Source organism: Heteronotia binoei, chromosome 17, assembly GCF_032191835.1.
Source record: "Heteronotia binoei isolate CCM8104 ecotype False Entrance Well chromosome 17, APGP_CSIRO_Hbin_v1, whole genome shotgun sequence".
NCBI classification, from domain to species: Eukaryota; Metazoa; Chordata; class Lepidosauria; order Squamata; family Gekkonidae; genus Heteronotia; species Heteronotia binoei.
The window spans coordinates 31,265,863-31,513,718 of NC_083239.1; the positions used below are offsets into that span (position 1 = coordinate 31,265,863).

Genomic DNA, 247,856 nt, shown 5'->3' on the forward strand with positions numbered 1-247,856 from the left:
GGGTGATGGTGAGCCAGCAAATCTCCCTCAAGGTTCTTGTGAGAATACATTGTAGGAGGGGAGAACCATTCAGGCCATCTCGAGTTCTTTGGAAGAAGGATAATAATGCAATAGAAACACAAGGTGCTTTCATATGGTGACAGTTTGCAAGTTAGGGTTAGGCTGCCAAGCCCCCGATCCATAGAGTTTTAACCTTCCAAATGGCTAGAGCATCCAGGAAAACCATAGAGTTTTCTTGGAAATGCCTAGAGTGGTCCTGCTTGTGCACTGCCATTTTGATGACATCACTTTCGGGTGATGTCATTTTGTCACGTGTGCACAAAGCACGGGCACAAAAGTCCCCCACCGGAACTTGAAGAGGACTTGGCAACCCTATTGCAGGTGTTTTCTTTTTATCCAATTCTTACATAGTAAAAATCCATTTGTAAAGCATGTTATTTAGTGTGTGTGAATGCACCCATAAATGCCCATGATACCATTAATCGAAAACCACAATAAGCTTGTCATGCTGCCCAGCAATCAAAGAATGCCTTTGTAAATTAATCATATGTATATCCTCCAAAGACCTCAAGGCAGCATATGTGGGGTAATCCCATTGTATCCTTGCAATGACTCTGCAGGGTAGGTGAGGTTAAGACTTGCCCAAGAGCGAGAAGAAATTTGAACCCAGCGCTTTCTAGTTCATATCCAAAATATTCTCAAGAACAAAGTGAGCTGAAAGTCTATATTGTAATATGTGTAATATGGTGCTAAACAGTTAAATGAGTAAAGTAAGCTATTTGTACAAAATGTTTTGTTTTTTTTAAAAAAGTGAGCATTAGTCAATTAGTATCTAAGGTACAAAATACAACAACAATCCAAATACAATATGGGTTCTAAGGTAGCCAAAAACTTTAAAGTTAAAAATCTTCCCAAAGAATGTAGGTCCAATAAGTCAAAGATGTTCAGAAGGAAGATTCAGAGTCCAATGAGAAATCCCAGGTAATGGCGATCCCGTTTGGTTACCTTCTTCAGTGAAGAAACTCAAATGGGGTATTTTTGCAACTCAAATATTTAAGTGACACACTTCACAAAGTCTGTGTTACGCATTCCACAAGATATCAAATAGTTACTTCCTTGTGGGCATTCTATGACAAATATTGGCGTTATCATTACTGGAAGACTATGATTATCTTGTGTCCTAAGGATTCATAATGGTGCCCATAAGGAAATAACTATTTGATATCTTGTGGAATGCGTAACATAGACTTTGTGAAGTGTGTCACTTAATTACCTGAGTTGTAAAAATACTCCATTTGAGTTAATTCGCTGAAGAAGATGACTGAAATGAGATCGCCGTTACCGGGATTTCTCATGTGATACTGGTTCTTCTGGACCTCTTTGACTTTTTGGATTGACACTCTCTTTGAAGATTTTTTGCTTTAAAGTTTGTGACTACCTGAGACTTCGTATTATATTTGGATTGTTGTTATATTTTGTACCCTATATACTAATTGTTTAATGTTCATTTTTTAAAAAAACTTTTTGCACTTAAATAGCTTTAGTAATTCAATTGATTAGCATCATATTACAGTATAATTTCTTCTTTAGTGTTAAAAGTCTATATTGGACAGAATGCACATTCCTAAACCAGGGCCGCTCCTTGTTCCTTGCTAGCATAAAACTGTCAGTCCTGCATGTGAAAACGCTGTTAACATTTAGCCACTGATGTAGGGTTCTCAACACTATCTTGTAGCGTTGCCAATCCCAAGGTGAGGGCAGGGGATCCCCTGGTTTGGAGGCCCTCCCCCTGCTTCAGGGTCATCAGAAAGCGGGGGGCGGGGAGGGAAATGTATGCTGGACACTCCATTATTCCCTATGGAGACTGATTCCCATAGAGTATAATGGAGAATTGATCCATGGGTATCTGGGGCTCGGGGAGGGCGTTTTTTGAGTTAGAGGCACCAAATTTTTCAGCATAGCATCCAGTGCCTCTACTCAAAACACCCTCCAGTTTTCAAAATGGTTGGACCAGGGGGTCCAATTCTATGAGCCCCAAAAGAAGGTGCCCCTATCCTTCATTATTTCCAGTGGAGGGAAGGCATTTAAAAGGTGTGTGATCCCTTTAAATATGATGGCCAGAACTTCCTTTGGAGTTCGATTATGCTTGTCACAACCTTGCTCCTGGCTCCACCCCAAAGTCTCCTGGCTCCACCCCCAAAGTCCCCAGATATTTCTTGAATTGGACCTGGCAACCCTAATGGGAGACCACTAAGGGAGTCCAGGATTGCTACACAGAGGCAGAAAATGCTTCCCCCCTCCTGCTTTCTGATATCCCTGAAGCGGGGGGAGGGCCTCTAAACTGGGAGATCCCCTGCCCCCACCTAGGAATTCGCAATTCTATCTCCCATTCAAATACTAACCTGCTTAGCTTCTGAGATCTGATGAGATGGAGCTTGCCTGGGCCTTCCAGATCCAGGCAATGGATGCTATACAGATCTATAAAATTATGTAGTGTTGTTGGGTTTTTCTAGCAAGCAAATAGTGATTTCCCCCTTTACATAATACAGCAGATAGAGTTAGAGCCTCCAAGGTTAGTATTAGCAACACCAATTGCAACAACAGTAGAGGGCTGTGATTCTTTTGCCTTATTTGTAGCTTCCCCCAGGCCTGATTTTGGGCAGAAGTTCACAAGAGCTGAGCTTCAGAACGTCCAAATTTTATTGTGCTCTTTCTTTCTCACCCCCCCCCCCCAAAAAAAATACCTGCTTCTGGGCTCCATTGTTCAAACCCCCTGTGAGAATTTTGCTGAACTTTAAGATTTGACAAACGTTCAAATATTTCCCCCCACAAAAATAACCAAAACATATAAAGCAGACAGATGGAAATCTTCATCCTGCCCTTGTGGCCACATAAGAATTTAAAAAGTTCAATGGGAGTCAGGTTTTATTATGACAATTGTAATTCAAGAAGCATTTGAAGGTAGACGCTGAGCTGATATAATTTAGCACACCTTCCGGTGATGTCAGGGGTGTGTGGCATATGCAAATGAGTTATGCCAATGAGTTGTGCTAATGAACTCTGGCACCTCTTTTTCTACTAAATAACCCCTGGCTTCCCCCTAACCTCCCTCTGACTACAACAGGGAATAGAATTAGTGTTGGGCACCAACTGAACTATGAAGCAAAATTTGTCATGAATTTTGCCCTATTCATGGTTCACAAATCAAAGTTCGTGACAGGTCAGCCGCCCTGAGCCTGCTTCGCCGGGGAGGGCGGGATATAAAGCCAATAAAATAAATAAATAAATGTCTTCCCAAACTACCATGAAATTTTTAAGCAGTTTGTGGTGGCTCGGTTCCCTGCTCTGCAGAAGACTGCCTGAAAAACAGCCGAGCGGTGGGGCGACACCCCCAGCTGCTCAGTTGTTTCGGGCTATCTTGTTCGGAGCAGGGGTGCTGTTCCCCTCACTGATTCTGCGCTGTCCTCCGCTTGCCCCAAGTACAAACCCATTTCCTGGACACCTAGAGGGAAGTGATTCACCTCACGGTTAAGCCTCCAGCTCTGTTTGTGCGCCTTCCGTTGCAACCAGCGAATCCATCATTATGAGAGACGTGCAGTGCATTCGCCTCAAGCAACACAGTCACTCTGAAAACTGAAAGCCACCTTCATCCACAACAAAAGAGGTCCTCACTTGCCCCCTTATTGCACCACTCTTGAGTTCAAATCCTGCCTTCTTTGATTGCGGGGGCTGCGCTACTAGGTTGCAGGTCTGGGCCAGTCATTTCCTTTCAAGATGATATGCATCATTAGAACTTTAATTCATCTCCCAGCCAGAGGCAAGATAAAGATGTCACATTTTCAGGAGGTTTGTGTTGAAAGGGGGTTTCTAATGAGCTCACCAATCCAATTGCCATATCCAGTTGTCAAAAGCCCCATGTGAAACCAGCTTCTATATCAAATTACATAAACAAGAAAAACCATTCATATATAAATAATTGTATTTAACCCACATATATTACTTTCATCAAAACAACCATAATACTCAGTCCTGAGAACCAAAGGGAGCATTTACACCAAGAGTTCTTTTCCTTTATATGGTAAAATTGCCCAGCTTTTTCATGTAATCCTGGTGTGATATTCCAAATGATGAATGTCTCTCAATGGATGCAGCCAAATAATTCAATTTTCAAAGAGGAAAGGGACAAGGTTGTACTAATACCCTTGTTTCGCAAAAAGCTTTTTCAAGCTATAAAAGACCTCTTAGCAGAGAACTTCTTCAAGCTGCAATACACCTCTTGGTAGAGAGCCACTTTGGTGTAGTGGTTAAATGTGCGGACCCTTATCAGGGAGAACCGGGTTTGATTCCCCACTCCTCCACTTGCACCTGCTGGCATGGCCTTGGGTCAGGCATAGCTCTGGCAGAGGTTGTCCTTGAAAGGGCAGCTGCTGTGAGAGTCCTCTCAGCCCCACCCACCTCACAGGGTGTCTGTTGTGGGGGAGGGAGATAAAGGAGATTGTGAGCCGCTCTGAGACTCGGGGTGGAGGGCGGAATATAAATCCAATTCAAGCTGGAATAGACATTTTAACAGAGAGCTTCTTCAAGCTGCAATAAACCTCTTAGCAAATTCTTAAAGCAAAGGCAATCATAGCCCAAATGTTTTCTAACTGAACACCCAAAGGAAGAATTCAATATGAAATTACCAAATTAACAAATTCAGTACTATTTACAATCTCCAATCCAGGTCTTAACATGGAACTGGGGTTCCTGGGGGTACCAAATTGGGCACCCCCACCATGTGACTTGGTGATGTTATCAGTGCGGGGGGATGCCAGAAGTTAGTCTTGCCTAATGTATCAGAGAGTCTAGGGCCAGCCCTGGCTGGACTCCTGTTTTGCTATGGTCCAGGAAACTCAGACGGAAACACTATCCTAGGACTCAAACAGTGCTATCCAGCATGATTACACCTTTTGAAGCCCATTGACTTCAGTGGACTTGGAAGAGTTCGGATGGCAGTGAAGGAGAGCTTATACGAAGCCATCAGGATCTACAATCCTGTGGATTTTCCAGATCCAGGCCCAAAAGTGCCCCTTTGCTGTGTGATGTGGAATGCAAAAATAATTCTGCGTTTATTTATTGCTATCAAATAGACGATTGTTGTTGTCCATTTGAACAGGAAGGGCATGGAGTCAGAAAAGGGGTGAAAAACCCTGCCACCATCCTTTCTGCTGGTGAAGGCGAGTGGTGACAGCGCTCACTGAACAAGAATATTTGATAGTAAGTTCTCCCAAATGTATATCTGACTGTATTTTGTTGTTCGGCCCTTAGGAGATGTCATCAGTGGCGGTGGTTTGGGATTGGGATCTGCAGCATCGAGGACCACGTATAATTAGCACCCTCTGGTGGCTGAGGGATAAATAACTCTTATAAAGGCAGATCCAGGTGGGCAGCTGTGTAGGTCTGAAGCAGTAGAACAAAGCAGAGTCAAGTAGCAACTTTACGACCAACAAAGTTTTATTCAGAATGTAAGCTTTCGTGTGCACATGAAATAAAATAAAACTCTGTTGGTCTTAAAGGTGCTACGTGACTCATATAAAGGCAAGCGCTGCCTACGTAGCCATTTGGTCCTGTCGGAACTGCAGTTTCCTTTCTCTGAATATTATTTGCATACAGCCTTTTCCTTAAATAACTAATCTCCCTCTTTATCACTGTTCGGAATATCCTTTTGTAGCTAATCAGATTGGTGCAAGAGCAATGAGAGGGAGGAGAGAGCATCAAGGAGAGTAGTCTTTGCAATCACAACACTTCTGAGCATTTGAAAAAAATCTGGGCACCTTGGCTCAGATCAGAACTGCTCATGCACAGTTCCTAGGTTGCCAATCCCCAGCTGGGGGCAGGGGATTCCTGGTTTGGAGCCTTCCACCCACTTCAGGGTTATCAGAAAGTGGGGAGGGGGAAGAATGTCTGCTGGGCTCTCCATTATACCCTATGGACACTGGTCCCTATAGGGTATAATGGAGAAATTATCTGTGGGTATTGGGAGATTGGGGGGGGCTGGTTTTTGAGTTAGAGACACCAGTTTTCCAGTGTAATATCTGGTGCCTCTCCTCAACCCCAAGTTTCAAAAAGATTGGAGCAGGGGGGCCAATTCTATGAACCCCAACAGAAGATGCCCCATCCTTCATTATTTCCAATGGAGGGAAGGCGTTTAAAAGGCAAGTAGTCCTTTTAAATGTGATGGCCAGAACTCCCTTCAGAGTTCAGTCATGCCTGTCATAACCTTACTCCTGGCTCTACCCCCAAAGTCCCCAGCAGTGTTCCCTCTAAGCTAAGTTAGTGTGAGCTAGCTCACAGTATTTTAGCCTCTGGCTCACAGATTATTGTTTTAGTTCAGGAAAGACGACCCCAGAGCAAACTGATTTATGAAGCAGCTCACGACTTTAATGCTAGTATCTCACAAAGTAACATTTTTGCTCACAAGACTCCACAGCTTAGAGGGAGTATTGGTCCCCAGATATTTCTTGTGTCGGACCTGGCAACTCTACAGCTCACATAGTTCAGAACTGTCCATGATCAGTTCACACAGAACCATGATTTAACCACAGAACTATGGTTAGTGCAGCAGCTGTCTGGATGTGGGACATTTCACTAATTAGGGGACCATCAAGTCAGGATCTGAGGTTAGTTTATGGACTACAGGTGCATTCACACTCCACGAAATAATATGTTTTGCAAGTGGATTTTTGATATTCTTATACAGTAAAACTCCGCTTGCAAATCACATTATTTAGTGTAGTGTGAATGCACCCTACCACTTAGGGTTGCCAATCCCCAGGTGGGGGCAGGGGATCCCCCGTTTTGGAGGCCCTACCCCCGCTTCAGGGTCATCAGAAAGCGGGGGGGAGGGAGGGAAATGTCTGCTGGGAACTCTATTATTCCCTAGGGAGATTTATTCCCATAGAAAATCATGGAGAATTGATCCGCGAGTATCTGGGGCTCTGGGGGGGCTGTTTATTGGGGTAGAGGCACCAAATTTTCAGTATAGCATCTAGTGCCTCTCCCCAAAATAACCCCCAAGTTTCAACACGATTGGAAGGAAGGCATTGAAAAGGTGTGCCGTCCTTTTCAATGTGATGGCCAGAGCTCCCTTGGAGTTCAATTATGCTTGTCACAACCTTGATCTTGGCTCCACCCCCAACATCTCCTGGCTCCACCCCCAAAGTCTCCTGGCTCCACCCCCAAAGTCCCCAGATATTTCTTGAATTGGACTTGGCAACCCTACTACCACTATAGTTTTTGCATCATGCGTGTGAATGCAGACATAGGTTAATCTTGGGTTATCTACTGGTGAGATCCATAAAGGCTACAGAAAGAAGACAAGATTCTCCCCCCTTTCCTCCCCATGCGTCACACCCTTGAGCACCCTATCCTGAGGGCTGCCCCAGTATGGATTGGGAAGTCCCTGGTGATTTGAAGATGGGGCTTGGGAACTGTGGGATCAAGGAAGGGGAGGGAGCTCCGTAGGATATGATGTCATAGAGTCCACCCTCCAAAACAGCCATTTCCTCCAGGAGAACTGATCTCTGTTTCTGGAGATAAATTGTATTTCTATGAGATTGGTTGACAATTATAGCAATTGCAGAGAGGACGGAAGATCAGTTTGGGTCCAAAGAAGTAATGGAATAGTGTACAGGAGGAAGGCTAAGCCATACTAACATCTGATGGAACAAAGGCCTCTTCTGGGGTAAGGATCTCCTTGGGAAGAAGGGTCTCCTCAGGAGTAAGCGTGGGTAGGATCTGGGAGTAGACAAAGAAAGGTGGATAAAAGACCCAGCTGCAGTGGGAAAGAAAGTAGCTGGTTGGTTCTGGTAAGAAGCTGCAAAGGAGAGCAGCTAGCCAGGGGGATGGTCTCTACAGCCTAAATAGGTTTTGCAGGTTTTTGAAGCAACAGAAAACCCAGCCAAACCCCTTCAGCAGAGGGGAAAGCCAGAAGTGTTTTCATATTCTGAGTTGTTCTGACTCTTTTGAATTACCTTTAGTTCTCTTCTGTCGCATCCTAAGCAAATATGATGGAGAATGAAAGGAGAGGCATACTGACTACTTTACTAAGCCATAATGGAATAATCAGTATTATTCAGAAATAGTTATTTAACGGAACTGTTCATATTTAGTACCGTAGAAAAGCAAAAAAGAGGACATATTTCCTGACTGACTACTTCAAAGAAGTGATCGCTATAACAAATTTTCAAACCCCTGCTATGTGATAATTGCTACTAACTAGGAAGATTCCTAACCTTCTTACTCCAGAAAAGAACATTTTTGTCAATTTTTTTAAAAAGCCCAAAAGAGGTTGGGCCCTCCCCCCTAAAAAAAGGAGGACATATTTTAGAGGACTTCTGGAGTCAAGGAGGACTTTGACATATGCCAAAATACCTGTGGCAAGGGTGGCCAAGCTGGCTTAATGTAAGAGCCACATAGAATAAACATCAGATGTTTGAGAGCCACAAAACATGATTGTCAGATGTATGAGAGCCACAGAACACAAAAGGAGGGAGGGAGGGAGGGAGGAAGGAAGGAAGGAAGGAAGGAAGGAAGGAAGGAAGGAAGGAAGGAAGGAAGGAAGGAAGGAAGGAAGGAAGGAAGGAAGGAAGATGGGAGAGAGAGAGAGATGGAGAGAGATGGAGAGAAAGCAACTTTAACTTTAAATGCATTCTCCAAGCCGCTGGCTGTTTTGGAGAAGTGATTTAAAGAGACAAATGCCTTCTCCAAGCCAGCCAACGGGGCACTGGAGGCTTCAAGAGCCACACAATGTGTCCCGGGCCACAGTTTGGCCACCCCAACCTATGGCATCTGGAAGAACTTAACTCATCGGGGAATAACACTGTCAGTTATTTTTATATTTATCGTGATATAGGGGTTTTTTGTAGCAGGAACTCCTTTGCATATTAGGCTACACCCTCCTGGTGTAGCCAACCCTCCAAGAGTTCACACGACTCTTCTTACAGGGCCTACTGTAAGCTCTTGGAGGATTGGCTGCATCAGGGGGGTGTAGCCTAATATGCAAAAAAAGCTACAAAAAAAGCCCTGATTGTGAACATTTTTATTGTGGTATAATCTATCACTACTTACTTATTGTGGTTAGAATGGTTTCCAGTAATAAATTAATTTTAGCACTGCCGTGTTAATACAGTTGACTTGATGAACTGCCTAAAAACATTTTGATTGACTAAAATGGTACTCCGGTAAATCAGGCAGCATATTTCCACCCCAGTTATGAGCCTTAATAAAAATGCTCATGAAAACTGCAGGTTGTAGGTGCCTTTTGTAGAAGGAGCATTCCATCCTATCTGGAGTAAAGGAAGGGAAATTCCTTTTCTAAGGACAACTGAGACAACGTGTGCATCCATTTTCTGAAAACAAAAAATTGTATTTTAATTTATTTTTTAAGGAGATTTTAATTTTTTTTTTTTAGAAGATCTGTATGCTGTCATTTCAAAACCTGGCCAAAGTGTCTGACACCTGGAATGAGTCAAGCCAATAAAAAGAAGCAAAGCCTATTAGAGACAAGACAATAAAAACTGTGCCAGGGCATAAAAGAAGAGCAGTCCAAAATGATGTTGATGAAACAGTCCTTGGGCTTCAAGCAGATCATAAAACAGATAAAGAAGACAGATTCTCCTCAGTTAAAAAGCCTTGTGGTACCATAGAAACATTTGGGCTTGGTGCCTAAAGGTAAGAAAGGTAGGTGCCAGGCAGGCTTCAAGGAGGGCGTGGGGATGAGTGTGTGTTTCTTCCCCATATGTAAATGTATGCAGATTGACTTGTTTCATTAAAAAAATGATCAGTTACCAGGGCTGGATTAACAAGGAGGCAAAGTAGGCCCTGACCTACGGGCCCCCGTGCCTTTAGGGGCCCCAGGCCAGCTCCCCCTGCCTGCAGCCCTCCCAGCCTGCATGCCCAGCCAGGAACTGAGCCGCTCTATGCCAGACTTGCCTGGTGTGGTTGCTGCCGGCGTCATCTCCAAGTTTGCCTCTCTCTGCTTCTCCCCCACAGCTTTGTTAAAGGGGTTTTTGAGAAGATGCCTGCAGGCTGCAGTGGAAGCTGTGGGCGGCGGGGTGGGCGCTCCAATTCTGATATAATTTGCAAGGGGTCCCCAAAATTTTAACTGCCTAGGGGCCTGCACAGGGTTTAATCCAGCACTGTCAGTTACCTAAAAATGCACCCAATGAATCAACTTTTAAAATATCAAGTGACAACCTTATTCATATATCTAGGGTAGTGTTTAGGGTTGCCAGGTCCCTAAGACTCATGAGTGCGGCTGGGGACAGGGGAGAACTTACTGGGAGCTGGAACAACACAACCTGCCTATAAAGTCACTTGGGAATCAGAAATAAACACGATGTGCCTACATCACCCGGAAGTGACATCGCATGTTGATGACGCCAGGGGACAACGCTCTGGTTTTTGGGTAAAACTGTATGCTTTGAAGCTAATTCTATCATAGAGTTTTGTCCACAAACCAGAGCATTGTCACCAACACACCCACATCATATCCGGGTCACGTAGGCACACTGTGTTTATTTCTGGCTTCTTACCTGTATTTTGGGAGGGGCGTGCAGGGTAATTCTCCAAGCACTGGAAACCAGGTGAAGCCAGGAGCAAGCTTGTGACAAGCACGAATGAACTCCGAATGGAGTTCTGGCCATTGCATTTAAAAGGACTGTGTTCCTTTTAAATGCCTTCCCTGTATTGGAAATAATGGCGGATGGGGGTATCTTCTTTTTGGGCTCATAGAATTGGACCCCCTAGTTGGAAGGATGAGGAAGAACACCTTCCCCTAGGTGTTTTGGAGGGTGTTTTGGAAAGAGGCACTGGATGCTATGCTGAAAGTTTGGTGCCTCTACCTAAAACCCCCCAAAAAACCCAGCCTCGCTCCACCAGAGCACCAGATAACAATAGATCTATTTTCCATTATACCCTATGGAGACTGGTCTCTATAGGGTATAATTGAGTGCCCCGTGGACATTTCTTTCCCCCTCTCCCATTTTGTGATGACCCTGAAGTGGGGGAGAGCCTCCAAGACAGGGGATCCCCTGCCTCCAACTGGGGATTGGCAACCTTTTAGAATTCCAAACATGCAGATGGGAAAAGGTTTGAGACCCCTGATATAGAGTGACAAGATGCAACTGAGGATAGAGCTACTCTCCTCTTGAGCTGATGCTCATAAGAATGATTTACTACAGACTTAGACTGTTACCTCAGCATACTATCCAGGTGTGTGGGTGTGTGTATGTGGGGGGATTTCCTTCATCCAAATTTTCAATCCTATACATGAATGTTAAAGGCACAGGAACCACGCTGTCCTTTGTATCTAGTCACCCGGCAACCAGTGCTCCCTCTAAGCTAAGTTAGCATGAGCAAGCTCACAGATTTTTAGCCTCCAGCTCACACATTTTTGTCTTAGCTCAGGAAGGATGACCCCAGAGCACAATACGTTACGCAGTAGCTCACAACTTTAATGCCAGTCGCTCACAAAGTGCTCACAAGGTTCTGCAGCTTAGAGGGGACATTATGATAACGCTCCTTCAGCAATCCGCTCACACTTTGTACAGTTGACCTGGATTTAACTCTAGGTCCACTGCTTCTCCCATCCTTGGGAGATGGGGTAAATGATCAGTGTTCCCTAGTTCCCAGCGAAGTTAATTACTTTCAAAAAAATTATTGGCAGGCATTCTTCCTTAATAGTCTCCTTCAATAAACCAGGGCCAAACCTCACACTTAATAACAACCACATTCTCAGAGTCACAACACATTCCTCAACGGCTTAAGAATGTTACATCTTCATAGGTTTGAGAGAGAGAGATCTCGATACACTTGTCTTATAAAATGGCTGAGCTATTTCAAGCATAAAGTCTCCTGCCCTGCAGTGCTGTGCAGAGAAATAAATGCCTATTATAGTATGTGCTGAACAACGCCAATGTCTTTAGAGGACTCTATTCCAAGCCATTCCTTTGGCAAGGCCTGTGAGATGTCCACCCATTAAGCAAATCAGGGCAAAGGGCGTGGGCTTTAGAGACAGGGCAGGTGATAATGACAGTCCAGGAGGCGTCCCCCCTACCAGTAAATGCCACATGCCAATCTAAAGCAACCCCTGCTGGGTTCAAGAAAGCCCAGTTTTGACCCAGCTAGGATTACAAGGCAAAGAACTTCCACAAGGTCACACTGAGAGAGGATTATTTCTCAGGAATTATGCTGTGTTTTGGCTGGTAAGATTGAGGAGGGGTCTTATTTGGGGTTTTGCCTACCCAGATGTTACAGCTTGTGGGGCTGGGAATCTTTTCCCTGACCCAAGACGCCTATGCAGGGTGGGAATGGAGGAATGATAGTGGTTGCTCAGAGTGGAGTGTTAAGACACTCTGCAAACCCTCAGAGGTCCTTACAAAGTGGCCAGCTTCAGGGCTCCAAAGAAATCCTGTTCTTCCTACTCATCAAGCTAAGTCTGATGTACTGCTCTTTGCATAGAGCTTATCCCTTGTTGAATACCTGGAGAACAAATTTTCCAATGAAAATACAGGACTTTTGGATTAGGTGCCCTTGTTAGGATCTCAGTTCCTTGGGTCATGGAATTTAGAAGAAGTGTTCTTCCCCATCCTTCATTGTTTTCAATGGAGGGGGAAACAGCCTTTTTTCCTCCAGGGCAAAAACAAGACAAGGATGCAACAAACATTATCCAGTGCCTCCCATGCCTAGAACCAGCACCTTCCCCAATAACCAAATCAGAACACAGAAATCCAAAAGCTTCTGCTTTTGGACTTTTCCTACAGGAATAGGTAATGGCTCATCTCTTTAAACAATAGCCATGGCACATGACTCTCTCTGCATGCCTTTGTCATATGGTGTCCAGAGGACATTTATCAATGGACACTCTCAAGCATGAATATGGGTCAAGGTAGAATAAAGGAAAGCAGTTAGAATCTTTAGTGTGAGACCCAATTTGGCAAGGCAGTGGTCTTTTCTTCTAAAATTTTGGAGACTTTTTAAATTGCAGTTGTTTAGACATATGCTTTATTTATATTTTAGATCCATGAGCACATGAAATATTGTACATCTTGATGAGCTGCCCATGTTGAATCTCAAGAATATTTATCATCCCTTACTTCACAGATAAACATCTCAGTGTGAGTTAAAATAGTTGTCCCAGTTCCATATATTTAAAAATATTTAATTTTTTTTTTAAAAAAACAGTTGCTTAACAAATGTATAGATAATTATTTTTCTTCTCTCTGCATCTTTCATATAAGGTCCCTTCTCTGTATGATGCGTTTTATGTATATTTTTGTAAAATGTATGGAGCGCTTAGTTTGAATTTTACCACTGAGGAAGGCTTTTAGCTGAAACGTTTTTGGTATTGATTCTTGTATATGAATATAATTTGTATATTTTAACCTGTATTTATATAACTGGGCATTTGCTTTTAGATTAGGATTAGGTACTCATATGCAGAACCGTAAGATTGTGGTTTTTAAATGATATCTTAGCACTTTTGAATGTATAATTAAATATATTTTGTACATTAGCGCAATGTGCGCAGTTATATTTCAGTTTTTTTTTCTTTGTCTCAACCTTTACGGTTACTTTTCCAGAGTCCAAAGGTGCCTGTCCATTCAAAACTGTTGGGGGACCCCTGAGGTAAGGCATAGGAAGGTTTATAAAGGACGGGTGTCCCTTGGTTTGCTCCCAGCTGTGCCTGGTTGCTGCTGAATGGAACATCTCAGAAGAACACTGCTGTTGGTTTCGTGCAAGTGCATGTATATTGGTTTGTAAAAGATGCAATGCATATTCACTTTGCAATTAAAACCAGGTACCACTACCTGGATAAATTTGTGGTTTATATCATGGGTTGAGCTATACCTCCGTTGATGACATGAGAATAACCCACCGCCTGGATTTTAGTTCCGGCAAACTTTGGTGCCAATGAACTCCAATGTAGATAAAATTTTGAAGTTCAGAATTCAGATCCCATCAGTTAACAAATATTTATTTCCCTCTGTCTGCAGAAAAGGTCCTGGAGAAGCCTCCAGCCACGCTGCTTGTTTCCTGTTGCAATCATAGACATGGAATGGCTGGTCATTGTATTACTTCTGGTGTCTGCTGGTGGGTATATATTGATGAAGGCAAGCGGGGGAGGAAGGCAGCATGTTATAGCCTGATATAATCAAATCTTAGGAGCTAAGCAGGATTGGTACTTGGATGGGAGATCTTCAAGGAAGGCTCTGCGGAGGAAGGCAATGGTAAAACCACCTCTGCTTCTCATTTGCCCTGAAAGTCCCTTGCTAGAGTTGCTATAAACTGGTTATGCCAGCGCTTAACATACATAAGGGGGCAAAAGAACCCTAGAAGCAGGGCTTTCTTTGAAGCAGGAACACTGTTTCCTCCTTTTCTTTTCCCTCTAGGCTGAGTTAGTGTGAGCTAGCTCACAGATTTTTAGCCTCCAGCTCACACATTTTTGTCTTAGCTCAGGAAGGATAACCCCAGAGCACACTCATTTATGCTGTAGCTCACAGCTTCGATGCCAGTAGCTCACAACTTTAATACTGGTAGTTCACAAAGTAGAATTTTTGCTCACAAGATTCTGCAGCTTAGAGGGAACATTGGTAAGGACCTAAAAGGAAATGGAGGAAAAGGCTTGTTTGTCAGCCTCAGATCACGTATTGATAACAAAGTGTTTTGCAGTGCGCACCCAGGACGATGAAGGACGGATCATCGGAGGGTATCCTTGTAATCCTCATTCTCAGCCCTGGCAAGCTTATGTGACTGGCCAATACATTTGTGGAGGAACATTGATTCATCCGCAATGGGTTGTTACTGCTGCGCACTGTTTGAGCAGGTGAGTTTGAGAAGCTAGAACTGGGGGTGTTGAACTAAGTATTGTCTACTCTGACTGGCAGCTGCTCTGCAGTGACTGAACCAGCACTTGCTTATCCATAGATCTTTTTCACGGGAGACACCAGAGACTCTGTACATCCTCTACCACAGAGCTCTAACTCAAAGTGCTGGTTATGGATGTTTCGGGGGGGTATTGGAAGCCATATGACAGAATTGTCGTTGCATACCATATATCTCTTCAGTCAAACTGGTTTTGCAGAAACAGACATAGGTATATTTTGACGTACCTATTTTGACTGTCACAAGGAACTATTGGCCAGCACCTAGGACATGGAACATAACCCTTTCCCCTGTTTCAGAGCCGTTGGATTGAGAATATCTGCAAAGATTATCTCTCAGCATATGAGAACCGATGTGGAATCATGGTTAGTGTGTCAAACTAGGATCTGGGAGACCCAGGTTCAAATCCCTACTCTGCCATGGAAGTGTGCTGGGTGACCTTGGGCCAGTCGTCACACACTCTCAGCCCAACCTGCCATATACTGTTGTTGTGAGGATAAAATGAAGAAGGAGAGAAAGTTGTAAGCGACTTTGGGTCTCCGCTGGGGAGGAAAGTGGGGTATAAACTAAGTAAGCAAGTCCTCCTGCCTGTCTGCCTTTCTCGACTTTATTCTCAACAGTGTAGTCCATAAAGATTAGATTAGATTAGATTTATTGTCTAATAAGGGCTTGTCATGAAGACTTCACCGTACCGCTGACAGAATCATTCCTCTGTCTTCCAGTGCGGATAATTGCTAGAGCGATTGGGATGATTTCCAAACCTCTCCCATCCTCCACACACTTCTTTTCTCCCAGCCAGGCTCAGGGAAATGGGAGAGGTCAATAGCTTTCAAAATGTGTTTTTGCACAGATGTGATGGAGGGGAAAGTGGAAGGGAGACAGTGTCCACAGTGAATGATGCAGGTGTGTAAACACCGCTTCCACCACCCATTCCTACACAGTTTGCTGCTGCTGCTGCTGTCAGGACTGGGGTTAGGGTTGCCAAGTCCAACTGAACAAATTTCTGGGGACTTTGGGGAGTGGGGCCAGGAGACTTTGGGGGTGGAGGCAGGAGCAAGGTTGTAGCAAGCATAATTGATCTCCAAAGGGAGTTCTGGCCATCACATTTAAAGGGACAGCACACCTTTTAAAATGCCTTCCATTTGGAAATCATGATGGATAAGGACACCTTCTTTTGGGGCTCATAGAACTGGACCCCCCACCACTTTGAAACTTGGAGGGTGTTTTGAGGAGAGGCATTGGATGCTATGCTGCAAATATGGTGCCTCTGTCTCAAAATATAGCCCTCCCAGAGCCAGGGCCGGCTCGCCCACTTGACAAACTAAGTGGTTGCCTGGGACGCTGGAAGAAGAGGTGCCAAATTGGGCTCCCCCTCCCGCTCCCAGTGCCCACGACAACCACCTAGTTTGCCTGCCTGCCACCCCTCCACCGCCCACCCCCCCTTCCCTCGCACTTCGCCCGCCCCTGTCGCTCCCCCGCCGTTATAAGAGGAGTGCGCGGAGTCTGGGCCCTACTGGCTTTGATGCGACTGGTGCGCCATCTAATCCTTTGAAGCACACATGGGAGAAGGCTTTGCTCCCCCTCACTTCCGGTTTCAGGAAGGAGGGGGAAGAAGCCTTCTCCCACACGCACTTCAAAAGATTAGATGGCGCGCCACCTGCATTGAAACCAGTAGGGCCCAGCTGTGGCGCAGTGCACTCTGATGGGAGGGCAACAGAGGGGGGGCAAGACAGCGGGCAGGGAGCCTGCCTGGGCACCACGCACCCTAGAGCCGGCACTGCCCAGAACCCCAGATACCCATGAATCAGTTCTCCATTATACCCTATGGAAATCGGTCTCCATAGGGAATAATGGAGTGCCCAACAGACATCCCCCCCTTTCTGGTGATCCTGAAGTGGGGGGAGGGCCTCCAATCCAGGGGATCCCCTGTCCCCACTTGGGGATTGGCAACCCTAACTGGGGTGCGCTCTGGAGCAGCCCAAGATAGGGTTCGAGAACAGCAGCGGTTCTAGGACTGAATAAAGTATCACAAATGAATGACCAAGTTTTGGAGTTTCCCACAAATCTTCTCTGAGCTCGCAGCCCCATTCAAACGAAAACACCCCAATGTCAGAAGATTTTCCCAGGCTTAAACTGGAACTGTGTAATATGTTGCTACCTCACAGGGTGTCTGTTGTGTGGCGTGGAAGGGAAAAGAGACTGTAAACCGTTCTAAGACTGAGTGAAGAGCGGGGTAGAAATTCAATCTCCTCCTCTTCCTTCCCCCATCTTGGACAGGCTAGGTACCTCTTATGACAAGCAGGCAGCACCATCTTGTGGTCATATTTAATATTACATTTTAAACAGTTGAACATGACAGAGGCCTCTCCTCTCCCTCTGGTTCATTCTCCCTGAAATCTTTTTTTTTTTTTTTAACTGGAGTCAGGACTGAATCTGTAACCTTATATATGCAAGGCATATGCTCTACCTGGGAGGCAGGTCCTCCATCTCCCCGATGTTGACCTACTTTCTTTTTCTCACTCATCATCTAGAAACATGGTCGTTTGGCTGGGAGAACACAACCTCCGTAACTGGGAGGGTGTAGAACAGAAGCGGTTTGTGAGCAGGGCCATTCGGCATCCTGGGTTCAACAGCCGGACGTTGGACAACGACATCATGCTGCTTAAATTGGACAAGCCTGTCCGATTGACCTGGATCATAAGGCCCCTGAGATTACCTCGCCAATGCAGCAGTGACGGAACTCGATGCCTTGTATCCGGATGGGGCACAGTCAGCTCTCCCCAAGGTACGAATGCAAAGGAACAGGTTTCTTGACTCACCTGAGGTTGCTTGTTTCCACACAGAGGTTTTGATCCAAACTTCAGCAGTTTGGGGCTAGCAGCAGTGTTCCCTCTAAGCTGAGTTAGTATGAGCTGGCTCACAGATTTTTAGCCTCTGGCTCACACATATTGGTCTTAGCTCAGGAAAAATGGCCCCAGAGCAACCTAATATATGCAGAAGCTTGCAACTTTAATGCCAGTAGCTCACAATGTAGAATTTGTGCTCACAAGACTCCACAGCTTAGAGGAAGTATTGGCTGGCACTTGTACCGTACAGCTGTTCACATAAGGTGCCATTTCCCAGTATGTCTGTTATTATCCCTGATGGGTTTTTTACACTTATATTTTTGTTAGTGGTAGATATTAATGTTAATTACAACCCACCTTTCTCACTTGGACTCAAGGTGAATTACACAGAGTAAGTCAATACAATTGGCGAATTGGACATCCAATAAGCAATAGGATTAGGGTTGTAGAAGTCTTGAGGCTTCACCTCTCCCCTATATTGTACTATGCAGGGGAAAGGTCTAACAGCCTTGGGGCTATTAGGGCCTCTTTATTCTTTTTGACTAATGAAGACATTTGGATAAACGGCCTAATTAGAAAGTGTAAAGCCAATTCCCACTTTTATTTTCTTGACCAAGCCAGACTGAGAAAAGAAACCTTATATTAAATGTTAAAAGTCTTAACTGTAAGTTTCCTACCCTATAAGTTTACTTCAAATCTCTTTTCTTACTCATATAATTAGCTTAATTTCTATCTCTAAATATAATGGGGGTTGCAGAAAGAGCCTGCAGGAACTCATTTGCATATTAGGCCACACCCCATGACATCACCATTCTGCAAAGGGTTTTTTGTAGAAAAGGCCCAGTGGGAACTTATTTGCATATTAGGCCACACCCCCGACACCAAGCCAGCCGAAATTGTATTGCTGTACGTTCCTGTTAAAAAAAAAGCCCCGATTATAATATGTCTAAATATGTATATAAAGTATTCAGGTTAACATTTTCCACATCTGTGAACCACTTAGTACACAGCAAGCCTAGTATCTGTATAGAAAAGCCCGCTTGAATAATTCGTTTAGATATATTGTTCAGCCATATTGCTTTGGTGTCACTGTACTACAGTAATATGGTTCCTACTATTGAAATAAAAACAGGAGGCAAAAAGAACTCCAGAAGTGATGGAGGTAACAGCAGGCATGTGGGAATACATGGACACTGGGCAATACCTCCCTGTGGAAATGGTTATTTCTCTGCAAATTCCTCTGCAGTGAAACAGGGAATTGTCCCCAAGAGGAAGTAGCCTTAGTGTCAGTGAGAAATCACAGCATGATGTGAAATTCTGGACTTGGCTATAGACTAAAAACAACAAAGGGGTCTTGTGGACAAATTTACTGGGTCGACTTTACCAGTTGTGTGAAGTGAAACCTCAGTCAGTGGGTATAGAGAGAGAGGGAGGTAGCAAAGTGCGGACAGTGGGGTTCACAGAAAGCAAGGGACATTTCTAGGCAAAACTTGAGAAGTATCTGAGATAAATGCAGTGACTATTCAATAAATGCTAACTGAAGTTAGTTACCCCTTTCCTTTGCTGTCTAGCCACATTACACAGAATAGTGTTTAAATGGGAGGCAATCTTTTGCAGCATCTTTCCCAGACATCCTGCAGTGTGCAGACGTTCGGATTGTCAGCCGGCAGCGTTGTGAAGCCTCTTATCCCGAATCCATCACTGACAACATGATTTGTGCCGGCATACTAAACGGGGGAGTGGACTCCTGCCAGGTACGCTGGGAGGTTAACTTGGCTACTAAAGCATTCAAATGAGCATTTTCTACCTATCAAACTTTGCACGTTCAGCAATTCCCCTTTCCTCTACCACCCCTTTCCTCCTTCTCCCTTCCCTTTTTGGTATATTTGCCTTTCAGCTTTTGTTTTTCCTAAACTACCTCTTTGCTTATGCTTACATATTCCTGGCAACACACCCCCTACCCATGTGTAATGGTTGGTGACTTCTGTTTCAATCTATCTGAAGTGTGTATGCACACAAAAACTTACACCCAAAATAATACTTTGTTAGTCTTAAAGGTGCCACTGAACTCCAACTTTGTTTCACATACATACCTGTGGGCAATGGTTGCATCAGTGTGTTAGCATTTCATGCCTTGCCAGTATAATGCTGCCCCCAAGAGGCCAGGTTGACATACTGCAAAGCCAGTAGCATTAATGCCAAACACTGTTGTTTGTCCTTCTGCAGGGTGACTCCGGAGGGCCTCTTGTGTGCAACGAACAGTTGGAAGGGATCGTCTCCTGGGGCTTGGAGACATGTGCACAGTCCAACCATCCCGGGGTTTACACCAGAGTATGCAAATACGTGTACTGGCTGCAGCAAGTCATGAGTTGGAATTAATACTGCAGACTGGGCTCAGCTTGTCCCGTTCTGAGATTCCAGTAGTAATAAATCATTAACAAACTTTTGCTAGCTTCTCCGTTCATAAATATTGAATGTGATATATTTGTTGATCTGACCTAGTATATGGTTGCTTCCCTAAAATAAGGTCCCATACCCTTAGTTAGACTCTTGGTCTATCAAGGTCTACTGTGTCAGTTGCTCTCCAGGGTCTCAAGTGGACATCTTTTATGTCACAACACCTGGTCCTTTTTCAGTAGAGATGCCAGGGATCAAACCAGGGACCTTCTGCATACTAAACAGCTGCTCTGCTGCTGTGCCGTGGCCCCAATGTCATGGTGCATGCAGAATGGCAGTCTGGGTTGCCATTCTCCAGGTGGTAGCTGAAGATTTCCTAGGATTACAGCTGATCTCCAGGTGACAGAGATCAGTTCACCTGGAAAAAATGGCCACTTTGGAAAGCCTCTATGACAGGGTGGCCAAATTTGCTTAATGCAAGATCCACATTGAATAAATGTCAGAGGTTTGAGAGCCACAAGACATGAACAAATATAATAAATAACATGTCTTTATTAAAACTTTTAATACTGTCTTTGCATAGAAAGTTAAAATACATATGTATGCACTTTACAACACAACCATGCTAGAAGGAGACTTCTTTTAAAAACAAAAGCTGGGAATAACAATCCTCATAAAACCAGCATAGGGAAAGGCTAGGGAATTAATTTTTGGCACTAGTGGGAGAAGGAAACACACATGTACCACATAAATCACTGACTGCCATTTGCATCATTATGCAGCTCTCTTTGCCTTGACACCAAGGTTAGTAAATACGGCTCCTACAAGAGCTATGAAACTAAGGGGAAATCCTGTGCCACCCTCTTAAATTCTGCCCTTTTTTCCAGTGGCTCTCTCAGCTCTTGCACTCTCTTTTCCTGCTCTAGGTCTCTGAGAGACTTTTGTGGTGAAGAGCAGCTCAGAAGGTGACTGAGGCCTTGATGCTAAGCATGCTTACATGAGAGTTCCTCACCAACCTCCAGGAGCTGCACAATATGTATGTAAGCTACAGCCTGGCCACCCCTGCTCTATGGCTTTATACCTCAGAGGTTCCTCCCCTTCCCTCCCTAAACCCCATCCTTCTCAGGCTCCACTCTCCATATCTCCAGGTATTTCCAAACCTGGAGCTGGCAACCCTAGTCACAGTTGAGGTTAATGACATTCAGGTCCTTCCACTAGCCATTTAACGCTTCAGCTGAAATTAGACCATCACATTTTTGTTGTTCAGTTGCACAGCTGAGTCCGACTCTTTGCGACCCCATGGACCAAGTCATGCCACATCTTCCACCATCCTCCGAAGTCCGCTCAAATTCATGTTGGTTGTATCAGTAATGCGGTGCAGCCATCGCATCTTTTGCCGTCCCCTTCTTCTTTTGCCTTCTGTTTTTCTCAGCATCAGGGTCTTCTCCAGTGAGTGTTCCCTTCTCACTTGGTGGCCAAAGTATTTGAGTTTCAGCTTCAGCATCTGACCTTCCAGGGAAAAGTCAGGGTTGATTTCTCTTAGGACTGACTGATTTGATCTTCTTGCAGTTCAAGGGACTCTCAAGAGACTTCTCCAGCACCATAATTTGAAATCATCTATTCTTCTGCGCTCGGCCTTCCTTATGGTCCAACTCTCACAGCCATACATTACTACTGGGAATACGATCGCGTTGACTATATGGACTTTTGTTGGCAGGGTGATGTCTCTACTTTTTATTATACGGTCTAGGTTTGCCATAGTTGTCCTCCCAAGGAGCAAACGTCTTTTAATTTCATGGCTATAATCACCATCTGCAGTGATCTTGGATCCCAGGAATGTGAAGTCTGTCACTACTTCCATGTCTTCCCCTTCTATTAGCCAAGGTGTGATGGGGCTGGATGCCATGATCTTAGTTTTTTTGATGTTGAGTTTCAAGCCAACTTTTGTGCTCTCCTCTTTCACCCTCAAGAAGAGGTTCTTCAGGTTCTCTTCACTTTCTGCCATTAGAGTGGTGTCATCTGCATATCTGAGGTTGCTGATGTTTTTCCCAGCAATCGTAATTCCAGCTTCTGCTTCATCCAGGCTGGCATTCCGCATGATGTACTCTGCATATAAATTAAATAAGCAGGTGACAATATGCATCCTTGTCAAACTTCTTTTCCTATTCTAAACCAATCAGTTGTTCTATATCCTGTACTGACAGTTGCTTCTTGACCCTTAAACAGGTTTCTCAGGAGACATGTGAGGTGGTCTGATACTCCCATCTCTTTAAGGGCTTGCCACAGTTTGTTGTGATCCACACAATGAAATGCTTTAGTGTAGTCTATGAAGCAGAAATAGACGTTTTTCTGGTACTCCTGTGCTTTCTCCATAATCCAGCAAATGCTGGCAATTTGATCTCTAGTTCTTCTACCTCTCTGAAACCCAGCTTGCACTTCTGATATTTCCTGATCCACATACTGCTGAAGTCTAGTTTGTAGGATCTTTAACATGACCTTGCTGGCATGTGAAATGAGTGCAATGGTATGATAGTTTGAACATTCCTTGGCATTACCGTTCTTTGGGATTGGAATATAAACTGACCTTTTTCAATCCTGTGACCACTGTTGCGTTTTCCAAATTTGCTGACATAATGAGTGCATCACTTTAACAGCATCGTCTTTTAGAACTTTGAATAGTTCAATTGGGATACCATCATCTCCGCTCACTTTGTTAGTAATGCTTTCTAAGGCCCATTTGACTTCACACTCCAGGATGTCCGGCTTGAGGTCAGCAATTTCACCATTGTGGTTGTCAAGGACACCAAGATTGTTCTTGTATAATTCTGTGTATTCTTGCCACCTCTTCCTAATCTCTTTTGCTTCTGTTAGGTCTTTACCATTTTTGTCCTTTATCATGGCCATCTTTACATGAAACGTTCCCTTGATTTCTCCAATTTTCTTGAAGAGATCTCTTAAGAACATAAGAGAAGCCATGTTGGATCAGGCCAATGGCCCGTCCAGTCCAACACTCTGTGTCACACAGTGGCCAATATATGTGTGTGTGTGTACACACACACACACACATATATATATATACACACTGTGGCTAATAGCCACTGATGGACCTCTGCTCCATATTTTTATCCAATCCCCTCTTAAAGCTGGCTATGCTTGTAGCCGCCACCACCTCCTGTGGCTAAAAAATCTCTTGTCCTTCCCGTTGTTATTTTCCTCTATTGCTTTGCATTGTTCCTTCAGGAAGGCCTCCTTATCTCTCCTTGCTGTTCTCTGAGAATCTGCATTCAGTTGGGTGAATCTTTCCTTTTCACCTTTGCCTTTCACTTTCCTTCTTTCCTCAGCTATTTGTAAAGCCTCATCAGACAGCCACTTTGCTTTCTTGCATTTCTTTTTCTTTGGGATGGTGCTGATTGCTGCCTCCTGTACAATGTCACAAACCTCGGTCCATAGTTCTTCAGGCATTCTATCAACTCTAGTTTCTTAAACCTATTCTTCACCTCCACTGTATAGTCATAAGGGATGTAATCAAGGCCAAACCTGAATGGCCTAATGGCTTCCCCAGTTTTCTTCAGTTTAAGCCTGAATTTTGCAATGAGTAGCTCATGATCTGAGCCACAGTCAGCTCCAGGTCTTGTTTTTGCTGACTGTAAGGAGCTTCTCCATCTTTGACTGCAGAGTATATAATCAATCTGATTTCTCTGTTGCCCATCAGGTGATATCCATGTGTAGAGTTGCCTTTTGGGTTGTTGGAAGAGGGTGTTTGCTATGACCAGCTTGTTCTCTTGACAAAACTCTATTAGCCTTTGCCCGGCTTAATTCTGTTCTCCAAAGCCAAACTTGTCCGTTGTTCCGGTTACCTTTTGACTTCCTACTTTGGCATTCCAGACTATCACATGCCTTGGATCAAATCTAAAGTAACGCTGCATCTGTTTTGCTTCTGAGGCAGAAAAGTTGGATCCCCTGGTGGTTCCAAAAGAACTGTGGGAGAGAATCAGTCTTCCTGATTTAGGCGTCAAAGGGTTTAAAGCTTCTGCATTTCACCTTCCTGATCCTGTTACAGCAAAACTTTTCTCTTCCAAGTAGCTCAAAACTTTGAGGTAGTCTGTTGCTGCTGACTCAGCATGCTCTGTAGCTGAGTGTGGGGGTGAAACTAGCTTTCTTTGGTCCCAATCAAATGTTCTGAACACCCAGACTCTTGCTCTTATCTATTGACTGTAGCTGTAAATGCAAATAGATGGCGTTACATAACAGTTAATGTATCAGACTAGGGCCTAGTGTAATGGGGTTTGAATCCCCACTCTGCTATGGAAGCTTGTTGGGTGACCTGTGGCCGGTTACAAACTCTCAGCCTAAGCATAGTGTTGTTGTGTGAGGAGACTGTGGTAAGTCACTTTGGTTCCCCATTAAGGGAGAAAGCTGGATTAAGTAAAAACGGATTTTCCTCAGAACAAAGTCTGAGTCCAGCAGCACCTTGAACATGAAGGTTTATTCAAGGAATAAGCTTTCGCATGCATGACACATGCTATGTGAAAAACAACCAATCAGGGGTTGTTTTGTAGAAAAATTGGTGGTGGAGCTCATCCAGGGATTGCTATGCAGCCACAATACTATTAAATGGACAAGGGGGTGGAACTCTCAGAAAGGATCAGGAGCTGTGCTCCTGTGAGCTCCCACTGAATCTGAGGCCTGCAACCAATTCATTTCAATGCCAGTGACGTAGGTGGGCTACCCAGAGGTTTGTATCCCAGCGGTCAGTGCAGTCTTTCTCCCACTCCCACTTGCTTCCAATTCATGCCCCTCCCAAAGTGTTTGCCTTTTCCCAGCAATTTGGGGATAGACCTCGAGGGGAGGGATCTCAGTGGATATTCCACAGAATCTGCCCCCTCCAAAGCAGCAATTTTCTCCAGGGGAACTGATCTCTGTCACACCTGGAGGTTGGCTGTGAGTCCAGATCTTCAGGTCCCAACCAGAAGTCTGGCAACCCTACTTTATGCATGTCTCTGATCAAGAATTTATTGTGGCCCAGTCAGTGAAAGTTAAGTGCAATTCCATTCAGATTCCATGGAGCAATTTCCCACACAGCTATCCCCATCTATTCCTCAATGGGCAGAGGCCTCAGCAGATTTGGATCCCCCAGGAAACGCCTTCTGCCGCTTCTCCATGTCTGTCACTTTGATTCCATGAGTCCACCTCATAACAGGAATGACCAGTCTGCCGAGTGTCTTCCTTCTTCCCCACCTTTCCCATTAACAGAAACGCCTTTAATGAAGCAAGTTAGCTCTGTCAGATGAGAGGTTGCTGTGCCATTTTGAACGCTAACAAATGATATTATGGCATCAGCCACAACACTGTGTTCCTCAAGAAACAGGATTGATCTCTGGGGTGTCACAGCTGCTTCGACAGTGATACAACAAAGCTAGGCAATAAGGGCATTATGATTCATAGTTCAGTTTTTGTACTTGTCACCATTTAAATCAGGGGTGTCAAACATCTGGCGTGGGGGCCGAATCAGGCCCTCAGGGGGCTCCCATCAGGCCCCCGAGCAACTAGTTGTCCTCTGCTTCCTTCTCCCTCTCTTGCTTCCTTTTGCATCACAGCTTGCTTTGCAAGGCTTGCTCAATTGCATAGGAACTAGAGAAAAGCCTCTATTTTCTCCATTGGCTGAGGTTCCTCCCTTGGGGAGGAGAGGGGAGGCAGAGTTTACTTTGCCAGGCTCTCTCAATTGCACAGGAGAGCTACTGAGCCAAGTCTCTCTTCCTTCTATTTGCTGAGGCCCCTCCCCCACCTGCTCCCCTGGGGAAGGAAGGAAAGAGCCAGAGCTTCCTTTGCCCAGTTCCCTGGATCCCACGGGAGAAATACAAAGAAAGCTCCTTAAGGCCGAGTACTAATGTTTTAAGGTTTTTTTAAAAAAAATCTGTGTTTGTCTGGGTCTCTTATAAAGTTAGTATCTCTGCTATCTAATCTTAAATAGGAACACACATGGCCCAGCCCGACAAGGTCTCATTTATGTCAGATTCGGCCCTCATAACAAAATAAGTTTGACACCTCTGATTTAAATACTGCCACTGACAATATTGAACATGTCTGAGCCAGGGAAAAATGTCATCCATTCCCTTTGTGCCATTCTCATTGTCAAAACTGACAGGAAAAAATGCCCATTTGTATTTAATATTCTGAATCTTTTCAATAGTTTCCCATTTCTAAAAACTATCCTTGCAGTTTCAAAACTGGGTGACAGGCAATGTTCCCTCTAAGCTGTGGAGTTTCGTGAGCAAAAATTCTACTTTGTGAGCTACTGGCATTAAAGTTGTGAGCTACAGCATAAATTAGTATGCTCTGGGGCCATTTTTCCTGAGCGAAGGCAAAAATGTGAGCTGGAGGCTAAAAATCTGTGCGCTAGCTCACGCTAACTCAGCTTAGAGGGAACACTGGGGGGCAGGTCCAGGACAGTTTGATTTTGTTGAATACTCCACCCTGACACTGAAAGCCCTGCACCATTTCCCCCTTCAGCCCTCACTGCCCTTCACCTAAACTTTTCTTCATGGAGGCTAGAAACTTTCCTTTAAATGAAAGGCTGAGGGATTTCTAAGGAGGTTGCAAATATTTGACAAGATCTGGGAGCAAGAAGGTATTTGTAACACCACACATTCATTTAGCAACTCATTTTAATTTTGTGTACAGATACATCAGTGTTTGTTTGCTGAACAATGACAGGCACAAAAAAAAGTGTGTCGCTATCATAAATGCACACCATTTTCATTCATTTCAACCCCCTCCTCCAAAAGCGTGAGAGTTAGCAAAGGACTTCTCAAGGAAGGTAAATCTACATGGCATCATCTTGAACAACAAAACCCTAAGTATTTATTTCTGCTGAAAAGAAGTATGACTGAAGAGAACCACCAGGGATGTCTGTCAATGCATCCCTAAGGAAAAGGCTACCTATGGTTCATTTCAACATTGCCCCCTGACATAACTGGTTTTCAGCATTACTGAGTATGGGGGGTTTGGGCTGATTGAACGGCTATGTCTGCTGAGCTTGACTTCCTTGCCTCCTCCCCACACAAAGTCCAAAATGCCCCCCAATGCTACTCCAGGGGGAACACCAGGGGAGGGGGAATCAATGGTCTACAACAGGGAAAAGGAAAACCAGTGAAAATCAACCCACCCTTGTGTGTGAAACCCCCCCCCACACTGCATTCTCTCCACCGCCACACCCCATGATATGTACCCCTTTGTATTGTTAATTGGGGTTTAAGTTCATCCAGTGTTTCAACAGCTTCCTCAAAGAACTTGACACTGACTGAGGTGCAAGGGTTTTGTACAGGACTTTGCTCTCTCCATTTCTGGACGATCCTCTGAGTTTGATTTTAGGCCAAGGATTGTATTAGAAAAGTCACTGTGTTTTAATAGATGTTGCCTAAGGATTACTACCCCAACGGCCAATTTCCAAGAGCACACATGTCCCATACTCCAAGTCATACAGCTTGAGGGAATTATTATTCAACTTGCACTTCATCCTCAAGCAGTACAGCACAGCTGAGTCAAGCGATAGGCTAGAACAGGTCAAGTGATAAGGCCTGGCCCCCTATAAAAGCTTTCACTCAGGCTGGTTATGAGCTAAACAAGTTTGATGTGTGGCTGGTCTCAATTTCTGCCTCAGGTGGAGATGGGTCTAACAAACATGTTCATTTGTCCTATAGTGGCTGAGGGGAGTGGGGGAGGGAGGAGGAGGCTGTAAGGAGTTAAGAAGCCCCCAAATGGTTTTGTTTCACCCTGAGAGGAGCCCAGAACAGTTATTCAAAGAGCAGAAGACACATTATTGTTATCAGAGATAGTCAAGAGACCTCTCCCTGCTGCAGGGAAGCCTTGCTTCGCACGACACACACAAGAACAAATAGTAAAAAAAAAAAAATGTTTTATGTACAAGCAACCACAGAAGCAATGAGGGCTAGAATCTTGGGGAAGGGGGCACTATATTGGTTGGTTGAAGCAAGCTTAGAAACTTCAGATTCTGCCTTTAAAGTCACACTGCATAAGCTGCAACACACACCACCACAGAAATCCCTGCATACCCTGAGCATAGGTCAAGCCCCAAACAAGAATAAGGAACGCTGAGGCACCATTTGGCTCTATAAAAGGTGCTTAAGGAGACTGGTGATTAGGACATCTGAAACCTACAGAAAGAGTTCCAGAGAGGCAGCCGTAGGATGAATAGCATTTTTTTAAAAAAAGATTTAAAACTGCCCAAAACTGATTAGTTGAAGCCACTGCGCCAAGCACAATTACCAAGTAAATTTTAATCCCAGAAGATATGCCAAACTTCCAACTGTTTGCAAACCTAGCACCCCTTCTCATCCTGACTCAATGGAGACGACAGGGACCTGAGAAATATGAGTCGACTCTTCCTGTTCCGCCACGGACTCGCTGGTTGATCTGGGGCACGTCTTAAGGCCCAACCTTTAAAAGACATCTGCTATTTGAGCAGGGTAAACAGTGAGTGTGATATTCATAGTGTGAATATCAAATATGGAGGTGAGCAGAAGGTAATCCTGGGTACTTCTATACCACCAATGCCAAACAGAACAGCTGAGCATGCACCTTTGGCAGGATAAAACTGGCTTTCTCACTCTTTCATACCCATAAGTGAATTCTCTACGGCAGAAGACTCCCCAGCAAAGAAGTCATCACTGGCTCCTCCTCTTCCTATTGCTTATGGCGGATGTCATATCCTGCACAGCATCTGGAATCCAAAGCTGCTGCATTAAAGGCGAGTCCTTCGTCTGGAAGAGTTGAAGAACAATGTTCTAGGGTGTATCCTGAAATCTTCCTTCTCACAGACAGTGAAGGCATTTAACTTTCCTAATTTAGGGTTGTGACTTTAGCCTCCCTTTTCCAGACGTCAAGTAAAGATCAGCCTCACAGACAAAAAGCAGGGTAACAAAATACTGACACGCTTACCACAACTTCTAAAAGCAAGCGCAAAGACTGAAAATCCTGCTGATATCAAATGTGATTTTAAAAAAAAACCCTAGAGCAGATAAACACAAGGCTTTTTCCATTACAGGAAGAACCGCTTCAAAACCCAACGTTCCTATGCATGAATTTGGATCATAAATAAAAGATCGCCTGAAGTCATGGCACATTTCCTTATGGCTGTGCCCACAATAATTGTGAAAAAAAATCAAATAAGCAAAGGCGCTCGCTTTCCCTAAGCTTAATCAATTTCGGGGGGGGGGGGGGTTGCAGGATTCCACTACTGATTTCCAAACCTTTTCAGAATTATTCTGGCTAAAGACATGTTGATTGACAGGAAGGCCGCCCACTTAAGGGAAAGAGGGGGCAGAAAAGATGTTTAACGGTTACTAGAAGCCATCATAAAGCTACTTTGGGGGCCCTGGAACAATGTGCACAGTGTCTCCCCATCTTTAAGCATTGTGATCGGTGGAAATCTGTCCTTTCAAATAGTGAAAAAGGCAATGCTTGGGAATCGAAGTGGAGCAGGATTCTACATGCACAAGAAACAACAGATGTACTGCTCGCTGGAGCTCTGCCGGTGGGACGCAGTCGCCAGGAATCCTGCTAATACTGTCTCCCCACACACACATTTTGTTAACTGCAGGATTCAAATTTTGCCACCGACACCAGATTGTTCAAATAGACAACACGAGCATGTGTTCTGGTTCCTGTATTTTGCATAAAAGCAAAGTTTCTTTGGTGACTCCTTTTTTACAGAATATGAAAACAGCAGGCACAGTTTCTTTGGGGAGGCATTACAGAAAAGTACAAAGGAAAGAAGTTGGGATAAAAAACTTGCTTATGAAAGGAGAGCGACAAAGAGTTGGATGTTTGCATTCCCGCATTCCATCAGGACTAGGAATTAACTTTCATTCCCAGCTCTGATTCCCCGGCACTCTGCTCGAGTTTGCTTGGCTCCATGTACAGATTTCCCAGAATTCCTGGCTTATGACTATTTACAGAGCTTTTTGCCTCCCTCCTGTTCCCCAAGTTATAAATCTAAGTTTTGGCTGACAGGTTTCTGATACATAGACTTTCAATCAAGCAAGTGTTTTGGCTGTTCCCTCTGCAGAAGGACAACAGCGCAAACCCCCCAAACAAGAACACGCCACAAGCATTATGTACAACTCTTGGCTTTGACTCAAATAAAAGATAGATGACAGCATTGACTCTGAGCAGAGCAGCACAACTGGGCTATAGTTACACAATCTGTGCTGACCTGTGTCAGCTGGAAAGCCAACCCTTGGTGGCTGCAGAAGGCTGGAGCTGCAAAAAACAAAAAGTATTACAATCAAGGCATGTTTCCTCATTTTTCAACATTTTGGTAGAGTAGAATGACCCCCTCCCCAGCGCCATTCCTTCATCAGAGGCACAGGTTTTCGGTTTTTTTTGGGGGGAGTGGGGGAGGAACCTGTCCAGTTTTCACCACAATCAACTTAGGACGAGGAAGGGATTAAAAAACAACAACAACAAAAGTGTGGTGAGCACAGCGCTGGAGAGAAGCTTCGGTTCCTTATGGGGTGACTTCCCGCTCTCTTTACATCCCTGTTGGAATTGGGGGGCCAGGGTTCGGGGGCTCAGCAGCTGGCGGGCTGTGCAGGTGGGTCTCCTTGTAGACAAACCAAGCGTTTCCTGCCCAAAGAATCAGGTTGAGGAATCCAACAACCTATGTGGGAGAGAGGGGAGGAAACAAAAAACAGACTTTAGAACTGGACAGTTCTATTCGTGGGATGTTATGACTCTGTCACAATCAGAACGTTGGGCACAGTTTCTACATTTCCTGCTCGAGAAGACTGTGGCACAATATTATGTCATCCGTGTGACTGTTGTCTCTCAAACATGTTTGTACTTGACAGCCTGAACCGTACAGAGAACAGAGGGAGAGCTTAGTTGTCCCCTAAAGTGCACGTTACAGATCGCTTCTTCTCTTCCTTCCTTACACTGAAGAAACAACCTGAAGAAAGAGAATACATAACATTTCCAGTGGCATCCAATGAAGCTGATGAGCAGTAGATTCAAGGCAGATGAAAAGAAATGCTTCTTTACACATATTACCCAATATGGAATTTGCTGCCAGAGGATGTAGTGATGGTCACAGACATAGATAGATAGATTCATGGAGGATAGGTCTACCGTATGTGTCTACAAGCCATGATAACTAAAAGGAACCTCCACATTTAGAAGCAGTCAAGCTCTTGATCTCAGTGCTAGGAGATAGCATCAGGGGAAGGCCTTGGCCTCTGATGCCCTGTTGTTGGCCCTCCAGAGGAACTGGCTGGAGGACAGGTCTATCAGTACCTACTAGCCACAGTGACTAGAGAACCTCCACATTCAGAAGCAATCGACTTCTCAGTACCAGTGCTAGGAGGCAACATCAGGTGAAGGCCTTGGATGCTGTGTGAGACTGGATACTGGACTAGACAGACTACTGGTCTGATCCAGCAGGGTTCTTATGTTGCTTTTCTGAACACCAGATGACCCAAGCCAAAGCTGTTACTCATTTTGTGAGACTAACACAATTATTAGGTTTTTGGTTGGTTCTGTGAATTCAAATGTATACAAGGTTTTATTTTTCAAGTTTTTTTAACTTAATTTTTTGGGTTATTCAAATGCTATAGCTCACACTGATCTCACAGGTAAGGACAGAAAAAATGAGTGTTTAGTGAGCAACTCACAAAAGCATATGAGAACCTCCTGCAAAAAAAAGTAAAATCCAAACACATATGGGCCCTGAAACACATATGGGCTCCTTAACCCACTTTGGCTTCTGAAGGCAAACAAGACTTCTTAAAGGTTTCACACACATTAATGGGAAAACCTGCTTTAACTTCTGAAGACCAATGTGGTATTTTTTTTTTAAAGTTTCACACCCCTTAGGGATAAAATGCTGTCCTCCAGCAGTTAATGAAGCCTTAATCCAGGTTCCCCCAAACCAGCTTTGATCTTGGTTTCTGGTGGCTGTTGTTGTGCTTTATCCTACAGGTGTGTGAAAACTTTTTAAAAATCCTTCAAAAGTCAAACAGGTATAAAAATGCATGTGTGAAAGAAACCCAAGTGTCAAGCAAAACCCAAGGACAGGAAAACCACAAGCAGGCCTCTTCAGAGCTTACACAAGATCTTTTTGCTTAGGGTTCCCATCTCCAGGTAGGGAAATTTCTGAAAATCTGAGGGTGGAGCCTGGCGTGGGTGAAGCTGGGGAGGAAGCTCAGCAGAGGTGTGTTTCCATAGTGCCCCAAACTATAAAGCTGCCATTTTCTCCAGGGGAAATGACTTCTGTGGGTTGGAGATCAGTCTTAATTCTGGGAGAAGAGGAAACCTATTGGAAATCTCTGCAGAAGTGAAGTTGAATATTTGAGGGCTTGATGCTCCATTTTGAAATTGATGCATCTATATAGTATTATGTGAATAAGGTACCAGGCTCCTGAAAAAGGGAACTATGGCCTGAAACGATTGTTGGGCTTGGACACTTTTCTCCACACTTGTCTACACTGGAAAAGTCTAACAAGAGTAATTCGGAGTCAAACTACTTTTTTTTAGAGACTCTTCACCCTATTCAGGATGAGGCTTTTTGCTGACATTGTTGCTGCTGAAGGATTTGGACTTTACTTGTTGAACTATCTACCTGAATTTAACTTCTGTGATAGTGGATTTGGACTTTACCTGAATTTAACGTAGGATAGTAAATTCTGGTATAATTTATATACAATTGTTTTCTTTTTTAGTTGGTACTTTCCTGAAGGTAGGCAATCCCAGACTCTGCTTGACCTGCTATTCCAGGGGTGGCCAATGGTAGATCTCCAGATGTTTTTTGCCTACAGTTCCCATCAGCCCCAGCCATTGGCCATGCTGGCTGGAGCTGATGGGAATTGAAGGCAAAAAACATCTAGAGAGCTACCGTTGGCCACCCCTATTTATTCCAATGTTCTCTAACTGCCGTCAGGCAGATCCCATGGCCGGCTCCTCTGGAAGACATGTATGTCCCAGCCGCTACCTCCTGATTTTGATTTTATTCCATTTTTAGTGTGCCCTTCCCACAAATGGGCTCAGGGCGAGGCACAACAGAGTCATAACAACAAAATACATATAAACAAGATTAAAACGATCTATATTAAAACCACAATCTAATATACAAAGATAGCAACCAAAATATAATTCATACATTCAATCTGGTGAACCTCCTCCCCAACACCTAAAAAGACCAAATCTCACACTTACCACAGAGACGTTCAAGGATCCCATACTGCTGACTTCATCAAAAAGACATTTCACTTTTCCACTTTTACAAGGATCAAGGCTACCCAAAAGACTGGAGCCAGTGGACGTTTTGATATCCGTGAGGGCCTTCGCCCAGGCAGATGTGCTTACCAGCCACAAGAAAGAAACGACCACGGTGACAATGAAGTCCTGGAAGAGGAGGGAAGTGGCAAGACAGAAGAGGCACCATCAATCTCTCACACACAGAGAGATTTCTGTGGGTGTCTCACATGCACAGAAACTATTCATGTGGTGTTTCCTGGGCTGACGGAGCCAAAATTTGTGGAATGACAATCACCCTCACCACCCGCCACAAGCTAGCTGCACATCACCTCTGCTGGGAGATGGAGTTGGTTCTCCTTGCTCTCCCGAGGCTTTGAAAAAGCAAGCTGCAAGTGCCAGTTCCCTAGTTCTTGCAAGATTCCTTCCCCTTATGAGAGTTGAGCCACCCTAGTTACTGCATACGCAAGAGAAAACAGGCAAGGCTGTCATCTTGAAGTTTAGTGTTTCAGTGTATTATAAACAAAGGCCATTCTTCAACACATCTGTTTGGGTGCGGCTTTCCTTTTGTTTGCTTCATTACATCCCACCTTTCTCCCCCGCAGAGATTGAAAATGGTTTAGGGCATGGGCTCCCCAACATGGTGCCTGTTGACGCCTTTCCTGGCGCTCACCAAGTGTTCTCACAAAGTGAGCAGGACCAGACTGGGCTTTTGCCTAGCAACAGCTCTGATTAGCCCCTGCAGATTTGATTGGCTGTGCAGATTTTTAAAAATACTGGTTTGGCAGCTGCCACAGTACAAGGATCTTCACTGCAGCAGCTGTTTTGCGGCAGCCATCTTGTGGCTGTGCCCACCATGCTGTGCCAGAATTCAAAAGGAGTGCATAGGCTCAAAAGATTAGGAGGCCCTGGCTTAGCACATTCTCCTCACAACTCTGTGAAGTAGGTGAGGCTGAGAGTGTGTGACTGGCCCAAGGTTACCCAGCCAGTTTCCATGGTAGAACAGTGATTTGAACTGGGGTCTTTTATATCCCAGCCCAACACTCTATCTCCTTCATCATACTGGCTCTCCCCTTTGGCTTCTTCTACCAGTTCCACTCTTAGCCACTATGCTACATGACTAACTGTGGATAGTAACACTACTATCCTGCCTTCACATGCAGTATAATTTTTCTTCTTATGCAAACTCTACAGCAGTTTAAGTGTTTCTTTAATTAATAAATTCTTGTATGACAGTGAGTGTATGGCAGTGAGAACTGAACCCAGTTCTTCAGATTAGAGTCTGCCATTCTCAACCACTACACTAAACTGGCTCTCCTGCTTCTCTAATAACCCCTTTCTTGCAATATTTCCCAAACATTTTGGATGATTTACCATATAAACCAACTGCTTGGGAATGAAAACTGTTCAGTTCTTGCTGTTGCTAAATACATTTTGGTAGCTCTAAAAATCCAAGCTAATGACATTTCTTCATCCTTACAATACTCAGGATGGAAGCCTGAGGGATGGCTTGGAATCTTCATAGATTTGAATCTACACCACTTTTTAAAATTTTACTTCTCTTCCCTTTAAATTGCCAGGTCTCCTGTTCTTTTGAATGTTAACTTCATCTTTCTTATTCAGTCTAATAGCCAGAATGAACTGATCCAATATGGCTTCTCTTATGCTCATGTTGGATCCAGTCCAACAACCTGTGCCACACCGTGGCCAAAAACCAGGTGCCTTCAGGAGGAACCAATGGGCCATACAGACCTTTTGAATCAACAGAAGAATAATGCACTACGTAAGCCATTCCTGAGCCTGAACACACATGGTGCTGCCTTATACTGAATGGGACCACTTGCTTATCAAGGTCAGTATTGTCTATCCTGAATGGCAGTTCTCCAGGGTCTCAGACAAGTGGTCTTTCACATCAGCAACTGGAGATGCTGGGGACTGAACCTGAGACCTTCTGCATGCAAGGCAGAGGCGCTTCCACAGAGTCACCAGCCCCTCTGCTCCAAATTCTGTGAAGCAGATGTGCCCTAGCAGTTCCCTGGCAAAACAGGAGACTTGTTTTGCCTTAAAAAACTAAGATGGTCTTATTCCAGTGTAACCTTTTATGGCCTAGAACATAGTTCTTGAAATGCTAGAAAAAAGCCTCCATATAAGAGTACGCTGGAATCCAATTTCGTTGATCTTATATCACAAGACTCTGTGTTTATTTTTTGCTGTGAAGGATTAAAACAGCTAACCCCTGGAATTATACGTGCTGATTATTTTATCTCCCTTTTGTTTACACCTTCAGGAGAGTCAACAGCCTCCAGCATGATCAATGGGTCCTGCCAATATTTCACTTCCTTTATGGAGGAAAAAAATCAGGAGTCACATCCATCCAGCAAGGCTGTCACTCTAGCAAAGGAACAGCAGTGGTTTTAGAACCTTCGATAAAATGGCCATCCATCTGCCCCAAAAACCAGTCCTCTCACCATTATTCGTTTTCAGTGCGGAACAATAAAAGCTTTTTGAACACCCTCTCAGCACAAGCTGAAAGGGAAGGTGCACTCCATACAAATGCAGAGGACACCTTAGAGAGCATGATGAAAGGTTCCCTATTAGGTGCAGGGACACCCCAGCAGATGCATAAGTGCTTGTTTTCTTAGGAAGGCAAACTGTGGAGGAAAGAGCATCTTCACACATGAAGGCCACTGTGCTCTACACAAGCAAGTAATGGTAAATGACCTAAGATAACCTGGTGAGCAGATAGTCAAGTCTAAAGTCTGGGTGTTCTTTGTGGAGATGAGTGGGAGGGTTATTATTCCAGAATAACAATCTTAGATTGTGTATGTAAAGAAGCATCAAGCTGCAGCCAATTTATGGTCACACAAAAGAAGCTATGCAGAAATAATGGTGGCTGTGGACACAGATAGCTTCAAGAGGAAACTGGATAAGCATATGGAGCAGAGGTCCATATGTTATCAGCCACAAGGTATAGATGGAACACTATGTCTGGGGCAGTGATGTTCTGTATTCTTGGTACTCAAGGGGCAACAGTGGGAAGGCTTCTGGAGTTCTGGCCCCGCTGGTGGGCCTCCTGAGGGCAGCTGGGTTTTTGGCTACTGTGTGACACAGAGTGTTGGACTGGATGGGCCATTAACCTGATCTAACATGGCTTCTCTTATGTTCCTGTTGGATCCAGTCCAACACTCTGTGTCACACAGTGGTCAAAACCCAGGTGCCTTCAGGAGGTTTTTGAGATAAGAGACAAACAGAGGTAATTTGCCACTGCCGGCATAGGAACCCTGGTCTTCCCTGGTGGTCTCCCATCCAAGCACTAACCAAGGCCAACCCTGCTTAGCATCCAAGGTCCCACAAGATTGGACTATCCCAGGCTATCCAGGTCAGGGTAATCCTAAATGAGTTAAACTAGCTCAATTGGACCCTGCCTTGATGGTCAGGATACAACTGTGCATGCAGAAAGCATGCAACACTCACCAGTCCTCCTGTGATCCAGCAGCAAAGGAGAGAGAAAGAAGAACTGTGTTATAGCCCAGTTTTTACAGTACAGCTCTTCAGGCATGAAGAACAGTCTTTCAGAGACTGTCAGGACAGTGGTTTGGTTGCATTTCCATTCATGACCTAATTATACAGCACATAGTTCCCTGCTCTGAGTCCTGTCAAGCAGATGTGTGCTTCTGATTTGCACAGAACCCTTCTCCCAGAAGAAGAGCTCTGCACAATATGAAAACTCGCTATGCCCATGATGAAAAGAGATGGTCCATTAAACAGTTTTACTCCAGTGTAAGCTCTTATGACCTAGAACATGAAGTGCTAGAAACGGCCTCCATGAAAGAGTATGCTGGAATCCAATTTTGTTGATCCTTAAGACACTGCAAGCCTCCATGTTTATTTTTTGCTGCAAAGGACTAACACAGACATCGCCTGGAATTATATATGCTGATTATTTTTACCGTTATCCCCCAAAACCATTTTGTTTACACCTTAAGAAGACTCAACAGTCTCCCGCAAGATCAACAGGAATTCTGGAATCTCTTTCTTTGGGGAGAACAAGGTGATCCCTTCTGTAAATATTTTAAGCCAATATTTTAAATTATTTTTTTTCTCCCTTGGGAATCAGAGAATTAAAAAAAAAGATACACACACACACATAGCTACATCCCAAACTACAGTTGAGAGGAAAGACAATGCCCCCCTTGCAAAGACTTGACAGACAGACAGACCGAAGGCAAGTGCCTCCTCCCAAATTAGTGCTATAAAATTACAGGGAAGAAAGATGTGGGCAACTCACGATCATGGGAAGTTTACCAGCGCCTCGATACAGATGTAAGAAACACAGGTATACCACCAGGGCAGCGATACAGTAGAGGAACACGAAGACAGCAAAAGTCACGAAGAACTGAGCTGAAGATGAGAAGTCTCCCACCAGGTGGTACTGTTCAGGCCAAGTGCCATTACAATTTGTCTTCTCTGAAAGGATGAGCGAAGCCTTGTTCAACCTTGAGTTGGGGGGGAAGAGCACATTTTGAAATTCGGTTTCTGACCACAAAATTCTCCACAAACAGGAAAACCACAAAAACCAGTCAGGATCAAGCAAAGAAGATCTGCATCCCTCATATCAGGGGGTCTCCACTGTTCTCCAGAAGAATCCAATATCACCCATGCACTCAAAAGATAAATACAACAGAATATTGACAAAATGATGGAACTTATGTGAGGGAAGTGAAAGGTCAATGCGGCTTGGGGAAAAGCCTCACACAGGGCCTGGGAAGCCACTGTGGCTCAGTGGTAGAGCATTTCCTTTGCAGACAGACAGTCCCAGGTTCAAATCTTAGAATCTCCACTTCAAAACAAACGAACAGTATTAGTTGATAGAAAAATCTCTACCCAAGACACTGGAGAACTGCTGCCAGTCAGAAGTGGTCTGACTCAGCAGAAGGCAGCTTCATGGGTATGTGTTCATGTGGGCTAGGGACAGGAAGAATGTTCCTGTCGGCAGGAAAGAAGGGTGGAGACACAAAGGCTGATGGAACACTGGGCTCACAAGCAGAAACCTGAGGGAAGGATGGATGGGGAATGGATAAGGCAGGGAACCAGACCAATAATAACCTAGGAGTAGAGGAGGAGTTCTACAATGGTGGGAAAAGAGTGGACAGGCAATGGAGTTTGAAGGTGAGCAACCATGGGCCAAGGAACACAGAAAGTGTAATGGCCTTGAGCAAGAGGAGCTGAATTCTACATCTGAGCAGTCAAACTATGATTTCTGGCCTCCTCCTCCTCATACTGATATATCAGTACTACAAAGATTATTCTCCAGTGAACAAGGCCTTTGTCTTGGACACCAGGCTGAATCAAACAGTTATGTCCAATTCCAGAAAGAAGCTTTATGTATGATTCCAGACTCCTCCTCTACCCACCTACCTACAACATCTCAGGCTGAGGGCCTTTCCATCACCAATAAGGGCTGTCAGCCTCCAGGTGGGGGCAGGAGTTCTTCTGGAATTACAATTGATCTACAGACTAATTACTTGTTGGATTGCCAGAAGAAAAGGGCAGCTCTAATCTATGGCATCACATCCCTGTGGCCCTCTCTCCTCAAACTCTGCCTTTCTCAGACACCACCCTCCAAATCCTCAGCAATTTCCCAAACTGGATTTAGCAACCCTAATTAACTGAAGACATTAGGGATCGAACCTGGGACCTTCTGCACACCAAACAGATGCTCTGTCACTGAGCCACAGCCTTTCCCTGTACAGTGATTCAAAGCTAAAAAGGCTTTGAAAGGTAGGCAATCTTGTTCTGCCTCTGTCCAAGCTGCACCACTTCTCAAAGGTAAATGCTCTTACCTGAATGGGTATCCAAAATCAACCTTAGCAGTCAGGTTTTCACTTATGGGACAATAGAGTTTGATTTTTGTAGTTCCGCTGTAACTGCCACAGGTGGCAAATGCAAAGATGGCAAAAATCTACAAGAGATTGGAGCCAGAATAAAAAAGAAAAGGTAAAAAAGGGTGGTTAATAAAGAAATGACAGGCAACAATATGAGCATACTTTTCAAGGGGCACCCATATAAAGCTTCCTGGTGCTCTATCAAGGTCATAAGCCACTGGGGGAGGGGCTTAATTGTCTGCTTTCCTAATTTGGGATCATGGCCATTAAGCTGCTGCCTCTCTATGGAAAACTCTGGGTTCTCCTTGGGTACAAGAAACTTAAAGACTATCCCAGACTTGAATGGACAAGGGGGAAATAAAAAGTGAGATTTTAGCAATATAAGCCAGCATTGTTTAGTGGGGAAAGTGATGGCCTAGAATCTGAATCTTCAGAAAGTTCATTCTGCCAAGGAAACCAGTAACCTTGAGCCAGTTACCCTCATCTCTTTCAGCCTAACCACCTCACAGGGATGTTGTTGTGAGGGCAAAATGGGGGAGGGGAAAACAATGTGAGCTACTTTGGGGTCTCACTGAGGAGAAAAGTTGGGTATACATATCTAAAAAAATAAATAGTTGGGGAGGCGAAAGAAACCCACACTGACTATTCTTGAGTTATGTAAAATTTCAGTTCAGCTCTAAAGAATTCTCATCAGGACCCTACTGACTAGTCTCAGCAGTAAACTAAGTTATCACACTACATTTTCTGTGATTAGGAAAGAGAAGGATCCTCTGGGTTTGTCAATTTCCTTGTACTTCAGTGAGCTTCCTCCTTGGTTTAGGCAATTATTGCCCAATGGAACCAGTATTACTAGAAGCACTCCCTGTCAGTCTCTAAGATGACACCCGCACAGCCTGTGGAAGTTGCTACATGGGTATAATTGCTGTTTTGTCTGATTTTTAATACTTTATGTTTACATAGTCCAAGTCCTGCTGCTAAAACTAGCCCATGAAAATGGCCAAATCTGCATAAATTGGCTCTGTTAACATTTGGTAGCAATTTATAAAACGCAACATTGCAGTTTATGTTTAGTATTCCAATAGGCAGAAAGTTGTAGAAAGCCCCCTCCCCCTTTGCTAACTTTGTTCCATCTTCTAATATCCCTCAATCTCGGCACATGTATTTACGCAGTGAGTGATTAAAATGTAGAATTCACTGCCAGAGGGTGTAATAATGGTTACAGGAATAAAAGGGGATGAGATGGATTCAAGGAGGATATGTCTATCAATGGCTACTAGCCATGGTGACTGAGGGGAACCTCCACATTCAGAGGTGCTCAGCCTCTGAATCGCAGAGCCAGAAGGGAACATCAGGAGAAGGCCTCGGCCTCTATGCTCTCCAGAGGAACTGTTGACCACTGCGTGAGACAGGATGCTGGACTAGACAGACCCTTGATCTAATTCAGCAAGGCTCTTCTTATGTTCTTAAGGTGCTTTGAACCAATTGGCTCATGAAGATATTGATGTTTTTGGTCCTCCCAGTTCACCCAGAATTTGGCATAATTTAAATCCAGGACATAGGAAGTCTGACAATAGAGAAGTGTGGAAATGGGACATCTAAGTCTTTTCCTTGAAAAGAATATGAACCTCCCTCAAGCAGCCACCATGTGTTACATCAGCTAAACAGCAGACATATGGAACATAGATAGTCCAGCACATTCTCCAACCCAAAATCCTCATCAAAAAAATCCATATTGTAACATTCTACTGCTGGCATTTTAGCAAAAGAGCACAGCGCAGTTGAAACAGGCAACTGATTTGTAGAACTAGTTGTAGAGCATATGCAAAGTGACAGACTGCACACTGCACTTGCTAGCATGTGAGAATATAATTTTACATAACTCCACCTACCACCTTCTGAGTCCATGCATCACATGGATCAGAGTGTTACCTCTAATGTACACTTGTCACATTTCTGTTGATGCAAAAGAAATCTTCTGGAGCATAAGCATTATCATTTCATATCTCATTCCCCCATGAAATACTCAGAGCTGTGTTTTAGCATCATGATAGACCCCTGTATCACCCATGGAGGCTGGTCCATTAGGGCAAATGGGGTACTGCCCACAGCCACCTCTTGCTTGCCTCCTCACCACTGCTTTTTTTTGTTTTTAAAAAGGTGCCCATACTTACATATAAGGTTGCACTGATTTCCACCAATTCCCTCCCCTAGGACTTGAGAGAGCCCCCACTCCCAAAGTGCTGGCACTCAGTACTGGCATGTATCACTATAAACAAAAAAAACCCCACCCCAATCCTTAGGAAACTCTCTAGGAACTGGCAGGCTGCCAGCTACAAAGACAAGTTGTTTACATCTGTGTCAGTCCAAAAGAAAGGCCGAGAACCATGTAACGATACCCTTTATCAGGACCAATCCAATGGTACACAGCATGTTAGCTCTGCAGTCAGCCACCATCTTGTTTAAGGCTGCCAACTAGCAAGATTTAACAAGATTTAACATGCAGAAAAGAGCAAGAGCTAAACAACATCGCCTGATAACTGCAGGGAGATGAACAACATCCCCTGATAACTGCAGCTCAAACTTATCTTAAAAGCAGGGGTCATTTTGTAGAAAAACAGGTGGCAGAGCTCATTAGCATAACTCATTAACATACGCTGCCCACCCCTCAAGCCAACAGCAACCTGACGCAAGGAGAACCCTAGGCGAGCAAGACCTGGTTGGGCTGGCTAGAGATCCAGCCAACCCAAGCAGGCCTTGCTCACTTGGGGCTCTCCTTGGCTGCTGGTCTCAGAGTCAAAAAGCCAGCAAGCCACCCCCCTGCCCAAAATCACATGAGTGGAGAAACTGTGGCATGGGCTTCTCCAGGGGTTAATGAGGGCTGATGGGGCCGTGGGAAAGCCCCTGGAGGCTGGCTGGCTGCCCGCTCTCCTAATCCAGGGGTTGTTATGAAGCTGCACCTACTATTCAATGGACAACATAGGTGGGGAGGAGGGAGAGCCCTCAGAAAGGTTCAGGAGCTGCACTCCTGTGAGTTCCTGCTGAATTCAAGGCCTGCTTAAAAGGAAGGCTAGAGCAGGGGTCCTCAAACCACGGCCCGCAGGCCAGATGCAGCCCGCTGAGGACGTTTATGTGGCCCGCCGGGTTATGGCAAAATCAGACCGGAAGTGACGTTCGACCTAAACTCGCGTTAGCAACGCACACTTCCAGCACTGGGCTGAGGCGGCGGAGACAGAGTGTGAGGTGATACCGAGGTGAAGTGAGTTCCCAGGCCGGGGTGTGTGGTGTGGGGAAGGGAGAGAGATGCAGAAGACGGAGAACTGACGGCCCGCGGCCTTGTACAGTAACGGCAGTCCGGTCCTCCAACAGTATGAGGGACAGTGAACTGGCCCCCTATTTAAAAAGTCTGAGGACCCCTGGGCTAGAGGGACCTGTTTAAGAGACTGCAACTTTTGTCCTTGTTTGACTCAGTAAGATTGCCAACAGGACTGGAGAAAAACGCCCTGTCCGTTTAATAGAGGCTTGGGGGGGGGGGGGGGCACAAAGTTTTTATGAAGATCCAGTAGAAATTTGCAAAACTGAGGAATGACTGGAGTTGCCTCTGTGTTTTAGGGGGTTCCCAGTTCAAAACATCCCAAACTTTGGCCAGGTCCATCCCGAATCCCTTTCTGGACACTCTGGAACAGAAAATCTAGTTCCATTTTGTGGAACTTGCATATAGACAACTTAGCATACAATTTGTACAATGTTGTTATTACTTCCCGCACCAGTTTTACATGGGATTGCATGTCATATCCACAAAAACTTTTATTATTTTATATTTTTCAAACCAGCATAGTACAATAGTCAATTATCAGTTTCAGACACAACAACATAATCTCCCATTGTTTGTCAGTCAGGTATAATTAGCCTTGAAGTTACATAGTAAAATTCCCTTCCAGCATAAATCAAGACAGTATAATAATCTTATGGACTGCACATTTACTAACTGAATCCGTATACAGAGTCTATGTCAATTTTATCTAATACCGGGTACCATTTAGCATAGAATTTTCCAATTGCTTTAACAGGGTCATGCGAATCTATGTCAGCGGTAATTTTCTCTAAGGTAATATACTCCCATATCTTGCGCATCCAACTATCCACGCTCGGAGGGCTAGTGGATTTCCAGTTCTGAGCTATGATAGTTTACCAGCTGTTATGAGTGAGATAAGTAGTGAGATTTTGGAAGAAGATGTCTTGACAGATTGCCAGTTGTTTAAAAGAATAACATCAAACTGCTTGGGAACTGTTACGCCTGTAATATAATAGAGGCTTAATGGGGTATTATTTACCGGGTGATGATATTTACTGGATGCCATGAAAACCTTCATGCCTTTTTCCACACATTAAACCTTTATAGGGAGAGGGCATCTTTCTCCAGGCCTGCTGGCAACCCCTATAAGTAAAGCCAGAGAAGCTTTTCTTCTCCTTTACACCAGACCCATCCACAACAAGTACAACTAGTTTCCTCGGCAGGGAGCTGCCCTTCTGGCTCCTTCTGAGTCCCTGATTGGTCAAAGGATCCACTGACCAGGCTTGTCAATTTTTCTTCTGTCCTAGGGAAGTGAGAGGGGAAGCAAAAACTGACCAATCAGGGACTCTCTCAGATGGCAACGTCTGATGGCTACCAAGGCCCAAGTGAACTAATCAACAGTCTCTTTAAAGCAGGGGTGGGGAACTTTTTTTCTGCCAAGAGTCATATGGATATTTATAACATCATTCGCGGGCCATAAAAAATTATCAACTTAAAAAACAGTGCTCCGCTGAGGGAGAATGATTCAGGCCAGCAAAATTAATGTAAATAATTGTTTTTCTACTTGAAGTCATGTGGGGAGAGCCTAATCTGGCACACACACACACACGGCCCGCTGCCCTAGGCAAGTGCATAGGTCCAGGACTTTTTTGTAGAAAAAGCCCAGCAGGAACTCAGTAGCATATTAGACCACATCCCCTAATATTAGCATATTAGGTCACACACTCATTAGCATATAGGGTCATACACTCCTTAGCATATTAGGCCACACCATCTGGAATAATCAAGTGCAAACTGAACTGTGACAGTAACTTTTCCAGGCCCTGCAGCAATTCTGGCCGGCCAGCCAGGCCCCAGGGAGGCTGCCGCAGAGTACATCTGGGCCCTATGATCCCTGTCTGGGCCTGGGGAGGCTGCTGCACAGCGTGGCTGGGCCCTACGATCCTTGCTAGCCAGCCAGGCCCCAGGGAGGCTGCCACATGGCTCAATTCAGCCCAGCAATCCCCGAGGGCCACACCAAGTGACCTCGAGGACCATATACAGCCCTCGGGACAAAGGTTCCCCAACCCTGCTTTAAAGCCTCCATTTCCCTCCTAATCAGAATCAGGCCTGTACAAGAGAATGAAACTAGGGTTGAGTGGGGGGAATGTACGTATTTCACACAAAAGATGGAAGCCATTTTCTGTTAGTAAGAGGGGGAAACCTGGAAAGAAACCAAATAGGCAGGGCTTTTTTTGTAGCAGGAACTCCTTTGCATATTAGACTACACCTAATATAGCTCCTCCTGGAGCTTACAGTAGGCCCTGTACTAAGAGCCCTGTAAGCTCTTGGAGGATTGGCTACATCAGGGGTGTGTGGCCTAATATGCAAAGGAGTTCCTGCTACAAAAAAAGCCCTGCAGGTAGGGGTTTCCCAATAAAATTTTACAGGGAGGAGGGATACTGCTCTTAAACCATTTTCCCTAGTTGCAAAAGTTAAAGACCACGGGGGAAGGATGATGGAAGGTAATTCTTTCAGCAATTCAGTTGCTAAACAGAAAGGAATTGGAGGGGAAAAGCTTAGCGATGGGGTGTCAAGAGGGCTCCCCAGGGCTCTTATCCATTCCGTGAGCAACTGGTGCTGTTTTCAGCCTGTGAGGGAAAAGGGGTCACGGGCAGTGTTCCCTCTAAACTGAGTTAGTGTGAGTTACCTCACAGTTCTTTAGCCTCCAGTTCACACATTTTTGTCTTAGCTCAGGAAAAATGGCCCCAGAGTAAACTAATTTATGCAGCAGCTCACAATTTTAATGTCAGTAGCTCACAAAGAGTTTTTGCTCATAAGACTCCACAGCTTAGAAGGAGCACTGGACACAGGAGGACAAAAAGAAAAAAGTGTCCCCTGGAGATTTTGGAAACTGGCTCTATGTCAGGCCTTCCCTTCAGCCCTGCTGATTCTGTGGGAAACATAGGAAGGATGAGAACTGGGGGTGGGGGGGATGTGGGACAGCCAGACTTTTGTGGGTTCCCCAGTAAACTAATGGCTTTCGCTGCTAGAAATCAATTCCTTTTCTTTGCATCTTGAGTAAAAAATAATAATTGGGTTTGCCTGTGTCCTTAATAAAGTTTGTATCTACAAGTACTGTCATTACAGTTTACGACGTACACAGCCCAGCCCAACAAACTGATATTTATGTCAGATCCAGTTCTCGTAACAATGAGTTTTACGCCTCTGGCTTAAGAGGTTTCCCCCCACCATTTCTTATCCAAAGATATCATTCTGCGGGGCCTGTTCTGCCAGGCCTTCGAGTGAGGCAGCAGGGGTTCATCTCAGCCTCTTTGCTCCAGCCCGCAAATTTACTGAAGCACCCACTGACTCCACCAGCTGGCCTTAAAAGGTTTATTTTCTGTAGCTGCTTTCACCTTTGAATTTTATTGTTTTGACGTTTTTTACTCTATTGTAATTTATTGTAATGAACCTATTTGGGGAGGGCGCAATAAAAATCTGAAAAATAAATAAGACCAAACTTTCTTTAGAATGCAATATTATTAGGGTTACCAATCTCCAGGCAAGGCCTAGAGTTGTCCCAGAATTACACCTTTTCTCCAGACTACACCGATTGGTTCCCCTGGAAGAAATGGCAGCTTTGGGAGGTGGATTCTATGGCATCACTTCTCTGCTGAGATCCCTCCCCTCCGAAATGCTTTCTGCTCTGAAGACTTTCCTGAGAAATGCCAAGTCCAAAGACAGGTTCAGTATATTAGCAGTGTTGTCCATAGGATAATGGCTGATAAAAGTCTGGGATTTCTTTTAACTACAGAAACAATGGGACTGTTTGCAAGTCAGAAAGAACACTGGGCTAACTTCACCTGCACATGGGCATTAAGAAACAAGAAAGAGGATCGAACCCAGGTAAGAAACTATGCCAAGGTCTGTAACTATTTGCAGCCTGTGGGTACCTTTGGAATTCTGACACAGCATGGTGGGTGCAGCCATAAAATGGCTGCTGCAAGAGGTGGAGCCGACCACAAAATGGCTACTGCAGCTTTCTTTCAGTCACACTGTGAAGATCCTGGTGGTGAGGTGGTAGCTGCTCTGAAAGCAACGTATTTAAAAATCTGGAGAAACAATCAAATCTCCAGTGCTCAAGCACAATCTTTGCTGGGCAAAAGTCCTATCTGGCATCACCCACTTTCTCAAAATACGTAATGGTCATCAGAAAAGGCACTGGTGGGTGTTACAATGCCCACAGGCACCACGTTGGGACCACTGGATGATTCTATCTATCTATCTATCTATCTATCTATCTATCTATCTATCTATCTATCTATCTATCTATCTATCTATCGAGAGGCCTTGAATTCAGCAGCAGCTCACAGAAGCACAGCTCCTGAACCTTTCTGACAGCCCCTGCTGCTCCTCCTCCCCACCTACCTTGCCCATTGAATAGTAGGTGCAGCTGCATAACAATCCCTGAATTAGGAGAGCAGGCAGCCAGCCACTAGGAGCTTTGCCACACCCCCAGCAGCCCTCATTAAACCCTGGAGAACCCCATGCCAGCCTTTCTCCACTTACGTGATTTTGGATGGTGGGTGGCTTGCTGGCCTTTTGACTGTGGAGGAGGGAGAGGCCAAGGAGAGCCCCAGATGAGCAAGCCCTGCTTGGACTGGCTGGATCTCTAGCCAGCCCAAGCAGACCTCGCTCGCCCAGGGTTCTCCCTTCTTGTGTCAGGTTGCTTTTGGCTGGTGAGGGTGTGTGGCATATGCTAATAAGCTCCACCACCTATTTTTCTACAAAATGACCCATGGGGGGGGGGGGAGAGAGTATATATGGGACCAAAATTAGAATCAGCTGGCTTCACCTGCCACAGATCATCCTGCCCTCTACTCCACCAGGTACCAGCTGCCACTGTGCATCACCTGGTATGAATTATTCAACAATGAGTTTAACCACTAAGCAAAGGTTTGGATAGACTTTCTCCATTCATCACATTCATTCACATTGCCCAGTTCATTTTATTTACTTGAAACAGTCAACTCAGAGAGCCCTAGGTAACAAACTATAAAAAAAACATTAAGATAAGCTTTAAAATACATCTAACAGTGAAAAACAATTAAACCAAAACACAAGCACATTATGTTTATGTATAAAACAGTGGCTAATTTGCCACTGTGTGTATGTTGGTAGGAAACTGTGACTCTCCCTGGATCCCCAATATCATACAAGAAAAATGACTGCATTGTTCCCCTCTCCTCCATTTTTTCCTCACAACAACAGCCCTGACAGGAACATTAGGCAGAGTGAGGATTCGAACCTGAGTTTCCCAAATCCTAGTCTAACACTCTACACCACAGTGCGTTATGCATTGTGTAATAAAACAAGGAATGTGTGTGTGGGGGGGGTGGGGCCTTGATACTTTTTGCCAATTACAAAGCAATTTTTTGTGAAACAGAACAATTAACTTTTAAATGTAAAAACGTACCAAATCGTAATAGTAACAGAAGAGTAAAGTTTCCATAAAATTTTAGTATCCACTGAATAAGTTCTTTTCTTGTCCTGGAGAAGCAGGGTCAAACTAGTTATTCTATTTCATTTAAGGGGGGGGGAAACCAGAATAGTTTAACATGCACTATTATAAAAGTATTTTTAAAGGTCCTAAGGAGGCAGCAAGCCAGTTCTTCCTGTTTAGAGGTCCCTACAGCAGCAAACAGGTGGCTGGTAGGAAAAACCTTGCTACGCTGCAAGAATGCCTCCGGAGAGCCACAGGGCCGGGGGCAAGCACTCATAATACCCTAAAGGTAATACCCTTAGTAAAAACAAAAATTCTGGCATCTTTCCAGTGGCATTCTAGTATGGACATCATGGGATATGTGGCAAATCACATTATAAGGTGGCTAAAAACCCATCAGCTAATAATACTGGACCAGCCAATGGACCTAAAGGCCAATGCTTCGCTAGATAAAAGTTATAAACTCCAGCAGCAATCAGGCAGTGATGTAAATGAGGCATACAAGCCAACCCTCCCACCAGATAAGAGTTGTAAACTCCAATGACCATGAGGCAGTGGTGTAAATGGGGCATACAGCCCAAGCCTCTCACCAGATAAGAGTTGTAAACGCCAGTGACCATGAGGCAGTGGTGTAAATGAGGCAGAGGTGCAATCCGGTTTCTCTTCCTCCATCCAGTACGCATGAATTTCAACATGGAATCCCAAGAATGTCAGCTGGTTGGGAATTGCTCTTATCGGTGAATTCCCAAGCTCCCGCAGGCCTCTCCTGGATCCTTTCGGCTTCTAGTAAAGAAGCCACTTTATGCAACTCAAAGTGGCTGCGGAGAAATAAGAGCCCTGGTAAGGGCTTTTTAAAAAAATTCAGATCCTTATTTACTAGATGGAACTAAGGAAATAATGCTATCATAGTAAGTTTAAGAAAAATTAAAGTATTAGAAGACTGGATTTGAAATATTATGACAATAATTGAATGCACTGTTAGAGTTTTCTATGAGCTTAGTTGAAACTGCAAATGTACAACTGTACAATTTGCAAATGTACAAACTGCTAATTCCTGTATATTATTTTTTTTTATTTCTTACTTCTTCTTCTTCTTTCTTTATTTCTTTGAGTTCTTTAAAACCAAATAGCATCTTTGAAATAAAAAATTCAGATCCCTAGGGCCCAGTACCAAGTTTTCAAGTATCAGGGTTTGACCTGATCTTGTACAGTGATGGAAAACACAACAAACTTCTCTGACATCTAAATCAAATTATTTTATGTACCTGTGCAATAAATAATATATTCCAGAGGGCAAATATTCTCTAAAACAACTATTTCAGAACTACAGAACACAGAAAATATTTCTTGGGGGAAATCTAAAAGTCCCTTGAGTATATTGACAGGTGTTTGTGTCATGCAGGATAAAGATAACATTTTGAATGATGAAAACTCCTTATGGATCTGCACGTACCCCTGTTGCACAGGTTTGCAAATTTCCAAACTGAATCCCAAGCAAATGGCACTTCCTATTTTCCAGAAGAGTTGGCTTTACAGTTGCAGTGATTGGCTGGCCTTTGTGACAGTCAGAAAGTCACACCCCCTATCCAGTCACAGCGGTGCTTCAATTAGCCCCTCTTTCAATGGCAATACGATGATAATACTATGTGCCTACTCACAATACAATACATGAGGAACTCCTGAAAACACAATACGTCCTATGCATCAGACAAATGCATTGTCGCTCATGCTCAATAACTGCAGTGCTTTCCTTTGTAAAGTTTTCACACACACACACACAAATCACCTTTCATGTATTATGGGAAACAGATTTTGCCCTAATTGAAACTCTTTTCTGGGCTTCTGAGCACAATCCAATGTGCAGATTTTGAAATGTCAAAGCCCAAAGGTATCCAGGGTGACTCTTAACAGCTCTCTACTTCCTATACAAACCTGCCCAAGCACCTGGAATCTGCAGCAGGGGCTCTTTATGTGCCCTGCCTGCCAAGGGAAAGTGGACAAGATCCAATGCTGATGCCACAGTTATGCAGCTCTTCCCCCAGAACATGACTTCTTTGCATTCACTGTACTTTCAGATTCCAGGCCCACCCAGCACTGTTTGCTCAAGCCCTTAACAGCAAACTACCTGCTACTCACATCTGCTGTTATCTTTCCCAAACTGCCTTTTTAAAAGGTCAGTTTATTATTATTATTGTGGATATTCTGTACCTTTTTTTTTTTTGCAAGGTGACTAAGCATGAAAAGACAGGATTTCTTATAACATGTAGTGCTCACTCTTCTCTTCCTAAACTTTTAACTTATTTTAACTACAAGTTGGGTTCTGGATCGTTCTACACATGCAAAAGAAGACTCTAATGTCTGACTCTCCTCCCCCCTTACAATTCCATATCTTCTGTGCTCTAAATTTCCACCCTAAAGAGGAAAACTCTGCGGAACAGGAAAGGTGAGGATTTTGAACAAACAGTGCTGTTGGCATTCCTCCAACAACCAGGAAGGGGGAAACAATTGGATGGGGTTGATGGAGTCTTATACGTGTAGAAAGGCAGGGTTTTTTTCCCTCCTTAGTTCCAGATAAAGAATTATTGTTTTCAAAATTAATACAATTTACCCAATCGAGCTCTCGCTGTGATCTCTGTGCTAAGGTAGTCCTTTTTTCCCCTCCTGTTTAATCTGCCATCTGTCTGAACTGCCTTCCATATTTTGAATCCCACTGTTGTTGCCCCCAGAGCTGGAATTCAAAGGTATGTTGCTTTTGAACCTGGAGGTTCCATTTTAGTCATAGTGGCAAATGGAGTCGCTTCTATGAATTTGCCTGATTTCCTTTTTGAAGCCATCACTGCATCCTGTAGCCATGAATTCCACAAGTTAATTACAGTTTGAGTGAAGCAGTACTTCCTTGTGGCTGATCCTGTTCTAATGCACGTTTCCAGCATTCCAGCCAGATGAAAAGTTCAAAAGGCCACGCAGTTTCCATCTACAGCTATAGACATACCCTTACTCCCCCCACCCCGATATTCTGCTGGGAACTTAGAACAAGAAGTGGGTGCTTGGAACCAAACCACGTTAATTGCTGCACACTGCACAGCAGCATTCCACTTTCTGCCTCCTACTGCAATTATCAGCAGCACATGGGGAGTGTATGCCTGAAACGTAATGAAATGATGTGCCTAAATACTCGTCAGAACTTTTCTCCACCTCCTCCAAAAATCTTCCTTTGGCAAGCCTGCCCAACACGCCCTATATTGCTCCTTCCAGCTAGGTCTTGCACGGTTTGCATTTAGAAAACAATCCTTCAAACACACAACTGAATTCCGCTGTGGAAACAAATCTACTGCAGCTGAGAATTCACAATCCTATTCCTCCAGTCCAACAATGCCAACAGCCTACCTATACCTTTGGGAAGCCGTAAGATCTGACTTGCTCCGACCTGAATAGCCCAGGCAGCCTAATCTTCTCAGACCTTGGAAGCTAGTCACAGTCAGACCTGGTTAGTATTTGGATGGTAGACCTGCAAGGAATACCAGGGTCATGACATGGAGCCAGACAACAGCAAACCACCTCTGAACATCTCATCTTGGGGATCGGAATAAGACTTAACAGCACTTTCCACCACCACCAAGATCTGACTCATGGCCTGATTAGCCTAGTTTGATCTGAGCTCTTTAGTGCTGGGAAGCTAAGCAGGGTCAGCCACAGTCAGTATTTGGTTGGAAGACCACCAAGGAAGACTGGGGTTGCTGTGTGGAGGAAGGCAATGGCAAACCACCTCTGCTTACTTCATGCTTGGAACAACTCCATGGTATCGGGCACCATCAGTTGTAACATCAGTTGCAACTTTTTAAAGATTTGACTGCAGAAAGGCCTGCTCTCAGTAAGACAAGGGAAATCACATGCATTCCACATTGTTGATGTCCCAAGGCTAATTCTTCCTCTGCCACCAATTTGTAAAATATTACAGAGTATAAATACAGAGCATCACTCAGGCAGCATCTACAAAAGCCTCAGGGATACCTTTTTACCACAGTTCGGCTGCCAATGACACAGTGTGATGCAGCACCAGGCTAGGATTTGGGAGGCCTTGGTTAAAATCCATTCTTTGACACCAAGTTCACTGGGTGACTGGGGCCAGCCTAACCTACATTGTGAGGCTGCTTGTCAGGATAAAATAATAAAGGGAAAACCATGTATACAGTCTGTGGGAGAAGAGTGAGAGAAAAACAGACTGAATAAATAGATGGTTGATGGGGGAGCATTGCTGTCTTATTCTAGAAGTTTTCAGTTCTGTTTGAATGGCTATATGTGTACATTATGACAGGGGTCCCCAACCTTTTTGACTCTGCAGAAACCTTTGAAATCCTGATACAGGGTGGTGGGCCCAACCACAAAATGGCTGCCATATAATGACTGCCACAGGAGGTGGAACCAGACACAAAATGGCTGCAACAGCTTACCTTCAGTTACTCTGTGAAGGCCCATCTTCAGGGGCCAATCAGAAGCCTTATAAGGTAAAAGCCCCACCCACTTTCCAAAAAACACTTGGAGGGCACCAGGAAAGGTGTCAGCACATGGGCACCATGTTGAGGACCCCTGCGTCAAAAACTCCATTGAGAGCACTTTCACAAGTTGCATATCAAAATAAGTGTTCAGAACACAGAGAATCATATGAAAACTCTCTTTTAAAAAAACTGACAGTATGCCAAAGGGAAAGGTTCTTGCCTAGCTTCCTCCTTGGAGAGTTAGTATTCTGGCTGCAATTTTTTTTTCTTTTTACATACAAAAGGTTTTCAAAGATACAGTTTCCAGTTTCTATTCTGACAGCATCTCACCAAACCATGCCACATTTTCCCAAAAAATGCGTTAAATGCGGACCTAGAATCACAACAGTGGGAAGAGATGAAAACCTGCAAAAACCATCCCTGTGGCGCAGAGTGTTAAAGCTGCAGTACTGCAGTCCTAAGCTCTGCTCACGATCTGAATTCGATTCCCAGTGGAAGCTGGGTTTCCAGGTAGCCAGCTCAAGGTTGACTCAGCCTTCCATCCTTCCGAGGTCGGTAAAATTACCCAGCTTGCTGGGAGGAAAGTGTAGATGACCAGGGAAGGCAATGGCAAACCACCCCGTAAAAAGTCTGCCGTGAAAACGTTGTGAAAGCAACGTCACCCCAGAGTCTGAAACAACTGGTGCTTGCACAGGGGACCTTTCCTTTCCTCCACAGTACAAGACCATCCATGCGTCCAGACCACAGTCAGAGTGCCAGTTCTGCAGAGACTTCGAGTAAACCAAAGCTATGTGGGCTGTTCTGTTCATGTTCAGCAATGCAACACACCTTGTTCACACCCACCCGCTTCTCTGGTTTGGCTTGCAAGCTCTATGTCAACCAAATGCGGCTCTTCACACATCTGAAGACGCAAGCAGAGAGGGCGGGGAAGCCTTACATCACATCTCATCTAAAACATTATCCAAGACTCTATTCCTCTTGTTCCTGCCAGTCCCTCCAAAAGGGCCTCGATCCAGGCCCTGTTGCAACACACGGTTTCTCGGCTTCCCTTTTGTCACTCTGGAAATTCCAGGGAATCATCTCAGTCAGCTGGCACAGTTCTCAGAATAGCCCTTTCTGCAAAACGCCAGAGTCAAAATTCAACCTGTACCGCATGCTTTACTGACAGAACAGGACGCTCTGGGAAGTTTGAGGTCGGTAACACAACTACTTGAACTACCAGCATAGTTTTGAACATGATCATCTGCATATAAGGCTGATTTGCGCTTTCACGTTCCTTCTTAAGAGCTACCCCCAGTCAGGAAGAGTCGTAAAGCAGATTCACTAAAACAGATTTAAAATAACAACTCTCCCCCTCCCCCCCCCCCTCCCGCTTCCTTGCACACAATCCGAAGCACATGCTCTGTTTGGAAGCACAAACAGCTAAGCAGCCCCACCCTGTAAGAAACATGCAAAGCGCTCAGAATAGTAAATAGTTATTGGGGGGGGGGGGCAGATGGCTTACCGCTTGCAATTCTAGTCTCAAAGTCCAGGCCCGAGGGTGGGCCTGGGCTTCCAATCGGACCCAGGGAGAGGGGGGAAGGACCAGCAGGCGCAGAGGCGCCCTGGTGTAATCGCAGGGTGGATCCTGCCTTCCTGGTCGACCTGGCTGCGGTGCACAGAGCGCTCCCCTAAAAAGGAGCGACCCCCCCCCCTTCCTATGCATACCGGCCAAGCCTCCCCCCCACCCCCGACTCACCCATTCCAAGGCCTTGATGAAGCCCAGCGGCTCCTTGGCGGGTCCCAGGTTGAACTGCAGCCCGGACATTTTCTGCCGAGAGAGAAAAGAAAGCGAAGGGGGTGGCGTCTGTCTCCCGGGAAGGGAGGAGCAGGGAGGGGAATAAGAGGGAACGATCGCGGGCCGCCTCCTCTCCCTACCTGAGTCACTCGCTCCATGCTTGGACTGCCCGTTCCGGGGGCCGCCGCCGCCGTGCTCACTCCGCCCCGGGACCGCCCAGAGCAAGGGCCGAGCGCTGGACAGCTGGCCTCTTCCCTGCCTGATCGCACATGACTACCACCACCCTACAAGGGGGCCGGCGTTGCCATTTTTATTAATAGCAAGGGTGGGCCAAACTGTGGCTCTGGAGCCACATGTGGCGCTTTCACACATATTGTGTGGCTCTCAGAGCTCCCACTGCCCCATCGGCTGGCTTGGAGAAGGTATTTCTAACTTCAAAGCACGTCTCCAAGCTAGCAGGCGGCTTAGAGAAAATGCATTTAAAGTTGTTTTCTTTCCACCTCTCTCTCTCCCTTCCCCCATCTATTTGCCTTCCCGCCTGCCTGCCTTCCAGCTCTCAAATATCTGATGTTTATGTCTTGCAGCTTTCAAACTTCTGACATTTATTCATGTGGCTGTTATGTTTGGTCACCCCTCTAACTATTGTAGCAAGAATTAGGTTTGCCATGCTCCTGGTGGGCTGAAAACTCCCCAGGAATTACAGTTTCCCTGGAGGTAGGGTTGCCCGGTACCCTCTGGCTACCCATAGGGGATTACCTGTTCCAGGCTGGGAAACTCCTGGAGATTTAGCAATGGAGCCTTGGGAAGAAAGGGACCTCAGTGGGGTATAATGCCATACAGTCTACCCTCCAAAGCATCCTTTCTCTCCAGGGAAATTGATATCTGTAGCCTGGAGATGAGCTATGATTTTGGGGGGTTCCCCAGATTCCACCTAGAGGCTGAAATCCCTACCTGGAGAAAATGTCAACTTCAGAGGGCAGTCTTTATTCAGTGACGTCCCCAGGGCTGGCCCTGGATTGTCTGGCAAGGTTAACTTCTGATGCCTCCTCCCACTAATAACTCCACCGAGTCACATGGGGGGCACCCAATTCGGCACCCCCCAGAAGGCCAGCACTCCAGGCAATTGCCTAGTTTGCCTAGAGGCAGGGTCAGCCCTGGATGTCCCTGCTGAGTGCCCGCCTCAGACTCTGCCCCCCACAATTCTCTAGAAACTTAGCGCACCAGAGTTGGCAACCCTATCCAGGACTAAAGTTCTTTTTGCAAAGTTGGGAGACAGACAAAATTCAACAGGTGCAGCTTTACCCAGCCATAGGAGCATGGAGACGCTTTAACAGCTGACTTTTTTTTTTCTTTTATTTCAAATACCAATTTGTTACAGGTGCCCCATGGTGCGGTAACAGGGCCCTCCAAAGAGACAGGCAGTGACAATGTTAAATTGACAGCATTTTTAAAGTCAACGCAAAACCACTCAACCGTGGGCTGAGCAAACTGATATATCAGGAAGAATGGCATCTAAGTCTTTGTCGATGTACTAATATCCATCCAGCTAGCCATAATATTAGACAAGATAAAGTTTCAAGTGCTTGTCTTCTTGTAAAATACTGAGTGTATACACACATATATGTACACTGTAAAGTGTGGTCAAGTCACCCCCAATTTATGGAGACTCCCTAGGGTTATCAAAGAGAGACAAGCAAAGGCAGCTTGCTTTTGCAGACACCCTGGGCTTCGTTGGTGGTCTCCCATCCAAATACTATCCAGGACTGACCCTGCTACATATGTAGCTTAGCTTCTGTCTTAATCAACATTTAATGCCAGATTTCTTAAATTTTTAAAATATTAAGATTTCACAAAGGATACTACAGTAAATACAAAACTCTTACTTCACGCATACGTCACATAACCATAGATCAAATATCGTACTGGACCAGAACAGTTGTAGCTTACAGTGGTAACGTAGGAACAAAAAATATGACAATGCAAGACAATAATCTTAAAGAATCCAGACAATATTGTGAAGCAAATTGGTTAGCATAAAATAAGACAGACAAAATTTAAGGGAAATATACCTGAGTACTAAGATACTTATATGTCATCTCATGGTGCACTCAAATCAACTCTGAGTGTTCAGTCAAGTGTGAGAAGATAGAAGCGTCTGATTGTGTGTTGAAAGTCAGAAGTGTAATGCCAGATATGATCTATTTACTTATTTGTCTGTCTAGCATGGGACTAAGCAAGGTATAAAAGATCTCACCAAAGTTTCTGTACTTTTTTTTTTTACATTAGTATGACAGAAGCTCAACAGCCTAGGGAGTGATGCTATTTAGGGGTATCAAACTCATTTGTTATGAGGGCTGGATCTGACATAAATGAGATCTTGTCCAGCCAGGCCATGTGTCATAAAATGTAATGCCAGGTAGCAGAGATATAAACTTTATAAAAGACACAAACACAAAAGGTTTTTTTTTTTTTTATGGCTGTCTAAATCAGTAAAAATTAAAATAAGGTTAACGGGAAATGGGAAGGTTAATGGGAAAGCAGCAAAGCAAAAAAGATTGCTTACAAAAGACCATAATACAAAAAGTCAAGAATCGCAATTTTTCATAGCCCCACATTTAAAAACAACCTCCCTGAAAGTAAAAAAACCCCTAGTAACTCAGAGATCTTTGCCTCCTAATATAAAGAAAACCTTCTTTTATGTCAAGGGCCTAGGTCACCAAATAGACCAGGTGTACATCAAACTAACATTTTTATTAAAGGTTATTACCTTTAAAGCCCTATATGGCCGAGGACTTCCTACCTTAGGGACCGTCTCTCCCCACATGCTCCCCAGAGGGTACTTAGATCTGGATCGCAAAACCTATTGTCAATCCCCAGGCCAAGGGAGGTGAGATTGAAGGCTACCAGAGAAAGAGCCTTCTCAATTGCGCCCCCCCCCCACTGGTGGAACCAACTCCCAGAAAATGTCAGGGCCTTGCGGGACCTCGCCCAGTTCCGCAAGGCCTGCAAAACATAGATGCCCAACACTACCAAATGCACTGTATTATCTTTAGCACCAAAAATTGTTTTAAAATTGTATTAATACTTTTAAACTATTTTAAATTGTTTAAACTGCTTAATTGATAATTGATTATTGCAATTGCTTGTTACTGTTTTATTGTTTGATGTTAAAATGTTGTTAGCCACCCTGAGCCTGCTTCGGCAGGGAGGGCGGGATATAAGTGCGAAAAATAAATAAATAAATAACATCCCCCAGGCTGTCACTATTGTCTGCTGTTGCCCTGATCCTTGAAGAAAACTTAACACATAGGCTGTGGTTCTAAAAACACTTTCCTGGGAGTAATAATGGAATAAATAAAATGGAAATGACTTCAAGATAAACTTAGTTTGGATTGCTCCTTCATAGTAATGGAACAGGAACTTGTATGGATGAATCCACATTATTTTGACTACAGTATGGAGGGGCTGTGGCTCATTGCTAAGGCATCCGCTTGGCATGCAGAAGGTCCCAGATTCAATCCCCAACACCTTCACTTTAAAAGATCTGGCAGCAGGGGATGGGAAAGACCTCTGGCTGAGAACTTGGGGACCCACTGCTAGTCTGAGTAGAAAATACTGACATTGATGGACCCAGGGTCTGATTTAGTGGAGAAAGGAAATTAACAAAGCATTGAGAAATAACTTTGCGTCTATAGAGTGCATTTGGTGTCCAAAGCACTTCTTACATTATGAACAAACCCCACCACACTACTTCTTAAACGTCTTCTTTTTTTTTTTCATACCTTCCTGTTACCACTGCATTCAGGAAGGCATGCAAAGCAGTCTTATTTCAAAGGACATAAATGGTTTTTGCAGATTAAACTGTTCTGCTTTTAGATTGTGTGTTTTCATCTTGCTGTTCAATTGCATTTGATGCATTTACAGCTTGTTATTTGGTAAGCTGCCTAGCATCCAAGGAGATAAGGCGGGATACAAAAATATTTTTAAATACATCTATGTTTTGCTTACAAAATATCAGCCCTAAAAGGAAGGCCAATATTAGTCTTCCTCTACATATAGATTATGCACAAGCAATGGAAGAGCTGGGAACCTTGTCTGAGATTGCCTTTGTGAGTTCATTAAATGAAGATTTGAACCCAGAACCTCTCACATCACAACTGGTTCTCTTAGTCCTTATGCTAAATAGGTACTCATGCAACAAAGCTGTAAAATGAGCCAGAATACAGGGTCAAACATTATTAGGCCTGTGACTTTCAGCAGAGAATGTCAGGGATAGCGCTGATACAATGAAATGACTTCCCATAGGCTTTAATCCTGTGTGCAGAGCCTTTTGGTGTAGTGGTTAAGTGTGCGGACTCTTATCTGGGAGAACCGGGTTTGATTCCCCACTCCTCCACTTGCACCTGCTAGCATGGCCTTGGGTCAGCCATAGCTCTGGCACAGGTTGTCCTTGAAAGGGCAGCTGCTGTGAGAGCCCTCTCCAGCCCCACCCACCTCACAGGGTGTTTGTTGTGGGGGAGGAAGGTAAAGGAGATTGTGAGCCGCTCTGAGACTCTTCGGAGTGGAGGGCGGGATATAAATCCAATATCTTCTTCTTCTTCTTCTTCTTCTTCTTCTTCTTCTTCTTCTTCTTCTTCTTCTTCTTCTTTCTTTTCAGGAAAGCGTCTATCAATTTGCAGTATAAGCCCTGCTAAGGATGTCAGCCTTCAGGTGCGACCTGGGGATCCCTTGGAATTACACCTCATCTCCAGACTGCAGCGATCAGTTCCACTGGAGAAAATGGATGCTTTGGAGGGTGGACTCTCTGGCATTGTACCCCACTGAGGTGCCTGTCCTTCCCAGCTCCAACCACAAATCTTCTGGATCTCGCAACCCTCTCCCCACCTGCATCCCTAGCCCTGACTATTAAGGCTGCACTTGAGTGTTGCTTGCCATCAGTCACTTCCGATTTATGGAAACCCCATTAATAAATGACCTATCAAATGTCCTATTGTTAACAATGTTGCTCAGGTCTTGCAGACTGAAGGCTGTGGTTTCCTTTGAGTCCCATGTTTGGTCTTCCTCTTTTCCCGCTGCCTTTAACTTTTCCTAGCATTTTGGTCTTTTCCAGTGACTCTTGCCTTCTCATAATGTGACCACAGTACAGCAGCCTCAGTAGTCATTTCAGCTTCTAAGGAGAGTTCAGGCTTGATTTGATGTCCTTTGCCTTCTTGGTGGTACACGGTAGCTGTAAACCTCTCCTCCAACACCACAGTTTGAAGAAATCAACCTTCTTCCTGTCAGTTTTCTTCACGGTCCAATTTTCACACACATACAATAGTTTTGCGGAATACTATAATATGAATTATCTCAGGGGTGGCCAAACTTGCTTAATGTAAGAGCCACATAGAATAAACATCAGATGTTTGAGAGCCACAAGACATGAATGTCAGATGAAGGAAGGAAGGAAGGAAGGAAGGAAGGAAGGAAGGAAGGAAGGAAGGAAGGAAGGAAGGAAGGAAAGCAACTTAAATACATTTCCCCAGCCACCAGCTAGCTTGGCTTGGAAGTGATTTAAAGAGTGAAATGCCTCCTCCAAGCTGGTTGACAGGGCAGTGGGGGCTTTGAGAGCCACACAATAATGCTCAAAAGAGCCACAGTTTGGCCACCGCTGAATTATCTTGATCTTGGTCACCAATGACACATCCTTACCCTTAAGGATCTCTTCTAGCTCCTTCGTGGCCACCCTTCCTAGTCTCAATCTGTTTCTGATTCCTTGGTGGCAGAGCTGGCCCTGCCACTAGGCAAACTAGGTGATTGCCTAGGACGCTGGCCTCCTGGGGCCGCTGAATTGGGCGCCCTATGTGACTTGGTGATGTTATCAGTGTGGGGGCGGGGCAGAAGTCAGCCTTTCCTAGCGTGCCAGACAGTCTAGGGCTGGCCCTGCTTGGTTGCGGTCTCCTTAGTTGATTATGGAACCAAGGAACAGAAAACCTTGAACAATTTCTATCTCTTCACCATCAGTCTTAAAGTTGTGTCATTCCCCAGTTCTCATTATATTTGTATGTCGCTTGATGTTCAGCTGCTTTGACACTTTCTGCTTTAACCTTCAACAGTAGCCTTTTCAAGGCTTCACAACTGTCTGCCAGTAATGTGGTGTTATCATCTGCCTACTTACCCAGAAGTAAATCCCACTGAACACACCAGGGCATATATATCTGGCATTGCAATGTACACATATTTATAACGACCAGGCCCACACTTGCCACAGAATGAGCTGGTAGAATGAATTTGCACATGACTTCAGACCTAAGGCGAAAGATCACACTTTTTCATCCTCTTCTATAGGAAAATCTTCCTGCAAATAGAAAATTAGCACTTCAGGACTTACTTTGCAAGTGTCAGCTTCATTTAAATTGGGCTACTACCAGCACAAAGTAGCAGACAGTGCGTGTTCAATGAGCATGCCAGAGGTCCATGGCCCACATGGAGTCTGTCTGGACACGTTCATTAAGTGCACATGTTGCCTTGGCAAAGGAAGCAGCTTCCTAATTTAAAAAAGACAAACTTGCATGTGGAAGTTATTTTGCTTCAGCAGTCTCACATTCAAATCAAGCCTCACTCCCCATGGGACTTACTCTCTACTAAAACCAGACAGCTTTTACAGTGATGCAATCCTACCAGAGAAATTGCAGCTGATTTAATTATTCTGATTGCTATTTTGTGCATTGCTGTTGAGTATATTTCTTTCCTGTTTGATCACATTGCAATTGGTTGTCAGCTCCCTGGTGCCCTCTGGAGAGACTGGGTGGGGGAAAAGGATAAATGAAAGGAGCTCAACTTGTTTGTGTACATGTTTTAAGAAGCAGTCGTAAGTAGGTCCACTCAGAAGTCCTGCTTTATGGAGTCTGCTCCCAGAAAAGTGCTCTTAGGATCGCAAGTTTAGATTCAAGTCCAATTTATACATGCAGGAGAATGAGGTGGCTGAATGCAGAGATGACAGAATGGGGCTGTACTAATTCAAACTACGGGAGGAAGGCCCATTATTGGAACATTCCCTTATATTTTAAAAAGAGAGATTTTTAAAAACAGAGCACCAACCCAGCAAGCAAAGAGATGAGACCATTCCTCCCTGCAAAGCTCCTTGGAGGGTGGGATTAAAAAATACCAAAAACAAATAAATAATTAGACAAAAAATGCAGACTGTATGAGTTCATGGGGGGAATGGAAAACATACTGGTGGTAGCATTATACTTCTACCAAAATGGAAAGGGGTGGGATAGAGAAGAAAACTGCTTCTGGAATGAATGAACAGCCCAAGTCTGAACTTGACTTCTTATATTCTTGGAGTGGAATGGACAACGTGCTTTGCCCACGCACAGCCCAACCCAATGCATTTTATTCAGAAGTCTTGCTGGTAATATTTGTTTTTCTGTAAAGCATATCTAGTATAGCAGCATAAGTAACCTTAATTAGCAGTTGTTGATTTACATTGCAATCCTGTGCAGCGCCACTCCAGCCCCAAGCCCATGGAAATCAATGGGTTTAGACTGGGTTAAATCAAAAGAGGATTGCACTATCATTAGTCTCAGTTGTATCTGATTCAGGGATCTTTGACAATCGAAAGCTTGTACCCCCCCCCCAAAAAAAAAACCCCGTGTTGCTCTCTAAGGTGCTCAAACCTATTTGTAGACAGATCAAGACAGGTAGTTGTATTAGTTTGTCTGTAGCAGTAGAAAAGAGCAAGAGTCTAGCAGCTCCTTAAATGTTTGTTGTTCAATCACACAGTCAAGTCCAACTTTTTGTGACCCCATGACAAAGTCACGCTAGGCCCTCCTGTCTTCCACCAGCCTCCGAAGTCTGCTCAAATTTGTGTCTGTTACATCAGTAACGCTGTCCAGTCATCTCATCTTTTGCCATCCCCTTCTTCTTTTGCCTTCTGTCTTTCCCAGCATCAGGGTCTTCTCCAGGGAGTGCTCCCTTCTCATTTGGCGGCCAAAGCATTTGAGCTTCAGCTTCAGCATCTGACCTTCCAGAGAACAGTCAGGATTGATTTCCCTCAGGACTGACCGATTTGATCTTCTTGCAGTCAAGGGACTCTCAAGATTCTTCTCCAGCACCACAGCTCAAAAGCATCTATTATTCTGCGCTCAGCCTTATGATCCGGCTCTCACAGCCATACATTACCTTAAATACTAAAAAGAAAAAAGCAAGAGTTAAGAGTTCCCAGCTCTGGGTTTTTAAATGCCTGGAGATTCTGAGTGGGGGAAGCCCAGGGAGGATTGATTTCGTGGAGGGAAAGAACCTCAGCAGGGTACAATGTCATAGAGTCCACCTTCCAAAGCAGTCATTTTCTGTAGGGGAACTGATCTCTGATGTCTGGAAATCAGTTGTAATGGCAGGAGATCTCCAAGCAGACCTGTAGCCACAGGGGGGCGGGGTCTGTAGGGGCACTGCCCCCTGGCTTTCAGGCAGGGTCCCAGGGGGCCCTCAGGGGTGCAGCCTTTTTTTCTTTCTGCCATGGCTAAGCTGGCAAGGTGTCATCAGCTGCAGCTGGGAGAGCTGAGCAACACCCAGTGCACTGCAGCAGCAAAAGCAGCAGGTGGAGAGGAGGGAGGCAGAAGAGTGGGAGGTATGTGGAAAGGGCCGGCGGGGGGAGGGAGATGGCGCTGATGGCTGCAAAGCACTGGGGTGGGGGATAGGGAGGTGGAAGGAACCACCCCACATCCGCTTGCACGCAAGGTGCAGTCCCATCTTGTCTCCAAAGTTTTAGGGTTGGCTGCCTTGACTTTGCCGCTTTCAGAGCCTCCGGCTTTTGCCCCTACCCCCGAAGGCTTCTGAGAAGTGGCAAGCCCCACAGTGAATGGGAAAAGGTACCCACTGACTTTTTAAAAAGCCCCCCGACTTTTAAAATCCTGGCTATGGCCTTGTCCCCAGGTCCCACCTGGAGGTTGCCAACCCTAAGAGTCCAGTAGCATCCCAAAGACTAACACAATTTGTGGCAGGGTGTGAGTTTTCGTGAGTCACTGCTCACTTCTTCAGATTAGAAGTGAGCAGTGACTCACGAAAGCTCCTACCCTGCCACAAATTGTGTTAGTCTGTAGGGTGCTACTGAACTCTTGCTCTTTTCTAAATCTATTTGTAGTCTGTCTTTCTCACTGGAGCTCGAAGCCGATTATGAGTATGGTGAGAACTGTTTAGCCATTCAATTCAGCAAATGAATTTTTAAAAAGTACAATAAAACAAAGTTTGAGTCCAGTGGCACCTTTAAGACCAGCATTGTTTTATTCTGGGAATAAGCTTTTGTGTGCATGCACACTTCCTTAGATACATTGAAACAGAAGTCACCAACTATTAACATACAGGCACCACGTGAGGAGCAGGTTGCCAGAAAGGGCCAATTAGAGTCAAGATGCTGAGTAGTAAATATGGGTAAGACTTGATGAAGGTGATTAATAAGACCTGTGAATAGCTGCAAATTAGCATACACACAGAGAACTGAATGATGTTAGCTTGTGTAGTGAGATAAGAAAACAATGTCTCTGTTAAGCCCTGGGGGTTCCACTGTCTTGAGTGCTATAATAACTTGTAACTCAGCAAACTCTAGTTCTAGTATGTTTCTGAAGTCCCTTTGCAATAAAACAGCTACTTTGAGTTCTCCATAGAATGTCCTGGAAGTTTGAAGTGTTCTCCAACAGGTTTCTGAGTTTTGTGATCCTTAATGTCAGATTTGTGTCTATTTATCCTTTGCCATAGGGTTTGACATGTTTGCCCTTTGTAGAGAACTGAAGGGCACTGTTGGCATTTAGCAGCATATACAATGTTAGAAGATGAGCAAGTGAATGAACCTGAGATGGTGTAGTTGATACTATTCAGGACTTTTTTTGAGCAGGAATGCGCAGGAACTCAGTTCTGGCGTCAGGGTGTGTGGTCTAATATGCAAATGAGTTCCTGCTGGACTTTTTCTACAAAAAAAGCCCTGTGTGAAGCAATGGTGATGGCAGAGGATATGGCCTAATGTGCAAACGAGTTCCTGCTAGGCTTTTTCTACAAAAAGAGCCCTGATCTTGTTCAGTCCAGTGATTGTGCTGTCTGGGTGTATGCAAAGTTGGCCTCTTGGTTTATTGCAAGTCCACATTCAAGTTAATGTTGTATTATTGAGGGTGAGGACAAGTACGATAAAAACATTTTAATCTTACAGCAAAGATTCCTGATATGACAGAAGAAGGCAGTGGAGCTGGTTGGATTACAGGTAAGAATGAGAAGAGCCATTTGGTCAATCAGCAAACCGAGTGCAACATATGATAAAACAATTCCGTCTAGCAGCAGAAATGAAACAGAATAATGCAATGGGGGCTGGGGTTGAAGAACTGAGGGGGAAAACAACACAAACAAACAAAAAAACTGCCCAAGGCTACAGAACAATCAGTGTTCTGTCAGCTAGGACAGACTTCAGCTGGTGGCTCTAGACCAGGAATGGGTCCATCACAATAACAGCTCAAAACTATGCAGAATTACTCCAGCCTCAATCCATTATTTCAGTGGGTTTAGGCTGGAATAACTTCACTATTTGATTGCATTGTTAATATGGTAGTCTTTAAACTGCTGTAAAATTTCTCTTTGTTTTCTCCTTAATTAGGTTGATTACTGAAATCAATGGATATAGGAGGATGTAAATCTCTTTAGGATAAGTACACCTACTCCATGTGGGGCCTATAGAATTACAGATTTCCAGACTGCAGGGATCAGTTCTGCTAGAGAAAACGGGTGACCTCTACGTCCAGGTTCCCTGGAGAAAATGGTGGACCTCTCTATGACATTATACCCTGGCTGATGGCTCTCTTTTGCCCGAATCATGGCCCACTCCCAAATATTCAGGAATTTCCCAACCCAGGGTTGGCAACCCTACTTTAGGATGGCAAAGCCAATGTTACTTCTATCTTTCTCTTCACCACCACACCTCCTTATTTATTTAACCTGAATTCTGACACAAGCAAAAGCTTGTTTGCTACTATGTTAAAGTAACAACTTCTACTTGGGAGTTTGCCTTTTACTAATGTCTCTGACCTGGATGGCCCAGGCTATCCCATCTTGTCAGATCTTGAAAGCAAAGCAAGGTTGGCCCCGGTTAGTATTGGATGGGAGACCTTCAAAGAAATACCAGGGTTGTGACACCAAAGCAGGCAATGGCTAAACTACCTCTGAACATCTCTTGCCTTGAAAACCCCACAGGGTCACCATAAGTCAGCTGTGACTGAAGTGTGCTTTCTGCCACCGATATAATTTAAATGTCACTGATAACACCCGCGATTTACAAGAAAACAGACATTTGCTAGGCGGGAAAATTCATGAAAAGCAACGCACTTGAGATTAGATTTGAAAATAACAACAAAGGAGCTTTAGGGCACTTCAAAGACAACACAAGTTGATTACGGTGGAAGCCTTCGCCAACCTGATCAAAGAAAGGAATTCTATTTATTCCAAGGCGTTCTACCCAAAGGCTCTCGGGGCGATTGTAGCACAGTTCCATCCGGATCCGCGTTCCCATATGGCAGTGAGCGGCTTGGGAGTCTGCTGAGCGAGCGTCTGTAAATATACCTTAGCCGAACGTTAAAATGGGTCAAAAACTGTTTTCCCTCCGACTACAGCTATCGTACGCTGAAACTCGCACCCACCCCATAAGTGACATGCATTCTCCCTCCGCTTCCCGCGTGGCTAGCAACCAGCGAAGTGTTCCACTTCCAAGATTCTCCGCATCCCTTCCAGGAATAATTGACGTATTCTCTTTTTCCTTCTAAAATGGTACTGCCTGGATTCAGCGAGTCACCCTCGCGCTCTGTCTGGATATATATTTTGCATGGTGGGCAGGAGCGTAATTCTAAGGGGCATTTGGCATGGTGTCAGTTACATCAGTCACTTTCCTTTTGCCCGGGCTTGTGAGCTCGCGGTATTCATTCATTCTTCCAAAAAGTTTGGTAACTTTTCAGCGCGGAGCCAGATGGGACTTGTAGGCTTTAACGTCGCTTCCTAGAACTATCCGTGGCCCTGTCAAGCCGTGGACGCGAGGGAGGGGCGCGGGGTAAATTTCATGCACTCCTTGAAGGAGGAATTGGAGGCAGACTTCCCTCCAACCCCTGGAGCAATGCACGCTTCCGGGAACGTTTTGCAGAGTAGGCTTTTATCACTTGCCCGAGGGACCTTTTTTTTAAATAATAAAAAAAAAAATCTCACATTCTGCAATGGCCATATTTGAGACTAGCTCAGGGTACGAGCCCCACCGCCCGGAAGCTAACACCGTCCTCGACTACACCACCCAGAACGCACTTCGACGCCCACACAAGTGCATGCCGGGAATTGTAGTTTGTAAGGCCGCACCTCTCTCGTCCTGACTCCTTCCTCGCTAGGCATCTCCTGCAACAACTCACGGCTCCTTTTACCGCGACAGTCTTCCCTCGAAAGGCCTCCTCCCTGTTGAGAACCTCCTCCAGCCAAAATAAGGACGTTCCGCAACCTTCTCCGACTTCTAAGGGGTGAACAACCATTACCGCCGCCTCAATCGCCCACCATGCCTGAGGGCAGCTTCGCCGAAGCGCCTCTTGGGTGACGTAGTCTCTCCCAACCATGACTTCGCCTTTCAAACGGTAGAGAAGCTAGGCGAAGGACTCTCCTTCCCAGGAAGCACAGCGTACTCTCCCGTGTCGCGGTGCCTGACGGCCATCGTGGTTCTCCACCTTCCCTCTCTCCCTTCTCGCCAATGCTCATCGGCACGCCAGGAGACTCGGATTCCCAAGCTGCTTCGCGCGTCGGGGCTGGGTCTCTGTGGGGATTGTTATTGTGGCGGCCCGGCCCCCCCACCCCCACCGCGGACTCCTCTCAGTGTTTAAAGATGGCGGCGGCGGCTGCTGCGGGAGGCGGCGGCGGCTCCTCCTGGGCCTCGGTGCCGCGGGGCCGCTTCCCGGCGCGGCCTGGCGGGTGCCGCGCGCGGGGCTCTGGCGCCGGAAGCCGCGCGCGGGTGTCTCTGCTGGCGCCGCAGCTCCTGCTGGTCGCCCCGCCAGACGGAGAGAGGGCCGCGGCGGCAGCGGACGCCACCCTGGGGAACCTCCTGGGCCTCGGACGGAGCCTGCGCCGCCTGCAGGGCCTGCTGGGTGACAGCAGCAGCAGCGACGGCGAGGAGGAGCCGGTGAGGATCCCCGAGCTGCAGCTTAGCTTGGCTCGGCTCCCTTGGACGGGAAGGGAAAGGAAGAGAAGGGGTGGTGGTGATAGTGGCCCTTCTGCAAGAAGGAAAGTCTCCGCGAGGCTGGTTGTGGATGCTTTTTGCAAGTGGGGCAACAACATTGGGGAGTCATTCTTTCTCTTTGCTGTTTCCAAATCCTCCTCTCCGTATCTGGGTTGCCCTCCACAGCCCACCCTCCCTGTTCCCAAAGGCTGGGGATGGGCTGTGGCTGAAAGAGGCAGAATATTTCCTTGCCAATGTTCCCTCTAAGCTGCAGAGTTTTGTGAGCAAAATTCTACTTTGTGAGCTGTTGCATAAATGAGTGTGCTCTGAGGTCATCCTTCCTGAGCTAAGACAAAAATGTGTCAACTGGAGGCTAAAAATCTGTGAGCTAGCTCACGCTAACTCATCTTAGAGGGAACACTGCTCCTTGCCATGCAGGTTCAGTTGCTAGCATCTCAAGATTTTTTTAAAAAAAGCAATCGGATAGTAAAAGAGTTCTGCCTGGAACCCTACAGAGTCCCGCGGTCAATCATCAATCAAAAAAAGTAGGTAGGAGTTGCTGTGAAAGATCTCTGCTTGAGATCCTGTTTCCAGGTGGCATAGACATCCATGACCTGGATAGGTAAATTATCTGGCTCAGGAGGAAGTAATTTTGGGCATCCCTATTAAGGGGGAGGGTCTGCAGCTCAATGGGATGGCATCTGATTGTATACAGAAGGTCCCTGGTTCAGTCTCCAGTTTAAAGGGTTCCGGAACGTCCAGTGTAGGTGATGTGGAAGATCTCTGTTTGAGACAAGCTTTGTGAGTTCATGTGCTCAGAACCCCTCCTGTTCAGTTTAGGGAGGGGCCATGGCTCAGTGGTAGAACATGTGCATTGTGTGCAGAAGGTCTCAGTTTCAACCTCCATCATCTCCACCTAAAGCAGGGGTGTCAAACTAATTTGCTCTGAAGGCCGGATCTTGACCTTGTCATGCCAGGCCACTTGTGTCATAAACTGTCATGCCAGGTCAGGGAGATATAAACTTTGTAAAGGACACTAACAAACACATATGCAGCCTAATCCACCTCACTGGCTTACTGAGCCTCAGCCAACAGAAAAAAGACAGGCTTGGCTCAGTAGCTCTGCTGTGCAATTGAGATAGCCAGGCAAAGCTAGCTCTACTTTCCCCACTTTCTCCTCAAGAGAGGAACTTTGCTCTGTTGCTCCTGTGCAATTGAGCAAGCCTGGCAAAGCAAGTTGTGATGCAGAAGGAAGCAAGAGAGGGAGAAGGAAGCAGATGGTGGTGAGTTGTTTGTGGGCCTGATAGGAGCCCTCCGAGGGCCTGATTGCCCCCAGGCCACATGTTTGACACCCCAACCTAAAGGATCAGACAGTAAGCGATGTATAAGGCCTTTTCCTGAGATGCTGGAGAGCTGCTGCCAGTCACCGACCTTGCTAGGCAATAGGACCATTCTCCTGTTTCATGGCCCGAAATTCATGATTCTGTAATGTGCCTGGGGAGTAAGCCCTCATTGGCCTTGGTTAGGCACCTCTCCAGATAAGCCAGCAGAGGGCTACTGAAGGATCTGACTAACTCTTGCCCGTGGTGGTTGTCAAATCCACTTTACCTTTGCGTGATGTGTATTTGCTGCTACTTGGATTGTGTGTACTCCTTCAGGTGATGCTGGGTAGCCCCGGTGAGCAGCTGCTGTCCTCCCTGGGGGCAGAAGCAGAGGCAGGCTTGCTAGGGAGCTGCTAGGCTCCTTGTGGACAACTGTGGGTGTTTCTAAATGGTTCTTCTGGTGGTTCTTGGGAGGGAGGACTGTTTGGGGTGTGTATAGGTAGGGGGTGTGGCATGATCAAACATATGCTCCTTTTGTTCCTAACTTGGCTATTGAAAGCGGATCTTCTGATAGCTCTTCATCGCTTGCCAGAATATCTCCCCTCTCTCCCTTTCTGTCTGTATAGCAAAACATTTGGGAAAAGATAGCCCCACCCGAGAATGCTCTCGTATAGTTACTTGCAAAGTCACTGGAGGTTTCCTTTCTGCATTTTGATAAATTAGCTTCTAGAGCAGGGGTGGCCAAACTTGTTTAATAAACATGAGACTTTTGAGAGCTGCAAGACAAGGAAGGAAGGAAGATAGATGGGGAGAGGAGAGGTGGAAAGAAAGCAACTTTAACTTTAAATGTATTCTCCTAGCTGCCAACTGGCTTAGCTTGGAGAAATGATTTGAAGAGACAAATGCCTTCTCCAAGCCAGACGATAGGGGGGTGGGGGCTTCAAGAGCCACACAATATATGTGAAAGAGCCATATGTGGCTCCTGAGCCACAGTTTAGCCACCCCTGTTCTAGAGGGTCTGGAATTTGCTCCTTGAAATAAGACAGTGGCTATTCTTCAGGGGAAAGGTGGACTAGGTAAACTCAGAAATGGAGGTGGATGGGATTGCATTGGAAGGAGCGATTGGCTTGGGTTTATTTAAGGTTGCAAAGGCTTTTTTACTTCCAGGAACAACATAATTGAAGGGATAGCTGGGTGTTGAGACTGTGGACGTTAATGAAGAACCAGTTATGGCAGAGCTGAGTGCTTGTCTCTTGCCACAGCATATGTATCTGATGGCCCTTTCAAACCAGAGTCCAGTCATTAGGTATAGAAATTTTTGTAGTAGGAGGTAAGATAAACATCTGGCAGAAGTGGAGAGTGAAACTGAGGTAGGGGACCAAGTTCTTGACTGTCTTTTCAGTATCTGAGTCCGCATCTCCCTGCAAGTTACATTGTGCTTTGCTTGTTAAACACCCGCTCAGCTACATTTGAGATCTTGGTTTGTTGTAGTTAAAAGATGTCTGTTTCTATTCCAGGGTGCGTGTGTGTGTGTGTGACCGCTATTGTTGTTAGCTGCAGAAGCTTGTCTTCAACATTCAGCATGCACTCAAATCTCTCTCTCCTTCCTATGGGGAGGGAACTCAAATCAGCTTACAGCATCATTCTCCTCTCCTTCATTTTATCCTCACAGTCCAGTAAGGTAGGTTAGGCTCAGTCAGTGAACACAAGGAGCTGCCCTATGCCAAACCAGATCCATGAAGGTCATTATTGTCTACTGAGACTAGCAGCAGCTCTCTAGGGGTTCCAGCAGAAGTTTTTCACATAACCTTCCATCTGCCACAATCTTTAGCTGGAGTTGTCAGCAGCTGAACCTGGGACCTTCAATGTGTCAAGCAGATGCTCTTAACCCTGAGTGATGTCCCCTCCTTAAAGTCAATATTGTCTACTCAGAGTGGCAGCAGCTCTCTGGGAGCTCAAGCAGAGGTTTTTCCCATCACCTATTACTTGAGCCTTTAAGCTGGAGATACCAGGAATCGAATCTGGGTCCTTCTGCATGCCAAGCAGATGCTTTACCACTGAGCCACAGTCCCTTCCCTGACTGACTCAACATCACCTAGCAAGTTTCCACAGCAAAGTGGGAATTGGAATCCGGCTCTCCCAGATGCTTCCCTGATCCTCTGGACATTAACCGCACTGAGACGTTCACTTGCTCACTAAGGTGCAATGGCTGTCAAGTATTTTGTAACTGTGAAACCAGCACCTTATTTGTGCATAAGGGGTCATTTCCTGGCAAACTGCTGGTATTCCAATGGTACAGGTTTTTTTTCCTTTGAGGCATTGGCTCCTGTGTTAGATTACATTGTGGCTTGACTAGGCAAGATATATGGTAGGTTTCTGCATTTCAGGCACTCTGTAAATGTACCAACATTTGAGAAAGCTGGCAGTTTGTGTCTGGGGGGCAACAGTGCAAGGAAATCAAAAGAGTGCCCTTCATGGTGCGGTAACTACAAGATGTTTGGCCTAGCTGTTGCTGAAGTGATAAACTGGGATCTGGACCATGGGCCCTTCATGTGTTTCTCCATTCAAAAATGAAAAAGAATCCCCTCATGTACCAAATTATCCTATTGCGGAGGAAAGGTCTGGCTTATTTTTCATCCTGGTAGTCTGTTTTTATTTAGGGAGGGAATTAATTTGTGTACAAATGTAGTCTGTATAGATGCACAGATCTGCCATCTCCTCTAACCAGAGTATGGCAGATGTCGGACCAGAGTAATTCTTTACCAAACCTGGCTTCAGGAGCTGGCCTAAAATGAGGATTGTTCATTTTTTTAGAATTCCTTATTGGGTTTTAGAAGCCTGCAGAAATGTGCCACATTACTTGGTCTTCTGCTGAAGGACTAGGTGCTGACTACAGACAAAAAGGGACCCAGGAAAAAAAAATTAGAGAACTGCTTAGCACAGGTCAAGGCTTCCCAGTGTGCTATGTGCCTCCTGTCCTGGTACGTTTTGGGATGCGTGAGGACTGGGGCCAAAGGGTCCGATGGCATCTACTTGACCTGGCCATAGCCCTAGAAATTGGGCCAAAAGAGAGACAGAGTGAGGAGGGATGAAAGTGGGGAGACTCAAGTAGATCTAGGCTTGGGTGATCAGAGTGAAACGTGGTGTGTCCTATCAGCAATTTGGATGGGAGGGGAAAGGGGCTTCTTTGGTTGTTTTTTTGCCATCAAGTCACAGCTGACTTATGGCAACCCTGTAGGATTTTCAAGGCAAGAGATGTTCAGAGGTGGTTTGCCATTGCTCACTTCCACATTGTGAGCCTGGTATCCCTTGGTGGTCACCCCTCCAAATACTAGCCAGGACCCACCCTGCTTAGTTTCCGAGATCTGACAGGATCAGGCTAACCTGGACTATTCAGATAAGGGCGTCTATTGGAGAAGGGCGTGTTAAAACATCGGATCGAGCTTGAACGATTAGCCTTCATGTGATTACAGTGAAGACCAGGCCCATCTCTTTTAGATGGCTGTCTCTGTGTCTCCCCAGCCTGTGTGTCCCCAGTTGATGTTGATGAGCAAACAGCTCCCCAGGAGCCGATGAACACGGAGCCCCCTTCCTAGAACCCATTGGGCTGTGTTGTTTTTAAGTGGCCTTCTGGGAATCCCTTCTGAGTTCCCGGAAGCTTTTATCAGGTTCTGCCATAGAAACGTTGGCTGATGGGTGCACAAGCTTTCCTGTAAGACAGCTTTCCCTCCACTAGTGGGACCTGCAAAATTATCCTGTAAAATGTGCAGCTCCGTAGGAGTGTGAGATGCATTCTAGAGCACATTCTCGGTTCGTGGCGCATCATCTTTTAGAGCGGGGGTCCCCAAATCCTGTGCCGTAGACCAGTCCTGGTCTGCAGCCTGTTAGCAACCAGGCTGCGAGTTGTATAATTATTTCATTATATATTACAATGTAATAGAAATAAAGTGCACAATTGTATCATCCTGAAGCCATCACCCCCGCCCCCCGCCTTGTCCGTGGAAAAATTGTCTTCCACTAAACCTGTCCCTGGTGCCAGAAAGTTTGGGAATCACTGTCCTAGAGTACAAAAGAGCAAGACTCCAGTAGCACCTTAAAGACTAGCAAAATTTGTGGCAAGATATGAGCTTTTACAAGTCACTGGCCAGCTCTTCATCTCCTCCACCATGTGCTTCATTTGTGCAAGGTGGTGAAGCCCATACTGGGCATCTTCTTTGGATTTTGCACTCTATAAAACATTCACCCAAAGCATCTGCACGTGTTCCTGGGCAAACCACAGGGAAAGAAAGTTTAAGGACCGCTGTGTTTTGTCAGTGTTAGTACTTGGAACACAGGAGCAGTGTGTTTCCAGGTGACCAAGGAGATGCAAGCTGGGAATACCAGGTGAGGTAGCTTAAAGGAAAGGAAAGGTCCCCTGTGCAAACACCAGTCGTTTTCAACTGGGGTGACGTTGCATCACGACATTTTCACGGCAGACTTTTTTACAGGGTGGTTTCCCATTGCCTTCCCCAGTCATCTACACTTTCCTGCCGACTAATTTGCAGGCAAGTGCTGGAAGAGCAGAACCACTGTCACATCTCCTTCAAGTATAGGTAAATCTTACACTAGGATTGGCAAGACTCCTTTATAAGCAGCCAGTTACTGACTGTAAACGAATAGCACTGGTCAGGATGGATGGGTGTGTGTCTCAGCTCTGAGTCTGCTCACCCATCCCCAGTTGGCCTTGAAAGCACTTGAAGAGCAACTATTTTCTGTTTTCATTGGCTGGTAATTATAACCAATTCTCAGCAGTTATAGGAGTGAACCCCGCCCCCAGTGATGTAGCTCTGATGGCAATTAAGCCCTGGTGCTTCACTCTGCTGTGCCATTCCCTTATCGCTTGTGATTGGTGAGCATCTTTGCTTCTCCAATGCACGTAGGGACAAGGCTCAGGTGTATCTCATATGGCTGTACAACAGTGGTGCCTGGTATCCTGTGGGTGTTTTCCTTCTTTTTTAGTTAACATCCGTGACTGTAGGGGAAGAAATACCCCAAACACGTCAGTTGTGCTCATTGAATCAAATTCAGCTTTGGGGCTGAGATTTGCAATTTATATACTGGCGTGTCGCTGGTGCTGCCTGCCTTGTCCCAATTCACTGCCTGGCTGTCCCTAACCTCCCCTGGGTTCTGCATATCACTGGTGCTGCCTGCCTTGTCCCAATTCACTGCCTGGCTGTCCCTAACCTCCCCTGGGTTCTGCATATCATTGGTGCTGCCTGCCTTGTCCCAATTCACTGTCTGGCTGTCCCTAACCTCCCCTGGGTTCTGCATATCACTGGTGCTGCCTGCCTTGTCCCAATTCACTGCCTGGCTGTCCCTAACCTCTCCTGACTTCTGCATGTCACTGGTGCTGCCTGTCTTCTCGCAATTCAGTGCCTATTCTCCTGGTTTCTGCGTGTCACTGGTGCTGCCTGTCTTCTCGCAATTCAGTGCCTGGCTGTTCCTATTCTCCTGGTTTCTGCATGTCACTGGCGCTGCCTGTCTTCTCCTAATTCACTGCCTGGCTGTCCCTAGCCTCTCCTGACTTCTGCATGTCACTGGTGCTGCCTCTCTTCTTGCAATTCACTGCTTGGCTGTCCCTAACCTCTCCTGGCTTCTGCATGTCACTGGTGCTGCCTGGTGTTCTCGTAATTCACTGCCTGGCTGTCCCTAGCCTCTCCTGGCTTCTGCACCTTCTGTGTCTCCTCCCTGCTGTCTATGCCTCACCAGCAATTTTTAAACACTTGGAGTATTTTACAAAATGTTCACTCTGCCTCTCTTTCCTCGTGGATTTCAAGGCCATGTTTGTGAGGTTTCCGGTGACCAGACCTGTTCAGTTTCAACAGGGCTATCACATCATGTAGCTTTGATTCAGATCTATGCTGTGGTCCCTTCTGAGTCTTGACAAATGAAATTCTTTTTCCCCTGCACAGAATTTACACTTGAAAGATCCATTATGGAATTCACTGTCTTTATTTAATTCACCTTCCAGCGCTTTTAATAATGTTCCGGTGCGATTCTCGAAAGCTCATATTGAAATAAACGTTCGTTTTTAATATCCTGCTGGATTTTTGCTTTATTTTGCCACAGTCAACTAACATGGTTACCCCATTTGCTGTCATGCAAGGCACATTCAAGGAACTGGGCATGGTTCTCTCTATTCGCTCCCAGGTATTTACTAGCTCATCTTGTTCACCTATACTGGTCCCCATTTTTGGCTGGGCGGTGTCCTCAGGTTTGCAGGGGCGAAGCAAAGTTAGAGTTTGCAAGAACCTTCATGGCTGGTTGTCTGGAGAAATGTTCTTGCTCACCATAGAGGACCAATTATTTCCAAGCCTTTGTTATTGGAATATCCTTGCTGCAGGCTTTGTTGTGCAGGATCTCTAGCGTGGGTCGGTAGTATCTGCTGTGATCGCGTGAACTTTCCCACCATAACACGCCTGCTATAATGACCAGTGTCAGAAATGCAGTGAAGTGTGTGACAGCATTGACAGTATTCTTCTTTTCAGCGAGCATGTTGAAATAAGCTGCAGGCAGACAGCTGGCTCTGGTTACCTGCTTCTCTGGTAAGCATGGCATTGGACACCTGGGAACTGACAGCAAGCTTCACCGCCCTTCTGTTTCTTTCTCTCCCTGAGCTGAAATAAAAAGCTGTTTTGAAAAACCCTCGTGATGCATTCTTCAGTCTGCACTGATGGTCTCGTGCAGACACACCCAGATGGACCCCTTGTGACACTGTTTCTCCCCCTCCACATGCAAGCGCTGTTCACATGTTAACAGTGAATGCATGTACCATCTGTGTACATTTGATTTTTCTTTGCATATGCATATGTTACGTTGGGCATATGTATGGCTGACCATACTGGCTGGTTTTATTTGTTAAGTGGACACACATTGGCTGTCTCTTACAAACAGATGTACATGCAAGATGCACATGTGATCGCTGTAACATGTGAACTGGGCTAAAATCCCTTCTCTTTTTTCCTGGTTTTTTTTACTTTTATAATGGGCAATTGTAATGGGCTTCCATGCCACTGAGTTGTTGGCCTAACAAGCAATTCCTTTAAAAAAAATTGTCATTGTCATTGCAAATTTGGGGTCGTCTCACAAAAGTGTAGCAGGAGGAGGTTTCTTTCCTTACTCTTCTAGAAAGCTGTGTTGTATTCGTGGCGTTGTCTGAATGTAGCGTGTTTCCCACGAACAATCTGATACTGCCATCACAGCACGTACTATGCCGATGATTTCAATTATGAGAAGACCTGCCCATGAAATATCCAACTTCTTTTGAGCTTATCTTATGCCGGTCAATAGTGCATTTATTTGCTTGTCTTGTAGAGTTTTCTACCTCTGAGTGTACACCAAGGAGCTGTGCAAAATAGTATCCCAGTTTCTCCTCCTCACTTAAGATTTGCTTCATGTGCACGTTCATTAGAGAGTACAACACCTAGCATGTCCTTTGAATTTAACAAGAGCCATTGAGACTCCAGCGAGCTGCGGCTTGATCACCTAAGAGTGGAGGTGCCGGCAGCCTACACAAGTGTGGTGGATTATTGTTTTTTCTTCCATGAGGATAAATGGCAACCATGCTCTCCTGTAGGGGAGAAAACAAAGAGATGGAGTCATCTTTGGGTTTACTGCCCAGTAGGTGATGTGTATACCTCAGCCTAAGACCTGGAGAGTTGCTGCCAGTCTGAGTAGACAATGCTGACTTCGATGGACAGAGGATAGAAGGCAGCTTCATTCATTCATGTGCACCGGTCACTGTGGCAGCAAAGAATCCTACGGACTCATCCTAGTTCCTGGTTGTTGGTCACACCAAGTGGGATGGGCTGTGGGGAACAAGGGTGTGTGTAATGTGTAAAATACATAGCACGTTGTATTGATAAAGGCCAAAGAGTTTCACAGCCTTATTGTCACTATATCACGCCTGTCAAGGTCTCTGTTATTTCCTATCAGTGAATTAGAAACTAAAGTTGGGAGCGAGCATGACTTGTCTTGCAGGTTTCTACAGCTGACCATAGCTCAGTCCAACAACTCAGCCTACCATGCTGGCAGTTTTAGCATTCTGTCTTGGGACTTTGTCTCCTTTTAAGAGATGTTTTCATTTCTTGATTGCTGCTTTTTATTGCAGTGATCCTTTCTGGGTGGAGGGAGCACCTCTTCATTTTAAACTGGTGATCAACAGTAGGGAGATTTTCTCCAGTCGGTCGGTCCTCAAGTTACCATGAAGAATGCTGTTGGTTTTCCGCACTCCAAACAGAAGCAGATTGCTGGATAGTTTCAGTTCCCTTCTGCATGCCAGTACAGCTGGACTGGGTGCCTCATGTGAAAGACAGGCATGGCTAGGAATTTGGGTAGGTGTTTGCAAAGCTCACACACATTCCATGCTGTGATTCTAGTGTAAAGACAAGGCGAGGCTAGCCGTTACATGGCCAGCCCTGGAGGACCCTTCAGGCTTGCGCATTCCTCCCTCCCCTCACTGACAGCCAGCTCATTCCTTTGTGCATCGATCTGTATTTGGCTGTTGCATCCAGACCTCAGTTTGGGACATGTGTGTGTGTGTGTGTTCATCCCTGCAAACGAGATTCTGAATTCTGGGGCAGTTCTCGTTTGGAATTGTGGGTCGTAGGAAAGAGAGCAAACTGTAATTTGGGGTTGGGATATATTGGAGAAGAAAACAGTTCAGAGATTTCCCTCTGAGATTCTCTAAGCTCTCTAGGACTGATTTCTCTCTTGATCAGCTCTCGTCAGCCTGGGGTTTTGTTAGTCTGATTTTAAAATTTTGGTTAATTTATCAAGTCTTTTTTTTTTTTTTTGCATACCTGAGTGAAGGGGCTGTCCCTAAGTATGTAAAGTCTTCTTTGTTTTGCCTGTCACCCAGATTGGCAGTTCTCATTATTGATACAGAGACCAATCATCACATGGAGATGGCGAATTTTGCTGTGAAGGGGCTGGTGGGGGAGAGCACACAAGCCTGAGAATCCCCAGGACAGATTAAATTATGTATTAAATTGGGCCAGACTAGCAGTCTCCAGATTATTCTCTGTGATATAGAGCATATGTGCGAGTTACAAAGGCTGTCTGCCATCTAGTCATGCTTCCCCTTCCCCTTGGATGTATGCATTCAAGAACAGCTGCATTGGAATGTAGAAGGGGCTGAATTCCAGAAGCTGCCTGAGCAGCCACCCTCTTGACAGCTGCAACGTAAAAGGATGTGATTATTTGCAGAGGACCAGGAAACCAGAAAAGTGATCCATAGCACAGCACAGGATTAGAAAATAGTGCTCTGGCACTTTCTTGTTCTCCGGAAGTCATTAAATCCATACTGCCATGTGCAAATGATTTCGTGTGCAGCGTTGCTTGTCATCTGTTCGCTGTCCCAGAGGCCTTAGTTATCTCTGAGATGCGGCTGCTTCTTTCTGACCTCTCAGGGATTGGTCACCAGAGAGTGTGTGTGGTTTTGAGTTACTTCCAGGTGCTCCACCAAGGCCCAGTCTTGACTCCCTCCTTGCCTTCCCAAAGAAATGGACAGTTCCATTTATGACTCTTCTTATGGTAGCTGAAGACAAATCCCAGATGCCTTCAGGTCTTTGATGAGCCCTTCTGGTGTGTTAACAAAAGCACACACGACATGGGCACACAAAAACCAGAGCCCAGCATTGGCCGAGATGAGGCAGTTCATAAATTTAAATAATAATACTAGTTTATAATCTGTGGCCAGCTTGCCTCTTCACGCGCAACCTGTCAATTTCTAATGGGATGAGTGCATTTTAAGATCTTGCATTCCTCACAAGTGTGGATTGGGTCATTGTCTACTGTGGCACTTTACAAGAGAGCCCTGTGAACCAGTTTTGCTTTGCAGTGCGTAATATACCAAAACACATGTGCAGCTGAGTGATGAAATCCCAGAGTTTTAATAATAATAATAAGCTTTTATTTATATCCCGCCCTCCCTGCCAAGTCAGGCTCAGGGCGGCTCACAAGACATGGCATGTACCATGATTATAAAATACAATTATACAATAAGATACAATTAAAACACATTAGATAAATAAGTTAATTAAAATCACTACGAATTAAAAGGTGCTACTTTTCCAGCTACTTATGATAATTCTTTGCTTTTCTGTTCTCCAATGGATGCAGCATCCATTCAGCTACAGCTTTAATAATATCTCCAGGGTGGCCGTGAGAACAAATTGAGAAGCAACCCACCATGAGAAGCAACCCACCATTAACATTTTCTTGCCCACCTTGTGCTCCCCTCCCCTCTCCTTTTTTTTTTTTTTGCCAAAGTAAGCATGAAAGGAACTTTGGTGAAAGAATGGCAATAGGTCAGTAGTGGGGGGAAAGAATACAAGATTAAGATTCTGCATTCAGGAGTGTGTGAATGTTATTGGCACCTTTTCTGGATTGAGGGGGGAGAGTGAAAGAAAAAATTCTTCAAGCAGGGCTTTTTTTGTAGCAGTCCTCTAAGAGCTTACAGGGCTCTTAGTACAGGGTAATGTAATATATATATATATACACACACACACACACACACACTGCCCTGTACTAAGAGCCACTGTGTGACACAGAGTGTTGGACTGGATGGGCCACTGGCCTGATCCAACATGGCTTCTCTTATGTTCTTAGGGTCTACTGTAAGCTCCATGAGGATTGGCTACATCAGGGGTGTGTGGCCTAATACGCAAAGGAATTCCTGCTGCAAAAAACCCCTTCTCTTCAGCCTATTCTTCCCTCTGGGAAGCTTTTAGAAATATAGAAAAGAAGTAAGGGGGTAGAAGAGGGGCATCTTTGGAGATAGTTTTAGCCTGGGCATTTCTCGTTGGCAACCCCATTTTAGTGGTCATATGCAGTGAAGGGGGTACCCTCTTCAAAAGAGAAGCTGTCTTTCGAAACCCTCAAATGAGGTGGTTTTGTTAAAGGGTAGCTCACCTGTCTTAAAATGCTTAACTAGTGTTGCGGACAAGATGCCCTAGGTGGCATGTCTTCCACCCTTCTGACTGTGCGTGCAAGGGAAAAGAAGCCTCATGGTCTGATACTTGATAGGCAGATAGATGCGCAGTGACCAAACAGAAATGTGTTCTTCAGCAGCCTCGGCAGGTCAAGGCCACGATCATTAAAAGGCTGGTGGAGCCAGTCGTCTGGGAATGCCTTTCAAATCCAGGGGATCTGATAACACCGTTGACTTTAGATGGGATCTGTTTAAGATCCTACAGTAGCTGCTGTGGAACGGGACTTGCAGAGGACTCAAAAAGGTCGCAGGAAAAAGTCCTGCAGGCAGAGAGTGCCAGGGGTATCCCTAGAGAAATGCTTCTGATTCTTTGAAGCAGGGGTGTCACTCATTTGTTATGAGGGCCGAATCTGACCTAAATGAGACCTTGTCGGGCCGGGCCATGTGTGTCGTAAAATGTAATGCCAGATAGCAGAGATATAAACTTTAAACAAATATATTTTTTAAAACCCTTAAAATAAAACATCATTAAAACATTAGCACTTGTTGGTCCTTAAGGTGCTTTCTTTGTATCTCTCCCAGGGAACTGTAAAAGGAAGCTCCGGCTCTTTCCTGCCTTCTCCAGGGGACCAGGAGAGGGAGGAGCCTCAGCCAATAGAAGGAAGAGAGGCTTGGCTCAGTAACTCTGCTGTGGGACTGAGAGACTGGCAAAGCAAGCTTCCCCTCCCGCCCTTCCTCCCCATGGGAGGAGCCTCAGCTCTGTAGCTCCTGTGTGATTGAGCAGGCTTTTCAAAACAAGCTGTGATGCAGAAGGAAGTAGGAAAGAAGGAGAAGGGAGCAGATGACAGCCAGTTGCTCAGGGGCCTGATAGGAGCCCTTCAGAGGCCTGATTTGGTCCCTGGGCCGCATGTTTGACACCCCTGTTTTAGGGACTCTTATGACAACAGTTGTGGTTTCTGCCTTGCAAAGCAGGTCAGGAGAGATTTGGCAACAGGAAGGAGGTTACTTTGGCCTTTTCATTTGGGAGCATATTTTCATAGGATTTGGTGTTTGTGCTAGTGCAGTCCTACTGGTTTCTGACCATCACACTTTGCCCCTCGTGCCAAGTAGGCTGTGATTCTCTAGGGCTTGCTGACTAAAGAGCAGTCCTGCTTCTCAAAAAAGGTCTTCCGCCTCCTGCCTGTCATAGCTTTTTCTGGCAGCGATAACATCTGTCCTCGTGGCCATTCTCCTGCGGCACTGGTGTAGATGGGCTGACACTGCCATTGGTTTGCCAGAGGCCAAATGAATGTGTGCCAGAGGTGAGATTTGAAGCCCTGATGTTTGTGCTTCAGCAGTGGGTGTGCAGAGATATGGTCTCTCTCTCTCTCTCTCTCTGAACACGAGGCTCCATTTGGCAGTCATGGCGAATCACTATTGACAGAGTAGGGCTCTGGCTTAGTGGAAGAGCACCTGGTTGGTATGCGGAAGGTGCCAGGTTCAGTCCCCAGCATCTCCAAATAAAAGAATCAGGCAGTAGGTGATGTGCAAGTGCTCCACCTGTAAGCAGTACAGTTGGCAATACTGACCTTGATAGAACAAGATCTGATTCAGGATATGGCAAATTCATCAGGCCTTGTTGAGAGGGGGGGAGGTCATGACAGTGGAAGAACATCTGGTTGGTATCCAGAAGGTCTCAGGTGCAGTCCTCAGCATCTACAAGTAAAAAGATCAGAAGCAGGGGTTGTGAAAGACTACCACCTGTAACCAGAGATAGCAGCTGCCTGCCAGAGTAGGCAATGGTGACCCTGATATAGGAAGGGCACTATAGCTTCTTGTATAGACAGCTTCATATATAGATATCCTCCATGAGTTCTTCAACCGCCCCATCCGTTGAAAGCATCCTAAGCATGTGGCCATCATTGCCTCTTGTGATGACACGTCTCCTCGGATTAAAAGACCACAAGTACCCTCTCTGTTTTTGACACTGCTTCTCTCTCCCCTTCTCTCTTGACAGGATGAGTTTCTGGGCTTCCACTCAGAGGATGAGGCCTCCCAGAGTTCTTTACGTGCTGCTCTACGGTCTAAAAGAGGTAAGGGTGTCTGTTGTGGGTGCATGCACCTAGCTCCTCCATGGTGAACAGGGGATAAGGAGGTTCCCTTTGACCTCCTAAAAGGTTATGATGGGGAATCATAACACCTTCATGGACAAGCCATGAGGGAAACAGTATGTGTGTACTGTAAAAGGAGAGGAACTGGGGCTGATGGACCAAAAAAGCTGTCTGGATCCAATCCTGTGGATGCTGTCTGCTGCTGTTTTAAACTTTCTTTTGTTTTAGCTGTGGATCACATAATATCAGTTTATTGAACTTGAGTTTTGTACTTTTCTACTTTATGGATGTTAATAATCTTGGATATTATATCAGAAACGCAAGAGAGAAATATTTTGATAGAACTGGCAAGTCGTAGTCTTGTGAAGCATCCATGAGGCCAAATGTTGAAAAACAGCTTGTAACAATAAGAACTTAAGAACAGCCCTGCTGGATTGGGAAAGTGGTTCATATTATCCAGCATCCGGTCTCTCACAGTGACCAGCTGGTTTCTCTGAAGGTCCAGCCAAAGGGCATAGAGGCCAAGGCCTTCCCCTGATGTTGCATCCTGGCACTGCCTCTCAGCGCGGAGGTTCCCTCTAATCACCGTGTCTTGAAGCCATTGATAGACCTGTCCTCCATTAATCTGTCTAATCCCCTTTTAAAGCTGTGTATGCCAGTGGCCATCACTTACAGCAGATTCCGTATTTTAATGACTTGTTATGTAAAGAAGTATTTCCTTTTGTCTATCTTGAATCTGCTGGCCTTCATCCAATGAAGCTGAAGGCCTTGGCCTCTCAAGTTCTAGTATTTAGGGACAGAAGAGTTTCTCTATGTCAATTCTTTGCACCCCATACGTAATTTTATAAACCAAGGGCAGCCAATCAGGGGCTTGGGAGCCATATGAGGCTTTTTCACACATATTGCATGGCTCTTGAAGCCCCCATTGGCCAGCTTGGAGAAGGCATTTGTCTCTTTAAATCACTTCTCCAAGCCAAGCCAGCTGGCAGCTTGGAGAATGCATTTAAAGTTAAAGTTGCTTTCTTTCCACCTCTCTCTTCCTCCCTCCCTATTTTCCTTCCCTTCTTCCCTCCCTCATCAGATATTCATGTCTTGTGACTCTCAAACATCTATTTGTTCTGTGTGGCTCTTACGTTAAGCAAGTTTGGCCATCCTGTTACAAACCTTTATCACGTCCCTCCTTAGTTGTCTCTTCTGTAAACTGAAAAGTCCCAGACTCTTTGGGCTTCCTCATAAGGAAGGTGCTCCAACCCCCTAATCATCTTGGTTGCCCTTTTCTGTACTTTCTCCAGCTCTGCAATGTCCTTTTTTACATACCGTGACCAGAACTGTACATGGTATTCCTAGTGAGGCTGCACCATAGATCTGTACGGAGACATTATAATATTGGCTGGGGGGAAAATAAATTCCCCCAGAGCGGAATACAGTTTCAGTGCCTCTCCCTGAAGCCTTAGCTTGACTCCCCAAAGCAATTACTCCAAACAGTAGTTCTGCAAGCTGGTGAGACTCTCCCTTGCAATTGTCAAGGGGGTGCAGGAAAATATATTCCAGTATGTTTTCCCCCAAAAAATCAAAGCATACCTGTATTTACCCAAAAGGCAGGCTAGAGCTTTTCTCCCCCAAAGGGGGACATCTTGCATTCACATATTATTCATAATGATGAACAGTGAGAAAAACAATTTTCCGTGCACAGCTTTTTTTGGGGGGGGGAGGGGGAGGGGTCATCTCACATTCACAGCCGCCTTCCTTTCAGGAATATGTTTACTGTGAGAGTAATTCAGCAGCGGAATTGGCTGCCTAGGGAAGTGGTGATCTCCCCCTCACTGGCAGTCTTCAAGCAGTGGCTGGGCAGACACCAGGCAGGGGTGCTTTAGACCCCGGTGGCCGACCTTGCTTAACTTAAGAGCCACATAGAATAAATGTCAGATGTTTGAGAGACATGAACTTCAAATGTTGGAAGGAAGGAAGGGAAACAGATGGAGGGGAGGGGGAGAGAGGTGGAAAGAACTTTAAATGCATTCTCTAAGCCGATGGCTTGGAGAAGTGGCTTAAAGAGAGAAATGCCTTCTCCTAGCCAGGTGATTGGGTAGGGGGGGCTTTGAGAGCCAAACAATATGTGTGAAAGCCATACATGGCTCCCGAGCCACAGTTTGGCCATCCCTGCTTTAGATGGATCCTTCATTGAGCAGGTGGTTGGACTAGATGGTCTGTATGATCCCTTCCGATTCTGTGTGGTGTTTAACAGCTTGAAAGGGGAGTTTTAAAGGGGAAACCTAGTTAACTTCCCAAGTCCTATTGTTTTTTTTAAGTCATGGTGCTGAAGCACAGGATAGGTAGTGCAGGGTCATTTATTTATCATAGGACAGAATTACACACAGGAAGCATGCAATAATATAACATACGTAGTCAGGTTGGTGCACCAGGTGTACAGACAGATTGAGTAATCCCTCTGCATACTAACATCTAAATTTTCAATCCACTCAGTTGCAGCTGGGGAGAGTTCAGTGAGCTCTGTCACATCTCCCTGGAAAGCACGATGCTCACATTCCTGTGACAGATGGAAAATAGTTTGGCAGGCTGCACCACATCACCTTTAGGTCCTGGTATTTTGCCCCATTTAAACAACAGGTCTGCACATTTGCCAAAGCCTGTTCATATTCTATTATTTGTCTTCCATGCTTGACATAGCAAGTCAAATCCTGATGGCCTTTTGTTGTTGTTTATCAGGTTATGGATATTGGGTGGAAGTGATTGCACCCATGTTCATTACCGTTTATTCTCTAGATGGAAATGTTGTGATTACAGGATTTGTGCAGATCTTACTGCTGGGTGTCAGGACCTTAGTTTGGACAGGTCTCCATCAGCCATGTCTTTGTGGACGGGCAGCTCTCTGTTTTCAGCATTCTTTCTATATTCATGAAGAAGAGCATCTTGACTTTGAAGATGCAGAGTATGGCACGAAGAGCCACGTGGCGCATAGTGGTAAAGCTGCAGTACTGCAGTCCTAAGCTCTTCTCATGACCTGAGTTCGATCCTGGCAGAAGCTGGATTCAGGTAGCTGACTTGAGGTTGACTCAGCCTTCCATCAGCCGAGGTTGGTAAAATGAGTACCCAGCTTGCTTGGGGGGGAAGTGTAGATGACTGAGGAAGGCAATGGCAAACCACCCTGTAAAAAGTCTGCCATGAAAACGTTGTGAAAGCAACATCACCCCAGAGTCAGAAACGACTGGTGCTTGCACAGGGGGTCTACCTTTACTTTTAGTATGGCACAATGTGGGTAACCAGTAGGTTGGGGTGGGTTTAATACATCCACTGGTGGCACTCGTTGTATTGAGTTGGGCATGAAGTTTGTGGACATGGGAGCTGTTGAGGCACATTGAAGCACAGTATTCTGCAGTACAAGGCGCTTTTTTTAGCAGGAACTCCTCTGCATATTAGGCCACACACCCCCTGATGTAGCCAATCCTCCAAGAGTTTACAGGGCTCTTTGTATAGGGCCTACTGTAACCTCCATGAGGATTGGCTATATCAGGGGGCATGGCCTAATATGCAAAGGAGTTCCTGCTACAAAAAAAGCCCTACTGCTGTACTACACACCAATCTCAAAGCTGAGCATCTAAGTGTTGTAGCAGACGGACCCCAAGTTGTACCACATAATTTTTGGATAATGTTGTTTTGTGTGCGTATTTTCACTGCTACATTGGAAAGATTGTGTTTATAGGGGTCTATCTTCTAAGCACTGCTGCTGTCTGATACTTGCACTTATACCTGGTGCTCAGTGCCAAAGTAGACATTCTGCTCCAGAAACCATTTTGGGTCTTTATTTTATTTATTTTATTCCATTTGTGTCCCGCCCTCCTCGCCTAGGTGGGCTCAGGGCAGCTCACATAGGCACACATGTGCACGAGTAAATACAGTAATACATTAAAGCCATAAACCATAGAATAATATAAAAACATAAAATATGTAAAATATTTTGGCGCTATAATCTTAGTTTCCGATTCTCTGTGAGCCGATCTTAAATTGTCTTCTCCGCAGCTGCTGTACAGCGGATTTCAAGGGATGGTTCATATGTTACCTAGGACTGTCGTGGCCAGCAGCCTAGTTGACAAATGCCTGGTGGAAGAGTGCCGTCTTGCAGCTGTATGAGCTCTCGCAGGGCCCTTTTTTTCAAAGGAAAATAGCAGCCGCATGTGGCCCAGTTTGTGATTGAGGTTGTGGTTGTGGGGGATTAAACTTCCCTCACCCATGGTGGTTTTGCTGATTTGAAGCCCTGAACCTGTTAGCAATGAAAGGGAGAAATCTCAGATGTTTTCTGTTTGCCTTTATGTTACTAGGGGGAAAGCAGCTGGGGTGGATGGAGGAAATTAAATCCCTTTTCCCCTTGACCTGTACCAACAGTCTGAATTAGTGTCATGCATTAGGGTTGCCAGGTCCAGGTTGGGAAACTCGTGGAGTTCTGGGGGTGGAGCCTGGTGAGAACAGGAACCTCAGTGGGGTATGGTGCCATGGAGTCCACCCTCCTCCAAACATCCATTTTCTCCAAGGGAACTGATCTCAGTAATCTGGAGATGAGCTGTAATTCCTGGAGATCCTCAGGTCCTACCTGGAGGCTGGCATCCCTGCCATGCATGGATGCTATTTAATTTTTCCAGTTCCTGCAGACCCGCTACATTCTCTTTTAAAATAGTTGAAAAGTTTCACCATATTTCCTTGTCCAGCTCTTTTTCTCAGGGTGGCAGAGAGCTGAGTGCCTAATTACCACAGCATTAACAAAGGGATCTGTGTTGAGCGACATCTTGGGAACAGCCTTTGGTCTTTTGTGTTTTTTTCAGTACTGTCAGATGGGCTGGTGCCTTTTTTTAACTGTCCTTTTAAGCTCAAGAACCGCTTCGCTAGCAGATGTTCCTGCTGTGGCGGTGAAAACTCTCCTGCAGCTAAGCTTTCCTCCTCCTTTCTACAGGTGCGGCTCTGCCTGCCCGTGGGCGGAAGAAGAGGGCGCTCTCCGAGGATGCCCGTTCCAAGCGGCTGGCCAAGCAGAAGGCTGTGGAGACTCAGAGGGAGCGTATGGTGAAGGCCTTGGCGAAACTGCTTCAGAGGACCAAGGGACCCCCAGCCCGGTTGGGCAGACCACCAGGTTCAGGCCCCAAAGTAGGCAGGATGCTTCCCGAGCAGACTAAACTTGGCCCCGAGACAGACGATTCCATAAAAGCCACCCTCCCTCCTGCCCTTCCTCCGCAGGCCGGGAAGAACCCCAACTCCATGGCATCCTCCAGGCCACGTGGCCGGCCACGGGGTTCCTTCACCAAAAGACCCCGGACCATGCCTGAACCTCCTTGCCAAAGCGTTGAAGCTCCATGTTCCCTCCCCGAACCTGAGCACAACAGCCCTTTGCCCTCCCCCTGCCGAGCTGTCAGCCCGTGCCCACCGTCCCCGGAACCTAAGAAGCCCCCGCTCATCCTAAAGTTCTTTTCCAAGGCCAGGCGGCACAAGTCTGGCAAGTTGGTGGTCACCCACGTCCGGCTAAAGGGCTCCGGTCACAGAAGGGGTCGCAAGAGGAAATGGAGCGTTGTGCAGAAGAAGAGAAGCTCCCCGCTTCCCTCCCAGTCTGTCTCTGAGTCGGAGGCCCCTTTATCGGAGTTGGAGGGACCCGCCCCTGAAAAGGAACAAAAAGAGGTGACTTTGGCTCTGGAGACGCAGCCGGAGGTTCTTAATGCGGGTCCAGAGCCTCAGCCGGAACTTCCTCCCCTAAAGCTAGAGGCACAACCTGAAGTGGTTGCTCAGGAGCCAGAGCAGCAACCAGAGGCTCCGCCCCTCAAGGTGGAAGTCTCTCAGCCAGAACTGGAGGCTCCGGCTCCAGGAGATGGCGTTCCCACCTCACCGAACAGACTTCCTGGGAAACAAGGGCAACAGCAGGCCAACTCACAGAGCGATGGAACGGGGGCCCTTCCTGAGGAGGGCTCTCCCAGCGTCACTCTTCCCACCCGGCCGCAGCGTTCGAAGTGGGGTCGTGGCCGGCCGCAGCGTTTGAAGCGGGGTCGTGGCCGGCCGCCCCTCACCGCTTCCCAGAGGGCCCAGCGGATGGCCACTCAGCAGCTGCCAGCCAAGGTCCGAGAGGAGGCTTTGGCAGCCCCTCAGCAGGCCAGCGGTGCCAGCTCTGAGGAAGCCCCGGCTCTCAAGGCCACGTTCCTGAAGAATATCCGCCAGTTCATCATGCCTGTGGTGAGCGCTCGTTCGTCACGCCTCATTCGCACCCCCCGCCGCTTTATAGACGAGATCCCGCAGAAGACGGCCAAGTCTACGGAAAGCCCCGCTGCCCCAGAAGGGCCTTGTCCTGACAAACAAGAGGCGCCCCTGTCGTCATTGCCAGTGACCTCACTGCAGCTGACTCCCCCGCCCCCTAGTTCCCCAAGTAAAGAGACTTCCAGAGCTCTCTCCCCACCACCTTCCCCTAGTGTTCCCCATATATCTTCCTCTGTTCCCTCCCTGCCCGAGAAGCGGCGTTCCATCCTCCGGGAGCCCACTTTCCGCTGGACTTCACTGAGTCCCACATTGTCCCCAAAAGATCTGGGCAAGGCCCTGTTCCATCTTCCTAGCGAAGATTCCCCTTCTTTGCCTGGCACTCCGGCACCAACCCCTTTGCCCCCCGCCAAGCGGACTCCCCTGCTGCGTGCCCCTCAGTTCACCCCGAGCGAAGCACACCTTAAAATCTACGAGTCGCTGACGGTGTCTTCCGAGGAGTCTGAGCCAGCGCACGCTTCCCCTGAGGTCAGGAGGGACGCCCCGGCGTTGCAGCAAGAAGCTCCCATGCTCCCCAGTGAGCCGGTGACAACCCGCAGCAGCAAGAGGCTGATGGGAAGGACAAACCATCTCACCTTGCCGCTCTTCACGGAGGTCCCGAGACCGCTCAGGGCGCAGGGCAAAGAGCTGATCACAATGGAGGATGTGAATTCTCCGGGTGTGGTGCACAAGGTGGCCATCCGCAGGGTCGTGCCTCCAGTAGTCCTCAAGAAGGAGGAGGCCGACAGCTCGGAGAGCGAGGCAGAGCCAGCCAGCCCCTGTTTGGAGGTGCCGCCGCTCCCTCCGGAGATGCCGAAGCCCATTATCACCCAGCTGTCGAGCATGGATAAAGTGTACAGCCTGCTCACTCGTGCCAAGGTGCAGCTTTTCAAGATCGATCAGCAGAAGAATTTCAAGCTGGGCCCGGTAAGAGCTACTTGCGTGGGGCGTGTGGGGTGGCAGGGCTTTGCGATGGTGATGAAGCCTAGAAGAAGATACGGGCGGTCTTGGGGAATCTCAGTTGATCGCCCTTTATAAGGTGTTTGGGGGGTTTTTGCACCAGTGACTCCTCCCCTCCCCCAAATGAAGCCTTGTTTATCGGCAGGAGTAGTAATAAGCATAAGTGAACTGCAGTGTCAGTCTTTGTGCAGCCTGTACATCCCAAAGAAACTTCACTATTTGGACTTTTACTGAAGTTGGAGAAGCTTCAGGATCTGGAGTTTTCCTAGTAACCACTCCATTCCTTTCACTGCAGATCCCAGCAGCCCGTGGCAGCATTTCATACTGCAAGTGCCGCTAAAAAAAGCAAAAATTAAGCCATGTGTTGCCCAAAGAACAAATAGTTGCCTTAACTTTAGTGATGTAAGTTGAATGCGAATGTGTAAGCCTCACACTATTACTTGAACAGCTCAGCTGTCATTGGGATGGTCAGCCAATATCTGGGCTGCATCGGACTGCAGGTAGGGAGGCTCATGTTACTAAATGATCCTTTATATCAGAGGGAGAGAAAATCCCCGTAAACAGACATCTTCTCCCTGACAAGCTATATTACTGCTTGGAGGCAGTTATTTGCAGGGGTGGAATTCTAGCGGTAGCTCCTTTGCATATTAGGCTACACCTCCCTGATGTAACCAATCCTCCAAGAGAAGAAGACTGCAGATTTATACCCTCCCCTTCTCTCTGAATCAGAGACCCAGAGCGGCTTCCAATCTCCTATATCTTCTCCCCCCGCAACAGACACCCTGTGAGGTGGGTGGGGCTGAGAGAGCTCTCACAGTAGCTGCCCTCTCAAGGACAACCTCTGCGAGAGCTATGGCTGACCCAAGGCCATTCCAGCATCTGTAAGTGGAGGAGTGGGGAAGCAAACCCGGTCCTCCCAGATAAGAGTCCGCACACTCAACCACTACACCAGATTGGCTCTTTTTTGTAAACTCTTGGAGGATTGGCTACATCAGGGAGATGTGGCCTAATATGCAAACGAGCTCCTGCCAGAATTCCATTCCTGGTATGGAGGGAGAATTCAGTTGTCTTCTCCCATGTACAATTTCATTGTGTCCAGCCCTGGTGTAGGTTTACCATCTCAGAGATGAGTAGATCTCCCCCCCACCCATATTCTTTTTTTAATTAAACCTTTAAAAACTATATACAGTAAGTGCAGTAACTTAACCCTTTAAATCCCTCCTCCCCCCCAGACAAAAACTTATAATAATACATTGAAATTTGCACAGCTGTTTGGTGAGAAGTCATCTCATAATGTCATATCCAGGGCTGAGGACAGATGAAAACTCACCCATTTGGATGATATGTGTCATACATTTGGCTCAGTTGGATTGTTTTGCATAATTTTGCTTCTGCTAGTCAAGGCTGAGGGTTGAATGCTGTGCAGGGGACTCGAAATAAGTTTCCTGGCCACTTCAGAATCTGCTCACCTTCTTCTCCCTCCCCTTGGAAACATTTCTGAGATACTGCCAGACATTACCTAGACACATTTGGTGTGATGCAGTGCTTGAAAGTGTCCAGTTAGGATCTGGAAAACCCAGGTTCAAATCCTAACTCCTCCACAGAAGCTGGCTGGGTGATCTTGGGCCGGTTATACACTTTCAGTCTATATGTTTCGAAGGCTTTCACAGTCGGAGTCCATTGGTTGTTGTACATTTTCCGGGCTGTGTGGCTGTGGTCTTCGTATTGTGAGACCTGACATTTTGCCGGCAGCTGTGACTGGCCTCCTCAGAGGTGTAACCCAGAAAACTGGAGTTCTCTCTGGGTCAAATTGAGAAGTCGGTAGGCAGGTAATTTATATCTACCCCACCTGCCTGAGTAGATATAAATTACATGCCTACCAACTTCTTCTCAATTTGATCCAGAGAGAATTCCAGTTTTTGGGTTACAGGATGCTAGTCACATTTGCTGGCGAAACATCAGGTCTCACAATACCAAGACCACGGCCACACAGCCCGGAAAATCTACAACAACCAACTTTGAGCCTAACCTACCTCACAGGGTTATAGGGAGGACAAAATGGAAAGGAGAAGCCATGTATGCCTTAGGTTTCCTCTAGGGAGAAAGGCAGAGTGAGTACAGGGCTAGAACCTGGCTCTTCAAGCGAGAGTGCTCAGTTACAAATTGCCAGGCCACACATTGTCTCCCTTTGGGGCTATTTGTTCATATAAAAAGTGATTCTAGACTGCCTGGAGTTGTATACTCAAACACACACTAGCAATCTCTAAATAGAGAACTCAATGAAAGGGTAAAGGGGAATTCATCAGTAAGCCTAATTCCCCCTTCTGCCACCAGAAATTGGCCTCTGTATCATATTATGCATTAAAAAGCAGATTTGCTTACATTTTTTTTTAAATTGACCTACTGTCTCTCTCTCATCTGCTTATATTCCACCCTTCCTCCAAGGGCAGCATATGTGATTCTTCTTTCTTCATTTTCTCCTCCTAACACCCCTGTAAGGGAGGTTAAGCTGAGAGATGAGCCCAAGGTCACCCAGCAGCCTTCATGGCAGAGTGAAGATTTGAACCGGGGACTCCCCCAATCCAAATCTGACTGTATACCAGCTACATCCTACAGGCTGCCAAGTGTGCATGATTTATTTTTGGTTGTATAATTTAGGGGTGCCCCCCCCGGCTTTTATTTCTATATGTGCTGCTGTAGATTGGGCAGGCCCTGAGATGGGTAGCCCTGGGCTAGCCTGCTTTGTCAAATCTAAGACGCTACGCAGGGGCTGGCCCTGGTTTGTTCTTGGATGGGAGACCACCGAGGAAATCCAGAGTCACTACACAGAGGCAGGCAATGGTTTATGGTTTATTAGATTTATATCCCGCCCTCCCTTCATCACACATTGAAGCAGGCTCAGGGTGGCTGTTTACCCTTTACCCTTTCATTGAGTTCTCTATTTAGAGATTGCTGGTGTGTGTTTGAGTATACAGCTCCAGGAAGTCTAGAATCACTTTTTAGATGAACAAATAGCCCCAACAGGAGACAATGTGTGGCCTGGCAATTTGTAACTGAGCACTCTTTTGCTTGAAGTGCCAGGCTCTAGCCCTGTACGTAAAATGGCAGCCCAGCTCTGGACATCTCTTGTCTTGAAAACCCTACGGGGTTGCCATAAGGTGGCTGCAGCTTGACAGCAAAAACAACAGCAGCAGATTGGCAGGGAAGCTGAAGTTCCTGGAAATCATGAGCAATAAGTATGTAGAAGTAGGAGGTGAGAGTTCAGTGGTTATCATTGGTGTGGAAATACCACTCCTTGACTAGAGGCTCTAGCGAAGATCACCTTTTGATTAAAGTGTTCCACACAAATTTGCCTGTATTTTCAAATTTTCCTGCGCACTTACGCTTGTGTAGATTGTGTGATTTTCTGCAATAGCAACAGGTCTGCTTTGGAGGGTTATGTTCCATTCCTGGGAGAGAGTTTCAGGTGGGTAGCTGTGTTAATCTGTAGTGGTAGCCGAACAAACTTTTGAGTCCAGACTCCAGTGGCACCTTTTAAAGACCAAGAAAACGTTCTGCGGTGTAAGTTTTTGTGAGTCAAAGCACACTTTGATGTGGTATCTGACTTACAAAAGCTTATACTCTGGAAAATATTGTTGCTCTTTAAGGTACTGCTGAACTTTGTAATGCAATTGTGGCCTTGCGGATGTATTTCCATTGCGTGCTCCCACACGCAACCTGTAACAACTGTGATAAGTTTAACGGGCGGACCTGTTGGATAAGGGACACCTATGTGTGGGAGATGCCACGTTCCCCTGAACCCCGATATCACCTGCTGACCGGTGCATTCCGTTTCAGCAAGGAGGACTCTCAGAATCCCCACCAAAAGCTCTGTGTCTTCCACTTAGGGGTGTCAAACCATCAAGATAGATGTGCTCGAGCCGCCAAAGGTCCAGAGCAAGCAGGAGCCGAGTTTGGAACATAAAGCAGCTGAAGAAGACGGGAAAGATGCAAGAAAGCAGGTAACAGAGGCTGTTGGTCCGTGTATGCTAGAGAGGTGTGGTCTGAAAGGTGCTTGTGGGAGAGAACATACATGATTCGACTCGCTTGGTCAAATCGCTGCACTGTGAGGCACTTCTAGAAGTGCAGTCCTTCTCTGTCCTCTTGGCAAAGGTTACGGTATGTGATTTGTACAGTTTGTGAAGCTCTACGCGCCAGGTGAAAATGTCTTTCTTCTGCATTTTGATGATTTATTTTTTGGTCAGTTGGCCAAGAACATTTTGTAGTGCTTTTGAGATAAAGGGTTTAAAAAAAAATTTCACAAAAGGAGGTTGGGATACAGAAGGGGAAACGGGTTAGGGGAAATAAAAAATCATCCAAAAGTTTTCAGATATCCAAAAGTTTTCAGAAAAAAACAGCAGGAACTCATTTGACTATTAGGCCATACCCCCTGACATCACCATTGTTTCACACAGGGCTTTTTTTTGTAGAAAAAGCCCAGCAGGAACTAATTTGCATATTAGGCCACACCCCTTGACACCAATACAGCTGGAACTGCATTCCTGTGTGTTCCTGCTCAGAAAAAGCCCTGATGGTTACATACAACAAGAAGAGTTAGCTATATTAATAAAATGCATTTTTTTCAGATATAGGAGCAAATAATAAAACATAATTGCAATATTCAAGAATATTTTCTCTCTTTAAGGAATTAAACAAGCTGTTTCAAGATATTCAAAGAAAATCTAATAGAAATAGAAAAGATCGCATCTCTAACATTGTCATGTTCGTAGAGCTTTGATTTGCCCCATCACTCAATATTACGTTTTGATTCTGATGTCTTAGCTAATGGTTTTATCTGCTTTGTTTCTGGGTTGGTTGTTGACTGCTCTTTAATTATTCTTATGTTGATTTCTGCAGTGAGGAGTAGGTACTTATTTTCTGCACTGTTAGTGGACATGTAGATATATAAAACAATTTTGGGACCAAACATCTCAAGAAACTAAACAAATAACATTGATAGAATTACCTGTACTTCCTGAATTATTTCTTTTGGGTAAATGGTCAGATCCAGGGCTTTTTTTTGAGCCGGAAAGCACTGGAACGCTGTTCCGGCTGGTCCAGGCAGCGTTCTGGCTGGTCTAGGCAGCGTTCCGGCTCGGTCTCATCGACTTCCCCCGCTGCCTGGTGGGGCTCAGGGAGGCCAGCCACGCTTGTGCGGGGGCCTCCCAGCGTCGCACTGTCCGGCGGGGCTTGGAGAGGCCTGCCGCGCTTGCGCGGGGGCCTCTCGACGTCCCACTGCCTGGCAGGGCTCGGGGAGACCTGCCGCACTGGGGCGAGGCCTCCCGACGTTCAGCTGGCCAACGGGGCTCGAGAGGCCAAGCTGCAGAGCCGGGGCTTTGTGGGAGTCAGCACTTTTACAGGTGAGTTGCTTGCATCCCCTTTCTTTCAGTCTCCTTATTTTTTCCTTTCTTTTCTCTTTCTTTCTTGCTTTTTCCCCTCCTTTCTTTCACTCCTTCCCTCCCTTTTCCTTTCTTCCTATTTCATTTCTCTTCTTCTGTCAGTCCCTTTCATTCATTCATTATTTCTTTCTTTTTGGCAGTGTTCTTCCTTTCCTTTCCTTTCCTTTCCTTTCCTTTCCTTTCCTTTCCTTTCCTTTCCTTTCCTTTCCTTTCCTTTCCTTTCCTTTCCTTTCCTTTCCTTTCCTTTCCTTTCCTTTCCTTTCCTTTCCTTTCCTTTCCTTTCCTTTCCTTTCCTTTCCTTTCCTTTCCTTTCCTTTCCTTTCCTTTCCTTCTTGCATTGCTTTTTTATTTCTGTCAGTCTTTCTTTTTCTATGTCTATTTGCTTTATTTCCCACTCCCTCACTCTTTCTTTCTGTCAATATTTCTTCTTCCCTGTTTGCCTTATTTTCCACTACCCCCTCCCTCTCCTCTCTTTCCAACGCTCTCCCTCCTTTCATTCATTCATTCATTCATTCATTCAGTCTTTTCTCCTGTCTGTTTGCTTTATTTCTCTTTCTTTAAGCACTACACCATGCTGGCTCTGTAGCAGTGTAGGAATTTGATTTTTTTTCCCTGGGATTGCTATATCTTTATGGCTTTGTATGTATATGTGGTTATATATTTCTGGACTTTTTCCAATGCTAGAATATCTTTTTTGAGGGGTGATGACCAGAATTGTTACCACACCCCAAAAAAGACATTATATGCTGATGGTGATGTCAGAGGTGTGGCCTAGTATGCAAATGATGGTGATGTCAGAGGTGTGGCCTAGTATGCAAATGCAAAAGGGAGGAACTTTGCTCTGTTGCTCCTGTGCAGTTGAGCAAGCCTGGCAAAGCAAGTTGTGATGCAGAAGGAAGCAAGAGAGGGAGAAGGAAGCAGACGATGGTGAGTTGCTTGTGGGCCTGATAGGAGCCCTCCGGGGGCTTGATTCGGCCCCCGGGCCACATGTTTGATACCCCTGTATTATATAGTATATGTATTTTACGGGGTTTTTTCCCTTTTCCTGATTCGTAAGTTGTATTTTTGAAAATAAAATAAAGGAGTAGGTACTTATGATTGCCATAAGTTGTCTCAGGCACATTTGAACGGCGATTAGAGGTGTGCTGTAAGCTGGCCGTTATCCGTTGCTCATGCTCACAGCAGATCTCGTTGCTTCTTCCCTTGCAGGGCCTAGAATCTCCGGTGCAGGGCCCTCGGATCAAGCACGTGTGCCGGCACGCCTCGGTGGCCCTGGGGCAGTCTCGTGCCATGGTGCCAGAGGACATGCCGCGTCTCAGTGCCCTGCCGCTGCGGGAGAGGGAGGAGATTGCTGCTTCGCCCACCGTTGAGGGTCAGTGCTTTGAGGGGGTACACTGAAAGGTTCGCTTCCGCAGCGTCCTCGGGTTTCTGTTTAATGCTGTGGGTTGGGTAATTTAGTAGGTCGATATTTTAAATCTCCCGGTTCACAGGTTAAGACAGGTCCATTGATGACAGACATCACTTCTCGAAGCAAAGAGGCTAACCTGCGATCATGGCAGGGAATAGAAGGGAGTTACAAAGGGGACTGAAGAAATAATGTATACAAGGAACAGAGAGATTGCTGGCCTCTTGTTTGTCCTGCCCGCAAGCCCTGGCCCCCTTGGAGGTTTTTAAATGGAGGTTAGATGGCCATCTGACAGCAGTTCTGATTCTTTGAACTTAAACAGAACTTAGGGGGGAGGTATGAACTTAGGGGGGGAGATATGAACTTAGGGGGGAGATATTTGTGAGTTTTCTGCATTGTGCAGGGTGTTGGACTAGACCTTGGATGTCCCTTCCAACTTTATGATTCTTTGATTCTAAGAAAAAGGGCAGGATCTTGGTTGTTCAGCCCCACTATGAAAATGAGTCCCTGTTTTCCTCCCTAAGGATTGGGGCTTGCTTGTGTCGCTCAAGTGACCTGCTTTCTGTATGGGGGAGAGGGCTTGGGAATGGATCTTACTCCTTGGAGGCAGGCTAGGCTGAGGCAGAGTGACCGATCCAAGCAAGCTTCCATGGCAGAGCAGGGGTTCAGCATTGGGTCTCCCAGATCGTAATGCTCTAATCACCATACCGCACTGGGGTTGAAATAGGGGCTTAGAGAAACTTGTCAGAAGTCCACCTTTTTGAGTGCTTGGCAGAGGCAAGGTTTGAATCAGGGATACCATGGCTAGTGGCCACTACGTAACTCCTGCCACAGGTCGCCACTTCTCTGCAGGAAGGGTGTTCACAGGTCCTGTCTGCTCACCTTTGTGACCTCGCTGTTCCCCAGAGACCTCCTCAGCCTCCGAGAGCGAGAGTGGGCACCAGAAGCAGGTGAAGGTGGAAACGGCTGTCAAGGCGGCGGCGCACTCTGCACGTCGCCACGTCTCCCACCACCATCACGGCAAGAAGAACCGAATGACCCGCTGTGGGAACTGCAAAGGCTGCCAGAAGCTGCAGGACTGTGGGGAGTGCATCAACTGTCTGGATAAGCCAAAGTTTGGTGGGCCGAACACCAAGAAGCAGTGCTGCGTGTGAGTGTGCCCATGGGGGTCCCTGCTTCTGACCCAGATGCCTTGCCCCCATCAGCTTAACTCTTCTGCATTCTTGGGGAGCTGAAAGATTGGACTTCAGAGTGCCCTTTTCCGTCTGCTGCTTTTGGCCATGACTATGAGGACTCTGGGGGCTACATAGTTGTACGCTCACACATGTGTTCTGGGGTGCAGAATCTGACACCATGAATATCTCAGCATTCACTTTTCAAAAAAGGCAAACCTCCAGCCCTTAAAACTGGAAAAGCATGTTTGCACTTATAGAGATATTGACCCCTATTCTGCCTGTGTCTCATTTTGATCTCTCAGGAGCTGAAAGTGAATCTCCCTGCTCTGTTTTATTCTCACAACAGCTTTGCGAGGTATGCTTATTCAAGAGAGCTTGATTGGCTGGAGGTTGCCTGGGGGATTCATGTGCACTCACTCCTCAGATCCTGCCTTCCCTTGCCATGGAAATCTTCCACAGCAAGGGAGGGCAGGCTCTGAGCATATGCATCGCCCCGCTGTTCTCGCCATTCTGGGTCCATGCTGCCCCACTGTTTTCAAGGCAGGAGACATTCAGAAGTGGGTTTGCTGTTGCTGTTGCCAGTTTGGTGTAGTGGCTAAGTGTGCGGACTCCTATCTGGGAGAACTGGGTTTGATTCCCCACTCCTCCACTTACAGGTACTGGAATGGCCTTGGGTCAGCCATAGTTATCGCAGAGCTGTCCGTGAAAGGGCAGTTGCTGTGAGAGCTCTCTCAGCCCCACCCACCTCACAGGGTGTCTGTTGTGGGGGGAGAAGATATAGGAGATTGTAAGTCGCTCTGACTCTGATTCAGAGAGAAGGGTGGGGTATAAATCTGCAGTCTTCTCCTTCTCCCATCCAAATACTAGCCAGGGCCACCCCAGCTTAGTTCTGAGATCTGATGAGATCAGGCTAGCCTGAGGTTTCCTGGGTCAGCTAGTCATGTGTCAATACCTTTCAAAAGCGGGTTTATGGTTGGATCAGGGATGTAATGCATTGAGAAGTGGTAAGAGCAGCATTAATTCCATAGTAGAATAAATGAGATCAAGGGGACCAAAGCCCTTCATTGGTTCAACTAGTGTTTAAAGTACCTGACCCTAATGAGCAAAGCCACATGCAACCAGGGTCAGCGCTCAACAGTCGAAGCAACTTCATTATGCCAACCTGTTGCCCCTTTCTGTTATTTTTAAAATGTATTTAGATTGGGGTCCCCAACCTGTTAGAGCCTGCAGGCACATTTGTAGTTTTGAGAGGGGTTGGTGAGCACCACTCCAAAATGACTGCCCGGAGCCGAACCCAAAATGGCTGCCACAGGAGGTGGAACCAAACCCAAAATGGCTACCACAGAAGGCTGAGCGGAATCAATACCTCCCTCCTCGTACATCATGGGGAGAAGGAAAGAAGAGGAGGAAGACTGGAGATTTATAACCCGCTCTTCTCTCTGATCAGAGACTCAGAGCAGCTTACAATCTCCTATATCTTCTCTCCCCACAACAGACACCCTGTGAGGTAGGTGGGGCTGAGAGGGCTTTCACAGCAGCTGCCCTTTCAAGGACAACTCTGTGAGAGTTATGGCTGACCCAAGGCTGAAGGGGAAATAGAACCATACATAGACTAAGGAAAGCCCAGGTGTTTAGTAATGCTCCACTGGAAAAATACAAAGGCCTGCTGAGAGCCAGTTTAATGTAGTGGTTAAGTGCGCAGACTCTTATCGAGGAGAACCAGGTTTGATTCCCTGCTCCTTCATTTGCAGCTGCTGGAATGGCCTTGGGTTAGCCATAGCTCTCACAGGAGTTGTCCTTGAAAGGGCATCTGCTGTGAGAACCCTCTCAGCCCCACCCACCTCACAGGGTGTCTGTTGTGGGGGAAGAAGATATAAGAGATTGTAAGCTGCTCTGAGTCAGAGAGAAGGGCGGGGTATAAATCTGCAGTCTTCTTCTCAGGCCTGTTCTCTCAGAGTCACAGTTCTCTCAGAGCTCCCTCAGTCCCACCTACCTCACAGGGTGCCTGTTGTGGGGAGAGGAAGGGAATGAGACTGTTAAGTCGCTCTGAGACTCTTAAGTGAAAGGCGGGATTTAAATCCAACCATTCTTCTTCGTCTTGTTTTTATCAACGCTCCTTAGCGGAAACATTTAGCTCTAGCTGGCCAGTTCCTCCGAATGTGCTGTGAGAAGTGCCTAAGCGGCACCAGAAGCATCCCTTTTGGTGCAGATCTTTCAGTCTGGGCTTAGCTGGGAAGGCAGGAGGCTTCTTCTCCCTATGCCGGTCGAACTGCTGGCCAGAGCTCCCCATCACACGGCTGAGACAGAGCTCTGCTGTCCTGCCTGCATGTCCGCGGCTAATCCTGGCAGGAGGATCTGCTTGGTTTCCTTCACGGCCAGCTGCTAAATGCCTGGGCAGCCCAGAACAAAGGAGCCAAGTGAATTGAGGCATCTGAGATTGCAGGGATAGGAAAAGGCAGGGAACAGCACCCACCACGGAGATCAAACTTAGAGCCATGTCTTATCTCGAGTCCTGAGCAGATTGAAAAGAAGAAGGTATTAGATTTATATCCCGCCCTCCACTCCGAATCTCAGAATGGCTTGCAATCTCCTTTATCTACCTCCCCCACAACAGACACCCTGTGAGGTGGGTGGGGCTAAGAGGGCTCTCACAGCAGCTGCCCTTTCAAGGACAACCTCTGCCGGAGCTATGGCTGACCTGAGGCCATTCCAGCAGCTGCAGGTGGAGGAGTGGGGAATCAAACCCGGTTCTCCCAGATAAGAGTCCGCACACTTAACCACTACACCAAACTTGCTCTCTTTCTTCCAAAGATGAAGAATGGGACTTTCATACCTTCAGGAGCTGTGCAGGTGGAAGAATTTAGGCAGATGCAGCTTTTGGATGCAGGGGTGAGAAAATCAGCCCACCTTGTTCACCATAATTCATCATACCTGCCGTGGTTAGAAACTTGAAACAAAGTGAATGCTGAGATATTCAGGGGTGCTGGGTGTCTGTGTGGGCACCTCATGTTTCTTTGTGGGTTTTTTTTTTTTTTGGCAAAATGGTTTTCTTCTTTTGCTCTGGGGAAGGAGAAATTGGCTTCCAGTTTCCCTTCCTCTAGACCAGGCCCTTTCCCCCTCCTCCTCTGGAATGCTTTATTGCCTTGGCTGGAGGCCATGAATCAGAGCTGCCTCCCTTTGCTCTCTCGCTGGGCTGAAGATTCGGCTTTTCCAACTGCTGCTTCCGTGGTCTGATGATGTGTATCTGGCTAACTGGCAGGTATCGGAAATGCGACAAGATAGAAGCGCGGCGGGTGGAGCGGCTGTCGAAGAAAGGTAATGACCGGGGGGCTGTGGGCAGAGGGGTGGTGGCTGTCCAGTGATGTGTTCTCGTTTTGGTTAAGTTTCCTCCGCTGTATGGCTTTTCAGCATTACAAGTCTCTTTACACCTTTGCATAACCCTGTTGTGTCGGGTCCCACACGTTCTGCAAGGCTGGAATTCTGTCTTCTGTGTCCAAACTTTAATCACAAGTTGTGATTGCCACGTTCTGTTCAAATGGATTATACATTTTGTTGGTTGATTATATTGCATTACAGTGAGGGAGGGGCTGCGGCTGAGTGGTGGAGCCTTTGCTTGGCCTGCAGAAGGTCCCAAGTTCAATCCCTCGCAGTTAAAAGAATCTGGCAGTAGGTGAAGTGAAAGACCTCTGTCCAAGACTCCAAAGAAAGCTGCTGCCAGTCTCAGTAGACAGTGCTGACCTTAATGAACCAAGGATCTGATTCACTGATCTGGATAAGCATATGGAACAGAGGTCCATTAGTGGCTATTAGCTATAGCGTATTGTTGGAACTTTCTGTCTGGGGCAGTGATGCTCTATATTCTTGGTGCTTGGGAGGGGCAACAGTGTGAGAACTTCTAGTGTCCTGGCTCCACTGGTGGACGTCCTGATGGCCCTTGGTTTTTTTGGCCACTGTGTGACACAGTGTTGGACTGGATGGGCCATTGGCCTGATCCAACATGGCTTCTCTTATGTTCTTAGTGTAAGGCAGCTTTCATGTGATTATATTTTGAAAATTATGCACATTTACATCTATCATGTTATGCAGCCTTGTTTAAGGAGGGAAACGGAATTTGGGGTGATGTGATGGAAATCTTGCCTTCCCTAAGTTTTCAGTAATGCTTCTGTTGTGATTGTCTATGTAATCAGGCTGTTAACCTGCAAATACAGTTTTAGAAAACTTTCTTTCCTGGCTCATGAGAGCAAAGCATATGCTCTTAAGTGACCTTTGAAATCACCAGCTAGATTTGAGCCCAGGAATACCTTAGAAACCAACAAGATTTTTTTGGGGAGTATAGCCTTCGGAGAATCAAAGCTCCCTTCATTAGGCTGGTGAAGGGAACTTTGACTCTCGAACCTTATATTCTCTCCCCCCCCCCAAAAAAAAATATATATATTGTTCGTCTCTAAAGCGCTCCTGGACTCGAATCTAGCTGTTCCTGCTGCTGACCAACACAGTTGCCCTGTGAGACTAGCCTGAAATTCCCCGGGAAACAGTGCAGAAGTACAAGTTTTGTATAAGAAGCTTCATTCTCTGTTGTGCGACTTGGAGGCAAATCGGTTAGAATTCCAGATGCCCAAGCAGCTGGCTGCCTTCAGACTCCCAGTGTCACTGGCTACCTCTGTGTAAGGCTGCAGCCATTTTGCACTCTCTCTCTCTGCCTGGATCAGAGGCGTTGTCCTTGTTCCAGCCTGCAGCGAGGAGCTGGTGCCAAAGGATTGTGAAGTGTCCTTCAGCTGAGCCCTCTAATGCAGTTTGCTTCACAAGAATCTGAGCGTCCTGCATGCGGGTCTTTGTCCTGTTCTGGGGTTTAAATGGCCTAAGGTGAGGCTGTGCCGGTTAGTAACCAGACTATCATCGATTTGCTGCTGTCGGGAGCAATCCTAAATGAGTCTACTCAGGGGTGAATCGCACTGTATTCAGGGGACTTTTTCCCACGAAAGCGTTCTTAAGGTGGCACTGTTAATCCTTATTCCCAGGCTCACTTGCAGATCGTGTAGTTCATTTGCTTTGTGTAGATTGGGAGCCTGTCCCATTGACTCAGAGGAGGATATTGAGGCTGCAATCAGACACATTAAAGAATGCACTTTCAGTGCACTTTCCAACTGGATTTTCCTGTGTGAACTGGCAAAATCCAGTTGGAAAGTGCATTAAAAGTGGATTGAAAGTGCATTATTTTGGGTGTGATCACAGCCTAAGAGCGCTTGTAGAGAAGCAGAGCTCTGGAGAAGTTCCACTGGGGAAAAAAGAAGAAAATATTTTAGAATGAGCACCTTTTAGCTTCTGGCATGACACTGCAATATGGGGTTGCCAGTTCTGTTTGGGAAGATTCCAGAAGATTTGGGAGTGAAGCCCGGGGAGGGTGGGAATTGGGGAGGAGAGGGCCCTCGGCAGGGTATTGTGCCATAAAGTCCACCCTCCAAAGCAGCCATTTTATCCAGGGGAACTGACCTTGTAATCTTGGAGATCTGTATTCTGATCTTTTGTCATCTGGAGAACCGTTGGAATTCCGAGATTCCCAGGTGGCACCTTTGGGGGCTGGCAACCCTATTTGATTAGCAGCCCCATGGCACAGAGTGGTAAAGCTGCAGTACTGCAGTCCTAAGCTCTGCTCACAACCTGAGTTCAATCCCAGCGGAAACTGAGTTCAGGTAGCCGGCTCCAGGTTGACTCAGCCTTCCATCCTTCTGAGGTCGGTAAAATGAGTACCCACCTTGCTGGGGGAAAAGTGTAGATGACTGGGGAAGGCAATGGCAAGCCACCCCTTAAAAAGTCTGCCGTGAAAACATTGTGATGTGATGTCACCCCAGAGTCGGAAACGACTGGTGCTTGCACTGCCTTTACCTTCTTAACCCTATTTGATGGTAAAAAATTTCAGGTTTGCATCTTGAGATCCTGGTTTTTGAACGAACACTGGTTGGCTTCTTGAACAGGCTTGTGGTTCCACTTACGGTATCCCAGATTACTAGGTATTTGTGATATCGCTGCAGGTTTTGGCCCATTGAGACTGAATTAAGCCTTTTCTCTTGTTTGGCCAGTTCTTTCATTTTGTGCTGAGGATATTATGCTTATCCCTTTTCTTTTGTGAGTAAGGCACTGTGGCTCCTGCTGTGTTGAGAACACCGGTTCCACAAGGTTATTCCCTTTGAGAGGAGAGTAACTACTGTGAATCCTGGATCAAGCCATTGCTATATCTAGTAGGAAGTTGGCTGTCCCTGTGTGGTTGTCAGGAGCAGCAAAACCAGGCCCAGCCACAGACGGGGTGGGGGGGGGGGGCTTCTATGTACTTCTGCTCTCCAGGTTTACGCAAAAAAATATGGCTTTGTTATAACAGCTTTGTAAAATTAACGCCAAAGGAAAAATAGACTCCCCCAAAATGGCATGGAAAGGACATACCAGTAATGAGGTCAGAGAAATGTTGGTTAAGGAGAGGAAGTAGAAATCATTTTTACAGAGTTCCAGAGGGTTTAGGTTTTGGTGGGGCATTATTTCCAAGACACGCCCCCCCCCTCCCAGCTCTTCACAGGCATTTTATCCTGCCCGTCTTCAGGATAGTGTACTTGGGTTTCCCTTTTCCTTGGTCCCTAATTCCTCCAGATTCTTAGCAATGAAGATACCTAAAGATAATTTACACAAGCTATCCCAACTGAAGAAGAAGAAGAAGATATTGGATTTATATCCCGCCCTCCACTCCGAAGAATCTCGGAGCGGCTCACAATCTCTTTCACCTTCCTCCCCCACAACAGACACCCTGTGAGGTGGGTGGGGCTGGAGAGGGCTCTCACAGCCGCTGCCCTTTCAAGGACAACCTCTGCCAGGGCTACGGCTGACCCAAGGCCATGCCAGCAGGTGCAAGTGGAGGAGTGGGGAATCAAACCCGGTTCTCCCAGATAAGAGTCCGTGCACTTAACCACTACACCAAACTGGCTCTCCACACCAAACTGAGACAGGAGGTGCTGCAGGGATTAGGGACGCTTGGAGAGGTAGTTTTGTGTATTGATTTTTGGCGCTCCCCCACCCCCCCAATCACTTCGATCTTTAAACTCTTATTTTTCAACCGCTTGGGTTCTGGATTGCTTTTATATCCATTCCCAAGATAAATAAAAGATGAGTCCACTCCTGACCCTTTCCCCCCTTTATCTTTATGAAACGAGGGAGTGTCAACAAATTTGGGTTGCCAACCTCCAGGTCAGGCCTGGACATCTCCTAAAATTACAGCTGCTCTCCAGGTGACAGAGATCAGGTTTCTTGGAGAAAATGGCTGCTTTGGAAGATGGGCTCTGTGGCATTATATCTCTTCCCCAAACTTTGCCCTCCCCTGGCTCCACCTCCAAATCCCCAGGAATTTCCCAGCCTGCAGCTGTATCAACCCTACAGCAAATAATAATTTAAAAACGACAGCACTGCTGGCAAATCGCCATTTCTGCATTTCAGTCTTCAAAAGTAACCTCAAAAATAAGCCACTGAAATTGATAAAGCTTCTGTTTAAAATTCTGCTGCAGTTTTCCATATAGAAGCCCCCCCTCAAAAAACCCCGCCTCTGGTGTGGATCATTCAAGTTAATGCCAGCTCCATCCTTCACAATCCACTGCTTTAACATGAGCCCTCTGTTGCTGCCGGGAGCGATCTGGTTGCCAGTGTGGAATGCTGGGCGTCCTCCCCTGTCTCTTCCTCTTGAGTATTGGGGGAAGCTGACATTAAGAAGAAGATGAAGATGATGTTGGATTTATAGTTTGGTGTAATGGTTAAGTGTGCGGACTCTTATCTGGGAGAAACGGGTTTGATTCCCCACTCCTCCACTTGCACCTGCTAGCATGGCCTTGGGTCAGCCATAGCTCTGGCAGAGGTTGTCCTTGAAAGGGCAGCTGCTGGGAGAGCCCTCTCAGCCTCACCAACCTCACAGAGTGTCTGTTGTGGGGGAGGAAGGTAAAGAAGATTGTGAGCCGCTCTTGAGATTCTTCGGAGTGGAGGGCGGGATATAATTCCAATATCATCATCTTCTTCTTCTATACTCTGAATCTCAGTGTCTCAGAGCGGTCACAATCTCCTTTACCTCCACCCCCCCCAACACACAACATACACCATGTGTGGTGGGTGGGACTGAGAGAGCTCTTACAGCAGCTGCTCTTTCAAGGACAGCTATGAGAGCTATGGCTGACCGAAGGCCATTCCATTAGGACTGAAAAGAAACAGAGTTTTTGAAAGACACACAGGGAACAGAGGTTGGCCACTGCTGGGTGGGCACCCTTGCTGGCCCAAAGGGTTGCCAACTCCAGGTTGGATATTCCTGGAGATTTAGGGGTAGAGGCTGGGGAGAGCAGAGGGGTATAATGGCTCAGAATCCGTCCTCCAGAACAGCCATTTCCTTCAGGGGTAATTGATCTCTGTAGTCTGAGAATAAAGTTCCAATTCCAGGAGATCTCCAGGGTCCACCTGGAGGTTAGCAACCCTACTGGCCAAGGAGTTGGGCAAGCTGGATTAGTGAAATCCCACAGGTAGCAGCTCTCTCTGTAACAATGCATTGGCTGTGGGGGGGAGGGGATCTCTCTACCTGGTAAAGGATAAGATGGGATGGGAAGGGGGGGAGAGGAAAAGGCATGAGTCAGGAAGGGGTGGGGCCCGGCTTCTTCGGGGGAAGCCATTATGACCTGAGGGGGGTTGCACAGAGCAGAGCCATGCCTTAGCCCTGATGCTTGTGGAAGGAAATTAAAATGGCATGACTTGGCTGCAGACTGAAGAAGCACTGATGATGTGAGCAGATATATGGAGGGGGGGATTGTGGGGTAGTGGGGGCTTTAAGCAAAGAGGAAGGGGGGTGGGGGCTGGTGGGGGCTTGGATCTGCTCTGGAGGAGAATGTAGCTTAGCTGCCTTGGAACAAAGCCCTCAGCCTCCTGGATGGGGGGTGGGAACAGATATGGGGTAGGGCGTGGGGTTAGGAGCAAGTCTGGGGCTGCCTGTCTCTCGGTCTCCTTATTAGGAGCCCGCTTCAGCCTCTAAGTCTTTTCCTTTGTCCTCCCCTTTGCTGCATGATCTGCATCTGCAGTTATGTTTTTGGCAAGGACTCTCCTTAACCTGCCCCCCTCCCCCAAGAAGGGTTTTGTGTTCGAGTTTGTGTGTTCATATGGCAGGGAGGAAAGCATTGGAGGGCAGCTCACTCACGTGGCAAAGTTCTACCCTTTGGTACCACCTGGCCCAGAAACACAGTTTGTTTTTGTAGTGTGATGTGTCAGGCAATGAGAGTCAGGAATGGAAACACACATGCTACATGTAACATCGCTCCTCTCTCCCCCTTCTCCCACTCCCAAACATTGTCCCTTATCTTTTCCCATTCCCAAACATAGTCACTTAATCTCCTTTGTATTGGAAATTAGTTTCCCCACCTTCTCTATTGAGAGACAGGTAGGCCTCAGACAAAGCCATTAGGAGGTCAGAACAGGAGGGAGGCATGTTTTGCAACAGGTTCCAGGGCACTGAGCCAGTCATCTTTGCAAGGGGCCAGAGGGCAAAGTCATCTTTGCAAGGGGCCAGAGACAAGAGGGCTGGCTTCAGATTTCATTGCAGGTGAAATTCTGGGCAGATCAGCCCATTCTGCTTTGAGCACCTGGTAACTCAGCAAAGTTTTAAAAAAAAAAGTCAGATCAGTCTGTGCTGGCTAGTGTGTCTTTGGATCTCTTGCCTTCTGCCTTTTTTTAAAATTGATTTTTTAATTTTTTTGCATACAAAAGAAAAAATATGTAGAATAAATTACTGCAATCATACATATGATATAAATGATTGGCCTTCTGCCTTTTGAGATAAAAATTAAGCTTCTTGGGAGGAGGCAAGCATCTAGAGAGCCAGTTTGGTGTAGCAGTTAAGTTTGTGGACTCTTATCTGGGAGAACTGGGTTTGATTTTCCGCTCCTCCACTTGCAGCTGCTGAAATGGCCTTGGGTCAGCCATAGCTCTCGTAGGAGTTGTCCTTGAAAGGGCAACTGCTGTAAGAGCTGTCTCAGCCCCACCCACCTCACTGGGTGTCTGTTGTGTGGGAGGAAGGTAAAGGAGATTGTGACCGCTCTGAGACTCTGAGATTCAGAGTATAGGGCTGGATATAAATCCAATATCATCTTCCATGTTATTGGTGGAGACGTGAGCTTTGAGACTGTTTTGTATGGGGGGGGGGGGGAAATGTCAAGACAGTGTGCGATTGCAATAAAAAAGGCCAACGCCATGCTGGGAATTATTAGGAAGGGAATTGAAAACAAATCAGCCAGTATCATAATGCCCCTGTATAAATTGATGGTGCGGTCTCATTTGGAATACTGTGTACAATTCTGGTCACCGCACCTCAAAAAGGGTATTATAGCATTGGAAAAAGTGCAGAAAAGGGCAACTAGAATGATTAAAGGTTTGGAACACTTTCCCTATGAAGAAAAGTTAAAACGCTTGGGGCTCTTTAGCTTGGAGAAACGTAGAATGAGGGGTGACATGATAGAGGTTTACAAGATTATGCATGGGATGGAGAAAGTAGAGAAAGAAGTCCTTTTCTCCCTTTCTCACAATACAAGAACTTGTGGGCATTCAATGAAATTGCTAAGCAGTCAGGTTAAAACGGATAAAAGGAAGTACTTCACCCAAAGGGTGATTAACATGTGGAATTCGCTGCTACAGGAGGTGGTGGCGGCTACAAGCATAGCCAGCTTCAAGAGGGGGTTAGATAAAAAATGGAGCAGAGGTCCATCAGTGGCTATTAGCCACAGTGTGTATATATGTGTGTGTGTGTGTGTGTGTGTATTGGATGGGCCATTGGCCTGATCCAACATGGCTTCTCTTATGTTCTTATGAGACAGACTGAGAGCATACTCATGCATGTCCCCCCTCCCCAGGTCGTACTGTAGTGAAGCCCATCGTCCATTGGGATTCTGAGGATTCTCAGGAGGAGTTCCCAGCCCCTTGGGAGGTTATGCTAGGGGCCACGGAGACAGCTGAGCAGGATTCCCTGCTACAGCGCAAGTCGGCACGGCGCTGCGTCAAGCAGAGGCCCTCCTATGACATATTTGAATCCTCCGACTCGGATGCAGAGCCAGTGTCTGGCTCGGCCACGCACCGCCGGAAATCTTCTCGGGACTCAGGTGAGACGTGAGCTTTGAGACCGTTTTGTGCGTGTGGGGAAAATTTTGTTTTGAAAGTCCTGCCTTCAGGTGAGTTTGTAGGTGTGACCACCCTGCATTTGAGCTGGGAGGCTGGGTCCAAGTCAGTGTTCCCTCTAAGCTGAGTTAGTGTGAGCTAGCTCACAGTTGTTTAGCCTCTGGCTCACACATTTTTGTCTTAGCTCATAAAAAATGGCCCCAGAGCAAACTAATGTATGCAGTAGCTCACAACTTTAATGCTAGTAGCTCACGAAGTAGCATTTCTGCTCACAAGACTCCACAGTTAGAGGGAACATTGGTCCAGGTATGGTTTTCCTAGTAAGCACACCTGCTGCACATCTCACAAGTTACACAGTCACTGCACTAGGCTTTGATTCAGACTCCTTTGGGAGACAGAGCAGCTGTTCTGTGACATGAAACAAGGATCCGCCGCGCCCTCCTGGGGACTAGTGTCAGCTGGATGAGAAAGATGTTTATTGACCTGTTATTCTGTCCTCCATTCTCCTCCCCCCCCCCCCCCCAGATCTGCTTCCCATGGACTCTGAGGAGCAGAGCAGACCCCGTCGGACACCCCTCCAGCCCGTGGTGCAGTTGAAGGCCCGGAAGAAGCCGGAGAAGGTGAGGCTGCAGCAAGGGAGGGGCAGAACCCTATCCTCGCAGGGCATTAAATGGGTTTCCACACTGCAGCTTTATCGTGGGACATTTTGGAATGGAACAGACTGAACCTGGGATGGAAAAGGATCCTTCCCGGGAATTTGTTGGTAAAAGGGTTCAAGCCTGCCTTGTAGAGCCCTTCAACTAGTGCTTTGTCTTTGGACAGAGGTTGTGGGTTGTTTGGCACCGGAGTCTGAGCAGAATTCCATAGGGAGGCTCTCCTCCAAGGCTTCTGGCTGTGATTTCCAGACTGTTCAGACCCTATTGGGCTATTGGGTTCCGTCTTAAAATTTTACCCCGCCCTTCTTCCCGGGAACTCAGGGCTCTGCCCTCTCTATGTCATCCTCACAGCTAATGCTCCCTGTAAACTGAGTTAGCGTGAGCCTCCAGCTCACACATTTTTGCCTTAGCTCAGGAAAAATGGCCCCAGAGCACACTAATTACGCAGGAGCTCACAGCTTTAATGCCAGTAGCTCACAAAGTAGAATTATTGCGCACAAAACTCTGAAGCTTAGAGGGAACATTGCTCACAACCTGCTTTGTTCAAATCCCTCTAAGCTGAGTTAGTGTGAGCTAGCTCCCATTTTTTTAGCCCCTGGCTCACTCATTTTCATCTTAGCTCGGGAAAAATGGCCCCAGAGTAAGCTAATTTATGCAGTAGCTCACAGCTTTAATACCAGTTGCTCACAAAATAGAATTTTTGCTCACAAGACTCAATACCTTAGAGGGAGTATTGCTCACAACCGGCCTGTGAGGTGGGCAGGGTTTAAGAGAGTGACTGGCTCAATTCCATGCAGTGAACTTCATGGAGGAGTGGGGGATTTGAACCTGGGTCTCCACAGTCCCATCGTCTGATGAATATACCCATTCTAATCAATTTTTGTAGTTCCTGTGGTCAGCAAGTTCTGTCTTCGTATGTAAGACTGCAGGCATAGAGAAAGTAGCATTTAAGTGCTGTCAGTGCAAAAGTTAAGCAGAAATCCCATTTCCTCACACAATGGACTGGGAGCTCATGTCCCTTGGGGGGTGGGGAAGCCACATGTGTCTTCTGCTTTTACGCTCTCATTACATAGAATGTTTTGCAGCAATCTGTTTTATCACCGCCCCTCTTTTCATTCCCTTCTGTCAGGATGTCGCCTCTTCTGGCATGCTCCCTTCAGTCTCCAATGGCTGGAACGGGAAACAGAAATCTACGGATGGCGTCCACCGACTCAGAGTGGATTTCAAGGTAAGGAAAGAGTGTCCAGCTGCAATGCCGCCTCTGGGAAAGCCCCTTTACAGTTAACCCCAGATAAGGTCTTCACACACCGGCAGGCAACTGAAGCGTGTCTCCCCCACCCTCCCTTTTGAAAACAAATAAACCACAAACACAAATCCTCTTAGATCTGGCTGGGTGCCTTCTCCCATTTCTAACTCATGTTAGCTGAATTAATTCTGCCAAGTCTCTCCCCGCAACCCCCCTTGTGAGCCAGTTCGGTGTAGTGGTAAAGTGTGTGGACTCTTATCTGGGAGAACCAGGTTTGATTCCCCACTCCTCCACTTGGCAGCTGCTGGAATGGCCTTGGGTCAGCCATAGCTCACATAGGGGTTGTTCTTGAAAGGGCAGCTGCTGTGAGAGCTCTCTCAGCCCCACCTACCTTACAGGGTGTCTGTTGTGTGTGTGTGGGAAGGCAGAGGAGATTGTGACTACTCTGGGATTATACAGGGGCTAGGAATGCATATTCCCCTACTGCCTGCCCAATTACCAACCAGGACCTTTGGACCAAAATATTTTTAGAAACCACCACCTCTGGGCCAAAATATTTTTAGCAACAGACCAAACATCAACAAATTGCAGAGTACAAATTCCAAATAAAGCCTATCAACTTCAACAATTTTTTTTGGTTGATTTGACAAGAAGATTGTATTGGATTTATATCCTGCCCTATACTCTGATTCTATGTGAAGGATCCGCTTTCAAAAGCCAGGGAGGACACCAGAAGGCAGCTTCAGAATGGGCACGTTGCAGCCAGCTAAAGAGAAACAGCGCCTTTAGCCTGGACAGTGTAAGCGTCCTGTCTTCGCTTCTGGGGTCTTATACTGATTGCAGGGACCCTGCACAAACCTGCAGTGGGCTCCATCTACACCCCTCCTCTCCCTTTCATCACTCAAAGTCTTGCTTTAGGCTGTCCCTTCTCTAGCAGGAAAGGGAGCAGTGCAGGAAAGACTTTTTACCCCCTTGGGTAATATTGGCAAATTGCCCTGTCATGGCTGTCTTGTACAAGTGACCTCAAGACTGTTTGTTCCGTAAAGTCCTTTTCCTTCTGCCTCAGTCTGTGACACTTTTATGAGGGTTCTGCCACAGGTGGGGATGGCAAACGGGTGTGCAGTCCTCCCTTTAGAATTGAGGGTTGGGCAACATTGCCTTCGGCCAGGGTCCCCCAATGGTGAGCCGAGCTTAAATCTTCTGAGAGCACAGCATCCGGGAGAGATTGCAACCTGCCAAACCTCAAAACGGGCAGTGTTTTCCCCTCGCACTGAGTGCTGCCTTTTGGAAACTTCTCTTTGAACAGCAAAGAGTTCGCCCCCTGAAGTCAGGCTGGGCGTTAAGTTCAGTGCGGCATCAGTCAAAACCTTATCACTCCTTCTTAATTATTTTTATTTGGGACGTTTACACCCCGCTTTTCTCCCCAGTGAGGACTTGAGGGAGCTTATATCCTGTGAGGTTAGGCTGAGTGTGTGTGGCTGGCCCAAGGGTAGGGTTGCCAAGTCCAACTCAAGAAATATCTGGGGACTTTGGAGGTGGAGCCAGGAGCAAGGTTGTGACAAACATCATTGAACTCCAAAGGGAGTTCTGGCCATCACAGTTAAAAGGACCGCCCGCCTTTTAAATGCCTTCCCTCCATTTGGAAATAATGAAGGATAGGGGCACCTTCTTTTGGGGCTCCTAGAATTGGATCCCGTGGTCCAATCTTTTTGAAACTGGGATGTGTGTGGGGGGGTGTTGAAAATCTGGAGCCTCTGCCTCAAAAAACAGCCCTCCAGAGCCCCCATGGATCGATTCTCCATTATATGCTATGGGAACTCGTCTCCATAGGTTATAATGGAATGCCCAGTAGACATTTCCTCTCCCCACCCTCACTTTCTGATTACCTTGAAGAGGAGGGCCCTCCAAACCAGGGGATCCCCTGCCCCCAACTGGGGATTAAGTTAAGCAGAATAAGAAACCACAGTGTACAGAACCATTTGTGCAAACCAGAATCATTAAGCAATGCATAGGTAAGCCTTAGCATGGGTTCCTATTTAAGTATTTGCAGCCAGTGGAAGTTGCATATGAAACACAAGCTAAACCTGGGAATCGTGTAGCTGGACCAGTTGAATAGAGGACGGCTACCTCAGGATTCATGTCAAGTTTCATTTCAGTACGGCCTGTGTCTGCCAGCACAAGATAACCTGATATATCAGGAGTTGGTACCAATTATTTTCAGCATCCAGGATTGGATTTTCACTTTCAATACTGTGACTTGTGATGGACATTGAATTTGAATTAAATAATATAAATCTTATGTTTTGTGAATGTTTATTATTATAATGAGCAATGCATAAGAAAAATTTGTCTAGCATGATTATTTGACGTGCTTAGTACACAGCGGGTTTTGTTAATTTCACCCAACTGGGGATTGGCAACCCTACCCAAGGGTGATCCAACAAGTTTCCATGAGCGAGGTTTTGCACCTGGGTCTCCCAGTACCTAGCCTGATGCTCTAGCCACTACACCAGGCCAGCTCTTTAGGAGGCAGAGTCATGGGAAGCACAAACATTGGCTACCAAGGCCAGCCAAACCATACAGACCTGCAGCTCCTCAGTCCCTTCTAGCTCAGTGAACAACTTGATGCTGTTGGTGCCAAGTCTGCCTTCACAGCAGCCCTTCCTGCCCGGGTGTCTTGTAGGAGGACTGTGACCTGGAGAACGTCTGGCTGATGGGCGGCCTCAGCATCCTCACCTCGGTGCCCGTCACCACACAGTTGGTGTGCCTCCTTTGTGCCAGCAAGGGCTTCCATCAGGTGAGTCTTAGGGATTGTTGGGGGGGGGAATTAAGGGTGCCTGGGATCGGGCACCTGGGTTGGGGTTTGGGGGGAGTAGAGTGAGTTGGGGCCCCCACTCCTGGGGGGCTGAGGATCAGGACTAGCATTGCCTGTATAAAGGGGTGATGGATGCAGAAGTTAGAAAAGGCTTCAAACATCAAGGCAGAAGTCTGCAGCCTTTGACAGTTAAAAAGCCAAACTGTCAAAATCCAGTGCAAAAGATTCAATAAGAGTCAATTTACTTAACTGGAAATAGACAAGTTAGCAAAGTTTGAGTCCAGTGGCACCTTTAAGCCCAAAGAAGTTTAATTCTGAATATAAGCTTTCATGTTCAACTTCGTTGGTCTTAAGGGTGCTGCAGGACTCAAACTTTGTTCTGTCATTTCAGACCCACCCGGCTACCCCCCTGGAAATAGACAACTTTACTGTTGATTAATAATCTATAAATTTTCTTCATGGGTGTGAAAATTACATAATCGAACCCCAGTTTCAGCAAGCTAAACACAGTAGGTCTAGACCATAGCCCATAATAATTTTTCCTAGTAACCTTGAGAATCATTTCTTCTGCTGCCTATGTAGAAAAACCCTCTTGAATAATTCACTTTGCATCGTTTATGAAAAGCCAGGAAAGTAAGTGCCATCCTGAGCTCCTCAGGAAGTCTATTCCCTGAGACCGGGGCCACCACAAAGAAGGCATGTGTGCGGGCAGTTGTTGATTTTGCCCATTTGCAGGATAGCTAAAATTAGGGTCCTATTTTGTTATTTTTGGCATTTTGGTAATGTATCACATTAAGACTTATGCTTTGCTTCAGTTCTGTTTTTAGATTTCAGTTTTACAACCTTAATCCTACTGCATTGTTTATTGAATACGCCACTTTGTCGATTCTATTGAGTCACTCCATGTAATCCATCTTGAGTCCAAGCGAGAAAGGTGGACTATAAATGATGTAAATGAATAAAAATCTGTGTATGAGTCGCACTTGGATACCTGGCAACTTGTTCCGCTCTTTCAGTTCCCTTACTGCAAAGCATCTCTTAAGAAGCCTTTTAGTTCCCCAAAACATCATTTGCCTGCCATTCCCTTCACATACTGGTGGTTCTTTCATTCCCATATACCCCTCTGGTATGCGGTAATGATTTCATTTTCTTCAGTAGAGAGCCATACGGTTCCATACTGAGCTATATTTGGCTTGCAGACCCCTGTCTTCTTGCTTTTGAGGGGGCTTATTCTTATCACCACTAGCCTTTGTATCCGCTGATTTGAGCAGGCGTTTGTTTACAAGAAGCCCGTGACACTGTCATCTGCTTCCTGTGCTCCACAGCTTGTGTTCTGCCAGGTGTGTTGCGACCCTTTCCACATCTTCTGCCTGGAGGAGGATGAGCAGCCGCTGCCTGAACAGGAGGACAGCTGGTGTTGCCGCCGCTGCAAATTCTGTCACGTCTGTGGCCGCAAAAACAAGGCCTCCAAGGCAAGGGGGCGTTAACTCGGTGTGGGTTCTTTGCAAATTGAGGGGTGGTGGTTGGGACCAGCACCACCGAGGCCATGCACATCCAATGATTACAGGAGGGGGCTATGTGGATGCAGAAACTTTGATAGAGTATTTTAGTGTTTATTGGATAAAGCCCAAGGTCACTACAACCAATCACAAGTTAAAACATAAATTGTAAATAACAAATCTTACTTACATGTCACCCTTCAAACACAGCTTTCATTCATATTTTCCTGGCTGTCCAGGCAAACAGCAACACTCTGCATGAAACGAGCGAGTCAGTATCTGGGAGAAGGAAAACCTGCTTCTCTTCTTGGAGGAAGAGTTAAAGCCCTTCCTGAATTTGGTTCTAGGCCAGGGCTGGCCAAACTTGCTTAACATAAGAGCCACATAGAGCAGAGGTCCCCAGCCACCGGGCCTGGGACTGGTACTGGTCCATGGCCTGATAGCAACCAGGCCGCAGTGTTCCTTTCGCCTGCCTGGGACCTTGGTGGACTAAAGAGGCAGCAAGGCCTCCCTCGGAAGCTGCCTCCCCTTGCAGAGGAGCCAGCCTCAGAGCGAGGCCACACCGCCCCTTTCATCCACCCAGTCCAGGGCTGGCAGAAGGGGCAGCGTGGCAACAACCTTCCCCTACCCCTCATTTAAAGACCCCTGCCTGATCTACGGGGTTCTTTAAATGGGAGGGGGAGGCAGATCAGCTGCTTTTGCCCCTCACCACCTGGCGGGGAGGCAGCAGAAGCAGCCCCTGGCTCCCCCTCCATTTACAGATCTTCAGGGGTAAGGACAGAGGCATGGGGGCAGATTAGCCAGCACTGCCCCCCCCCCCCGGTCCCTGGTACAAAAAAGGTTGGGAACCACTGACATTGAGTAAACAGCAGATGTTTGAGAGCCGCAAGACATGTACATCAGATGTTTGAGGGAGGGGGGGAGAAGGAAGGAAAATAGATGGGGGAAGAGAGGAGGGAGGGAGAGGTGGAAACAAAGCAACTTCAAATGCATTTTCCAAGTTGCCAGCTGGCTTGGCTTGGAGAATTGATTTAAAGAGACAAATGTCTTCTCCAAGCCAGCTGATGGGGTAGTGGGGGCTTCGAGAGCCACACAATATGTGTGAAAGAGCCACATGTGACTCCCAAGCCACGGTTTGGCCACCCCTGTTCTGGGCTCTGTGTAAAAAGAGCAGGACCAGAATCTAAAGGGGTAAACCCTCTGGAACTGGAGCTTTGCAATTACATAAGTGCATAGCACTTTTCTCTCTCTCTCTTTTTTTTTTTTTGAGAGTAGCAACCATCCAGCAAAGCTGTTGGCCTGTTCTGGAGCCGAACAGAGGTGAAGGCCATTCCGAGATTATGAAGACAGAGAGGAGGCTGTGCTGTAGGCTTGGCATGTAGAATCCGTCCTCTGGAGCCCCTCGGGTTCCTTGAAAAATCCACTGGGCAGTGCTTGCTGGAGATGTTATGGGAGGGCAGGCAGCAGAGAGGGGCTTTGCTGCCATTCACAGCATGTTGCTGGTTGTAGAAACAGTGCTCACGATGAAGCATAAACCACTGATCTATTTCAGAACCCAGATCTAAAAGTGTAAAGAAATGCATGCAAATTTGTATGATTCAGGCAAGGTATTTTTTCTTGTTTCAGGAAGTAGTAGTAGTTCTTTATTCACGGTCATCCGACCAGCTTAATACAAACAAAAACATAAAAACAAAAACAAACCCATCACCTCTTACACAAAATTCCTGACTCCTACTATTACACATATTGTTAAAACTCATAACCAAGATTTACACTCTCAATTTCCCTCCTTTCCAACTGAGCAGCGTAACAGAAACGGGCAATCTTAGATGAAACATCAGAATGAGTGTCAGACAGGAGGAAGGCAATTTGCTCATCCTCCGGCCTGCCCGCCAAGGACCCGAGAATCGGAGAGATTAGTCTTGCCCTCAAGTCATTGTAATTAGGACACTGCAAAACAATGTGGGGAGTTGTTTCAACCTCATTGCAATTGCAGGGGCACAATCTTTCCAGATATGGGTACCCGGCGTAACGTCCCAAAAGCACCGAAGAGAAGAGTGCGTTGAGTCGTGCTTTTGAGAAAGCTATCCGATATTTTGGGATAGTGATGTTGAAAAGATACCTGGCCGGGGACAGTACTTCGGCTTGCTTCCCTAAGAAAATGTGCGCAGGAAAAATAAAGCATCTGCAAGCCCTAATTGCTGTGTTTACTACCAAAAGTTGGTGTTAGATTTGCATGTGTGTGTGTGGTGGGTTGCCCTGATGCACACTTCCAGCTAGTCAGCAACAGGTTGAGTGATCTCTGACCTTGTCCTTCCCTCCCCCCCAACCCTCCCCCCTGTTTCTGTGGATGCTCTTGGATGGCAGGCTCTGAACAACTTAGATGGTTTCAGACAAAAACCAGATTGATGAGGTTCAGTAAACTGAGCTCTTCAAACTGGCAATTTGCTGTAGTCTAAATGATGAGGTAATCAACCAGCCGGACCAAAGGGACCAAAATTTTAGCGCTATAACAGGAAAGGCAGGTCTCGGAGATGCTGGGCATCAGGATCCTTCTAGTTCTCTGTTTCTGCACATCTAGGTAGAATAGCGACGAGAAGGATTTTTTTCCCATTAGGGACAGAAACGTGCCCTTTCTTCCCAAGGTCCAGAGACTCTTTTTGTTAGGCAGCTTCTACTTGAGATGCTAAAAGCGGCACCCGGCTCCACTTCACACAGTGGTCCTATCCATGCAGAGCTGCTCTGTTTTAGCTTTCACTGTCTGTTCTCTCTGTATGTCTCATGTGGGTTCTTTGGCACTAGTTTATGAACAGGCACCGTGCGCCCCCTCCCCTAAACATGCATATTCACTGCTTGCTTTTTTGTGTCTCCCCCTTCCTTTTGCAGCAACTGCTGGAATGCGAGCGTTGCAGGAACTGCTATCACCTGGCTTGTCTGGGGCCCAACTACCCCACTAAACCTTTCCGTAAGAGGAAGGGCTGGGTAAGTGTCGGCAAAGAGCAAGAAGGAGGGCTGTTGACCTAGCTTTGTGGGCTCAGCCATCCCTTTGGTCCAGTTGGTTGATGACCTATCGCCCTCCCTTTCGCTATTCCAGATCTGCTCGGCCTGCATCCGCTGTAAAAGCTGCGGCACTGCTCCTGGGAAGAACTGGGACACTGAGTGGTCCAGCGACTACAGCTTATGCTCCGCCTGCTCGGTGCTGTATGATAAAGGTGAGGCTCTAAACTTTGGAGGGGGAGTTCTCAAGGATCCGACGAGGGGTTCAAATAGAGACAGTGGGACTTTAGCAGAAAAGAATTTAAGTCGTTTGAACTACAGAGGGATCTTTACCTGGACACTGAAAGTAAGTTCTCCAAATTCTAACAAGCACACAGTGCATTACATAGTGTCATCTTTCATCTCGTTGCCCTGTACGTATGCACTAGGTATTTACTAGATTTTCATTCTCAGTTATTACGTTCATCAAGAACATTTCTTAAACACGCATTTCAACAACCTAATCTATAGAGAAAAGGCAATTACTCAGGCCAGGCAACTGTTCATGGTTAACGTCTTCGTCTTCCAACTTCAGTATCTTACCTCAGGACAGACAACACCAGGCAATTGTTTATCTTATTGAGTACAGCACTAGATCGACTTGAAGCAGGCACGTACATTCTTAACATAACATCTCTGAAATGATGTTAGCAGTATTTATGACATTAGCAGAATTCAGGCAGAGTTCAAGAATTCCGGACATTCAAAGGCATACAAAATGGAGTCGTTTTATTGGTTCATTTCTCCATCTGCTTGCGAACGTTTTCACTGGTTTTTAGTCACAAAGATAAGGCTGCAGGCAGGGGAGGAGGTGCATTGCTCAGACACCATCCCCCATCCATCGCAGCTAGGTAGCTGAATACTCATCCAGTCCTGGAAGAGAAAAAGGCTACATTGGCTCCCATTCTCTCCCCGCCCAGGTAATTACTGCCCTATCTGCTTGCACTGCTACGAGGACAATGACTACGAGAGCAAGATGATGCAGTGTGCCAAGTGTGACCACTGGGTTCATGCCAAGTGCGAGGGCCTTTCAGGTTTGTTCCACGGCCGGCAGCAAGACGGTCTCTTTGCTGCTGAGCCGCTAACCATTAGCAATCTGTGTGTGTTCTCGGGGCGGGACTTATACATGGGAGGAAACTGCTTTGATTTAGAGAGAATAGTGAATAGTTGGGTACTCGGCAGCAGTCACGTGCTCGTGTGAGATCAGAGAGATTGTTATCCTTGCACCAAGCCACGGTGCAGAACCTGTGGCTCTGAAGCCCACGGTGAACCAAATAAACCAAAGGGGAAGTACAGAATCTTGTGACTCTGGAGCCCGTGGTGAACCAAACAAATCAAAGGGAAAATATGGAATCAAATATGGTTCTTTTTGAAAACCAAACAAAATAAGGTATATTGGAGGGGCAGGTGGGATGCCGCAAGAACCAGGACGCAAAGGCTGTGGCAGGCAAAGATCTGTATGGGTGTCACAGGGCTTCTCAGAGATGCTTTCCAGAAAGGGAAGTGACGGAGGAGAACAGTTGCCAGGAACCCAAGTGCAAGCCATGAACAGATATGTGCCAACCAGTGTTCCCTCGAAGCTGAGTTAGTGTGAGCTGGCTCACAGTTTTTTAGCCTCCGGCTCTCACATTTTTGTCTCGGCTCAGGAAAAGTGGCCCCAGAGCAAACTAATTTATGCAGAAGCTCACAGCTTTATTGCCAGTAGCTCACAAAGTAGAATTGTTGCTTACTAGCGGTGTTCCCTCTAAGCTGAGTTAGTGTGAGCTAACTCACTGTTTTTTTAGCTTCTGGCTCACACATTTTTGTCTTGGATCAGCAAAAATGGCCCCAGAGCAAACTAATTTATGCAGTAGCTCACAACTTGAATGCCAGTAGCTCACAAAACAGAATTTTGCTCACAAGACTGCACAGCTTAGAGGGAGCATTGATACCCACACGCTAAAACTCTGTTGTGCAGGCTGCTGTTGTGTATAGCGATGACTTTGTGTGATCCCTGATGTGTGCCATTTCCTAATAAAGGACTCACACCAACCAGTGTTTGGGCTGCAAATATCTGAAGGATTTATCAGTAACGAGATGTATATTTTCGACACCTTGGTGCTCTTATACTGGCTCTTCATTGATTATATGCTCCAGTTGGCATAGTTTGACTCCTGTTTTGTCAGAGGCACCCAGCGACGTGTCAGCCTAGTCTACTGACACTGGTGGCACTGTACGGTGAGCTTGAAGTGTCTGTGTCATTCTTTGGGCTCAGCCTGGCTGTCCCCGTTCTCCTCTCCAGATGAGGGCTACGAGATCTTGTCCAACCTACCCGAGAGCGTCGTCTACTCCTGTCGTCCCTGCTGCGGCAGCGACAAGGCCAAGTGGCGGGAGGTCCTCAGCGTGGAGCTGCGCAAGGGCCTCCGGCAGGTGCTGCAGGGCCTGCTGAGCTCCAAGTACGCCACTCCCCTGCTGCAGTGTGCTCAGGTACGTGACAGTCCAGGCTCTGAGATCACCTGGTGTTCTATTCTCTCTGTCACTCTTTACTGTCAGGATTTTGGTAGTCAGATGTAATAGCAACACTGGCTCTGTAGGGACATGGGTTTTGCCCAAGGGGCCGCCGCTAGAGAACAAGTTCCTGGCACAACGGGGGTTACACCAGGCCAAGGAACAGGGATGGGTTTTGTCATGTAGGACACTTGTTGGGCATCAGACTCTTTAAGGCAGACATTCTTCCCCTCCCCCCCCCCACTTTGTTTTGAGAAGCTTGGCTTGTGGATGTAAACCGGGCCTGAAGCATCCATTAACTGTATTTAAAAATATTTATATTCTGCTTTTCTCCCACTCAGTGGGGATCATCTTATGCCACTTCAGACCCATAACCTGTCCCATGTTCAGTGTTCTTGGCTGCATAAACTTCTCCCAGGGAAGCGTCCTTCGTAGCTCTGCTGCCAGAGATCCTCTTAACCAACAATGGGGACTTTTTGCTGGCAAAGCATTGGGAGGGGCCACGGCTCAGCAACAGAGTCCTTTGACCTGGTTATCCAGGCAGAGGGACCAGCTACCTGAATTTGCTGTTACGGTTTTCATCTGGAGGGGGCTTGAGAAGAACTCCAGCCGCAGAACGGACCCATGGGATAACTGCATTGTAGGATTCTACATTTCAGCTGTTGTGAGTTTATGTGGCGAAAGGAAGTTCAGCCAGAAGACGCTGTTAGCTTGTAGAACAGATTAATTTGTTAATTAGGCATTGTATTACCTCACTTCCAAACGTGGATAGCCCAAGATAGCCCGATGTCATCAGACTTTGTAAGCTAAGCAGGGTCAGCACTGACAATAATATAATATATGACTCAATGCACAGCAGCCAAGAAGGTCTGAGCGCCTGCTCCGGCTGCAACGCCACTGAGGATGTTCTCCGCAGCTGAGAACGAAATGTCTGGAAGGAAAACTTTCTCCAGTAGAACACGGCACTTGATCCCGAAAGACTCTACAAACCCTAATAATGTTACCAGCCGTGAAAACCTGAAATCTTTAATAATATAATAATAATTATTGACAATAATATTATAATAATTGTATAGCAGTGTGTGTGGTATAACCAGGAAATCCTAAGATTGTCTGGCAGCCAGAAGTTCTAGCTTTTTGAGCATTATGCGCCACTAGGTGGCGAGCTAGACTAGTTTTTAAGCCAAAAGACATTTCGGGGTGCTTTCCCATTGCCTGCCTCTGCATCCCAGCCCTGGTATTCCTTGGAGTTCTCCCATCCAAATACTAGCCGAGACTGACCCTGTTTACCTTCCAAGATCTGGCCCTGGTTGGTATTTGGATGGAGGACCTCAAAGGAAGTCCAAGGCCAGGATGCAGAAACAGACAATGGCAAATCACCTCCAGTCATCTCTTGTCTTGGAAATCCCATGAGGGGTTACTGTAAGTCAACTGTGACTTGATGCCCCCCCCAAAAAAAAATAGTTGCCCTGCTGACAGCTGCCTGTTCCCTTTCCTGCTTGTCTCAGTGTTGCCCAGACGACGGCGTGAAGGTTCACCTGCGACCCTGCGACTTGCGCACAGTCAACAAGCTCTTTGACCAGGGTCACTATATGTCTGTGGTGAGTACTGAGGGCAAAGCTCGTGGCCCGGAGCCACAGGGAGGGGAGCTGGGCCTGCAACTGCCTCGGCTGAGCTGCTTTCTCTCTTTGCAGCACAGCTTCAATGAGGACATGGTGGGCGTCCTGTTGGGGCACATGGAGGAGGGCCAGGCCGGCCTTAACGCAAAGGCATTCTACATTGAGGTACTCTGAATGGTCTCCGGTAGGGGATTTTTTTGGGGGGGGGCTGTTGGCCTGAATGGGGAAATACAGGTGGTATGGACTTTGTTCATGGCTGCATTATTCTGCTTCAGCTTAAACCAGAGGTGGCCAAACTGCAGCTCCAAGCCCCCACTGCCCTATTGGCTGGCTTGGAGAATGCATTCAAAGTTGCTGTCTCTCTGTCTCTCTCTCTGTCCGTCTCTGTCTCGATCCATCTGTCCATCCATCCCAGCTATCCATCCTATCTTCCCTCCCTTCCTGTGACTCTCAAACATCTGACTTCATGTCTTGCAGCTCTCAAGCATCTGACATTTATTGTACAGAGGTCTTATATTAAGCCGCTTTGGCCACCCCTGGTTTAAACTATCTCATAGTGTATCTGAATTTAACCCCCTTGGATGTTTCCCACTTTTCTCCTTGTCTCTTTAGCTGATGGGAAAGTTCTTCAGCTGGTTTGATGCTCAGGATCCAAAGCACTGGACACGCAACAGCATCCTCCCCAAGTGAGTGCTCAGTAACCAAGGGTAAGATGGGTGCTAGGGAGTCTGGCACCGGAACATATGCAGGCTGGAGGGTTTGCTCATGCCACAGTGCCAGCCTATAACCCAGATCTTGGCAGTGGTATTTGCAAAGTCCCAAATCGCTACTACAGGAAAAAAACTGGGGAAGGAAAAGGTTAAAGAAATTTTTTTTTTTAAAGTGAAAAACCATGAAGGCAGTTTTCCTACATTTCAGTTGCTAGAAGAGATTTGGGTGAGTGGGTGAAAAAAGTACAGTGTGCTCCCCACACATGTTGCTTGTCATTCAGTTTTCACATCTTACATTTGCAAAGCAAGTTTAATGTCGATAACAATAGGTGTGGAGGAATCTCATTTTAGAATGTTGATTGCAGAGTGCAAACATAAAGGAGGTTATTAACTTTCAGGTGCCAAATCAGAGACTTTTGCATGCTAGACTGGCCTTTTTTTGTAGCAAGAATTCCTTTGCCTATTAGGCCACACACCCTGATGTAGCCAATCCTCCAAGAGCTTACAGGGCTCTTAGTACAGGGCCTACTGTAAGCTCCAGGAGGATTGGATACATCAGGGGTGTGCGTCCTAATTCACAAAGGAGTTCCTGCTACAAAAAAAAAACCCTGGCGCTAGAGCAAACCTTTTATAATTAAAGAGCCAAACTGGGGCAGAATTCAGAGCAAAAGATCAACAAAGAGCCAGTATTAGAAAGCCCTTTGCATAACTCAAAATATATAATTTAATGTGACTGATAATTAACACAGTGACTGATAATATGCAGCGTTTCCACAGGCCAAATACTGATTGCTCCAAGTCCAAGTGGCACACACATGCCTCACAATAAACATGTGAGGACCTGGCACATCAGTGTAAATGCTTCGCCCTTGGAGTACAGGCAACTGTCCGCCTCTTTCATTCCTTCCTGTAAAGCATCTCTAGGAAGCCAGGATGTCGCATCAAAAACTTTGCCTGCCGTTCCCTTCACATGCTGGTTCTTGTAGCAGCCCACCTCTCTCTCTCTCTCTGTGTAAAAAGCGCTGTCAGCTTGCAGCCGGCTTACGGCGACCCTGTAGGGTTTTCAAGACAAGAGATGTTCAGAAGTGGTTTGCCAATCCCTGTCTCTGTGTAGCAACCCTGGACTTCTTGGGTTGGTTTCCCCTCTAAGCACTAACCAGTGTTCCCTCTAAGCTGAGTTAGTGTGAGCTAGCTCACAGATTTTAGCCTCCAGCTCACACATTCCACCCCACTCAGGAAGGATGACCACAGAGCACAGTAATGTATGCGGTAGCTTACAACTTTAATGGCAGCAGCTCACAAAGTAGAATTTTTGCTCACAAGACTCTGAAGCTTAGAGGGGAACATTGGTACTGACTTGGGCTAATCCTGCCTAGCTTCCGAAGTCTGATGAGATTGGGCTAGCCTGGGCCATCCAGGTCAGAGCAGCATTCCACTTACCCTTCCAAATAGAGTTTAAAGATTTTACATTCTCTGTAAAAGAGCCATGTTTGATTCCATACCGAGCCACATTTGGCTTTGGAGCAGTGGGTTCCAGCCCCCTCAAATGCTTCTGTTTCTTCTCGACAGCGGTATGCTCCCCAATGCAGTCCTGCCTCCCTCCTCTGACCACATCTACGCTCAGTGGAGGCAGCCTGAGGAGCTCAGCTCTGGTGCCAACAGTCACTTGACATCCACTGGCCCAGAGAAGACAGGTAAGGCTCTCGAGTGCAAGAATTTGTCCTCTGTCTTTCTCTGTTGTGTGATCCAGGTGGGTAGCTGTGTTGGGCTGAAGCAACGTTAGAGTGCAATAGCACCTTTAAGTCCAACAAGTTTTATTCAGGCTGTGAGCTTTCGTGTTCATGCACACTTTGTCAAACAGGATGGAATCGGAATCTTAAGGGGTTAAGTGTGGGGACTCTTATCTGGGAGAACCGGGTTTGATTCCCCACTCCTCCACTTGCACCTGCTGGAATGGCCTTGGGTCAGTCATCGCTTTCATAGGAGTTGTCCTTGAAAGGGCAGCTGCTGTAAGAGCTCTCTCAGTCCCACCTGCCTCACAGGGTGTCTGTTGTGGCAGAGGAAGGTAAAAGAGATTGTAAGCTGCTCTGAGACTCTGATTCAGAGAGAAGGGCGGAGTAGAAATCTACGCTCTTCTTCTTCCTCCTCCTCCTCCTCCTGCTTCTTTCTGGAAGATGCTTTTCCAGTAAGGGATGCTGTGGGGGTTTCTTTTTGGCACCTGACCGTTTTCCCCCTTCTTTCCCTCTAGCTGGGAAGGACACAGAGCATGCCTTAGCACAGCAAGAATTTGCTGATCCAGAAGACAAGCGGCAGTGTGCCCTGTGCCTCCAGTTTGGCGATGCTCCTTCCAAGGTACGACTGTGTGTGTCTGCATTACTTTTGGGTTTTCTTGTTCAACCTGTCTCTCCTGGAGGCTGAGAGAGAACAGCATTTTCTCCATTAGGAAAGTGTGTATTGGGAGTGGGGCTGGGAATAGGGTCGCCCACTCCAGGTTGGGAAGTATTGGAGATTTTGGGGGAGGAGCCTGGGGAGGAGGGTGCAGTTTGGGGAGAGGAGGAACCTCAGTGGGGTATAATGCCACAGAGGACAACTTCCTAAGTAGTCATTGTCTCCAGGGGAACTGATCTCTAGAGTATGGAGATCAGTTGAAATTCCTGGAGGTCTTCAGGCCCCACCTGAGGTGGGGAACCAGGGTTCCATGTTCTTGGGTATGAGAAAGGTGATCAGATTGCTCAGCAGGGTCAGGAAGCTAAGCCCCTGCGTTTGTCTGCATCCCAGTTAGATTTCCTTCCCACACAAATCCCTTCCTTATGCCTGTCACCTTCCCCCACCGTCTAACACCCTCCATCCCCCAGGATGCAGGCAGGCTGCTGTACATTGGCCAGAACGAGTGGACCCACGTCAACTGTGCCATCTGGTCAGCTGAAGTCTTTGAGGAGAACGACGGCTCCTTGAAGAACGTGCATGCCGCTGTGGCCCGGGGCCGGCAAATGGTAAGTCCAGGCGCTCCTGGTGGTCCAGATCTGTGAATGGGTTGGTAATGACTGGCCCACGGTCACCCAGCTGGCTGTATGTGGGGGATTAAACCCGGTTCTCCAGATTACAGTCCACCACTCTTAACCACTACACCAAACTGACTACACTGAAATGCTGCTCCTCACCTCTAGAAGGATTCTCCTGTGGCTCCACCAGACATGGTCCACGTATCGAACGTGCTGCAGCAATCTTAAACCCTCGCCCTCTTTGCTTAAAGTGAATTGCTAAGATTCTTTGCTCTGTCTGCTTTCTAAAAACACTTGGCGGGCACCAGGAAAGGTGTCAGAGGGCACTATGGTTCCCCATGGGCACCACGTTGGGAACCCATGACCAAGATATAGCAGCATGTGAGGTGGGCTTGAGCGGAGGGGGGAGAAGTTGGCAGGGATGACATGGAGCGTGCGTGTCTGGGGAAGAGAGGCCTAGGCTTAGCAGAAAGAGTTCTTGCTTCCTGGAGGGAGGTCCTGGGTTCCCTTCCTGGGGCATTTCCATTAAGGGTCTTAGAGAAAAAATCCTTCTGTGCTTGAAGGTCTTGGCAAGTCATTGCCAATTGGAGCTAAACAGACCAAGATCCTGACTGTGCATCAGGTGGCTGCACATGGGTGCGCGGAAGCCACGCGACTTGTGGTTCAGTCAGGCAATGACCCCCAAAGCCACACAGACCAAGGATTGTCCTTTCTGTCTCCCCCTTTGAGACCTGCCAGTCTGTCTGTGGGTATTTTGGTTCATGGCAGTTCTCCGTCTTCAAGCTTTAGTGGTGTTGCCCCGTCATGCTTTTTGACTGCGCCTGTCTCTCTCCCCACCCCTTCCAGCGTTGCGAGCACTGCCAGCGCACGGGGGCCACTGTCGGCTGCTGCCTCTCGGCCTGCCTCAGCAACTACCACTTCATGTGCGCCCGCCTCCGCCACTGCACCTTCCAGGACGACAAGAAGGTCTTCTGCCAGAAGCATGTCGATCTCTTGGATGGGACGGTAAGGGGTGTTGCATCGAAAAGGTGGACAGGTCTTGAGGAAGGGGGGCATCTTGGTGTCTTGAAACCTGTGCTGTGAACCCACCTACCCCCCCAATGTAGTTTCGATGTGAAAACCTAATGAAGTGGGAGCAGACCACTGTGAATAGGGGTCTGGAGCTACGTTTTATGTCCTGTAGGAGATAGTCGCTGAAGATGGCTTTGATGTCTTGCGCCGCGTCTACGTCGATTTCGAGGGCATCAGTTTCAAGAGGAAATTCATGGTGGGCTTGGAGCCAGACACCATCAAGATGATGATAGGTAAATGGGAGCCAGGAGGGCGGGGCTCATCAGAGCAGTGAAATACGTGATAGGCATAGGGTTGCCAGGCAATGGGGCAAAATTACCTGAAGAAAAAGAAAGGCCCAGGCTTTATTGGTGGCATTTCAGAGGAAGTGTTGTCAACACACCAGCAATGTCCAGGCTCTGATACTCAGACAAAAAAATTATGGTAAAAGTCATAAGAGTTTTTGCCCAAACACTAGAATGTTGCTGGTGTGATGATGTCACTTCCTGTGGGATGCCAGCCACAAGGCCTGGGCCTTCCTCTTTCTCCAGTTGAGGTCCCTGTAGGTCAGCTGATCAGCGGCTGGAGGCAGGGCCTGGCTGTTGGGGACCCTCATCACTACCAAGGGACTCTGGCAACCCTAGATAGGCAGGCTCTTTTCTTCTCCCCACCACCTCCATCCCCAAGAGCTGGTTATAAAATTGGTCTTCTGCAGGAATGAGTACAAGCACTGGTGGGTTCAGTGGGGCTGAGAACCAATGGGATTCAGAGATGGGACTCTACAGTTTCTCCCTCCAAATACTAATAATTTCTACTTGGATATCTGACATGTTGATGTAAAGTACTGGAACAATATTGCCCCCGATGGAGAGAGTGGCGGTAAAGGGGAGGGGTAGTGTATTTCAGAGAAACAGACTGGGAGGGGGGAGGTTTGTGGTAACTTAATGTTGTGGGCTCCCCCGCACCCCAGTAGTGTGGGAGGAAGGAATGAAAGGGGGGGTGGGGATCTGGCTACCCGGTGTCTGGGAAGGGGGGGGGGGCACAGCTTGCCACACAACATGGCTGCCACATACCTTTGCTGGGTGGTATGTCCACGAAGGAGAGATGGAACACTGTGTCTGGGGCACTAATGCTCTATATTCTTGGTGCATGGGGGGCAACAATGGGAGAGCCTCTGGAGTTCTGGCCCTGCTGGTGGACCTCCTGACGGCACCTGGGTTTTGGCCACAGTGTTGGACTGCATGGGCCATTGGCCTGATCCAACATGGCTTCTTGTACGTTCTTAGGTCTGCCACTGGCTGGCTGATACCTCTGTTCACTGCGTTCTCTCCTCTAGGCTCCATGAAGATCGATAGTCTGGGGATGCTGACGGACTTATCAGAGTGCGAGGGGCGCCTCTTTCCAGTCGGTTACCAGTAAGTGCATTTAAAGGGAAGGTTTTTTTTGTGGCCTCCTACCTCTCTGGGTTGTGAAACAGAATGCTCTATGCCTGCGATTTTCGTTCTATGCCACCATTGTGGACTGAATCAGATTTATTTAATACAGTGCTTGAAAACACAATGGAAGGAAAGCGGCAGTATAGCAGTGTTCACCACCCTGCCTCACACATCCTCTTAACATCGTTCTCTTCTCCTCCATTTTATCTTTCCAACAACCCTGTGAGACAGGCCACAGAATGTTAGACTAAGATCTTAGATCTCTCTGCCATGGGAGCTCTCTGGGTGACCTGGGGGCTCAGCCATATACTCTCAGCCTGTGCTACTTTTCAGAGCGGTTGTGTGGATAAATCAAAATAATGGAGAACGATGCAAGCTGCTTTGGGTCTTCAGCAGGAAGAAAGGCAGGTATAAATGAAGTAAAGCCATCAGGGCCCTGTGGGACTTATCACAGTTCCACAGGGCCTGTAAGATGGAATTGTTCTGGATGGCATATGACAGGGGTTCCCGACCCCTGGGCTGTGGACCGGTACTGGTCCATGACCTGTTAGCAACCAGGCTGTGAGTTGTATAATTATTTCATCATATATTACAATGTAGTAGTAGTCGTAATAATAATGATACATTGGATTTATATCCTGCCCTCCACTGAATCTTGGAGCAGCTCACAATCTCCTTTATCTTCTTCCCCCACAGCAGACACCCTGTGAGGTAGTTGGGGCTGAGAGAGATCTCCCCGAAGCTGCCCTTTCAAGGACAATTCTGCAAGAGCCAAGGCCATTCCAGCAGCTGCAGGTGGAGGAGTGGGGAATCAAACCCAGTCTCCCAAATAGGAGTCCCCACACTTAACCACCACACCAAAATAAAGTGCACACCAAAATAAAGTGCACATCCCAAAACCATTGCTCCCCCCCCCAATGGAAAAATTGCCTTCCACAAAACCAGTCTCTGGTGCCAAAAGGTTGGGGACCACTGGCATATGACATCTGAATGGGAGAGGGCTGACACTCCGCCTGGACTTGCCTTGTATTAATATCAACTGCCTAGGATTCGATGGCCTTGGAGAGGGGATGACATCATATGATCCGCCTATAATAGATGTAGTAGCACCACTGTGATTTTACTTGATGGTTTTATTAATGGTTTTAATATTGTTTACTAAGGTCGCTTCTGTTTATTTTATGTTGTTAACTGCCTCGAGTCTTTGCAGAATAGGTGGCGTATAAATCTTAACGCAATAATAATAATAAATGCATAATATATTGAAATAAGTTCTTCCAGTTCCTTATCGACTTGAGCAGTTGGAGCCACGGCACACCATTTCCAATCTTTCCTTAAAAAAGACATTTGCCTTGTTGAATCCCTTATGACGACTGTTGCCAAACGCAGAAGGCGCTGCCGCCGGCTCTTAGAAAAGGACAGCTATCCCCGCTGCTGATGTCAAGGCAACGTATTCAGCAGATGCTGCCTGCCTTTGTTTGCAAGAGCGGGGCGTGTCTCTACAGAGGCCTCGGTGCCACAGTGTCTGTCTCCAGTTCTTTGTCAAAGATGTTCGCAGCAGTATTAATGCTATGAGACAATACACTGGTGGACAAAGATGCTCCATCTTCAATCCCTTTTCCCCTGATAAATCCAGTAGCACCTTAGGCTAACAAAAATTTGGGGCAGGGCATGAGCGTTCATGATGACTGCAGATACTACAGGCAGACTAACACAGCTACCCACCTTGATCTTGATCCCTCCTTCAGCTATTAACGTTGGCTTACTGGGAAAGGCTCATGCAGTTGACGTGCAAAAAGGCAAAAAAGGCATAACCTCGAGGCTTATCTGGGACCTGGCTGTGCCCCGCAGCGCAGATGCAGAGATAAGAAAAGCAGCCTTTTCTCTCTGAAGCTGTGGGATTGTCACTCCCCACCAGTGCTCCCTCTAAGCTGAGTTAGCGTGAGCTAGCTCACAGTTTTTTAGCCTCCAGCTCACACGTTTTTGTCTCGGCTCAGGAAGGATGGCCCCAGAGCGAAGTAATTTATGCAGTAGCTCACAACTTTAGCGCCATTAGCTCACGAAGTAGAATTTTTGCTCACAAGACTCCACAGCTTAAAGGGAGTCCCGCCCAAATGTGTCAAAATCAGGGCTTTTTTTTTAGCAGGAATGCGGTTCTGGCTGGTTTGGCATCAGGGGTGTGGCCTAATAGGCAAATGAGTTCCTGCTGAGCGTTTTCTACCCCCAAAAAGCCCTGGTCAAAACGCTTTGCCTTTCCTCCTGCCTCCCAGGTGTTCTCGGATTTACTGGAGCACGGTGGACGTCCGCAAGCGGTGCTGGTACAAGTGCCGGGTCCTGGAGTACCGGCCGAAGCTGAGCCAGGAGGAGCCGGATGCGCTGGGGGTGCAGGAGGAGAACCACACCATTGTGCATAGCCCAGCAGCCCCCGTAGGTGAGACTGGCTCAAGCATATTTGAGCAGGGCCTGTTTTCAGATAGGCTCGTCCTGCCAGATTCCATGTGGGTGGTGAGTCTGGCTACTTCCAGCTGTCTCGTGTGTCTCCATGGAGCCGGCTGACCTGGCGACGAGAGGAGATCAGCAAGTCTTCAAGGGCCGGACTGGCAGTTAGTCATTTCTCCCTGGGCAAATAGCCACCCTTTTCCAAGCAGGTAGCTCGCCGGACACACCCAAATTCAAGGCACGGCATGTCCCATAAAGAATAGGAGTACTCAGAGTGTAGAATTCAGCCACTCCAAGAACTCTAGCTGCTATTTGTGTGTGAATTTATTACAAAAAGTGGTCAGCGCTGGGTGCAGCTGGGAATCTGAGGAGGATAGCAGAGCAGCCTTTCTGTCAATCAGGGGATGGGGCTTTTGGGGGGGACGGGTGGGTCCTACTTTGCCCCTTCTCATAAGTAGTGTAGGCAGAATAAAATATGCAGTACTAAACAAGTAAGCTTGCTGAATTTGCTCCATCTGTAAGTCACAGAATTCTGCTTTGTTTTAGCCTTCAGGGTAACTGCAAAATTGGCCAGCTGTTGTCTCTGTGCCCTTTTGCCTCGAGGTCCCTGCGGTCACGAAGGGCTTCTAACCATTCTGCTTTGTCCAGTGGCAGCCACTTCATGCCAGGGGGGATGACTCTGGGCTTTCTTTCCTTGATGCCAAACACCTGTCCGGGATGGGTGTCATGGGGTTCCACGTCCTCTGTTGCTGCCCCCTTCCATCTTTGACGGCCTGGGAATTCTCATTTCAGATGCCAGCCTTGGAGAAAAGCACCTTCCGGAGGTGGCCCCTCCCTTGCCGCCACCAGAGCGTCACTCTCCCGCACAGAACCCAGGGCCTCTGCCACCCCCGGAACCTGCTGCCTCCAAGCCCAAATCTCTCTCTGGAGCTCGCATCAAAGTGCCCAACTACTCCCCCACTCGGCGGCCTATAAGCGGGGTGTCGTCTCGCCCGCTGCCCTCTCCCGGTGAGTACCAGCTCTGCACAACGGGAAGGGAGCCTAAAACCAGAGTTGTCTGCTGCAGGTCTTGGGAGTGGGTGCGGGGCTGGCTGTTCTCGTAGCTGGCCCGACCTTGGAAGCAAAAGGAGGCCAAAAGGGAGAGAGCAGAAACTTGCAGCAGCGGGGCTCTTAGAAGACCACACTGGTAGCTTTAGCCCCGTGCACTCTGCCTTCCCTTCTCTGCTTCTTCACACCGCGAGTGATTCAAATGTGGAATCCGTCGCCAAAGGATGTAGTGGTGGCCATGGACATAGACAGCTTTAAAAGGGGGTGAGATAGATTCATGAAGGACAGGCCTATCCATGGCTGCTAGCCATGGTGGCTAAAGGGAACCTCCATGTTGAGAGGAGGTCAACCTCTGAATCCCAGAGCCAGGAGGCATCATCAGGGGAAGGCCTCGGCTTCTATGCCCCGTTGCTGGACATCCAGAGGAACTGGTTGGCCACTGTTTGAGACAGGATGCTGGACTAGATGGATCACCGCTCTGACCCAGCAGAGCTTTTCTTTTGTTCTCCCAAGTGGCCCTCTGATAGAATACTTTGTCGCTGCTCAGGGCACTGAGAGATCTCAGAGTTGGGTCTTTCAAGGCACAAGACCGTACAGAAGGGTAACAAGTCAGGATCCAGTCAATTCCCAGATAGGAAATCTCTTGAGAACACTCTGTATTCACTTGATTTCTTTATACCCCATCTTTTCCCCCAGCGGCGACCCAAAGTGACTTCCATAGTTCTCCTGTATCCTCACAATAGCCTTGCGGGAAGTAGTTTGGGCCAAGATGGGGGGAGCAAATGGACCAAGATCACCCCGTGAACTTCCACGTCAGAGTGGGGATTCGAACCTGGTTTTTCAGCAATGTTCCCTCTAAGCTGCAGAGTCTTGTGAACAAAAATTCTACTTTGTGAGGTAGCTACTGGCACTAAAGCTGTGAGCTACTGCAGAAATTAGTGTGCTTATGGGGTCATCCTTCCTGAGCTAAGGCAGAAATGTGTGAGCTGGAGGCTAAAAAACTGTGAGCTAGCTCACACTTACTCAAGTTAGAGGAAACACTGCTCTCCACGTTGTAGTTCAATCCTTTAACCACTAGGCAGTAGTGTTTCTTAGTTGCATAGCAGAAGAATGGTGTAGGATATGAGGGAATTTGTATCACAAGCTGAGGGCTGGGGGTGGGGGGAAACCCACTGGTGGTTCTAGTTTGAGGGGTTTTGATGGGGGTGTTATGGGGCCTGAGGCTGATACCCGGGGCAGGTTTGGAGTGAAAGTTGTAAACTGTGGCAGTAGAATTTGGAGATGGCATGTTCTTTGAAAAAGATCCCTAGACAGGAAGGTGTCACTTGGAAGTAAGTCTTCCTTGACAGGTTTTCCCCCTTTTCTTCCCCTCCCCTCCCCTTCCCTAGGGAGTGCATCATCCATGTCCCATCACATCTTGACGGTGGGCGACCCGGACTTTCCCACTCCACGCCGTACTCAACGCCTCAGCCCCTTGTCGCCTAGCAGTGCTCCCCGTGCCCGCCGGTCTTCCCTCCCCCTGCAAGCTACTGCGAACAGGACTAGTCCCCCCAGCACCACTCTCAGGGCAATGCCGCCTCTCCCAGACGAACTCCTAGCTGGGAGCGGCTTCAAGCACACGTCTACCTCTGACGGGCAGCGGCCCACACCTACCTCACCCCCTCCCTCGCCCCCCGCCGTGCCCCCGGAGCTGGCTTTCGAGCTCAATGTCTCTGATTTGGAATTTGACGACAGCCTCTTGGACGAGCCCTTTCAGGAAGAGGAGCTGGGCGTGCCACGGACATGCCCTTCGCCCGGCCTGGGCCTGCCTCAATTGGACGGGCTGGGGGATGTGGAAAGCGAGGAGGAAGGAGAGGCCGGGCGCTACTTCCGGTTCCCGCGTACCGTGGTGATGCGAGAGCCGCCTCTGCCCCCATACCCTCTGGACCTGCCCTTGCCCCACATCCACCAGCTGGACGGGATTGATGACGGCACAGACAGTGAGGCGGATGCCGCGGGGGGGCACCAGTCTGCCAAGGGCAAGCAGGTGGAGCCGAGGGCGGACAGGGAGCTGGCTGGCCCTGCTCCCGCTCCAGAGGACCTGCCCTCCGACATCGTGGACTTTGTGCTGAAGAACATGGATGCCCCCGAGAGCAAGGCTCCACTGCCCGTCTGCCCCAATCGGACCTCTCCGCCCCTGCCGCCCCCTACCTCTGCCAGTCTTAATGGCACCGAGTCGGCCCATTCGAGCCCTGCTCCGGATCCCGCCCCAACCCTCGTGCTCAGCTGCACTCAAGTGCCCAGCGGCCCCGAGGTGAAGGTGCTGGGCTCCGAGGGCCAAAAGCCCAACTCCCGGATCATCTTGGTGAACAAGCTAGGCCAGGTCTGCGTGAAAGTGCAGGGCGAGGAAGGCGTCTTCCGCACCCAAGATGGGGAGCAGGCCTCCAGCTGCAACGCCAAACCAAACCCTGCCCCGCCACCGCCCGGCCTGAACACGGTTATTTTACGGGCACCCCTGAGCCTTGCCCCAAGCCCCGTTCCCACCTGGACCATCCGGGGGCCAGTGCTCAGCATGGTGCCCATGATGAACGTGGTGGGCACCGCCCCTCAGACCGCTGGAGGGCAGCTGGCACTGGGGCTCCCCCAGACCTGTCTCTTGCAGCCCGTGGCCATGAATCCGGGGGTGCTCAGCCTTCCGAGCTTGGTGTCCTTGCCTAGCCCCCGGCCGGCCATTCGGGTCAAGAGAGTCTCCACCTTTGTTGGATATGTGCCCCCCAAGAAGGCCAAGGTGGAAGGAGGCAGTGAAGAAGAGCAGCCGCCGGTGTTGCCTGCGGGGACTCCCAGTCACCTGGTTAACAACTGCCTTTCTGGCAACACAGCGGGCTCCAGGTATGTGCATTTGGCCTTGTGGGCTGCCATTTTTCTCCTGGGTTCCTTCCATATTGATAACATGGAGGCTTTTTTTTTTAAAAAAAAAAATGACCAATGTGTTCCACAAGAAACATGTTTTGTCCTATAATAATTTTTGTCCTAGATGGCCTAGCCCAGGGGTGGCCAAATTTGCTTAACATAAAGAGCCACATGGAATAAAAGGCAGATGTTTGAGAGCCAGAAGACTTGAATGTCAGATATGGGAGGGAGGGAGGGAGAAAGGAAGGAAAATAGATGAGGGAGGGAGAGGTGGAAATAAAGCAACTTTAACTTTTAAATGTATTCTCCAAGCCAGCCGATAGGGCAGTGGGGACATTTAGAGCCACACATTATGTGTGAAATAGCAACATGTAGCTTCCAAAGCGCCGTTTGGCCACCCCCGGCCTAGCCTATCTGATCTCGTAAGTTCTCAGAAGCTAAGCAGGGTCAACCCTGGTCAGTACTTGAATGGGAGACCACCAAGGAAGTCCAGAATTGCTACCGAGAGGCAGGCAATAGCAAACCACCTCTGTTCGTCAATCACCACGAGAACCCTATAAGGTCACCCTCAGTCAGCCGTGACTTGACAGCGCTTCCCACCGCCCCATCACGAGGGTTTTATTGTAGTAGTTCATTTCCAACAAACTGAAAGGAGAGCTGACCACAGAAGTATTGTTGCACTGCCATAGTTCGGATACCACCGGGGAAGTCTGGAGTTGCTACACAGAGGAAGGCAATGGCAAGCCGCCTCTGCACTTGCCTCAGACACCCGATGCTAGTCTTTCAAGGGACCTGATCCTCTCCTAATAGCCAAAGCCTGAGGGTTGTGCTGAAAGGGACCCACAGGTATCAGGACTTTGAGGTTACGGCCCGCATAACGTGGTCCTGGTGCATGGTCAACTGACTGTCTCCACTGGGATGGAGAAGACTCATTTAGCTGCAGTAGATCCATTTGGGTTCTATGTAAAGCATTCAGACAGACACCCTCCCTAACACTACGGGGTATCCATACCTTGCTTCGTGTGCAGCTCTTCGCCCCCCTATCTGTGGTTTAGTTAAGGCATGCACATGGACGGTACATCAGGACAGTGCTGCAGGGATCCGTGCCCAGATGTGGCCAGAAGGTACCTGGCAGCGGCAGCTTTGGCAGTTCGAGCCACAGAAAACCAAAGCGCAGGGCATCGCGGGAACGGCTCAGAAGGAGCCCATGAGTTAGGAGAAGGTGCCTATCCGAGGAGCTTATCACGGAAGCACAGCTCTTCCCTTTCCCGTACCCCACTAATGCAGTCCATGAAGAACTGAGGCTGGAAGTAATAAAAGTGTAGCTTCCTCCTGAAGGACAATACCTAACTGAAGTCTGTGGGGCCAGGACAGGAGACTTAAAGAGAGTGCCAGGACAGGAGACTTAAAGAGAACCCTGCCTGTGCTTCCTGGAGCTCCAAGGGTGGTGGTTGGCAGCGTTCCCTTAAGCTGTGCACACGAGTGGCCACTCATTCACACACGAAGCCCCACTCAACAGCAGCCGGGAGCCGCTCGGGGTCTTGCACTGCCCATTGCCCATTTTAAGATGACGAAAAACAACGAACTCTTTCCATGTAGAAAATAATTCTCTATGTAATCCACAAAATGTCATTTCTGAGTCGCAAATAACAATTCAGTGGTACAGAAAGAAGCCCATCCTACGCCCAACACCACTAATGTCCAAGTGCTGATGGATTCTGATGGGCAGTGGTGTTCCAGAAAAAAGAATTAAAACAAAATAGAAACTTGGGGAGCCAGGAAATGAATTATGGCACCTCAACTCTGCTATGAATAGGAAAGATGGTCCCGAAGAAGGATACTTCATATCCAAAACGAAATTGGGACTGGTTCTTTTATCATTCGTTGGACTACAGTTGAAATGCTACATGGTTTTTACAGTAGTTGTGTCGTGCCTAGGATGGTCTTCTTTCTGTACTATTTGCTACTCAGAAATTGCATTTTGTGGATTACTTAGAGAATTATTTTCTACATGGAGCGAGTTTGTTGTTTTTTTTCCTGCTTGTTTCACCTCCGTGGTCCTGATCTCCGCTGAGTAACAGGGGTAGGGAACGTTGGCTCTCCAGATGTTTTTTTGCCTACAATTCCCATCAGCCCCAGCCAGCATGGCCAATGGCTGGGGCTGATGGGAATTGTAGGCAAAAAAACATCTGGAGAGCCAACGTTCTCTACCCCTGAAGATGAAAGCAGTTATATTCCCCTCAGGATGGGAACTGCTGTGCTCAGTAGGGGGGGGAATGAGAGGGAACATTGGTGGTTGTCCATTTGTAATTGAATTAAGATAAATTCATGTCAGGACTGTGTTCGGTGCCCTTATATGAAGGGAAGAGAGAGGTATCTAGACCTGAGAGTCCAGGACCACCAAGCGAGGCTTCCCATCAATCCTGCCCCACAGACTTCACAGTTTTGTATTGTTCTTCAGGAGGAAGCTACACTTTTATTACTTCCAGCCTCAGTTCTTCATGGACTGCATTGTGGGGTACGGGAAAGGGAAGAGCTGTGCTTCCATGATAAGCTCCTCGGATAAGCACCTCCTCCTAACTCATAGGCTTCTTCTGAGCTGTTCCCATGATGCCCTGCGCTTTGGTTTTCTGTGGCTGAAAGCAGAAGGCTTTGTGACTGAGGGTTTCCTATCGCGTCCGTGTATTTCTTTGCACGTCCTTCAGCCTTGGTTTAAAATAGGCCTTTGAAGTGGTACAAAAGCCCTCTAAAGCAGGGGCGACCGAACTTGCTTAATGTAAGAGCCACGTGGAGTAAATGTCAGATGTCTATGAGCCGCAAAACAGGGAGGAAGGAAGGAGGGGAGGGATAGAAAGAAAGCAACTTTAAATACATTCTCCAAGCCACCCGCTGGCTTAGCTTGGAGAAGTGATTTAAAGAGAGAAATGCCTGCTCCAAGCTGGCCAATGGGGTGGTGGGGGCTTCAAGAGCCACATAATGTGTGTGAAAGAGCCACCTGCGGCTCCCGAGCCACAGTCTGGCCACCCCTGCTCTAAAGTTTTATGAGAGGGGAAAGTGAGAGGAGAGCATGAGGATGAGGACAGTGAAACTCGTATTCCGAGGCTCTTCTCAACTCTTTGAATCGGCTGTTAAACATCTCCAGCCTTTGCTGCGTCCAACTATATTGTAAGCCCAGGATCTCCACACCAGGCTTTACTCCCATCGGCTCCCCTCCCAGCATCCTCTTCATGCAGGCAGCGTTCTTGTCCCCTCAAGCTCCCTCATAGCTGTGGCCTAGGTGGAAAGCCCACCTGGAGATAGTTGCATGGCGCCCTGATCGATGGCCCTTTTGCCCTGCAGCATCGGGAGGGTTCGGATGAAGACCCCCACGGCAAAGGGCGTCATAGACCTGGATGCGTTGAAAGAGGAACCAGGCACCGCTGGCAGGAGCGAGCTGTGAGTGTGACACTGAGAACGTGGGAGCCCAGCGTTTCCCATCCGGGTTGCCTAACCGCCTCCCGTCTCTCCCTGCAGGTCCCCGATGGAGCACTCCCCTTGCTCCACAGCATTGCATTCCCGTCCCGGAACCCCAGATCAGAACCAAGAGCCTCTGCTGGAACCGATCTGGCACAGATATACAGGTATAGGGATCTCTGCTTCTCTCTCTCTCTCTCTTGCGCCGGGTGGCTGGTTTGTCAGTGTGACGGCGGGAGGCTGGCCGCCGTTCACACCTTTTCCCTTGTCAGGTTTGGAAGGCACCTTTCTATTTACGGATTGAAAAGTACAAGAAGAAAGTAGATGATAAAGAATGAACGTTAAGTAGACTCAGGGTTTGTTAAACCAGACTGGAAATAAAAGTTTAATAAGTATAATTGGAGAAATATGTTTGGTTTGGTTTTATGTATAATTATATTGTGTTGTCTTTTTTTGTTTGTTTGTTTCCCTTTCCCCCATCATCTTCCCCTTTCCCTCATGTTGGTGAAACTTTATAACTTAATCAATTGTTAAAACCAAGTTTGGAAGGCACCTACCTGCACGTAGATTTAGGCACATCTCCTCCTCCCCCATGGTTTCGGCAAAAACAAAGGGTAGGGAATTGTGGCCAGTCCAGTTTCCTTGAGACCCACGCGTGCTTAATTCTTTATGCAAGCTTCCCTTCCAGTTTGGTGGGTCTTTGGTAGGTCAGAGCCAGGCCTGAGTGTGGCTGAATTCAATAACGAGTCTTCATTGAAACAAAGTAGTTAGTTTATTGATATCATTGTTCTCGACTAAAGAGATAGATTGAAGGACTGAAGTCCATACAGTAAGAGCAATCATATTAAGGTACACATCAAAGGAATTCTTGAGGGAGGGGTACACTATGCAGGGCACATTCACACATTCATGTTATTATTTCGTTCCCAGGCCCGGTTTGGCCTTGAGCGTCTTCTCCTCCAGCCTCCCACTGACGCCTTGCCTGAGAAGGCACTATAATCTCTTTCCCAAATTCCCATTTCAAAGCAATGCTACATAACAAAGGAGAGGAGGGGGGGAAAGGAGAGGACAGCTAGCAGCATTGGCATACAGTATGGCTTTACCCGGGATGCTCTCCTCCTGAACCAAAGATTGAATACAGACTTGACCAGAGTTAAAGCAGACTTGACACTGAGATGGTGCCCTTGGTTAAGAACTCTGTTCTGAGATCCAGCTGCTCCGGCCAAATGTACCTGTTTCAGGTGTGTGTGTACCTGGGGGAGGAGGCTTCCTTCCCAAGCACTTTTTTTGACACCTAAGATTGTTGGGCTTTTATCTTTCAATTTTTCCAGAGAGCCAGTCTAGTGTAGTGGTTAAGTGTGCAGACTCTTATCTGGGAGAACCAGGTTTGATTCCCCTCTCTTCCACTTGCACCTGCTGAAATGACCTTCAATCAGCCATAGCTCTGGCAGAGGTTGTCCTTGAAAGGGCAGCTGCTGTGAGAGGTCTCTCAGCCCCACCCACCTCACAGGGTGTCTGTTGTGGGGGAGGAAGGTAAAGGAGATTGTGAGCCGCTCTGAGACTCTGATTCGGAGTGGAGGGCGGGATATAAATCTAATATCATCGTCGTCGTCTTTCCCCAACACAGATGGTCTCTCATGGCAATTCGATTCTGCTCAGGGTGGGGGTGAGAATCTGCTCCCTGCTCCCCCGCCCCCGGACCCCAAGCCTGCAGGAGGTACTATTCCTATAACCCTGCAGCTTCAGTGAGAGGCTTTCTCCTTGTTTCCCCAGTGGGCCTTTCCAGCTCAGATGAAGACAACCTGAACCAGGAAGACAAAGAGAACGAAGTGCCCCGCAAGACGCAGCCCCACCTGCGCTTCGAGATCACGAGTGAGGATGGCTTGAACGTGCAGGCTGACAGCATCGAGGGTGAGACTGCGGCAGGAATCCTCCTTCGCCTGTGGTGGAGTGACAGAAGCTCTGCCAACATGGATGCTTGCTTGCTTTTCCCCCTCTTGAGTACCAACAGCAGCTGTGCTATTCCTGCGCTGGAGAGCGGCATCCTTTGCCAGATCTGCCGTTGTCCCAGTCTGAGATCAGGCATTTCATTCTTCCTTAAAGAATCACTCACTGCCCTTTTCTCTCTTCAGGTGCCTGGAAAGCAGTCATCGAGAAGGTGCAGGAAGCTCGGACCAATGCCAGGCTGAAGCACCTGTCCTTTGCAGGTAAAGGTGGAGGTCCTTTCCAGTTGGCAGACCATAGCATGGAACTGTGAGGTGGGGAAGGCAAGGCAGAAGCTTCCCAGGGGATCTCTGGGTTCTGTTCCCAGGCTTTGGAGCCAGCCTGGCTTTTCTGGCAACCAGGGTGAACACAGCACGGGGACTGAGTCTATCCGCTTCCATGGCAGGCATGAACGGCGTGCGGATGCTGGGGATGCACCACGATGCCATCATCTTCCTGGTGGAGCAGCTGTATGGTGCCAAGGCCTGTCATAAGTACAAGTTCCGGTACCACCAGCATGAAGACGAGGAGGAAGAACTGCCTCTCAACCCCCACGGCTGCGCCCGGGCCGAAGTCTATGTTAGGTGGGCAGTGGCTTTGCTTTCCCATCTTAAGGCTGGCGGTGGGCATCCAATAAAGGCCAGGTGCCTTTGGTTAAAGTGTCCTGGCATTTAAATTGTGCCTCTGGTCTGGGTGGCACTGAGTGAGGAAAGATGTTTTTTGTTTTTTACTTTATTTTTATAACCTTGTACAGAGCAGTTGAAAAAGAAACATGCGTAAATCCATTATAGATTGAAAGCTGCCTATAACTAAACAACAACTCAACAGTAAAACTATAACCACTTACAGGGATTTTTTTGAGCAGGAATGCACAGGAACGCAGTTCCGGCTGGCTTGGTGTCAGGGGGCGTGGCCTAATATGCAAATTAGTTCCTGCTGGGATTTTTCTACCCACAAAAGCTGTGACCACTTAAGTCATAAAAGTATAGTATTTGGCAGCTGAGGATAGGAGGATCTGAAGCAGTGGGCTCAAATTACAAGCAGAAAAGTACTGGCTGGATATTGGTGGGGGGGAATTTTACGGTCAGAGTAGTTCGGAGGTGGAACCAGCTGTCTAGGAAGGTGGTGAGCTCCCCTTCGTTGGCAATCTTCAAAACGCGGCTGGATAAATTATTTGTCAGAGATGCTTTAAGCGGATCCTGCATGGAGCAGGGGGTTGGGCTAGATGGTCTGTATGGCCCCCTCCAACTCTGTGATTCTATGAAAAGATCAAAAAATCATTAACTCTGTAGTCCTTTGGGAGTGTGTTGCAATGAGCCATATACTCTACTACTGGTAACTAGTTCCCAAGTAAGGTATAATAAGCATCAGAGTTTGAATTTGGCTCCTAAAACAGGAGGAAAGGTGTTCTTGCTTCATTCATTTATTATGTAGTCTTTGGTTCTCACTGATTCAAAACAGATTACAGAATTTAGAATGGTGCAATAAGGGACAGTGTAAGACACAGAATAAACGTCTTTATTGAACAATTCCACCTTTATTGAGTTAACGATGACCAAAAAAGTACAAGGGGGGGGATGGGAATGAGAACCATCCTGTCTGCCTAAAATGGAACCTGTTTCCCTCCTCCTCCTCCTCCTCCCCTGCTTCTCCAGGAAATGCACCTTTGACATGTTCAACTTCTTGGCATCCCAGCATCGTGTGCTTCCTGAGGGTGGCCCCTATGATGAAGAGGAGGATGAAGTGCAGCTCAAGTCCACCAGGTAGGAACCCATGCCTGACTTCTGCCCTTCTGAAGTTCAAAGGAGCCTCTACACCAACTATGCCATGAGGGGTTAGAACAGCCTGCAAAACAAACCAGTGCTCAAAGAGCTTTGGGGATGGGTGATAAGTAGTTGATGGGAAATAAGCTGTGCTGTATAATCACGGTCCTCTGATCTTCAGCCGGCGGACTATGAGATTAAGAAAGCCTCAGTTGCCAAACATCCCGAATAATTTTCTGTACTATGTCTGCTCTGTTGAGGAGCAGCTTCTGATTTGGAGGGAAAGCTTGCGTGAACTTGGAAAAATGCCTTCTTGGCCTCTGCAGTGGAGCTCTGAAATCAAAGCATCAGATTTTAAAAATCTTGTTAACTTTTAGAAGGAACTAAATCAGTGCCCATTCTAGGATAATTTTTGCCCCTTCTCTGTTCCATTTGGCGTATGCCCGGCTACACATAATAGAATTTTGGGATATCCCAGAGGGGGCTGGTCTTTTCTATATTGTTGATACATATCTTTGTGCATTTTGTACATGACACAAAGGTAAATGGGGAGGGGAAGCCTTATGAGAATAGGTATTCATTTGATATGCTTATATGCTGTTCATTCATCATTTGCTTCATTTCTCCTCTGCCTTTCTCATTCTGATAGTTAAGACGGATTACAGAGTTATAAAGATCAATATAATCCATACCATGAATAGTGCAATAAAATAACATTACACAATTAAACAGTGACGATATAAAAGCAGCATAATACATCCCATATCCCAGATTTCACCCATTAAAAGATGCATTGCAGTTCAATCAAATTCAGGCACACTAACCCTTAATACCAGAAAGAGTCTGGTTTTCTTGGAAGGACTGAAGGAAAAGAGTCCAGTTTTCCCTTAACAATGTTGTGTGTCTCTTTTATGGAAAAACTGGATAATAGTCCACTAGCATCTTAGAGACTAACAGGATTTTCTGGGTGTAAAATTTTAAGGGATCAAAAGGAGCTTTTGACTCTTAACAAAAGAAGCTTTGATTCTCAACAATTTATGTCCTGAAAATGTTCCTGGTCCCTGAACTCAAATACAGTTGTTCTACTGCAGACCAACACAGTTAACCCTCCGAAACTTTTGTGGAAAAAGTGTGTGTTTATTCCGGGCTAAATATGTCAACTGCTGTGACAATGGATCTTAAGGGAGATTGGCTGATTCCAGTACACAATATTAGGGGGGTTTTAGCTATTAAGAGATTCCAGCCTACTCAGATCTTCTATGTTTCCTGCAACCAGGTGGCATTGAGTAGAGAGAACTTGCAGACCGGCATAGTGTAGTGAGGCTAGGATCTGGGAATGGCCATCATGGGGCAGAAATTGTGTTCGCAGTGTGTCACTCCTGCACATTCTGCTGCCACTCTGAATTACATATCTGAACTCTGCTGCTGTCCTAAAACCCATCCTGGTGCCTCTCGCTTGGCAGCTGCCCCAGAACTTCCATTTGAAATGTCTCACAATTGAACCTATCAGTCACAGACACCTGCCTTCTGGTACTAGTTTCTTTGTCTAGTCTGGCCTCCTCTTCTTCTTTTAGGCGAGCGACCAGCTTGGAGCTACCCATGGCCATGCGTTTTCGGCACTTGAAGAAAACCTCCAAGGAAGCTGTGGGCGTGTACAGGTAATGTCCCAGATCTTTGGCTGCTTGCTTGAGTCGACACCCTTGGTCTCCTCTGCAAGAGGGCAATTTCTTATCCAGCCTCGTTTCAGTGAGTGCTTGCCAGGCTTACTTTGGAACTGCCACCTTAATTCTCATCCTTTTCAGGTAATCTTTCCATTTCTAAAGGGCAAAGTTAGTCTGTTGCAAGAGCAAAATCCAACCAAAGTCCTGGTGGCCCTGTGAAGAAATGCATATTTTGGGTAGAGGTCTGACCTGCGTAAACTTTTTTTAAGTTTCTCTCTAGGCAGAGAACAGGCAGGGAGGCGGGGGGGAAGTCAGTTCAATGGCTTTCCAGCCTCACCTCAGCTACCTCTTCAGAAATGCTAATATGTCCAGCTAGAGATAATACGATGGTCCAGTCACCCCCCCCCCCTCGCAAAAAAAAATCAGGGAACAGGGATTTGGAGGTATTAAATACTAGAGAGACTTCTGAAATAAACTTCTGGAAAAGTTTCTTTTTTGACTCAGCCTGATCTGGTCAGTGGGTAGAGAAACAGATACGGTAAAAACTCCTTGCAGCAAGGAGGATGTCTCTTTGGTGCAGACAGAACTTTTAGCTGAGGTCTGGAGGAGGCAGCCATTGCTATGTGTTGGCTTGGACGGCTGAAGGAAGCTTCAAGGTAATGATAATTCTGTAGAGATCTGTAACTCCCTAAACTAAGAAGACTGTCCTATATTTTAACATCTGATAGGCAATGTTCCCTCTAAGGTGCAGAGTCTTGTGAGCAAAAATTCTACTTGGTGAGCTACTGGCATTCAAGCTGTGAGCTGTTGCAAAATTGGTGTGCTCTGGGGTCATCCTTCCTGAGTTAAGACAAAAGTGTGTGAGCTGGAGGCTAAAGATCGGTGAGCTAGCTCGCGCTAACTCAGCTTAGAGGGAACACTGCTGATAGAGGGAGGGAAAGAGGAATTGCATTTTACAAATTTCTTTGGAATACCTTACTCAGTCTGCTGCTGTGCTAAAAATCTGTTAATGAACATTTTCCTTTTAATAAATACTTTATAACCAGGCCTCATATTCAGCAAGAGCTCACAGGAGCGCAGCCCCTGAACCTTTCTGAGGGTTCCCCCTCTTCCTCCCCCCCACCTACCTTGTCCATTGAATAGTAGGTGCAGCTGCATAACAATCCCTAGATTAGGAGAACAGGCAGCCACCCAGCCACCAGGAGCTTTGTAACGCCCCCAGCAGCCCTCATTAACCGCTGGAGAAGCCCGCCGCACCCTTTCTCCATTTCTTATGTGATTTTGGGTGGTGAGTGTCTTGCTGGCCTTTTGTCTGGGGGCGGGTGGCCCAGGAGAGCCTCAGGTGAGCAAGGCCTGCTTGGTCTGGCTGGATCTCTAGCCAGCCCAAGCAGGCCTCACTTGTCCGGGGTTCTCCTTTCTTGCATCCAATTGCTTTTGGCGGGGGGGCATGGCATATGATGAGTTATGCTAATGAGCTCCGCCTCCTATTTTCCTACAAAATGACCTCTGTTTATAACTGTTGATCCTGGTAGTGGTGAGGTGTCACTGAACTTGTCTGTGCTTTGCTGTTGTCTCTCCAGGAGAACTGGTTGACCAGTGTGTGAGACAGGATGCTGGACTAGATGGCCAGTGGTCTGATCCAGCAGGACTCTTAACATTCTTGCTTTCCCTCCATTTCTGCTCTTTGATATGCAACCACTTTCCTCTCTCTCTCCCCCATTCCAGGTCAGCCATCCACGGCCGGGGTCTGTTCTGCAAGCGAAACATCGACGCTGGCGAGATGGTGATAGAATACTCGGGCATAGTCATCCGATCTGTGCTGACAGACAAGCGGGAGAAATACTACGACAGCAAGGTACAGGCAGGCCAGACGGAAGAAGAGTTGCACCTGGAGTTGGGAGGGGATGGAGTTCGTTAGAACAGAGGAAGGGAGTGGGCCGATGGGCAAGGTCCCTGAATCTGAAACCCTTTTTCTCTCGCCAGGGCATCGGGTGCTACATGTTCCGCATCGACGACTTTGACGTGGTGGACGCCACAATGCACGGCAACGCCGCCCGCTTCATCAACCACTCCTGCGAGCCCAACTGCTACTCGCGCGTCATCCACGTGGAGGGCCAGAAGCACATTGTCATCTTTGCCCTGCGGCGCATTTTCCGTGGGGAGGAGCTCACCTACGACTACAAGTTCCCCATCGAGGACGCCGGCAGTAAGCTGCCTTGCAACTGTGGGGCCAAGCGCTGCCGCCGCTTTCTCAACTGAGGACTCGTCTCCCAGCTACAGGCCTTCCCCGGTAGCAGCCAGGAAGGGCAGGGCATGCCCAAGGGAGAGGAGAGGAGAAAAGGGGGACCCAACCCTGCCGTGCTGTTCCAAGTGAGCTGCCGCAGCAGCAACACTTACTGATCCCTTTCCTCGAGGCACGGAGACAGTTCATCTCCAAGAGCATCAGTGATGCGCATTTCGTGTCGGAAAAGGAGGCCGTTGCCAACGGCACCATCGCTTGAATCTGTAGCTTGAAATTATGGCAGGCAGAGATATGGGGCAAGTCTCAAAGGGTGTCCTCCCAGACCCCTTAATTTGTGCCCCTCTGCTTCATAAATCCTGATGACGATTATGATTATTGTTATTTTTCCCTTGTGGGGTGAGAACAGCATTTTCTTTAATTTTGTACTTTTAAATTTTGTGAATTCCCCCTTCCCCCCCTTGCTTAGAATTCTCTGTCTAAAAGGAAAAAAAAAAACATCAAACCCAGGAGGATGTAAATATTTGTACAAATTTCTAAACCTGTTTATTTTCTATGCACTTTTTTATTTAAGATGCTCAGTCAACTCAGACGGGAAAGGGTTGGATTCTTGTTGGTATAATTTTAAATAAAATGCAATTTTGACACGAGTCTGAGATTCTTTGCAGTAATTCTTTGACACGAGTTTGAGATCTTTTGAAGAGTACACGTGTATCTCCATGCACAACATAAGACTGAAAAGAAACTCCTTAACCAGAAAAATGGTGGGTCCCTGAATTGATTTCAACAGATTCAGGTGGCTAGGCGTGTTGGTCTGAAGCAAGAGAACTGAGTTTTAATCCAGTGGCATCTTTAAGACCAACAAAATTTAATTGTGGGTATAAGCTTTCATGTGCATGCATAATGTATCTAAAGTGTGCACACACACAAAATCTTATACCCAGAATTAAACTTTATTGGTCTTAAAGATGCCACTGGATTCCAACTTTACAAAAAAAGACAATACAGTGTCCCTCTATTTTGGGGAGGGGTCATGGCTTAGTAAAAAGAGCCCTGTGGCGCAGAGTGTTAAAGCTACAGTACTGCAGTCCTAAACTCTGCTCACGACCTGAGTTCAATCCCGGCGGAAGCTGGGTTTTCAGGTAGCCGGCGCGAGGTTGACTCAGCCTTCCATCCTTCCGAGGTCAGTAAATTGAGTACCCAGCTTGCTGGGGGTGGGGAAGTGTAGATGCCTGGGAAGGCAATGGCAAACCACCCAGTAAAAAGTCTGCCATGAAAACGTCGTGAAAGCAACGTCACCCCAGAGTCGGAAACAACTGGTGCTTGCACAGGGGACCTTTCCTTTTTCCCCATGGCTTAGTGGTAGAGCATCCAGATCCCAGGTTCAGTCCCCAGCATCTTCCAGCTGAAATGATGAAATAGGAGGTGATATGAAAGATCTCTACCTGATCCCCTGGAATGCTGCTGCCAATTCAGAGTAGGTGATACTGACTTTGATGAGATGAGGATAGGTAGGTAAAGCTGAGAGTGCTTGATTGGCCCAAGGCCACCCAACAAGCTTTCCTAGCAGAAGAGCAATTCAAACATGTACCTCCCAGATCCCAGCTGGACACTTGAACCACTACAGTGTCGTGGTTCCCAACCTTATTGGCACAGTGACGCACAAGTCCCAAATGTAATTACTTCATTATGTTTGGATTTTTATTTAATTGCATCTAACCTAGTATGCAATGGGGTTGCCAGGTCCAATTCAAGAAATATCTGGGGACTTTGGGGGTGGAGCCAGGAGCAAGGTTGTGACAAGCATAATTAAACTCCAAAGGGAGTTCTGGCTATCACATTTAAAGGGACCACACCTTTTAAATGCCTTCCTTCCATAGGAAATAATGAAGGATAGGGACACTTTCTTCGGGGGCTCATAGCTTTGGACCCCATGGTCCAATCTTTTTTAAACTTTGGAGGCATTTTGGAGAGAGGCACCAGATGCTATGCTGAAAATCTGGTGCCTCTACCTCAAAACACAGCCGCCCCAGATACCCATGGATCAATTCTCCATTATTTTCTATGGGAATAAGTCTCCATAGGGAATAATATTCCCAGCAGACATTTCCCTCCCTTCCCTCCACTTTCTGATGGCCCTAAGCAGGGGGAGGGCTTCCAAACCAGGGGATCCCCTACCCCCACCTGGGGATTGGCAACCCTAGTATGCAATGACCTTTGATCATGTTCTTTAAGAGTTTTCCTTAATAACCATAGAGTGGGTTGGTTCAGGCAGGCAGCCATGTTGGTTTGAAGCAATAGAACAAAGTTTGAGTCCAGCAGCACCTTTAAAACCAAGGAAGTTTATTCAAGGTATGAGCTTTCATGTGCAATGCATGCTCACCTCTTCAGATACAAAGGGTTGTGTGCGGTTTGTATAATAGACATCTGCCTTTTGAGAGCCTGCAGTGTGTCTCTAAAAGAGCCCCGTGGCGCAGTGGTAAAGCTGCAGTACTGCAGTTGGAGCCCTCTGCTCACAACCTGAGTTCGATCCCAGCAGAAGCTGGTTCAGGTAGCCGGCTCCAGGTTGACTCAGCCTTCCATCCTTCCGAGGTCGGTAAAATGAGTACCCAGCTTGCTGCGGGGAAAGTGTAAATGACTGGGGAAGGCAATGGCAAGTGACCCTGTAAAAAGTCTGCGGGGAAAACGTGAAAGCAACGTCACCCCAGAGTCGAAAACGACTGGTGCTTTAGTGTGCCTCTAATGAAGCTGGCTCTAGTCAGGGAAGCTTGTGCTAGATTAAAAACTTGCCAATTTTTTAAGAAGCCCCAAAGACTCCTCCTAAATGTTCCCTCTAAGCTGAGTTAGTGTGAGCTAGCTCACTGATTTTAGCCTCCAGCTCACACATTTTTGTCTTAGCTCAGGAAGGGTGACCCCAGAGCACAATAATTTATGCAGTAGCTCACAACTTCAATGCTCAAAGTAGAATTTTTGCTCGCAAGACTCTGCGGCTTAGAGGGAACATTGCTCCTCTTTGTTGTTTAAACTATCCCTGGTGGAATAATTTCCATTTGGTTGCTGTTCCTTGGTCTGTAGAAAGCCACCAAAGTCTAGTAGTAACTTGTTTTTAAAAGGTGTTTGTTACACCATTGTGGCAAAAGTAGCTGAACTTTGCCATTCAACGTGTTTGGTGCTGGTGGTTCATACGGAATCTACAGTACATCTGGATACATTTGGACAAACTCTTCGTTCACTTCGACACCTCGCCTAGCAAGGAGTGCCAGCTGCAGCTCTGGTTGGATGAGCAGGGTGAGCAGTTTTTGGCTGCTTGTTGCGATTTTAACTCGAATTGAAGGTTTTGAAACCGGAGCAGCGGCTACCCGAGGGTGAGGAAAATGCACTTGGCACATGGAGACAGCCCCTTCTGTTCCTGGCGTTGCAATTAACCTGCAAGGAGACCCAGCGTACACTAGCAGCGTAAAGACCAAGATGGGTAAACGTGTCAATCTGTCTGTAGAAAGAGAAAAGAGAAAGAGTCCGGTAGTATCTTAACGACTAACAACAATTTGTGGCAGGGGATGAACTTTCGTGAGTTACTGCTCACTTCTTCAGATAGCTGCATAATAAGTATCTTCTCAAAGTGCTCTGCGGGGGTTCGGTTGTGCAATGAAAGCAATCCCAAAGGTTTAACTATATTTCAGTTTATTTGATGCGGCAGATTTTGTTTTTTCTCCTTTTTAGGCTACCCAGCAAAAAGTTTGATTCAGCAAAGCCAAGCCCGTGCGCTTTAAAACGAAACCTTCCTCGGGAACTCTGAGAGAGAAGGAAGCCGCCAGCGGTGATTGCTACTCCCGTCATGCAACGCGGTGCAGGACATTAGGCGCGCAGCTCCAAAAACTACAATGGCCGGCATGCCTCCGTCCGAGAAAAATTCCCGGCATCCTTTGTGAAAGGGTTCTGCCCCAGCAGCCCTCGGGAAAGGGATTGACTACGAATCCCAGACTCCTTTGCGTTTTAGGTCTCTGTTTGAGGAAGTAGTAGTAGCAGTAGGCTAGAGGGGTGAGTTTTTGTGAGTACAACGAAGCCTAGAGCGTCTTTTCTTTTTTGTTTGGGGCAAAAAGGGAGGGGGAAGAGATCTGGAAAGGGCTGAGAATGGCCGCCAGCTAAGTCGGGGGGCTGGGGAGGGTATTCTTCATGGGCCTTTTGCCCCTCCCCAGTATTCAGATTTCCTTCCTCTTTTCCAGCCTCAGTTTCTCCCTTTTGGCGGCCCCAGTTCCAGGGGGGCGGAGGCAGCAGCAGCACCGCAACCATGAACCTGGAGCGAGTTTCCAACGAGGAGAAGCTCAACCTGTGTCGGAAATACTACTTAGGTGAGTGCTCATTAAAGCCTCAGAAGTGGCAACCCGCAGTAATTAGAACCGCACACACCACTTTCAAAAACTGCATGTTGGATCTGAATTCAAATCAAACATAAAGCTCAGTCGGTGCTCCCTGTTAGGTATATGTGCCAGATCAAGGAAAAGAGAGTCAGGTCTTCCTGTAGCCTTTGTAGTGTGGGTTTCCATTTATCAGCTCTAGAGCTGCAGCAACTCTGGCTGCTGTGATAGCGGCATGCTTACCTTGAGCAGACCATGTTAGCTATTTTGTTATTTATTTTTAAAACATTTTATGCTACTTTTCAACCCAGCTTAGAGGCCTCAAGGTGGCAAATGGTCAAAACCAGCAAAACATTTTTGAACACCAAATGAGACAGGGATGGGGTTGGAAGAGAAATGTATCTTATGGTTACAGTGTCTGAATATTTTGGTATGTAGTTCTTAGAAATAGCTTATGGTATTGTCTCCTAGTTTATAACACAGTATAGCCTCTGTAAAAATCCTAGGCACACAATAATATAAATTCCATCTCTTTGACAGAAGGTAATGGTAAATTCTCCCTGGGAAAGGAATTCTATAATTCTGGTACCCAGATCACAAAGACCCTTTCTTGGATTGCTACCCATCTAGTTTCAGAAAGTAAGGGCACCTAAGGAAGGACCTCTGAAAATGACTGGTTGGCTGGGTACATATAGGAGCAGGTAGTCTTTAAAGAATGGTGGCACCCAACTACCTAGGGCTCTAAAAGTTAATACCAGCACCTTGAATTGGGCCCAGAAGCTAACTGGGAGCCTATGTAGTTGGATTTGATTGATTTGGTTTATTTAATTTTTACCCCACCCTTCCCACAAACGAGCTCAGGGCGGGGTACAATGTAATCATAACAAATAAAATCTATACAAGCAAATTTAAAAACAGTCAGCGTTTAAAAATAAGACTGGAGAGATATAGTCCCTGCAATCCACTCCAGTCAACATTCTGGCTGCAGCATTTTGTACCAAGTGAAATTTATTCTTAACCAGGGCTTCTCTCTCTTTTTAGAAAAAGCCCAGCAGGAACTCATTTGCATTTTAGGCCACACCCCCTAATGTCACCATTGTTTCACACAGGGCTTTTTTGTAGCAAAGCCTGGCAGGAACTCATTTGCATATTAGGCCACACTCCTGATGCCAAGGCAGCCAGAACTGCGTTCTTGCTCAAAAAAACCCTGTTCTTAACCATCATAAGAATAGACAGGTATTGGTTTCTCTCAGTTTTGAAAGACTCACTCCTCCTCTCTGACCACATTCTAAAACTTTGCTGTTATTGAGTTTTACTCCATCTGACCCTGACTCTATCATCAGTAAGCCCAAGGCATCATGGACTTTTGTAGACATTATGGACATTGTTCCTTTTGTGAAATGTTGACATATTCTTAAACTGGGAACAGCTTACTCTGTGGCTCAGGCTATATTCTGTAATCTTTCCATTCAGTTAGACAGAGTTGGTTGGAATTAACTGAGAGAAAGAAATCTGCATTAGGGATGGACTTTGCAGGACTTCCAAAATAGGGTATCCCTGGAGAGTGTGCATCTAAGGGAGGCACAGGCATTTGGAGAACTGGAAAGAAGCCATGACTGTGGGCATCTGCAAAGAAAGGATGGGGTTGGAAGAGAAATGTATCTTATGGTTCTTGTGCATCTGAATACTTTGGTATGTAGTTCTTATAAATGGCTTATGGTATTATCTCCATGCTTATAACACAGTATAACCTCTGTAAAATCCTCGGCACACAATAGTATAAATTGCATCTCTTTGGGGTTTTTTCGAAGAAAGGTAGTAAAGTGCATCCTGGCCTTCAAACTCTAAGCTATCATTTATTTGGGGACAAAGCAAGTTCAATTTGTGTTGGAGGGCAGGTTGGACATTTTTCTTTATCCATGTTGCACAGTAGAACACAGAAGTGCACATTTGAGAAGTGGGACATGATGGGCTGTGTGTGTGTGAGAATTCTCTAAACTTTACTAGCTTGGGCCAGCTTGCAGAGGGCTTGTCGATTTTTGTTGCAATGAAAACTCATGAGAGTGTGTGTGTGTGTGTGTGTGTGTGTCAATGTTTGTGGCGTTATTCTCCAGCCTTTTGTTCCCTGGTGACCAGCAATTGATTTCTTTTCTCTCATCTTTCCAGGCGGCTTTGCTCTGCTTCCTTTCCTGTGGTTGGTGAATGTCTTCTGGTTTTTCCGAGAAGCCTTTCTGGCACCAGCATATACTGAGCAGCTGCAGATCAAACGATGTGAGTAATGTCTTAGCGTGTGCACAAGGCTTTTGGGGGGGGGGGGGCAGGGGGGGTTGGCCATCCAATTGCAACTGACTTATGGCAACTCAGTAGGGTTTTCAAGGCAAGAGGTGTTCAAAGATGACCTGTGTAACAACCCTGGACTTACTTAGTGGTCTCCCAACCCATCCTGCTTAGCTATCGAGAGCAAATGAGATCAGGCTAGCCTGGTCATCCAGAGCAGGTGGTTTGCCATTGCCTCCCTCTGCCTCTTGACATTGGACTTCCATGGTGGTCTCCCATCCAAATACTGGCCTAGGCTGACCCTCCTTAGTTTCCAAGATCTGATGAGATCAGGCCCCGCTGGAGAACCTCCTGATGGCACCTGGTTTTGGGCCACCGTATGACAGAGTGCTGGACTAGGTAGGCCTTTGGCCTGATCCAACATGGCTTCTCTTGGGTTCTTAGCCTGGACCATCCAGGTCAGGGTGTGCGGGTGATGGTGATGGGGAAATGATGGGACTGGTAGGCATCAGAACAAGAGGAAGGCTCTGCTCAGTCAAACCAAAGTTCTCTCTACTGCAGCACTTCTGGGAAGCCAACAAGTGGCACATGAAAGTACCAGCTTTACTTTGGCGGGGAGGGGAGACAACAGCTATTGCCTGGGCACCCCTGTTGCTCTCCCCCCTTCTCCCAGTCTGGTATTCAGTAAGCACACTGCCCCTGAGCCTGAAGGTTCTGTTTTGCTATCATCGCTCATAGGTGTCGATACAGGCATTTCCCCCAACTAATTTATCAAATGCCCTTTTAAAGCTATCCAGGCCTGCGTAGCCCTTGCTGCATCGATCCTAACGGATTGGTTGTTGCATGTCCCCTTTTTTGTGATTGTGCTGGCTTGCTTTGTAGTCTTCCTGAAATCCCTGAGAAAGGCATAAATAACATAAATAAATAAAATAAAAGGCTTTGCGAGGATTGCTGGTTTGGATAGCGCAAGACTGGGTTGGTCATTTACCCTGGATGAGCTTGGTTGCTTTACCCTGGTATCCCTGGAAGAGAAAGGGGGACTTGACATCCACTTAGCAGAGAGCCAGCCTGATGCCGTGGTTAAGAGTAGCGGACTCTAATCTGGAGAGGCGAGTTTGATTCCCCGCTTCTCCATGTGAAGCCTGCTGGGTGGCCTTGGGTCAGTCACCGTTCCCTCAGAACTTTCTCAGCCTCACTTACTTCAAAAGGTGTTTGTTGTGGGGAGAAGAAGGGAAGGAGATTGTAAGCGGCTTTGGGACTCCTGAAAGTAGAGATGAGCAGGGTATAAAAAAACAACTGTTCTTCAGTGTGGTGTAGTGGTTAAGAGTGGTGGACTCTAATCTGGAGAGCCGGGTCTGATTCCCCACTCCTCCACTTGCAGCTAGCTGGGTGACCTTGCAGAGCTCTCTCAGCCCCACCTACCTCACAGGGTGCCTGTTGTGGGGAGAGGAAGAGAAAGAGATTGTAAGCCACTCCGAGTGAAGGGCAGGGTATAAATCCACCTCTTCTTCTCCTCTCTTTATTTTTCTCGGCATCGCCTCAACCTTTCCCCAGATGTCCAGCGTTCGGCTGTGGGCCTCCTCTTCTGGGTGATCGTGCTCACCACCTGGATCAGCATCTACCAGACGCACCGGGCACAGTGGGGCGAGATGGGCGACAGACTCTCCTTCACTATCCCCCTAGGTATCCCCTGAGGAATCTCTTCTCTTGCTGATCGCCAATGGGAAGCTTCAAACTCTTTTCCCAGTGGACTTCCTCGGTGGCCGGGCAGCGGTCATCATGACTTCCTCCTTCTACGGAACTAGCGTGGCATTGTGTTTTGACAAAGTGGGGAGGGGAGCTGCCTTTCAGCATACCCCAGGATCCTCCATCTGGCATACCCCACTACAGGCTGTTTACAGAAGTGGCCAATAAATATGGGCTTCTCCACTTCTGTTTGCTTACAGTGTGGTGCTTTGTTTTGGCGAAAAGGTGTCAAGACTGACCCTGCCTTGGTGCAGAAACATAACTAAGCTGTACTTGGGTTTGGTCCCAGCAACTCTCAAAGTGATACACATGCACACAATAAAACAAAATGGTTTCATTGAACAAAATTCAAGAAAAAGGTTTAAAGACAAGACATATAGTTCAATGGCAGTAAAAATGCACAGAGAAACGAGAGCTAACCAGGGCTTTTTTGGTAGAAAAAGCCCATCAGGGACTCATTTCCATATTAGGCCACTCCCTGATGTCACCATTGTTTCACACAGCTTTTTGGTGGAAAAAGCCCAGCAGGAACTCATTTGCATATTAGGCCACAAGCCCAGTGCTAAGCCAGCCGGAACTACGTTCCTGCTTTAAAAAAAAAAAGCCCTGGAGCTAACTAGCTACCTCATACAAGAGTCCTAACACTGCACAGTTGGTTCTGGAAGCGGAGAGCCCTTGAGCATAATACAGGTGTCGTCTTGGCAGCATAGAAATAAAGAAGAGGTAACACTTTTTCACACTAATTATACAGAAGACTGCAGGCCTTAGCCTCCTGACCTCCTCAAGCAATCATTGGACAGTGTCCATGGAATCTTCTAGATGAGGGCCGATTTCCCTCTGCCATACCAGATCCACAGCTGTACTGTGTGAGCCTAATTAACAGGCCTGACTGGATTATCTTGCCTAATATCTGCTAGTGTGGGAGGTTACCAGCACCTGCAGTAAATCCAAAAACTGTGTAGAACACTGGAGCTAATTTGGGGAACTGCATAGCTTCGGCTGGAACAGACTAGAAAATTCCAGTAAGATAGTCTCTGTGAAAGGAGGGGGAGGAGCAAGGGGAGAGTTCTCCTTCATGGTCTCTGTGCAGGCAGACTCCTGGGGCTCTGCATGCTCAAAGCAAATTCCAGAACATTCTAGAACTATATAAGGTTGGCCCTGCCCAACTCAAGGAAAGGAGTGTTACCATGCCTGCCCAGAACAGAGGGATTGCATATTCCCGCCTGGTTCTTTGCCGAAAAACTGCAGCATTTCAGGGAACAACCTCTGCAGCCCCTCTATTTTACTGCTTTGGCTTTTGTTCTTGGTTTTCCTCTTCCCCAGCGAGGCGGGCCATGCGCCTGTGACGCACAGCAATCCAACTTCATAAAAGTGCCATTTGGTGCACTGTCTGCAGTTCACAAAGTACGCAGGCTGGAACTGTTTCTATGCCTCAGAACAATGCTTCAGGAAAGCTCTCTTTCTCTCTACCTAATTTGATGGCCAGGGTCCACCCCCCCATACACCCCTTTGGATTGCATGGAGCTAGTTAGAGCACTGGCAGGCCAACTAAGCATTGCATAGGATGGGAGGAATGACAAACTAGGATTTTACCGGGTACAAGACGACAGGGCGTGACTAAATGGACTCTCAGGCTTGAGCCCAATTTCCAAGCAGAAGAATAAAACCCACTTTGGTGAGGTGTTAGGGAAATGGGGGCCTGACATTTTCCCAGTGTCCCCACTCGCAAGATGAGCATGGCGTTTAGTTGCTCACAAATCAGGTTGTTCGCTTTTGAATTGGTGCCATTGGGGCAGGAGGTTCCAGTGCTGTGCCATGTTGCCACACCTACTGCTAAGGGGCTTGAGCAAAGACAATCTGGCGCAGCCACATCCTCCCCTTCTCACGAACAAAAGACATGCACAGGTTTGTGCTTGTTTTTGTTTGATTGTGAAGTTTACAGACTGAGAGCTGAGTCTATGTGCATGCCATGCTAGTCTGAGTGCTTGGCCCAAGGCCATCCGGGGAGTGTCTATTGGGGTAGGGGGTTGCAGCTGCATGCAGAAATTCCTCAGCAGCTATGAAAACATCTGTTTAAAGTATCACCGAGTTCCTAAGCGATCCCTTGGTTAGTGTACATGGTGTCCAATCATCACCTTTCCTGGCGCCCCTTAAGTGTTTTAATAAGTGGGTGGAGCTTTTGCCAAGCAAAGCTGATGAGCCATTGGAGATTTGACGAGCTGTGCAAATTGTTGAAAAAAGTTGGTTTGGTGGCAGCTGCCACCACAACACCAGGATTTTCACTCTGTTACTGAAAGTAAGCTGTGGCAGCCATTTTGGAAGGGGCTGACTTTGCCTCCTGAGGCAGCCATTTTGTGGCTGTGCCCACTATAAGTGTCAGAATTCCAAAGGTGCCCACAGACTCAAAAAGGTTGGGGATACCTGTTATATATCCTACTGGAAGTGAAGGCACTGTCCCCAGTCTCAGCCTCTAGACGTCACAGCAACAGGCTAGATAGTCACATAGGCCCTTCCTTCCTACATGTCTACTCTTCTACCTCTATCCTTTTGATCTGTAGATTGTTTTCTCAGGGAACTTCCTTCCGCCCTTTCACACATACCAGGAGAGACAACATGCTGTTCGCTCTTGGCACCATCTGCTTCAATCCTTAGCTAGTCAGTTAGCAACCTATGCTGACTCTGCTCTTTCAAAGTGTACTTCTCTAATAAAGAGAGGTATTTTCTCCCTTTAAACTTGCAACATGGCTCTGTATAACTCTGTAAGCTGAGTAACCTGGTTAAGTGATGCTCTTGCATTTCTGGCTCTATTTAAGCACTGCTAACTAGTGGGAATTGGCCTAACTATGTCAGTTAATCCCAACACACACACCCCATTTCATACCCCTGTTCCTCTAACATCTGTTTTTACAGGGCGGCAGGACTGCTGATTGAGGCTTCCGGACAGGTCCCTTCAGTCTATACAACCAGAGAAAATTGGGTGTGTTTTAAATGGCATTTGTGTGAATGGGGGCTTGAAGGTATGCAACTCTGCAAAGTCCTGTTGACTGCATCCGCTTTGAAAAAGTCATTGCTACTGGCTAGGCTGGTTTTTTCAGACATCTGGCCATGTAGACTATGCATGTACGGTTGCCTCCCTACCACCTACCCTCTGAAATTTTCGCTGCCTGTGAAACGGCACATTTGTTATCTGCTTTCCTTCCGTAATCTTCGATAAAAGTTTGCAGTGCACACAGCTCTTTCTCTGTTGCAACGGCTCCCAACATTTTTGGTATGGGGACCCACAAGTCCAAATGTATTGGTATGGGGACCCAGCCAGGGCTAGCCCAATAATTTCTTTTTGGTGTGTGCACCAGACATACAATGACCTTGACACTCATTTATTTCAGCATTCCCTTATCTGCAGTGGCTAACCAGATGTTTTTGAGAAACCAGAAAACATCACACAAAGGGTGCAGCTGCCCTCCACTATGTGGCCCAAACAACTGGCATTCCAAAGGCCTTTGCCTACAGAGGTTATAGGCCAGCCTTTGACCACCCCTCTCCTTCTCCATGACTCCCTTTAATTCCTGCTAAGATGCCAATAAATTCACTTTCATAACCATCAGGATACATTTTACTTGATCAACATGCATATACAGTGAAGAAAAAATACCAGCTGATGGATGACGTGGAAGATACTGTTTCCAGGGTCAGATCTTGGTTTTCAAAACACAAAAGAGCCATGGAAAGGGCAGGCGGTGGCCATTAGGGAAGGCTGCCCCATAACCCACTTTCAGAGGCTTCCCGACCCAATCTGAGTCCCAACACACCGGCTGAGAAACACAGCTCTATTGGAAGAGCTGTTGTTTCCTTCGGTGAGTCTGATACTGCTTGGCTTTTCTGCGCTTGTTCTCCCCTGGCTCCTTTAGTGGGCGCCCCCAACATGCAGAATAAGTAAAACGTTTTGCCCTGACCTGGATAGCCCAGGCGAGCCCTGTCTCATAAGATGTCAAGCAGGGTCAACTCTGGGAAGTACTTGGGTGGGAGACCTCCTTGGAAAACCAGCAGTCGGGAGGACAGGGGCAGGCCTGGGCTATCCCTGAATATCCTCCAGGCCCCCTGTCGGGGTCAGTCACCAGAGGTTGCCATGACTTCCAGATGCACCCACATCCACATATAAATATGTAAAACATGTCCTGGTATTAAAGTAATTCAGCCAACATGTCCTGGTATTAAAGTAATTTTTCCTTGTCAGGCTTGAAGACATTGGAGCAGGGCCAGAAGCCAACAAAGAAGGTGGCAACCTTACTGGAAACTTATTTTTTTAACATTTGCATCAGCTAATTGGGCTCTCGGATAATGGAAAATAAACACCAGAGGAAACAATTAAGTTAATGTTCTTGCCTAGGGCCCAATAGCCTTGTGCGGAATCATCATTATCCAGCCTGCTGGTTTCTCTTCTTGCCCTTTTTAGGTACCATGGAAGAGGGGGTGTGGGTGCAAGGAATCTGTGAGGCTGCCAGATAACAGCATTACCAACTTCCAGGTGGGGCCTGGGGTTCTCAAAATTAGAGCTGATCTCTGGGCTACTGAGATCAGCTCCCCTGGAGAAAATGGCAGCTTTGTGTGGTTGTCCCCCCCCCCCCCATTCTATGACATCGTATTCAACGCCTTCCCCTCTGCAGGCACTGCACCCTGAATGTCCAGGAATTTCCTAAGCTGGAGTTGGCAATCTTGTTAGGACTGCCAACCTCAACACAGCACTTGGAGATCTCCCACCATTATAGCAGATCTCCAGATGACCAAGATCAGTTCCTCTGGAGAAAATGGCCACTCTGGAAGGTGGACGCTATGGTATTATACCCGGCTGAGGTCCCTCCCCAAACCCCACCATCCCCAGCTTTACCCCCCCCCCAAAAAAAAAAAAAAATCTCGGTATTTCCTCCCTAGAGCTGGCAACCCTCAACTTTGTCCAGTAACAGTTTTCACCCTCTTCTGTGCTGTCTGAGTCAGGAAAGGGGGGAGGGGAGATGCAATTCATGTCATCAGGACAGTTGGGGGAGCAGCAGATTAATTCTAACTTTAAGTAGCCTACCGAATAGGTTCCCTGTGATGGAGTCATGATGATTAACTGCACTTTCCCATCCTTAAATAGCCTGCTTGCCTTTGCTTCCTGTCCTAAGCTTATAAAGAAATACAGGTGCTGCCTGTTAGACAATGGCCGCTGCTGTAGCAAAAGATGGTTTTTAAGGTGCATTCAAAGCACACAGTCATTATTATGTGCTGAAACCTGCAGAAGTTCTGGAGGATGACTGTGGCTAGGAGCGAGAGTTAGCATGTGTTGGTTACGTTTGTTGAGCTTTTTGGTTGGAATACAGGGCCAAGTGATTTAGGTTAGGAGACAGAGAATGTTTTAGGCCTAGCAATCCCCTCAATACAGTGCCCATGGTCATCATGGCGTCTGCCTGCATTTTTCCTGGTTCCCATTTGCTTCTTCCCTCAAGCAAGGAACTGGACTTGGTGTTCCTCCACATCCACTCGAGCAGAAGTTGCTTCAGAAGAACCCAGAGCTGGAAGCAGTGCCACCACCAAAGGAGGGCAGGGCAGGGGGCTTGAAACTTCCCAGAAGGTCCCAACATTTCATAATTGGACACAGCTCCTAGAATAGCCATTTTGATCTCCCTTCCCTGTTGTAGCTATGTTGTTGTGGTGTCCAGTACTTGTTCTCTAAACTGCTTACAGGTTCAACAAGGGTTGGGGACACCTGGCTGTGAACATGACAAGACACCTGCTTTTCCATAGGGTCGCCAACTCTGGGTTGGGATTTTGGGAGTGGAGAATGAGTAGGGTTTCCAAGTCCAATTCAAGAAATATCTGGGGACTTTTGAAGTGGAGTCAGGAGACACTGGGGGTGCAGCCAGGAGCAAGGCTGTAACAAGCACAATTGAACTCCAAAGGGAGTGCTGGCCATCACATTTAAAGGGACCACACACCTTTTAAATGCCTTCTCTCTATTGGAAATAATGAAGGATACAGGTATCTTCTTTTTGGGGCTCATAGAATTGGACCCCCCGGTCCAGTCTTTTTGAAATTTGGAGGGTGTCTTGAGGAGAGGCACCGGATGCTATGCCTGAAAATTTGGTGCCTCTACCTCAAAACACAGGGCCCCCCAGAGCTCCAAATACCCCTTTCCTTCCGGATCAATTCTCCATTATACCCTGTGGGAATTGGTCTCCATAGGGAATAATGGAGTGCCCTGTAGACATTTCCTTCCCCCCCCCCCCTTCCCGCTTTCTGATGACTCCGAAGTGGGGGGAGAACCTCCAAACCAGGGGATCCCCTGCTCCCACCTGGGGCTTAAATAACCCAATATAAATAGAGAATCACAGATAAGTGACTAGCAGGGGAGCCCCTAAGGGTTCTGTGATTAAACCAGCCTCCAATATAATCAACAAATTTTCATTGAAATTTATAAAGGAAACATAAACAACCACTTAAAGCAGTGAATTGTACATAAGGTGCAATCCTACAGTATGCTCAGTCCTTTATAAGGAGACAATAAGGTGAAGTATTATGATATGCACAGTCTTTCTTGGGACCAATAGGCCTCCAAATGATTTCAGCCAAGAACTGGTAAAGTAGAGTCTTCTTCACAAGTCAAACTGCTGTAGAAAAAAGCCAACAGTAGCAGACAGCTACGAAGGCGGCGCCTCTCTGCCTCCGTTTCTCTGAAGCTTCCACAGGCTTAATGCAAAAGTTGATACTAAGTTGATAATGGAAATCAATCCTTCAAATACAATGAAAGTTATGTTTATAATGAGGTGCTCCATGGAATGGTCGCTGGAGCACCTCATTATAAACATAACTTTCATTGTATTTGCACGAACATCAGATGTTTGAGGGAAGGAAGGAAGGAAATAAAATAAAATATATGGGGGAGGGAGGAGTGGAAAGAAAGAAACTTTAAATGCATTCTCCAAGCCGCTAGTTGGCTTGGCTTGGGAAAGTGATTTAAAGAGACAAATGCCTTCTCCAAGCTGGTTGACAGGGAGGTGGGGGCTTCAAGAGCCACACAACATACTGTATGTGAAAGAGCGACTTGTGGCTCCTAAGCCACAGTTTGGCCACCCTCGCTCTAGAATAACCAGCCACCCAAGTTGTTTGGCCTGATGTGAAACTGCAGCCTCTCCAGTTCTTTTCTGCACTGAATTGTGGGAGGTCTTTTGCCTTCCCCTTTAGCCTTAAGGGGCTTTAGGGTGGCCTGTCTTTCCTGCCACTTTGATTTTCCACCTCTTCCCTCCAGCTAGTTTGGTGTGGCTTTGGTATTTAAAGCTGCCAGACCCAAGAATACATCCTTTGAGCCTGAGTGACAAACTCCCATGAGTTTCTAAGAGCAATTGCTAATGTGGATTGACATTGTGTCTGAGTAGGTATTTAAAGAACGCCAGGGGACCACCGCCCTTTTAATAATCCTTTCCTAGTGTGGGGGTGTTACAAGAGTGCCTGAAGTAGATGCAACAGAAGAGGTAGAAAAAGACAGATAATAATGCAACATGGTGTAGCGTGGTGCAACATACCACTGGATGAGTACCTAGGAGACCCAGTTTCAAATCCCCACTGCTGCGGCAGCTTTCTGGGAGGCCTTGGGTCAATCCACGAGAGCCAGTCTGGTGTAGTGGTTAAGGAGGCCTGCCAGTCCCCAAGTCCCAGCGGTGGATCTCCTGGTTTTTCAGGCTCCTCCTCACCAGGGCTGCCAGTCCCCAGGTGGGCAGGGGAAACAAAGCAACCGCAACCGCGATGACCAGCCTCCAAACAATAATAAACAAAAAGCAACCCTAAAGTACTGTATCAAAAGAATATTTATACTCTCAAGTGTAAACACAGTCTTTTAACTTGTGCAAAAGACGCAATCACCGGATATCAGTCCCACTCCTATAGCACTAAGTGCCAATCGCTCGACGGGATGATCCTGGCGAAAGCATAAGTCGCATCCTTTTAATCCAAAAGTCTTCAAGGAGAATAGCCGATAATTCAATATAGCAAAATCTTCAGGAACAACAGCCAGCAGTCCAGTACAGCTACAAGGTCGTACTGTTACCCTTGTTTCACTCAAGCTTTGTCCAGCTCTTCATTCGCAGAGTTATACATGAGTAAAAACGCCATAAACTGCAATCACAGAATCTCACTTCAACGTGTACTGGACTGCTGTTGCTGTTCCTGAAGATGTTGCAATATTGAATTTACACTGCCTATTTACACTGTGATTCTCTAATTTGGCTTGCACAATCCCCAGGTGGGGGCAAGGGATCCCCCAGTTTGGAGGCTCCCCCCCCCACACTTCAGGGTCATCAGAAAGCAAGGGGGGGAATGTCTGCTAGGCACTGCATTATTCCCTATGGAGACCAATTCCCATAGGGTATAATGGAGAATTAATCCATGGATATCTGGGGCTCTGAGGGGGCCTGTTTTTTGAGGTAGAGGCACCAAGTTTTCAGAATACCATCCAGTGCTTCTCCATAAAACATCCTCCAAGTTTCAAAAAGATTGGACCATGGGGTCCAATTCTAAGACCCCCAAAAGAAGGTGCCTCTATCCATTATTTCCACTGGAGGAAAGGCATTAAAAGGTATGCAGTCCCTTTAAATGTGATCTAATTTGGAGAACTGGGTTTGATTCCCCACCCCTCCACATGCACCTGGATGATCTTGGGCCAGAGTGCTTGAAATAGATGCAGAGCTCTCTCAACCCCACCTACTTCACAGGGTGGCTGTTGTGGGGAGAGGAAGGGAAGGTGATTGTAAGCCACTGTCCTTGGGCTAACAAAGGGTGTGGTATAAATCCAATCTCTTCCCGTATAGTCTTTGGGAAAAGGAAGAACAGAATCATTCTGTCCTCTCTCTCTGCCCTATGCTCAGTTTTATAAACCTCTGGCATGCCTCCTCCATTCATATTTTGTTCTAAACTGGAAAATCCATTTAAGAACCTTTGTTTCTTTAGGTTGCTTCCCATTCAGTTCTGGCTATTATCAAATGCCAAGGTACCTTGGCTCCAATATTCTCAGCATCCTCTTCCAAAGAGGTTGTTTTCTGTCCTAGCATGGGCTTCCTACTGTTTTCCCATTCCTCAGTCACTTGATCCCGCTGCGTACATCCAAAGCAATTTTTTTTAGCAGCCAGATACTCTTGGGGGTTAGAACCTCTGAGTCATCCTGTCCCAGCTTAGCCCAGTGACACCCCAACCAGAAATGTGCCCTCCTCCTAACCCCGTGCCTATGTCACGTGGCTCTGCTCTCCCCAGAGCTCTCACACTCTCTCATTAACTAGGATCTACACAAATGCCCTTGTACCTGAAGGTCACCAGGCCACTGTCTCCATTCCAACTCCAGGTCTCCTTGTGAAAGGCATTTAAACATGCCTATGAACAGGGAGGGCATTAGGCATTGGCACTTGCTCGACATGGAAATCAACGCATCTGGATGCTGATGTGATGCACTAGTTAAGAGTGTCAAATGAGGACCTGTGAGGCCGAGGTGAAAACTCTGCTTTGGGACAGTCATTTTCTCTTAGGCTAACCCAGCTCGCGGGGCTGTTCTGAGAATCCTGCGCTCACATCCGGAGTCAGTTCGGGCAAGCCCGCAGGAAACGCAGAGCAACAGGAATGCTTGGGTAGAAAAAGCCCAGCAGGGACTCATTTGCATATTAGGCCATACCCTCTGACACCAAGGTAGCTGGAAACTGTGTTCCAGCTCAAAAAAAGCCCTGCCCATTCCACGTATTCAGTCTCACTCAAATAACTGACTGATGGTCACTCGTTACATTATTTAAACCCAGCTGTCTCTGCCATGGGAACCCAAAGCAAGTTACATCGTTGTCCTCTCCTGCATTTCATTCGCTTAACAACCACCCTGCAAGGTGGGTTAGGCTGAAAGTGTATGACTGGCCCAAGGTCACCCAGCAAGCTTCCAAGGCAGAATGAAGATCTGAACCTGGATCTCTCAGATTCTAGTCCAGCACTAGTCTAACCAATACACCGTGCTGGCTCTCAGTCCCATGGGGAAGAGTGAACCACAGCAGCCAGAGCCAGAAAGGGGACACAATCTGCCTTTCACTACTGATACTGGAGGGCCTGTTTTCCCTGGCAAGGATTTGACAAAGGGTTTTAACGCGCATATCTGCATACAGTCCACAGGGATGCCTCTCTCTCTCTAATGCACACACTTGCCGCTTCCAGCAACGAGAACCCTTTTCCCATGCACACATAAGGCCCACCCATCTTGATGACAGACGTTTGGCTCTTTGGATATAAATAAAAGGTGTTCTTATTTTTTCCAGTTTGCATCACTTTGTCATCATGTGTCAGCCTGGGCTTGGATTTGTCTCTGCTGCCTCCCCGCCGCGCACTCCCTGCTTAAGGAGATCTTTCTGAAACAGCTGTCAGTTTTCTTTCAGGCTTTGCTAACCCTGGAAAATAATTTGCGTAGCCTGCAAAGTTTTGCTAAATCGTACCCTTTACAGGTCACAGAAGAGGACCACATTTCCACTGGGGTCGAGTGCCGTCGGTCCTAGAACTGGGCTGGGATGCAAGATCAGCCTTGTGGCTGCTGATCTTGATCTCGGACAAATCACCAGCACTGATTTATGGTTGCCAGGTTCCCCCTGGTCACCAGCAGGGGGTGGGATGGGGGGTAGGGTTGCCATTTCCAGATTGGGAAATGCCTGGAGATTTGAGGGTGGAGCCTGGGGAGGGCGGGGACCACAGTGGAGTACAATGCCAAAGAGTCCACCCTCCAAAGCAGCCGTTCTTTCCAGGGGAACTGATCATGGGGTTGCCAATCCCCAGTTGGGGAGGGAAGGGATCCCCCAGCTTGGAGGCCCTTCCCCACTGCAGGGTCCTCAGAAAGTGTGGGGGGGGGGAGTGAAATATCTGCTGGGCACGCTGTTCCATATGGTGACCGATTCCCAGGTATAATGGAGAATTGATCTGTGAGTATCTGGGGCTCTGGGGGGCCTGTTTTTTAAGGTAGAGGCACCAAATTTGCAACATAGTATCTGGTTCCTCTCCTCAAAACACCCTCCGGGTTTTAAAAGGATTGGACCAGGGGGTCCAATTCCATTAGCCCCCAAAGAAGGTGCCCCTAGGTGTGTGGTCCCTTTAAATGTGATGGCCAAAACTCCCTTTGGAGTTCAATTGTGCTCGTCACAACCATGCTCCTGGCTCTACCCCCAAAGTCTCCTGGCTCCACCCCCAGTGCCCACAGATATTTCTTGAATTGGACATGGCAACCCTATTGTACTCTGGAGAGCAGCTGTAATTCCAGGGGATCCCCAGATCCTCCCCTGGAGGCTGGAACCCCTAAATATGTATAGCAAAAATATAACACAGGATTCTTCTAGACTACAGTCACCTTTGGAGGGCCTGCCTCTATATCCTTGCCTTCTGAGATTAAGAACCTAAGAAGAGCCCTGCTGGATCAAACCAACAGTCCAGCATCCTGTCTCACACAGTGGTCAACCAGTTCCTCTGGACAGCCAAAACAGGACACAGGCTGAAGCCTTCCCCTGATGTTGCCTCCTGGGTCTGGGATTCAGAAGCTGACTGCCTCTGAACATGGAGGTTCCCTTTAGTCGCCATGGCTGGTAGCCATTGATAGACCTGTCCTCCATTAATCTATTTGATTCCCTTTTAAAGCTGTTTATTCCCGTGGCCATCACTATATCCTTTGGCAGCAAATTCTGCATCACTCTTTGTATAAAACAGCATTTCCTTTTGTCTACCCTGAACCTAACGCCCATCAGCTTCATTGGATGCCCTCAAGTTCTAGTATTTTGGGAAAGGGAGAAAAAGTTTAGGCGGGTAGCAGCAACCCAGGACAGGGCCTTCTCAGTCACGGCACCAAATCTCTGAAACTCCCCAGGGACATTCATCTGCCCCCTTCTATTGCTTTCTTTCACCACTAAGTGAAGACTATTGTTTTGTTTGGCATTCTCTCAATCTAGGCTTCCCAACCCTTCCGCCCTGGCGGGGGACCCCAGAATTTACAGCCTCTTCCCCCGCTCTCCAAAAAAACGGAAGCAGGGGGAGGGGGGAAACGGCGCCAAGGAGCGTGGCGAGCCGCCCCATCTCGGAAGAGCAGCTAAGGTGAACCGGAGAAGAAGCGGCAGCAGCGCAGCAGCATCGCCCGCTCCGCCTCTGAGGTGAAATCAGAGAAGGGGAGGGTGGAGGGAAGGAAGACATTTAAAAAGGTGTGCCGTCCCTTGAAATACGATGGCCAAAACTCCCATTGGGGTTCAGTGATGCTTGTCACACCCTTGCTCCTAGCTCCACCCCAGTGTCTCCTGGCTCCACCCCCAAAGTCCCCAGAGATTTCTTGAACTGGACTTGGCAACCCTATCTCAATCATCCTTCCTTACCAATGTTTTTATTGCTGTTGTTATATTTTGTATGTATTTGAACTACCTTTTAATTGTTTTTTAGGATGTATGTTTGGGAGGGTTGGCTTTAAAATGTGACTTTATCATGTATGTTTTAAATTTTTAGCCACCTTGGTGGCTCTTGTAAGGGCAGAAAGGTGGGATACAAATTTAGTAAATAAATAAAAATAGTTAATAAAATAAGATAGAACTGCACCATTTCAGACTGCAAAATGAAAGTTACACTTTTTAATACCTCTCCTGTGCTTTTTTAAAAAAGCCAGCCTCCAAGTTAACCGGCAATTTAGCTAATTAGTCCAATCTCCATTCATGAAATGAGGAAATCAGCTCTTTCCTAGGGCTTGGCAAATTGCCCGACTGCCCAGCTGTTCCAGTTAGCTAAAATATCTCTATAAACATTTCAGGCACGCGATACCGGTGTTAAAAAAAAAGAAGCTTCTTTCTAAAAACCTTCTAAAGCCTGAAAGAATCAGAGCATGGAAAACACACCATCAGCTACCATCCACACCCTTGCCAACCTCCAAATATCTAGAAAATTTGCATATCTGGAAGAAGGCTGGACTGGAACTCCCCCCCCTTACAACTATGTATAAGGTGCAGTGGCTAAGAGTGTCAGACTAGTATCTGAGAGACCTGGGTTCCAATCCCCATTCATGCCATGGAAGTTCACTGGGTGACCTTAGGCCAGTCACACTCTCTCAACCTAAACTACCTCAAAGGGTTGTAGTGAGGATAAAATGGAGGTGAGAATGATATAAGCCACTTTGGGCTTCCATTGAGGAAAAAGAGACCAATGGACCCAATAAATAAATAAGCTATGTGTGTTTTTGGAGGTAGGCAAAGCACTGTTAAATTGCAACTGACTTGTGGTGACACCAGCGAGGGGCTTTTACAAAGTGAGAAGAAGAAGAAGATATTAGATTTATATCCTGCCCTCACTCCGAATCTCAGAGTAGCTCATAATCTCCTTTATCTTCCTCTCCCACAACAGACACCCTGTGGGCTGGGTGGGGCTGAGAGGATTCTCACAGCAGCTGCCCATTCAAGGACAACCTCTGCCAGAGCTATGGCTGACTCAAGGCCATGCTAGCAGCTGCAAGTGGAGGAGTGGGGAATCAAACTCAGTTCTCCCAGATAAGAGTCCATGCACTTAACCACTACACCAAATTGGCTCTCACTACACCAACCAGAAGTGGTTTGGCATTGCCTTCCTCTGCACAGCAATCCTGAAATTCACTGGTGGTCTCCCATCCAAATACTAACCAGGGCTGACCCTGCTTAGCTTCCAAGATCTGGCAAGAAATCCTACATACAAAAGTGCAGTGCAGTAAAATCATAACTGACATGGCCACCTCTGCAAGGGACTGTCAAGGCAAGTGAGAAAAGGTAGTTGGTCATTGCCTTCCTCTGCAGAGCCTTCCTTGGTGATCTCCCATCCAATTACCAACTCTGCTCAGCTTCTGAAATCTGATGAGATTGGGCTGTACTATGCCACTTCCCCTCCACCGTGCTGTTAGAACCAGAATATAATTGTTTCCATCTTTGATACTACTATACACTGCTCTACTCTGAGATGTTCTGAGGCAGTGGTTCCCAACCTTTTTTGGCACCAGGGACCGGTTTTATAGAAAACCATTTTTCCACGGACCTGAGGAGGGGAGGCGATGGTTTCAGGATGATACAATTGCGCGCTTTATATCTATGTGGTCTGGTGGTTAAGTGCGTGGACTCTTATTTGGAATAACCGCGTTTGATTCCCCACTCCTCCATTTGCAACTGCTGGAATGGCCTTGGGTCAGCCATAGCTCTCGCAGAGTTGTCCTGGAAAGGGTAGCTGCTGTGAAAGCTCTCTCAGACCCACCCAGGGTGTCTGTTGTGGGGGAGGAAGGTAAAGGAGATTGTGAGCTGCTCTGAGACTCAGATTCGGAATGGATATAAATCCAATGTCGTCATCATCTTATTATTACTACATTGTAAAATATAATAAAATAATCATACAACTCATGGCTCAGTTGCTAACAGGCCATGGACCAGTACTGGTCCACGGACCGAGGGTTCAGGACCCCTGTTCTAAGGAGCACCGCTTTGGGAGCGGGGTCTCTTCGAAGGAGAGCCCTGAAGCCATCTGGCTTTTCCATAATGTCTGCTTTGTTTACAAATCCTCTTTGTTTTCACATCTGCAGAGTTAAATGATGGATCTGTACCTGCCTTAAACTCACAGTTCTGTGTTGAAACAAATTTCTCTGCAGCCCTTTTCTGTAGGTGACCATAACAGAGGACACATCTCTTCCAAAACACTGAACGCAAGGTAAGAAATGGGTTGAAAGGGACAGATTCTTGCTTTCTTCCCTATGGGGGGAAGGGAGAGTGTTTCCTCAGCTGGTAAGAACAGGAGCCTACCTGGGAATCAACAGAGATGAGAACATCATTCCAGCCTTTTGATGTCATTAGGAAGAAGCTTTGCCCTGGCCCCACACCCTTGCCTTAATTGGACAGCCCGACTAAAAATTACACACTTCTCTGGCACACCAAGATCCAACTCAAGCATCACACTGGAGATGTTTCCAGCTCCCTCCCCAGCCCAGAGGCACCCATATTCTGGACCCTCTGAACAAACAGTCTGTGTGCAGTATTGTTTGTCCCAGTGAACATCTCACTGCTGGAAAGAGTACACAGGTTTTGTATTGCTTGCTTTAGGGTGCCCAGCAAACCGCCACCAGTGCCTCACTTGGGAAGATGGTGCTTGCAACCGTAGCAAGGAGCTTTCAAAGACAAGTGAGAAGCAGAGGTGTTTGCCATTGCTTTCCTCTGCCAGAGTCTTCCTTGGTTATCTCCCTTCCGAGCACCAGCCCTTCTTAGTTTCAGAGACCTGACAAGACTGGCCTTCCCTTCCACCCTTGGTAAATTAGGTTTTTCCCCCCTTTAAAACCAACTTTGATGGTGGAAAGTGCAGTCAAGTCAGCTGAACTATTGTGACTCCTAGAGTTTTCGAGGCATGATATGAACACAGGTGGTTTGCCACTGCCTGCCTCTGCTTGGCAACCCTGGACTTCCCCTTGGTGGTCTTCCATCCAAGGACGGTGAGGGACGGTGGCTCAGTGGTAGAGCATCTACTTGGGAAGCAGAAGGTCCCAGGTTCAATCCCTGGCATCTCCAAAAAAAGGTCCAGGCAGAAAAACCTCAGCTTGAGACCCTGGAGAGCCGCTGCCAGTCTGAGAAGACAATACTGACTTTGATGGACCAAGGGTCTGATTCAGTAGAAGGCAGCTTCATATGTTCAAGACTAACCAGGGCTGATCCTGCTTAGCTTTGGAGATGTGACAAGACTAGGCTAGCCTGGGCCATCCAGGTCAGGCCAAAGCTAACTTTAAGTATATCTGAAACTTGGCATCACGAGCGTTCAAATGTCATAAATTGTTAAGTAGCGTTGTCATCCCATTCCCATATAAAGCGTTTAAGGATATCCTCATAAAATGAGGTGACTCACAGCCCTATCCTAAGGCGAGTGCTGTGTATATGTGAAGTGCCGTGAATCGGCAGCTGGATATGGTGAGCCCCTCATGGGATTTTCAAGGCAAGCAATGAACGGAGGTGGTTTGCCATTGGCTGCCTCTGCATAGTGGCCCTGAGAATTCCTTGGAGCTCTCTGTTGCAGGATTTTGGAACCCAGCTCTATTTCCTAGGACCCTCAGCTCCATTTATTTCTTTTATTGGTTGGGTGGAGACTTGCAAAGGGCTTGAATTTAGTAGAGGGAGACCATTGTACTAAAAACAAAACGAGTTCCATTATAAGCTTTTAGGACAGAAAGGTAAAGATAGTTCCCTGTGCAAGTACCAAGTCATTACGGATCCATGAGGTGACATCACATCATGACGTTTTCTTAGCATACTTTTTACAGGTTGTTTTGCCATTGCCTTCCCCAGTCATCTACCCTTGACCCCTAAGAAAGCTGGGTACTCATTTTACCAACCTTGAGCCGGCTACCTGAACCCAGCTTCTGCTGGGATTGAACTCAGGTTGTGAGCAGAGCTTGGACTGCAGAGCTTGGACTGCAATTGGGGGCGAGCTGTCCCAGAGGCACACACTGGACTGTGGAGTGCCTCAGGGGGCAGTTCTCTCACCAATGCTATTTAATATCTATATGCGCCCCCTTGCCCAGATTGCCAGGAGACATGGACTTGGGTGCCATCAATATGCAGATGACACCCAACTCTATCTGCTAATGGACGGCCGGCCTGACTGCGTCCCAGAGAATTTAGACCAGGCCCTGCAGGATTTGGCAACCTGGTTGAGGAAGAGCAGGCTGAAACTGAATCCAGCGAAGACAGAAGTCCTTTGTCTGGGTCGGGGTGCTCGGGGAGGGGAAATACCTCTCCCGGTCTTCGACGGGGCGCCGTTGAAAGCGGCGCACCGGGTTAAGAGCCTGGGAGTTTTACTGGAGCCTGCATTATCAATGGAGGCCCAGATTGCAGCCACTGCCAAGTCAGCCTTTTTCCATCTAAGGCGGGCAAAGCAGTTGGCTCCCTTCCTAGAGCGCCAAGATCTGGCAATGGTGCTTCATGCAGCGGTCACCTCGAGACTGGATTACTGTAATGCCCTCTACATGGGGCTGCCTCTGTACCGAACCCGGAAGCTGCAGCTGGTGCAGAACGCAGCGGCTAGACTGTTGCTGGGACTCCCTAAACGGGAGCACATACAGCCTGGGCTGCGCGAACTGCACTGGCTGCCAGTTACATACCGGGTTCGTTACAAAGTGCTGGTCATTACCTTTAAAGCCCTATATGGTCGAGGACCTGTCTACCTTAGGGACCGTCTCTCCTCATATGAACCCCAGAGAGCACTGAGGTCAGCCGGGAAAAACTTGCTGACTATCCCCGGACCGAGAGAGGTGAAGTTGCAAAGCACCCGTAACCGGGCCTTCTCCTCCATAGCCCCGAGCCTATGGAACCAACTTCCAGAGGAAATGCGGGCCCTGCGGGACCTAGAACAGTTCCACAGGGCCTGCAAGACCTTCCTCTTCAGACTGGCTTTTGCTGATGAAAATGGAAATTGCGAAGGAAACCGCCATCAGAAAAAGTAAACATAGCATTAGCACTTTTAAAAAATAATTAATTTAATTTTAAAACTTAACCAGATTTTAATTAAACGCTTATAATGTTTAATGTAATTTTATCCATTTGTATAATTCAACCCTGAACTATGTTGTTAGCCGCCCTGAGCCTGCTCCGGCGGGGAGGGCGGGATACAAATAAAATTTGTTGTTGTTGTTGTTGTTGTTGTTGTACTGCAGCTTACCACTCTGCGCCACAGGGCTCCTTTAGGACAGAAAACATTCCATCCATTATAGCACTTCATCCATTATAAATCTGGAAGTCAAAAACCCATAACATTTTAATATGCAGCATATAATCTAATAGTCAGTATATCATAATTTCATAAACATCCAATACTGGATTTAGTGCACTTATCTGAACCTATGAGGTTCAGAAATACAGAGCATTCTGGAGTGGTCACCAAGGCCTCAAAAGGAGCTGTTGTTGACCAACCCAGAGGAAACAAATCTTAAAACAAATTATAGACTCTGCTCATAGGTGACTCAAAATGGCTGACATAAGGCTAACATAATCCTGTCAAGAGCAAAAATCTTTAGTACAGTCCTATACTGAACTCTTACCCTAGATAAGACAGGAAGCTATGTAACAAGTGAAGAGTCACAGCTATCAATTATAAGTTTGAGAATCTGGGAGCCCTCGGTCGATTATTTTGACTAGGCCTTTAATCCTGGTTCAGCCCTGTCCCCAAACTTACATTCTAGACTTGAATAACGGAATCATAGAAACCAACTCTATGAGTTTATGATTCTAGTGTGGAAAACCAATTTGGGGACAGGGCTGAACCAGGATTAACGGTCCAGTATGGAATTGGCCTATATTTTGACTTCATAGAAAATAGAGCACATATTTGTAACAGTTAGCAGGCCTTATCAGTTTCACCTGATATGTAAGAGGGCCAAATAGGGTTGCCAGGTCCCCCCAGTCCACCATTGGGGAATGGGGGGCAGGGTTGCCAGATGCAGGTTAGGAAATTCCTGGATATTTGGGGAGGGAGACTAGGGAGGACAGGGACTTCAGTGAGGTACAATGCCACAGAGTCTACCCTCCAAAGCAGCTGTTTTCTCCAGGGGAACTGATCCCTGTAATCTGGAGATGAACCATAATTCTAGGAGATCCCCACATCCCACCTGGAAGCTGGCATCCCTAGCAGCCAAGGTCACCCAGCAAACTTCCTTGGCAGAGCAAGGATTCAAACCTGGTTCTCCCAGACCCTAGTCTAGCACTTGAACTGCTGCACCATGCTGACAGCAGACTGCAAAATGTTTGTAGGATGGAAGCACGTTGGAATGCAGTTGACTCTGTTCTCATTCACACTTGTGTGAATCCTTTCAGGTCCAGCTTCCCAGATACAGTTTCCCCTTTAAATCAGTGATCCCTGGTGTGGTGCCTGCTGATGGGTTTCCTGGCATCCATTTGCTCCCCCCCCAAAGTAAAGAGTCTGTATATGATGGGTTTTCCTCCTCTTCCCTGGGAGGGGATAGTACTTCAGGGAAGCTCAGGAGGGCTTTTCTTTGAGTCTGCTGGGAGGACCCGTTCAAAAACAGCTTTGCATTCATCAGAGAAGGATCTTTGGGATTGGATCCAACCTGCTTTTCTGCTGGTGACAACCAGAAAAGGCTGTGCGGGGGATCACAGGACTTGCAGAAACAAAAGCCATATGGAATAGGGGTTGTAGGGAAAAGGGGAGGGGGTTTGCCATCAAACAGTTAACATACTTCTAAGCACATCTGAAACGTTTCTTGCTTTTTAAAAAGCTAGCAAGCAGAAGCGAGATCTCACTGGGAACAAAATACGTATAAACGTAGTACACTTAAAGGTGCATGGTAATCAGTTACAAAGATATTGAAACCATAGAAAACATATACAATATATTCTCTAACAGAGCACACTTTCTTAACCCATACATAGAGGCAGTAAAGTCTTCCAAAAGGGGTTCCTCAGGTGTACAAAAATATATTTAAAGTCCATCAATTTTAACCGTCCCCAGCAGACTGAAAAGCACTTGTATAATGTTTTCCAAGGTCTCTACTGCCCAAAAGCTGTTTTGACAAAAGAAAAGGATACTTTATCAAGGGCCGGGAGTAATTCTCTTGATAAAATTAATCATGGAACAGCTGTGCGTATTTCCTTTTTCTTCAATCTAAAAAAACTTTATTGCTAGCAAATAATTTGTGACTTTGCTGGAGATGACTCACTATTACAACTGATCTCCAATTGACAGAGATCAGTTTACCTGGAGAAATGGCCGCTTTGGAAGTTGAACGCTTATGGTGTTATGCCCCAAACTTTGCCCCTCCACAGGCTCCACCTGTCAAATCTCCAGGTATTTCCCAACCTGGAGCTGGCAACCCAACCCCAACCCTCATGGCAGCCATTTTATGGTGGCGCACCCTTCCCATTCCAAAAAATTAAAACATACCCACAAGCTCAACAAGGTCAGGGACCCCTGTTTTAAGTTTCCAGCATGAGCCCAGCTGGATTTAGCTTTTACTAAAATGGGGCCTGTAATTAAAAAATGAACAACAACACACAAATATATAGAGAGTGGGACAGAGTATGTATATATAGACACACACACGCCAATGTGTGGGTCAGGATTTGATTAGGAAGAGGAAGACCTGGGTTCAAATTCCCACTCTGTCAATCACTGATAACTTTGATGAGTCACTCTTTCTGCCTAACTTACCTCACAGGATTGTTTTGAGGATGAAAGGGAGGAGGAAGTACTGTGTGTGCTAGCTAATTGGAAGCTAATAGTACTAGCTAAATGGAAGCTAATGGCACTTTGTCAGCAGGTATCAAATCCTCTGCCCAGACAGAAACTGTCAGGTCTCAATAGTGCCAAATAAAATTGGTTCTCCTAGGGTTGCCAGCCTCCATGTGGGGCCTGGAGATCTCCCGCTTTCACAACTGATTTCCAGCTGGCAAAGAGCAGCTCTCCTGGAGAAAATGGCTGCTTTGAAAGGTGGACTCTATGGCATTGTACCATGCTGAGGCCTCTCTCCTCTCCAAATCTCACCCTCTCCTGGATCCACCCCCGAAGTCCCCAGGTATTTTCCAATACACACCTGGCAACCCTATTCGCTTTTAGGTTTATGTGAAGAATGCTACCTCCTGCAGTGGAGACTGAAAGTAACATCAAGTCACAGCTAACTCAGGGCAAACCCATAAGGTTTTCAAGGCAAGAGACAAACAAAAGTGGTTTGCCTCTGAGTAGCAACCTGACTTCCTTGGTGATCTCCCATCCAAATACTGACCATAGGCCCGGACCTGAATAGTCCAGGCTAGCCCAATCTCCATCAGATCTCAGAAACTAAACAGGGTTGGCCTTGGCTAATATTTGCATGGAAGATCACCAAGGAATACCAAGGCTGTGACGCCTCTGCGAATTGCGAATCACCTCTGAAATGTCTCTTGTCTTTTAGAGAAGTCTAGTTCACCACCTCATGGTGCATAACGCTGAAAGAGCTAGAACTTCTAGCTGCCAGATAATCTTAGGATCCTCTGGCTATACTACACAGTGTGGCTATACTACACACAGTGATGATTTATAATTATTATTACTGACAGGTGCTTCTGCAAACAGACAAGATTGGTCTACCCTGGGCTGTCCAAGTCTACCCTTTCTTTTATATGGCCATTCACCCAAAATGTACTCTCATGTCATTTTGTTGACAAGAGAGCCAGTGTGGGGTAGTGACCGGACTGGAAACTGGAAATCCCTCTTGAAAGGTACTGGTGGGAAACAATCCAGAACAGGTCTACTCAGAAAGGTCTAATTTTATTAAATGAGGCCTACTTTTAGGGAAATGTTTTAATGATTTGCAGCAGCCTATAACATCTGCCTTGAATCCAAGTGAGAAAGGAAGGGCAATGACATAAAATACAATTGAAATAAACTTGACACTTACACCCTACTAGTGTAGTGCTGTTTTGGATCGCACATCATAGGGTCGCCAACCTTCAGTTTGGACCAGGAGACCACCACCCACAATCACAACGGATGTCTGCAGGACACAGATCAGTTCCCCTGGAGAAAAAGGGCTGCTTTGGTGGGTGGATTCTATGACCTTTTATCAAGGTTAAAATGTAGGAGCTCTCAGGAGCAGGGTTCCTTAACCTCCAGCCAGGGTCTGCTTGCAGTGGGGAGTTCTCTCCCTGCTGCACACAGATCCTGGGGCATATACAAATGAGATATGCTACTGAGCTCCTGCACCTTTTTTCCTGCAAAACGACCCCTGCCTTTTATCCCACCGAGTTCCCTCCCCAATTCCTGCCGTCCCCCCCAAGACTTCCAGGAATTTTTCCACAGTAGCCTGCTGCGATCACTTCTACGCGGAGGATAGCCTGGGATGGGGGGGGGGGGGGATCTAGAAAATGACGCGCAGGAAAAGGCAGAGAAACGCCGAGATCTTTCTGGCTTTACTCTCCCTCTCCCCTTTATTATTTCTTTAAACGTAGGTTCAAGCAGGTAGCCGTGTTGGTCTGAACAAAGCAAAACATAGTATCTGGTTTGCGTCCGGTGGCACCTTTAAGACCAGAACAAAACTTGATACGTTTTTAAAGGGGCCACCGGACTCCAGATCTAAACTTTGCTTTGCTCCTTCAAGTATATTCTATAAAGGACTCGAGCCAGGGAGAGCCGAAGGAGACTCCCCTTTTCCCGTCCCTTTGCTGCCCCCTTGATTGACGCGCCGCAGATGCCCCCTGCCCCACTTGTGCTTATTGCCGCGAAAAGCCTGGAGCCAGGGAGAGCGAGGGAGAGCAAGCAGAGGCCAAGCGCCGCCCCGCCTACCGCTGGCGGCTCCGGGCTCCCTCCCGAAGCCTCGCAGTCCTTCCAGCGCCTTCCAAGGGGCGGGTCCACCCCGCTATAAAAGCGCTGCCGCGGGACAGACGCGGCATTGCTCCGGATCTGCAGTCACTTTGTCGTGAGAAAAGGAGAAGCGCTTTTGCCTGAACTCTCGCCCAGCTGCCATGGACATCACCATCCACCACCCTTGGATGCGCCGGCCTTTCGGCTTCCCCTCGCTCTTCCCTCCCCGCCTCTTCGACCAGCGGTTCGGCGAGGGGCTGCTGGAATCCGAGTTGTTCTCCGGCTTCAACACGGTCAGCCCCTACTACTCGCGGATGCCTCATTTCCCGGATACCGGGCTCTCGGAGGTGAGCGGGGGGCGCCTCTTGCGCGGTTGGGTTGCCGGGAAAGCACCCGACGACGGTGCCTTAGAGCATGTACAGAGTGCTTTTTTTTTGGTAGTTGTGTGTTTTCCTCTGCCTTTCCCGCTGAGACGTCTGGATTTATGGCTAAGACGGGGTGGGTTGTCCTGCCGAGACTTTTCCCCTATGCTTGGGGTGGCCAGACTTGCTTCTCATGAGAGCCACATAGAATAGAAATCAGGTGCTTGAGAGCCACAAGACATGAACGTCAGATGTTTGAGAGCCGGAAAGCAGACAGGCAGGCAAATGCATGGGGAGGAGAGGTGGAAAGAAAGCATTTAAATGCATTCTCCAGTGCACTCCAACAGGGCAGTGGGGACTTCGAGAGCCGCACAGTATGTGTGAAAGAGCCACAGTTTGGCCACCACTGCCCTATGCTATGGGAGAGTATGTGTGGCCGGACTTGAGTGGGTAATGCCAAGAGAGAAAAATCTGGAAGGGGGCAGAACTAGTTGCTGCCAGACTGAAGCAGGAAAGGTTGCCTAGCGCGGGCTTCACAAGGGATTTGGAGGATGTCCTGCTACCTAGTTTGGTAAAGTTCTTTTTTCCTGGCCCCACCCCGGCTGGTCTTACCGGAGACAATGGGGGGGGGGGAATTGGCTGGTTTTGCATGCAAGGGAATGGCATGGTACTGCCCAGACCCTGCCTGCCCTTGGCTGCAAAGAGCTGAGCTGGAACTCTGGCTAGAAATTACTTCAGTTTCAGGAACTCACTCCAAAGTACTTTGCAATCTAGGGCTCCCCAAAGGGACAGTTTAATTTAGCTGGATAGTGTCCGCAGTAATCAAAACAAGCTTCAGGAAGAGCTTTGTGTAGCCTTGAGTTTCTGGAACTTGGAGTCTTGGTTTGTACATGCTTTGCTGTCTCACGCCTCTTGGCCAGGGGTATTGTGTCTCTGCTCTGGCTCTAAATTTAGACTGGCACTAGATATATCACGTAGGTAGGAAAGCTACGTACTTCGGTTCCAACAAGAATAAAGGAAGAACACTAAGCCCAGTGAAGCGTTCTGGAGTGCTCCAGAGCTTGCACACTGTTTCATTTTGGTTTGTTGGTCCTAGTTAGACATTGGGAGGCTTCTGAAATTCTTGCTGGTGTCCCAAGTGGCAGCAGCAACTGCTTCCCAATTGTCTGTGATCTCAGTGGTGCCTTTAGTCTCCTGAAAAGGGGGATTGATTGTAGCGTCTGGTCAGGCGGGTAAGCAGTTGCTTTGACGCCACTTGGCTTCTCGGTTTGGAAAGCTGGGCTTGCAAAGCTATGAAAACCCTCTTATTTGCAAAAAGAGAGGGAAAATACCACGTCTGAAGCTGGATTCAGTCATCAGCCAATCTAAGTACCATGAGAAACTTGTACGGCTGTTCTACTTAGCTTCCTCCAGATGATGCAAAAGTCCCTTTAAATCCTGCTTTGTAAATCTGAGACCTTTCTGGCCGTTGTACACATGGACTTTGCAGCCTATTTTGGGAGCCCAAAGAGGTTGCAGGGTCTTCTAAATAAAACTGTTTTTATAGAGTCCGATCTTGGGAGTGTACAGCACACCGGCTGCAGCTGAGACATATTTATCCCCTGCTTTTCTCCCCAGTGGGAGACTCAAATCAGCTTACAGCTTCTCTCCCCTCTGGTGTCTTGCTTCTCAACAACCCTGTGAAGTAGATTAGGATGCGAGCAAGGGACTGCCCCAAGGTCACCCAGGGAACTTCCATGGTAGAGTGAGGCTCTGATCCAGATCTCAGTCCAGTGCTTGAACCACTACACCTCAGTTGCTCTGCTGTGTAGTTAGAGCAGCCCCCAGGGGCCAGCAAGTGGGCAATGTGTGAATCTGTCCTGGACATGGCAGAAGTAGAGGAAAACCAGTTAAAGGAGCAACTTACTTGCTCGCATTTATGGGCCAGGCTTGCAGGGTGGACTTGGGAGAAATGTGGGATGAAGCAACATCAAGAGTTTTTGTTTTTCCTTCTTTCCAGATGAAGGTGGAGAAAGACAAGTTCTCGGTCCACTTGGATGTGAAACACTTCTCGCCAGAGGAGCTGAATGTGAAAGTTGTGGGGGACTATGTGGAAGTGCATGCTAAACATGAAGAGCGCCCGGTAGGTACCTCTTCTCTCTCAGGAGTTGCTCTGAGGCTTGTCCTAAAAACTTAGTGTAGACTAGTAAAGTTGAGTACAGGCAAAAAAAGGGCAAGCCGTGAGCAACTGTAACTCGGAAGCTAGTCCTGCTGGATTCTGTAATTGTCCCTCTGTAGGGATTTAGGTACAATATCCACCTTGCTTTATCCATCCATCTACATTTGGGAGCGGGCCACACCCACCCTGCTTTCCTCCAGGTAAAGAGTGATTGCATTGTAATCCATTTGTGCTCCTCCAACTATGGTGCTTATGCAACAGTAACTTTGTTAGTCTTTAAGGTGCCTCAGGATCCAGCAATGTGTGAATGGAAAGGAAAGGAAACTATACTTAGTGCAGTTTAGTTGCCCAAGTTGTAGCTCAGCAGCAACACAGAGGGTTGTTTGTTTTGATAGGAAACACCAGCATGGATTTGGAGAAATCCACAGGTGGTTCCCATTTTGTTTAATCTGGTTTTGAAATAGTATTGAAAGATCTCATGCATGTGGAAGAGGGTGGGGATATATAATTGCAGGGAGTAATTCTGCTTGCAAGAAGATAGCTTCACATGCAGTTATCTTCATAATTATCTACTCGCTTCTACTGAATTCAGTGCAGTGTCTTCCCCTGACAAACATGCTTATAATTGGGCTGTACATAGCCATTGGAATACAGTTCCTGTCCTGGTTATAAGTGGTTACCCAGGAAAGGGGGGAAGGCATGTCAGGAGTTGGGGCAGGTCTCCTGTTTGTGTGATGTGACCCTGAAAACCCACCATTAGTGGGAAAAGAATAATTTAAGAAAGTGACCAGTTGAGGGTAATTTTGCATGGTGATCTGGAATACCTTCCAGCTGCGTCCATCTTCTCCCTAGTAAAACCTAAGTTTCCTCTTTCTTAGGCACCTTGGCAGAGCCAGTTTGGTATAGTGGTTAAGTGCGTGGACTTATCTGGGAGCACCAGGTTTGATTCCCCACTCTTCCACTTGCACCTGCTGGAATGGCCTTGGGTCAGCCATAGCTCTTGCAGGAGTTGTCCTTGAAAGGGCAATGGCCATGAGAGCTCTCTCAGCTCCAGTCAGCTCACTGGGTGTCTATGGGGGGGGGAGATAAGATACAAAGGAGATTGTAAGCCGCTGTGAGTCTCTGATTCAGAGAGAAGGGCAGGGTATAAATCTGCAGTTGTCATCGTCATCGTCTTTGAATAGCTTGTCTGACTTCACCAGATTCTAAAGTCACCTTGCCTGATCTCTTCTTCCAGGATGAACACGGCTACATCTCCCGGGAGTTCCACCGCCGCTACATGATCCCTAAGGGGGTTGACCCAGCTTCAGTCACCTCGGCACTGTCTCCAGATGGGGTTCTCACCATCACAGCTCCCATTGCCCACGCTGCCCTTCCACAGGAGCGCACCATCCCCATCAGCCGCCAGGATAAACCTGCGGTCACCGGAAAGTAGTCGGAATACCTTTCTGGGCCTGAAAGCTTGCTCTTGGTTCCCCACAGAAGCCAGCATTGTCGGCTGTCTCTCCCCTTGACAGTAGCCAATCAGCCTGAGACTTTAAGGAATCCACATTTTTGCTTTCTGTGTCCCGGTGGAGGGTCTGACAGCAGTCTGCCCCCCCCAGGATCTTTGAGGGCACATTCCCAGTACTTGGGAAGATGTCCTCCAAGAGTAGGGAATTGGGTCTCGTCTTGGGTGGGTGTATCCCTCTGCTACGGGCTTAACTTGTTCATGCTGAACTATTTGCTCTCCATAAATAATGGATACCAAGTTGCATTTCTTTAAAGTCACTGCAAAATGTAATATGGATACTTGGTTAATAAAATTTGAGGTTCATGCCCCTTCGTTGCAAGATTGTGTTTTGTGAGTTTCGGGTGGGAAGACTGGTGAACTGTCATGCAGTATTGGTTGGTGGGAATCCAGTGAATGCAACATAGTTTTCTTTCACATTCAGGTGCAGCACTGCGGGGAGGGCAACCATTAGGTGTGAGTCACGGCCTCTGTGCCCCGTTGCTCACAGTGCAGAGGAACTGGTTGGTCACTATACAGACTACATGGACCACTGGTCTGATCCAGCAGGGCTCTGTTACAATGGGAAGGCCTCAGCCTCTGTGCCCTGCTGTTGGCTGTCCAAGTGAACTGGTTGGCCATTGTGTGAGAGAGGTGGCTGGGCTACATGGATATAAGGTCCAGCTGACCTTGGGGTTCCCTTCAGAGGATGAATTTACAACTTGCTAGCAAAAAAAGACTCTCCTCCAGCAGCACAAATTAAAAAAAACCCTTTGCATTTAATTCAGTTAAAACATTTAGACTCACAAGATGGATGCACGGCAGAAAAACATCCAGTATCAAGCAACAGCCACAAACGTTCAAATACGAAAACCGGCTAGCAAACCTCAAAAGTGAAGCTAAAGCTCCTTACAGAAAAGTTCTTACAGCAGGTTCATGGCAAAGTCACGATAAATCCGGAGTCGCTTCCATCTTTGTGGCTGGCTTGTCATGCCATCAGCAAAAGTACTTCAGTCCGTCCTGCGAAGTTAGTTAAAAGTGCTAGCCCGCTCCTGCCCGCTGCCACTCCCAAGAGAACCTTGCAGCTGCTAGCAATTATCACAAGTGAGCTGCATCTCCCCCCAAGGTTAGATCCTGCCAAACTTCTAACTCTCTCCCTGTCGTCAAGGCTCAGCAATAAGCTTATTCAGCCCTCATCATGGACCACTGGTCTGATCCAGCACAGCTGCTTCTTACGTTCTCCTGTGTTTGCCACTGAGTAGCTTTGGCTTCTCACAAGAACCAAAGGAAATGACATACCTGAAGAACATCATGGGTTTGAGAATCTCGTGGGAAAAACCACAAAGGTGTGGCTTTGGGGAACCATGATTCACGAGAGTATCATTTGTCACTTACCTACAAGTTCTAGATCTTTGTAATGCAACAAAAATGAACTTGGGGGCCAGATAGCACGTTTCAGCAGAGGAAACAAATACCTTAAAACTTCAGGGCTCCATGTTTGTTTGTTTTTAACTGCAGTTCATGCTTGACACAGTCGTGGTTAGAAGACTTCACGTTCAGCAGTGGCAAAACTAGCTGGACTAAGTTGGGGCCTTGCTTATGCAGAGGTTCTAGATGAGGGGTGGCCACACTGCTGCTTGGGGGCCAGATGTGGCTCTTTCACATATATAGCGCGGCTCTCGAAGCTCCATCGGCTGGCTTGGAAAAGGCATTTGTCTCTTTAAACCAAGTCAGCCAGTGGCTTGGAAAATGCATTTGAAGTTAAATTCTTTCCACCTCCACCCCCCATCTGCCTCCCTCTCTTCCGGCTCTCTGACATTTATTCTGTGTGGCTCTTACATTAAGTAGGTTCAGCCACCCCTGTTCTAGACTGACTTTCTGTGCATCTAACTTTATGAGGAAACGCTGGAATGCATCAGACTTAACTGGTGTGTCTCTGGGTATCACTGAACTACACGCATGTATAGGTAAACAGTAATTCAGGTGTTGCTTCTTGGGATGTCCCCCATGCATTATGGTGCCTGGTACAGAGATGAATTGGATTGACATCTAATTTACAATATCGTTTTTATATGTGATTCTCTCCCTTTTTAATCCTCACCGCCAACCCTGGCTGAGACAAAAGGAGAGGCCCAGTAAGTTTCAGGGCAAGTGGACTCAATGCAGGTCACCCTAATATTCTTTCACTACTACACCACTCTGGCCTTGTGAAATGTCAATTATAGCCTTTTGAGAGCAACTCTTTGGAAACTGGTCAATTGCAGATGTAGGGGCAGCCAAACTGGCTCAAATGTGGCTCTTTCACACATATTCTGTGGCTCTTGAAGCCCCCACCACCCCATCGGCCAGCTTGGAGAAGGCGTTTGTCTCTTCAAATAACTTCTCGAAGTCAAGCCAGCTGGGAGCTTGGAGAAAGCATTTAAAGTTGCTTTCTTTCCACCTCTCCCTCCATCTTCCTTCCTCACAGCTCTCAAGCATCTGATGTTTATTCGCTGTGGCTCTCATGGTAAGCAAGCTTGGCTGCCCCGATTAAAGGCATTGGAGATTTGACACAAGTGCTGTTGTCGGGGGGTTTTTTTCTAATTAAAGCTATGTGGATTAGCTAGCAAGGATTTAACAGCTTGCATATAGAGAATTTGTGCTTAAGTATTGCAGGCCGAGTATTATTGGAACATTCTTGGGCTTGAGCGGAGAAATCCTTTGCCCGATACAGTTAAGCACAAGGGCGAGGAGGTTCAGTTAGAGGGCAAAATACAACCCTGACCTGGATAGTCTAGGGTAGCCAGATCTCATCAGATCTTGGAAGCTAAGCAAGGTCAGCCCTGGTTCACACGCGGATGGGAGGCCACTAAGGAAGTCCAGCATTGCTATCCAGACGCAGGCAATGGCAGACCCACCACACTTCGTCTCTGGCCTTGGAAACCGCAAGAGGCAGCCATAAGTCAGCCCGAGCCAGTATGGTGTAGTGGTTAAGCACGCGGACTCTTATCTGGGAGAAGTAGGTTGGATTCCCCACTCCTCCACTTGCACCTGCTGGAATGGCCTTGGGTCAGCCATAGCTCTCGCAAAGCTGTCCTTGAAAGGGCAGCTTCTGTGAGAATTCTCTCACATATCTCACAAGGGGTCTGTTGTGTGTGTGTTGGGGGGGGGGAAGGTAAAGGAGATTGTGACCATTCTGAGACTCAGATTCAGAGTATAGGGCGGGATATAAATCCAATATCATCATCATCATCTTCTTGAGACTGCAGAACCCTTTCCCGCACCACAGAGAACTGCCTTATGGCAAATCCTACCACTGTGTACCTTCTACCTACAGTCTGTTCGGAACAATACCAACCAGGGCCAGGACAAAGAATGCCATTTGAAGCCAGCCAAGGCTGAATGCACTAGCGAGCTGGGCAGGAATAAAAACCCCACCCTCAACTACCACGCAGCTTCTAAGCAGGGATTAAAAGAGACACCTCTTTCTAATTGTCAGTGCTTGCCTGTGCAAAGCTTTAAGGAGCTTGGGTGCTGAAGGGAAGTCAAGCCCACCTGGCTTCTGCCCAAGAAGAAGCTGCGAGGCTGACTTGACTCAACCTAGACTTCCTCCTCACCCATCACCTAAAAGAAGCAACCACAAAGTACAAATCCAGAGGCTTAGTGCTTGTGTTATACAGCCAGTTTGGTATAGCGGTTAAGAGCATGGACTCTAATCTGGAGAAGTGGGTTTGATTTCCCCAATCCTCCCCCACGTGCTGCCAGCTGGGTGACCTTGGGTCGGTCAGTCACAAGTTCTCTCAGCTCCACCTACCTCACGGGGTGTCTGTTGGCGAGGACAGGAAGGGAAGGAGATTATAAACCGCTCTGAGACTCCAAGTGAACGGCAAGGTAGAAATCTAATCTTCTAAAATTCCCCAGCTAGCTTTTCTTTTTTGGGGGGAGGGGACCCGTTGTCTAATCACAACTAATCACAATCAGCATTAGAAACATCATCTGGAGAAAAAAACAGCCCTGTCTCTTTAAGAGATGCTTAACTGGTGGAAATGGGCAGGTGAGGCTTTTTCAAGCCATGGAGCTAAACAGCATCACCTGGCCAAGCATTCCCTATTACGCCTCTCTTAAAAGGACAGAGCCCTTTTTTCTCTCCAGGTTGTTGGCAACTCTATTCAGAGGTAAAACAGAAAGGGACAAGGGGGATGCAGATATTTATAGTCTGCTTTTCTCCACAATCTGGACCCAAAGCTGCTTGCAACGTGCTTCTTCCTGCTTCCATTTTATTCTCACAACAACAGCCCTGTGAGGTAGACTAGATTGAGAGCAGGTCAAGATCATCCAGTGAGCTTCAGAGGCAGACTGGGCATCTGAACTTGATGCCCGGATCCTAGTCTGATAGAAACTGTTCTGCTGCACTTTGTGACAGAAGCGTGCAGAGGAGAATCTTGGCTCCTACACCAGGCACCGGATACTGCAGAATTTTTTATAGGGGCTCTTTGCATCATCGTTTATGCCAAAGATTAACTGCAGTGCTGACAGTCACGGCCTGAACTGCAAACTCTCTGCAGGGGCTTGTCTGGGGCTGTATGGCTTCCCAAATCCGATATGGCGTTTGCTATCACAATAGCCCTTTTGCTTCGGCTTTTGACAAAGGAGACAATACTGTGAGAACTTGGGAAGCCAGGCTCTCGGCTCAGGTCCAAGGCCCACCCGACAGGGTGGGTGTAGCACTTAGTTGCAGTACCAGTTCAGACATGAAAGTCACTGGGTGGGGGTGGGCTTGAGCAGGCACTGCTTCTCAGCTGAGCGTGAAACAAGCAGAAAAGGAGAGCCTCCAGCTACCTGCCTTGCAAGACACACCTGTAAAGAGCCAGTTTGCTGGCTGCTGTTCTGCTGGAATCGAAGATCGCAGAGGACTGAGCAGGTTCAGTTCTAAGTTGCACAAGGATCCTGGCAAAACCTGGGTTCAGTCCCCCCCCCTTCCCAGAATGCACCTCACTGGATGACTCTTGCTCATTCCGACCTACCTCACAGGGTTGTTGTGAGGACAACAGAAAGAAGAGGAAAAACCAGAGCTCCATAAGAACAGGGCAGGATTTTTAAAAAGTTGTGGATGTACTTTATTCCACCCAACTTATGAGTAGGATCTATCTGCCCACAGCTTGAAATCGTGTTGCATCTTCAAGACACACTTCAAAAAGGTCTCCTTGTGCCTGAAAAGCCTTCTCAGACTAGAGGGGGTCAAGACAGACACACACTGCAGCCCCTTACTCCAAATACTGGGTTTATTGATCAACTCCCAATAACCCAGAAAGCGAGGGATTCTGGCAGAATAAGGGACTCAAAAGAATGAGGGGGCAACAGTGAGGAATTCAGGTGCAAACCAAACGCATCCTCCGTCACTGCCGCTCATACATCTCCTTCAAGATCTTCATGCTCTCTGTGTAGCGCAGCTGGTTCTTGTGCGAGGCCTCCTTCCACCTACAAGTGGGAAAATCTGCAAGTCAGTGATGTTCCTCTCCTCTGATTTTTGCACCTGGTCTTCTCCTCCACCTGGTGTACCCCCACTTTCACTCTGCCTTGCCCGCTAGGCAGACGCCATCCCACTCCTTCTCAGGCTGCCACTTCTGTGACCCAGCAGCACCTACCTCTGTCGAATCTTTTTCCATCGTTCCATGTTCTTGTAGATGAGGGAGGACATGGATGGCACTGAATCGGGACCCTAGGGTAAAGACAGAGCGTCAGCACGCCGCTTGCTCCAAAGCCCGAAAAGGCTTGGGTGAGCAGTGTGGTGTAGTGGTTGGAGTGTCAGACAAGGATCTGGGAGAACCAGGTTCGAATCCCCACCTTGCCATGGAAGCAATCTGGGTGACCCTGGGTCTGCCTAACCTAACCTCTTGGGGTTGTTCTGAGGATAAAAATGGAGAAAGGTAGGAATGGTGAAAGTTGCTTTGGGTCTCCACTGGGAAGAAATGTGTGGTGAAGTAAATGAAGCAAATAAATAACTGCAATCAGGGCTCTCTTTTTTTGTTGAAAAAGCCCAGCCGGAACTCATTTGCATATTAGGTCACACCCCCTGACATCGCCATTGTTTCACAGGGCTTTTTTGTAGAAAAAGCCCAGCAGGAATTCATTTGCATATCAGGCCACACACCCCTGACACCAAGCCAACTGGAACTGTATTCCTGCTCAAAAAAAGCCCTGACCACAACTACCCACTTTCATTTAGTGTGCCTGAAACTCACCCTTCCTTCAATGAGCTCAGAATGGCATATGTAGTTTTCCCCTCTTCCATTTATCCCCATGTCAACCACCCTGTGAGGTAGGTTAGAGCATGTGTATCTAGCCCAATGTCACTCCATGGCAGAATGGGGACTCAAACTCACATCTTCCAGATCCGATACCCTAGCCCCCTGTGCTGGCTTGATGAGCACTTAAACCCCCAAGTAAATTCCAGGTTTGGGAAGAACAGGGACACAAAGCAGTCAGATAAGCTGCTGGGAGATTACCACCCAAAAATGCCTCCATCCTTCCCCTCAAAAGCCAAGATTCTGTCGCCTTCTTCACCATGCATAAATATTTCCAAATCTACGACAGTTCTCAAAATGTATCTGTATCCCAACTCTATCCTGCATTCCTCTCCTTTACACAGGACACAGAGCCAGTGGCGTCCTTCCTGTGGTGTTTTGTGCTTGTGTTTACACTGCCGGGGATTGAACCTGGGACCTTCCACATGCAAAGCAGATGCTCTCCCACTGAGAGGCCGGGCCTCTCCCAAGCTCAAAAAACCTTCTCACCGTGTCAACAACTACTTTTGATTCTTCCTCAGGCTCCATCGGAGAAGGGATACGCAGGTTGACGGGATCCCCCGAGGGGTTTGTTGGGCAGGGGGTCGGAGGTGGCAGCTTGTAGATGTCCTGACCCTTCCCGTTCAGGTCCTCAGTGCCCTGAGACAGAAGAAACACAAATTCAGACTCTGTTCCACCAGGAAGTCAAATGGGTCACATAGTAAATCTGACATTTGGGGTCCAGACCAGAAACCCAACTTTCAGCCTTCAGGCAGTAGCCTAGAACCCACTGAGTTGCAGGAAGCTGCAAAAAATTTAGCCTCGCATGACAGGAAGGAGGAGAACCAGAGTTATGATTTTACCAGAACCAAGCCTAGGATGGGATCCAAAACCCCAGGTCTCCCCAGTCTATGAGCACATTCTAACCCAGGAGTCCCCAACCATTTTGAGCCCCTGGGCACCTTTAACATTCTGACACAACTTGGTAGTCATAACTACAAAATGGCTGCCACATAGAATTGCTAGACCCCCCTGGGTGGAGGTGTGGCTCCCTTGCTGCCAGGTTCCATTGCCCCATCACTAGCTGGAGAGGGGAGACTTAAACCAAAAATGAGGGGGATCCATCTGACATGCAGTGACGTCTCCATGTTACTGCCCATATGACCCAGAAGTGATACCATCACGTCCAAGTCATCGGAGCTATGCTCCAGTATTTGGGCAAAAGCTCTGCAGGTAAAGCTAAATTTACTATGTATTTTTTGCCAAAATACCAGAGCATCACCCGGACATGATGACTTCACTTTGGGGTCAGGTAGGCAGTGATGTAGACACATCGCTGCATGGCAGACAGCCCCCCCTGCCCGCTTCTGGCAAGTCTCCCCATTCCCTGCTGGTTGCCTATCATTGCAGCAGGTGAAGTCAGCTATAAAACAGCCACCGCAGGAGGCAGAGCCAAGCACAAAATGCCAGGGAGTGAGGTCATGCACAACCGTGATAGTAACTCTTCAACATTTCAGGCAGCAGCTTTGTTTAATAGGATGCCATTCGGAATGAATGCATTGTTTAAAAATATTTCCTTGCATATGTACACAGTAAGACAGTATAGATCAGGGATGGCCAAGCTTGCTTAACGTAAAAGCCAGATAGAATAAATGTCAGATGTTTGAGAACGGTAAGACATGAACGTCAGATGTTTGAGAGCCACAAGACAGGAAGGAAGGAAAGCAAATAGATGAGGGAGGGAGAGGTGGAAAGAAAGCAACTTTAACTTTAAATGCATTCACCAAGGTGCCAGCTGGCTTGACTTGGAGAAGTGATTTAAAGAGAGAAATGCCTTCTCCAAGTCAGCCGATGCGGCAGTAGAGGCTTCAAAAGCCTGCTTTTGGTGGAGAGGGCGGGATATAAATCTAAATAAATAAATATGTGTGAAAGAGCCACAATCTGGCCACCCCTGGTGTAGATCCTTGTGCTGTGGCGGCAGCTATCGTTAAATCAACTTTTGAGGAATCCGCACAGCCCATCAGATCTCCCATGGACAATCGGAAGCTCTACTGGACAAAAGGTCATGGCCACTTTGAGATGATTCTTAGACAAAATTGCCATGTGAACAGTACAGAATCATGAGAGCTTAGTTCTCCTCAGAAAAGGGTCCAACATTCCCCCTTCTAGCCAGGAGTCCTTCCGTCTGGGTACCTCTTCATCCTCCTGCAAGGGGGGCAGAGTGGGACTGGGAGACCGCTCCTGCTCCCGCACCATGGGGCTATTGCGCATCCAGGCCCGACAGATGGGGTACAACGGGGTGCTCTCAGTGAACTGCGCAAGGTCCACGCTCCGGTCAAACAGCTTGATGACATAAGTATCTGGAGAGGGTGGAGGGAGAGGGAGCAGGTTAGGAGAGGAAGCCAAAAGGGCATCCTCTTCAGTGCCAATCCCATGGAAATGAGTTTCTAGAGGGGAACATTTCCCACACACCCCCCCCAAGAATTTATTTATTATTAAGATTTATAACCCACCCTCCCCACAAATGAGCTCAGGATGGGTAACAACAGTCAATAAATATAATACATAGTTTAAAACTTTTACTGACCCAGAAACAGCATTCCATCTATATGTTGTGTGGCTGATGGACCTCTGCTCCATATATTTATCCCACCCCCTCTTGAAGCTGTCTACTCTTGCAGCTGGCCATCACTTCCTGCGGCAGCGAATGCCACAAGTTAGTGGACATCTCATGCCATTGGGTTGTGCTATTTTGTGTTATGTAATCTGCCCTGAGTCTCAGTGAGAAAAGTGGACTGTAAATAAAACTGTACTCCTAATCAGGAAACTGCATACAGCAGGGGGTGGGGCCAATACGCTAGGTCACCCTTTACTACCCGTGCATTGGCCTTATACACTAATGTGGGACATGTGTAAGGTTTAGAGCAAAACAGTGAAGTTAATGTATCTGAAGCAAATTGGGGAGAACAGGCCATAGCTCAGAGGTGGTGCATCTGCTTGGCACATAGAAGGTCCCAGGTTCAATCCCCAGCAGCTCCAGTCAAAGGGACCAGGCAACAGGTGATGTGAAAAACTCTTCCTGAGACCCTGGTGAGCCATTGCCAGTCTGAGTAGACAATATTGACGATGGACCAAGGGTCTGATTCAGTGTAAGGCAGCTTCATGTGTGTTCAATTTTAGATCCCTGCTTGGCCATGAAGCTCACTGAGTGACTGTCAGTTGTTTCCCAGTTAAATCTTCCTCACATGTTGTGAGGAAAAAATTGGAGAAGGGTAGGATGAAAACTAGTTGACTGAATCATCACAGAACTGGAGACGGCTGTTCTCCTTTTATAAGAAGAAGAGTCCGTTTCTATACCCTGATTTTCTCTACCCTAAGAAGTCTCCAAGTGGTTTACAATTGCCTTTCCCTTCCTGTCTCCGCAACAGGCACCTTGTGAGGTAGATGGGGCTGAGAGAGCCCTGAGGGAAATCTGACTGGCCCAAAGTCACCAGCAGGCTTCCTGTGGGGGAGTGAGGAATCAGTCTCAGTTCTCCAGACAAGAGCCCAGCCCTCTTAACCACTACACCACACTGGCTCTCAAAGAAAAGCTTTTGAGACTGTGATGCTAGAAAAGCAACATGGTAGTCAAAAGAGGAAAAAAAAGTTAAAAGGTTGAAACTTTTTAGTTTGGAAAAGATTGCCAGATTAGGGCAAAGTAGGGGAAAGGATGTTGGTTTATGCAATCCTGAAAGGCAATGACAGCAAATGAAAGATAAACTTTCCCAGGGCCACTTAACAAAGTAGAACAGCTTTTATTTTGGAGTTATTTTATCAGGCTTTTAATGGCTGTCTTTTGCTTTATGGACAGTTTTTATGAGGCGTGTTTTTTAATATAGTGGTTCTTGACTGAAAGCTGCCTCTAGCAGCACACTGAAGAGGTAGCACAGAAATATTCTAAATATGAGAAGAGGAAGAGGAGATTGGATTTATACCCTGCCCTTCACTCGGAGTGGCTTACAATCTCCCTCCCTTCCTCTCCCCACAACAGATATCCTGTGAGCTAGGTGGGACTGAGAGAGAGAACTGCTCTTGAGAGAGCAGCTCTTTCAAGAACTATGACCTTGAGAGAGCAGCTCTTGAACTATGACCTTGAGAGAACAGCTCTTTCAAGAACTAAGGTCACTCAGCAGCTGCATGTGGAGGAGTGAGGAATCAAACCTGTTTTTCCCAGATTAGAGTCCACGCACTTAACCACTACACCAAACTGGCTCTCAAATAAAACCAATGTAGAGCCAAGTTTTTTTTTTAAAAAAAGGAGATATTTCTTCAGGAAAGGCGTAGCCAAGGTGACTTCAGGAGATTAAGGAAACTCACAGAGAACATCAATAGCTGTTGGCTGAGATGCCGAAACTGAGCTTCCATGTCCAGGAACAGTACACCTCTGATTACTGGAGACACAAAACAAGGGATGGCTATCGGTATCCTGCTGCTGCGCAGAGCGCTGGACTAGATGGATTGTAACTCACTTTGCTTCTGCTGTCCACCCTCAGCAAGACTGTCATCCGTCTCCTTCCTCTTCTTTCGGCGGTGATGGGAAAATCTAGCTGAGGGCCTAGGGGAGAGCAGGGGTATTTGATACGTTACAATAGTCCAGTTCACTACATCGGCTTTGAAACAATCCTTCCCAGCACCAGGGCTACACCGAAATACGCTACGGCAATCCAGAGCAGAAGGACTGTGACATAACAGGCTGTGGCCCTGATCGAGGGAAGCTCCACAAAAACTTTGGCCTGAGGAGTGCCCAGCCCGTAGGATGGGACTGAAGAGCCAAGACGCCATTCAGCTTGCTTGCTCAGTGGTAGAAACTGGTGTGTGTGTGGAGGGGGGTGGAATTAGCAAGCAAAACTACAGCTGCACACAGAGTTCTCTTGTACATCGGCATGTTGCTTGTTTGGATCCTGCCTCAAGTCGGGGACGGCCAATAAGCACTAAAGGATGAGTTATCAAATCTCCTATGCAACCACCAAGTGTTAGTTCAGGTAAATGAAACACTTTAAAGAACTGTACCTTTTCCCTGGGGCTGTAGGTGACGAGTCCCTGCAACGACAAAACAGAGATGTTAGCAGCTAACTAGAATGCAAAAGAAGGGGAAAACCCTGCTTTGCAGCAGATCTGCCCCAAGAGGAAGAACTCCTGTTATAAAAATTTAGGGACCAAAGCATACATTTCTCCCAGAGCCCACAGTAGAAGTTCCTGCATTTAAAAGTCCTAATTTTAAAAATAGCTGTCTCCAAACAACTTTGCTAATATTTATTCTGCCAACCTTACAAAAAAAGACCCCACTCAAATAGCAGACATTTCTCAAATTAGATTCCCAAATGTTAAGCCCCCTCCCCATTCCTTGGGTATTGTTGGGGGGGGACTTTTTGAACCCACCCTTTATTCTTCCCATTCTTCTCAGCATTTTGGAAGCAAAAGGTGCATTCCCAAATAACAATAACAATAATAATCACAACAGTGCTGTTCGAGAAGTCGGCTCATGCAAAAATGGGGAAGGCTGTGGGGCTGCAAGTCCACTCCAACACATTTATGTGTGCACAAAGACTTTCTCACTTACAGTCACAGCATCAGTTACACGCCACTGAATGGCAACAGAAAGCTAGGGAAGCATTTCCTTTTATGAGGAAGGAGGGTCCTTGGGGGGGAAGGTGCTCCTGTACAATCTGTTTTAAATTTGGGAAGATCTAATCTGGATAGCCCAGGGTAGCCTGATCTCATCCGAACTTGGAACCTAAGCAGGGTCAGCCCTGGTCAGTATTTGGATGGGTGACCACCAAGGAACCCCAGGGTCATGACACGGCGGCAGGCAATGGTAAACCACGTCTGAACGTTTCTTGCCTTGAAAACCCTATGAGGTCTCCATAAGTCAGCTGCGACTTGATGGCAAATAAAAGGGCAAGATAGGGGTGTACATATTTTAGCAAAAATATTAAAATTACTTGCTGAGTGCATCTGACGTTGCCTTTCCGGAGTCGTCTTCCATCTGCTCCCTGTGGAAATGTGCACAAAAGGAGAAACAGGACGTCACCAGTCAGGTTTAGCAACCTAGGCTCCTGATCTGAGCTCCAACAGGATCCGTTGTTCCTTCCAGGAGACAGATCTACTAGGAATACAGGAGTCTCTCATCTAAGGAGACCATTCTGGGTTCCCAGAGGTTTTAAAAACCTCAATGTGTACATGCCCATGACGCCTGGAGATGCTTACCGATCGACATCGCTCTTCTCCAGCAGACACTGCAGCACGGCATCAAGACGGTTTCGTGCACTGGCCGTCTCTAGATCTGTGATGGAGCCATGGGAGAGAGAAAGAGTGGTCATTCCAGACCACGACGGTCTACTGGAAACGTTGGCATGCGCAACTGTAGCTGAATGCCTTTTTATTCAGACTGACTGAAAGGTCACAAATTAGAAATCAGGTTTTTGAGTACCTCAGAACCTTCATTGGGTTGGATGTTAAGCAACAAAACAGGAGGGGAACAAAAATGACCTTGGGGGTGCCAGGAAAGCTCTTCCATCTGCAGAGCACAACTGAGCCAGTTAGGGTTGCCAGCCTCCAGATGGGGTCTGGAGATCTTCTGGAATTACTTCTGATCTTCAGATGACAGAGCTCAGTTCCCCTGGAGAAAATGGTTGCTTTGGAGAGTAGACTCTATGGCAAGAATGTCAAACATGTGGCCTGGGGACCAAATCAGGCCCGTGGAGGGCTCCTATCAGGCCCCCAAGCAACTGGCTGTCATCTGCTCCCTTCTCCCTCTCTTTTGCTTCCTTCTGCATCACAGCTTGCTTTGCAAGGCTTGCTCAACTGAACAGGAGCCACAGAGCAAAGCCTCTGTTTTCTCCATTGACTGAGGCTCCTCCCTTGGGGAGGAAGGGGGGGGGCAGAGCTTGTTTTTCCAGGCTGTCTCAATCGCACAGCAGAGCTATTGAGCGAAGCCTCTCTTACTTCTATTGGCTGAAACTCCTCCCCCACCAGTCTCCTAGGAAAGGAAGGAAAGACCCAGTTCCTTGGATCCCACTGGAGAAATACAAAGAAAGCACCTTTAAAACCAACGAGTGCTAACATTTTAAGCATGTTTTAAGTATATATTTAAAAATATTTAATGGTGTTTGTCTGTGTCCTTTATAAAGTTTATATTGCTGCGACCTAATCTTAAATGGGTACACACATGGCCCAACATCGCCCAGCCCAGCATGGCCCGTCCCAACAAGGTCTCATTTATGCCAGATCCGGCCCTCATAACAAATGAGTTTGACACCCCTGTTCTATGGCATTATACTTCACTGAGTATAACGAAAGTGAGTTGCAGGCCACCTCTTCCTAATGGTTGCTCCTGCCCTTACATCATTCTTTCACTTTGTCAGCTTCTCTCACATTTCTGCTATATACCTCCCTTTTAAAAAATAATGGTGTGGGGGAAGGGTTACTAGTCTGGCAACTAGTAACTTCCCAGTAGCACCTGGAAGACGGGGGTGGTGGTGGTGGTGGTGGAAGGCTGGAGAATTGGTAGGAGCTGTTTGGCACATGGAGAAGCCAGAGGAGGAGAGAAAGAGGTGTGAGCCACAGGTTGGGAGACACTGGCCTAGGCTACCAAAAAACCTTGGGTTGGCCACCATAATAAGTAAATTTGGACTTCTGGGTTACCATGCCAAAACAGGTCAAAAACCACCTCATTCAATGACATCAGTGGTTTTTCTCCTCATTTAATTATCTCAGAACTGAGCAAGCCCGAACAACAGCTATTATAACAATTTGCTATGGCTGCCAGGTCCTCCCAGCAACCAGCAGGGGATGGCGGCATTAGGGTTCCCAGATCCAGGTTGGGAAACTCCCGGAGATTTGGGGATAGAGCCTGGGGAGGACAGGGACCTCAGTGAGGCACAACACCACCCTCCAAAGTATCAGTTTTTTCCAGGGGAACTGATAGCTCCAGTCTGAAGAAGAAGATATTGGATTTATACCCCGCCCTCCACTCCAAAGAGTCTCAGAGCAGCTCACAATCTTCTTTACCTACCTCCCCCACAACAGACACCCTGTGAGGTGGGTGGGGCTGGAGAGGGCTCTCACAGCAGCTGCCCTTTCAAGGACAACCTCTGCCAGAGCTATGGCTGACCCAAGGCCATTCCAGCAGGTGCAAGTGGAGGAGTGGGGAATCAAACCAGGTTCCCCCAGATAAGAGTCCACACACTTAACCACTACACCAAGCTGACTCTCCCCAGTCTGGAGATGAGCTGTAATTCCAGGGGATCCCCAGTTGACATTTGGTCTAGGTCCCACCTGGCATCCCTACAATCTTTTCTCAGTATTTACAGTCTGAGGTTTTCAGTGCTTCCTACCTGGCTTCTCTATTTTCACTTTCGCATGCAACATGTTCTCCTCAGACTGGACTCTCTGCACAAGAAACGACAAAACAACACAAACACACATCATTCAGTACATACTGTTCAAACTGTACCATTGCAAAACTGGTCAGCTGACATTTGGTAAAGATTCTGGTTCCTGTCAAAGGATTTTAGCTTTTGATTCCGACAGGACACTTGAAGAGTAGCTGTGTTATGCTACTATGGGGAAAACATTGTTGGGAGGGGAGGCTATAAAAAGTGGCTCAAGTTTTCTTGAACCGGGCCATAAAGACAGATAATAAATATAAACAGATTTAAAAGAAATAGGAAGTTAGCATATGTACATTGGTAAAGATTTTACACGGAAGGGACATAAGAAAGGTGAACAGAAAGGACATAACAACTCCCATCTTCTGTATCAGACCTCTTCCCAAATTTCATCAGATCCGAGGAACTCAAAGATCACAGGTTCTCCACCCACACAACTTAGTCTTCAGAAGGTGCTAAAATTACCCGGTTCGTTTCTCTTTCAGCACAAAATCAGCTTGAGGACTAAATGCTTCAACGGGACAAGAGTCTGACTTTCTTGCTCCACTGGACCAAATCAACCCATGTCCCGGGGGGGAGGTGCTGGTGGGCGCTTTGTGTGAGGACGTCCGCCCTTCCACTCGTCCCCGTGCAATCCCAGCGACCTCCAGCGAGCACCCAGCGACCGACCACCACGTTCCCCTGCACCTCTTCTCTAGTCTCCGTTCGCACGAATGCATAAAAACCGCCTCTGTCGCATTGCATGCTGGGATTTGTAGGCAGCTTGCCCTGGATGGAAAGCGGCGACACCATGACCAAAAGCGATTCTGGTTACGAAGGGAAACGGTGCAGCCATTTTGAAGAGTGGAAGTTTCATTGTTTCATGGGAGTTGTAGTTTTTTGCGGGGGCTGGGGATTCTGCCTAGGATTGCCAAATCCAATTCAAGAAATATCTGGGACTTTGGGGGTGGAGCCAGGAGACACTGGAGGTGGAGCCAGGAGCAAGGTTGTAATTGTAACAAGCATAATTGAACTCCAAAGGGAGTTCTGGCCATCACCTTTAAAGGCACCGCCTTCCCTCCCTCCATTGGAAATAATGAAGGATAGGGGCACCTTATTTTGGGGCTCATAGAAATGGACCCCCTAGTCCAATTCTTTTGAAACTTGGGGGGGGGTGTTTTGAGGAGAGGAATTGGATGCTATGCTGCAAATTTGGTGCCTCTACCTCAAAAAACAGCCTCCCCAAGCCCCAGATACCTGTGGATCAATTATCCATTATACCCTATAGGAACTGATCTCCATAAAGAATAATGAAGTGCCCAGCAGACATTCCCCCCCCCTTTCTGATGACCCTGAAGCAGGGGGAGGGCCTCCAAACTGGGGGATCCCCTGTCCCCACATGGGGATTGGCAGCCCTAGTTCTGCCCCTGAAAATTGTAGAGTTGTTTAACTTTCTTACATGATAGGTTGTTAAAAAAAAAAAGTGAGGTTTTTCAAGCATCTCCTGTGGGCACTTTCACACATGCTTCAGCAGATTGACTCACACGTGGCTTTTTCAGACGGTAAAATCCAGTTGCAAAGTGCATTGAAAATGAATTGAAAATACATTGTTTTGGGGCTTTTTTGTTGCAGAAAAAGCCCAGCAGGAACCTACCGTATTTGTATATTAGGTCACGCTCCCTGATGTCATCATTGTTTCGTACAGGGCTTTTAAAAGAAAAAGTCCAGCAGGAACTCATTTGCATATTAGGTCACACTACCTGATGCCAAGCCAGCTGGAAAGTGCATCGAAAGTGCATTATTTAGCATGTGTGATCACAGCCTTACTCAGCAGACAGACATCTACAGAAGATGATGAGGGCTGTCTGAAGGCAATGGAACATAACAGCTCTCGACTGTGGGTGCCATCCTAAAACCCCATCTCCAAATGGTGTAGTGCTGTGCTAGCATACCTTGAAGATACACTGACATATTTTGAAGATACCTTGGCATATCTGGAGCTGTGCCAGCAGTGGAGTTTTAAATATAGTCTGTGCCTCTTGCAGGTAATTGCATTTGTATCCTGTGGTTCACAATTTGTTTTCCTCTCCACACTTTCATATCTTGCGGTAACTCATGCTGAATTCACCAAGACCCTTCTGAGTCACCAAGACACTGCCAAGTCTGTAAGAGGCTCAGCTACCATTTCAACTATCATTTGACAATGGCCAACCTGCACCTATAAATGTATTTACTTCATTTATACTCTGCCTTTCTCCCTAGTGGGGACTTAAAAAAACACCTCACCTCATTCTCCTGTCTTCGATTTTATTCTTACAACAACCCTTGAAGAAGGTTAGGCTAAAGTATGACTGCCCTAAGGTCACCCAGCAAGCTTCCATGGCAAAGTTCATACCTGGATCTCCCAGATCTTATTTCGAGGCTCTCTAGCCACTACACCACACTGGCTTTCTCTATATTAATTCAGAAGGAAGTCATGCTGAGTTCCAAGGGACTTAGTCCCAGATCTGTGCACATAAGGCAGCAGTGTAGTTGTTATGTCCCACCGAAGTAAGACTGTTGAGTTCAACAGCAGTTACTCTCAGGTAAATGTGCATAAGTTGGCAGAATATTAATATACAGTGTGCTCTTGAATTCTCTGCCAGGTGGATGAAGAAGCAGAGCTGTTAAACGTGTTGTAACATACTGTTCTTATGTGGTGTCTTCCCACACCCTGCCCTTGGTCATGCGTCCTAGTAAAGACACATCCTAGCCCCCAGCTGCAGCATGCTGGGAACAACATCCCCTGTTCCAGACAGTTTCCCATCATTAGAGCTGTCATCTCCTGCTGGGGAAAGTTGCTTATCTAGCCAGCATTAATTAGAGGCTTCACAAATCTTGCAGGGATGCCAGATGTATTTTTTTTTAAAGCTTTGGCTGCCCATTTCCACACACAGTGATCCTTTTACAGGGATAGGACATTTTTATTCAGACCTGTTGGCAAACCTAAGATTTTGAAGGGATGGACATGACTTTGCAATTTTTACAAGCAAAGTAGCGCTGTCTTAAAGAACTGACAGTATTAGGATATGGTCGCCTCACTTCCTTAAAGTCTCTGAAACCTGAATTAGGCGTCGTTGCTTAAAGCTATGTCTGCCTCTTCCAGTGTGGTTATTCCTCAGAACTGCTAAACGCTTGCTGTAAAAAACTTGCATTCCTGATGTTTATTTCAGGAATGCGAGTCGCTCTTTAACTAAAAGGATATTTTTAAAGGTGAGCGCAAGGCATGACGGTGTTTGTAGTTTGCAACCGCTCACCCAGGCACGTACCGGTTTCAGGGGGCGTTTCCTTGTGCGTGAGGCTGGCGTCCCGTGCCGCGCTCATTTATGGGAATTGCAGTGCAAGGAAGTAGGGGAAGGAAAATGTTACCGTTTCCCGACATCCTCTGCGCATAGTGACTTCCTTCTCTGGTTGCTAGGTGACAATAAAGGCGGTAAGTTTAGGTCGGCAAGGGCTTCAGGGGGCGGGTAGGCCGCGACCACCGTTGAGCCCACCGAGAGAGGGGCCGTTGGAGTCAGAGAACCCTGCTATGGTTCAGCTGGATCTGGAACGAGCATTAGGAATAATGACGCTTATGTGGATGCCAAGAGGACTTTAGCAGTGAATCTGCAACCATTTTTGTCTTTCTCCAAGAAGCTGCTTAGTGAGCTGTGGATGTGGATCTGCCGCCTTAATCTGCACAACAACCCTGTGAGGGACGCCAGCTCAGAGCGGCGTTCACAGATCTTCACTAATTTCATCCTCACAGCAACCTTTTCAGGTAGGCTAGGCTGAGAGAGAGAGGTTGGCCTGCCAAAAAGTCCCCTAGTAAACTTCAGAGCAGCGATTTGAACCTGGCTCTTCTCTTCTCTTCCCTGCCCTGCCCTGTTTGATAATTAGCATTTTATTGGAGTTTTCCAATACAAAAAACAAACAAGAATGCAAAGCAACAAGGATGTAAATAACATTGCAGTGCAGTAAATAATATTGACTATAGCAAAGTAAGAAGTATGTGTAAACAAGCTGTAAACCGTGTTGGATAAGAACATAACAGCTGCATTATGTATAAAAAAGAAAATAAAGGATAGGAAACATAGCAAGTAGATTAACATGTTATGTTTTTAATCCTGTCTCTCTTCTGAGGAGCTCTGGAATCCGTTGCCACTCCTCTTTGGCATTTCTAGCTATCCCCTGTAGGAAGCGAAGGCTAGAAAGAATGTTTGTTTTTTGTTTTTCGATTTCTCATTTTATCTTAACACCAACCTTTTGAGGTAAAATGGGCTGAGAGGAAACGACTGGCTGAAAGTTTATCCAGTGCGGTTCATAGCGCACAAGATTTGAACCTGAGCCTTTCTAGGCTGATGCTCCAATCACTGCATTATGCTGGATCTTTTGCATGGTATGTGCATTTTTAGGCATGATAGCCAACTAGAGCCTCCTTGTTTAGAGGCAGTGTATCTTGGAATGAATGATACTTGGACAGCAGAAAATGTTGATTTCATGGCTGCCATGATAGGAAATGAGATGGTCCTGTGGTCTGTTCCAGCAGGGATGTTCTTATGGAAGCAAATAACTTGCTTATGGTCACTTGTAAACTGAGTAGCTGTTTAAAGTTATGACTTCCCGGCTGAAAAATAGCACTATTCCCATGCCCCCCCCCTTTCTTTCCTGTAATAATCCAGAGTAATCTCCCTGTCCTAAATGGATACAGTTTCCCAGCATAATTTCAAATCCTACTCCATCTCTCCAAGCTTGTACTGGAAGGAGAAAGCTCTCAGACTTCAACCCCTCTTGAGTGGGTCAGTGTAGGCTTGGCTGGGCTCCTGTGTCTTTATAAGCAGCCACTTGCAGAGAAAGCTTTTCCTAGAGTACAACACTAAGGTGCTCTGAAAACCTTGTCTTGTACTTTGGGCTCCCTCTCTTAAAGGTTCCAGCCAAAAAGACTATCATCACATTCTGCCAACGTGAAAACCAGACCTTCAATGTTAATAATCTCAGCAGTGTGGTGTAGTGGTTAGAGTGTTGGACTAGGATCTGGGAGACCCAGGTTCAAATCCCCACTCTGCCACAGTAGCTTACTGGGTGCCCTTGGTTCAGTTGCACCCTCTTAACCTCACCTATCTCACACGGTTGTTGTGAGAATAGAGGAAAGGAGAACAATATAAACTGCTTTGAGTTCCCATTAGGGAGAAAGGTGGGATATAAGTGAACTAAATACATAATTTAATGTAGTACTTATACTTTTCAGACCTGCTAAAATAGAGGCTGTGGAGTTATTGGAGGTGGGGGCTAAAAGATGAGCACTTGACTTAAGGGTACCTGCCACTTCATAGCAGAGATGCCTGGCATAGACCTTGCTTTGTTAAGCTGTGAAATGCTGATTATTGGCTCTTTTGAGTGTGATAAATCTTGCTGCGTCTGTGGTTATTTAATAGTGCTTTTAAAGCCACTGTGTGTCCCCCTCCCAATCTTGGTGAAACAGGTTGTCTTCACTCTGAGGTGTGATACAGAAAGACCACATATCACTCCTGTCTGCTCCTCCAATGATTCCCTCATCCACCCCTCTCTGTAAACTGGTACTTCAGGTTGTCACTTTTTTTTTTAAAACTTGCTCTTATGTTTTTTAAATAGCAGCTTGAAAATGGTAGGTGAAGCTTTTCACAGTCTGGGTATGGATATAATCATGTTAGTTGCTGCATATCAAGGTGTTTTAAATTGCACTGAAGCAGGCTGTGCTCCCCCCCCCCCCCCCAATGTCAGATTAGAATCTAGCAGTCATACCTTTGAGACTTTGCTGAAGCACTTTTGGAAATCTATTGCCTTATTTTGTCCAGCTTTCATGGGCTGCAGATTTTTTTAAAGTGTGGGATCTGGATGCTTTGGATTAAATGATCATAATATTGTCCCTGCTTTGATCTCTGGAGATGGTTCAGGATAAAACTTAAAACATTAACTGGGGGAATTTTCCTTTAAGCAGTTTCCTTCCTACACTTACATGTGTGTCTTGTTAAAGCTGACACTTTTAAATCAGTTTCTAGCACTCTGAGGCTCATTTTAGCAGACATTGTTGCTAAAATCATTTTAGCACCTAGAATATTGGATAAGGACAGGGGAAACCCAGAGTCAAATCCCTACTATTTATGCAGCTTGTGGGGTGATCTTGGACCTGTCATTTTCTCTCAGCCTAACTCACCTTGCAAAGCTAAAGCAGCAGCAGAGGATAACTGTGTTTGCTGAACTTTTTTTTTGGGAGGGGGGGGGGAAGGATAAAAAAGTGATAAACAAATGTCACCATCTCCCCCCCTCCCCCAGTGACTCACAGCTTAGTTCTATTTGTGGTGGAGTGTACTTTTCTTTCTTTTCATTTCATTTTGAGTTCTTTATTTCTTAAGGGAGTTCTGGCTGCCTAGAGACTGAGTAAGCTTGTTCCAAAGATGTTGAAAAAAAAATCTTGGGCTGTCAGTTTCCTTTCCTGGCAGCGCTCATCTTCCGATAACTGCTGCATGACAGGCAGAAATTCCTGGCTTGCGCGATGAGGTGGGGGAAGCAAGCAGTGATACTGGCTTCACTGGCTGGATTTTTGCATTTTTTATGAAATATTAAAGAGCATGGGAGCCCTACCACATACAGAAGCTGGCAACCTAAATCTCTTCACATAACATAATAGCTGCATATTTGAATATCAACTGCTACATTCTGTTTTCTCCAGCTACAATCGCCCCAAAGTTCCACTTGTAAGGGGTGTTTGTTTACAGATGTGCAGGTGTAGGATTTCTGTTGGTTTTTGATTCTCACTAGGGTTGAAGATTATCTTGCTCTCCGCCTCGTAGAGCAAAACGGGCTGTGGTGTGTATACAAATAAGCTGTGCCAGAGCTTTATTAGTGTCTAGATTTGAGGGTTCTTAAAAGCAGCGTCACCCCAGAGTCGAAAACGGCTGGTGCTTGCACAGGGGACTACCTCTACCTTTTAAAATATGTTGAGATCTTAGAGCATGTAGGCCACTTTATATACTTGGAGTTGCCTCTGAGACTACTTGAGATATGGTGTCCAAGCCACTTTTGGTGTTCTGGCAAGCACATCTGCATGCTGCACGTGACTACAAGCAGGTTTCTTGCGTTCACACTGTTTTTTTTAGGATATTGACTTCACAAGTATGTGAAGGGCCTTGAGTGTGTTCTTTCACTACTGTAATCATTAAATGCTTTGAGCTTATTGTTCAGTGAAGGTAATTCTGTAACATTAGGTAATCCTTCTCCTCCTCCCCTTCTAGGTTGTGATCTCTTTTTAACAAGTTTCTAGCATGTGTTAATTTTTTTTTTCTTTTGCAGCCTCCTCTATTCTGGGTTCATCAACAGCTACTTTATTACTTCTCCAATGTGCAACAGCCTTTAACACTTCTGTTTAGCACCAATATATGGTTTCAGCTATGTTGAGAAAACTTTGTCACCAAACCTGCCACTCCTAGTTTCTATCTGACTTTTGTTGATGCTGAATCGGCCATGTTTCAAAGCTCCCTTTGGGGCATTTCACCTGTAAACAGTTTGGGGATTGACACACTTCTGCCCACTGGAACTTCCTGAACGTCGTTGTCCCTAGATCCTTCTTCAGCCTGTTTCCCTCCTGTGGACAGCATTATTTGATGGCCCTATTCTGTTCATCCATCTTGTGCACTTTTATTCCTGCTGTTCCTCTGACAATCGGCACACTTGGTTCTCCCTCCACCATTTTACCCTCACAATAATCCTTTGGGGTAGGGTGAGAGAAAGAGAGCAATTGGCCCAAGGGCACCCAGCGAGCTTCCATAGCAGAGTCAGGGTTTGATCCTGAATCTCATTGATCGTAATCCATCATTCCCAGCAGTGCCAGTAGCACTGGCAATTCCTGGTAATAGTTTTTTCTGCAGATAATTCCATGGGACGCCTGTGTGTAAAGTCCAAACCAATGTTGTCCCTTGCTTCCTCTTCTGAAGAGTCTTTTTCTTTGTCCTCAAGTCACAGCTGACCAATGGTGACCCCGTGGGGTTTTCAAGGCAAGAGACTTACAGGTGATTTGTCATTGCCTGGGTTTTCTTGGTGGTCTTCCATCCAAATACTGACCAGGGCTAACCTTGCTTAGCTTCTGAGATCTAGGCAACCAAACAGAGTACCATGGAAAATGGAGCAGGTAAACAGCACAAAGGCATCCACGAAAAACCAGCCTCTATATATTGGAAAAACAGTAATATGAATGAATGAATGAATTGGAAAAATTGGAAAAACAGTAATATGAATGAATGAATGAATTGGAAAAACAGTAATAATAAATTTAATACAAATTCATAGAGTGCTTATAAATGTAAAATGCTAATATCAGAATGCTACCACACCCGTACCCAAAGTCTCTCAAATTGCAAATTGATGCCACTTCCTCCAAAGTAGTGGGTTCAGGAAGTGATACAACAAGCCGTTTTGTAGAGAGTCCAACGCTCCAAATACTCCTTTCAAATGGAGCCGGTGTGGAAACAAGTTGCAGCCAGGCACAAGACCGCAACAGGGTTGTACATGATGCCCTGTTTCACACGAGGCTTCTACAACCTGCATAGACGAAGCATTGAAATTCACCAGCAAAAATTACCACAAATTTTTCCAATATATAGAGGCTGGTTTTTCGCGGATGCCTTTGTGCTGTTTACCTGCTAACTTCTGAGATCTGACAAAATCAGGTCAGCCAGGGCTTTCCAGGTCAGGGCCTGAAGATTCATAAGCCTTGGAAAAAGAAATTAGGTGGTGGGATGAAAGTGTGTGTGGGATTTTAAAGCTACAGCTTCATCCAGTGAATGCTGTATGTATGTGTGCTTACACCTGGCAACCAATGTTCCTTCTAAGCTGCAGAGTCTTGTAAGCAAAAAATCTGCTTTGTGAGCTACTAATATTAAAGTTGTGAGCTACTGCATAAATTATTGTGCTTATCCTTCCTGAGCTAGGACAAAACTGTGTGAGCTGGAGGTTAAAAATCTGTGAGCTAGCTCATGCTAACTCAGCTTAAAGGGAACACTGCTGGCAACACAGCCTTACCGATCTTGTTTTGACACCATGGTATTAAATTCTGTTGCAGATGCAGTCTTTATGGATCCTGACCCCAACACCTGATGTTTAGATACAACAAAGCCCTGCTGGTAAGAGCTGATAAAACCAATAGGCAGAAGAAAGGGGTACAGTTGTGATCTATGCAGTTTCAATATTGCAGGTGGTATGCTGCATATTCTTGAAAGCTCTCTCCCTTCAGTGGTAAAAATTTCTACCTCCCTGCTTGTAGAAAGCTGGCATAATCAAGTATAGGCCCATGCTTACTATGTTTTGGCAGCTTACTATGTACAGAGAGGGTTTTTTCCCCTTGGGAGAGAATTTGTAAATATGACCTTCCCCAAATGCCCCATTAAGTGGTGCAAGTCTACAATTCTGTTGCCTCATTCTGTGTACTGCGTAGTTTTCCCCCCTGATCGGTTGTTGAATTGAGAGGCATGCAATTAAGCCACCCAGGCTGTAGAGGAAATCGTAAGTCCTACTTAAAACTCTGTGAATCTCTCCTTTTAAAAAATAAAGAGAGCACACTTCCAAGTCTCAAAGTTGCTGAAGTGTGAATTTGCGACTGCAGATGTTTCCAAGGCATTATGTCGATCCCTGGTGTGCATATGCAGCCACTTCTTATATCCTGGCTGCCTGCCCTGTCTTGCTGTTCTGCTTGGTGTCTTGCACACCTTAAAGTGAGCTGAGCTTCTTGCTAATGGTCAAGTGCTGTGTTGAAAATGGATCTTAGGTTTGTGATGGGAGCTGCTAGTTTGCATACGGTGTGTATAGGTAAAAGCAAGGAAGTGTATAAGTGTGGTAGATGATGTCATTAAGTTCCAGAGCTTCTGCAATGGCTACTTGAGAAATTAGCAAGGCTAGAAGCTAAAGTTCTTAGGATGGTGTGGGAGCAGACATCATTGAACTGAAGAGGCCTTCCCAATACCTTACTGGTTGAAACTGTTCTTGAAGGTTCCCCAGGGACTGTTACAGCCTGAGAAGTCACTGGTTTCAGTGGGATTTATGCTTGGGTAAGTGGGCCTAGAATTCTTGTCTTCTGGGACCGTGCTTCCCTGGTTGGAGTTCTGTGTTAAAGCCAAATTAGCTGCCACTTGAAAATTCTGCAGTAGTGCTGAGTCTTTCAGGATGTTTGCCATTTGTGATCCTGGCTACAGGTGGGAGTGGAGACTTCAGGTAAACACTTCCCTCCTTCTGAATGTAAAAAACTGACTGGGACAGTTTTGGAAATAGCCTAGCCCAGGGATGTCAAACTCATTTGTTAGGAGGGCCGGATCTGACATAAACGAGACCTTGTAGGGCCGGGCCATGTCAGGTTGTGGGTGTTCCTATTTAGGATTAGGTAGCAGAGATAGAAACTTCATAAAGGACACAGACAAACACAATTAAATATTTTTTTTAAAAAAACCCCTAAAATAAAACATGCTTAAAACATTAACACTCGTTGATCATAGAGGTGCTTTCTTTGTATCTCTCCCATGGGATCCAGGGAACTGGGCAAAGGAAGCTCCGGCTCTTTCCTTCTTTCCCCAGGGGACCAGGAGGGGGAGGAGCATCAGCCAATAGAAGAAAGAGAGGCTTGGCTCAGTAGCTCTGCTGTGTGATTAAGAGAGCCTGGCAAAGCAAGCTCTGCCTCCCCCCCTTACTCCCTATGGGAGGAGTCTCAACCAGTGGAGAAAAGAGAGATTTTGTTCTGTAGCTTCTATGCAATTGAGCAAGCCTTGCAAAGCAAGCTGTTACGCAAAAGGAAGCAAGAGAGAGGGAGAAGGAAGCAGATGACAGCCAGTTGCTCGGAAGCCTGATAACAGCCCTCTGGGGGCCTGATTCAGCCCCTGGGCTGCATGTTCAACACCCCTGGCCTAGCCTCTTGACAGAAAGCAAGACTTTCCTCCATGCGTGTTTGTAAACTGGAGTTGTCAGTTTCTTGTCAGACTCTTAGTGATCCACTGGTGTTTAGCTCAGGTGCATGTAATCAAGTGAACTTTTGTAGCTAACTTCTTCATTGCCTTCCAACATAAAGGAAATAACAGGGATGACTATTGCTATGGTTTCTCGGATTGTTAAATACACGCTAGCAGAGCTTTTTCAGGGGGCAGGAATGCAGTTCTGGCTGGTTTGGTGTCAGGAGGTGTGGCCTGATATGCAAATGAGTTCCTGCTGGTCTTTTTCTTACAAAAAGCCCTGTGTGAAACAATGATGATGTCAGGGGGTGTGGCCTAATATACAAATGAGTCACTACTGGGCTTTTTCTACCAAACAAGCACTGCACACTGTATAATATATATTCTGCCAGGCCGAATTCAAGGTGCTGGTGCTAACCTTTAAAGTCCTAGAGATTTGGGACCAGCATACCTTAAGGACTGATTGCTCCCAACCACTATGCTCATCTTCCAAACCCTGGGTTTTAAGTGGGTGACAACTGAAAAGACTGTCGCCTTCTTGGCACCAAAACTATGGAAACTCCTTCCCTTGTATTCATCTGTCCCTTTCCATCACTGTCTTCTGGCAGCTGGAGACTCTTTTTACTTGTCATTCCCTCAGCAACCTCTTCTTCCTACCCTGCATTTTCGATTCCTTTTTTAAAACGCACGGTTAACTTTTGGGCGTAACCGGTTTTACGGTGCGTCGTATGGTATCTTCCCTTTAATTGTTAGTTGCCTCGGCGGCCCTGCTTGGTCCAAAAGGCAAGATATGATTTTTTTAATAAATAAATACGCCTCTGTTGCTGCATCTGAGGTTCTAATTCCGGGCTGACCTGTTTGAAGCAGAATGAAAGCGCACTCAGGTTACTTAAAAAAAATTATAATCCCCGCTTGGCATTTTAAAGTGTCTTGGCAAGTGGCAGGTGCTGGAATTGGTGCCAGCTCTACTGTAAGGGAAGGGAGGCAGCTGCAGCTACACCTGCAGAAGCAGGGCGTGTCCTGGGAGCTAAGCGAGAGAGAGAATGGGGAGTGGTTCTGCCTTTTCCCATAGAGAAGGCTAGGGTGGGCCCTGTTGTTGAGAGCTTGAATTGCAGCCTTTCCTGAGGCAGGAAGGCCATTTGGATATTTTGCTGGGGAGCAGAGCAATCAAGGGCCTTGTGGCATGGGTTAGAGGCAGACAGATATAACACTGCTTAAGCTTTTGTGGGAGTGGCATCAGGTACATGAAGTGAATTCCCAGCAGATCCAGGTGCTGCGGCACAGTGGAAGAGCCTCTGCTTTGCATGCAGGAGGTCACAGTTTCAGTTCCTGGCATCTCCAGTTTAAAAGGACCAGGTGGTAGGTGATGTGAAAAACTTCTGCCTGAGACCCTGAAGAACTGCTGTCAGTCAGAGTAGGCAGTACTGACCTTCGTGAACCAATGGTCTGGTTCATCATGAGACAGTTGCACGTGTGTGCTCATAGTGGAGGACCAGGCAGATGAATCATTGCTCTGGGAACTCTGGAGAGCCACCCTGAAAGCAGGGAGCTGGGAAAAGGTGCTTTGCAGAGGTGCTTTAACCTACTGAGAGTCTTTCCCTTGCAGGGTTTGGCAGAAGACATTACTGGCCCTAGGAAAAAGTTCAGTTGGCTGCGTATTGTCATTCCGCACGACACAAGACCATTTTGTGCTTATCTCCATGAAAGCAGCATTTCATGATCTGTTGATTTTTAGAAATTTTGGAAGGGTCTGTAATTGGAAGGAGCAGGAGTTGTCCTTGAAAGGGCAGCTGCTGTGAGAGCCCTCTCAGCCCCAGCCACCTCACAGGATGTCTGTTGTGGGGGGAGAAGATATAGGAGATTGTAAACCGCTCTGAGTCTCTGATTCAGAGAGAAGGGCGGGGTATAAATCTGCAATCTTCTGATTCATTTGTCTTTTTTTTTCTTGCCAAAGAAGTATCTGATTATGTTGAAACCTGTTATTGTGTCGCACGCAAACGAAGAACTGTAGACAATAGAGTTCTACCACAAAGACATAACAATCAATTTTACAAAAAAGCCTCCCCCCCCACAAAAAAAAACCCAAACAAGAACAAAAAAAAAAAAAAACCAAGAACAACAAAAGTCCTAGAACTGAAATACACACAATGCAACTTCAGAAATGAATTGTATCTTGCTTCTTTGGCCTAAATCTGTAAGTGGCCATCCAAACAACATACAGCTGTTAAATTAGTAAAATTAAAACTTAGTTTTGCCACAGCTGGTGTAGAAGTCGGCATTTTAAAATTTGACAAATGTGAGTCTGTCGTCGTAAAGAAATGCAGATTTCTGATTAGCAGAAAACCTTTCCCAGCATCTAAGACTTTTCCTTGGAATTGCACAAAGGGAGCAGAGAAATAAATAATGCAGAAGGCTTTCCACAAAACAAAACCTCTAAATACAAAACGTGCTGTTTTTGAAGAAAACGTCTGGTACATGTTTCAACCTGGAAAGAGCGTACAAAAATCCTGCAAACGCTGAGATGTTCCCACCCATCCACCCCTCTATAAATGTTGACGACTGGGTTGCACGATGCCAAAAAGCAGGCCAAGCCAGAAAATGGACAAGAACCTCGACATTCAGAGCAGGGTAATCCAACCCTGAGCAGGTGCCGTAAAGTAAAACCACAAGCCATTTATTTCACCCCATCAGGCTTGGAGATTTTTCTCGTCTTTGTGGCACTGTATTAAAATGCAAAGCCAGGCTGCCTTTCTGCAGTGAGCCACAGTCGCATTCTTCAGACCTGCCAACCTAGAAGGCGCCACTTCAAAACCAAGCAGAGGACCATCAGGGCAACCTTAACCCTTTGGTGGCACATGACCAGCTCTGAGGCTGGAATCCTCTGATGTGTTTCTTGTACGGTTCAGCCATTGACAAGAGTAATCAATAGCCTCCTCCCCTCCGCGTTATGTGGTCAGTGGGCTCCTGGTTTATCATCAAAGTGCAGGATGTGTGTATTTGTGGGGGAGGCATCTAGGAAAAGACCTGAAGCTAATGCTCTCTGCTAAGGAAGTAAGCTCTGTGCCATCACACAACTTGCGGTAATTGGTAAAGTGTTTTAAGTACTTGGCAGATCTACAGTGAACCAGGATTGCTACGTCTGGGTAGAGAAATACCTGGAGATTTGGGGAGCTGGAGTCTGGAGAGGGTGGGGTTTGGGGCAGGGGAGGGGCCTCAGCAGGTTTTTCTTTTTGCCGTTGTCACAACTGACTTATGGTGACCCCATAGGGTTCTCAGCGCAAAGAGACGTTCGGAGATGGTTTGCCAATGCCTGCCTCCGCGTCCTTGGAGGTCTTCCATCGAAATACTCATCAGAGCTGACACTGCTTACTTTCTGAGATCTGGCAAGATTGGGCTAGGCTGGGCTATCCAGCAGGGTACCAGAGAACCCACCCTTCAAAGCAGCCGTTTTCTCCCAGAGGCACTGATCTCTGTCTGGAGATCAATTGAACAAAGTTCAAGTCCAGTAGCACCTTTAACACCAACAGTTTTACTCAAGGTATAGGCTTTTGTGTGCACGCACACTTCTTCAGATACATTGAAATGTAAGTTAGCAGTCCATGCATATGGGCAGAGCGTGAGCAGCAAATTAGCCTACTGAGCAATTTTAATAGCAGGAGATCTCCAGGCCCCACCTGGAGGTTGGCAGCTTTAGCTGATGCTGCAGTCAATGGGTTCAGTTCTTCTTCCACTGGTGAGCAAAGAGTAAGGGGTATGGTGGGCTTTGACTGTATGGTATGGTAAAGCTGTGCTAGGTAGATATCATGGGATATGCATGGGCAAAAAGCCCTCTATGACAGGAGTTGTAATAAGGAGAGGAATGGGGCAAGTCTGGCTGGATCTGCCCTGTTCGATTATAGCTTGTATGCCTCTGTGCTTTGCTGTGTGCGGTGGTCCAAACATTCAGGTTTCCAATGACAAGAAAAAAAAGAGGTGATCTTTAGGGGCCTGAGATTACTTTCTGTTCTGTGAACAATGTCTTTCAAGTATTTAAATCTTTGCTTCTGTTAGGTGTGCATCAGGTCTAGCTGCTTTTTATGTGACGCTGGGTTCTTTTGTGGCAGATGCCACATCTGCTCTACATCAGAAGCACGTCTAGATCCGTGTGTGAGCCTTTTTATTGTTTAAAATTGTACCCACCTGAAGATGAGGGCAGGTTCCTTTTTGTCCGTTTCTGTGCCACAAAAATTTATTTGGATAAATAAGCTTGTGTGTTGGACTTGTTGACCATCCATAGGTGGTGCTGGTTATGTCCCTGTGTTCTTGCTTTGTCTGGTTTTACCCCCCCCCCCCCATCTCACGCTGCATCTCGATTCTGCAACTTGCGCTGTTGTTGTATGATTTCTCACTAAGCCTAAACTGTGGCAGAAATAATCAGGGGCTGTGGGTGTTTTTGTTTTATGTAAAGATTTCAGAGGGATCTGCAGTGTTGGACTCTGCCACTTTTGCTGTTTTCAATCCCACCGCCTGCTGTTTATGCTCCGGGAAATCAACAGAATCCCTATGTGGTTGTTGGATACACAGAACTGGCACGCTTCACATGGAAGCGATCTGTGATGAATTTCACCATGTCCCTGTTCCTGGATTTTATGTGAGCATCCTAAATTAAGACAATGTAAAGTGACTACTTAGCCCAATGTGGTGGAGTTTCACCTGCTTTGGATGTTCCCCCAAATATCAGATTGGCATCCTGGGAGCGCTCTTGGATCCAGCTTTCACATACACGTGCACATGAAGGTGCCTTATACTGACTCAGACCACTGGTCCATCAAAGTCAGTATTATTGACTCAGACTAGCAGTGATTCTTCAGGGTCTTAGGCTGGGATCCTTCACATCACCTGATCCTCACTGGATTGAACCTGGGACCTTCTTTCCAGAAAGATGATTAGGTGGTTTCTGGTGTAGTGTTTTTTAACTGCTTTGACTAGTCTGCTGGCTAATCTATTACAAGTCGTGTTTCACGTTTTGATTCCATGCTGCCCTTTTTCCATGGAATTGAAAGTGGTATATACAGTTGTGTCTTGTCTTCCTCCACTAAAACTGTGCCAACTTTTGGACAGAAATGATTTTGCCACTGTTTGTTGTACTCGGGCCAAGTCCTTGCTTGATTACTGCACTATGAACTTTGTGTGGAGCTGCCCCTGAAGACTCTTGAGGTACTTCAGTGAGTTAGAATATGGTCATCAAAATTTAGACCGTCACTAACCATTGGGGTTATATTTAATAACTTAATGTGTTGCTGTTGGGCTATACATCCCTAAATGCTTGAGACTACTGTATACATTAAGGATCACTTTCTCCCATGTGATCCTTCCTACCAGTTAAGGTAATATGCTGAGGCACTTCCAGAAAAAGGGCCTTTTTTGTAGTGGCACTCTGGCTTTGGAACGCCTTCACCACCCTGATTTATGAAGCGATTCAGTAATCTTCTGTGCACCAGCTGACATCGGTTTTGTTCATCCATGCTTTTAACCCTTCAGTCTGGTGTCTCATCTGTTTGTCTAAGTTCTTGATTATTCTGGTTTGTTGTTTTAACTTGCCCTGTTTTTCTGCCTTATTGCTTGCCTGACAGATAATTGGGATTTAAAAAACAAATCAAAACCATTCAGTAAATAAATACATTAAATCCCCTTGAAACTTTCTGTGCCAGGTATATGGTGTAATGTCTTGGGCAAAGGTCTGTGGCTCAATGGTAGAGCCTCTGCTTGGCATGCAGAAGGTCCCAGGCTTGATCCCTGGCATTAGGGGAATGTGAAAGATCTCTGCCTGAGATCTTGGAGAGCTATGTCAGTCTGAGTAAACAAGTGACCTTGATGGGCCCATGGACTGATGCAGTTTAAGGCAGTTTCATGTGATGTGCAAGTACAGTTATCCCCTATTAAGGCTATGTTAATGGCAATTCAATCACCCCTTTTGTGCCACATGTTAATAATGCAGCCTGAGTCATGGAAACAGTGTTGATGTTTCTTCATTGCCTTTGATGAATGGGACATGGGCAAAAAAATCCTTAATGTGTTTAAGAAAGGCATTGAGAAAGCAGGCCTAAACAGCTGGATGTCATGTGTCCTCGGAAGGAAAGTGGACAAAACAGAGGATCCTTTTGTCTAAGCTCAGGTCCGGGTAGGCTTTCAGGGCAGCAAAATAATTTGCATTCCTAAACAACTATAGGTGTTCAGGTCCTTCCACAGGGCTGAATAGATAAAGAGAGCCTATGTGGTATAGTGGTTAGAGTGTCAGACTGGCATCTGGGAGACCCAGGTTCAAATTCTCACACTAGGAAACAGCAAAAGGGAAACAAACAAACAAACCCCAGCCTGAGAAGCAGTTCAGGAACCTAGAAGAAGAAGATGATATTGGATTTATATACCGCCCTCCACTCCGAATCTCAGAGTTTACAATCTCTTTTATCTTCCTCCCCTACAACAGACACCCTGTGAGGTAGATGGGACTGAGAGAGCTCTCACAGAAGCTGCCCTTTCAAGGCCAACTCTTGTGAGAACTATGGCTGAGCCAAGGCCATTCCAACTGGTGCAAGTGGAGGAGTGGGAAATCCAATCCGGTTCTCCTAGATAAGAGTCCACACACTTAACCACTACACCAAACTGGCTCTAGAAAGTTGAGCAGCTAAACAAAAGAATAAGATACATCTATTTATTCCAAAATGCACAGTAAATACAGATTAAAAGCATAGATAAAACCATGAGGTATTACATTACATCCACATAACATACAGCAACACATGTAAGTTGCATGTACAGTAGCTAACACCAAAACACTGGTTACACAAAATAACCACTAGTCCAAATGTGTGTTTTGGCCCAGAGAGCCTTCTTCAGTGGTCTAAATAACCATATACACTAAAAATGTATGTATTAAATATCTGTTCCAGCCCAGGCAGGTTGTGTGTAGACCATTAGTAGCATAGCTCCAAATAATAAAGTATTGGTGTCAATCAGGCCTGCACACATAGAGGAGCCTGAACCCATCAAAGGTGATAGCTCTGTACATCCATACTTCCCTTGGCCATTGCTGTAGTCAAAGTACGCGTCTATGTGTCAAGCAAAAGTGAAGGTCCTCTTTACATTGAAAGCCTGTGTCTAAATTTAGATGTGCCATCCTAACTCCTCAGGCTCAAGATGAACAGAATCACTTGTCTCACTCTTCATTTTAACAGCTCTGCAAGGTCCCATTCCTGCCTCCAGCTCCAGTGCTGTCCTTAGCATCGGTATGACTGACATCTTTGGCCTTCTCAGATTCCACTCCCCACCCCATTGCTGTTAGATAGATGAAGAAGATATTGGATTTATATCCTGCCTTCCACTCCGAAGAGTCTCAGAGTGGCTCACAATCTCCTTTACCTTCCTCCCCCACAACAAACACCCTGTGAGGTGGGTGGGGCTGGAGAGGGCTCTCACAGCAGCTGCCCTTTCAAGGACAACTTCTGCCAGAGCTATGGCTGACCCAAGGCCATTCCAGCAGGTGCAAGTGGAGGAGTGGGGAATCAAACCCGGTTCTCCCAGATAAGAGTCCACACACTTAACCACTACACCAAACTGGCTCTCCAATCACAGGTTGGAAACCTCACCTGAGTTAAGTGGTTTTGGAGCCTAAACTAGCATTTCTGAAGTCCGTATAGCATTTATAAGCAGCAAAAGGGAGGATTTGGCAGGTGCGTGTGCTCTCCTCATATGAGAAAAGCAGTAAGTAATGATACATCTCTGGCACAATTCTGCCTTCTATTTGATAGCTATTTAAAGGATCAAGAGCTGTGGCTGTATTGAGTTTGGCAGTCTCTCCTTCCCTCCCTCCCTCATGCACCCACACTCACTCATTCTATATATAGTTAGCCATCAAGTCACAAGTAACTTATAACGACCCCTTTGGGTTTTCAAGATGAGACGTTCAGAGATGGTTTGCTATTACCTGCTTCTGTGTTGTAATCCTGGACCTCCTTGGTGGTCCTCCATCCCAAAATGAACCAGGGCTGACCCTGCTTAGCGTCTGAGATCAGACTAGCCTGGACGATCTAGGTCAGGGAGGCAAGCTCCTGACTTTTCACTTAATCCTAGAGATGCACCTCCTTTTCATCATGACTTCTGGATCTTTGGCACACTGGAAGAGTTCATTTCAGGTTTTGCCTTTGGGGGGAAACCGAGTAAAGAGGTTGCAGTAAGGATTTTATAGTCTCAAAAATTTAGCACAGGCATTTCAATCAGGGTATACCCCACAGGCTAAACAAATGGCTTCCTCATCTGCTGACATAGCGTGGTGGAGAGCTCCCTTCCCTATTGGCTGGCAGAGCACCTGCACTTGTTCTGAATCAGAGGAAGACATCATGTGCAGTAGTGATAACCATCTGCATTTCTTGGCCACATCTTCGTAGTTTTGATTAGGTATATGAAAAGATTTCCAGCTTTTCCAGAGGGGTGCTAGATTTGACACTTGCCTAGGGACTATACGGTTGTTTTTATTACCCATTCTGGCAAACATTCAGCAAATTTAAGTCATGCCCTTTTAAGAGAGGCAAGTTAAATCACTTCCACCAAAGTAGGGTTGCCAGGTCCTACCTGGCCCCAGATGGGGGACTCCTCTATCACTTAGGAGAAAACTCTATGATTATCTCAAAGTTTCTTCCTAAGTGATAGAAGAAGAAGACCGCAGATTTATACCCCGCCCTTCTCTCTGAATCAGAGTCTCAGAGTGGCTTACAATCTCCTTTATCTCCTTCCCCCACAACAGACACCCTGTGAGGCAGGTGGGGCTGAGAGAGCTCTCACAGAAGCTGCCCTTTCAAGGACAACTCCTACACGAGCTATGGCTAACCCACGGCCATTCCAGCAGCTGCAAGTGGAGGAGTGGGGAATCAAACCCAGTTCTCCCAGATAAGAGTCCGCATACTTAACCACTACACCAAACTGGCTCTCAGCAGTTCCTCGGCAATTCACTTGGCAAAATAGGATCGATTCTGGGTGGTGTCATTGTGCCAGGCGCGCTGGTGCTCTTTGGGGGCGGGGCTTCCCTGGCAGCCAGCTGCATGGCAGTGGGTTGGGGCCCCTGAAATCAGGCTGGGAAGCCTACACCAAAGCCACTTGGATTTTTTGCCTTCAGTATCCATCAACTTTATGGAGAAATCACAATGACTTACATTAATGTTTTTGCTATGGTCAGCTATTCTAAGATGGCTGCCTGTTTTTCTAAGGGGGAGGTTGTATCTTGAAGATGGCTGATGTTAGTGGCAGGGGGATCTCTGACATCCTGGTTTCTGCAGTCACATGTTCTTTATTTTATGAACACATATCCCTGCTGGATGTTGGTTCCATCAGCTTTTCCCTTTGTGAAGAAATTCTTTTTTTTTTTCCTTTGGAGGTTTGAAATGAGCAAAACTTTCTCTTGGTTTTAAAAGTTTTTTTCCCCTCTGGTCAGAGAACAGGCAAGGAGGAGGAAATCAATTAATGGTTTTCCAGGCTTACCACAGCTACCTCCTTCTCTTCACCTCTGTTCCCTGCTTGAAAGGGGGGGGAAGTGTCCTCATTGTCTCTAGCTAGACCAATTAGCATGTCTTAAGAGGTAGTTGAGGTGAGTGGCTTACAATTGCCTTTCCTTCCCCTCCCAACAGGCACCCTGTTAGGTAGGTGGGGCTGAGAGAACTGCTCTTGAGAGAACAGCTCTGAGAGAACTATGACTGTCCCAACCCAGCTGGCTGCATGTGGAGGAGTGGAGAATCAAATTTGGTTCTCCAGATTAAAGTCCACTGCGCTTTACCACTACACCACACTGGTTCTCAAGAAATTATATACTAGAGAGGATTCAGGAAGGAAAATTCTAGAGACTTCAGGAAAAGCTTTGCTGACCTGGCCTGATCTGGTCAGTAGGTGGGGAAAAGAGAGGTGACGCAACTCAGGGGAGCCAGGAGAAAGCTGTCTTTTGTGCTTGGATCCATCAGACCAGACAGAACTCTTAGCTGAAGTCTGGAGGAGGCAGCCATTTACCATTTACTGGCCTGGACAGCTACAGAAAGCTTCAAAGTAGAGGGAACTCTACAGAGATCTCTGACGTCCTAAACCTTAGGACCTGTCCTATATTTTAACATCTGATAGGGCATGTATAGAGAGGGTCAGGGGGTTTATGTTTTACCCATTTCTTTTGAATCCCTCACTCCATCTGGTGCTGTGCTAAAAGTATGCTTGTGTGAATGTTTTCTTTTAACGTTTGATGCTGGTGGCTGTTCTCTGTATTACATAGACCTCCTCTGTCTTTGACCCACTATTTTAAAAAGGGGCACCAGGGGGAAGGCAGGCAGTTGGCAAGCAGCTATTCCTCCAGGGGCACACAAGGCAGTAAACGGTCCCCTGGTGACAAGACACTGGGCAAGAGGAGACACAGAGGCAGGGCCTCAGAACTTGGAAGGGAAGTTGGGAGCCCTGACCTTCCCAGTGGGTAATTCCTTCAAAGATCAGGTGGGGGCGGCAGGTTACCGGAGAGAGAAAGGCATCTCCATGTGTTGGAGGGCAGGGTGGAACACAGCCTGCAGGCTGGAGTGGGCCCATTCCACCACACCCTTCAGTCTCATACGTGAAGCTGCTATATGCTGAATCAGAACATCTGTCCATCAAGGTCAGTTTTGTCTACTCAGACTGGCAGTGGCTTTCTGAGTTCTCAGACGGAGGTCTTTCATGTCACCTAATGCCTGGTGAAGGTTGAACCTGGGACCTTCTTCATGCAAAGCAGAGGCTTTCCCACTGAGCCACAGCCCCTCCCTTGTCTCATTTAGTGCTTCTTCTTACTATATCCCCCATCCCACAAGACTTGGCTTTTTGTCCATGGCACTTAATGGACGAAAGGAGCGGCTCTTGCTCTTGCTGTGATCTGGCACTGAAAAGCTTCCGGGAAGGTCTCACCCTTTGAAGCCTTCTAGCAGCTGTATAATGAGCACATCTCCTTCAGTTCGTTAGTGATCCAGTAACACTTTGCATGCCTGACGGTTGCTTGTCAGCTTAAATGCCAAGCCTAGTTTTTGTGCGGTTGAAATAACCCATTCACCCCTTCCTAGTGTGGACTTCTTTGCCTTCCTCTGAGCAAGGTACCTGTTTCTTTTATCTGGAAATCTTAGTTGGACTGCACATTGTCAGAGAGCAGCATGTCTGTAGCCAAAAAAAGTTCTTTCTTCTTTAGGCTTGTACATCAGCCACAATTGTGTTGCAAAAATATTTTGCTCGTAACATCAGTCTTCCTGAACAGTAAAGGGGGGGCAGGGGGACTATAACTTCTATTGTATCTGTTTCTCATATTCAATCATGACTGGGATGATAACCATTCCCTGTTCCAAGCATGTAATGTATGTTCTTGGGTTAATGCAGGCCCTGGGCAGCTGCAGTTTTCCATAGCCTTCATTTTTTCCAAGAAGGGGTGAGATCCAGAGGTAGCTGCTTTCACCTCCCTCTAAGTAAGGAGTTTCCTATTTTCTCTGTATTGACTGGGCTGAGGAAATAAGACAGAAGATTTTTTTTCCCTGCATGCTTGACTTAACTTTTGATTTCCTTGGCAGTTGATCCACAAGTGTTGGAATTGGTTCGGGCATTCTTCCGCCACACGTCTGCCCTCCTGCATTTTCACAGTTGTAGACTTCGTTTCTTTTCTTCCACACATGCCTTAAGTAATGGGGGCTCTCAAGAGAGGGTGCTGTTGTCATTGGTGGCATCAAGCACCCCCTTTTATTTTTTTGTGCATGTTTATATCGATATCAAGGCTGCATTTTCTTTTAAAAGCAATAAAATAAACTATATTGTAATAATTAATCAGATAGGTTCTCTGAATTCCCAAGTTTTTTTTTTTTTTTAAGGTAAGTCTCTAGCCTTTTCACTCATGGAGATACAAGGAAAAATGCATATATCTGCAAGAAAAGGGCTAGAGACTTTTTAAAAAATAAAAACTGGTAATACAAAGGACTTGCTTGACCTGTTATTACAATGCTATATCAGTATTTCAGTATTTTACTGCCTTTAAAAGAATACATAAACCACTTGTCTTCAGGGTAGGGGAGGAGAGGGAGTGGTTTGCCAGTGCCACAGTCCAGTCATGGAAAAGTGGGCTGGAGGTAGGGGGAAATTGTGGAGAGGGGGACAAGGAAGACTAATAGAAACAGTATGCACAAGGCAAAAAGTGACTCCAACTTGGCTTTCAGAAAAATATCAGGGTAAAAGAGGTCTCAAAAGAAACAGAAGAATCCCAGGGGAAAAACAAAAAACCCAAACTGAAAACTAAAGGTGCAAGAATGCATGCCGAAATCCAGGGATAAACTGAAGTGCTATGATGCTAGAACTGATGGGAGTGGGGGGAACATACCATAAAGCCCAGAGAGAAAACACAACTTCATGCTAATTAGCGCACAGTGAGGAAGGAAGCAGCAAATGGTACACCTACTGAGAAGCTTGTTATCTTCTCCCAGACTCTGGGAGATGGAATTGGGTAGCTTTAAACTGTGCATCAAATGGCAGATTTTGCAATAATGCGGTCAGAGGGCTCAGGGAAGTGGTCTAAGTTTAAGAACATAAGAGAAGCCATGTTGGATCAGGCCAATGGCCTATCCAGTCCAACACTCTGTGTCACACAGTGGCCAATATATGTGTGTGTGTGTGTGTGTATATATATATATATATATATACACACACACACACATATATATATATACTGTGGCTAATAGTCACTGATGGACCTCTGCTCCATATTCTTATCCAATCCCTTCTTAAAGCTGGCTATGCTTGTAGCCGCCACCACCTCCTGTGGCAGTGAATTCCACATGTTAATCACCCTTTGGATGAATTACTTCCTTTTATCCGTTTTAACCTGACTGCTCAGCAATTTCATTGAATGCCCACAAGTTCTTGTATTGTGAGAAAGGGAGAAAAGGACTTCTCTACTTTCTCCATCCCATGCATAATCTTGTAAACCTCTATCATGTTACCCTGCAGTCGATGTTTCTCCAAGCTGAAGAGCCCCAAGCGTTTTAACTTTTCTTCGTAGAGAAAGTGTTCCAAACCTTTAATCATTCTAGTTGCCCTTTTCTGCACTTTTTCCAATGCTATAATATCCTTTTTGAGGTGCGGTGACCAGAATTGTACACAGTATTCCAAATGAGACCGCACCATTGATTTATACAGGGGCATTATGATACTGGCTGATTTGTTTTCAATTCCCTTCCTAATAATTCCCAGCATGGCGTTGGCCTTTTTTATTGCAATCGCACACTGTTTTGACATTTTCAGTGAGTTATCTACCACAACCCCAAGATCTCTCTCTTGGTCAGTCTCTGCCAGTTCACACCCCATCAACTTGTATTTGTAGCTGGGATTCTTGGCCCCAATGTGCATTACTTTGCACTTGGCCACACTGAACCTCATCTGCCACATTGACGCCCACTCACCCAGCCTCAACAGATCCCTTTGGAGTGCCTCACATTCCTCTCTGGTTCTCACCACCCTAAACCATTCAGTCTCATCTGCAAACTTGGCCACTTCACTGCTTACTCCCAACTCCATATCATTAATGAACACGTTAAAGAGCATGGGACCCAAAGTTTGCTTTGTGCTGTGCTGTGGATGGCCATTGGTGAGGTCTGACACACGTCAGCCACAAGTGTGGTTTAGCAGCTAGAGAGCTAGACGTCGAATGAAGAGATCTGGGTTCAAATCTTCACTCAGTCCCGAAGCTCACAGGGGTAACTTGGAGCCGCTTACTGTCTCTCTGCCTAACCTCTGTCTCGCAGACTTGTTGAGAGGATAAGATGGGAGGGAAGGCCCCATCTACACTGCCTTGAGCTCCTTGGAAGAAAGCTGAGATAAGAATCTAGTCGTGACTAGATAGAAGCAGTTCACTGTCAAATTGTCACTGCAGGTTGCATAACAGGCTGCTTAATCATGGTTTTTTCCCCCTTCTTGTTTTGCTCCTCGGTGAAGGTGGTGTACATAGTTCTACCTTCCTCCATCTAATCCTTACAACGCTGAAATAGGTAAGGCAGACACAAAGAGAGAGAAAACAGTCCAAGATCATCCACTGAATTTTAAAGGTGGGTGGGGACTGGAAACCTTGCCACCTGCTTCATCACTACATTATGTTGGCTTCAGCGTGGATTCAGTACCACACTTCTGTGGGCTCAAGGACTTCACTCATGCAGCACGACTTACAACTCCCAGTGCCGAAACAACCTGAAATAGCTATCAAAATCTTACTCCTGGAGGGGGTTCCTTTCCTCCCATGGCAAGATTTCAGGGGGCATTTTGAAGTGCAAATACAGTGCTCTGTGGAAGTGCATCCACTGCACTGTCCCGCAGAGCATGGATTTGGTAGCAAGGAGCTGTTTCTGCTCTGCCAGAGGTCATGGAAGAAACTCACGCTGTTCTGCTTTGGGCTTCTTAGTCAAGGTCTCATATCATCCCAGCATGCAATGCAGCCGTGTCTCATAATTCATGGGCCTAAATAAGCAAGAACTTGTTTTGGCTAAAGGCATCCTAACTGTCTGGCTGTTCATAATCATTTTGTAACTTGAAGCCTCAGGCCAGCCATATTGGAAGATAAACAGGGGACTTGCACACAATACAAAGATATTTTTGCAGAATGAAGTGGTGGAGAGCGTTGTCAAGGCCTAACTGACTAATGGCAATCCCAGTAGGGTTTTCAAGGCAAGGAAAGTTCAGAGGTGGTTTGCCATTGCCTGTACCCATGTGTCACAACCCTGGTATTCCTTGGTGGTCTTCCATCCAAATACTGACCAAGGCTGACCCTGCTTAGGTTCAAGATCAGGCTAGTCTGGGCTATCCATATCAGGGCATTCTTGCAGAGCAACTGGGGAAATTGAGCCTTGAGTGAGCTGTCTGTGAACTGGAGATATTGTGGCATTTTTCTACAAATCTGACAACACTGTGGTCTTGGCTTCTTTAGCTAACAGCTTTAAGGGCCATTTCAAGCCAAACCTATCAAAGCCCTGCTCTGGGTGGGAAAAAACTCCCTCTCTTTGAGTCCCTACTGCCAGTAAGTGCCGGGAGAAACACAGAGAGCGATTCCGTAATACGAATTGTTCCATCTCTGATCAGACATTAACTGGGAGCCATGAAATTCCTCCTGAGCAGAAAGGATTCATGCTGTTAGTTGCTCCATGGTACGGCTGGGTCAGTGAATGGGATGCTTTCACGAGGGAAAAAAGCAAAACTGTTGCCTCAGCAACTGCATGCTGGAAAAAACAAGCACGGTGGAAATTTCCTCCCTGGCTCTACCAAGGAGCTGAAGCGGTGGTTGCTGTAAAGAGGATGGAAATCCCAGAAGACAGTTGCTTAACTGCTCTAGAAGATTCCCCAAGCCTGTCTCCCACTGAGTGTGTCACATTTTGGAACTCTGTGTGCCTGATGGATTCAACAAAAGGGGAAGATTCTCCGGGTTGGATTAACCGGCAGGCTAAGCATACTGCAGAGTTGGTTCCCAGTCCATATGAGGGGTGATTCTACCCCACATGTGGTGGAGACCTTTAAAAGTTGTTCGTTCCAGAGAGCTTTGTGGCTGTTTCCTTGGTCGTTTTTGACAGGAAAGCAGCAACCAAGTTTATTTTACTTATAGCAATTGTATACCACATTTAAAACGTGGTTGTCCTCAGAGCGCTTCACAACAATAAAAATCAGCGGCAGCAAGAAGTGCTTTCATTCCCTGACCTGGATGGCCCAGGCTAGCTCCATCTTGTCAGATCTTGGAAGAGTGTTCCCTCTAAGCTGAGTTACTGTGAGCTAACTCGCGTTTTTTTAGCCTCCAGCTCACACATTTTTGTCTTTGCTCAGGAAAAATGGCCCCGGAGCACACTAATTTATGCAGGAGCTCACAATTTTAATGCCAGCTGCTCACAAAGTAGAATTTTTGCTCACAAGACTCACAGCTTGGAGGGAGTATTGCTTGGAAGCTAAGCAGGGTTGGCCCTGTTTTGTACTTGGATGGGAAATTACAAAGGAATTCCAGGATTGCTATGCAGAGGCAGGCAACTGCAAACCACCTCTGAATGTCCCTTACTTTGAAAACCCGACAGAGTTGCCGTAAGTCAGCTGTACTCTGGTAGTGATGGAAACCTCTGAAATGTATTTGAGCATGGTGGAAGTTACCTTCTGAGCATCTTGTGAGGCATTCAGCATCTGATGTATCTTTGGGATACCAGGCACTCTTGGTGGTGCCACACTGGGGAACTGTAGCTTATAGTGTTTGGCTTAATATTAGCCATCTTAAACTCTTTCAATCAAGCGTTGGGACTTCCCCATTAAGGATCTTAATCTTGGAATTCAGAGAATGTTTGGGGTGTTTTGAGAGAGATCTTTCACAGATCCTTGTCCTCCACAGATCCTTGTCCTCCTTTTGTTAACTCCTTTGTTGTTTTGCTTCTTCAGGCTCCATTCTTCATGCCTCCATCTTCCTCCTCTAACCCTCCATTTCCAAAACACTCCAGAGGGAACAAGAAAGCCGGACTTACTCCAGGAAGCTGAACAGATTTTTGCCAAATAATCACACCAGTACCAAAATTATTTATCTGAAGCTTTCTGCCAACCCATGGAGGAAGCAGGTAGATAGGACATCCACAACCTTGTTAAGGCTGTGTTCCTGGAAAGCTGAGCGCCTGGGTGCAGAGTGATGGATTCCAGGTATGACAGCTGTTTGCTAGGGAAGTTCTGGGGGAGAATGTTGCATGTGCAGGGGTGGGGAGAGGTTGGGGGACTCCTAGGAGGAAACCAGCAGAAATGTGAATAGAACTTTGTGTGGGATGCCAGTGACACACTAATTGTTTTAGTGATGGTTTGATTGTTGAATTGTTTTAACGCTGTTGGTTTTAATGATTTTTAAGATGAGATTTTATGATGTATGTTTTAATTCGTTGGCTGCCTTGGTGACCCCTTATGAAGGCAGAAAAACAGGATATAAACTTTGCAAAAAAAAATAAATGACCCCAAACGAGGTGGTTGACTTGGCACTTGGTTTTTTTTTTTTTAATTTGTTTATATGCCATGTTTGTACCCTACTTGTAAGTGTCCTATTAATCTCGTAGCCTTTGAAGAGACTACATTCAGCATTTTCCTCTGTTCTGGTTTGTTACATGCGGGGAGCTGCCACGTTCTTCAAAATTATGCTTCCCTCCAGTAATCTGTAGTGGTATAATCTAGAATCCCCCCCCCCACTCCTCCCCCCATTCTGTATAACAGTAGAATGGTTTTTATTTCTATCCAGAGGTGGAGCCCGTGTGAAACAGGGATTCTCTGAACACGTGCCCTACTTGTTCATGCCAGTTTGGCAAAGACACATGTACTGAATCACAGTTGGGAGTTCAGAAGCACAGGGCTCCACTTTATATGAGTCTCTGTGCCCCTAACTGCATTTTGCTTCTTTCTGATTGGTCATGCACTGTGGCGATGAAGAATGTTAACCAGCCAAAAGAGAGTAAAACAGCCCTTCTATCTCTGCCTCTGTGGCCTGGGGGGAGCAGAATTAGAACAGAAACCTCTATGCACACAGCAGTACATTTGGCCTATGAACATGATGTAAATTATTCCAAATGCGATGTTCCACACTTTGCTTGGGAATAGCTAGATTGGAGTCCGGTAGCACATTACGGATGAACAAGATAAACAAGATGATCTTATTGGTCTCTAAGGTGCTACTGGACTGGAATCTAGCTGTTCTACTGCAGAGCAACACAGCTCCCCTCTGAAACTATCTTGCTCATGGGTGTCACAGTGTGAACAGACCTGAAACCTTGTCATGGGTGCCAATCCCAGTCTCTTGGCATGGCTGCAAGGAGCAAGCAAGTCTGAGGGCAGGTGACTCCAGTGCTCCTGTCAGCCAGTAAGAGGTGCTGTTTTTGCAGTGCGAGATAAAAGCCAAGTTGCTGGTTTTTATGGTCCTACTTTCTGCTGTTATTTCCCTACAATTGGGAGAAGAATGCATGCCTCCATGGTGGGAGACCTTAAATTCAAGCCCTGGGATTTTTAGTTTTTAATGGTTTCGTATAACAGCAGGGCAGACCCTGCTACCACTGCTACTCACTGAATATTGAGACAGGTGGACTCAATGATCTGGTATAAGATCACTCCTGATACCTGACTGCTGCAGCACTAAAGTTACTGACTTCATCTCACCACCACACTCTTGTTTTCTTATCTTAGCTGAACAGAGCATTTCCTCTCAGTCCTTTACAACGCTACTAACAATCCCTTTCCATAGGGATCTATTTCTCGGTACCTGAAGAGCTCAAGTGCCTGCCCTCTTAGCAATGCGGGAAGAGGAAGGGTATAAATGCTTTCAATAAATAATTGGTTGAGCTCTTGTGGCCTTGGAAAATAAGCAGTAGGATCAGCTTTCCATGGGTGGGTTGGGGTTAGGGAATCTCCTTACCCAGGGGGTGAAACTAAGACAAGAGTGAGCCATGTTAACCAGGATTCTTTGCTCACAGTGCAGCAGTGTTCTCCACCCAGGGGAGCCCCTTCTTGGAGGCATCCAATTTCCAGAGCCATTACCACCCTTCCCGGGCACAGCCGTTGAGCCAGAGAGAACGAACCATGGTAAGATTGGGGAGAAGAGATGTGGTGAACTCTGAAGAGCTGTCTCCTTCTATATCTTCCTGTGCACCAGCTACAATTGGGCAACCATCTGTTGGCTATCCCGTCACTCAGGGTGGCCCTTCTGGCATTGACCCTTGCCTGGGCCTTTTCCATTGAGGCCCCAGCTATGTGGAATGGGAAGAGGTTGAGATCTCCAAGAAGAGCTGCAAGGCCCATCTGTTTGACAGGGCTTTTGAGGGAGTTTGAATTGGCAGGCATCTTTGAAGGGGAGAGAGTACATAAGAACATAGGAGAAGCCATGTTGGACAGGCCAATGCCCCATCCAGTACAACACTGTCACACTGTGGCCAAAACAACCCAGGTGCCATCAGGAGGTCCACTAGTGGGGCCAGGACACTAGAAGCTCTCCCAATGTTGCCTCCCCCCAAGCACCAAGAATACAGGGCATCACTGCACCAGACAGAGAGTTCCATCAGTACTCTGTGGCTAATAGCCACTGATGGACCTCTGCTCCGTATTTTTATCCAATTCCCTCTTGAAGCCATCTATGCATGTAGTTGCCATCACCTCCTGTGGCAGTGAATTCCGTATGTTAATTACCCTTTGGGTACTTCCTTTTATCCATTCTAACCTAACTGCTCAGCAATTTCACTGAGTGTCCACGAGTTCTTGTATTATGAGAATGGGAGAAAAATACTTCTTTCTCTACCTTCATTATCCTATCTTGTAAACCTCTATCATGTCACTTCTCAGTTGACGTTTCTCCCAGCTAAAGAGCCCCAAGCACTTTAACCTTTCTTCATAGGGAAAGTGTTTCAACCCTTTAATCATTTTAATTGCCCTTTTCTGGACTTTTTCCAGTGCTCTAATATCTTTTTTGAGGTGTGGTGACACAGTACTCCAAATGAGGCTGCACCATCAGTTTATACAGGGGCATTATGATAGTGGCTGATTTTTTTTCAGTCCCCTTCCTAATAATCCCCAGCCTAGCATTGGCCTTTTTTATTGCATACTGTCTTGACAGGGTGGGAGACGTCTGAGGTTTGTTATTTTATTTTTGATTTTTAAACTGAGCATCTTTTATAAATATTATTGCCACCTGCTTTTGACCTGCAAGGGAAGGTGGGATATAAATGTTGTAATAAATAAATGAAGCAGAAGCATTGGGAGCCAATCTGATGAATCTTGTGAATCTCCTGGTTAAAAGGGTGATCCTCCCATCTCGAGGCTGGGTGAAGCCGGCTGCCTTGCCTGGAAGAAATGTGAATGTTGAGTAGCTAGCAATTTGCTGTATGTGTGTGATCTCCACTTCCCGGTCATGTTCCGTTCCAGGGCTCATTATCCAGCTTCCCTCAGGAGCTGAGTTGAGCTAGGCAAGGAGAAAAAGAGACATTCATGGAGCAGCGGGGTTAGATAGTTGTATCCTGGATGGCTTTGCAGGGTGCTGAAGACTCTGCAGCAGCCCTTTGGGTCAGGGAGGGTAGTCACTTTTTTCTTCCTTCCTCCTAGGCTCTGAGCCCACCCCGTTTGCAACAGAGAAATCGCCCCGCCTCCCCCAAGGAGGCTGAAACGTCGAGCCTCCCGCTTCTACCTGACTGCAGCTGCCAGGAGGCAAAACTTCCTGACTCAGACTCTGCAAGCCCCTACAATGAGTCATGGCCATCAACTGAGCGCAGCTCGTCCTCCCTGACCCCAGAGGAAGCAAGGGCACTCCCCCCAGAGCAAACATCAGGGACCAAGGCACTGGCCTCTCCAGAGCTCCAGGGCTCCATCGCTTCTTTTTCAAATAGCGAATCAGTTATTGCCAGGTGAGCAGAGATCCCCCGTGAGTGATGCAGAGGGAGGCAAGTGACAGGACCCTTGGATCCTGAGTGTTTGGAGGCGGTGGTCCAACTTATTTGGTGACCTTGACCACTGTGCCGCATAGCAGGTTTCTGGTCCTCTGTTCTCACTGGTTGGTTTGCATCGGAGTCTTTGGCAGTGAAGCAGCTCAGGATGAGCCCTGCAACTGGGGCAAGAGCATTGTGATGTGACTTCTCCTTTCTTTTTGGCAGGTACATAGAGCGATTCCGTTATGGGCAGCCCACTACTCGTAGAGAGCGCTGGACGCCCGGCAGTAAGTCGCCTCCCTTTTGGTGGCTTGGCCATTCGTCTCCCACTGAAGGTGACATCTCCAAGACAGAGACATCGACATCTTCGAGTGCCAGCAGGAAGGATGTAGACGCAGCGAATTCTTTCATTGGGACAGGTCGAGTCAAGCGGGGCTTAGGAAGGCTCTTGATTGTGCGGTAGTAGAAATTCTGTAGTCACAGGGATGGCTCCTGTAAGATGGAAGCATTGTATAGGAAAATTAGAGCTTTCTGCAAGATGAAAGCATTGTATGACTCCTGTAAGATGAAAACATTGTATAACAAAATTAGAGCGTTCTCTTTCTCTTCCAACTTCCTGCTGATTCAGGAAGTGATGTTTCTTAGCACTGGTGGATAATGTACATCCATGGATGCCCCTCACCATTCTCTTACATTTCCTCCACCATTATAGCTTATACAGATTTTTGTCAATGCAATCCCAAACCTTCATTAGTTATCTGTATGCTCCTTTGTGTAGCCCTGATCTACTAATGAGTGGCCATGCATTCTAAAAACAGCAGAGCCCGTACAAGCCTAGACTTTTAACTGGAATGGATATTCTGATGTGCACAGTATGGCAGGGTCCTCCCACAAACAAAAGTTCTGAGTTGATAGGCTAGGTCTGTCAATGGCTAGTAGCCATGGTGACTCAAGGGAACCTCCACAACCTCTGAATGCCAATACCAGGAGGCAGTATCGGGGCAGCCGTGGGCTTTGTGGCCTGTTTGTTGGCCCTCCAGGGCAACTGGTTGGTTACTGTGTGAGACAGCATGCTGGACTAGGTGGACCACTGGTCTGATCCAGCAGGGCTCCTCTTACATGGAAAGCATCACATTAACCACATGCTTGCCCAGGTTTTCTAGCATATTTATTCTTTGAATTCAAAATGCAGTACTTCGACATGCCAGTTTAGCAATGGAGTGGTGCATATGACTTCTCTGTTGTTCAAAAAGCCACCAAGCAATATTAGATCAGAAAGCCTTCAAAATATTCCAAAGGATGTGAGGACCAAAGTGATCGTTGCGCTTCAAAAACCAGAGTGATATATATCTAAAGTAATTGAGACATATCGCTGTGGCAGATGGTCGCAAGAAACTGCCTTATACTGAATCAGCTCTATGGTCCATCAAAGTCAGTACTGTACTCAGGGCAGCAGCAGCTCGCTAAGGTCTCAGGCTGAGGTCCTTCATACCACCTCTTCTATGATCCTTTTAACAGGAGGTGTCAGGGATTGAACCTGGGACCTCCATACCAAGCAGAGGATCTGCCTGTGAGCCACGGCCACTCTCCAATAATACATTTGATTAAAACCTCTAAACCCAGACAACTTCTTACCGACCTGGGGGAAAAAAAATATGTCCTCCTTTGAGTATGTCTTTTTAAATGCTGCTGTCCATTCCGTTAATGTGACAAGCTGCAGATAAGAGCACTGGAAACCGTGGAAATAGATGCTGTTCCCATCATTGGTGTCGATTGACTTCCGAGCCAGGAAAATTAGAACTTTATGGCATATATTATAAGAGGGCCTTGTTGTATGCTATAGCGCTTGTGGAATCTCAGAAAAAAAGTGTAAGATGGGATAGCAGGTATGGAATTTAGCTTCCTAGGAATCTTGGCTGCCATTTAAACCAAAAAGAACAAGATTCTGGACTTCTGCTTGCCAAAATATGCTTGGGGAAGTTGAACAGTATCTGCCAACATCTTGGAAGTCAGAGGAGTTGGCAGAATTAGATTTCCTGTTTCTAGGGTCAGGGTTTTAGTGCCCTGACCTCTCTTGACTAAGAAAATCGAACAAGTTACTTAAAATAAGAGACATCCATTTTTGTTTTTTACGAAGGCTGCTTTTATTTGTAACGGTGGCTGCTGGGGCATGTTTGGATGGTAATCTTACAGCTGTTAGGAAGGTAACTGTTATGAGTTTGCTTGTTTTGGTACTACACTGAGGGCGTATGTGATTCTGCTGAAAACGATACAGATTACCTCTCTCCATAAAGGTAGAAGCAAACAAAGTTACAAACAAACAGCACCCACCCCACAGCCAAACTTCAGAAAAGCCTTCTAACCACCAAAGATACGGAGGAGGTCAAGGGCAGCACTCCTTGCACCAATACTGACAACAGCACCAGAAGCTAGGGCTAAAAAGAATACAATAGGAATGCCAGCATTGCTACTGGCTGAAGAAGTCAAGACTAATTGGTGAACCTGCTGCTGTTGTGCTTCCCAGGCTTTCCAAACCTGGGCTGTCTTGAACCAGGTGCAAAGGCAAAGTTTCCTGCATATCTGAAACAGTTAGTTTATTATGAGAGAACTTTCTCTCCCCAGGAAGCCGAGCAGGCACAGCAGGGGGAAGCAAGGGAACCCAGCTGACCACTGGGGACTGCTGGGACTGGAAGCCGTCTGTGGCCATAACTGGTCATGCACATATGTGCCATCATGGCAGAAAGGGACATGCTTGGCTGTGCTTTTGGGCTGGACAGGGGAGAGGGACTGCCTGCTTACACACTTACACGTGCCAACTTGTAAATTTATATATATATATATATTTCTGTTAATTGCTTTGTAGCTCAGTGGGATTGGGTTTAAGATTATTTTTCTGAACGCAGCACAGCGTGAGAAGAGGGTTGTAAGAAGCCCCTTTGTTAACTGCAGGGCAATCCTATCCAGAGTTACTCCTGTGTAAACTCATGGGTTTAGACCGAAATAATTCTGTATAGGTTCGCACTGCTACGGTCATATGTGGCCCAAGCACCCACCAATACACCACAGGGTTGCAGTGGCCTGCTGGGAACTCTTGACCTATATGTTTGGACTTCCTTCAGGCTGATCTGTGCTTACGATGAAGCTTTACAGGCCCATGGATGTTGTGGGAGTGAGGGATGGAGCAAAGAACTTCCCAGACTTGGGAGCACCCTGAGGATGCAGGTGGTGGAATTGTCATCTTTGATGCGGTTATTACCTTGCAGACTTGGACCCGCTTGGAGGGAGGCCATCTTCCTTCAGTCCCGTGCTGGACCATTCTCCTTCAGTGAGTACAGCAGTGCTTTTTGAGAGTTTGAGGGGGGGTCATTTCCTTCTGACTGGGGAGACTGCAGTCTGACCTGTTGAGTTTCCATCCATCGTATTTCAGGTTCTGGACTCTTGTATCCCACAAGGTTGAGGAATGTTGACTTGGGCCCAGGCTGCCTGAGCCCAAACTTCTGCTCAACCATAAAGCCCACTGGGTGACCCTGAGACTGTTCTGATGTCTGACTCTAACCTACCTCACAGGGTTGTTGTGAGGAAATAATGGCATAACCTCACGTATGTCGGCTTATGTGTCTTTTGAGAAAGAACAGGATATATACTACAAAAGTGGGAAAATCCCTTAGGCGAGTGCTCCAAGTTAGTGGGTCCACTCAGCCCTGGGTGGCAAAAGTGTGGGACTTGCTGCGACATTACCACTTGGTAGGACATTTGGGATCTGTCCCCAATAAGAGCCTTGCTGTGACTTCCAATTTTGCAGACATGAAGAATCTGGTTTGCTTTCGGGCCAGATGCCAGCTATCCTGGCGGAATGTCCAGCAAGCAGTTCCTGATTTCCCCACTCACAGGACTTCTCTACAAACACGATTTAAAAAAAATCATTGGAGTGGATCCAGTCAGCTTTTTCATTCGCTGTCACCCAATTCTCTTCATTAATAATAATAATAATAAATTTATTTTTATATCCTGCCCTCCCCCGCCAAAGGCGGGCTCAGGGCGGCTCACAGACATGGAATACCATGATTTAAATAAAACAATGTAGACAACAATTTTAAATACAATCAATTACATAAATTAATTAAAATAGATAAAACAGGTGCTATAAAATACTATAAGTCACAATCATACATAAGATGGCTAGATGGCTACAGGTTAGTTTAGCCATGTTCTGTCTTAAAAGCAAGCTGAAAAAGAAATGTTTTGCAAGCCCCGCGGAATTGGTTCAGGTCCCGCAGGGCTCGCACCATCTCTGGAAGTTGATTCCACCATCGAGGGGCCATTGCTGAAAAGGCTTGCTCCCTGGTTGTCTTCAATCTAGCCTCTCTTGGCCCAGGGATTATTAAAAGGTTTTGAGAGCTAGATCTCAGTGCTCTCTGGGGAACATATGGGGAGAGGCGGTCCCTTAGGTAGGCAGGTCCTCGGCCATATAGGGCTTTAAAGGTAATAACCAGCACCTTATAGCGAACACGGTACACAACCGGCAGCCAGTGCAGATCCCGCAGCCCAGGCCGCACGTGTTCCCACCGAGGTAGTCCCACTAGCAGCCTGGCCGCCGCGTTCTGCACTACCTGAAGTTTCCGTGTTCGGCATAAGGGCAGCCCCATGTAGAGGGCATTGCAGTAGTCTAGTCTCGAGGTGACCGTTGCGTGGATCACAGTTGCTAAGTCGCTGCGTTCCAGGAAGGGAGCCAACTGCCTCGCCCTCTTGAGGTGAAAGAAGGCGGATCTAGCAGTGGCAGCTATCTGGGCCTCCATTGATAAAGAGGATTCCAGTAGCACTCCCAGGCTCTTGACCCTGCACACTGGTATCAGTGGCACACCGTCAAAAGCCGGTAGGGTAATCTCCCCTCCTGGTCCGCCGCGGCCCACGCAAAGGACCTCAGTCTTCGCCGGATTCAACTTCAGCCCGCTCAGCCTGAGCCGGTCAGCCACGGCTTGTAACGCCTGGTCCAAATTTATAGGGACATCGCCAGCCCGGCTGTCCATCAGTAGATAGAGCTGGGTATCATCCGCATACTGATGACAACCCAGCCCATACCTCCGTGCAATCTGGGCAAGGGGGCGCATGTAGATGTTGAACAACATCGGGGAAAGAACTGCCCCCTGAGGCACCCCACAATGAAGTGGGTGCCTCTGAGACAGCTCCCCCCCAATTGCCACCCTTTGTCCTCGACCTTCAAGAAAGGAGGAGAGCCACTGTAAGGCTAGCCCCCGAATTCCTGCGTCGGCGAGGTGGCGGGTCAGCAGCCGATGATCGACCATATCAAACGCAGCCGATAGGTCTAACAGCAGCAATACTGCCGAGCCGCCTCCGTCCAGTTGCCGTTGGAGGTCATCCATGAGGGCGACCAAGACTGTTTCTGTCCCATGGCCCGGGACAGAACCCCCATTACAACCCCCATCCCATGTAGCTTTCGTCCATGCAGGCCTGTGATGCCAGCATAGCCTTTTTTGGATGGTCAAGGAGAACCCCTCCTTCCTTTTTCAGCAGCCCATTAATTACAACATGTGATTCCTCCAAGGACGGAAGGTGCCTTCCAAAGGCAATGCCAAATTGCAAAAGGCAAAAGGAAAACATCAAACCCAGCAGCTTCCAAGGCTTGTCACTAGTCCACCTTCAACTTTTATCCTGTTCATGGAATCCTCACATTCTTCTCTCTGCAGGGCAGGCAGGTGGGAGAATCTCCTCCTTGATTCCTTTGTATGTATCCTTTTGCAGGGGGAATCCCAAGACTCTTCCACACTGGATCCCGAAACAATTAGCCTGCAAGAGAGAGCAGCCAGGCTGCTGCACAGAAGGTAACCTGCTGCCTTGTTTTGGCCCACCTCCTAGCCTGCCCCAGTTTCTAGCCAGTTGATAGCCAGTTTGGTGTAGTGGTTAAGTGTGCAGACTCTTATCTGGGAGAACCGGGTTTGATTCTCCACTCCTCCACTTGCACCTGCTGGAATGGCCTTGGGTCAGCCATAGCTCTCACAGGAGTTGTCCTTGAAAGGACAGCTGCTGTGAGAGCCCTCTCAGCCCCATCCACCTCACAGGGTTGGGGGAGAAGATATAGGAGATTGTAAGCTGCTCTGAATCTCCTGATTCAGAGAGAAGGGCGGGGTATAAATCTGCAGTCTTCTTCTGTTGACTTCTCCAGCCTTCTGCCTCAGCCCAGCCTTCTCAGCCTGTTCCCTTCACTTGTCACCACTTTGCTAATGCTTCGCCTTTCCCAATATATCTTCGCACATGCAGCATGTCCCCTTTGAGTAGCTGCAGGCATGTGAGCTCCGAGGGACTCAGCTCCACCCCCACCTCTACCATTGCGAATGCTGATGCAGATCTGATCGGACAGGCCCCAAAGCCACTGGTGGGGCATCACCATAAAGGTAATACCTGGGATCCAGGGCCTGTCTTCTCTAGGGAATGCCTACACTGTCTTGAGGAAGTTAACAGTGGCGGAAACTGGGATATAGCATAAAAGAGTATAGCATTCTGAAAATGTCAGCTTTCTTCTCTTAAACAAGACTTAAATCCCTTAAGGCTGCAAAGCTAGACTAAGAATATATCTCGGCACTGCCTGGTAAAATCTCTAAAAACCAAAGGAGAGCAGAGCTGATTTCCAGGATGTATGGCAGTGGCAGGAGCTAAATGGATTGGGCAAACGTATGCACACTGTCATAGCTTAATCTACACAAGTCACAGGATTCAGCTGGGGTGGGGGTGGGGTTTAGACAATGCAAAATTGATTTGCTTTTTGAAAGTACACAAACCTGCAATGGCTTACTTTGTGTTGCTACCTGTATGTACTGCTTCAGGGATTTTGCCTTTTAGAACAATGTGCTTTAGGGTTGGATCCCAAAGTTCCATAGAGTTCTGAGTCACTTTCCCCAACTTTTTTGTGGGGGATGCTGCCCCTGTGTGCCTGTTTTTTGCGGGGGGAGGGGTTGCTGAATTGAAAAGCAGTCTCTTGAGGTTGCAATCAGGAGGTGAGGCCCCCTGTATCTTTCCCTGGGTAGGGAGCAAAAGAGATCGAAGGCTGTCGTTATAGTAGTGTAGGGCTCCCCAGTGTGGTGCCTGGCAACATCTTTCCTGGTGCTCGCCAAGTGTTTTTAGAAAGTGGGAGGGGCCAAGTGGGGCATTTACCCAGCAAGATTTCTGATTGGCCATTGGAGAGATTAGACTGGCTGTGCAGATTTTTTAAAAAACATTTCTTTGACATCATCTGCCACTGCTGCACAAGGATCTTCACTTTGTGACTGAAATTGAGCTGTGGTAGCTAGCTGGCTTCACCTTCTGTGCCAGCCATTTTATTGCTGGTTTCACCGCCTGAAGCAAGCATTTTTGTGGCAGCCATTTTGTGGCTGCACCCACCCTCTGTGTCAGAATTCCAAAGGTGCCCACAGGCTCAAAAAAGTTGGGGACCCGTCGTGATGTGCATAGCCGAGGCAAGCCAGATCTCGTCAGCTGTTGGAAGCTAAGCAGGGTCAACTGTGGTTCGTACTTGGATTGGAGACTTCCTTGAAATCCCCTTTCAGGATGGCCCTTATTCAGCCATCTCCCTGAATATCCTCCTGGCCCCCAGTAGGGGTCAGTCACCAGAGTTCGATGTGACTTCCAGGTGCACGCGTGCACACATACACACACACACACACACACACATGATTTTTTTTAAAAGTTGGGGACCTCAGTGGTAGCATATAAGAGAATACCACTATAGTAGTAGTGGATTATATTGTAGTTATATACTGTCTTTTTGGCTCTGGTTCATGAGAACTAATTTCCATTAATTTTTTTGTTCATGTGCACTGATGTCCTTTTCTCCCCAGCCAGCCTAGGTGCTCTCACTTGCCCCGCTGTCCAAATATTGCCATCTTGTTCTTCTTTGAGACCAGAAGATGACATCCTGTTCCAGTGGCGCCTGCGTCGGAAGATGGAGGAAGCCAGCAAAGCCGTTGCTGTGCTGCCCTCCATAGGCTGGAGGAGTCAATACTGCGAGCCTGCCTATCCTCCTAGCACGGTAGGACTTTGAGATGAATAGCGACCCAGATCTCAGTGCTGGAATTCAGGAGCTGGGGCAAACAGTGTTATAGCCTTCTGTGTTGGTTGTCGCACTGAGCAGCAGCAATTTGGACAGATGCTGATGTGTGCCAGTAGCACTAGCAACAAAGCAAGTTGCTTTCGTGGCAGTCTTTTTGCACAGCAAGTGCCTGTTCCGCAGACTTTCGGCTTGCGCCACAGAGTACGGCCTCTGGAGCTGCTGACTCCTTAGTGAGATTCTTGGGAACTTGTAGAAGGCAAGCTTGCAAATACAAAGAAAGGTGATGGGCCATTCTAAGAAAAGCATGTTCCTGCAGCCAGTTCTCAGTTTGTGCAGTGCAACTGCAGGGCAAGGGCATTCAAGGGGAAGTGGATCCTCGCTGTAGGGGTGGGGAAACATAAGCTGGCAGGGTGTGGGACATAAGAGAGCCACAGCCTTGCTAACTACTTGTGGAAAGCGGGGCAGGAGAAACGTAAAAACCACCCTGGTTTTTGTAGCAGTTGGATGTGGCAGTGGCTGTTTCTCACTGCTTTGCCCTCTTTAAGGCATTGATCAGATGAACAGCTTTCCCCTGCTGTTGTTGATGTTCCTGTTGACAGTTTCCCCAGGAGAGAAAAGAAAATGCCTTTTCTAAAGGAGTGAAGAGTAGTCGGGTGGGGAAGGGGGAAAGCAGTTCCTAATTAACATCTGCTGTAAATGTTTGATTTTAAAAGCAGCCTGAATACTTAGCCAAGGATCACTCTGGTTCGTAATTGTCCATCAATTAACTGCATATTGCATGTACACAACTGTGCATTAAGATAACCATCTTGATGATGATGTACAAATGTGTATGAAAAAGAGCGGCAGTGACATTTCCTTCCTTAGCAATGTCAGAGAATCGGCTGCTGATCTGATCTTCTGACTTGCATGTCCTTCAGCTGGGCACTCTAGTTCTTTTTTTAAAAAAATCGTTTAGTACATTTTAAACGACCAAAAGTTCATTTGTCACATATTGTTTTAAATTCCGTGTTTAAAGTGCTGCAAAACTGCCCGAAGAACAGGTGAGTTTGTTGTGGCACAGGCAGCAGCCAATTCGTGCTGTGCTCTGCCAGCTTCTCCTGTTAAAAACTAGCAGCCCCAATTTCCCTAAAGCTCATCCTGGAGAAGGGAATGCATTTCCAGTGTTCAGCAATAACTGTGTATAATTGGCCGGTACAGTGATCCAACATGGCTTCTCTTGTGTTCTATATTCTTGCTTGCTGCTCTTTTGCTGTGTTCCAAAGAGTGATTTGTGCATCTCTGACATAAGAGGTTCCATGCTTAATATGAAGTGTTGCAAGTTCTTTTTTGTCTTAGTCCCAATGATGTAGTGGAGGGAGGAGACAAGGAGGGGCTGTTCTGTGTGCTGGGATCAATAGGCAGAGATAGCCCTGCATGGTAGACATTCCCACTGCATGCCAGAAGGACAAATTAGGTGCAGTCTGGGCTTTTCCATATTTTGGCTTTTGTTCCCTGAAGATGGGCGGAGCAGCTCTGTCACCAGAGCCCATCAGCTGGAAGAGCAAAGACAGAACAACATTGGCAGCATCTGAGGCCCAGCTAAAATCGACTCTGAACGAGCATCCCTGCTGCTGCAGAGACCGCTGGAGAAGTGGACCCTCCTCCCAACCACCTGCTGAAGGAGCTTCGTTCAGCGATCAGAACGTGATGCTTGGACATTCTGAGCCAAACCAAAAACAAAGTGTGAAGGAACCGATCCTGAAAGAGGATTCTGTCCCTGTGCGCCTCGATTGTCTTCCCCCGCCAAAGCTGGCAGGGGCCACCAGACCTTTGGACCTGAGCTCCCCAGACCATTCCCAAAAGGCGGCCTGGCCTGCACAGAAGGTGTTCTCTGAACCCAGAGGAAAGCAGAGGCCATTCAGATCTGAGCAGAGCAGGCCAAAAGCACCCAGAGACTCTGCAAAGCCGTCCGTCAGTCCAGGGAAACATGTTCAGCGTGTCTTGGGAGAGGTACAGACACAGGGCCTGGAGATCTGCATGGTGTCTTTTGCACCCTCAGGCAGAATCTAGAGCGCTTTAAATCTAGCAGCGTTCTAGGCCTTATGGTTAAATATGACATTGGATTGCTAAAGGCTTAGAAACGGGGGCTAGGCTGGGGCTCCTGCTAGTCCCAGAAAAGGCTGCTTTGCTCAGCAAAAGTCTTGCCTCAGTGCCCCAGATGCCCTTTCTGCCCTAAACGTATTTCTCTCCAGCTTTTTATGTTCCAAATAGGGTTGCCAGGTCCCATCTCCTCCACGGTGGGGAGGATTTGGGGGGCGTTCCAGGAGGGGGCAGGGGGCTGTCCTGATGCGATGATGTCACACAAAGTAACGGCATCACGTTGGGGACACAGCCCCTGCATGCACACACCCCCCCCACACACACTTTCCCCCAACCATTTAAAGGACACCTTCCCTGGAAAAGAGTGGGCGGCCCGCAAACCACGAAGTCACTGCTTGCAGGGCAGCCCCTGCTTGAAAAGTGTGGGCACTTGGCACACCTGCCCTGCAAGCCACAAATTCACCGCTTGCAGGGCAGGAGTGGGTGGCCCTTGCTTGTACACGGGTCTGCCCCCACTTGAAAAGAGCGGGGCATCGTCGTGCCTGCCCTGCAGACTGCAAATACACAGCTTGCAGGGCACGGATGACTGTGGGGAGTGGGGCCGGTCCCTGGGGGGAGCCAAAAAACCCCAGGAGATTCCCACCCCCACCTGGTGACTGGCATCCCTAGTTCCAAGCCTCTTTCTGCAGTCTCTGCTGATAAGACCAAGTGGATGCTCTTTGACTTGAAACAGAAAAATAGGGAGGCAGAGGAGGCCCAGACACTGCTCACGTCAGTGTTTCCTGACTTCCCATTTCTCTGGAGAGCTCAGGGGTTCTGTGGCAAGGGATTCCTCAGCAGGCGGGTTGGCACGGAAAGAGTTTCTTAGAGGTGGCAACCTAGGACCCTCCCACACTAGAATAAAAGAAGAGATTGGATTTATACCCCACCCTTCACTCGGAGTCTCAGAGCGGCTTACAGTCTCCTTCCCTCCCCACAACAGACACCCTGTGAGATAGGTGGGCCTGAGAGAGCTCTCGGAGAACTTGTGACTGACCCAAGGTCACATCAGCAGTTGCATGTGGAGGAGCAGGGACTCAAACTCAGTTCTTCTGGATTAGAGTCTGCGCTCCTAACCGCTGCACCAAACTGGCTATTCAGGAGCGGGTAGCCCCCGCTTGAAAAGCATGCAAATTCAGGCCATTTATATAAATGCATTCACATGCAGGGCCCAGTTCAGGACCTTCCATTGGGCTGTGGGATCCTGAGAGATTCCACCTCCAGAAGAAGGGAAGGTCTTTGATAGTCAAGAACCTCCCCATAGCAGGGCAGCGGCAGCATGGGCTGTCCTGCGGCCCCAGAAAGGGTGGTTGCAGGCTGCTACAGTTCTGATGTTGCTTACTATGTGATACTGTAGACCAAAAAAAAAATCTATTTTCCAGGTGGTCACCGAAAGGCTGTTCTCCTTACCTGACTCTCCAGCTCCGCAGAAGGGTAAATTGAAGAGGACCTCCAAGAAACAGGGCCTGGAAGACTCTTTGCCAGACACTGTTGCCACTCCATCCTATCCTGAGCTCCTGTACGTGGCTGCTCAGCTCCTGGAGCAGGCTGAAGGTGGGCTGACCGGGGACAGTCATTGGTAGCTGCCTGAATTTCTTGGAAGTCCTTAAATATGGTGGCATTTGCTCCCTGCCTCTTCCACTCATCTTTACCATCAGGCCTGTACGCTCTGGACAGAAAATCCAGATCCAGACTCTGGGACTGCAGGTTGCCCATGGTGGCATGCTGGTGGGGGTGCTCGGGGTGGAGCTGCGACTCTGCATGCATGAGCTGACTTGCGTTTAAGTGCCCTTGCTGAAAAGGAAATTGCGATAGGCAGCCAGAGAGAAAATGAAGTTGAGGCGTCTAAAGGCAGGGCCTGTCGCCTTGCGGATTTGCACAGGTCCTGAAAGTTCACACGAGCTCTGAGTCATGCTGCTGAGCGTGCCTGCTTCCACCTCCTCCTACGGTGCAGAATGAGTCCCAAGTGTAGCATTAGCACAACTTGGAGGCTGCCCAAAGCCACCTTGATGGGGTGGTCGTGTCGCCTCCGGTTCTTAATGTGACAGGACCCCACTCTCCCCACTCCCCATGTTGTTCCTCTGGCTTCAAGCCAGATGGGAACACAGCAAGACACGCAGGGCAGATGCCTCCCCATGCTTCCCTCCCCCTCCCCCCCTCCCAAAAGGCTGAATGATTCCTTCTCTCTTTTGGGGAGGCATCTGAAGAGAGAAGGAATCATTCAGCCTTTTGGGAGGGGGGGGGGAAGGAAGCATGAGGGTGGATCGAGCCCCGCATGAGCACGTGGGAGGCGATACTGCGTGACCCCGAAGGGAAGACTCGCAGATCTCTCGGGGAGCCCTCTGGGCTTGGGGCTGTGTGGAAAGGAGGCGGTGCTTAATTGGAGCTGCTTCTGTTTTTGCAGACTCAGATGGCACCGATTTCGAGGAGGATCCGCTACTTCAGGTGCTGAGGAGCCAGAGGGACCTGTTGCGCAGACAGCTGAGGTCAGTGCTGCAGCAGGTAGAGCATTGGTCTTAGACCAAGGAGTCCTGACTTCGAGCCCCTGCTCGGCCTCGAGGCTTCCTGTGGGATCTTGGGCAAGTCAACGCGTGTCTATCTCTCTGCATCTTTCCGGTTTTAGCATACGTGCTGCCGAAGCGAGCACCGCGTGTGCCTCTCTCTCGAGCTGGCCTCCCCCGCAGTGTAACTGAGAGAATTAAAAAGGTGGAGGGGAGAGATAAATACCACCCTGAGCTCCTTGGAGGAAGAGGGGGATTAAAATGATGATCAGTACCTCCAGCCTTGACAAAGATAATGGGATTCTTACTTGCATGAGAGCTTTTACCTGCTTCTTGGGAGAGCTGACTTGCACAACGTGGGCTGGGATGGCGTATCTGTGTCAACTCCACGGGGATGGGAAAGGCTTGTGTGTATTCAGTGCTGGAATCCAGTTAGTCTCACTTCAGCAGAGTATGTGGCATTGAGTAAATAATTCAGCTTTGCGATGGCTCATTCTCATTAAAAAAAAACCCATTAAGTTTCTAGTCCTTGTGATCACGAACGTGTGAATGTGGTAAATGTGTCATAATCTCACAAGTCTAGCTGAATGACTTCATTTTTTTTTATAGGCGGAGGTATGCCTTGGCACCCTGTGTACCCTTTTGCCCTCCTCCGTCTAGGAGGAGCTGAATAAATGATGCAAGATATTTAAACTTTCCCCTAATTTATTCTAGTTGTAGAATTCAGGTTACCTTGGTGTGCCTCCAGGATATTTTTTTTCTTTCGAGTGCCCAGCCTTGCCTATGGAACCTGACACACTAAGGGGTGCCGCTGCCGTGCCAGTCAGTGCTGATCTGCTGCTCTAAACCAGAGACAACCTCTGTGACCCTGCATGGACAGTTTATCCTCCCTTGCACTGTTTTGTGCATTAGCTGTGGCCTGATGCGCTGTGTTGCTCTGGTGCCCTCTGGCCATCAAAGGTGGTATGCATTTGTGCTCCGTTTTCCTTGCAGGGCAGTGGACGTTCGGGTGGCTCAGCTAGAAGGTCACCACTCTAATCAGGACTTCTCCAATCCGTGACTGACTTCGATATTGTCTTCTCTCCCTCTCCAATATATTTTGGGCATCCCTTTCTCCAGAGAGTGGTACACAAGGCCTGGGGCAAACGATGACTGCTTGCCCATTTTGGGTTCAGTGATGCACTCTACACCTAGTGATGTTGGTGAATCTTCACAGAAGCCAGCAGTGAGCGGAGAGAAACCAGGCTCTGTTATGTAGTGATGTCCGTAGCACATAAATAGTGCCCTGTTTCCATGGTTTCTCTGTGTATCTTTTTTGTGTGTGACAGAACTAAAATAAAAGTGTATTTTTGGATCAGACTGAATTGTGATGGTTTGCAAGAAGACAGCTGATCCGGCACTTAACTGTCCAGTGAAGCAGTGGTGTATCGGTTCCAACTTCTTAGGGCTATAGCTTGCAGTTTCTTCTTCAGAGAACAGCAGTGGTTTGACTGGTCCAGCATCCTGTTTTGCCAATTGCCTTAGAACAGAGGTCCTCCACCTTTTGGAGATTGTGGGCACCTTTCGGAATTTTGAAGCAGGGTGGTGGGCACTACAAAATGGCTGCCACAGGAGGCAGAGCCAAGCACAAAATAGATGCCACAGGAGAGCCACAGCCAAGTGGATGTACACACAAAAGAGGAAGGGGGTTGGGAGTATGAACACACAGAGAAATCCAGTAGGAGAATAACACAAACAGATCACCAGTGGGGAAAAAGGAAGATAATACACACAAGGATATGAACAAAAGGAGAATGGGGTGCTCTGCTGCTTTGGTGCATCTTAGCCCCTACCACCTCACAGCTGATTTGTGGGTTCTGTTTATGATATCTTGGATCCTTCTCCAGTGGGGAGGATCAGAGTGAAAAGCTGCCAGCCATTGGTTCTGCCTTTACAATGGCTGTACCTAATTTCCAGAAGCACATGGTGGACATCTGGGGAGTGCCCGTGGGGGGCCATATTGGGGAACCCTGTCCTCAAGGGCCAACCAACAGTATAGATGCTGAGACATTCCCCAGGTGCTGCCTCCCAGCACTGGTATTCGTTTGCTGCCTTTGGAGACTGAGGCTCCATGGCTAGTAGCTATTGGTTGGACTTAACCCTCCATGATTCTTTATAATCTTTTAAAGCCATTAACCAGATAATTGCGGGAGAGGAAATGAAGACTCAGAAGGTAATAGTCCTGAGAAAGTAGATGCCACCCATTCCCTCCATTTCTTTTGCTTTCACTGCAAATCAGATTAAACATTTCCAATAGTGGGCAGCCAGATGACCCTGGATTCTCACCATAAAGTGCTGCTCTTTGCCTTTTTTGACTTTCTCATCTGATATTTAAGGACACAAGCGAGATTCCACTTAGCCATCATGGCTAATATTCATTGGTAGGCTTCTCCATACATTTGTCTTATTTTTTTTAAAAAGGTATCTGAGCTGGGAACCCTCATTGTGTGTGGCTGCACATTCCATAACTTGTGAAGTTGTGTGAAAAATGATATCTTGTAGTTGTTCCTGAACCTACTGCCAGTCAGTTTAATTGACAGTTGTCCCAGTGGTTCCTGGTATTATAAAGAAAAGAGAAATTCCTTCTCTAACAGAATTGGGTAGTTGTTTGTAAGTCAAGAGGGGGATCAAGAACCTCGTCATCTCTTTATAATTCCAATCTCAAAACAAGAGCAATTTATGATGGTAATCCAGCCTGTTTGCTTTGACTGAAATGAACTGTTGCTTTAGAAATAGGGCCATGAATACATAAAGCTGTGTTATACTGAATTAGAGACCATTGCTCAATCAGAATCAGTATTGCCTACTCAGACTGCCAGCATCAAGATCTTAGGACTGGCTGAGGTTTTTTGCATCACCCACTCTTGCGTTCTGTTAACTGGAGATGTCAGGGTTTTAATCTGGGACCTCCCGTATGTTAAGCAGATGCTCTGCCACTGAGCCATAGTCCCTCGCCCAAAGGACCATCTCCCTCCCCAAGAAGGATCTGCTCCGACCATCCTCTGGAAAATCTGAGTTTAATGTCTTGAAGTCCCTTCTTTAGCCCCTTTTCTATTTATGCAATTCTGCCTTTTCTGAGTGGGCCCTTTAAAGCACACAAACCCACATTTGCCTCAACTTGTAAAGGTGACAGGCCAGACAGATCGCCAAAGCAGCATGGGTGTGTGCAGAAAACCAAGTTTTCTCACTTTCACACCCACCCTGAACCTACAGAATGGCAGATATATGTGGGAACCACAACCCTGGCAGCATGGCAGCAAGGGCGGATGCAAGCTCTTATTCTGCTGCTCACTTCTATTCAATATATAGGGTGCTGGAGAGATTACCACGTAGTGCTTATTGGGAGGGCAGCTAGAAGTGGCTTAGCTGCCCTTTACCCCCCTCCCAGTATTATGGGGAAATATCCCTTTAAAACTGTTGACTACTGGCTTTTGATAGGGGAACCACTCCAAGAACCACAGCATTCCTAAAAGCAGCACATATAGGGATCAATGCCATGAACCCAATCTGAAGCACATGTGTCTTTTTACAGGTTCCCCATTTGTGCACGACTAAATCAGTGTTAGCTGCCCTGAGCGGATGTCAGGACATAAACCAAATACATGGAAGGTGCCAAAATACCAACCGATTAGTACTTCAGAGGGTTCTCTGTCTGGTGTCCTAGAGCAGAGTCTGGCCTGTGAGTTCCTTTGCACTACGCTTGGTTGCCCGGCTCCAGTGGCTGTGGCAATTTCAGTGCCACTGGCCTCTGTGGGAGCAGGCTGGCCTTGGGGGATGGACAGCCACAGCTGCGATCATTGCCTAGGTAGTGCCAGGCATTAGAGACAGCCGTGTCTGGCAAAGAACAAGATACTTTTGTTGATCAGACCCATTTGTCACTGCGTCTTCCTCTTCACCATTGTCCTGTCTTCAGCACTTCTTTCGAATGTCTCCCAGAGTGGCTAAGTCGCTGCCAATCTTCCCAGGCTGTGTCCCATCTCAAACATTCTGGACTCCAGTCTGTCATATTTACAAGCTGGAGGCTGAACTCCAACAACTTTCCTTCCTTGACATCGGCTGGGAGGATCGGAATTTTCATCTGTCGTTGCCTGCAAATGCCTGGCTGTAACGTTACGTGGAGGGCTTTTTTTGGGCAGGAGCACACAGGAGCGGAGCTCCACCTAGGCTCTTGCTGAGCTTTTTCTACAACACCCTCCCCCCCCCCCCCCCCCGGGTTACATGCATGGCTGGGCTGTGTAGGCTTGGGAACACAGCTTCATGAGATATTTTGTTAGGACTTATAAGATTCGAATCCAGAAGGGCCTTCAAAGGCCAACAGGATTTCCTGGGTATGAACTTTGGAGAGCCAAAACTGATGAGAAGACTCTGGAAAGCTTATACCTTGGAAATCTAGTTGGTCTTTAAGGTCTATTTGTGCCTATTTGTTATGAGGGCCGGATATGACGTAAATGAGATCTTGTTGGACCAGGCCATGTGTGTTCCAATTTAAGATTAGGTAGCAGAGACAGAAACTTTATAAAGGGAACAGACAAACGCAATTAAAGATAAATATTTTAAAACTTTAACTAAAACATGCTTAAAACATCATTGGTCTTAAAGGTGTTTTCTTTGTATTTCTCTCATGGGATCCAGGGAACTGGGCAAAGGAAGCTCAGGCTCTTTCCTTCCTTCCCCAGGGGACCAGGAGGGGGAGGAGCCAGAGTCAATAGAAAGAAGAGAGGCTTGGCTCAGTAGCTCTGCTGTGTGATTGAGAGCGCCTGGCAAAGCCAGCTCTTCCTCCCCCCCTTCCTCCCCAAGGGAGGAGCCTCAGCCAATGGAGAAAACAGAGGTTTTGCTCTGTAGCTCCTGTGTGATTGAGCAAGCCTGACAAAGCAAGCTGTGATGCAGAAGAGATCAAGAAAGAGGGAGAAAGAAGCAGATGACAGCCAGTTCAGGAGCCTGACAGGAGCCCTCCGAGGGGCTGATTTGGACACCCCTGGTCTATTGGGTTTGAATCTTGCTCTTCTAAATGTGGACCAACATGGCTACCCACCTGAAATGTTAGGACTTGTGCTTATGCTCCTAAACCCTCCATTGTGGATGCAATTAACTTTGGGGAGCAGAACTTCCTAAATAGAGAGATAGTGGCTGGCGTTCTCAGCTGGGGTGCTTGCATGTGGAAAGTTTTGCAGGTATGCTCTACCTGTCTGTGTTTGGAAAAGAATACTGTGGGCGCTGGGCTGTAGCATGGATTTCATCTGACCCTAGTCTTTCTCAAACCCCCTCCTTTCTGTGAGTTTTCACTGGTTACACACTTGTCATCTATTCTTTGGACAATTTGACATTTATTGAAAATAGTTGTGCCGTTTTTCTTTTCTATAGCAGGATCAAGGTAGCAAATATTGTACTAAAAACAATGCAAAAACACAAAACAATGTATTTTTTGAAAGTTGACAATTGACCCTCCCCCCCCCCCAAAAAAAACCCCAGTCCTTTTTTTCATATTAAAAACATAGTTTTGGACTATCAGTAAAACACACCACTACTGCAGTTACTGGAAATGGATCAAATCCACATTATTTTAAGATGCACGTCCTTTATAATCTTCTGTAACAAGGCGGCGGCCCAGAGCCATTTACTTACAAAGGGCCTTCTTTTACAGGATTGGTTTAGATAATCAGCAGGATAGCAATGAAGGTAGAGCCAGAGAGATTCCCCTTCGAAGAGTCTCTGTGCACAAGGCTTAATCTCTCACTTGCAGTCGCCCACTCTGCTTCTGTTCACAAAATGTACGAGAGTAGGGTTTCTGACGATGACCGTGGTGATCCTTGTGACATCAGTGTCCCAGATCATTCAGGGCTTTAAAGATTATGGCCAGCACTCTGGATTGAGCCTAGAACAGAGGTGGCCAAACTCGCTTAACGTAAGAGCCACATAGAATAGACATCAGGTGTTTGAGAGCCACAATTCATGAATGTCAGATGTTTGAGAGATGGAAGGCAGGCAGGCAGGCAAATACATGGAGGGAGAGGTGGAAAGAAAGCAACTTTGAATACATTCTCCAAAGCACTCCAACAAGGCAGCAGGGACTTAGAGAGCCACACAATATGTGTGAAAGAGCCACACATGGCTCCTGAGCTACAGTTTGGCCACCCCTGGTCTAGAAGTTGGTAATTGGTGTAAGAGAGGTAAAATTGGAATAATACACCTCTGGCAGCTTGACTGTACCAACAACTTGACTCCCAGTTGACCTACATGTGGTTTCCAAACACTCCTCATGGGCAGTTGAGCTCTGTGTGCACCATGCATTACAGGAGTGTAGTCTTGGCCACTACAAAGGTATCTTGGGCCAAATCCCTTCTGTCTTGGAAGGGAGGCAGCCAGCGCAGGAGTTAAAGGCAGCGCACTTAACTGTAGCTGTTCACCTTGGCCACCTCGGGAGCATCTCCAAGCCGTGGTTGTGCAACTCTATCCAACATGTATGCATCGCTGCCTTGCGAGCCATGAGTGGGTGGCAAGTCAGCATAAACACGATTTTAAATAAATCCCATTACCTGTTCCTGGCCCAAAGTAGCTCCGTCTTCCCCAGCTGCACTGACTACCAGCAGAGTGCCGGATCAGGTAAAAGATTTTGATGCTTACCTTTAAGTCTGGGAGTCACATATCTTTGAGACTGCCTCTTCTGGTATACCCCACAAAGAAGGTGAAGCTTTGTAGATAAGAACTTACTTGTGGTCCCTGGCCTGAGAGATATCTGGCTGTCCTCGACAGGGCCGGATTTTTAGTGCCCTGGCCCCAACCTGGTGGAATTCTCTGCCAAGACACATCCAGGCCCCACAAGTCTTAATGCAGTTCCACGAGGCTTGGAAGAAGGAGATAAGAACATAAGATAAGAACATATACAGCCTAGGCTGCGGGAACTGCACTGGCTGCCAATCGTGTACCGAGTTCGTTACAAGGTGCTGGGTATTACCTTTAAAGCCCTATATGGCCGAGGACCTGCCTACCTTAGGGACCGTCTCTCCCCATATGTTCCCCAGAGAGTACTGAGATCTAGCTCACAAAATCTGCTGAAAATCCCTGGGCCAAAGGAGGCCAAACTAAAAGCGACAAGGGAGTGGGCCTCCTCGATAACAGCACCCCAATGGTGGAACCAGCTACCAGAGGAGGTACGGGCCCTACGGAACCTTAATCGGTTCCGTCGGGCTTGCAAAACCATCCTCTTTCAACTGGCCTTTTAAGGTGGAACCATTGCATCACCACCATAAAAACTATGTTTATATGCACATCAAGACTGTAGCACCATATGATGTTATATTGTGGTTTTAAATCATTAATTTAAATGCTCTTTATATGAAATTGTATTTTAATTGCTAATCGCTTTGAATTTTATTGTTGTATCATTGTACGATGTACTACGGTATGTCATGTAAGCCGCCCTGAGCCTGCTTCGGCGGGGAGGGCGGGATATAAATTAAAATGTATTATTATTAAGAGAAGCCATGTTGAATCATGCCAACGGCCCATCTAGTCCAACACTCTGTGTCACACAGTGGCCAAAAAAGCCAGGTGCCATCAGGAGGTTCATCAGTGGGGTCAGGACACTAGAAGCCCTCCCACTGTTGCCCCCCCCCCAAGAATACAGAGCATCACTGCCCCTAATAGCCATTGATGGATCTCTGCTCCATGTTTGTTCAATCCCCTCTTGAAGCTATGCTTGCAGCCGCTACCACCTCCTGTGGGAGTGAATTCATACGTTAATCACCCTTTGGGTGAAGCAGTACTTCCTTTTATCCGTTCTAACCCAACTGCTCAGCAATTTCATTGAATGCCAACAAGTTCTCATATTGTGGGAAAGGGAGAAAAGTAATTCTTTCTCTGCCTTCTCTATCTCATGCATAGATGTTCTGCCAGGCATTTGATTGAGGGCAGTACGGCATCCATCTGGCTGCCACTCCTACCTTTTGCCTTCCCCCTGCAAGGCGGTGGCACAACTAGCAACGTGGATTGCCGTTCGATCAAGCTGACTAATTTTATGGTAATTGTAATGATTTAATTTTCAATTAGTTTACATATGGTTGTTTTATCTGTCGTCGTATAACTGCCCTGAGCCTTCCTGACAGGAAAGGGAGGTATAAAAATTGAATTTAATAAATAATAAATAAGCCTAGAGGCGCAGGGGAGGTTCCTGACTTGTCCAATGAACTTGCACGGCAGCCTTCTGGTCTCCATAAGACAGTCAGTTTGGTGTAGGGGCTAAGAGTTCTCTAATATGGAGAACTGGCTTTGAGTCCCCACTCCTTCACATGCAGCTGCTGAGTAACCCTGGGTCAGTCACAGTTCTCTCAAGAGCACTTCTCTCAGAGTGCTCTCAACCCCATCTACCTCACAGGATGTCTGTGGTGGGGAGAGGAAGGGAAGAAGATTGTAGGCTGCTCTGAGGCTCTGAGTGAAGGACGGGGTATAAATCCAGTCTCTTCCTCCTCCCTTGCCTTTTTCAGCTCGATGAGTGGTTGGGACTGTAGTGATGTTTATGAGCCAGACAACAGGTGGTAGACAACTGAATAGGCATGCAGGTGCCTTATTGTTTACTGAGGCCGGCATCAACTCTGACCACAGTGGCTCGCAGGTCAGGGACCTTTACATCCCCTTCTCACCTGGTTCTTTAAGTGAAGATGCCAGGGATTGACCCTGGGATCTTCAGCATGCCAAGCGGATTTTCTGCCACTGAGCCACAACCCTTCTTCATTTACCTGGAGGCACCAGGGACTGAACCTGGGGCCTTCCACATGTCCGGCAGATGCTCCACCACTGAGTCACAGCCTCTCTCCTACTTAGGGATATCCTGTCTGGAGTGCTGGCAGTAGCCATATATAGCCTCATGTGGCTTCCAGGATGGCTACCTGTGGGTGTCGATGGTAGAAGATG

The 247,856-nt window shown here is 47.0% G+C and overlaps 7 protein-coding genes across 10 annotated transcripts; 5 read left to right on the forward strand and 2 right to left on the reverse strand.

The window, feature by feature from the left end:
- The first annotated feature begins 14,047 nt into the window (after positions 1–14,047).
- Positions 14,048–20,226, forward strand: LOC132586251 (trypsin-like). Its single transcript, XM_060258255.1, has 5 exons — positions 14,048–14,133; positions 14,713–14,866; positions 17,457–17,710; positions 19,389–19,525; positions 19,998–20,226. Exons 1-5 carry the CDS (start codon positions 14,094–14,096, stop codon positions 20,148–20,150), a joined length of 738 nt encoding a protein of 245 aa, XP_060114238.1. The 5' UTR covers positions 14,048–14,093; the 3' UTR covers positions 20,151–20,226.
- Positions 20,227–29,838: 9,612 nt separating this feature from the next.
- LOC132586109 (synaptophysin-like protein 1) lies at positions 29,839–54,651 on the reverse strand. Its single transcript, XM_060258056.1, has 6 exons — positions 54,513–54,651; positions 54,334–54,405; positions 39,281–39,399; positions 37,726–37,933; positions 33,399–33,587; positions 29,839–30,849 (listed from the first exon to the last, which is right to left on the reverse strand). The coding sequence occupies exons 1-6, from the start codon at positions 54,528–54,530 to the stop codon at positions 30,721–30,723; spliced, it is 735 nt and encodes a 244-aa protein (XP_060114039.1). The 5' UTR covers positions 54,531–54,651; the 3' UTR covers positions 29,839–30,720.
- Positions 54,652–67,242: 12,591 nt separating this feature from the next.
- On the forward strand, positions 67,243–146,054 carry KMT2B (lysine methyltransferase 2B). Its single transcript, XM_060258637.1, has 37 exons — positions 67,243–67,531; positions 81,858–81,933; positions 86,915–89,157; positions 93,078–93,191; positions 95,838–96,000; positions 96,940–97,183; positions 100,468–100,523; positions 108,113–108,358; positions 108,900–108,994; positions 110,160–110,258; positions 112,960–113,073; positions 114,417–114,563; positions 117,477–117,572; positions 117,685–117,802; positions 118,547–118,660; positions 119,908–120,092; positions 121,622–121,714; positions 121,808–121,897; positions 122,345–122,418; positions 124,012–124,136; positions 124,691–124,794; positions 125,298–125,435; positions 126,291–126,449; positions 126,628–126,748; positions 127,831–127,909; positions 130,201–130,361; positions 131,162–131,377; positions 132,805–134,284; positions 137,645–137,740; positions 137,819–137,925; positions 139,532–139,669; positions 139,891–139,965; positions 140,148–140,325; positions 141,397–141,504; positions 143,079–143,162; positions 144,891–145,020; positions 145,149–146,054. The coding sequence occupies exons 3-37, from the start codon at positions 87,019–87,021 to the stop codon at positions 145,422–145,424; spliced, it is 7,962 nt and encodes a 2,653-aa protein (XP_060114620.1). The 5' UTR covers positions 67,243–67,531; positions 81,858–81,933; positions 86,915–87,018; the 3' UTR covers positions 145,425–146,054.
- A 2,739-nt stretch (positions 146,055–148,793) lies between these two features.
- On the forward strand, positions 148,794–153,965 carry PSENEN (presenilin enhancer, gamma-secretase subunit). 2 transcript variants are annotated; one of them, XM_060257509.1, is made up of 5 exons: positions 148,794–148,876; positions 149,125–149,442; positions 149,628–149,753; positions 151,926–152,030; positions 153,591–153,965. In XM_060257509.1, the coding sequence occupies exons 3-5, from the start codon at positions 149,693–149,695 to the stop codon at positions 153,728–153,730; spliced, it is 306 nt and encodes a 101-aa protein (XP_060113492.1). In that variant the 5' UTR covers positions 148,794–148,876; positions 149,125–149,442; positions 149,628–149,692; the 3' UTR covers positions 153,731–153,965. The 2 variants fall into 2 exon arrangements, with proteins under 2 accessions (XP_060113492.1, XP_060113493.1); XM_060257510.1 differs by lacking the exon at positions 148,794–148,876 and having other exon boundaries at positions 149,227–149,452.
- Positions 153,966–175,787: 21,822 nt separating this feature from the next.
- HSPB6 (heat shock protein family B (small) member 6) lies at positions 175,788–180,461 on the forward strand. The gene is made up of 3 exons (XM_060258510.1): positions 175,788–176,467; positions 178,482–178,604; positions 179,878–180,461. The coding sequence occupies exons 1-3, from the start codon at positions 176,282–176,284 to the stop codon at positions 180,073–180,075; spliced, it is 507 nt and encodes a 168-aa protein (XP_060114493.1). The 5' UTR covers positions 175,788–176,281; the 3' UTR covers positions 180,076–180,461.
- Positions 180,462–185,372: 4,911 nt separating this feature from the next.
- Positions 185,373–195,723, reverse strand: LIN37 (lin-37 DREAM MuvB core complex component). 2 transcript variants are annotated; one of them, XM_060257585.1, is made up of 10 exons: positions 195,287–195,723; positions 194,768–194,822; positions 192,639–192,714; positions 192,374–192,424; positions 191,442–191,471; positions 190,901–190,986; positions 188,586–188,752; positions 186,903–187,052; positions 185,754–185,827; positions 185,373–185,586 (listed from the first exon to the last, which is right to left on the reverse strand). In XM_060257585.1, the coding sequence occupies exons 2-10, from the start codon at positions 194,799–194,801 to the stop codon at positions 185,505–185,507; spliced, it is 750 nt and encodes a 249-aa protein (XP_060113568.1). In that variant the 5' UTR covers positions 194,802–194,822; positions 195,287–195,723; the 3' UTR covers positions 185,373–185,504. The 2 variants fall into 2 exon arrangements, with proteins under 2 accessions (XP_060113568.1, XP_060113567.1); XM_060257584.1 differs by lacking the exon at positions 195,287–195,723 and having other exon boundaries at positions 194,768–194,849.
- Positions 195,724–198,189: 2,466 nt separating this feature from the next.
- PROSER3 (proline and serine rich 3) lies at positions 198,190–240,269 on the forward strand. Of its 2 annotated transcripts, none has more exons than XM_060257587.1 (14): positions 198,190–198,272; positions 203,913–203,973; positions 222,235–222,486; positions 224,289–224,397; positions 225,907–226,205; positions 226,452–226,645; positions 229,490–229,551; positions 231,987–232,066; positions 232,503–232,636; positions 234,077–234,267; positions 235,789–236,280; positions 237,792–237,963; positions 238,814–238,895; positions 239,904–240,269. In XM_060257587.1, the coding sequence occupies exons 3-14, from the start codon at positions 222,476–222,478 to the stop codon at positions 239,968–239,970; spliced, it is 1,893 nt and encodes a 630-aa protein (XP_060113570.1). In that variant the 5' UTR covers positions 198,190–198,272; positions 203,913–203,973; positions 222,235–222,475; the 3' UTR covers positions 239,971–240,269. The 2 variants fall into 2 exon arrangements, with proteins under 2 accessions (XP_060113570.1, XP_060113569.1); XM_060257586.1 differs by lacking the exon at positions 198,190–198,272 and adding an exon at positions 198,291–198,599.
- The last annotated feature ends 7,587 nt before the right edge of the window (positions 240,270–247,856 follow it).

Excerpts from the sequence above, each read along its gene's own strand:
- PROSER3 (XM_060257587.1), top strand. Across the intron at positions 237,964-238,813 it reads GCTCCTGGAGCAGGCTGAAG|ACTCAGATGGCACCGATTTC; the intron begins GTGGGCTGACCG and ends CTGTTTTTGCAG. Across the intron at positions 238,896-239,903 it reads CTGTTGCGCAGACAGCTGAG|GGCAGTGGACGTTCGGGTGG; the intron begins GTCAGTGCTGCA and ends TTTTCCTTGCAG.
- LIN37 (XM_060257585.1), bottom strand. The coding sequence starts at position 194,801 with ATGTTGCATGCGAAAGTGAAAATAGAGAAGCCAG. Across the intron at positions 192,425-192,638 it reads GAGAAGAGCGATGTCGATCG|GGAGCAGATGGAAGACGACT; the intron begins GTAAGCATCTCC and ends ACATTTCCACAG. Across the intron at positions 191,472-192,373 it reads ACGTCAGATGCACTCAGCAA|GGACTCGTCACCTACAGCCC; the intron begins GTAATTTTAATA and ends TTGTCGTTGCAG.
- LOC132586109 (XM_060258056.1), bottom strand. Across the intron at positions 37,934-39,280 it reads GATTTTGGATACCCATTCAG|GTTGAACAAGGCTTCGCTCA; the intron begins GTAAGAGCATTT and ends CCCCAACTCAAG. Across the intron at positions 30,850-33,398 it reads GATCCTTGAACGTCTCTGTG|GTTGTTGGATTCCTCAACCT; the intron begins GTAAGTGTGAGA and ends TCTCCCACATAG.
- HSPB6 (XM_060258510.1), top strand. The coding sequence starts at position 176,282 with ATGGACATCACCATCCACCACCCTTGGATGCGCCGGCCTTTCGGCTTC. Across the intron at positions 176,468-178,481 it reads CGGATACCGGGCTCTCGGAG|ATGAAGGTGGAGAAAGACAA; the intron begins GTGAGCGGGGGG and ends CCTTCTTTCCAG. Across the intron at positions 178,605-179,877 it reads CTAAACATGAAGAGCGCCCG|GATGAACACGGCTACATCTC; the intron begins GTAGGTACCTCT and ends CTCTTCTTCCAG.
- LOC132586251 (XM_060258255.1), top strand. The coding sequence starts at position 14,094 with ATGGAATGGCTGGTCATTGTATTACTTCTGGTGTCTGCTG. Across the intron at positions 14,134-14,712 it reads ATTACTTCTGGTGTCTGCTG|TGCGCACCCAGGACGATGAA; the intron begins GTGGGTATATAT and ends AGTGTTTTGCAG. Across the intron at positions 17,711-19,388 it reads CACAGTCAGCTCTCCCCAAG|CATCTTTCCCAGACATCCTG; the intron begins GTACGAATGCAA and ends AATCTTTTGCAG.
- PSENEN (XM_060257509.1), top strand. The coding sequence starts at position 149,693 with ATGAACCTGGAGCGAGTTTCCAACGAGGAGAAGCTCAACCTGTGTCGG. Across the intron at positions 149,754-151,925 it reads GTGTCGGAAATACTACTTAG|GCGGCTTTGCTCTGCTTCCT; the intron begins GTGAGTGCTCAT and ends TCATCTTTCCAG. Across the intron at positions 152,031-153,590 it reads GCAGCTGCAGATCAAACGAT|ATGTCCAGCGTTCGGCTGTG; the intron begins GTGAGTAATGTC and ends ACCTTTCCCCAG.
- KMT2B (XM_060258637.1), top strand. The coding sequence starts at position 87,019 with ATGGTGAAGGCCTTGGCGAAACTGCTTCAGAGGACCAAGGGACCCCCA. Across the intron at positions 100,524-108,112 it reads GGAGCGGCTGTCGAAGAAAG|GTCGTACTGTAGTGAAGCCC; the intron begins GTAATGACCGGG and ends CCCCCTCCCCAG. Across the intron at positions 139,966-140,147 it reads GAAGCACCTGTCCTTTGCAG|GCATGAACGGCGTGCGGATG; the intron begins GTAAAGGTGGAG and ends CTTCCATGGCAG.